The 288,358-nt window shown below is 41.6% G+C and overlaps 11 protein-coding genes and 2 long non-coding RNA genes across 36 annotated transcripts in view; 5 read left to right on the top strand and 8 right to left on the bottom strand.

Moving 5' to 3' along the window:
* LOC147150541 (lactase-like protein) overlaps positions 1-14,361 on the bottom strand; it is a 23,527-nt gene extending 9,166 nt beyond the window's left edge. For 2 of the 3 annotated variants that reach the window (XM_086025607.1, XM_086025609.1), the window contains exons 1-7: positions 13,908-14,201; positions 13,665-13,827; positions 11,981-12,141; positions 751-838; positions 339-448; positions 114-242; positions 1-36 (exon numbers count right to left, since the gene is read on the bottom strand). The exon at positions 1-36 is cut by the window's left edge and continues 60 nt beyond it. In XM_086025607.1, coding sequence (XP_085881733.1) covers positions 1-36; positions 114-242; positions 339-448; positions 751-838; positions 11,981-12,141; positions 13,665-13,788 — 648 coding nt within the window. In that variant the 5' untranslated portion in view covers positions 13,789-13,827; positions 13,908-14,201. The other variant, XM_086025608.1, reaches the window with a different exon arrangement.
* Positions 14,362-28,292: 13,931 nt separating this feature from the next.
* Positions 28,293-32,549, top strand: crybgx (crystallin beta gamma X). Its single transcript, XM_086026604.1, has 6 exons — positions 28,293-28,528; positions 28,840-28,888; positions 29,154-29,275; positions 30,733-30,868; positions 31,024-31,163; positions 32,334-32,549. The coding sequence occupies exons 1-6, from the start codon at positions 28,485-28,487 to the stop codon at positions 32,464-32,466; spliced, it is 624 nt and encodes a 207-aa protein (XP_085882730.1). The 5' UTR covers positions 28,293-28,484; the 3' UTR covers positions 32,467-32,549.
* Positions 32,550-33,112: 563 nt separating this feature from the next.
* On the bottom strand, positions 33,113-34,152 carry LOC147150543 (G2/mitotic-specific cyclin-B2-like). The gene is given in 6 exon segments (XM_086025589.1): positions 33,113-33,179; positions 33,181-33,227; positions 33,296-33,406; positions 33,479-33,619; positions 33,703-33,939; positions 34,021-34,152. Coding segments are annotated over 6 exon segments (720 nt in total). The 3' UTR covers positions 33,113-33,127.
* A 5,402-nt stretch (positions 34,153-39,554) lies between these two features.
* Positions 39,555-62,990, bottom strand: cars1 (cysteinyl-tRNA synthetase 1). Of its 3 annotated transcripts, XM_086024737.1 has the most exons (23): positions 62,834-62,964; positions 60,478-60,705; positions 56,601-56,692; positions 55,926-56,014; positions 55,733-55,829; positions 54,331-54,429; positions 54,032-54,181; positions 53,632-53,772; positions 53,246-53,334; positions 53,034-53,155; positions 52,666-52,778; positions 52,455-52,583; positions 52,186-52,315; positions 49,726-49,829; positions 49,499-49,596; positions 47,862-48,051; positions 47,236-47,304; positions 46,245-46,326; positions 46,030-46,110; positions 44,269-44,336; positions 41,950-42,009; positions 41,782-41,865; positions 39,555-40,824 (listed from the first exon to the last, which is right to left on the bottom strand). In XM_086024737.1, exons 1-23 carry the CDS (start codon positions 62,853-62,855, stop codon positions 40,681-40,683), a joined length of 2,481 nt encoding a protein of 826 aa, XP_085880863.1. In that variant the 5' UTR covers positions 62,856-62,964; the 3' UTR covers positions 39,555-40,680. The 3 variants fall into 3 exon arrangements, with proteins under 3 accessions (XP_085880863.1, XP_085880864.1, XP_085880865.1); XM_086024738.1 differs by lacking the exon at positions 60,478-60,705 and having other exon boundaries at positions 62,834-62,990; XM_086024739.1 differs by lacking the exons at positions 60,478-60,705; positions 62,834-62,964 and adding an exon at positions 57,742-57,861.
* On the top strand, positions 62,902-78,279 carry pex16 (peroxisomal biogenesis factor 16). The gene is made up of 11 exons (XM_086024741.1): positions 62,902-63,257; positions 63,362-63,397; positions 67,967-68,043; positions 68,352-68,485; positions 69,172-69,272; positions 71,014-71,094; positions 73,621-73,773; positions 74,259-74,331; positions 75,178-75,297; positions 76,268-76,332; positions 78,106-78,279. The coding sequence occupies exons 1-11, from the start codon at positions 63,125-63,127 to the stop codon at positions 78,162-78,164; spliced, it is 1,032 nt and encodes a 343-aa protein (XP_085880867.1). The 5' UTR covers positions 62,902-63,124; the 3' UTR covers positions 78,165-78,279.
* Positions 78,280-78,963: 684 nt separating this feature from the next.
* Positions 78,964-99,352, bottom strand: arfgap2 (ADP-ribosylation factor GTPase activating protein 2). Its single transcript, XM_086024740.1, has 16 exons — positions 99,236-99,352; positions 98,224-98,342; positions 96,699-96,771; positions 96,277-96,408; positions 94,533-94,613; positions 91,512-91,617; positions 90,869-90,925; positions 89,742-89,794; positions 89,454-89,590; positions 89,231-89,362; positions 82,309-82,437; positions 82,057-82,209; positions 81,852-81,978; positions 80,916-81,003; positions 80,691-80,815; positions 78,964-80,599 (listed from the first exon to the last, which is right to left on the bottom strand). Exons 1-16 carry the CDS (start codon positions 99,305-99,307, stop codon positions 80,579-80,581), a joined length of 1,605 nt encoding a protein of 534 aa, XP_085880866.1. The 5' UTR covers positions 99,308-99,352; the 3' UTR covers positions 78,964-80,578.
* Positions 99,353-109,586: 10,234 nt separating this feature from the next.
* On the top strand, positions 109,587-123,469 carry LOC147150547 (uncharacterized). Its single transcript, XM_086026095.1, has 13 exons — positions 109,587-109,711; positions 110,357-110,494; positions 110,728-110,845; positions 111,759-111,945; positions 114,833-114,974; positions 115,095-115,250; positions 115,352-115,407; positions 118,787-118,855; positions 119,787-119,962; positions 120,106-120,506; positions 122,051-122,147; positions 122,804-123,104; positions 123,193-123,469. Exons 2-13 carry the CDS (start codon positions 110,391-110,393, stop codon positions 123,372-123,374), a joined length of 1,989 nt encoding a protein of 662 aa, XP_085882221.1. The 5' UTR covers positions 109,587-109,711; positions 110,357-110,390; the 3' UTR covers positions 123,375-123,469.
* A 1,865-nt stretch (positions 123,470-125,334) lies between these two features.
* Positions 125,335-180,226, bottom strand: ppfia1 (PTPRF interacting protein alpha 1). 14 transcript variants are annotated; one of them, XM_086025055.1, is made up of 32 exons: positions 179,050-180,226; positions 176,992-177,261; positions 162,135-162,236; positions 158,924-159,088; positions 158,736-158,810; positions 154,994-155,095; positions 153,443-153,676; positions 152,227-152,373; positions 151,572-151,706; positions 150,636-150,674; positions 149,387-149,470; positions 149,160-149,291; positions 146,747-146,809; positions 146,592-146,671; positions 146,315-146,465; positions 143,545-143,768; positions 143,220-143,451; positions 139,770-139,799; positions 137,926-138,050; positions 137,635-137,804; positions 136,099-136,192; positions 134,657-134,738; positions 134,364-134,564; positions 134,101-134,163; positions 133,673-133,699; positions 128,335-128,510; positions 128,142-128,239; positions 127,869-128,044; positions 127,430-127,498; positions 127,187-127,355; positions 126,933-127,006; positions 125,335-126,743 (listed from the first exon to the last, which is right to left on the bottom strand). In XM_086025055.1, the coding sequence occupies exons 2-31, from the start codon at positions 177,259-177,261 to the stop codon at positions 126,951-126,953; spliced, it is 3,771 nt and encodes a 1,256-aa protein (XP_085881181.1). In that variant the 5' UTR covers positions 179,050-180,226; the 3' UTR covers positions 125,335-126,743; positions 126,933-126,950. The 14 variants fall into 14 exon arrangements, with proteins under 14 accessions (XP_085881181.1, XP_085881173.1, XP_085881172.1 ...); XM_086025047.1 differs by having other exon boundaries at positions 126,933-127,072; XM_086025046.1 differs by having other exon boundaries at positions 125,335-126,765; positions 126,933-127,072.
* A 4,100-nt stretch (positions 180,227-184,326) lies between these two features.
* LOC147150549 (ZP domain-containing protein-like) lies at positions 184,327-196,285 on the bottom strand. Of its 3 annotated transcripts, none has more exons than XM_086026206.1 (14): positions 196,138-196,285; positions 195,371-195,576; positions 195,082-195,219; positions 190,779-190,920; positions 189,646-190,702; positions 189,258-189,399; positions 187,976-188,122; positions 187,832-187,900; positions 186,863-186,927; positions 186,545-186,735; positions 186,053-186,453; positions 185,750-185,849; positions 185,297-185,495; positions 184,327-185,206 (listed from the first exon to the last, which is right to left on the bottom strand). In XM_086026206.1, exons 1-14 carry the CDS (start codon positions 196,255-196,257, stop codon positions 185,061-185,063), a joined length of 3,123 nt encoding a protein of 1,040 aa, XP_085882332.1. In that variant the 5' UTR covers positions 196,258-196,285; the 3' UTR covers positions 184,327-185,060. The 3 variants fall into 3 exon arrangements, with proteins under 3 accessions (XP_085882332.1, XP_085882331.1, XP_085882333.1); XM_086026205.1 differs by having other exon boundaries at positions 187,832-187,903; XM_086026207.1 differs by lacking the exons at positions 189,258-189,399; positions 189,646-190,702; positions 190,779-190,920; ... (1 more) ...; positions 195,371-195,576; positions 196,138-196,285 and adding an exon at positions 188,221-189,236 and having other exon boundaries at positions 187,832-187,903.
* A 1,334-nt stretch (positions 196,286-197,619) lies between these two features.
* On the top strand, positions 197,620-219,271 carry LOC147150550 (uncharacterized). The gene is made up of 3 exons (XR_015086254.1): positions 197,620-197,712; positions 216,125-216,172; positions 218,671-219,271. It is a non-coding gene; the product is annotated as an uncharacterized LOC147150550 (long non-coding RNA).
* Positions 219,272-240,073: 20,802 nt separating this feature from the next.
* Positions 240,074-258,629, top strand: cttn (cortactin). Of its 4 annotated transcripts, XM_086025152.1 has the most exons (16): positions 242,550-242,714; positions 243,861-243,969; positions 244,077-244,150; positions 244,222-244,351; positions 245,616-245,726; positions 246,130-246,184; positions 246,698-246,808; positions 247,383-247,493; positions 248,882-248,992; positions 250,980-251,090; positions 254,213-254,268; positions 254,348-254,417; positions 255,281-255,540; positions 256,191-256,305; positions 256,939-257,007; positions 257,270-258,629. In XM_086025152.1, the coding sequence occupies exons 2-16, from the start codon at positions 243,886-243,888 to the stop codon at positions 257,404-257,406; spliced, it is 1,605 nt and encodes a 534-aa protein (XP_085881278.1). In that variant the 5' UTR covers positions 242,550-242,714; positions 243,861-243,885; the 3' UTR covers positions 257,407-258,629. The 4 variants fall into 4 exon arrangements, with proteins under 4 accessions (XP_085881277.1, XP_085881276.1, XP_085881278.1 ...); XM_086025151.1 differs by lacking the exons at positions 242,550-242,714; positions 250,980-251,090 and adding an exon at positions 240,074-240,107; XM_086025150.1 differs by lacking the exon at positions 250,980-251,090 and having other exon boundaries at positions 242,519-242,633.
* LOC147150552 (uncharacterized) lies at positions 254,733-261,083 on the bottom strand. Its single transcript, XR_015086076.1, has 4 exons — positions 260,819-261,083; positions 260,674-260,750; positions 260,077-260,140; positions 254,733-255,586 (listed from the first exon to the last, which is right to left on the bottom strand). It is a non-coding gene; the product is annotated as an uncharacterized LOC147150552 (long non-coding RNA).
* A 2,009-nt stretch (positions 261,084-263,092) lies between these two features.
* Positions 263,093-288,358, bottom strand: part of LOC147150553 (SH3 and multiple ankyrin repeat domains protein 2-like) — a 239,698-nt gene continuing 214,432 nt past the window's right edge. For both annotated transcript variants that reach the window (XM_086024819.1, XM_086024821.1), the window contains 2 exons: positions 287,610-288,358; positions 263,093-270,327 (listed from right to left, as the gene is read on the bottom strand). The exon at positions 287,610-288,358 is cut by the window's right edge and continues 1,736 nt beyond it. In XM_086024819.1, the coding sequence (XP_085880945.1) occupies positions 269,796-270,327; positions 287,610-288,358 (1,281 nt within the window). In that variant the 3' untranslated portion in view covers positions 263,093-269,795. The remainder of the gene's footprint in view (positions 270,328-287,609) is intronic.

Here is a 288,358-nt window from a genome sequence, read left to right on the forward strand (position 1 = left end):
ATGTTCGCCCGTTTCATATCCTTCCACAGCAATTGACTGGAAACACAAGCCCTTCTACAACAATTCCATTTTCAGGACAGTGAAGGCAGCCTGTCATCTTTGGCCTCACATACCCAGGGATTGTTGAATGTGATCCAATACTTCACTCGGTTGCCGAACCTTTCAAAGCATAAATTGGCAAAGTCGTTGAAGTAGTTGACCATGCTGACGTTCTGCCAGCCACCATATTTCTCCTGTAACACCTGGGAGGTCGGACAATAAAAGAACATCAGATTATTATTATTTTTTAATCAGTTTTTCCAAAATTGAAAAATAAACTTAATTAATTTGTTGTTAACCTGTGGTAAATCCCAGTGATACAAAGTAACAATGGGAGTGATCTTATTTTCCAGCAACGTGTTGATCAGGTCATTGTAATATTTAATTCCTTTTTCATTGATGTATTCACCTGAAACAGATTCATAGACTGACATTATTGGTAATTAAAGTTTGTTCATTAGATATATTCTGCACTTTAAAAAAACATGTTTTGCAATACAATTACATTCTATGAGGCTTTTGTTCAACACAAAATTTAAGTTGATCCACCTATAACTAAAATCTTTTGGGTTAAACAAACTACCAAAATACAACTTTGCGGAACATTTTAACTTACTGGTTAGTCACTTTTTGTGCAGGATTTGAAGAATTGCCTCAACACTTTTATGAGTTATTTGCAAATCCTCCCAGCCAAATTAATGTGTGCATTACCTTTGAGTCCGCTTGGTAAAATTCTTGGCCAGGAGATGGAGAAACGATAATGATCCAGCTTCATCTCTTTCATTAGCTTAATGTCATCCTTAAAAACAAACAGCACACAATATTAAGATGTCATATTGTTGCCTTGTTCCATCCCCTTCAGAAAAAGCAATACATTTAGGAGGAAGTCAACCCAAACACATTTTATATTGAATATGTTCCATTCAAGCCCACTAGTTCAAAAAAGGTATTCCGATTAATATTGCCTTTGTGGAATATAAATTAAGCAACAAAATGCACTAGCCTTTAGCCATCACCGGGGGCGGCCATTTTGTCACATCTGTCGAGTGAAAATGACATCACAGTTGCTCAGGGGTAGAGAGGTAATGACCAATCACAGCTCACCTGTTTTCTGAAGCTGAGCCATGATTGGTCATTATCTGAGCCCTGAGCAACTGTGATGTTATTATCGGTAGATAGAAGTGACAAAATGGCCGCCTCCTGAGATTTCTCATATTCCACAAACGCAATATTAATCAGAATACCTTGTTTCAACCAGTGGGCCTGCATAGAATATGTCGTCGCTGTCCTGTGAAAAACACTTTCAGGCCCAAGGGCCATTTGCAGCCCGCATATATTTCTTTACTGGCCGCAACATATACTACAAATAATTTTTGACATTGCCCACAATGCCATGTCATGTCATGTCATCTTCCAAACCGCTTATCCTATATAGGGTCGCGGTGAGTTGCTGGAGCCTATCCCAGCCGTCAATGGGCGAAGGCAGACTACACCCCGAACTGGTCGCCAGCCAGTCGCAGGGCACATGCCCACAATGCTATGTTTAAAAAAGGGGGATTAAGTGGACGGCGTTAGAAGTGGAGCTGTCAAAAAAAAGTGGGGGGACGTGACTAATGGGACTACCACAACAACTAATAATACATTTTTGTAGATATGCAAAGACATACATTTACAGCCAAAATAGTAAATAGTAGAATCTCTCTTCAATAAGATAATTCAGTTTCAGAAAGAAAAATATTTTCCTCCACTTTCTGCTAAGAAAAAAATCTTCAGCTATTTGCCTCATCACCTTTAACAAACAGCTAATTGATTATGTAATTCATGATGCATTGATTTTGTCAATTACAATAAGTTAAGGTGAAAATAAATTGAAAGTGGGGGGGATTTGAAATTAGCCGGGATTTGAAATTAGCCGGTATGACAGCTAGATATAGTCAAGTGATTATTGTATTGCAGATGGACAATCATGGTTCCATGTGAATTAGTATATTAGTGATACATGGATCGGTTATTGTGTTATACATTTTTGGTAATGGTAGTGCACATTCATGGTCATCATACACAATCAGCTAAATATCTTTACACATAAGCAGTCATAAGACAGTGTCTTGAGTAAGCTCACAGACACACGCACACCCACGCTCGCACACACCACCAAGCATTCATTGTTAATGCACACTTTTATCTGTACACGCAAAAACATACAAGCTTGTGGAGGGGAATGTGGCCTCGAGTGTTTCACAGGGCTGAGTCCTTGGGACTCTGGAGCCGCCAGCCAAAGACAGGACTCGAGGCGCCAACATGACCGAAGACTTGGAGTGACACGCCACGGAGGGAGAAGATTTGAGTCTACCGACATTTCTGATTAGATTCCTCTGTTAGGGCAGTATGATATATATGTGAGGGCTGCATTTTAGATAGCGCTCTTTTCTGACTGTGCCCGTCACGGGTACGAGTCCCTCGCGAGGTTAAGAAAAGCAGCCCAGCTTGACTTTTGTCAGATTCCTGAACTTCAGAGACTGAAAGAAACAGATGGAAAATTCAATCAACTTGTGTGAGTCTTTATTATTATTTTTATATTTGAATGCCTTCTTGAAAGATAAAACGAACAGTGAGTTGTTTTAGTGAATTGATAATTCCCTGGTGACCCAAACCTAACAACTCCAACAAATTGGTGAGCCAGACGTGATCATCCAAGGAGGGAGTCCATTGGAGATCCCGTGGCTTGCGCTCAACTCTACAATATTCTTTAGACCGGCGCCGGCAAAAAACAAAAGGTAAGGGAGTGCCTGTTGACAAGAAAGCTCCAAATGCTGATTCTATTATATTTTAGAGTTGAAGAGCGCTGCCGAAAAATAGCGATAAATACTCTGAAATTTAGGAATTCTTTGCTGATTGATTTTTTGTTGCTTGTGTGTTGATATTGCCGTTATTTGCTTAAGCAGCGTTGTATGAAGTGCTTGAGGTGTTTCAGGATTCATTGCTGTATATTGATTGTTTTTTTGTTGTTGTTGTTTGCGTCTTGTTATTGGTGTTATTTGCTTAAGCAGTGTTTAATTTGTTTAATTTTTCTATTAGCGCTTGTTGGTGCGATTGCTGTACAGTATGTTTAACGTAGTTTCGAGAAGACGAGGGTGTGACTGTCTGGCCAACGGTAGCCACCAGAAAGGCCTGGGATCCTTGTGCCAAGAGGGCACCCGAGTGCTGCTGGGTCTCGGAGGAACGCACAGCTGATTAGCAGTGGGTTGCGGGAGCGACTCCGATAACTACGGCTTGTGACGTATATACAGAGTTCACGAAATAGGGCAATCGGGGATTTTCCGAGTCGCCAGTTATAATCAACATTTAAGTGTTTGAAGATTGTCTGCTTTTGTCAATAATTGTGATCTTGCATGTAAAATTGTCTATTTGGAGTTGCCTTTTGTGTGCGGATTGCGCATGCATATGGAGTGTCATTTGATGGTGTTTTATTTGATACTGGACTTGCTGTTTGGCGATGTGTAATTGTTTCGCATGAGTTTGATTTTTGGTAACTTGTCTGTGAACCGTGGGATTTCGATTATTGTTTCCACTGAGCGGTCGGGTGAAAAGGTTTCCCGCATAGTGTAAGAACAGCGGAGGCTCAGGGTCGACGTATGGTCGCCTGGTTAATTTAGTTGTGTACATAACTTTTATTCCTGTAACTGTGGAACGTTTAATATACAGTTGGTGCCTTATACCTGGCTGCTTGACGAAGCTTGGACAGATCTCATATTTAGTACAATTTTCAGCGCATGCCGAAAACATGAGTCAGGCAGTTGTGGGAAGCGAGCGCAGGGAGTTCTCTTGGAGAGGAGAGACGATAGTCATTCAAGATATGAACTATGCTTTGAGTGAAATGTCTGTGGGAGAACAACTCGAGCTCTCATGGCCATACTTGAGGGAGTTAGTTAGAGGAAGGACATTCAGACCAAAAATTAAAAGCGGTAAAAAATGCGCAGATCCTTGTGAAAGACGGCTTGTGGCTTTTTCCCTCAAGATGAAAAGGGTTCATCTGTCAAGGCGTTGTTAAAGATTTTGGCTGCATTTCATGAATTAGCAGAGGTTGCAGATTACGAGCAAAAGGCAAATAAGAATGTGTTCAAAAACCATGTACTAGAAAAACGAAGCCGTGACGTGGCTAACTGCATTACCGCTTATTATCGGCTGAGAGCAGCAATTAAAGTTCAGCGCAGCTGTCAAGGAGGAAAGAATAACAACCAAATCCAAACTGAGGAGCGCGGGCCAGTTGTGGCCCCCACTGCGGAGGTGGACCAGTAGGGCCCACGGCCCCCATGATTGAAATTGACCAACAAGCGGGCATTCAGGCCCCCATGGCTGAGATAATAAGCGGCACAGTAAGGTATCAAGTCCAAGGCGAGCCACCGAGAGGTCGTTCAGGCCGTGTCCAGGGCCAGTTAAAGGCCGTGATAATTCACTGGTCGGCCGTGGGAATCTCACGGCAAATGACAAGGCGATGATGTCTCATTGGCAGGAGAGATAGGCCAGAGAAATACCTCGCTCTCACCTTCCTTCGGGGTACATTCATCCACATTGTTGTGGACGAATGGAGAACATTAAGCAGGACCTCGTAAGGGCTGAAGTCCACACGCAAATTAGGGACCGCGTAGGTGTGACGTTAGATGATTGCGGTACAGACTTTGCTAGTAATGAGCAGCGCATAGAATCTCAGAGTGCAGCGACCGTGGGCCGGACAACACACACAAAAAGATCTGCCCCGCTCAGGGAGGAATGGGAGACAGAAGACGAGTCTGAGGAAGATGTGATCACAGGGCGGGTGGCACACTCACACACACTGCCATAGCAGCCCCCACCTTTGGAGAAGGAGACAGCTAGGGAACCTTATCAAACCAGACAAACAAAACATGCTGCTCTTGCCCCCTCACAAACACATTCATCCATTCAAGCACCACTACTACCACCCACTAATGATCCCAATATTTGTGTTTATACACCTTTCAGTATAACAGATCGTGTTTGCTTGGTGGAGAAACTCCTGCCCCCATCTAGTGGCGGCTCTGTGTTCATGAAAAAATTTACAGAAGCTACTCAAGGCATGAGTTTGGCGTTGGGGGACATACGTGCCATTTTTGGAACCAAGCTCTCCTTCCAAGATCTGAGGAGCCTAGAGCCCATGTCTGACACCATGGATTTGGCCGACAGCCGGCCCGTGACGGCGGACCTTTTGGCACGTGCTGTGCGTGAAATGTACCCAGCGCCCCTGGGGCCGCTGTCTGTGTTTTCCAGATAGGGGAGGGGGAGACTGGCTTGGCTTATTTATCTCGTGCCAGGAGTGAGTGGACTGAAGCGTCTGGGGGTGACCCATCCGTTAGCCTCATTATGACTCAACTGTTCCGAGCGGCCGGGCTAAAAGGAGTTCCTCGGCCGGTGGCAGATGCATGAGAGAGTACCCATCAATGTCAACTGCAAATCCAGCCAAGTGGCGCACACACTTTTTGCACCATTATGCCAGATATTTAGAAAGAGAAAAAGTTAAACAAGATAAAGACGAAATGTTAAAAAAAGAATTGTTGCATTTACAGATCCAGGAGACGAAACGTGCAACTGCAAACATCAAGAAGGAAAAACAAATGGTGCAACAGGAGGCCCAGACTGCATCCGTGCCCTCTGCTTCTCCTGCTCTGCCTGTGGTCACTCCGGAGATATAAAGGTAGGGGGTGGGGTCAGACCAGGGGGACAAGGTGGGTGCTTCCACGCTTGTGGTGGTTGGGGGCACTGGGCGAGGGACTGTCCCAACCAAGTGGCAACGTGGCAGGCCCAACCACAGCCAGGCACCATGCCTGTCTACATCCAAGCTCAACCTGTGCCACAGATAACGATGCCACCTCAGCAGCAGCCATCTTTGCCTCAGCTGCCTGCACCACCAGTTTGCTTGGCACTGCCGGCGCCCGTGCACACGCCTCCTAAAGCTGATCTGCTGCCGCAATATTCGGGCCATTTCCCTGCCCGCCAATAGGGGTGCCCAGGGAGCCTCAATGCGCAGGGTCTGGCGGACCCCTGCGTTCTGGTGATGGTGGATGGACAACAACTAACCATGATGATCAATATGGGGCATGATACTCAAGCCTGCGTGAACTGCCTCCGCATGTCCCAGTCAGTGACTGCTCTGTCACCCTTGTGGGCTTTTCGGGACTGCCTGAATCTCTGCCATTGACAGACCCGGCTGCTGTGAAAGTGGGGGAACAAACATTGACTCATGCATTCATCTACTCACCCAAATGTCCAGTGAATCTTTTTGGACGGGACATGATCATTAAGTGTGGAGCAAGCATCTTTTGTGGGCCAAGGGGGCTCCAAATGGCTTTTCCGGATGGGACTGAAATGGACTGTGTGCAGCCACTGGGAAAGGCATATGTCATGCTCTCTACTGCTCCTGTGGCCGAACATGATGAATACGCTGACATCTATTGGGCGGCCCTGAGTCCCCTTCCACAGGCGGCGTGTGTGCCCTCTTCCAATTCTGGTCTGCATGGCTTCCCAGCCTGCACCTCTTTAATCCACCCTTTGACCCACTTCATTGCACACTATACTATGATCCCACACGCGATTTGGTCTATCAAGATGCTTTTTCTACAAAAATTGAGGGTCATCAGTGGAATTTGCAATCTGACTTCTTGTTCGTGACACCTACAGGCATCGCCTCGCATGTGTGCCTTGCGCCGGAGCAAAGCGAGTGGTATGAGATGACCACCACGGCTGAACCACACATCACAATGGCCATCGGGGCTCACCATCAGGCCAAGGACTTGGGACCCATGGTGAAGCAGTGCGTTGAAGCTGTCGATTAAGTCCCAACTGCTATCCCTGATCTTGAGTATTCCGCCTCATTGTCAGCATATCGCATTTCGGCGTGTGTACACAATTCACCTGTTTTGGAACACCACCAAATTTCACGCGATCACGGTGGAGAAAAGATGGATCACCCCGGGGCGGAAGCCATGTTTGCACTCTTGCCGGAGGGGTTGTGGACCCGGGGCCCGACGGATATTGGGTTCTGCTCCACAGTCACCTTGTTTTTGCTGTCTCTTCACTCCTCCCAATCTGGCAGAACCAGTACCGATGCCATCCGGAGGGTGGGGAGGGCATTCGGGGGACGATCGCGGGCTTGAAAGCTGCGGTGTCTTGGAGCCGTCGTCGTCCTCCTGTAACACTCCTGTCCTACCCGTGGAAAAAGTGATGGGGGAGGATCGCATGGCACATGATCTCAGGCGCATAAATGCTATAGTCACCACACCTACTATTCCCGTGCCAAACCCATTCACAGCACTCAGTCTTCTCTACCACATGCACACATTTTTTACCGTCATTGATTTGGCAAATGCCTTTGTTCTGCCTGCCGCTGGCTGAAGAAGTGCGAAACATCTTCTCATTCACATATGACGGCGAACAGCTTCGTCATACACGGCTGCCCCAAGGCTTTTAGTTGTCACCGGGAACCTTTAATCATGAACTAAAAAACCTGCTCTATCCTCTTGCCCTCCCAGACGGCGCGCTTCTCATCCAATATGTGGACGATTTGTTGTTAGCCTCGCCCAATGACACGGTTTGCCTGGAAGCCACCGACTTGCTTTTGCACCCCATGTACCATTGCGGCTTCAAGGTCTCCAGGGCGAAAGTGCAATGTTGTCGCCCCACGGTCACATTTCTGTGCCGTGTGGTGTCACGGACTGGAACTGCTATTTCACCAGCTCACTGTGAGTCCATTCTGTCACATCCAAAACCGTGCACAGTCAAAGAAATGCTGTTGTTTTTGGAACTCACGGGTTATAGTCGAAATTACATCGCCAACTATGGGGAATTGACAACTCCCCTACGCGCCCTGGTTGCGGTTCCTGGAATGCGCAACCGGACGGCCGTTTTGAATTGGAACACGGAAGCAAAGAGCGCTTTTATTTCGCTCAAGCGAGCCCTCGCCTCTGCTGCAGAGTTGTACCGTCCAAATTACACCAAAACCTTTTACCTCGAGGTTTCTGAAAAGATCACCATCATGTGTGGTGTTCTTTTCCAGAAAGGGGGGGGGGAGAGACACGTGTTAATGTACATAAGTGTACAACTGGATCAAACTGAAAAGCGACACCCACCATGTACTCGTTACGTGGCGGGCTTGGCAAAAATACTGCAAAAAACAGCGCACATCGTGATGTCACACCCGTTGATTGTTCTCACAACACACATGGCATTCATCACTTTGACCGCATTTACTTTGTCTTCTCTGAGACAAAGTCGCTTGGAGAAAATTTTCATACACATCACATACACACATGAAGGAATCAACATGGCAGATACTATCCAGGAGGGAGAGCCACATGAGTGCGCAGCAAGAACAGTAGAGCAGACCAGGATCAGGCCAGATTTGCAAGGTATCCCATACCCGGACGCTGAGATCACATTGTACACAGACGGTTGTTGTTTCAGGGATCCCGACACTGGCTGTTTACGGGGGCCCTACGCAGTGGTGAGCCAGGACGCTCAGGGACGCATGAAAGTGGTGGAGGCAGAAAAGATGGAAGGGAAGCACTCAGCACAGTTGGCAGATTCGAAGGCAGTGGTAAGGGAGCTAGAGCTAGCCAAAGGAAAAATTGTCAACATTTTTACAGATTCAGCATAAGTTTGCAGCGCACTGCATGTTGAATTAATAACTCAGTGGCTGAGGGTAGGCTTCCTGACAGCAACAGGGACTCCAACAAAACATCAAGAAGGGATGATGCGTCTTCGGGAAGCGTTGATGAAGCCACTTAAAGTGGCCGTGATAAAATGCAAGGGAAATAGCAAAGGTGAAGGCCGGGTGGAAAAAGGAAATGAAGCAGCAGATTTGGCAGCTAAACAAACCGCTGGGTATCATCTCGCGTGTCAAATGGTGAGTGCGGAAATAGAACCTATCGCATTATTTCCAAAAATCACGCTACAAACATTATTGGATGATCAAAAGTGCGCGTCACCTGAAGAGAAAAAAATCTGGGAGGCTAGCAAAGCCTACCAAGCACACATCACACGCTCACTCGCACACTGGTGGCATCCACACACGCATGACACCATTGAGAGTATTGTCAACAATTGTGCAGTGTGTCAATTGTACAGTATTCAAACCACCTGAAGGTGACATTTCCTTTGCCTCAACATCCTGGAGAAGAAATTCAAATTGATTTCACTGACATGATTGACCGAGTTTGTGGCCAGCGTCACTTATTGGTAATTGTCGATGCGTTCACGCGCTGGCCTGAGGCATATCCCTGCAAAAGGGAGGATGCAGCCTCTGTCATCAAGGCACTAGTCAATCAGTACATTCCGACTCATGGCTTTCCCAGGCGCATCCGCTCTGATAACGGCCGGCACTTCAAAAATGAACACCTTCAAAAAGTTGAGACAGTGCTCGGCCTGAAACACACCTTTGGCTCCGTTTACCACCCCCAGTCACAAGGGAAGATGGAACGGATGAATCAAAATTTGCAGTCTAAAATTGCCAAAATCATGGTCGGAAACAAATTAACCTGGGTGGAGGCGCTACCGCTCGCATTAATGTCCATTCGCAGCTCAGTGAACTCACAGACGCAGTTCACTCCATTCGAGTTGCTGAGGGGACACCAGTTCCGAGGCCCGGCAGCCGTGAACGGCACGGAAGAAGAAATGGAGCTACTCAGGTATAAGCCGTACTTTGAGTCGCTCAATCACCTTGTCCAATTGTTCTCCATGCAGGTAGCAGACAAGGAGAAAGGAGGTGACCAATCTGACAACAACATCTTCACAGTACCATGGGTGTACTTGAAAGCCTTGAAAAGGAAGTGGACGTAGCCTCGGTGGACTAGGCCTTTCAAGGTTGTCGAGAGGACATCACACGCCCTCCGCCTGAAGGGGAAAGGAGCAACCTGGTTCCATGTGGGACAGTGCGCCCCAGCACATCAGGAGGAACCAGAGGGAGAGTAATCCGTTGGGAAATAACATCCTGTGTCGCGGCTGCGATAACAGTGGTGACTGTTTTCCCACTTTTGTTTTGCCTTGATCACCACCCTGAGTCTGAGAATGCATCGAAACATGCTGGAGAAGACAGTCGCTAATTGTTCAGGGGTCGACTTGGGGCCCCATTGCGCGCGGTACAGACACTTGTATGGCAACTTATTCTCGAGGGTTGACTTTGAATTACACCATCGGCATTACACGCACTTATCAATTTGATGTTTGTAGCGCTTTGCGTTGTGATACTCAATCAATTAAGTCCCCTCTTGAAGTTGGCTGTAACCACTCCCACAGCGACGCAGCCCACACTCTCTGGTATACACCAGCCTGCACTCATCTGAGAATAGCACCAACATTCGATCTAACCCGCTGCAAGCAAAGTTACACTACGTGCCGCAAAGGATTTATATCATTCACGAAAATAGAGCTCTATGTATTGTCTTATCTTCCTAAAGATTCAGATCAGAGCAACTTCTACTATGGCAAACAAGGTACAGTATAGATAAGCTTGGAAAAGTCAAGTGACCTATACATACACACACCCGCACACGCACACACACACACACACACACACACACATAATATATATACACAGAGCTGGGCAGTCCGTCCCTGGGCCGGACCGGTCGGACCCTCCGGATGCCCATTTTTGGGGCGCGGGGGTGGGCGGCTGACAAATTTTTAAAAAATGGCTGGACTAAGCATGGCCGGAAGTCGATTTTAGTCCGGCCCACTAATCGGCCCTCATGCGTGTGACGTGCTCGCTTGCCGGCAAAATTTCATCTCAGCCTACTCTGTGAAAGGCTTCTTTTTAGGCTTTTTTCTACTCCCGCGTCGGCGCAAGCGAAAACTGATGTTATAGGGATTGTGGTATTGCCCCCCAGCACCCCCCGCCCCCTCTTGTAATGGTATGCCCCAGTTGCAGGTGGGAGGCGCGGGTTACGTGATGTGAAAATAAGGAAATACAAACACGCTTGAACACACGTTGCTGTCTCACGTCTCTTCTTATACAAACAACTGTCACATTGATTCACATGACTGACGCATTGTGCTGTTGGTGACAGGTCTGCAACACATGCCACGCACACATAAGGATTTGTTGCTGCTCTGGTCGGTCCATTATGTTGCGATGACACATGATACAGTTTCCCACACGGAGAGGATGCCCCACGCAGCTCGTTGCTCCTGCAAAGCAACTAGTTTAGCAGCGTTGTGTGTGGAAAGAATTTACTCACCCACGTTCCCCCTTAGCCGCCACCTTCCAGATCGTTTTCGCAATAAAATTAAATGCATCGTCTAGTCATCTCGGTCCCTTTATGGTTGTAGCATGCACAATATCCATTGTGGTCGCTGTCTTTTTGAAGCAACGCCCCCCCGACTTGTTTCAACTTGTGTCCACGAGTATATATATTATTATTATTATTATTTTTTTTTTTTTTTTTTGAGTACATTCAAGCTGCGCGCAGCACTGACTCAAGGATGACGCAGCCACATCAACGTGGAGTTCATGCACTTCTCTGGCATCTTCCCTATTTATGGAAATACGCCATAGCAAACCAGCTGTGTATAGTGGTTTGCTGGTATTCTTTTATTTTGAAGGCCGGGAAGGAGGGGAAGTGTGGAAAATAAATAAGTAACTTGAGTACGACTTTTGGCTGGCCGTTGGACCCAAATAACTGGAAGGGTAACGGCCTTTGTGAGTGTGGATGTTTGTTTGTCTCTGTGTGCCCTGCGATTGGCTGGCAACCGATTCAGGGTGTCCCGAGACTGCTGGGATAGGCTCCAGCGGTATAGATAATGATATATCAAAAGTGAGGGAATAAAATACCACTATAATCAACCATAAACATGGTTTGTTCAAAGCAGACTGAACAGTCTGGTTATTTGTAGTCCTTCAAGAGTCTCGATATCACTCTTTAGGTTTGCTCACCTTAAACTTGTAGAACCCATCACATGAGGAATCTCCAGTTACATTTTGGAATATTTTTCCCTTTTTATGTGAAAATGCATCCCAGATGCTCATTCCTTTGCCATCGACATTCCAAGCTCCCTCTGTCTGATAAGCAGAACTGCCAGCACCCCAGGTGAAACCTGCAGAGAAAATCAGTGTCACTAGTGCTACTCTTTTGCGTCATTTTTCATCAAATGCAAAATATTGTTAATGTTTTGTTTTTTTAATTGTCATTGTAGCTTGCAGTTGTGCTTCTAATACTTTGTTTGCGATATTTAGGTACTCAATTAATACCTACTACCTACAGTGTTACATTTGTGAAGGTAGAAATTTTGATACAACTCTTGTATTGCAATTTATTATATAAGATTGAGTAAAGCCTGAGAGTATATATATGGTTCAGATTTAATGGAAACCATGAATTATTTCATAGTCATTCCATTCAACTCAGTTGAAGATGATAGTATTCTAGATATCTCTTGCAGTGTGTAGTTGCATGACAGATTTCAAAAACTGCTTCAACAAATGACTTGGGCATTTAGGGACTTTTATTTACTTCCACACAGAAAGACTGAATAATAATGACTTAGTATATTGTTAAATTCCGAGCTGGGCATCGCCTAACCACCACCGCGTTCCGTCCTGCATATTTAATCGACCACGTGGTCCCGGTCCATCCCTCGTCAGCGACAGCCAATTGGCGTCGAGAACGTAATTCTCAAGTCACAAGCAGGCGCCACACGAGCAGACATGCCGCCAAAGAAAAAATATCAAACAAAAACAACAGACACACGCACAGCGGGTTAATCGGTGAAATAAAAAGAATATGGAGCTCATCTCATTGCAAGGTACACAACCCTGTTTTATTTTGTATTTTATTTTCCTTACTTGGCCAAGTGTCAGGAATGCGGCACCTGCATGTGACGTGGTACAGGTTAAGTCTGTTGTCGACGTTGTTTGGCTGACTCGACCGACTGGGACCGCGTGGCTCGATTAAATATACAGACAGGAAATCGGCGATGCCCAACTCTGGTCAAATTATTGTTGCACTTGAATGGTACTGCAATACTGGCGTTAAACCAACTCAAAATGTCCACTTGTGAATTTAGTTGATCTAAACTCAAACCAATCTCATGGTTGGAATTCAAAGGGGGTGAAAATGTAAAGTGACAGTTTTGTAGTGGTTTGTGATTACCACAATACAATAGAGTACAGTCGAGTTGACCTGCACATATTCACAGTTTGTGGCACACACGGATTCGCATATTCGCAATGTTTTTTTCCAATTTTTTATTTTTACTTTTTCATAATCATAAATATTTTTTGTTGAGTTGTTTTGCCCCATCCCCCTGTGTTTCATCAAAAATGTATATTGAATGTTTATCCGTGTTTTTTGAAGACTTGTTTAACATATTTAAGAATGGTAAACACATTTTCACAGAGATGCATAAAATGTTTTAGTTTGCTGAACCTTTTAAGTCCCTTGTTATAGACAGAAATAGCATTTTGCAAGTGTCGAGTTTAACTTCCATGGAAGGTTTTGAAAATGCCCCGAACAACTATGGTAATGTCATTATATCAAATATTGATTATACGAAAGACACCCCCCCCCCCTTGACTTTTAGGATTTTTGGTCAATGGAGGTCCTTTTTTGGACACTTACCTGTTGGGAAGGTTCCGTAATAGAAAGATGTTCTCTCAGTCTTCGTCCAGTCAAAGTCCTCGCTGGCTGACGTACACAGCACCAGTGCAAACACATGATACAACCTCAGGAGGCACCACCGCATTGTGACGGTTGGTTCGGAGCCTTCTGTCTTCGATCACACCTAGAGTAGAGAACAACCACATTAAACAACTGCACTTCACCCTAAAAAGGCTCAAATGAGGACAGAAGAGTTTAACTCACAAGTGTCAGATGTCCAGGTGTTGAACAAAAAGCATTTTACTTAAACCCTAAACCTCAGGAATCATAATTTTGAAAATATTCCTGGCTTTGACTCTAGATTTATTTGCGCCAGCTGTAAGACACATTGACACAAAACCCTATGAAAGACAAAAAATATGCCAGCTTGTCCAGCACTGCCAGGAAAGGGACATATTTTGTGGCTGCAGCTTGAAAATGCCAAAATACAGTAACAAATGAAAAGTAGGTAAAGTTCCCTGTGAGTCGGGCTGGTCCGCCTACATTCACATTTCACAACCACATATACGTGTCTGACCTGCTGCTTGTCCTGCATTGGACACTTGCAGGAAGGCGCTCCAAAGCAATGGAAACGTCTCCGATCTTCTGGGCTGGTTGAATGGTCACCACTGAGCAGTGACAAAACACTGTGAAGCATCCAGGACATTTACTGCTTTCATCAGCTCACATACAGCAAGTCCACACACACGTGCGCACACACGCACGCCTCTATTTAAAATCAATGAAGTGTGAAAATCTGCTGCGGCCAACAAATCTTTTGGAGCAAGTAGATTTTGCCACTGCAAGCAAAGTTAATGCAAGTCTTGATTCTTAATTTAACTGCAAAAACAAGTCGGGTCTCATCGTCTCTTAAAAGTTCAGTGTTGAATAAAAAAAAAAAAAAGTAGAACTCAACAGAATGCCTCTGCTTGGTGAAAGTCACTTTTATTCTATAAAAATGCCTGCTAGGGTTCTTTCTTTGCCCCCCGACAAATTCCAACAGTCTTGTGACATAATATGGAGACCGTGTGAAACGGCTACAGTATGCCACTATTTAAAATGCTTAAAACTAAATACACCTTCAGCATTTATTTTATGTGTCTGCTTGAACCTTGCCCCGAGTATGTAAGGAGTCTTTTGAATAGCTATTCAATAAAATAGCTAACTCATTGCAACATTACATCTACACCTGCAATACCTAAATTAAAACGAGTTATGTACACTATTTATCAATATAAACACATCAATGCCCATTTTAAATTTACATTTACATATTTTTTTTCCTATGGTTAACTATGCCTCATGTTCAATTTATTTATGTATTATTATACAGAAGTAATGAGACGCTGCACGCGGGCCTTGAGATGTGAGTTCAATTGTTTCGTTACCATGCTCGTAACACAAAGCACTCAAATAATCTTTCCCCATTAAAATGAATGGAAACATCACCATTAATCCATTCTCAAGAAACACCCAAAACATTTAAACATGCAGTGCCCAGCATAAATGATAGGGGTGTAACGGTACACATGGGTGTATTAATACGTTTCAGTATGGCATGTTCGGTTCGGTCCACTTATTAGCGCGAGCTTACGCACGGGCGCTACTGACATTTGCAAGCGGGAGAGGAGGGTAGCGGCACAAAAGAGAGAGCCAGAAAAGAGCCAGAGCTCAAAGGTCCCCCCGTACACTGCGGTCCCCTGTTTGGGAACATTCTGGCTTTCCTGTTAAAATTAATTTGTTCATTTGTTCAATTGACATTTTAAAATGCATTTTACACCTATTATAAGTTGAGCCCAGTCATTGGTCTCTTTAATGTTGATTTTGCTGTCCAACCTGATCAATTCAGCAGGACCCACAAACCTCTATCGGCATCATATTCAGCAACAATTCCATTGCACCTGTAGGTGTGCGCAGGTACAGTTTCTCATACCGCCAATCGAGCATACACACGCACACATCAAGATAGGACGCACCACGGTCGTGTATATCCATTTCATCATTTGCGGTTTTATTACCCACATTTTAGCAACAATTTGACTGCATTGCATTAGTGCCGCAGTCGTCTTGGAGGAAATCCGTGTGACTTTTCCACGTCAACGCGCTGTCAAGTGTAACCCCGAGAAGTTTTGCATCAGTGAAAAGTTCAAGTTGTTGTCCATTCATCCACACGTAGCCCAAAATGGGCTTCCGCTTGTTAGTGAACAGGACGTATTTAGTCTTACTGCTGCTGAACTGTAGCTCCTTTTCCCATTCAACAGCAATGTTTATTGCCATTTGTGCCCTGTGTCTTACCAAGTTTGCACCTGCTACTAGCACCACCAGGTCGTCGGCATAGGCTAGTGCATGTATGTAATCTTTCTGGAGTTTCAGAAGGAAGGACAGAATTCCCCCTTTGGACACCCTTTACCAATTTTCCTGATCATAGTTTTTTCTGATACCTCACTAAGAACTCAGTCCAACGGACCAGTACTGGAGGCACCTGTAGTTCTCGTAGAGATGTAATAAGTAGTGTTGTTCCGATACCACTTTTTGGGCCCGATACCGATTCCTCTACCTGGCTGTGCAGTATTGGCCGATGCCGATACTGGCCGATGCCGATACTGCACCGATGCATTGCCATTTGAAAAATCAAAATATAAGCACTATTTTTCTTGTAATTCTAAAGAATTGCATACTCACTTGAATGTAAAATTATTCATATTTAAATCATCAATTGTGAAGTATCTGTTGTAATAAGGCTGCTCGATTATTTTGGTAATAATTGAAATCACGATTATTCAAACGAGTATTTTTTGCTATAAAACAAGAACAGGTTTAAACATGTAAAAAATATTAAGACAAAATTCTTTGAAACACTATAATAATTTAAGTTCGTTTTGGACCTAACAATATTTATTAAATTATTTTTAAAAATTTTAAAAGTGCAAATTTATTAATTAAAGTATGGTTTCATTGGAGTTAACTTGCTATGCACTTATAAATTGTCAAAGTAGTGAACTGCTTGGAGTAAAATGCCAATTTTGACAGAATAACAGATATACTATTCATCCATACATTTAGACCTTTGTCTGGAGCCTTTTTTGTTTTGTTTTTAAAGTAATATTTAAGTAATTTGCTTCTGATAAATTGTAAATTGAATATGCTGATTGGGTCAAACTAATTTAAATGTTGACTATTACATGCTAGTAATCTATACAATGCGTCTAAGTTACAGTAGGCCATATATAAACTGTATTACAATATAAATATACAATATACCAATAATATGTTTGCAAATTGCATTCGAAGCTATTTGAAAATAAAACAAACAAAAATTTTGACTTCATATTATAGACTACATAAGAAGTGTAACTTAAGTCACAATAATAATGTTTAGCATGGTTTCTATTTTTGTGCTAGTAAAAGTAGTGTATATTTGCATAAGATATGTTATTTAAAATAAATCCCTCGTGCCGATTGCAAAGTGGAGTCTGTGCCCTAAACATTTGTAAGGCTTGTCCGGGCAATAGATTCTGTTATCTTTTTGTGTCTCTCTGATGTTGGTGGGTGGGGGTGCTGCGTACAGTGTTTCAACGTTGCGCACGACGCCAAATCTGACTCGGTGTTTTCTTGCTTTGGTGTATCATAACATCATCGTAAACCAAACGATGGTTGATTAGATTTGTCGCGTTGCCGGTGGGTGCAGAGACTTTATACGTATTTGCTCACCGCCTTCCACGGCGAACCCAAAATGTAAACAAATAAGCAATTTCGACTTGCCTTGCTTGTTTACAAGTCGTTCCTGTGGCGTTCGTGTGTCATTTTTAGGTCTGTTACTCTGTTAGAACGTTGAGTAGGAGCGTGTGCAGTGTGACTTGCCGGGTGCGGGGGTATGGGGTACGGAATAGATGGCTGGCTAGCTCGCTAGCTAGCTAGCTTGGAGAGGGCGGCACAGCGGAGTAACTCGTGAGCGCATGCATCAAAACAACTCAAAATTAGTATCAATAATCGTTTTTTTTATGATTATGCTAATTTTGTAATCTTGGAGTGTAATAATCGAAAATGTCATTGAATTTCGATTAATTGCACAGCCCTAAACATAGTGTAATATCTGTTCCTTGTTTTGTGCAGGTGGTGGGGCTCGACGGCGAGCGCCTGGTGGCCGGGCCTGCACCCATGGGGCCCGGCCGGGCTCAGCCCGAAAAGGATACGTGGGTCCCCCTTCCCATGGGCTCACCACTGGTGGGAGGGGCCAAAGGGGTCGGGTGCCGTGTGAGCTGGGCGGCGGCGGAAGACGGGGACCTTGGCGGTCCGATCCCCAGCAGCAAAAACTAGCTCTTGGGACATGGAATGTCACCTCTCTGGCAGGGAAGGAGCCTGAGCTGGTGTGTGAGGCTGAGAGGTTCCGATTAGATATAGTCGGGCTCACCTCCACGCACAGCTTGGGTTCTGGTCCCAGTTCTCTCGAGAGGGGTTGGACACTCTTCCACTCTGGAGTTGCCCAGGGTGAGAGGCGCCGAGCAGGTGTGGGCATACTTATTGCCCCCGGCTTGGCGCCTGTACATTGGGGTTTACCCCGGTGGACGAGAGGGTAGCCTCCCTCCGCCTGAGGGTGGGGGGACGGGTCCTGACTGTTGTTTGTGCTTATGCACCAAACGGCAGCGCAGAGTACCCACCCTTTTTGGAGTCCTTGGAGGGTGTGCTGGAGGGCGCTCCACCTGGGGACTCCATCGTTCTGCTGGGGGACTTCAATGCTCACGTGGGCAATGACAGTGAGACCTGGAGAGGTGTGATTGGGAGGAACGGCCCCCCCGATCTGAACCCGAGCGGTGTTCGGTTACTGGACTTCTGTGCTCATCACGGATTGTCCATAACGAACACCATGTTCAAGCATAAGGGTGTCCATATGTGCACTTGGCACCAGGATACCCTAGGCCGCAGTTCGATGATCGACTTTGTAGTCGTATCATCGGACTTGCGGCCGCATGTTTTGGACACTCGGGTGAAGAGAGGGGCGGAGCTGTCAACTGATCACCATCTGGTGGTGAGTTGGCTCCGATGGTGGGGGAAGATGCCGGTCCGACCTGGCAGACCCAAACGTATTGTGAGGGTTTGCTGGGAACGTCTGGCAGAATCCCCTGTCAGAAGGAGTTTCAACTCCCACCTCCGGCAGAACTTTTCCCACGTCCCGGGGGAGGCGGGGGACATCGAGTCCGAGTGGACCATGTTTCGTGCCTCCATTGTTGAGGCGGCCGATCGGAGCTGCGGCCGCAAGGTGGTCGGTGCCTGTCGCGGCGGCAATCCCCGAACCCGCTGGTGGACACCAGCGGTAAGGGATGCTGTCCAGCTGAAGAAGGAGTCCTATCGGGCCTTTTTGGCCTGCGGGACCCCGGAGGCAGCTGACGGGTACCGGCAGGCCAAGCGGAATGCGGCTCTGGCGGTTGCTGAGGCAAAAACCCGGGTGTGGGAGGAGTTCGGGGAGGCCATGGAAAATGACTTCCGGACGGCTTCGAGGAAATTCTGGTCCACCATCCGGCGTCTCAGGAGGGGGAAGCAGTGCACCATTAACACTGTTTATAGTGGAGATGGGGTGCTGCTGACCTCAACTCGGGACGTTGTGGGTCGGTGGGGAGAGTACTTCGAAGACCTCCTCAATTCCACCGACACGCCTTCCACTGAGGAAGCAGAGCCTGGAGACTCTGAGGTGGGCTCTCCTATCTCTGGGGTTGAAGTCACCGAGGTAGTCAAAAAGCTCCTCGGTGGCAAAGCCCCGGGGGTGGATGAGATCCGCCCGGAGTTCATAAAGGCTCTGGATGTTGAGGGGCTGTCATGGTTGACACGTCTCTTCAACATCGCGTGGACATCGGGGACAGTGCCTCTGGATTGGCAGACCGGGGTGGTGGTCCCCCTTTTTAAGAAGGGGGACCGGAGGGTGTGCTCCAATTACAGAGGGATCACACTCCTCAGCCTCCCCGGCAAGGTCTATTCAGGGGTGCTGGAGAGGAGGGTCCGTCGGAAGGTCGAATCCCGGATTCAGGAGGAGCAGTGTGGTTTTCGTCCTGGCCGTGGAACAGTGGACCAGCTCTACACCCTCAGCAGGGTCCTCGAGGGTGCATGGGAGTTTGCCCAACCGGTCTACATGTGTTTTGTGGACTTGGAGAAGGCGTTCGACCGTGTCCCTCGGGGAGTTCTGTGGGGGGTGCTTCGGGAGTACGGGGTACCGAGCCCCCTGATAAGGGCTGTCCGGTCCCTGTACCACCGATGCCAGAGTTTGGTCCGAATTGCCGGCAGTAAGTCGGATTCGTTTCCTGTGGGGGTTGGACTCCGCCAAGGCTGCCCTTTGTCACCGATTCTGTTCATAACCTTTATGGACAGAATTTCTAGGCGCAGCCGAGGTGTCGAGGGGGTCCGGTTTGGTGGCCTCAGTATTGCATCTCTGCTTTTTGCAGATGATGTAGTACTGTTGGCTTCTTCAAGCCGCGATCTCCAACTCTCGCTGGGGCGGTTCGCAGCCGAGTGTGAAACGGTCGGAATGAAGATCAGCACCTCCAAATCTGAGACCATGGTCCTCAGTCGGAAAAGGGTGGCGTGCCCTCTCCGGGTCGGGGATGAGATTCTGCCCCAAGTGGAGGAGTTCAAGTATCTTGGGGTCTTGTTCACGCGTGAGGGTAAGATGGAACGGGAGATCGACAGGCGGATCGGTGCAGCGTCTGCTGTGATGCGGACCCTGTATCGGTCTGTCGTGGTGAAGAAGGAGCTTAGCCGAAAGGCGAAGCTCTCAATTTACCGGTCGATCTACGTTCCTACTCTCACCTATGGTCATGAGCTGTGGGTCATGACCGAAAGAACAAGATCTCGGATACAAGCGGCCGAAATGGGTTTCCTTCGCAGGGTGTCCGGGCTCTCCCTTAGAGATAGGGTGAGAAGTTCGGCCATCCGGGAGGGACTCAGAGTCGAGCCGCTGCTCCTCCGCGTCGAGAGGAGCCAGTTGAGGTGGCTCGGGCATCTGATTAGGATGCCTCCTGGACGCCTCCCTGGTGAGGTGTTCCGGGCATGTCCCACCGGCAGGAGACCCCGAGGACGACCCAGAACACGCTGGAGAGACTATGTCTCCCGGCTTGCCTGGGAACGCCTTGGGATCCTTCCGGAAGAGCTGGAGGATGTTGCTGGGGAGAGGGAAGTCTGGGCTTCCCTGCTGAAGCTGCTGCCTCCGCGACCCGACTTCGGATAAGCGGGAGATAATGGATGGATGGATGTTTTGTGCATGTGCTGGCTGGGCCTATGGGTAGTGAGTGACGTCATAGCGAGGGGACAAGGAGTTGAGGAGGAAAGTTGGAAGGGAGAGCGGGAGGTATGATTGAGCGCATGGGCGTGAGTTGTGGCCACCAGCAGCTCTTGTGTGAATGTGTTCTTTTTTCCGTGACGATCTGTTATTAAAAATGACGATCAGACTACATCAGCGACTGTGTGCATCTTTGACCACTTCGAGGGGCATTACAATATACACTATGAATAAACAGCCTATTTCCATAGCTCTTAGCGCTGGTGAGGGGGTCCAGACCTAAGACAGCGTTCTGCACCCCCCGAGGACACTGGCAGTTTAAAGTAATGAGTTTTGGACTCTGCAATGCACCAGGAACGTTCGAGCGCTTGATGGACACAGTACTCTCGAACATTCCGCGACAAGAGTGCTTGGTGTATTTGGACGATGTCCTCGTCCACGGTGAGTCCTTCCAGACTGCGTTGGAGTCTCTAAGGCTGGTGCTGGGTAGAATTGCTGCAGCTGGGCTGAAACTGCACCCAGAAAAGTGCCACTTTATGCGGCGAGAGGTGGAGTTCCTGGGTCACCGAGTGAATGGAGACGGCATCAGCACACTGGAGGAGAAGGTTAGCGCCATCAAAGACTGGCCAGCCCCAAAAGATCAGAAGCAGCTTAAGAGTTTTTTGGGGCTTTCCTCATATTACAGACGGTTTGTGAGAGGATTTTCTTGCATCGGGGCGCCCTTGTTCCGGCTTCTTCAGGACAACCAACCCTTTTTGTGGACGCCGGACTGTGAGGAGGCATTTTCCAGCCTGAAAAATGCCCTCAACAATGCTCCTGTTCTCACTCCACCTGATCCAGCCTTGTCTTTTGTGCTGGATACGGACGCTAGCAATGTCGGCATGGGGGCGGTGTTGTCACAGGTGGGGCCGGAAGGTGAACGAGTGGTGGCCTACTTAAGCCGCATTTTCAATAAGAGTGAACGACGATACTGTGTCACCAGACGTGAACTGCTGGCAGTTGTTTTGGCTGCGCGTCATTTCAAGTACTACCTATGTGGCGTTCCGTTCACCATCAGGACGGATCATGCTGCGCTGCAATGGTTGATGTCGTTCAGGGAACCAGAAGGCCAAGTGGCACGGTGGCTGGAGGAGCTGCAGGCGTTCCACTTTACTGTGGTACATCGGGCTGGAGCTCAGCACGTCAATGCTGATGCCCTTTCCCGGCGTCCATGTGCTGTTGGTGGCTGCGGCTACTGCGACCGGCGGGATGCCAGGGAGTTGGAGCTGTGTGGGGAGGCGACTGCCGCTGGACCATCGTGCTGCATCCTGGAGGCTGTGGACATTGCAGAGTGGGCTGTCAAGCAGGAAGAGGATCGTGATCTCAACCCTGTGCGACAGTGGGTCCAGAGTGGCAGGAGGCCACCCTGGGAAGGAGTGATGGGACTCTCTGTTGGCGCCAAGGGCCTTTGGAGCAAGTTTGCTGTCTTCCGCATGAAGGATGGCGTGCTGCAGCGTGCGTGGCAGGTGGTGGTGCCCCGAGCTCTTAGAGAGTCGGTACTGAGAGCATGCCACGGGGGCACGGGTACCGGACACTTTGGCAGCACACAGACACTCAGACGGCTTCGCCAAGGGTTTTACTGGGGCCAGCATCGACGGGACGTGGAGGACTTTTGCCGGCGGTGTGATGAGTGTGCGGCCTACAAGGGCCCTCAAGACCAATCGCATGCACCGCTTCAGCAACAGAGAGTTGGGGCGCCCATGGAGTGGGTTGCTGTGGACATTATGGGTCCTTTTCCCGTGACGGGCAGAGGGAACCGTTACGTGCTGTGTGCGATGGACTATTTCACAAAGTGGCCCGAGGCATACGCACTGCCAGATCAGGAGGTGGAGACGGTGGCGGATGCACTGTTGGAGGGCATGTTCTGCCGGTTTGGGACTGCAGATATACTCCACAGTGATCAAGGCAGAAATTTTGAGTCCAAGGTTTTTGCTGCCCTTTGTGAACGCTTCAACATGCAGAAGACGCGAACCACCCCTTTGCATCCGCAGAGTGATGGTTTAGTTGAACGTTTTAACCGCACCATGCAGCAGCAGCTTGCAACATGATTGGGACCAGCATATTCCAATGGTGTTGATGGCGTATCGTTCGGCTGTCCAAAGTTCCACAAGCTGTACTCCTGCTCTGCTGATGCTTGGCCGGGAGATCTGGACACCGGCGGAGATGGCGTTTGGCAGACCACCAGGCAGCCCCGAGGATCGGAATATGCCGGTTGGAATATGCCCGGAGACTGCAGGATCGTTTGGAGGCAGCGCATGTCTTCGCCCGGGACCAGTTAGAGAAGGCTGGTGCACGTCAGAAGCGGAACTACGACGTACGCAGCAAGGGGCGGAACTTCCAGGTCGACGAGCTGGTTTGGGTGTATACACCAAAAAGAAAGAAGGGACGCTGCCCTAAGTTAGACAGTCATTGGGACGGGCCGTGTAGGGTCCTTGAGCGGGTGGGGGAGGTAGTGTATCGGGTGGCAGTTCCCCCCAGGGGCCGGAGGGTTGCCCTACATCGGGACAGGTTGGCTCCGTACCGGGGCAGTGGTGTTCCGATATTTGAGGCCGGGTCTGTTTCACCTGCCATTTCAGGACGAGTGGTGGATTCAGGTTCCCCAGATCTCACTCATGTTGTCCCTGTTCCTCCGGTTGGAGACAGAAATGGCACGGGCCCAGGCCGACCCAAGAGACAGAGGCGTAGGCCGCAGCGTCTGGAGGATTTTTTTTGTTGACCCCCTCGGGGGCGAGGGTTTCATAAAGGGGAGGGCAGTGTAATATCTGTTCCTTGTTTTGTGCATGTGCTGGCTGGGCCTATGGGTAGTGAGTGATGTCATAGCGAGGGGACAAGGAGTTGAGGAGGAAAGTTGGAAGGGAGAGAGGGAGGTATGATTGAGCGCATGGGCGTGAGTTGTGGCCACCAGCAGCTCTTGTGTGAATGTGTTCTTTTTTCCGTGACGATCTGTTATTAAAAACGACGCTCAGACTGCATCAGCAACTGTGTGCATCTTTGACCACTTCGAGGGGCATTACAATATACACTATGAATAAACAGCCTATTTCCATAGCTCTTCACGCTGGTGAGATTGCGACATGGGCTAGATATTAACATGCATGTGCATTTGGATAAGGCTCTTCGGTTTCACTCAGGTGTGCGGCTCTCAAATATGCGCGCTGCATTCAAAGAATGATACCAGTATCAATAACCAGCATCTTCACTTCACTTGTTCGTACTCGCCGAATGCATGTCATTACCATTACATAAAACTATTTTGACTGTTGTTGACAATCTTTTGCTCTGCTTTGCCTTGCCCCTTTAGTTTTCATATTTATCACTAAAAAAAGTATTTTAAAGTGGAAGTCAACCCAAACATATTTTTCCAGAATGTGTTCTATGTAGGCCCAGTGGTCTAAACACGGCATTCTGATGAATATTGTCTTTGTGGAATATGAGCAGGGGTGCACATAACTGGTATGGCTCAGCTTCAAAAACCAGGTGAGCCGTGATCTGTCGTTATCTGAGCCCTGAGCAACTTCAATGTCATCTTCAGTCGACAGAAGTGACAAAATGGCCACCACCTGAGATGGCTAAAAGTGGGTGTATTTTGCTGCTAAACCTATATTCCAGAAACGCAATATTAAAGTCACACTTGATTGGGCTGAGCATCAACACTTACATAATAGGTCTGTATGAAAAAATTATGTCAGCACTAAAATTCACCCCCCTAATAGAATCTGTTGTGATTTATGGGCTTTTTAGTGATGACTAAAGCCACAAATTGGCCCGCCAACTTATGGGCCGTGTTTTTTTGTTTTTTTGTTCTCCATCTCAGGCTGTCAGCGTCATCGCAGGGAGGCTTGATCCGTGTTGTTCCTTGTTTTGGTTTGTCACGTTCTGTTCTCACCTAGTGTCTGAAAGGCCGGCCCATTTCAAACTGTGAAAATATAAAAGCGGGCGGCACAATATTTAGTTTTTATTAAAGAGACACTTGGATGAGCTTAACATTGGCACTTATATAATATCTATGCATGTAAAAATGACATCAGTACTAAAATGCCCCCCTCAAAAGACTCTTTAGTGATTGAAGGACTTTTTTTGTGATTATATTTACAAGAAATTGCCCCTCCTCTTTTTGAGGCTGGGCTTGATATTTTTTCGGTCTCAGCGGTCTACCTCACAGGAGGATGCCAAGCGTGGTAATATTGCTCGCTTTGTCAGTTCTGTTGTCTAAAACGTTGACCGATCGCCACCAAAATGCAAATTCACATTACTACTCTTGTCCACTTCAACCTGTGAAAGTATTTTAGTGTTCTGCACAATAATTTGGATATATTGACATAAAACGTGATCTCATCATGATCACCTCCACAAAATCAAAAATACCGTGGCGATTGCTCCTCCACGTTCACAAGCTGAAGCAGACAAGAGTATGAATGCGCACACGAACCCCGGTTATATTTCGGACATTTAGCGACGGCAAACTCGTGTCCTTTCTTGGGAGGCAGACGGCGACTGGCAGTGGATAAGCAATCAGGCAAACATAGGATCTTTATCCCCCCCTCTTCCCTCCCCTCCCCAGCTAACAGTAGGATAACAGTACAGCTACTAGGAACAACTAGCTTCAGGCCTTAAAACAAAAGGCGTTAGCACAACAACATTAGCTCCTTACTGTCCGCTAACCGTATGTGGAGGTGATCATGAGCCTGCGTCTTCATGTCGCGGGGTTGCCTCCCAAGCAGTCGCGTGTGTTGTCCGACACCGCTTGCAGCCGCAAGAGTGGAGCGGCGTCAGAGTGAGGTAAGACCTCATCGAACACCGGTGGTGTCTTGAGCGTGCGAATCCGACTCCACAGCGGAGTGTGGCCACATTGAAACGCACCATTTCGGCTGTTACGTTCCATTGGACGGCGTGTTGTCGGTCGGGAAACTGTGGCCATTCCTCATCCAAATAACTCCCACTTCAGTTTCTGTAAATATCCTGACTGGTGTTAAATGCCTCGCCCGTTCTAACTGTGATCAGTAAAGAACCAGTGTGCGCTCGTCCCATCATAAATCCATGTAGCTCTGCTCACTTGCACATTTCCTCATTCTCATATAAATCAGCCATGGAGAGGTTAATCCTTTTGATATGTTGAAGTGGTCATTAGTAGGTATGTCCACTTAAATTTTGGTGCCAATTGATCATCGTTTTTGGACGTTATAAGCATTGAAAGTACAATGATTTCCAATGGAGGGTTTGTAATCGGTTCCTCCAGTGACTCCGACCGAACAAGGATAGAACGGTAGGGGGCGCGGCCATTCTCCTCATTAACAAGAGGCGTTATTCATGGAGTCACTTATTTCCTAATTTCTCCCAAATTTATTGATAAAATGGAACATGACAACTCTTTTCATTTTCCTGATCAAAAAATATGTAAAATGAACTTGTTTGTAGAAAACACAACCCAACCATCCCTTTAACATCAAATGTGAGCTCCTATGAGGAAAAAACACTATTACCTTCACAAAGTCAAACATATTGTGCTGATTGTCTTTTTTTTTTTTTTTAATTACCGGTTAGAGTGGACAATACCAGTAATGTGCATATGAATTTTAGAGACAATTGATCGTAGTTTTTGGACATTTAGCAATACAAACACTTTGTTATTTTCCCATCGCAGCCAAGCTGCCATGGCTGTTGGCTCCCACTAGCTCCTGCGGCTAGTCGAGGCAGGATTAGCTCTCGATTGCTAACAGTCAAAGTTAGCAGAAGGAGATTAACTACTTACCGCTCATACATGTGGGTTCGTGTACGCTCATGTACTCGAGTAGGTGTTAGCTCCACGTCACCACCAGCAGCAAGTAGCCGCTCGGCATCACCGGTGCAGTGTGTGATCGCTAATAAGTGGCCAATTCGAGAAAATGGATGGATGTATAAACTTTGAAAGGACACGGGGCTCCGTGTTCACCTTCAGCGGTGTTTGCCACAACTGGTCAGCGAGCGAGGAGCACTGTGTTTACTACAGAGGAGGTCTCGTTGCGGTGAACTCTTTAATTCTGTCCAGCCAGAGATACAGCGGTGTCACCGTGCGAGTGGGCTGGCCCGTGTGCGTCAATTTCGGATAAATACAAGGCCCGGAGGTCAGCTTGTCGAAATGTCAAAGTTGGACTTGGAAAGCGAGGCCGTCCCTTCAGCCGAGTACGGCCATTTAACGCACCTCATTTACAGGGTTGGACCTCGGAGAAAAGGTAAGTCAAGCTAACACTTAAAAACTAACACTAAATGTAATCTATAGAAAGCCATGAGCAATTCAGCTAACGAAAAAGCTTCTCGGAACGCGATGTGTTTGAGTATCTTGATGACTTATGACATGAAACGGCATATGTGACAAGTGCACCTCAGCTGCATGTAGGCTGCTCATTTCTTGCTCTTTTTGGTCACACATGGAACAGTTAATCGTTTTGTGATGTTTTCTGAGGTTGAAGTGGGCCTAAGTAGAGGTGTCCACATGTATTGGGGCCGATTGATCCCCGTTATTTTGACAAGCAATATTAGCGACGTTATTTACAATGATTGAATGACAAAATGTAATCGGTCCCTATCGTGACGTCACACAAGGCATGGAGGGAGGAGAGGGGGTGTGGTCAAATTGCTCATTAATTGTAGGCGTTCCTGAACACGTTAGTTTTGTACTGATTTCTCCAAAACAAATTGATAAAAGTTAAAATGCAAACTAATATCATTTACCTGATAAAAAAAATACATAAGAGTTTGTTATTGAAAAATAGACCGTGTCGGCTCTCTGATCCCTTTAATCAGAATGCCAACTAGTGGGCCTGCATAGAACACATTCTGGAAAAAATACGTTTGGGTTGACTTCCCCTTCAAGAAAGAATTGATGTTAGTCCATTTATAAACTCTCATCCAGAGGCTGTATTGTTACGTTCAAAACACGTGTGCTAACCTGTGACAGAATCTTTCAAAGCATTTGTTGTATGTCCTAGTCTTCTCCCCCAACAGTGTGTTTCAACGTGTTGTAGTTAGAGCTGTATGAGTCTGTCGGTTGAAGGTTTCATCAGTGTGTCGCTATGCAACAAAGGCAATAATGCGGTATGTTTCTATAGCTGGTACCCTCGACAGTGAGCAACCTCTGAGGGTTGTGACCTTTTCAGTGAACACAGCTGCCTGGAACTCAGGCTACACACAAAGCATGAATACAGTCATTATCATGAGGCGCATTGTTTACAGGCTCTTCTACAAAATGCTGAATTGTTCAAAGCTCAATCAGCTAGCATGGCACTTTTCTGTGCACACATGTACATGTCAGAATGTCAGATGCTTCTCTCACCTTGTTGCATTTGCAATTCTATTACCTAATGTGTTCATTTTGACAGAGAAGAAGACCATTGGGCTTGTGTGTTTAGCATATCTATAGTCCTGACAACTGTTAAAAGAACCACCGTGAGCTTTCTAGCAGCTATCAGCTCAACCTAACGTGCTCTATTTAAGGGGATTTCTTGTGGCCTCGCCGAGCTGACATGAACATCTTTACTAAGGTCCCAGGATTAGTTCAAGCAACCAGGTATGTTGACAGCCATGTGCAGCACAGGCAGGCCCTCTGTTTAGGTCAGTAGAAGTGAGTGGACCCTTGGAGCCACTGTTCAACACTGCTGTGTTGTCAGTGACAACACGAGGTTTCCCAAATCATCTAAAATGACTGAGGAGACGTGCAAAATTGTGGCTCAAATTTGATGGCTTGAAATGTTTTTTCTTATTTAACTTACAGTATCATGATTTATGCTAATAGGATTGATGATATTTTTGGAATAGACAATTACAGGCGATTGTCATTACTGGATATATTATGTGATCAAAAAATGTCTTTATCTACAGCAAGCTGGGGTCTGTGCTCCAACGTGCTTTCTATGGGTCCAGTGGGAGGGTAAGTCACTGTAGTGTAGTTAAAAATGCAGTAATGCGGTTTGGTGTGGATGCGTTGTTGTTGTTGTTTTTTAACAAGGCAGTGCTGATGGAAAGGTATTTTTTCTACACGGAGCGTTGGAAATATTACGTTTTCAAAAAGCCTGCTCTCTATCTGTTACTAAATTGCTCTTGACCAAATTTAGAGAAATGTGCTGTTTAATGCTGTTCCTGATCAAGTCATGACATGACAGCCAGCTCAAATGTCTTCTTTATTTTCTCCTTAGGTGACCCTTTATGAGCAGCGTAACTTTGCAGGCAGACATCTGGATCTGACTTCCGACTGTGCGAGGCTCAGTGACAAGAATTTCCCAGAGAGATGCAACTCTGTGCAGGTGGAGAGTGGAGCGTAAGTGCACACTGCAATCTACAGGTGAAATGAGGACACTGCGACACTCCAATCAATGCATGGCTGCCCCAGTCAATGGAAATCGGCGCTAGCTTTGCTTCCTCCTCTAAGTAATCAAAATTAAAATCTGTAAAAACAAATACAATATGAAAAAAAAAATAAAACAACAGTTCTCTGCCACCATAATTTTACCATAATCATACGGCACATTTCAGTTAGTACGTAATGAATGTAATACAAAGTCATGAAAAAACTATCGGGTATGAAAGCAGAACATATTTTTTCAATGAACATAAATGCACTTAGCTGCATGCAAAAAAGAATGGAACCTTTTCATCGATCTAGACATCACACATAACATACATTTAATTATAGTTCAGTACACCTAATTTGTCCCGTTTGTCTATTCTCCATCCATCCATCCATTATCTATGCCGCTTCTCCTCACAAGGGTCGCGGGGCGTGTTGGAGCCGATCCCAGCTGTCTTCGGGCAGTAGGCGGGGGACACCCTGAATTGGTTGCCAGCCAATCGCAGGGCACACAAAGACAAACATCCGCACTCACAATCACACCTAGGGGCAATTTAGACAGTCCAATCAACTTACCATGCATGTTTTTGGAATGTGGGAGGAAACTGGAGTACCCGGAGAAAACCCACGCAGGCACGGGGAGAACATGCAAACTCCACACAGGAAGGCCGGGGCCTGAACCCACGACCTCTGAACTGTGAGGCGGACGTGCTAACCAGTCGACCAGCGTTTGTCTACTGTATTTTGTAAAAAATAATTCATAATGCACAATCACAGATATTATTACTGCATACAAACCTGATTTAGGCTAGGCACTTTTGACCCCTAAACAGGGGCGGAGCCACGGGTGGGCCTGGGTGTGCACAGGATTGACAGACTGCCCACCCAGTGGGATTCATGAACAAAGTATATACTTTTAAATTGTTAGTAAATTGATTATTGAATTATTTTTGAAGTAGTGTTTCGTTGTGTTTTTTATTTTATTGAATATCAAAAATGGCATAATTGTGGTTGTCTAAGGAATATCCGAACTTCATATTATTCAGTTTGTCGTTTTATTTGAATGTGCGATGTGTCGAGACAGGAGGATTGTGCTCAGTGAGAGAAATTTTCAGGCCCACCCTAATTTTTCCAGGCCCACCCATTAGCCACGTTCTGTCTCCGCCCCTGCCCCTAAGAAAGGGCCTTTATAGCACTGAAAAGATATTGGGGGTAAATTATACCTGTTTTTTCAACTTCTTACATCGCTTGTGAATGCTATAATTTGTCCAAAAATAATAACCATTACTATACAACTACAATGACAATGGATAACTTGATGGTCTAATGATTTTAACTTTCACTATGTTACCAAAACGAGATCAGCTTTGAGGGTTGGTATAATTTTTAAAAAAATGCAGCTCACCGTCTCTCTCCACCCATTCCAGATGGATCGGTTACGAACATGACAACTTCCGAGGTCGCCAGTACCTGTGGGACATGTCTGACCGTGGCGAGTACAACTGCTATGACAAGTGGTGTGCACAGGCCGATCACATCTCCTCTGTCAGAGCTATCAAGCAGGTGAAAGAGCACACATAGCCGACCGCACTGTGGCAGGTGCAGACGAAACACATCACGCTGCAGGTTTCAGGAAGAGGATGTTCTTGTTCTTGTTATATCTAATGGAAAAATCAGTACGCTAAAATAGCATGCATTTGGATAATGTTGCTTTGCAGGACAACAACCCTGCAAAAGCTCAGCTGTTTGAGCGAGCCAGCTTCTCCGGTAAGAAGATGGAGATCCAGGATGACATTCCGAACCTGATGACCCGCTATAGCCTCAACAGAGTAGCCTCCATTCGTGTTCTGGGGGGAGCGTAAGTAGAGCAATTTTTCATCAGTGCTACTGAGGGGTCACATGAGACTGCTTCTTCCGAACCAGATGCATGAAAAAAAATGTTATTTTAAATAAGGACAAAAGATGTACATGTCTTTTTTTTGTTGTTGATCGAACCAACGTAAAGAACACTATCTTAGTGTATGTGAATGCTCAAATGCATGTATAAAAGATCGCTTCAAAATCTCCAAATTAATAGGCCGACTCACTCACCTGGACGGTATAACAGTGCAGTAGCGCTGCACTCTGTGTTTTAGGAGCCCCCGCAAAGCCAGTGCCGCCCCATTGCATCATGGGGGATGCCATCTATACAGCCGCTTCCTCAAGCCACCATAAACATTTGTAACACTATGAAGCCTCCATATTTTCGGAGGACACAAATTTAGAAACTCTTCAACTTCAAACCAACTGTCAATGGTTCTTGGGAATGTGTGTGTGTGCCTACTTTTAAAGGAATGCTTCATTAATTTGGCATGTTTGTGAATTTCGTAGACACGCTATGCCTCACTGGGCGTTTCTGCCCCCCAGCACATCTGCAAATTTGGTTAGAAAAAGTTGACTACATTTTAGACGCGCAAAAAGCAGGTCTAATTCGAAACGCAGGCGGTCGGATGTCCAGAGTTTTAGCTACTAGACATACTAGACATCCCAAGAACAGCGCTGAGCTGAAGGTTTTGTCAAGAGGATGGTCCCAAATTCCTCCTTACCTTCATCTGGTTTGATCTGCAGATACAGGGCACTTTTGGTAAAAGTTCATGCTGCCAAAGGAGGCTCGACCAGTTTCAAATACTGTACAAAGGTTCACATACTTTTGCCAGCCAGAACTGTGACGTTTATACTGTATGTGTTCAGTAATAACATGGAATATTTTTTTTAATTTAGGAAAATTGTGTACTGTTGTGACTTATCAGGATTAGATCTCATTTTATGACAGGTTTGTGAAACTCAGGCAATTGCAAAAGGTTCACATAAGTTCTCCTGGAACAGTAATTCATCAGTATAAACGATTGCATGCCTTTTCACAGTACAATACTGTATGACCACACGTTACAAAACGTCACAAATTTGTAATCAAGGGGTTGTTTTGTCACAGCAAGAGATTTTAATTAGCAAGTTTACTTCGTGCTTAACCTGTGTGTCTGTACTTTAGGTGGGTTGTGTATCAGGAGCCAAACTACAGAGGGCCTCATTACATCCTGGAGAAACGAGACTTCAACAACTTCTCCGATTGGGGCAGCCAGAGCAACACTGTGGGCTCTATGAGAAAAGTCCGCTTCAATTAACTCAGCTCATCTACAGACTGTCCGACTCAATTTTAGAAAACTATGTTTACTGTACTCACTTTAATAAAAATATTACAATTTTCCCCCAAATCACTTTATTCAAAGAACTGCGGAAAACATGCAGAAACATCAGCTGCAAGCAACATGCAGTGAATACAAACACTCAATCTGCCAGACATTACCTTAAGAATGCACAAGTCATTTAAAACCTGACAAGTTGAACATCAAACTTAAACTAGCTATATTTTTTTAAGACCTCCAGAAAATAATATACATTTAGTTTGTCACAATGTGGACAAACAAGGAACCTATAACAAAATGTTTTTGGATAAAATCAAAAAAGTCACTACTTGGCTAAGTTTTGTTGTGGGACATTCCCCCCCCCAAAATATATATATTATATGTAGTAAAAATATATTTACTTGACATTCTGAAAATAATAATCCTAAAGAAGTTTTTCAAGCAAGCTCCCATAAGCATACCAGGACAGATTAGTGATGTGCCACAACTGGGAAAAGGAGTAACACATCCATAACTTTTTAAGCCAAAAAGTTGCTACATTTCAATAACCATCTTTGGAATAAAATACGCATGCGTCAGCCTGGTGACAGTGATCTCAAATAAAGTGCAACAGTGGCGGCAATGAAGAAATGCACAAAGTTCAAGGAGCAGTGAGAGCAGCTGCCATGTTGCTGATGAGCGGCGACTTGAGCCAAGCTGATCTTCATCAACCTGCTGCTTGAGTACTTGTTCCAGACAGCCTGCGAAGAGACGAACACTTTTCACGCTGCGCTTCTCGCTAACTTCGTTGTGCTCACCAGCCACTCACCTGGAACTTGGTTTTCCCGCCATTTACCCGCACAACATTTTTGGCCATGTGCTGCATGATGGGCTTCAGGTGGGCCTCAGTGTACGTCGAGTAGTGTTCCTGTGTGGCTGACTGACAGGAAGACAAACAAATACTTCAGAAAAATGATTCCATCACATCAAGTTAGCCTGTACACAGACTCACCCAAGGAAGTCCGTTCAGCAACAGCTGAGAAAGGCACAGAGCCGCAGCGGCAATCTCAGAAGGCCGATAATGCACCATTTCATAGTCAGTGAGAGTCAACTCCATCAGATACTTGGCCAGCGTGTGCCTTTCCATGTCCGACTGCGAGGAAACAAGCGGCCAAGTGAGACATTTATCATAATGCGGTCAGTCCATCTTAAGGAACAAGTCACTACAAATCTCACGTTAGCCACTTTTGAAGCTCTCCTGAGGAAGTGCAGCGGAAGAGGACGTCCGAGCTGAAAGTTGAGGCTCTTTAGAATCAGCTGCTCCATCTCCAAAATCTGAACCTTGGTGAAAGCTTTGTCCGTGACGTAGGCAAAGTCTCCCACCATCGGAGGATACGTCTCCTCATACTTTGAGGCAACCAGCATCGCAGTCACACCGACGACTTGCAGCTTTCTACGGGAAACTGGTTGGATCTGAGGGGATAGCAGGGTGGTCCGTCTGGTTTTTGCGGAAGAAAAGTCCATAAAACCAATCAAAAGTGAGACAGCTCCTACCTGGAGAAACCGGTCGAGGACTGCAACAGAGAGATACAAGGTCTCCTGCAGCAGCTGGAACCTGGAATGAACCTGGACCATCCAGTCGATGAGAAGCGCTCGCATGCGGTCAGTGATTTCATCGCCCTGCATGTAGTTAGCACGTACAGGCTGCTTTACTTCTGCTTGAACCTGAACTGACCCCACCGCTTTAACTTTCTGAGCTCCACGTGCCTTGTTCCCACCTCGGCAGGCAACATTTCTTTAGTTGGTTGCAGAACATTTAGAGATTTGTTATTTGACGGAACATTTCTTCATTCCTTCTTTGAATTGTGTGACATCAGTCAGCAGTGTTGCGTAGCAGCCCACGTGCTGCATTTTGAACACCAGCTTCCAACAAGTACCATCACCACTGACGACCGTAGGTGTGCCGAAGCATGAAAACCACATGTGTTTTGCTAGACGGAATGGCCATGCCTATAACCTTGTTAAAAAGTTGTATATACTGTACGCAGCAGCTCTTTTTCAATACACGAGACAGAAGCTGAATGGGCCTTCTGCACGCAACTGCAGCCGATTTTTGTTCAGCGGCATGTGAACTCCCGATCAGAAGTGCCTGCTGGGATCACTGCAAAATTACCATGAATGATGTACAAAGACTTTCCTGGCACTGCAGCGCAATGCCACAGTGAAAGCTTGAAAAGGGTTGTGTGAAAAGTTTTATGTCTCATTATTTATTTAGTAAAAATATAACTTTGTTAATCTATGTTGTTGAAATCAAAAGTTTGAAAAATCATCATTTGCTTTATTACCTAGCTGTTTTTCTTCCAGCTATGGTATATGGTGTATATAAAAATATTATAGCTACATATACCTTTACCTGCACTGATGAATTGGTTGAGTATTAAATGTAAGATGTTAAAGCAGCCCTTACTTCCTTTGATTATTCCTTTTGTGGCCCTGCAAAGTTTGAACACCCCTGGTTTAAATGGACATGCTAACCAGTTATTTTTGGATGAACTCATTTGACTTGTCAACAAATTCATTTTTAATTTAACTTTTCACTTTTTATTGACTTTACTATCAAATTTGGCCACCTCGTGACCACGTCACACACATGAGGGACGATTTTACGAATTCACCTTGCTTAGTCCGCCCTTTTTTTTTTTTCAAACGTGTCACCCCTTGTCCTCCGCCCCAAAAATGGGCATCCGTCCGGGACTATATTAGCCTATGTTAGACAGACTCGCGGTGGTCGGCACGAGCTACAAAGTAAGTCAAAATTTGTGACCACAGTACAACCCGGTGTAATGAGGAGAGGGTAAAACTGTGTCAAAATTTGAATACAGCACCGCCCGACCAGAGTGTGAGCCACTAAAAATGATTTAGTCATTTGGACACCACTGATGTAGGCCATCACTGCATGTTAACGAAGGAGGTATAAATGTTACAAAACAGCATGTACTGTACTGTACTAGCTCAAAAGGGTGGTTCTACTCAATAAAATGCATCGGGGTCTGAATACTTATGACCATGTGATATTTCAGTTTTTTTTCATAAATTTGCAAAAATGTCTACATTTCTGTTTTTTTCTGTCAGGATGGGGTGTCGAGTGTACATTAGTGAGAAATAAAATGAACTTTTTCGATTTTGGCAAAGTGACTATCTCTGCAGTGACAGAGAAAGTGGAAAAAATTCAAGGGGTCTTGAATACTTTCCGTACCCACTGCATATGCGTTCAGTCCATGCGGATTGAAGCTGGGTGATAAAATCACTACGTATCATTTATGACTAGGGCTGCAGCTATCGAATATTTTGGTATTTGGATATACTGAAAATTCTTTGGAATAACATGGTATTTGGATGAAAAAATACAAATAAAATCTTGGTTATAAGTACTGAAGACAAAAAAAACCCAACACATTTCCACTTTATAGTGAACATCCAACTGGCTTTCATTTCTACATATTCAACATTTTATACTTAAATTTAGCTGGAATTGGGAGCCAATTAATCTCGAAGCCAGTTGAACCATAACATGGCAGCCTCTACATCAGGCTAAAATAAGAACTTCACGGCCAACCTACTGCAATCACAGTAAAATAGCAGATTCAATGCAGGCCAAGAATTCTTCACTCCGTTGATTGGTCATGAAGAGCAAAATGGAAGAACACCCTGATTTCTGACGTTCAACAGTGTACGGCAAGATATCCTGGTGTCAAAATTTGAATACCGCCCAACTAGAGGTTGACATTTTTACGGCCTTTTTCGCATGGGTCCCGGCAATTCCGTAGGATTCCCGCGGGCTCGGAGTCAACTTTACCTTTAATCACAGGACTGGAATGGTACAGGATAAAAAGTTCACGGGAGCAGATGGGAGCGTGATTATCCTGTAACCTCGGAAAGTCCATGAGGAGGAGGGGCAACACACTGTTTGTCTTTTTTTATTTTTTGTTCTAATGTAACTGACCTCCAAAATGGAAGCGGTACGGGAGTGGAACCATTTCTGAACGGGAGCAGGATGGGATTGGAGTCGTTTACACCGGGACAGAACAGGACAGCTTTTTTTTTTACGGGATGGTACAGGATTTTTTTCTGTGTGAGTGGGAGTGAAAATGTACACTAACAACTGCTATACTAACAAAGTATTCAAGTTGCATTACTTCATTATTATGGTACTTGGATTACATTGCTAACTAGTAACTACCTTTTTTAACAGATAACTAATAATTCGTATCCACTGACCCGTCATGAGTTAGAAATCTAACATAGGAATGTTTTTCCAAGAGGATATCTGAATACTGTGTGATGCCTATGTCCTTGTGGGTCCACTCCATCACGAAGCCTCATGATACAAAGTTCGCCACTTTAATACCCTTCTTGTCATTTTTACCTAAAATGCTCGCGTGACTAATCCGTTCAAGCTAACTCAATCAGCAATCAAAAATATGTCAAAAACTGATGCATCTGATGGAAATTTGTAACGTTTGCAGCAGCATATAACATGCCTATGTGGATGTAAGGCTTGGTGTGGACAAACTATTTTACTGGAATATTTTTACTGGACCGGTATCGATTTAATTTAATAGGACCATTATTGATGGATTGACATTGTCTTGGAATTTTTTTTGGAGGCTGAAATAATGAGTTCCATATTTTTTATGTGTTTGCGAGTGTCTGACTTAAATAGATCAGAAGCAACGAAGTACAAAATACTTTGTTACTGTACTTGAGTAGTTTTCTCCAGTACTTTTTAATTCACAGAGTATTTATTTTTTAGAATACTTTTTGCTTTTATCCGTTTTATCACCAGTGTCTGTACTTTTTACTTGATACATTTTAAAAGCGGTGTCTTTACTTTTGTTTGACATGATGATGAAAATAAATTAGACCAATGTTCGAGGCTATTCATGCTCGGAGCTGGGAAGTCTCAAGCTCTGACATCGCCCAAGAAGACGCGACGCTACCCGCTACAGAAGATAATTTAATTGGAAGGTGAGAAAAAGTAAAATGATCGATGACGTGGAGTGTGGCGACGTTGAAACTGTCAACAATATGGGCTCGACTCAGAACGAGTCACCAGCTGGCTGATGCTCAAGCCTTATCTGAGAAAACATATCGGGGTAAAGCTAAATGATACGCTTTCATTACCTTGGCCATGGTTAATGACGTTAGCTTTATACTGTTTGAATCACACAGCTGTTCATTAATAAAAACTTGATTTCAAGAGGCGTGTCTACCTGCATGGTGTGTTAAGTGACAAACTTTCAAATGTAATAACCTTCAAATCATATGACGTGAGGAGGAAACATCCGGTAAAATTACTTTTTACTTTTACTCACTTTTTACTTTTACTCACAAAGTACATGTTTGTACATGTATTTTTTTTTTTTACTTTTACTTGAGTATTTGAATGAGTACTTTTACTTTTACCAAAGTCATTTTTATACAAGTAATTGTACTTTTACTCAAGTACAGAATGTCAGTATTTTTCCTACCTCTGCTGACTAAGTGCTTGCTGAGCCTGCAGATATGATTGTATCTTAAAATGTTGGGCATGATTCAAATCTCCAGGAACTCAGATTTTAAACGGTGTATCACATGCCCGGGTAAATTTCCAGGTAGTGACGTAAATCCAACGGCAAACAAATGTCGTTAACGCGTTTGTAACGATTCGCTTGGAAAAAAGAGTGGGGGCGAGTTCTTAAACCTCTGGACTACGTGACCGCACTACTTACAACACACGTTTTGACGCAAAGGAACAGTTTTAATGTCAACTCACCAAAGCAGGAGCAGGCACCGATGATCATTTCATACGCTTTCGGGTGTTGATTTCAAAATGTATTTATTTTTGTATTCACTGCTTGGCTAACAGAAAGAAGGTCAAACAGCCAATTTCGGAATTATTACACAATTACGTTGTAACCTTTTTTTTTTTTGTCAAATCTTGCATTCCACATACATCATTTGTATAAAAACAAGCTAATAACAAACTAAACCAACAAATTAAGCAAAAACTGATAAAAACTAACAAACTACACTAAAAAACAATTAAAACAAACTATTTTTTAAAAAACGGAAGTCAAAACAAAATAAAACTATGATGAAAAATCCCCAAATATTATAACCCTGTATGCAAACACAGCTGAAGAAATCGGTTTAAATCAAACAAATTAAGCAATCGACAGTTTTCTACGCATTTTAATGTGTGAATGAAGGAAGAGAGGGACAAATGAGAGTTTCTCCGTGTCTCTGCACAACTGCTCAGTCCCGCGATCAAACAAACGAGACACTCCTTTTGTGCACGAGTGAAAATAAAAGTTAAAAAAAAAGTCATTCAGAATGAGGGAATTATTGATCCCTATAGTCCCATCTAGGTAAAGATTTGGGCATCGGAACGGTCCGTCCCTCTGTCCCAGACTCAGGTGGGATAGGGTTGTTCCATTCAAACAGTTTTCCTATTGTGTCATTGAAATTTACGCAGCGACAACGTCCTCCCACGCCATCTCCTTTAAAAGCTGCAGCGGTGTTGGATTTATAATCCTCAAAATGTGTTCAAACTTACCTTATGAACGTTTTAGTATTTCAAGTTCTAGTGGGGTGAAAACACCGCCCTCTTTCATAGTTTTGGTGCACACGCTTAACTCCAGGTGAAGAAACTCAAGAGTCGAGTAAATGGATTGAAACCAGCTGTTCTGGAACCGGAAACTAAGAGTTTCCTATCTCAGAGTAGATCAACTCAGACTTCAGGATTTGACTTAGTTTGTTGAACCTGCTTTATGAAACTGACCCCAGGACAAGCTTTTCGAGGACATTTGACTTTTTTCTCTTTTCCATGACTGGAAAACTGGTCAATCGTTTTCCAGGACGGGTGGGAACCCTGGTATATAACCCACGTACATATACACACACGTGTGCACACAAAATCTGACGAGGTGGCGAGCCATTATGACAATACAGACGTGTGACGTTTCTTCTGAGTTAGAAACCCTAATTTTTAGCAGACAACACAAGCTTCCTAAAATATTTTTTCAAAAAGCACACACACACACACACAATATTGCAGTTTTTATTTGAAGACATTTCCAAGAGAAGAGAACATTGGTATTTGTTGACAGCCGATAAGAGTCTTCCTCAATGAATCCTGTATGAAGTAATGAGCCTGACAAGACTAACAAGAAAACATTATAAGGTTGTCACATACAGTCAATATCAATATACAGTATCAAGAGTACTGTGTCCAAAACATGTTAAGTAATTTATACTTTGAGTAATCAAATCATTTTGTGACCCTATGTACTGTGGGCACCATATTGTCTTTGCATATTAAAAAGTCTCCATATTGCCATTCCATAGTTTGCAAGACTTTTACAAGTATCCTAGGTTTGCCTTTACATAGAATTCTGATAATAAAATTCTGGTAAAGCTTTTGAATTCTTTCAATGCCCATATGATTTTTGTAACTGATTCTTCAATTGGGAGTCAAATCACATAGCTACACACTCAATTTTGAGTGATTTGCAAGGCTACACTGTATAAATATGACAGACTGTTAGCTTCTTCTTTGGGGCTTGGACTTCTGAATCTGAATAGATTTGAAAATAAAATTAGAAAAGCTGTGGCTAAGTGGCTAATAACTAACTATAGCATGTGATTGATGTAATTAGTTGGGTATTGGACACAAATGCTTGCAACGCTGTTTTGCATCTGAGGCACCTTTGAGCAAAAAGCACCCTCACTCTTCACTGTGATGGCTTGAAAGCACAGTTGATTTTTTTTCCCCACACCATATTTGTCAAAAAGGATTAATTTAGACGACCCAATCATCTCAGGTCTTTACCCAGTTGCTAGTAAGCAGTCTCGTGAGCTGTGGCTTTTAAGCAGTGATGTGCGGTGAGGTTAATGGTGAGGCATTGGCAGAGTCAAAGTTACACACACATTTATGAGCCAAATAGTATGGCGTATTTGCCATCATTTTAGCAGACTGACATTAAAAACTCTAATCTCATATTTTTTTACTTGATGTTTAATGGAAATCTTTCAAATGGTAGACCAACTTAGAGATTTTTTTTAAAGGATGGATGTGAAATAAAAAAAAAAAACAGAGCAGTTTTGACCATGAAACAATATACATTCTTGAAAAAACAGACCATTGAACTGAACTTTTCAAGAATGATTTAGTTATTTTTTTGCCTCCCCTGCCTGCACGTCCTTGCTCAAAAGATACTCTTTGTGCAGCTTCTCTTGGTTTTCAAAAAGCTTGCGCAGTTTCTTTTCTTGTCCTTTGCTGAGCTCCTTCCCTTCAGCATCATGAGTGGGGAAACCCTGTGGACAGATGAAGAAATGACATGGCAAGACCTGTACACGTCCAAAACTATTGGTTCATATATACAGTATGGGGCACATTTTAACAAGGTCAGTGATATGCAGATGTGATGGTTAACCAGCCTCACACAAAGTATTACTAAAACGAGCCAGAAACTGCTCGCTTTCAATCCAGAGTTCCCAGTTATATAGAATTGTAGAAAAAAAAAAAAAAGGGTTCGTGGGTTCGAATCCGGCCCCCGCCTTCCTGTGTGGAGTTTGCATGTTCTGCCCGTGCCTGCGTGGCTTTTTCTCCGGGTACTCCGGTTTCCTCCCACATTCCAAAAACATGCCCGGTAGGTTGATTGGACTCTAAATTGCCCCTAGGTGTGATTGTGAGTGTGACTGTTTGTTTGTCTCTCTGTGTGCCCTGTGATTGGCTGGCAAGCAATTCAGGGTGTCCCCTGCCTACTGCCTGGAGACAGCTGGGATAGGCTCCAGCACGCCCACGACCCTTGTGAGGATAAAGCGGTATAGATAATGGATGGATGGATGTTCTATGCAGGCCCACTAGTTGAAACAAGTTTTTTGCAATCTCTGGGGGTGGCCATTTCATCACTTCTTTCGACTGAAAATGACATCACAGTTGCTCAGGGCTCAGGTAACGACCAATCACAGCTCACCTGTTTTCTGAAGCTGAGCCATGATTGGTTGTTATCTGAGCCCTGAGCAACTTCAATGTCATCTTCAGTCGACAGAAGTGGCAAAATGGCCGCCCCTGAGATGGCTAAAAGATTTTGCTGCTTAACTCATGTTCCACAAACGCAATATTAATCAGAATGCCGTGTTTCAACGAGTGGGCCTGCAGGGAACATATTCTTGAAAAAAAATGTTTGGGTTGACTTCTCTTGAAATTTTGCTAGTAATATTTTTTTCCCATGTGACAGATGTAGTTACAAAACCTGGACAATGTGTTACCATTTTATCAAATTTGGAATATTTGTCTGTGTCTGCACGGAACATCTCAAACGGGGGGATCTTCATTTTAGCAAGCTTAGCCATCTGAAACACAAAAGCCAAACCAACAAATCAGCAAACATTACAGTTTGAGGAACTGTAAATTATATTTTGTCAAAAGAAACTAACCTCCAGGTCTTCTTTATTCCTGGCAGCCTCTTCTTTCTTCCTCTGCTTCGATTCATCCAGCTGCAAACACAATCGTTCACACTTGACACCTTCAGTCTTGTATTCAAATACTGTACATCAGTTCCCCATGGCGCCGCAGGAATAACGTAGAATCATTCGGGAGGCAAACGCAGAAGTGTTCTCCGATGGCATCACTCTTGGGAAATCTGGCCATGAGTAGAGAGGCGAGCAGTGTGCTCGGCGAGTATGCGAACCTCACTCCCGCGATATACACCCCGATGCCTCAAGTAAAGCCTGGTTCACACGGCCCGATTTTAGCCCCGAATCTCCCCTCCCGACAATCGTAGGTCGGGGTCGACTCTCGGAAAATAATCTTATCAGATAATCCTGCCGTGTGTGGTGTGCTCAGCATGATCTCGGTCGCTCGGAAGGACGGCCGACCTCAACTCGGGGATATTCGACATGTTGGATTTTTCTGGCCCCGACTCTGCACCGTGTGTGCTGTGCCCTGAGGACAAACCAGCACGCAGCCGGTTGACAGTGACATACAGCCAATCAGAAAGCAGGTGACCGGGCGGCGAAGGAGCGCGGTGGGAATCCAAAATGAAAACAGCCATTGGGCAACAGAGCCCAACGTCTTTTAATTTTGTGTCACTTTTTTCCACGAAAATAATTTGCAAACTAGCGCCACCGTCGAGACACGACCTGAGGCCTCTGCTGCCCATGTTTGTTCACTCCGAAGTCTCGTTTAATCTCGAGGGGTTTTGCAAGATTTTCTGTTTGACGTGAGAATATCTGTGAATGAATGTGGTTCGTGTTGATCTTGCCGTGTGGCTGCACCCACACAAGGTACCTTCAAAAGTATGCGCGAGCAAGAAAGCAAGAAAATACACTTTTCTCGCTGTAGTATGCATGATTTTTTCACGTGTGGGGTCTCTCAGAGTTGGAAGCCGGCCGACAATTTTTAAATCCTGCCGTGTGAACCAGGCTTTGGTAGCATCGAGCTTGCCTCAACCTCCGACTACTCGTGCGTAGGAGACGGTTCAGTTCACCACCTTGCGCCATATTAATGTGTGTGCGTCCAGCCCAGCCAAGCTTTTTGGCTGTGGTTCAATTATGGGAAAAACTTACACATCAATGATTCTGTTTTGCTATTCAATGCGTTTTGACGTGGTGCCAAATGCAAATTTTGACTCACAAAATGCAATGCGAAATTGCGCATTTCGAGCTTTGGAATCAATGTAGGAATATACAATCACCCATCAGCTACGGTTTTACTCTTTTTCTTCAATTGACATTTTTAAAAAAAGGTTTCTTCCAGTCCAGGTTTTTCCAGTTCAGCGATAATCACTTGCTTTCTTCTACCCGGAAGTAATCGAGCACTTACTGTTTACAGACATTTTGAAATGGCCTGTAAGAAGAGATGGGAGCACATCACAAGTAAGTCTCAAGTAGCAACTTTCAAGTCTCAAGCAAGTCTGAAGTCATCCAGAAAAAAAATATCAAGAAAGTCAAGTCCTTACTTGCTTCATTCAAGCAAGTCGCAAGTCAAGTCATAAAATCTGTTCAGTCACAACTTATGTTGGAGTGCTAAACATTTTTTTTCACTGATCATGCAATAAAAAGTATATATAAAAATTAAATGGGTGGCGTGGCGTGACTATGTGAATGGAAAGGCCACAGTCAAAATGAATAGTTAGGACAAGTTTTCAAATATTTCCACCCCTAGTTACTTTAGGTATCGCTAGCTAAACTGTTACGAATGAGGTCAGATGTTGTCGTTGTTGTGTCTTCATTCCGTAGGGGGCAAAACAAGCATTTTGCCACCCTGTTTTTGCCAACATCAAGGTCAAAACAATCCTTTAATTCAAGTTAATGATCTGCAGAGGTTCTCCCACATAAGTCGCCACTTTACAACAACTAGTGATGCTGACTGGGATGCCAGGTTTGCGTGACTGAAACTTTCTTTCCTGTGGCCAACTGTGTTAAATTAAAATGCAGGTTTCAAACTATAAACAAGATGTCTTGTCAAGTCATGTAGTTGAAGTCTAAGTCAAGTCGAGGCACTTAAATACCAAGTCCCAAATCCAGTCAAGTCATTCCCAAGTCCTAAAAATTGCTACTCGAGTCAGATTTGAGTCAAGTCATATGACTAGGCTGCGGAACGCCCGCGACTCTCATGGGGATAAGCGGTTCAGATAATGGATGGATGGATACTATGAAGCCACGCATACAGGTTCCCCGTATATCGAATTTGAGTCAACTCCCACTTTGTTCTCGCTCACACATCGCAACTAAAATGTTACCGCCTCTCCTTACCTTGATCTTCTCATCTCTTTCCTTCAATAAAATCTCCTTGTCCACCAGTTTCAGCACAGTTGGCAGTCCTGCAACAAAGTCACATTGCATAACTACATGATAAACAACGCTCATTAGCTCTTTAATAATACTAAATTTGGCCTGTCGTATTTGCAAAAAGAACGTCTTTTGTGGGCAAGGGTAAATTATTTGTCAAGAACTAATATTGTACGGGGGTCGGTGGACGACTGGTTAGCACGTCCGCCTCACAGTTCAGAGGTCGTGGGTTCGATCCCATCTCCGGCCTCCCTGTGTGGAGTTTGCATGTTCTCCCCGTGCCTGCGTGGGTTTTCTCCGGGTACTCCGGTTTCCTCCCACATTCCAAAAACATGCCTGGTAAGTTGATTGGACTCTCTAAATTGCCCCTAGGTGCGATTGTGAGTGCGGATGTTTGTCTTTGTGTGCCCTGCGATTGGCTGGCAACCGATTCAGGGTGTCCTGCGCCTACTGCCCGAAGACAGCTGGGATAGGCTTCAGCACGCCCCGCGACCCTTGTGAGGAGAAGCGGTATTGATAATGGATGGATGGATAATATTGTACGTAGTATACAGTGCATATCAGAGCAAATGAGAATCACGAGGTTAAAGAAACTGCCCAAGGAGATCAGAGACAGAATTGTGGCAAGGCACAGATCTGGCCAAGGTCACAAAAGAATTTATGCAGCACTCAAGGTTCCAAAGAGCACCGTGGCCTCCATAATACTCAAATGGAAGAAGTTTGGGACGAACACAACTCTTCCTAGACCTGGCCGTCAGCCAAACTGAGCAATCGTGGGAGAAGGGCCTTGGTGAGAGAGGTAAAGAAGAACCCAAAGATGACTGTGGCTGAGCTCCAGAGATGCAGTAGGAAGATGGGAGAAAGTTCCACAAAGTCAACTATCACTGCAGTCCTCCACCAGTCAGGGCTTTATGGCAGAGTGGCCCGACGGAATTCTCTCCTCAGTGCAAGACACATGAAAGCCTGTATAGTTTGCCCAAAAATACATGAAGAACTCCCAGACTATGAGAAATAAGATCCTCTGGTCTGGTGAGACCAAGATTGAACTTGTTGGTGATAATTCTAAGCGGTATGTGTGGAGAAAACCAAGCTCTGTTCTTCACCTGCCCTATACAATCCCTACAGTGAAACATGGTTGTGAGAGCATCATGTTGTGGGGGTGTTTTTTTAGCTGCAGGGACAGGATGACTGGTTGCAATTGAAGGAAAGATGAATGTGGTCAAGTACAGAGATATCCTGGAGGAAAACCTCAGTGCTCAGGACCTCGGACTGGGCCGAAGGTTCACCTTTCAACAGGACAATGACCCCAAGCACATGGCTTCAGAACAACTCTGTGAGCATTCTTGACTGGCCCAGCCAGAGCTCTGACCTAAATCCAATTGAGCATCTCTGGAGAGACCTGAGAATGGCTGTCCACCACTGTTCACCATCCAACCTGACAGAACTGGACAGGATCTGCAAGGGAGAATGGCAGAGGATCCCCAAAGCCACGTGTGAAACATTTGTTTCTACATTTCAGTTTTTTTTCTGTCAAGATGGGGTGCTGAGTGTACATAATGTGAAAGAAAATTTTTGATTTTGGGAAATGGCTGCAATGACACAAAGTGAAAAATGTCAAGGGGTCTGAATACTTTCCGTACCTACTGTATATAAACTGTGTTCTACCATATAGTACTGTCAACCCACGCAGCAGTTGACTGCTCAGTGCACAAATCGCGATGTTACCTTCATGATCTTCAAGTCGGACACCCAACTCCGGTAATGTAACATCACGGACATCATCACAAAGTCGCAGCAGCTCCATGACTGGCAGACAAAGTTAAAAACAAATATTTACACTTCTAGTGAAATAAACAAGAACACTTTTAAAAAAATTTTTTAAGTCCCACTTTAAATGTTACAATGCAAATCAATGCAGAGCAGAATTCTATGGGTCTTACTCTTCTGCTGTCTGGCAATTGTTCGCACTTCCTCTCGGAAATTAGAGAGGACCGAGAGGTAAGGCATCACAGTGCTCTCCAGCTAGAAAAGACAACAGAAATGAATCTCGGAATCTCTTCAGTAGTTGCCATCATATCAAAACATCACCAGAAACAACTGTATCTTGTATCGTGTCTTAATTATACTTGCATACAGTAATTTATTTTGACAAAACATTAAATTGTTGTGAGAGTGATGAAAAGAGATTTGATTCTTAACACAGTAGCGGACTTCAATGATTACGTGTACGTGAATGACAAATGTTCAAGTTTAATTGGTGAAGGACGTTTTATTTCTCCAGGTCCTTCCCACCCAGCTGTTGCAGCTGTTATGAATAAAGTACTTTACTTTGAAACCACTATGGGATCATTTCAGATTGATAGCGGCAAACATGTTAAACAAAAACATGGTAGGAAGCTTAAGAAGCCAACTCAACCAAGTCAGTAAACAAATACTGTAGTAATGTTCGTTCCCACGCTAGGTGCAACAACAAACGTTGTGTCCAGGCTTACCCACAAAAATTACAAATGACTTAAGTAGGTAATGTTTGGTCACCATCACAATGATATTAGGGAAAATATTTGGTGGTCTCAAAACTGTTTCACATACAAGACGTTGTATCAAGAGGATCTACGTAACTCCTCATGGCAGTGGCAAGTGGTGAAGTTCATGGCAGGTGAGGCACACAGTCAGATTTACACATTCATGAGGCAAACAGAGTTTGCCATTAAATTAGCAGCCTGAAATTTAAAAAAAAAATGGTAATGTGGTATTGTCTGACCTGACATTTGAAGTAGATTTAAAAGGGGAAACTGAGTGAGCAACCCAGCAATTATGGGTGCATATTGTCATGATTTAATCTCTGTTTTTTCATGTTCTTGAATGCCAACAAATAGATCCTGACCCTGCCAAAAAACAAACAAACAAAAAAAAAAAGGTGCCATATCTTACTTCAACGCTCTGTCCTTGTCCTCCAACTGAGAAACCAATGGGGTCTGATCCTTCAATTGCACCAAATATCTAGAAGGCATCAACAACGTTTTATGAGAGGTTCTGACAAACACAACACATACCAAACAACACATTCACAAAATCATAATTTGAGTAGTAAAACAGGAGGTGACAATGCGGAGTGACCAATGCGAGTTATAAAAGTGAAATGGGCTTAATAATATTGAATCACCCTGAAAAACTGAATTTGCAGTCAGTTTAAAACAAGCATCAGACGAATTTTGCCATAGAAGCCTGCTCCTGACTGCCCACCCAGTGAGAGTCATGAAAAAAAATATATACATTAAAATTTTTAGTACCGGTAAATTATTATTAAATTATTTTGGAATTTGTGTTTCGCTGTTTTTTATTTTATTGAGTATTAAGAATGGCATAGTTGTGGCTATATAAGAAAGATCTGAACTTCATATTATTCACTAAGTCATTCTATTTGAAAATGCGATGAGCCTGGATAGGAGGATTGTGCTCAGTGAGAGAAATATTCAAGCCCACCCTGATTTTTCCAGGCCCACCCATTAGCCATGTTCTGGCTCCGCCCTTGCATAGGAGAGTACAAATCTGCTCACCTTGAGCATTTTGGTGAGATACATGGCGATTGTTTCCATTAGCATGCGGTTGGGTCTCAGCTTGGCACTTTTCTTGCTGGCGATGTAGCTGTTGCTCTGACTAACCAACTGCCTCATCTCCTCCATGACGGTGCGGGTATCAATGTTGTCACACAGAGCTTTGTGGATGGCTGACTTCCTATCAAAAAAACTAGAGAACACAGACCATGCAAAAAGACTTTATAGTTATTAATTATCATTATTAATGTTATTATTATTTATTAAATACTTAATATTGGCTTTCTTGTTTAGCAGTTTTATGCTGTCCTTGAATGGTTGCCCATTGCACTGGAAAAACAATTACAGTCGATGGTTATTTCGTTGTTTGCCTTGAAAAAAGTATGAGCAATAATAAATATCAAGAGCACATATTTTATATGTATGCATGCATTTTGTCCGTATCGCTGATGTCTGGCCAAAACCTTCTACCTCCAAAACAGTCACTTTTTAGGAGACCCCAAAAATGTTTGTTCAACCATTAGCATTGCATTGTGAAAGAGAGCAAGCCATTTTCAATACTTTAGATTGGTCCATAATGTTTAAACATAAAACGCACGTATTTGGGGAAAAACTATGAAATTCGCCAAAATGTGACTTATGAGGTTTTGGCCTGGCGGTAGTGATATTTAAAATAGCAATTTTGTCATACATGTAGTTTGGAAGTGTGTAGTCCCATTCGGCAAAAATTGTGGCCCCCTCCGCCATTTAAACTGCCCATCCTTGGCTTATAGTCCAGCGCGGCCTATATACGTACAAATCTTTTCTTTTTCTAATTTAGTGGAAGAGCCTTATATCAGGTGGGCTCAGTACACCAGAAATCAGAGTTGTCGACTTCAAGCTTTAAATGAGGAGAAGTTGACTTGTCGCTTAAATCCAAAGTTTTGCATTTGACCATGTACAGTATAAAGCATAGTGAAATTTTGGAAGCAATCTGACAAAAACTCTTGGACAAATATGCTTTTCAAGGGGTCAAACCAAACTGGTGGTCACTTCACACCAAAATGGCACATTTCCTTTGTCTTTTTGGGCAAGGGTTGAGACTTTTTGTGTATTACCAATACAGCTAGACATGCCTACCACATTTCATATTATGTTATACCGGTTTTGGACGCTGAATTACTTTGTATAAATAAATAAAAAAATAAACAGGATGAACACGCAACAAAATATGAGATCTGGACTAAGGGAAAGCCCAAAATAATGAAAATGACTTTGACCTAAGAGTAATAATGACAAAGAAAGTATGCTGAAATACCTGGAGAAAACCAAACCGAGATTTGAATCATGGTCCTCATAGCTCTGATGTGCTAACCACTCGGACACTGCGCTGCCTACATGCAGTTTTATACACATACCGGTAAATACCTGTACATAGCAAAAAAATCGAAAAAAAAAATACTACAACAAGAATGTTGTACTTTTCATTGAAATTAATTTGAGAGCATATCACTTCATGACCTCCTAAATTTGCAGAGGGGTGGAGCAGAGAGAGAGAACCACATTTTGGCCAGTTTATTACTAAACTATATTTCTTATGACGACTGACTAAAGAGGATATCAGCAATCTGACATATGACACCGCCTTTCTAATCTCCTACCTTTTGTTAAGTGCCACCTCTGCTACATCCCACTTTTCAAACTGCCCGGTGATGTCTTTAGGTGCACGCATAATGTCCTTCACATTTAAGAAGAACTCCTGTTGCACAAAGGGACGAAAACAACTCATTAAAAAACATCGTTTGTTATATAATTTAGGATAAACATTGATATTTTTTGGGGGGGGGGGGGGGGGGGGTGATAGATTCATTTGGCTTATATCACATACATTCAGGAACTTCTCGTACTGGACAACTAACTCCATGGTGTTGGGGGAGTAATCCAAGGTATCTTTCCACGAGTGCATCAAGAAAGCGAGACGGAGCTCGAGGGCTGCAATAACAATCAGGAAGAGTAATTCATTAGACTGTTTCCAAATCAGTCTAAAATGTTCTTTTTCTTAAGTGCTCTCAACATGCCACAATAATGTGAAATGTCTAATAAAAGAAGCAAAATTGCTTAAATAGGTCTGACAAAGCGTGAGAATAAATGATACATTGAGATATGATGACGATGATAAAATCAAACATTTCGTAACAGTTCAAATTTCAAAGTAGGATGGTTGTGAATGGATGTCACAAAAGCTAATAATGAACTTGCATATCGGTTTATACTCAATCAATGTTTGTATGCGCAAATTAAATTAGGTTACTGTCCAGGAAATTATTTTAAGTTTATACGTCAATCACATATTTAGGACATCAAAATTATTGTCCGAGCATTCTTACTAAATTACATTTGATAGCGGTTTGGATATTGGATGGATGGATAAACAGATACACTAACATAGTTCTTGGGGATGATCTTGCACTCACTTTTTAGATTTCCGACTTTTGGGGAAACTATAATTAGGGGTCCCGCGACCCTCGTGAGGAGAAGCGGTTCGCATGATGGATAATTGGTGATAATGAGAAACACTGTTGAAGACATTTTTTGTCATAAATGTAACGGACGAACAAACTACAGCTGTATTATTTAAAGTCTACTTTAATTCAAATGTGAATAGAAAAATGCAAATTTCTTGTTCAATAGGTTTTACTCGATCACAAGTTTTGGGGGTCGGTCAGTGAGTTTGAAAGAAAAACAAAACGAAACTCTCACAGACTCGATCAGAAGATGGAGCAATATAGCTATTTAAATAACTTATAAATTTATTCTATAGTCGACCCCTGCAAAAGCGAAAATGCATTAGTAAAAATAATTTAAACCCAAAAAATTCTTCAAAAAATTGCTGCTAAACATTAAATATAACATGTAATATTTACATCTTCTCCTCTGACATTAATGAAAAACAAATGGCCGGGGGTTTTGCTAAAACTATTGCTATCTTGGCTCAACGGCTGTCAAGTCCATACACTTAGTTAGCAGCTAAGCCAAGTAGCCTACGCCTGCTCCTTTTTGGTTCGTATTGGATGGTGGCTGTGTTGTACAAGTCCGGCCGGTGCCCACAGACAGCAATGATTATTTTGTGCTACATTGTTTGTCCACTTTTTACCTGGTGTGGATGTGACATAGTAAGCACATTCTCAAAACAGTTTCGCTCTAGTGTAGCTGTCCGGATTTGGCCCCATCTACACAAACTGGATTGACTTTATGTGATCGCATTGCCAGAATAGCTCAACTCATGTTCCGCATTACCGCAGTGAATCTTGTATCCTCATTTAGAACACACCTGTCTGATATGTAGATTTGCAAAGTCAACACACTTTAAAAGGATTCTTTGCTGATGTTTTCCTATCAATATACTTTTAAATATTGTCTTCTTTAAGATGATGTAGCACAAATGTATTTCCTTGTCGGTCTAAAAATGCCCCCATTGGGCATCATCTTCTTCTCTTGGGAGTTAAAAGCGGAAATCAACCCGAACATATTTTTTTCAGGAATATGTTTCCAACAGGCCCACTAGTTGAAACACGGCATTCTGATTAATATTGCATTTGTAAAATATGAGTTAAGCAGTAAAATCCACCCCCTTTCAGGCGGATGGCTAAAAACGGGTGGAAATTCCACAAACGCAATATTTATCAGAATGCCTTGTTTCGTTCAACTACTGGGCTTGCATAGTACATATTCTTGAAAAAATATGTTTGGGTTCACTTGTATTGACAATCTTTCTGCCGTAAACTGGACATAGATGAGACTGGAATTTCAATTTCAACTGAATAGGCTTGGTGAGTTAATGCAACTTCTAAATAATTCTAACAGGGTCAGATGAAGGTCTTTTAAAATATTGTTTCAATTCATATAATGTAACATTTTATATATATAAAATAAATGTAACGAATGTCAGAAAAGGCCAATAAAAAGTCAAAGTGGTTCATAAACAAAACAACAACAACAAAAATAGTTGCTCCAAAAAAACCCCAAAAAATAACGTACAGTACAGCTTGGCTTTAAGAGTGTCAAATATCCTCTCAAATTGTGCTTGCCTGCCTCAAACAAAAGCCAAGTTATAAGAGTTTTATTTTGCATGACGTTGGTTTTTATGTTTAAAACAGTAAAACAAAGCTTCTGGTCCAGAAATACAAATCGATCATTTCCGTTGATCATAACCAGTGACAAATCAAGTAGGACTGGTGTCAACACCTTTCACTCAAATTAGTTCGTCAGAAAAATGACACTTAGTAACAGAAATTGTCATTTTTGATTTGAAAAAAAAAAAAAAAAAAAGGAGAACTAAAAGATGTACCTGTATTTTTTGCCAAAGCCTCCTTAATGGTAATGAAATTCTTCAGAGATTTCGACATCTTGCACCCTGCAATTGTCAGGTGACCAGTGTGCAAGAAATAACGGACCCAGTGATCATTCTCAAAGTAAGCCTAGGAAGAACAAAACCACAAATGAGATGTCTTTGATTATTAGCAGCTTGCCTGGAGATGTTTCAAAACATTTAATACTAATGTTAAAAAAAGATTTAAAGAAAAGAATACAAAAAAAAAAAAAAAAACACTTTCGTACCTCAGACTGAGCCAGCTCGTTGTCATGATGTGGGAATCTGAGATCAAACCCACCACCATGAATGTCCATAGACTCCCCCAAGATGGAGCCAGCCATGGCCGAGCATTCAATATGCCAGCCAGGCCTTCCCTATTAAAACATTCAAAAGACCAAAGTTTTAATAGTTTCCAAACTTCTTTCAATTAGAAAGCAGAAAGGAAACACTTGTCACCTTTCCCCAAGGAGAGTCCCACGAAGGCTCTCCTGGCTTGGATGCTTTCCATAAGGCAAAATCATTGGGTGATTTTTTCTCACTTAATTGGTCAGCAGATATGCTCAGGTCACCTACAAGACAGAAAAAAAAACCTAAATAAATGATACAGCTCAAAATGATACTGTACCTTTATAGGTGGTGCTTTTGAGAACAGGCAGTTTAGGATTGACCAAATAAACGTGAGACGGTTGGCCCCAGGGCCCACCCAATTCATGCAGATATCTTATTAGATATCCTATCCAACCCAAAAATATATAAACAAGCTGCCTTATAGCAAGTCTTGTAAAATTCAGCATTGTAATAATTGCAAACATGCTATCATGTACCTTCTCCCTCTTGTAAAGCCTTCTGATCTCCAACTGCCTCCGGCACAAGTTTGGCATAAGAGTGCTGTGGACTGGCATCAAACTTTGCAGTGTTGAAGTAAACAGAGCTATTCGATACATACCTGAAAACAACATTTGACCTATTACCATTTATACTGAAATGATAAAGGATGTGTGTTATGAGCCATAACCATTGGCACACTCTGTTTTACCCATAGCCATTTGAGACAATCTTCTTCACAAACTCCACAATTTCTGGCACATATTCACTGACACGAGTCAGGACATCGGGAGGAAGAATCTGGAGAACAGAAAGATCATTTTAGCACAGTAGAGTCAAGCCCCGTAAACTCTGTTTGGCACCGGCCGATTCGCATATTCTATTTCTATTTTTTTTAATATATTTAATATTTTCGCCCTTTTTTCTGGGATTTATAATAGATGTTGCCAATTTTTCTTTTTCCAATATGTATTTTATATTGAGTACAGACTGATTCAATATCATCCATACATTTTTCTTTGGTAGACTACAGGATAGACACTGAGTGGTTTGTAATCCAACGTTAGGTTTCTTATAAAACCGCACCCTGCTACCTACGTTCAAGGCGTTCATGTCTTTATGGTACTCTCCTTCCCAAAATGTAGGCAGAATTGCAAAGATTGAGTTGTCCGTGACTTCATTTCCAAACTGACTGTCCAGCCAGTCCGACAGCATGTCCTTGGAATTTTCCAGTAGTGCCTAGAGGATACAGACACTTTATTAGTGAATTTTCATGTTAAACATCATCCCAGCTCCGGCCTCCCTGTGTGGAGTTTGCATGTTCTCCCCGTGCCTGCGTGGGTTTTCTCCGGGTACTCCGGTTTCCTCCCACATTACAAAAATATGCATGGCAGGTTAATTGATCACTCTAAATTGCCCCTAGGTGTGATTGTGAGATAATGGATGGATGGATGACAGTAAGTAAAGGAAGTTTGCGACAATTCAGGTAAAGTCGTACCTGGGCCAGAGGTTGCACCACTTCATCTGCAGCTTTACTCTCCAACGCTGCCTGCAGAGGCTGCAGAGCGCCAGTGATGGCGGCATCAAGCCTTTCGAGCATCTGTTTCTTATCTGCGTCAGTAGTTGAGGCCAAACGGGCCTGAAAGGGCTGAGGATAACAAGTAAGCATTTTCAATTCCAACTGCCGCTGCCAACCCATTGTACAACATCCATAGTTTTTGAAGAACCTTCACTTGTTTGCAACACACAAATTTAGGGCTGATAATGACACCAAAGTTTATTTGTGTAACTTCTCACCACTCGGGCAGTCAGCACATCCCGCAGTATTTGAGCTGCTTGTGGTTGCTTCTCCTTGTACTGGTCCATTAGGTAGTTATGACGTGCCCTTTTAATTATCTGACAGAGAGAAAAAGGTACAAATCAATTTCTTGGACGGACTGCTTGAAACGAGCGTTATAATTAGGGAAATTAAAGTGGAGTGAAGTGAAGTGGAAAAATCAAATATCTTCAAATGGTACTAAACATGGCATTAATCGGGGCTCTGTTGTCATGTTTCTAGTGAGCGTCTGCCCACCAAAGTGTTAGATAATATTCTTCTATTGTAACATAACAGACTTGATGCCATATGTAACAATACAATGGCAGCAAAAAATGAGACCATCTGACTGGAAAGTTCTCTTTTATTTTTAAACCAGGGGCTATTACTAATGTCAGTAAATCTCTGTATGAGATGCCCCTTTGGCCACACTCGTGCATGCACGCTTATATTTTCTTCACAATCCCCAACTGTGTGGCTGCTGCTTATGATTCTGAGGCCAGACATTCGTGGGACATGGGTGACCTCAAGTAGGTTTTTGTTAACTTACATGTCCTCTGCTTCAGCGACAGTTACAGGAAGCATTAGAAGGCAATACCAGTCTAGAGGGTGATTTCTCAAGAGGGCGCAAATTCCTCATACTCATGACAATGACTGACATTGTAGTGGATTAAGGATTTTCCTTTTGTTCTGCAGCTGCTTCCAAGAATGTCCCTCCTTATTTGCCACACTGTAAGTGTCCAGCCCGGAGAGTGGCATAATATATAACACTACCGCAGAATATTTGTTCGACTCCAGTTATTCCCATTCACAAATACTTATTCCACAGACGTATCATGCCGTTAAACAATGGATAAACTATTTCACACATTTTTGTTTTTAAATTTTGGGGCGCCTTGCCGCTCCCCCAGTCATGCCCTCCTGTGCAGCTGCTAGAGGCTGACATCTTTTCAGGATTTCTGTGGGATCCACGGGACTACAATGGGAGTGAATTTCACTATTAATCACGGGATTGGGCAGGAAGAAAATCAATAGGAGTGAATGGAAGTGGGAACTACAACAATAAAGTCATTGAGAGTGGTAACCACAATGCGGTTATACTCTACAGTTTGGTTGAACTCAAATCACATCGATATTTGAACATTTCTCCTCAGCGTCGAGTTTAACAATCCGTAGATACAGTTTGGGTCACATCGTAGTTGGGGGAGGGGCATTCCACGGAAACCAATCCTTTCCCCCTCACCCGCAGGATTGTAATCTTGCAGACTTTAAAATCAGATATTAATAATAAGTGATATTCAAAAAATAATCATTACTTCTTTAAGTCAAATATTCTAAAGGATAACCACAATGGGGAAGTTATACTTTGTAGCTTGTACTTACTTTGTCATCAATGTCTGTGATGTTCATGCAGTAATAAACATCATACTTGAAGTAATCCATCAGTACTCTTCGCAGAATATCAAAAGAGATGTATGATCTGGAAAGACACCAGGAGTCAGAAATGATCGGTATGAAGGAAGGTGCTTTTTTGTGGTCTCGACAGCAGGAACGCTTTTCACCGTGTCCTGCTTACCTGGCATGTCCCATGTGGGAGGCGTCATACACAGTCGGCCCACAGCTGTACCATGTGACCTTGTTTCCATTCTGAGGAACAAATGGCTCCTAAAATTTTTCACAGAAAGGAAGATAATAGTAGATGATTACCGGTAAGTGTTCTTTTCAACACAATGTAGACTTATCTGGACCCTTAGTTTTAGTTCAGTTTCTTAATGACATTTTCACAACAAGCCATTTATGATTAAGTGGAGAGTGACATGAGTGACGTTTTCATCACAATATGTGAATATAAAAGTGGTTGAAAAGGTCAACTATAATACATGTTGAGTGAAGTTATTACTCGTTACAGTAAAAGTGTTGAGATATTTCACTTGCTATGTAATAATCCTTCCTCAAGAAGGATTTTAGGGACTTTGCCCAGACCATGAAAAAGGAGAATGTTCTCAAATTCACACTTTTTAGATGATGCTAAACATAATTTCTCAAAATCTTTAGTGGCATAGGCTAATTAAGATGTCATCTCATTGCAACAGATTTAAAAAGCACATTTTAAGAAATGCAGTATGATTAGCCTGTCTTAATATTTGAATTTAATTAAAGAAAATTTAACTGAGGTTTATAATGCTTCAATTTTGGGAAGTCTTTAACACTAGCAGAATGACTTCTTTTTTTGAATGAATATCTTCCACACCTTTGCTCTGGTGAGACTATTATAGAGTCGAAGTTGGGGAACATCTGTTCCAGATGGTGGTAACCAATGAGGCTGTACTCTCTTTCCTTTCCCTGAAATCAGATTGTCAAAATTATTAAACATGGGCAAACATGCACTTAATTTGGCGACTGACAATACATTCCATGCAAACACTGCTGTTGAGCGATGTCATTCCTCGGTCCACCTTATACAAACAAGGATTCTAAATTAATTGGGTCCTTGTTTGGATAGAAGACCATGAAAGCACAAGTCCCATCACTTTATTGGACCACAATAACCACACATATTACAGAGTAAGAAAGATGCACTTTTGCTGGTCTCTGATTTCATTCCACTTATGTCAGGGGTATCAAAGTCAAATGGACGGAGGGCCAAATACAACATTTTGCGACAAGCCGAGGGCCGGACTGATAAAATGTTCATTGAAATGTTTTTAAATGTCCAGATTGGATCGGGTCCTTCGCACCTGCTGATGATGTCACGCTTTATATATATCTGTAATATATTTCTTTGCGTCTATGTTTGTCAACCCCCTGGCTGTTGTGTTTTTATCTTCAGAGTTACTAAATAAAAAATAAAAAAAAGTTTAAAAAAAATAAAAAAGTAAAGTTTACTGCTACTTTTGCGAGGCAGCTCATGCGTCACTTCCGTTTCTCCTGCCAAACTGGAAACAATTTTCTGGTTGACTCGGGCTGCAAGATTGTATGAAGTGTACATAATGTCAAGTAAACGGTGACTGACAAGTGACTGGTATGATGTCTCCAGCTGACCCTATTTTAGAGTGGCAAGGTATGGATGTGGTGCTCCTGTCAGAGAACACAGGCCCGTGCTCCACTTGACACGTCTATTTATTGTGGTCTGCAACAACACAGACAAAGAATAACCTAGCAACATCATCCAATGCATATCCATTTGTTAACAATATGCCTAAACATTAGGATTCACTGTATTAAGAAATTAATCAGCCAAACAATACACATTCACAGGTTTCATCACTAGAATAGTTAGCAGGAGTCAAAATAACTAACTAGTGTTCATCAACGTGACATCACTCACGCGAACATATCTAGGCTATCATGTACAGCAGTTACCTGACACGAACTTAAATGATTAAACTCACCTTTTGACATTTACCCACAACAACAAACGTGGTGAAACACGGGCAATCTGCAACTACTGAGTTTGCAGGCACGAACAAACTACGAGCTATGTCGAAGGAGGAAAGAGAAAAAAAAAGTCACGCACTATCAACACTTAGCGCTCGAATAGCGTTCAATGCCTGCTCACAGTGTGGGACATCTCAGCACTACGTCGAAACTCAATGAATTTATCAAATGCCAACAATTACTAATAATAAAACAACGTGAGATTTCTAGTGACGTGAAGTCTTCAGTCAGCATGTAGAACAGCCATGGGTTGGCAAACATTGATGCAAAGAAATATATTACAGAAATAGTGTAACGAATTGGGTAATCTGTGTTGTGGTCGAATTTGTGTCTTGCCAAGTTTTCACATTTGTTACTGTCCGCGACAACGGGCGGGAAATTTCGTCGGACATATGCGGAAGTGACTTCACCAATGGGCAATAATGTACTTTTAGTTATTTATATTTATTTGTTTATTTTTAGTAACTCAGAACATACCAAAACAAGAACCATGGCTTGAAAAACATAACAGAAAATAAATAAATTACAGAAATATACGATTACAGCGTGACATCATCAGCAGGCGCTGCCACGCAACCAATGGGCGGCGAGAGTAGCAGATTTAAAACTTGACGCCAAAGCTTACTTGAATCAAAAGAAAAAAAACGGTCTAGGTTCAAACGGATACTTTGCTTCATGTCGTCTCGGTTTTTTTTTTTTTTTATAAGCATTAAAATAAGACCATGGCTTTTGCCATTTATTACCGGTATTTTAAAGATAGAGCTGTGGAGGTTGGCAAGATTTCTTGTATGACTTCGGAGGATCAACAAAATTACCCAAAACAAATTAAGGAGTGCCCTTTGGACAACAAAGTTGGATGGATTCAAAACTTGATGCTATACTTGGTGAGTGCATTGTATGAGAGTTGTAAACGACCCACAATGACTTCTGATAGTATGTAGTGTAAACTACCTCTCAAAGTGGCTCATTTTATCCAGTTCCCCTGTAGCATGTATTGCTTATTGCTCTAAAGTTAAAATCAGAACGGTATAGACAACCCTTTATGTCTTGTTAATTGTGAGTGGTTTACCGAAAAATAAAATTTGAATAATGTTTTAGTTCACATGTGTTTTCTCACCCACAGCACATACTCATGTGAAGTTCCCTGATCCACAATCCCAGATGTGAGGAAGATAATTAGAGAAAAAATGTAATATTAGTTATGTGAAACAAATAAATGGGGAAAATGGAAACAATTGAAATCCTGAACTACCTTTCTCAATAAAGAAATATTTGATATTGTGACTTTTTCTTTTCATTTTACTTTTATTATATTTTTGGAAATCTTAAAATGTGCTGTACAAGTATAATGGTGCATCAATGAGTGTTAACTAGAAGTATACAATTTGTATACAAGTAGTATATAAATGAGAGCACTTGCAATACACTTCCAAGTATAAACCTGTAGACTAAACTGTGGACTAGAAGTACATGACATGTATACTAGTACTATATAAATGAGTGTACTTGTAGTACATTTCATGAGTATACTTATAGTATACTTTTATAAACTTAATTTGTTCCAAATTAGTATCAATAAGTATTAAATTATTATACTTTTCACTACAAGTACATAGTTCAGAGTACACTTATATACTTATACTCAAGTATACGTTGTAAAGTATACTTCTTGTATACTACTTTTTTGTAAGGGTGACTTATGTGACTTGATTGTACATATTGACCACTCATGTGTATGCATATTTGTAACATCATTCATAACACTCATGACTGCCCATAACCTCTCCTGTTGATGACGGTGACCACTTAAGCAGTCTGTCCTGCCATCACGCTGGACTCTGTCAGGACTTGAATCAGACTTTGCAAGTAGGCCAATTAGGCATCGAGACGCTGTTGACTGTTTTGAATTCTTTTGTGACAGCTGACTGAACCGGAACACCTTTTTAGATGTGCCTTGGGTGTGTCTTTCCAGGCAACAGTTCGGGACTTAAAATTATGACTATCAAAAGGATGTTTACTTGGTTCAGAGTCAATGCTATAGTAAAACTTGCATCATATCAAAACTTGAAAATGATGACCACATTATCATCAGTTAGTTTTGAAGGGTGCATGCAAGCACTGGCCCACTCACGGTTGGAAGAGGTGGAAAAATTACATGGCATCTACACTGAATCATTAAGAACCTAAACAGATTTTGAATGACAGTGAATAGAAAAAAAAAACCCAGCAACTGTTGCTGAGGCAAAATGTGAAACTATTAATGGCGTAGCTCTCATTTACTGCCCATTTCATTGTGCATTTATCTGTCAAAGACAAAATCCTTTTGGGGTGCACGTTAGAAAGTCTACATCTACAGTAGTTAAAATTATTCAACCATAATTTCAAATTGTATGCGCAGGCTGCAAACATACAGTAGTATGCAACAAACCAACAAAACTATTCAAATATCGCAACACAACTAATATTAAAAGCTTTTTTTTTTTTTAAACATTTGAATGTTTGTACATTTTGCAAATAAATGTAACGAAGCGTATGCAAGCATGTGTATGACGAAAGGCAAAAGCGAAAGTGTATTGCTAGCGTTTGTAGTGGAGATGACCAAAGCCACTTTGCCTGCTTTGAGGACCTCAACATCCTAGCTGGTTCCACAGATAGGTCTAGCCTGCTCAGGTCTTCAACTGTCTACTCACTGCTGCTGTCTGGGCTCAGGTCCTGCTGCAGGGATTTTATGTGTCTGTACCAACGCAGAGCGTGGACATGTTGTGGGTCTGGGGGCCTGTGGAGAAGCTTAAATGCTTTGCGGTCAGCTTGTGAAGGGCTGAAACCAGCCAGGTAGCTGCGAGTAGCTAGGTAGTCATTCAGTGCCACTGCCAGTGCAGCATCCTCTTTTATTTGGAGCAAGAAGCCACACTCAAAGGCTGCAAAATAGAAACAAAGCAAATAGTACCAGATAAGACGAGGCTGCGCCAGCCTGAAACAAACAGCAGCACCCCTACAGGTCTCCCCTGGGCAGCTACGATTGGATTAGGTTGACCAGTGAAGGAAAAATTAAGGATAGCGCAAATGAAGAAAATGAGCAGAAACCTCAAGCAAGTTATGCAGCAACTGGCACTCCAGTTTGTCTTCTCCTCTATTTTGATTTCATCTTTGTTAGGATGGCATGCATTACTGTTGCAAGTGTAATTTTCTCTTCACCCTAGTGACTACTAGATGTACAAATGACAGAATGTACCACAGAATGTAATGCACCTTCATGGCTCAGAAATGAAAAGCTTTACTCCTTATTAAAACAAAATAAAATAAAACAAAACAAAACCAGATGCTTTCTTAGTCTGTAATACAGTATGAGCAATCACAATATTCCTATATAATTATATGTTGATGCAAGGTTTCATATTTTAAATGTCATCATTATTGTACAGTTGATATAAAAATTACAAACCCCAGTTCAAATGCCAGGTTTATAAGATGTAAAACAAAATGAGACCAAGATCTTGGTCATGCATCACCACACAAATTGAGGGCATAATATGGTAATGATTAATATGATGAAGCATAAACCATGAGTGTAATAAACCATTAATTGAAATCAACAAACACAAACAAACGAAAGAAAGCTGAGCAATTATTTGGATCCTTGAAAAATATCCAATGGTAAATGTCTGCTCTATCTTGCACACTAAAAGTGAAAGTGAAATTGTGGGCATCCACCAATTGCTAAGAATGAAAATGAAACCAAGTCAGAATGAAACCGAAACAACTAAACTGAACGGTTTCCTGTGGGCATCCACCAGTGACTAAGAATGAAAATGAAACCAAGTCGGCGGCACGGTGGTCGACTGGTTAGCACGTCCGCCTCACAGTTCAGTGGTCGTGGGTTCGATCCCGGCCTCCCTGTGTGGAGTTTGCATGTTCTCCCGTGCGTGGGTTTTCTCCGGGTACTCCGGTTTCCTCCCACATTCCAAAAACATGCATGGTAAGTTGATTGGACTCTCTAAATTGTCCCTAGGTGTGATTGTGAGTGCGGATGTTTGTCTTTGTGTGCCCTGCAATTGGCTGGCAACCAATTCAGGGTGTCCCCCGCCTACTGCCCAAAGACAGCTGGGATAGGCTCCAGCACGCCTCGCGACCTTTGTGAGGATAAGCGGTATAGATAATGGATGGATGGATGAAACCAAGTCAGAATGAAACTGAAATAACTAAGAAGTGATGGGAGCAGACAAAAAACAAAAAATACTTCTTCCCACTCGTCATAAAGAAAAATTTTATTTTAATTTTAGTCATTTTAGTCCATTTGTGCTCAAACACACGAGCAACTGGGACCTTAATCATAAATCATTTTCATTTCGATTTGAATGTTTAAATCGAGCATGGAACATTGCTGTGCTTACCGAAAATTCAATTTATTGACTTTGAGTATAGTAGATAAAACATGTCTAGGGGAAAAAGCTGATATAAAATCTAAAATACCGATTGTTTTGACATTTTCATAGGTAGGAATAGGTTGAGATGTGCAAGTGAATTTTGGTGGCTGGTCGTATACGTATAATATTAAACTACGCCGAGTGTTTTTACATGCACATTAAGCGTTTTAGACTGTCCCTATATTATCACAATTGCACAATTATTGGAAAAGCTCTGATTAATTCCTTTCGTGTTGCATTGTTTAATAATCTAACTGGTTAGTTACCAGCAAATAATCATCACTTCAAAAGTTTATTGATCGTCAAAAAAATTATACTATTACATAAATAAATAACCGCTTCGGGGCGAAATGTCTATTTCTTCACATAAAACGGGACTACTTAAAAATAATCATAATAAAAAGTTTAAAAAAAAACAAAAAAACACTACAAATTATTTCAAACATCAGGTACCAAGTGGTCAGGTTTTGCCAGTGGCTTTAGCGTGTTACGACTGTCAAGCAGTCTTGGCATGTCCACATTTTACAGTCAGAAAGCTAAGCTACGTACTATTACATGAAAGGCTGAGACAAAACGATATTTTAGAACTACGCTACAATGGAGATCGAGTAGAAAAATGTACCTTGCTCTCCCGTGGTCGACATTGCTGAGCTGCTGGATGCTGATGCAACAATAACGTGTCAGGAAGCAGAAACCGGGCATTAAATAGTCATGGTCGGAACTAATGTCCTAGATTCGAAGCATTTGAGGGGTGGGAATAAAATAGAGGTTGGACCATTCTTCGGAAGTTTGTCCTGCAGGCGGAAGTGCGTTATGTTTACTTGTGGATCAGTAACTGCAATTTGTGTTTTATTAAATAACGGTGTTTAGAGCAACCTGTAAATGTGGAGTGTTGATCAGAGCTAGTGCTAAAATGTCTCGCTTCAAAGAGCACATTGATAAAGTGACTCGTCTTTATGAGCGTTATATAGAGTATGTAAGAAAGAACCCAACTGCCACGGCCCAGGTGGAGAGCACAGTTCGGACCATCTCTTACCTAATCGCAGGTGAGTGACTTTCCCGAATATTAACAGTGCTGAACACAAAAAAAATGCAGTTCACCCGAAGAAACCGTTATTAAACGCTGATTTTCTTTTTTCCCTTTGGGCAGGAAGATTTGCAGATTCCCATGAACTATCTGAACTTGGTAAGAAAAAATTAAGCCAGTAGCCTGCAATATTAAACGGAAAGATAAAACTGTAAGATCAAGTGTAACAGTATTAAGTGCCTCCCAACCACCCTCTTTTGCTGAGTGTATACCTTTTAAAATATTGACATTTCACAGTCTATGGTAATATCCAATAAAATGATTAATGATAAAGATACTAGTTAACTATTTTAACCCATTAAGGTCTAAAGCGCCTGGCTCAGCATCTCCCCAAAACCTAAGGGCGATTTTAGAATCACCCTCTAAAACCTGAACCTGGAAATTCAACACCTACAAAATAATTGATATCTCAGCCCTTGGAGCAGATAGAAATATAATTCCAAAAGAATTTGAAAGCTTAGACGTGAAGTTTATTACATGGAGTTTATTATTATTTACTGTTTTAATCAAAGATGTAAAAATAAAGTGTCAGTACAAGAGAAGTAATTTGGAAAAAAATCGAGTTGTAATTAACATCCTTTATTCAGTTACAAAGCCATCGATACCGTCATTTCTACAAAAGTATGTGTAAACCATATTTCACGAGTGATTGGTTCCACTGGTTCAAAGTCCACAAGCACGTCTATGTCAGTGTTTTTCGAACACTGTGCCGCAGCACACCGTGGGAAATTATCAAATTTGTGTGCCTTTGCAGTCTAGCGCCTGGCAGCGTAATCATGTCTTTACTACATTGTTGTACTCTTCCATACCAGCAGGTAGCAGCAGGTAGCTAATTGTCTTTGTTTAGAGAGAAGGGAATTAGTGACGCGTGTTTATCCAAACAGGCCCATGTTTCACACTGAGTAAGTATCAATATGAAACATTATAAAACACGTTTTTCTTTGTGTTTATTTAATTCCTATTCAAGACGTAATATAACATCATTCTTCAATGATAAAATATGCTTATATAAACAATATAACACTTATATTGTTAAAGTAAGCTTTTTTTTTTTTTACAATTTCAGCTGCTAGTGTGCCGCGGGATTTTTTCAATGAGATAAATGTGCCTTGACTCAAAAAAGTTTGAAGAACACTGGTCTGTCAGTAAAGTCACTTATTTCTTAGCTCCTGCGATCGTCTGCATCCGCCATTACTGCTTGAAAATATTCCGGGACATCCTACGAGGGCTCACGACACCGTCACGTTTATATTCTGATGCATTTCATTGGCTAAGACATTAAGAGTTGGTTAAAAAAAAAAGAAAAGGATGTACAGTATCTGCTTTCCCGGCTGTAAAGGTAGAAAGACGCAACAGCGCTCCCGGCTCTAGTGGTAGAAAGGCGATAATGCGCTCCCGGTTTAAATGGGTTAATTAAGGGGATTATGGGAACTAGAGGGAGAATCCAATTTACTTAATTACACATGCCAACAACAAATCTCAAAAGTACTAAACATTTGGTACAACTTCTAACAAATATTTGTTCTTGTTTTTAAACGCTTAAGTCACTGATGCACTTCTGTGCAGTCATAAAGAGTGTTCCCACTCAGCAATGGTGTGACTGTGAGTGTGAAAGGTTGTCTGTCTTTTCATTATGTACCCTGTGGTTGACTGCCAATGAGTCCATCGTGTACGCTGCCTTTTGCCCAAAGTCAGCTGGGATAGACTCCAGCTTTCAGTGTACGAAATGGATGGATGGATGAATATGCTTCCACTACTCATAAATGCCCTTCGCATGTACCGTATTGGCCCGAATATAAGACGGCCCTGATTATAAGACGACCCCCTCTTTTTCAAGACTCAAGTTTGAAAAAAGTTTTTTTGAACACCAAATTAATTTTTATACAGAAAATAATGACAGTACAGCTGAAACAAATGATTATAACAATATATTTGAGAGAAAAGGCATGTTATTTTGCCTCATTCAAATCTTAATAGCTCAACATTTAAATATGTAAACTAAAGTGCAATCACATTTGTAAATGAATGGCTTCTGGTTTTTGAAATGTAAATAAACCAATCTATGATGATCAAACAACAAAATTGCAATAACTGCATTAACCATCAAAGTGAAGTCTAACTGTAACTGTAGTCTTGAAACGATTGCAACTGGACTGTTCTGATTGTCTTGGAAGACGTTTTGCCCCTCATGCTCACCAATCACGGCTCAGCTTCAGAAAAAACGGTGAGCTGTGATTGGTCGCTACTTGAGCCCTGAGCATTTGTGATGTCATTTTCAGTCGATAGGAGTGACAAAATGGCCGCCCCGAGAGATGGCTAAAACGGGTGGATTAACTCTTATTCCACAAACGCAGTATTTATCAGAATGCCCGGTTTCAATTAGCGGGCTTGCATAGAACATATTCTTGTAAAAAAATATGTTTGGGTTGACTTCCACTTTAAGGCAAATGAACACTTTGACATTACACAAAATCTTTTCAATCCACTATGGGGGAAAAAGGGAATGAACTGAATCATTCTTTTATATTTTTTAATCTCAGTTAGAATGTTCTGAACTCTTGTTTCCCCTTTCCAGTGTTGTATTGAACTGATAACTGCCCTTTGTGTTTGTAGCTCATCTTTTCATAACTGACATCATGTTGTTCTTTCGAAGGCAAACTACTTTAGACTGACTCAACAGAGCCTCTGCTGCTTATAGTCAAGTAGAGCAATCCATTTTGCCTCAATTGCTTCAAGACAACATTACAAGAGTCAGTCAGTTGTACATAATCAATATAATTCTTAATGGTCAATCAAGTCATGATTTTCCTGTCCAACAATATGCTAATAAAAGCATATATAGTACATGCCTGGGCAGTTCAGTAGCCGCATGAAACAAAAAAAAGATAAAATAGGTTCGGTATAATAATAGATATTATTTCTCTGTTGTAGTGTGAAAGTACTTGTCCATTTGAATACCAGTAACTCATTAAGTTATTAAATGAAGAGTTACTGAAACACGCCTTCACCACTGAACTTAAATAGAATTACCATCCTGAATGAGAAAGAATGAAAGTGAAAGCATGTGAAAAAGGAAACAGAAAGAAAGGAGAATGATGCAATGTATGGAAAGGGTATTACAAAAGATTTTTTTTAATCAACTTTAGGCAGTGAATCTTGAAAATGATAGTTGTTCCAAAAATATATATACTGTGTATACACACGCACACATGCGTACTACAGCAAGCTGGAGTGCAAATCAAACACAGCACATGCATGGTAGCACTACGTCAAAGATATATTATTCGCATATATTTTTCAAACCCAATTGTCACCAGGTCAAAAGAGAACACAACCATGCAATGTTGCATGAGGAAAAGAAAAGGACGACTACGTTTATGCAATTACATCCATCCAATCTCATTGTCGCTCATCTTCATTCGGGTCCCAGGTGTGCTGGACTCTATCCCAGCTAACTTCGGCTGAGAGACGGGGCTCACTGGACTGGTCGCCAATCAGCAAGTCGCAGGGCACACGCTATAGACAAACGGACAAACAACCATTAACACTCACATTCACACCTAAGGGCAATTTAGAGTCTTCAGTTAACTCAACATGCATGTTTTTGGAATGTGGGAGGAAACCGGAATGCCTTGAGATAAGAATTTAATTTGTTCAGTGTTGTAATCTCAAATCATCATTGAAATGAATGGAGATTGCGATGGTACAAGAAGCATGAAAAAGCATCAAAGCAACAGTTATTTTATTGCCTCTTTTTAAGTTGAATAGTGGCCTTTGCACAAACACAATTCATGAATAAATATAATAAATCTAAAGGTGCTGTACAAAATTGTCCATCCTCTTTTATACCAGAAATGTTGGCACAGGAGCTCTATACAAACTGTTGCAGATAAGCTACTGTATTGTTCACAGTCCATAAACGCTTTATCACACATTCCCATATTGCAAGCGCAACCTGTTAGCTAATGCTCATAGAATTTCGTTACATGTATTAATAATTAGAGATCTTGCTTGTAACCCCTTGTAGGTTTATGCATGTACAGCCACGTAAAATACAAGTTTTATATTGTGTAAATGAAATTCTGTTCTGCATGTGTACAGAAATAGCAAAATGGGCCTTCATGTAACTGTTCAGTAGTGATACTATAAAAGAGGTATAAGTTGACAGGAAGGAAACCCAACGGCTTTCCTGTTTTCAACCAGTATGACTATATAATATGACCGATAAACCTAAAAATGAAACCTAGTCAGAAGGAAACAGAAAGCAGTGGGTAAGATGATGCAATGGATGGTAATGTCTGAATTACTTTTTTTTACATTACTGTATGTGAAGCACATTTTCATTCAGTTGAGACTGTAACGAGTCACCTTCAATTAGTAAATTGAAATATATATATATTTTTTAAATGGACTGTGTTGTCATAGCTTCATGGCAAAGTAGGTACAGTATTTGAACCAAGTGCAGAAAAGTAAAGTCAGAGCATACACAGAATAGAATTCAAATTTCATTCAGTCATTTAAATTGCACTATGTATTTGAACAGAAATGCGAAATGGGGTCCTTCCTTTGTTGAAAATATCTTAATTTCCCCCAAAGAACAATTTGTTGCACATTTAGGTTAGGACTGGCATGTGTTCATGTGTATGGCTTTCTGTGTGTGTTTTTCAGTCTACTCTGCTTCCAATCTGCTGGTGCTGTTCAATGACAGCATTCTGCGCAAAGGGCTGAAGTCTGCCCTGACTGTGGTGAGCACTACTAAAAGATGGTGGCTGTTGCATTGTCGGAGCGCCACAGATGATGGATTTTGTTTGAACAAACTGTCTTTACATCCAAAAACTTCTGCAAAGAGCTTGAACAAGAGTGTCTTGTTGCAGAAAGGCAGGATTATCGTAATCATTGGACTCTTTGTTATCCTTGCACAAGTCAAGTGGCAGCAGCCTGGATATGTGCGGTCGGAGGGGGCGGGTGGGGGTCGGGGGAGAATTTGTTGGGGCAGGGGGGAATTCTGTTTGTCTTGTTGCCATAATGTTCAAAATGGTTTTCTGTTGTCCAGTCTATCTCACAGCAGAGAATTCTCACCTGGCTCTCTGTGTTGGAGTATGTTGAGGTGTTCCTGGAGATGGGCACCCAAAAGGTGTGCGGGGAAGTTGGCTGCTGGCTGGTCATTGCACTCATTCAAATTTTGAAGTAAGTGACTTTTAGTAGCATTTGAATGTTGAGGTGTGTCAACAGTGACTTACTGTGGACCCAGAAGTACATTATTTGGACAATGACAATGACTTTTTGTAGTTTTACCGCACCTCCACATTAAATATGAAATAAGGCAATGAGGATATGATTCAAGTGTTGACTTTCATTTTTTTTTTTTTTAATCCATTTCAGTTTTTCCATTTACACTTGCAACCTTATAACATTAACGAGTCACATAACAACTGGAGAAAATTGGCTAATTTGAATATTTCTTACATTAGAGTGTACTCACTTTTGTTTCCGGCAGTTGTCGGGTTACATTTTAAGCAAATTCTCATTTCTTCAGTGCTGTCGCTCGAAAAGATATAGTAAGCTACAAAAATGTGAAGGGTGTGCTCACTTTTGTATGACACTGCATGTGCCTTCCAATTGACTGTCAACCGGTCCAGGATGTAACCCGCCTTTTGCCCATGTCAGCTGGATAGGCGGAGTGACCATAATGAGCAGAAGCGGTATAGAAAATTTCTGGATGCCTGTTCCAACTATGGTATTGTGTTTAAGTGTACCATTTTATATGTGTATTATTGAACATGCTGTACTTGCCACGCAGTGCAGCGGAATCACAGGTTCACCATCTGTTCCTCCTCATCTGACTTAATTTCTCTCTCCCATTAATCCCAAAGGGCAATTTTTCGCCTTGTGCTTCTTTTGTGGTACAAATCGGGCATCCAGACTTCACCGCCCATCATCCCCCTTGACAGAGGTTCAGAGATAGTTGGCAAAGGTCAGTGATGTAAACTCTGGTGGCTCTCTTTTGCACTTGACATTTTGATCATGTCTATATAAACCCCCAAAATATTCTAACACACATTTGTGACAAACAAAACATTTGCACATACAGTGGGTACAGAAAGTATTCAGAGTCAGACCTCTTGAAATTTTTCACTTTGTCATTGCAGCCATTTTTTCCAAAATAAAAAAAAAAAGTTCATTTTATTTGTCATTAATGTATACTCAGCACCCCATATTGACAGAAAAAAAACTGAAATCATAAGTATTCAGGCCCTTTGGAAAAAAACCTTCATATTTAACTCACATGCTGGCCATTTCTTGTAATCCTCCTTGAGATGGTTCTGATCCTTTATTGTAGTCCAGCTGTGTTTAATTAAACGGATTGGACTTGATTAGGAAAGGCACACACCTGTCTACATAAGACCTTACAGTTTACAGTGCATGTCAGAGCAAATGAGAATCACGAGGTTAAAGGAACTGCCCAAGGAGATCAGAGACAGAACTGTGGCAAGGCACAGATCTGGCCAAGATTACAAAAGAATTTCTGCAACACTCAAGGTTCCAAAGAGCACCGTGGCCTCCATAATCCTCAACTGGAAGAAGTTTGGGACGACCACAACTCTTCCTAGACCTGGCCGTCCAGCCAAACTGAGCAATCGTGGGAAAAGAGAGGTAAAGGAGAACCCAAAGATGACTGTGGCTGAGCTCCAGAGATGCAATAGGGAGATGGGAGAAAGTTCCACAGTCAACTATCACTGCAGTCCTCCACCCGTCGGGGCTTCATCGCGGAGTGGCCCGACAGAAGCCTCTCCTCAGTGCAAGACACATGAAAACCTGCATAGTTTCCCCAAAAATACATGAAGGACTCCCAGACTATGAGAAATAAGATTCTCTGGTCTGATGAGACCAAGATTTAACTTGTTTGTGATAATTCTAACCGGTATGTGTGGAGTAACCCAGGCACTGCTCATCACCTGCCCAATATAATCCCTGCAGTGAAACGTGGTGGTGGGGTGGGGGTGGGGTTCAAGGACAGGATGGTTGCAATTGAAGGAAAGATGAATGTGGCCAAGTACAGATATATCGTGGAGGAAAACCTCTTCCAGAGGGCTCAGGACAAGGTTCACCTTTCAACAGGACAATGACCCGAAGCACACGGCTAAAATAACAAAGGAGTGGCTTCGGAACTACTCTGTGACCGTTCTTGACTGGCCCAGCCGGAGCCCTGACCTAAACCCGATTGAGCATCTCTGGAGGGACCTGAAAATGGCTGTCCACCACCGTTCAACTTGACAGAACTGGAGAAGATCTGTAAGGAGGAAAGGCAGGGTATCTCCAAAGCCACGTGTGAAAAGGTTGTTGCATCATTCACAAGACTCATGGCTGTACTAGCGCAAAAGGGGGCTACTACCAATAAAATGCATCAGGGTCCGAATACTTAGGACCTTATGATATTTCAGTTTTTCTTTTTTCATAGATATGCAAACACTTCTACATTTCAATTTTTTTCTGTCAAGTTGGGATGCTGAGTGTACATAATGGGAAATAAAATGAACTTTTTTTGATTTTGGCAAATGGCTGCAATAACACAGAAAGTGAAAGATTTCAAGTGATCTGAAAACTTTCAGTACCCAATGTATTGCAACCTAAAAGGAGCTGACTCAACAAATATAGTCCTGCACAAACAGAGATGTCAAAGGCAGTTCCTTGTGTTCATTTCTTGTTGTGCACAGATGGTGGCAGTGTGGAGCTGCAAGAGGACGCCTGCTTTGTGGGCCAGAGGTCAGGTCGCGTCATCAGATCACTGGGCAGCGGTGAGCATTGTTGAAACTTCAAAGGCACGTTGGATAACAATTGTGTTATATACTGAAATTTGAAGTTTGCGATAAGAAGTCTTTGCCAAACAATTGTATAATTTTGTTGACCAAGAAGTAGGACCCTCTTGATATCTGGCTAAAGAGTACTGGCACTTTTTGTAAGTGTAATAATTCTTAGAGACAGGAGTGCACATATCAGTTTTAGTGTGGCTCTCAAATGAGGGCCATATAACAATTTTTGTACAGGGAAAAAAAAATTAAAAACTCATTTTTTGTTAGACCGATTTCATCTTGCCCATTTCGGCTCTAATCCGGAGCGTCCGTTAGCAATTCCGATTGCAAATCGGCCGATTTTCACGAGCAAAGTCACCCCCTACTTTTGTAAGATTCAGCACAGCCTGGGGTTGACAGGTCTGCCTATTGGATGGTTGCATCTGATTGGTCAAAGTTAGAATAAAGCATACAATCCCATCTGAATGTATTACATAGGGATGGGAATTTCGACTCATTTGCCCGCCGACTAGTCTAAAATTTTATTTGCGACTGGTCAACTAGTCTATAAGCAAGAAAACTTGAAGTTTAATACATATTGGATTCAAAGTTTAAAATGCAAATGTTTTGTGTATTTACAGTAGGGGCTATTTTAGCCCAAACATTCAGGACAGTTTGTTCATTTAAATTCTATTGATGTAACAACAACTGACTGAATAAAGGTGAACAATTGAAAGAGAAATACATTTCTGATACATTTTCCAATGCAATGCATGGCATTTATTATGAATAATGTAATGAGTAATGGTACCGACTCCCAGTCCAGCAGGGTCTCATTCGCCAGCACCATGTTTGCGGCATTATCATGCACAAAGGCGACTGCTTTATTTTCTACTGCCCACGTAGCCATCACACTCCAGCAGCCAAGTTTTCAGCTGTGTGTCTTTCCTCCAAGGCGCTGTCCGATGTCTGAAGAACACAGCTGCGGGGATGTCCTTCGTCCACACACGTCATACATGTTATAGTCATGTAAGATTCGGTTGCTATGGACGTCCATCCGTCTGTAGTTAAGGCATTGGCCACATAGCTGACCCGCTCAAATGCTCGTAGTATCTCCTCTTTCATCTGGTTATGGCTACTTTCGAGTTGGGGCGTTATTGTTTTGCGACTAGGCACCACGTACTCAGACTCGTTATACAGCATTAATTTTTCGAACCGTCTGCCCTCAACAAAAGAAAGCGGCAGCATATCGCACCATTTTACAAATTAGTTGTGTAATCTTTGCTGTGCGGTGAGCATCGCAGCGCCTGGCTGGAACAAACGCTCTCATGCTCGTCTGCCTGGTCCCGCCGCCATCGACCTGCAGATTCACATCGAGATTTACTTTGGATGTGGTTTCTCATCGCTCCGGGAGAGTGGTCTTAAGCGAGTTTATGCTTACAAAGCCGACAGACGACCTTGAGGCTTACTGCTGTGTTGCACTCTAAAAACAGTTGGGTTAAAAATGACACAAAATGCACCGATCCGTCAGTCAAAATGACCCAACTTTCTGGGTTGTGTTTTGTAGTAAGCAAACCCAAAAATGGGTAGTTTTGTACAAAGCAACGCAAGAAGGTGGGTCAAAGTCACCCGATTAGTGGATTGGTTCACTTTTGACTCCAAATTGTGTTATTTTTAACCAAACTGTTTTAGGATGTGTGATCTTTCACACAATATTGAAATAAATATCACACTGTGACATCAACACTGTGATAAAACCAATCCATGAGCTTTTGGTATTGTTACAGCAGGTTTGTCTGATGAAAATGTATTTTTTTTTCAACCCGCGGTAGGATTTTGAGGAAAAATGTCAGTTTTATACAAAGTCAGCAATACGGCGGCGTGTTTGGAGGGCTCGTTTGAACGTGGTGATGGAATGAATTACATTATTTTTAGTATATTTTTCCAGTATGTGGTAATTGATAAATTGGTAAATAAATGTGTTTCGATTTATGTCCTTCACTGAAAATGAGCCAAAGCCAGTGAATTTCAGAAAAATAATGAATTCTTTCATTTTTCTTTTGATAAAAACTGAAAACGGGTCCTACAGACCCGAACACCATATAAGTGGACATGCCCGGGGCAAAAGAGGACATTTGGTCACCCTTCGATAGGTACCATTACTGTGAAGTGATTTGAAGCCGGTTCGTTTCTGGCAAAAGGATGTAAAACAATTTACGTACAATCTTAGATGCATGTACAGTGAACATGTAAATGAGTGTAAAAGTTACATGAGCTGTATTAAATATTCTAGCTTTAGAGAAGTAATAATACTTAGTTTTTACACAATCCAATTTCGCATTTTGTACCTTTTATAAGACGGTATTGTGGTTTGGAGTGGTACGGAACTGTACTGTATCATACAAGCTTCGTCAAACATTTTGGTGAAGTACGTAGTTGGATGCGAGTCTGTATTAGGACCGCCTTTAGCCAGTTCAAATTTGTCTGAGCCAGGCCAATTTCCCACATTGCCACTTCCCTGTGATGCGGCAGCTCCCTCCGCGCAGCCGCAGCAGTGGGGAGCAGCCAGTGAGAAGAAGAGGAGTCGAAACCTGAGGGAAGAGAAGCTCCACAGCAAACCGACACCTTTGAGGCTCCGAGAGACCATCGCTGAAACTGTGTACATCGGTCGACCTCTTGTGCATTGTATCCTTCCTTATTGTTCCACCTCTCTGAAAAATGTATTTACAAAGTAAATTGTCGTAAGTTGCGAACGTGAGTCTGAATGGCTGTGTACGGTCTCCAGCTATATTTGCCCTGCAATTTGCTGGCAACTAGTCCAGGGTGTACCCCGCCGCTCGCCAAAAGTCAGTGAAGGTATGCTTTAGCTCACCCATGCCCTAAATGAGGAGAAGAACGACAGAAAACGCATGGCCGGGATTTCCTACCCAATCCTAGAGAGGTTTCCTGCGTTATTTATGTTGACCACTAAGTGGCAACAAACTGCAACCTGCAGGTGCTGTAGTTGACAACATTGATGATGCACTCAACTCTTACGAACAATATGAACTAGGCATTGTCAGATACATTTGAAAAAATACAATTTAAAAGTTATCATTTCTAAAACATTTGATTGTTCTGCTGAAGCTCTAATTAGGCACTCGTCCTTAACGTGTCCTTTTTGACTGCAGTACTCAGCCTTGGGCTGTGCGGGAAACAGACCTGGAAGCCGTGGCTTGTCTCTGCAGGTCTGGAGCTTTCCAGGTTTGTACTATGCTCTTCACATATTTGGACAAGATACATTTACAGCGCGTGAGTGTGCGCGCGGGGGTATGGAAAGTTTGAAGCCACAGAAAAAGGGGATAAGGGATTTTTGATCATTTATTCTTCAACATAGACCCCCCCCCGATCGCTGAACGCTTGCTCCGACAGCGCTGACGCGCTTTTATCCCGGTATAGAAGAACTCTTTTGTTTGGGACTCAAGAAACCTCTCACTGCAGCGATGACATAATGACAAAATGGCGACCAGCCAAGACTTTTTTTTTCCATTTGGTGGAAAAGATGGAAGTCAGAGGGGGGGCCGGGCCTGGAGGAATAAAGTGGATCGAATTTGCACCAAATTTCAGTTTTTCTGCATTTTACACAAATTTCAGTTTTCTCCGTTTTTCAAAAATCTAAGAAGCATGTTAGAATCTTAAAATTTGGCATGACAAATTGACAAAAGGGTGAACTTTCAAAAAATCATTGTAATCATTGGTTTGACCCTGCATCAACGCTTCATATATATATATATGTATATGTGTATATATATACATATATCTATAAATTATGTGTATATATATATATATATGTGTGTGTGTGTGTGTATAAATGTGTGTGTGTGTATATATATATATATATATATATATATATATGTATAAGTATGTGTGTATATATGTATACTGTATGTATGTGTGTGGTTTTTTGTATTTATATATGTGTGTGTGTCCGTGCATAGATATATAGTGTTCAAAGTGTCATGTCGGGATCTTACCGTTTTTCTCCTTTGACATCTCAAGAACAGTACACTGAAATTGCATTGCCTTTTTTTGGTCCGTTTTCCCATCTAGCTTTGCTGTGCTCCATGAGAGAATATTTGATAACAGATGGGAAAGGGAAGAGATGAGGAGAAGAACCTTTCTTTTACTCTACTACCTTGTCCGTTCCCCATTCTATGACAGATACTCAGAGTGAGTATGTTTGAAATCCACCGAGTACACATTGAATAAATGGGAGTGCGCGGGTTTTCTGTGTTGCAGACATTTAACTATGTGCACTCTTAAGATGAAATCACAAAAAGTTGCAGATAAGTACCTAGCGGTATATGCATCAGAAATATGAGACAAAAGTCCCCAAAGTGGCAACAAGTAATTACAATAAAGGAAAGTATGTTTTATTTATTCATTTTTCCAGAAAAAGTTGTAATCTTACTTAATGCTTTTGTCATTTAAATTGCCACACAAAGGTTAAATGTAACAGTCTGACACCTGATCTACTGTGTAATGTCATGAAATATTTGCTTAAAACATTGTTTTCCTTTTTGGTTTGTATGTCACTCAGCAAAAGAGGTGATTTCAGTTTGTGTCGTTTTTTTACAGGAACAGATAAAATCACAGTGTTCATTGAGATGATGTTACTGCGGAAAAACATTGATTAATTTGTATTTCATTACTTGTGAACCTTGCACTAGTTTTAAATGAAACTTCAGCAAATCCATACCTGTGTACATTTGAACTCGTTTGTACTGAAGTGGTTAGGTGCTCGTAAAAGTGCATTTGGTCCCTTAATATCGCCATTATCGCTTTGCAACTATTAGAAACCATCACCACTATACAAATATGGAATATAACAGCTCTTAAATGTATTCTTGTGTGCAGATTGTTTCAGTCATCTTGTGCTAGTCCAACTTGTTTTGCTGTGGAACACCAATCAGGGAACGGAAAGATTCTGAATTTATTGAGTCGAATTTCTAATTTGGACTGAAACAGTCTCGTTCGTGCTAATATGTGCGGCATTGGCGTCTGTCCAGTTTTCAGCTACTGAATTTGGACTTCTGTCACTCACATTCCACTGTCTTCCACAACTGTCCTCAATGATAGCCAAATCACAGTTGCTTACCATCAAATCAATTGGAGTAAAATTGTTTTCCTTTGTTTGCAGGGAAAAGATTCTCTTCCTGCTGCAACTTCTGGCCAAGCATGTCCCTGGAATAGGCCTCATAGCACGTAAGTACTCCTGACTCTGATGTTCACCTTTTTAAAACCATGATAAAATGGCCATTTCCTGTTTTGCTTGAACAGTCGTTATTTGAGAAATTCATTAAATAGATTAGAAACTTGCAAACACTCACATAAATTGTGCCAATATTTTAGGGGCCAGCTGTTCAAAGGTAATCTGAGTGGATATTAGTTATCGGATTGGACCAAATCTTGAAAATGGGTTGTTCAAAAGGGAAAGAAGGATTCTGAAATCGGATTACATCATGTTATCCAATCCTAGTTTTAATCTTGATCAAACCTTGAGTTTGTTTTGTTCAAAACATTTCAGTAGGATCTGGATAACTTTGAACAAAAAACAAGATTATCCTCTGATCCTAACAGGGGATAGGATGAATGGTGAATGGTAAGGTGAATTTCAGGAAGAAAATGTTGCAGAACTTAGAAAACTTCAAATAATCGAATTGTATCATTTTGTGTGTATAGGTTTATTTATATTTGGTACTTGATTTGTTCAATTGTCACGAGAGAGGGACACTTTTGCCGGTCCGTCCTCTGTCTGCCACCTGGGTACCCTTCCGTCCTCGTCCCTCCACCCTTATTCCAAAAAATAATTGTCCTCTGACCCCGTCCGTCCTTGTCCTTTTAAAGCGCTTCCGTCCTTATTCCGTCTGTTATTTTGCAGTAAAATAATTATTGCAAAATAACACAATGTTCTTTTAGGAGGAGAATGAAAGACTTCCACTTCCGGCTTGTAGCATTAAATGTACTTCGGCGCATGAATGACTGTTGGGAGGGATTTTTATGCATTAGCGATGTCCCAGACAAGGACATACTTTGCATGCAAAGGGATAAGCTATGTACCAAATGTACATAGTTAATTAACAAAACAAAATTGCTATCCACCTTTTTCCTCGATCGTCAGTGAAATGGCCGTCCTGCGACGTAATCCATGGTATTACATGTGAAGAACCACTAGAGGGTAGACTATGCCTGTGAGTACAATGTTACTGCAGGTAACACACATGAAAAAAAAAAGGGCTCTACAGTGTTGTGCAGGCAGTTAGCTCATTCATTGCCAGACATTTTCAGACCCTCTTTCACCTTTACGTTTGAACAAATTTGAAAAAAATATAAATGCCTGGGATTGAATGGCTGGACTGTGAAAAGACAAATAAATACATCAATGGCAGTGAATGAGTTAAATGCGACTCTGTGGTATCGCAGAAGAGAACAGTGGTCTTTCTTTTTAAAAGAACCCAACACAACATGTCAGTCGGTACGATTACAGGGACGGACGAAAGTCCACTTCCGTCCTTGCTTATTAGTTAGTCCTTTTTTTTTTAATTCTCATCTTGCGTCCCTGGGACGGAATGCCTATCTCTGGTATACATACATATATGTATATAAAACATTATCTTCCCCAGATTACATACTCTTGAGGCTGTGAGCAGTCTAGAAATTACATCAGACACACGACAAAGTACTGATAGTGCTTGAGAGCAAATACCTGCTGGTGCTTCATACTCTTACATCGCAATAAAATGTTTTGCCTGGAATTACTTTTGAGTTATGATTTCAGGGGTGATGTATTACAAAGTCAGATGCAGTAGTTAGGATAACAATTACTATCAGCATCAAAAAGTATTTCTCAGGTTGAATGGTTACCAGGTCTAGTAACTCAGTTTCCATAGTAATTGATTAATAGTAAAAAGATTGGTTTGTTGCAGTTGTTTTAATTTTATTGTCCCGCTGCCTAACAAATTGCTTGTTTTTTTTCAGGGCCTCTCATGGATTACCTGCCCACCTGGCAGAAGATCTACTTCTACAACTGGGGATGAAGCAGAAAACCAGACAGTAGTTGGAAGGAGCCATCAATCCCATCGGGACAGAAGACATGTTGCCACAACACCGCATGGAGAACTCCATCTGAAATAAATATTTTGTAACACTTTCTGCACCTTGTCTTTCCCCTCTCACTTCCCTGCAGTTCGTAGCATTTGCAGCATAACAGAAGCTGCTTTACCGACAGGTGCCGACTGTGAACAAGTCAGATGACTTGTTTGACAGCCTTTTGTGACATTTCTACCAAAGCAGAGAATGTGTCCACGGGAAGAACCATGATTGAGAAATACTTGAAAGACTGAAAGAAATCTCAACAATTCCTTTGTTAAAAGCTGACATTCCCAAACTGATTTGATGCTGGGAGACAAGTTTGGCATGGAGGCAGTTGACGGTAACCAGAAGTTGCACATCAGTTGTAAAAGACTGCAAAAGCACTTTTCGAGCTGGCGTACTATTAGGAACTGCTATGTACTATTTTTTAATTCCTTTTTAAGAAAACTAATAACCCCATTGTACGCAGTCTGTTTACTGACTCTGAAAGTACTCATTTGAAACATACATTGTGAGTGCTTTGAGTGTCCACAAAAGTGCCATATAATGATGCATGTATTATTTCCGCAGATCAGTTACTAAGAAATAACTAACAAAAGAATACCGCATCACATGAGACATCTTAAGGAGCATCATCACTGAGGCAAAAATGTTTAATTTTTAACTTAAGTTCTGGCTTGAGACATACTGGCACAATTTTGTGTGCTTGAAAACATGTTGAAATTAAAAACAAAAACAAAAGACGAGGATATCAGACTTTTAATGATCAGACCGAAATGTACAAGTCCAAGCTCACAGCTTCTGGAGATCGTCGGCATTCAGTGCTTTGTGCAAAATGACAAACATTTGGCCTGAACACTGGATGTACATTGAACATTGTCGAGTTCAAAGTGACGCTAAAAATATACCGCTGCACCTTTTATTTAGTATCACAATGACAAAACATGGAAGTATTTGATAACATTAATCAGAGACCAAATAAAATATAGAATTAACTCTTGACAAAGTTTTGAAAATCTAAGACCAAAAAAATGTTCAACTGTAGATAGATACAACTCTTGCTTCAGATAGACTACAACCACACGTGGTTTGCTTTATGAAAATAAAAACTCAAATGTTGAGAGAGCAAAATACTGACTCACTCCAGCAACAGTCTCTAAAAAGGTGGGGAGTGAGAAGGAAGATTTTCTTTCTTCATGCAAAGCCTTCAGCTTCCCTTCTCTCGTTTCATATAGGGATGGGTACCGTAGACTGTACGGTACTTTTTTTTTTTTTTATTTGGGTATGGGCCGGTTTGGGTCAGTACAACCGAGCACCGATTCAAACGAAATCAAAACGGTACCATTTTTCGGTTCTGAAGCGTGTCTTAAGTTTTGAATGTGGGGGAGCACGAGGGTTGATGATTTTCCATGGCGCACTTGAACTTGTACTTCTCTGTGCTGGCGCCGGCCGGTGGTTGCCGATGTCCCTGCAATCGGTGCAGGGAGGGAGGCGCCAGTGGCATCCTCGCTTTCGTCCATGGGGAGAGCCCAGCCGCGGCGCCAGCACCGAGAGGTCCGTCTTCACCCACTAAATGGAATCATGCTGGGGGGTGCGCGACTTTACCATCGTTGCAATATATACACGCACAATGTGCTTTAGAACAATAGATCATTAATTATAAAAACGCTTATTTCTAATTTCATATGGGTGAAATAGTGAAAGCTTGTGGCCAAAATGTAGTGCAAATTAAGTACTGCTCCGGGTACATTCAATGGATGAATTTGATCCCAGTTATTCTCTGTTCTCGTTGATGTCCTCCTCTGTCATTTTTTCGCTATATTTCAGTCTAAGCTGGGTTCCAACTCATCATGGGGCAGGCCTTGCATTCTTGAAGAACAACAGCACAAGGAACAAAGATAACACTTAACACAATGATTTCACTTCGTTCCTTGTGTTGTTCATTGCAAAGGACTTTGATTTGCACTGTTATTTTGTAATAATTTCTTGTTATTTATACTTTAGTAATTGTAAAATGATATACCTTTATTTGTACTCCATCCCCTTTGGCTCATTGGTTTTAAATTCATGATTTGTTATTTGTCAAATTGTAGATATTCGAAAATAGTTCAATTGAAAGGTTTAGATATTATTGTTGAATAAATTGACACATTTTACCACAAACAACAGAACAAAAGTACCGAAAATTGGTACAGTTGAGTACTGTGACTACTGGTATCGATTAAACCTGAACCAAACTTGTTCAAATATGAAAGGTACCCATCCCTAGTTTCATCCTTGGCCAAATGCATCTGTCAAACGGGGCCGGTCGTCTCGCTTGTAGTTCTTCCTGCCACAGGTGCCAGTCTCTCCAGGCTGCTCAGTAGGAGCCGTAGCGATCCTGAGCACGCACAAAAATTGCACGGACATGAGTGAACATTCATCCAAGTGGACATTTCCTCAATTACTGCTCCACACCGATCAAGACTCACCTGGATGGTATTCATGACCCCGTTGGCAAGGACGGCCATCTTGCCCGCTACAGTCTTCACTCCTTGCTTGAACTGGGTGATGTCTGGACCAGTGGGAAGGACGCTGTCAAAGCCCGGGGAGCGCCCTGAGGCCAGGATTGCGAGGAGCGAAACAGAAACAGAATGCCCATCTGTGCCTTGAGTGACAAGCAACAACAGAATGTGGCAAGAGGCGACGAACGATACCTTTATGGTCACTGCCGTCTCCAAACAGGTCAGCCGAACTGATGGCCGTGCTTCCAGACATGCCTTCCAGTCGGCTCTTTGCTTCATACTGACATGAAGGAACCAAGATCAACACCTCACTTCTGCACGTCCCATCCATAAAAACATTCTGTCTTTCCTTTATTTCACAACATTTCTTTTCCACCACATATCCTGTTCAAGGTTACGGTAGGTCATTGGCTCAGTTGTGCACGTTTCTGCAGAGACGTGCAAAATGTGATGGGAACACCAGACACTTACTGGCTGTTTCACTCATACATCGATGTCATGTACAGTCTCAAGATGTGATGGCATGATTTTAACACACAGTGGAAAATCCACAGTGGTGGAAATGGGTCGAATTTGAAAATCTTTGTAGCACCGTCTGTGTATTTGGGTCAATTTAGGAAAGACGGTCAAATTTCCGAGCAGTTTGTAAAGAGGAAATCAATTCAAACATATTTTTTTCATGATATTCTATGGAAGCCCACTAGTTAAAACAAGGCATTCTGATTAATATATTGTTTGTGGAATATGAGTTACGCAACCTTTTTAGCCATCTCAGTCACTTGTGTCGACTGAAAATTACAATTACAATTAAAACTGCTCGGGGTTCAGGTAACGACCAATCACGACTCAGCTTCAGAAAACAGGTCAGCCGTGATTGGTGGTTACCTGAGCCCTGAGCAGTTGTGATGTCATATTCAGTCGACAGAAGTGACAAAATGGCCACCCCCACAGATGACTAAAAACGGGTAGATTAACTCTTATTCCACAAATGCAATAGTTATTATCAGAATGCCTTGTTTCAACTAGTGGGCGCTTCCGTAGAATATATTCTTGAAATAAATATTTGGGTTGACTTCCCTCTTTAAGCAAAGGTGATGTTTTGGACCGAACGCAATCTGAAGGGCTCACCTCAGCACTGCTTTCACGGCCAAAGAACATGTCTGAAGAGATGGCCTTTGCATTCGCAAACTTCTGCCTGGCCTCACTCGACTCCGACACTGGGGCAGACACCTCAGCTTTTCTTCTACTGGGAAGTCTTGAATGGATATGATAACAATTCACTTTTTTTACGCTAGGATGAGATGAGCAATACACAACTAAAGATGTTACATACCTCTCTCCTATTGGCTGAATACTGGAGATGGTAACTTCCTCTTTGGGTTCTTCTTTCTCCAGGGCCCAGGAGGTGCTAAAGGAGGCGGTCCCGCCGTCTGTATCCCAGCGGGATCCAAAACTGTCACCCACCAAGAACGGGTTATCCTTATATCTGGACAGTTGAACAAAACAGAGACCCTCATTTAACGTTTACCGTCCAAATCGAATCAAACAAGAGGTGCAAACTACAAAGTGAAGGTGTCACATGTACTTAGGGGGTCCGGAGGTGAAACCGGGCTCATCAAACATATCCAGTTTGGAACGAGTGGAGGTCTTGGCTCCCACTGGGGTTTCCTGCTCAATCACCTGCATCTCAGACATCACTGAATGTGACACGGCACTAAAACAAACAAACAAACAAAACATGTTTCAAAACGCTGATCCCAGCAGTGTATACACACCCACACACACACACACACATACTTAGTCTGTGTTTTTCACTATCAGGTATCAGACAACTTGGAGAACCTATTTGACAATACTAGGGATGCTCCGACCGATCGTGCACCGATAATGATCGGCCGATTTTCGTGAAAAATGACGTGATCGGCATATTCGATCAAAGCCTTTTATTGCCGATCAAAGAATCCGATCACCCGCAGCTCCTGCGGTGTGCTGTGTGTAGTTTGCGTCTTGTAAGATATGCCATGAAAAGATACCTCGCGGGGGGGGGGGGGGGGGGGGGGGGCATGGCCACAAGTTTCAACATAAAACCAACTTAATCCGACATTTGAAGAACAAGCAATTGGAAGACTATGGTGAGTTTACGAGGCTAAAGTAAAGTCAAGGCAGACACAGCAGCAACAATGACGGCAGCTAACGCAGCCCCTGCTGACCAACTCAACCCCATATCAGCGCGACAGGCAAAAGGCAACGCAAATAACCAGGAAAATTATTAAATGTATCGGACTTGACCAACCATTCTCGGTGGTGGAAGATTCCGCCGTCTGCTCGCCTACTTCGAGCCTCGCTAGCTACGTGCTACCGGGACGCAAATACTTCACAGACGTAGCTCCACCAGAGAGTGTATTGTCGCATCGAAAGTTTCCTAAAAGAAGGCCTATTATCCTGTTTAAGTTTTACAAGTGTTAGATGGAGCTCGGATGTCAGCCCTGTGACGATTTGGAGTCTAACAAGGAAGTTTTTCCGCTCGCGTACTGCTTTTAACTATTAGTTAAAATGTGTTATACCTAGGGTGACCATATGTCCCGATTTGCACGGGACTGTCCCGCAATTTAATGATTTTCGATGCGACCCGCAAATTGACTCGCTGTCCCGCATGTATGATCGGCAGGCACCAATTTTCAAACGTGCGTCTAAAATGTTGTTTTTTTTTAATCAAACGCCTGTGTGAGGACTCAGAGCAGACAACACACAGGAGGCTATTATGGGGGCAGGTCTCGGGCTGTGTGTATGTGTTTAATGGTGTTCAGGCGGGTGTGACTGTCTGCGTGCGAGACTGTGAGAGGCAGGGGTATGCTGTCAATCACAACAATTGCCTGCACATGCAGGCAATTGTTGTTTTTAAAGATACACCTACCAAAAACAAGCATTTTAGCGACACGTTTCAGTAATTTGTGATGAATTAATGAAGGACTCTAAGGAAAGTAAGAAGACTGCAAAGAAAATGAAATGCAGTTACAACAAGGTCTGGGAACTCATTGCCCGTGAGTGAAGCCAGTGAAAGACGAGTCAGATAAAGCTTTCTGTGAACTTTGTGGCTGCTGTTGCTGTTATGTAGAAAACGGAAAGAATTGAGTTGTGATGGACATAACCTAAAGTATTTCAGCAGTGCTTTCCTTGCTTCTGGAAGTGCATAGTGCTGCTATGGTGGACACGTTTGTTTACAACTGAATTTATTGTAGTTACAGTATTGTTATCTCATGACTAGTTTTGATATATGTCTTGTTTTATTTTCGTTTTATGCTGTGGCTGTTTTATTTGAAAATAATTTGAGTTGCAGTAGTTGTAGTAGCCTGTCTTTGTTTGGATTGTCTTTGTTACTGTAGTAAATTGTTACTGCACTTCATGCTCTACATGTTGATTTGAGATTTGACAAGGTTCTATTGTGTGAGTGTGACTATTGTTAAAGTGCATCTACCTCAAGATATGATGAGACTGCCTAATTTCAGCCTTTATTCCGAGCTCCTATTGCAAGGGCGGAGCCATGGGTGGGCCTGAGTGTGCACAGGCCCACCCATAGCTCCGCTTTGATTGACAGATTGCCCACCCAGTGAGATTCATGAAAAAATATATACTTTTAAATTTTTTTGTACATTATTATTCAATTATTTTTGAATTTGTGTTCCGTTGTGTTTTTTTTATTGTATATAATATTAAGAATGGCATAATTGTGATTGTTTAAGAAGGATCTGAACTTCATATTATTCAGTTTGTCATTTTATTTGAGTATACGATGTGTCGGGATAGGAGAATTGTGCGAAGTGAGAGAAATATTTAGGCCCACCCATTAGCCACGTTCTGGCTCCGCCCCTGTTCTATTGATATTAATGTCTCAGAGATTTACCTTTATACTTTGTGTTGTAAGTTTGTAACTGCAATTCTGTGTTCTGTGTTTTTATTTGTAGATCTATAATTGTTATTTTGTTAGAGTTTATTATATTATATGTTACTGAACAGTTGACAAGCTGTGTCATATGCATTTTTGGTGTCCGTCGCGAGCGTCAGCTGCGTCCCACGTTGTCCCCCAAAAGCATACTCCCTGTCCCACATCTGCTGAGTTTGGCTCTGTTATGCATAATACGATACTTTTTTTCTCGTTGACAAATGCACAAGATAGTTTGTCTATGACAAAGTTCCTGAGTCGTTTCAATTTAGGAACTCATTGAATAGTTTATTCGAGTGAAGCCTGCATGTGACTATTTTTTCTACTTTGATTATATTCTGAACCACGCAATGTTTAGGTGGCATGTTATTTATTTGACCTTCTGCATAATTAAGTATTTTGAGACTGCTGATTCTTTAGATCTGTTAAAAACTGTGTTACTAAAAGCTGTTTTTTCAATTATCTTGACGTGACTAATTGTTGTATTGTGCCAGCAACGGTTTTGTATTTCTTAATGCTCTTGAAAATATATATAGATTTTTGTCAAAATTACGGCAATAATATGGCTGTTTTTTTCAGATAATATTGCATAATAGCAGTCACCATAAATAAATGGAAAAAAATACAGGTATTTCCTGTGATCAGATTCTGTATCGGCCGATCTCACTCATGCATGATCGGTATCAGTATCGGTGTCATAAAACCTGATCGGAACATCCCTAGACAATACATGTTTAATTTGACAGCCAACCTCCTGCGATCTACCATTTTTCTGTCGATGGAGGTGGAGAGTGGGGATGGCGCGGATATGCATTCATTCACTTGCAGAATCAATTTGGGGATCGAACTCGCGGCGTCAACACATCTCTGGTTTGGGAGTGCAAAGCGCTGACTAGTGAGCTAAAATTCTGGGCCACCGGCTCATCTCGGTACCATTTTTGAAGGGTCAGGTTGTAAGGTTTTACATGCAAAGTTGATTTACATAAAAGAAAAAGTTGTGGCCGTGAGACTGATAGGGTAAGCAGTAGGGGTGGACGATTAATCCAAATCTAAATCAAGATTTTCATTTTTGCTTCTCTCGGGTTAAAAGTACGGAGCCCTTAAGGTGACATGGAAGTAACAAAAAAAAACTTTGCGTTCCCTCGCAAAAATTGTGAGATAACGCAAAGTTTTTTGCTAGGGAACGCATTTTTGTAAATTAGCTTGTAATACAAAGACCTAAAATCAGTTTTTGATATTAAGCACGGTTTCTCCGTCTCTGACGTACTGTCGTCTCTCAAACAGCCGCGCATTAGAGGCTGGGCTAGGCTAGCTGCTAAAGTGACCCGGAAGTACATAAACGTGCATTTTTTAAAAAATGCGTTCTTTTGCGAGGGAATGCAAATCTTTGCGAGGGAATGCAAAGTTTTTGCGAGGGAACGCAAAGTTGTTGTTTTTTTCACATCCATGTAGGGGCTCCGTATAAAAGGCTATTGGCTAAAAGGCTACATTATTGATGTGCAGATTGGCATGGTGTGTTTCCAAGTTCTCGACGTTATGAAAGTACCCTGAATGCACCAAGTTGCTTGCGTCAGTGTGTAATCCATTCATGCATGGCACCACACTGCCCCTAAGAGGCCAAAACACACAGGAACAGCCAATACAGTATTCGTTTTTTCTTCTATTATTGTAGTATGTTCCATTTTACCTTATTATGACTTGAAAGAACAATGAGAAAATAAATTCGGATTTCAAGTAGAGTTTTCAAGGATCAAGGGATTTTTCTTTCCTCTAAATTCAAGGATAAAAAGATCTAAGGGCTTTTTTTGTTGTACCAACAATTTCCACATGACATGGCATGATACCAGGTTAGCGCAGTAAGTTCCAAGACTTGTGATAATAACATAAAATATATGCTAAAGACATAAAGGTAAATGCTCAGTGAAGGCATCGATATCACAAGGCAAGGCATCAAAGGTGTGGATGTAGCAGAATGAAAACGCAAAAGGCTTGAATTTCACATGATATTTACAAGGTCATTTTATATTTGGCAGAAAGAATAGCGTGTTCAAGAATAAAGTGTTCAGATTGAAGGGATAAATGGACGGGTTAAATTTTAGTAGTTGAATAAATAGAAAGTTTTGAAATCAATGAATAGTCATTTTTATAATCGTGGTTTCAATCTCAATCAAAATAATCGTAATTATCATTCATTTTTCCATAATTGTCCAGCCCGCCCTAGTGCGCAGGCTGCAGCGTACACAAACACATACTATACAATAATATGCACGCACACACACCAAAAAATGTTTTTTCTTTCCCCTACATGCGTCACGGTTAATTTGGGAGCAGTCCGCAACCCAACCAGTTGACCGCGATCGACTGGTTGGGCCCTCCTGGCGTACACTGACGACAGGCAGTGACCTGAGAGGAGCTACTTTTCTAAAGAGGACCCATTTCGTCACTCACTTGGAATTTGTGCAGTTGTGCAGCGTCAAACAATGAGCAACATTCAGCTAAACTATGTTTACAAAGTTCTGAAACCAAAGCAAGTACGACAACTGAATTATAGTTTTATAATTTTATAATTAAAAAAAAAAATGTATATAAGCAAAATTCTTGATAAATGCAAATTTCAATAATTTAATCCTGAAATTCGGGTCTCCAGATTGCCCCGAAAATATGACAGTGCAAGTACATTTTTCATCCACTAAGTATGAAACCTACAGATTTAATTTTGTTTTAATTAAACCGTTTTTGTTGCTGACACACTTCCAATCCACACTTCGCAGCAAAAGAGTTATCACTGGAACAACGCTAGCAGAAACCGGATGTTGTGATGATGCGAAAAGAAAACAGGACCTGCGTGCGCTGGGGACGAAACACAGAGCGGCATGAATCGCAGTTGGCCTGATTTCACTAGCTTCGGCTAGTCCGATCGCCGCAAGCTTAAAATTTGTTTCACACCAGCGGCAGCGGGACCATGAAAGGCAGAGATGAAAATTGATGCTTCGTCACCAGATTATTATGTCCAATAATACCCGGACAACAACTGAGTGCTCAGGATTACTTTCTTCGTCATAGATGTTTTTGGAGAACTGTCGTAACACTTCACTCGAAATACGGCACACAACCAGTTACGTTGAGGTGTCGCCAATAGTGAGCGATATTTTCCTTCTGTTTCTTTACTGGTCCTTTAAACTATGTCTTCGCCACGGTCAATGGAACTAAAAATGTTGGGGAACGCTGCCTTTAAGTAAAAATATATATATGTAAATGAATATTGAAATACTTTTGTAATTGCTGTATTGTTTGAAGCAATATTAATGCGCGCAATGCCTTGATTTTAGGGAGGTTAGTACACAGTCATAAGCCATAAATGCAATCATACAGGAAAAGGTGCGAAATGTGAAATAATCACTAAAACCTAAGGCATTATATCATGAATATATGGGGGCAGTAGCGCTTCTGACAGGGTCACCACCCAAAAAGGCTTAAATGTTGGACCCTGCATAACTAACAACAAACAATAGCCAAGAGGATGATCAGTGCCTACTTGAGGTGCAACGGATCACATAAGGAAAGACGCTCCACATGCAGCGTTCTTGACATGTCTGTCTAAATGATGGTGTCGGGACAAGAGGCAGAAAAAAATCCTGTATTATTCATTTGAGGACTCGTTTCACCACAAGTTGCCAAAATGCTGTCATACATGTTAATTACTGATCCATGAGGGTTTTCAACTTCCTCTGTTGCTATTGCAGTGAATGCGGACTTATCATGTTGCCGTTGTGAACGCGCACAGTTTTGTTTTTTGGTTTTTTTTTCCCACCAACTATTCCGCGGATCATGCCCGGCCGGCCCCAACTGTGATGCTCGATCCGTACGAATCATGGATCTAAGATGATCCGTTGCACCACTAGTGCCTACTTTCACGCCAATAAACCTCGCCTGCTAGGTGGGACAAATCTTGGACTGCTCACCAGTCAGTTGCAGAGCACATATAGACAGACAAACGTTGACTCTCAAATTTAAACTGTCTAGGGAACCGAACCAACGATGCCTTCACTGAAGCCTGGGGCACAAATTCAATTCTACTGCAAACTCAAGAGTGCAAAATTTGCTGAGAATACTTGCATCCGCGCATCTAAACATGAACTTGACATTTTTCTTATTTAAACTGTATAATTTCAACTTACGGTTTATGTTGTGTCGGAACTTAAGCAATAAAATGTGAATGGAAAACATTGTCGTTTCTGGAAGTATTTATCAGTAATGGAGGGAAATTTACAAGTCAATGTATCATGTGCGCTCCTACATTTACTTTTTTAAGATAGGATACTGTGCTCCTAGTTAAAAAAAAAACAAAAAAAAACACACCCACACAGAAAAAAAACATTAGACTGGAGCCGTCAAACAGCATAGCTCGGCTGCTCCATCTGTCTGTTGTGGAAGAGTGACGAGTCATCCCCTCCATGTTATCATTGGCTAAAAATAGTATGTCAAACGTGACCCCACCCCGCAAGCTCTGCAAGTCACAAAGGCCAGTATGAAACAAGACATGACAACGCTTCTGTCGTTACGTCACCTCCTGTTCCCGAAGCCCATGCCCAGTCTCTCGGCCTGCTCCCTCTTCTTGCCCTCCAAGTTCTTCAGCTTCTTTTCCTCGAGCTTTCTGTCGATCTCCAGCTCTTTGTAGGCCAAACGCATTGAAGCCACACTGCAAAAACCAACATGAGCGTCAGACGGAAAGTGTACTTTCCAAATGTTTGACTTTCTCTTCAAGGAAAGAGCTTCACGGGGACACGCACATGGACTCCTCTGCTTGTTTTTTGACCTCGGCTGCCTGCTCCTCTCGTATCTTCTCGGCCACTTGGGCTTGTTTCTCCATCTCCGAGAAACTCTTGCTGCTCACCTTCTGGGCGCCGAGGCCCTTCTTTGCCCCCAGCTGCATCAGGACAAGGCAGTAAACACCGTTGGCATCTTATTTAAGTGCATCATTATGATCATCCAAATGACTGAATGATTTAACAGAAATGATGACGATGCTCATACTACTGAATGTGTTAGGGATTGGTGAAATTGAAATATTTGCTCACCCCTTTTTTGGCAGCCATTGGCTTCTTCTTCCCAATAATGGTTGGCTTAACCTCTGTAAAATTAAGTGCAACCTGTTAACTAAGTCAAGCATATTATCTCAAGCATGAAAGAATCGGTGTTAGGAACTTGCAACACTAGACCGCAAACCGCCATCCCCAAATGAGTCACTGGCTGTGACGTTCCGGCATGACGGAAAAGACGAGCAAGTTTCAGCTCACAAACTACAAACAGCCATGCTTGACCTCTGAAGAACATGTGTCATGAGAAAAAGAGTCAATTAAGGGAAGTGACAATCTTTTCATCCCTCGCATGCCAAGCTGTCAGCTCCGAGCATTGACGTTCGTCTGCGGTTCCCATTTGTCTAGGTGCTGTGGCGTATTCAACGCCAGCAGCAAAATAGTGGTCATACCAAGAAGTGAGCACGTTGAAATGACTGACACGGTCCCACAACTTTCTCTCCTCATGGCTGCCAATGCTGACGTAGAAAGCAGATGATGCGCTTTTGGTGAGCTTTTGCTGAATGTTCAATAAGCAGCAACGTGAGATTAGGATCGTGTAACTAAGCTGTGAGACGACAGGCAAAGCGCCCAAGCTTCTATGGCAGAGAGACGTTGCGCCGACGAAAACAAGAGCCACGATAATCACCTGCGGATTTCCATTGCTCTTGTGACGACAATAGCATGGAATCTAGTGAATGGGATAGGACAAACCCACAATCAGCTTGCAAAATGCCCCAATAGGAAGCTATTACAAAGAGCTGGAGGCTTTTTTTCACGCGAGGAAAATATTCGTTGACGCTGCTCATAATAAGCACTATAACATGACACCTCCTTTTAAAGGCTTTAGTTGTATACGTGACAAGTTCTTTAGTGACCTGGGTGGGTTATTACATGGACTAACTGGGTACTAAATTGAAGTTGTTTCCGTAGCTTTACAAGGTCGGAAAAAGGGGTGTGTGCATGGCTGTGTCTGAACAGAGAATTAAAACATACGTCACAGGTACGGGATCTGAGAGATGACAAGAGTTGGAGGTTTAATCTCGTATATGTGACGCGGCGTTTGGTTGCTGTGGCAAATGGCTCATATGAATGATGTGCTTGAGCAAGATCAGAGTGAAGGGGCTCACCAATAGTCACTTTGGGTGATGTGCTCAGACCATCGATGCTCGGTCCTTCCTCTGGCTCTGGATAAAGCAAAACAAACAGCCATCGGATCATTTCAAGCTGCACATCTACACTATATTAATGACTTGCTGCAGATTATTGAAACCAGGAGTTATTTGAACTATTAATTTTGTATAGAATCAATTCATTCACTATTATTTATATGTGTATGTACTATTAATATAAATAAATGCCTGGGAATGTCTGGACTGTGAAAAGACAAATAAGTATGTGCTTTGCAGTGGATGGAAAAGAGGACACGGGATACAAATGCGTCATCTTAAAAACAATTGTTTGACACCATGACTTTCCAATGTTGGTCCTTTTCTGAGACAATCAATTTGGTGGTTTTCCTTTTCTGTAGGCAACAATCCTCAACTTGCAAGAAATACTGGGTTACAATACTTCACTCTCTGTGTAATCAATCGATGCAACGTTGGTTTCACTTTTTCAAATGAGTGATAAAAAGCGTTCAACTTGTTCTTGAATCTTGATAACTTTTTTGGTTTTGTTTGAGTGCTGTGCTGAGTGTTAAGTAGACCACATAACAGCTCCGTTATGCATAAAAGTGGGTGTAATGATTCTGGCAGTGCGAGTTCTACTCACGGCTTTCATCTTGGCATTTGGCCATGGTGTCCCTCAGCTGCACAGCGACAGTGGCTCCATTCTGCTCCAGCTCTGTGGCTGTCGTCATGCTCCAGTCATTACAAGACTGAAAACATTGAAACGGTAGAAAAAAAAAAAAGAGAAAAAACATTTTAAATGTGAATTGAATACATCTGAATTTGCCATCAGAAAATGGTATGTCAAACCATTCATAATTGAGAGTGAAGATATTCATTCATCATGGGGAGTCGAAATTCATCAGATGAAATTGTAAATTTTGGTGCGACATATGATCATATCCAGAGCTGGGCACTTGACCATTTTTTGCCGGTCCGGGTCGCGACCCTCCACCCTTGACTTGGGTACCCTTCCGGCCGCGACCCTTCGGCCATATTCATAAACATTGTCGGCCCCCGCCCCATTCCGCACCCAGACCCCAAAAAAAAAGCGGCCGTGATTGACGTCGCTGCGGGAGAGACTTTTTAAGGATCAATAGCTGGCTAATTAACTATTCGAACCCGCTGTGGACACGCTTCAAATGCGCCAGTAGTACTTACCCAACTGCGTGTGGTTACTTGCATTGCGAGCCCCGGGGTTGGATTTGTCGTATTGTATAATTATTTGGGTCCAATAATTATAGAGAAGAGTCATAGAAGAAGAAGTCGCAGAAATCGTTGTCAAGTTATTTATTTTGCACACTTCCCCTCCCTATAACAGCAGTTGTCGCTCACGTCTTTTAAAGTGAAACCATTTTTATCTTTTGCACAGTTCAACAAGCACTTTCATGCTTACAGTTAGCCCAGAACTCACAACCTGCACAACTTTTAACTAGAGCCCAAAGATTTGATCATATCTCACCAATTCTTGCTTCTTTGCATTGGCTGCCGGTTACTTTTAAAATGATTAACATTTTATCCTATTATAGGATTTTGAGCTTTTTAAACACTGCTATTATTTTAAACACAACTGTACATATATACATAGTAATAATAATCAGAGCTGGCCATTGCGCCTATGTGATGGACCGGTCTACCTAGCCGCCTATAACGGAGGCCCATTTTGTAGGCGATAAACAATAGATGGGAAACTAAAAAAAAAAGTCATCCCCCCCAAACGTTGGTTTGGTCAAAGTTGGTAGTGAGAAATGCTAACGGAAGCCTGTTTAAAATGATAGTCGGACCGGCTTATAGGCGATTACTATTTGGTCTGGCCGGACAAAATAGCAGAAAGACGGACGGCGGAAGGGTAGCCCAGCTGTAAACGGAAGGTGATTAACGGACCGTAATCATCAATCGTAAAATCGCCACTGCTGGTGAGGTAGGTGGGTCACCAGGGTCAGGGAAAAAAATAGCACAAATCAACGAGCGCTGGTGCTCCTTTGACAACCAGGCCCAAATTGCACCATCGTTGCTGTCCTGTGAAAGACACTTATGTCCATTTTTTCCAATTTTCGGATTTTTACATGAATGGTGTTTCCACGTTACAGACATCGCATTAACGTGAAAATGAAAAGTTTCCAAAATTGGACATAAGCGTTTTTCAACGACAGTGACGATATATATATACTGTATTGTATAGTCATGTAAACAATAACAACTGTAAATGACATGTATGCCATGTCACAAAGCTTTTAAATTACATATACTCTTACAAGGTGATGCGACAGCAAGTTCTAGGGAGAACCTACTTCTCTTTGAGACTTTGGAAAGAAGGACACAAAGAGAGCAAGCATATAAGAGCTGAATATCAAGACAATATCCAGGACACTGGCTTGCTTTCAGACAGAATGGATTAGTTCCCTTGCCAAATAGACAAGGTCCGTTTCTTCAGCAGCTCATTCTGACACTGATGAACAACCCCGGTGGTCAGTATCATGTCAGCGGGGCAGCCAAACCAGAAACCTTCAGGTAGAAAGATTACCAATTGATCCCCTGAGCTAAGTCACTCAAAGGGTACTAGCTCTTGTAGCTCTTTGATCTTGGGAGGTAAAATACCTGTTGAGCTTTGAGAGAGGTCCCTGTGATAAGTGCTCAAGGGATCCTGCACTTTTTTTTCATGGTGATTTTTTTTCTTCTCTAAACAACAGCGAAAAGTTAAACCTTTTTCTTGGAATGAATTTCAAACCATGGTGAATTTCCATGCATATTTAATAACTTAAAAAAATGTAATGTGCACTGCCATATCTAATCGAACGTGACCGAATAACCTAGATGGAGACGTCACGTGTGTGACATGCACAATTAGTATTTATAATGCCTTCTAGCGCTGATCCTGAAAGTATTAAGCCACATTGTTTGAAACCAACACGATCACGTCTACAGAGATGCACTCCTTCACATGAGGAAGACGCAGGGCCGCATGGCGTGTTTTTAGGCACAAAATAAGTTCAAACTCAAGCCAGCCGCCACACCGGCTGTTCACAACACGCACCACAGCAAAATGCCCACGAGCCAAGGATCAATTTTAAACGAAAAGGCCAACCGATAATGACACGGTTGTCTATGCTTTGTTCAGCTTTTATTTTGAAGATGGCCCCACAGTGTGCGGGAAGCGCGCCACAGCAATGCACAGGATGAACAATCACCGTGGTGGCTGGCTTGACCTGTGTATAAGTTAAAAAAAAAATCAAAAAGTATAGCGGATGCAGTGTAATTGCAGTTTAAAAATTATTAACGGACCAACAAGTTGACACACTCCTAACGTCACTTCCATGATTAGTGGCCAATATAGATGCTCCCATTCAATGTAAATGTTGAGTGTAATAAACCAAGATGGGGAAGTATTTTTCAGCTTTTTCCTATCTAAACTACTGAATGTTAATTTGTTACATGTTAATTTGTCCAGTGTCTAGGATGTGTGGCAGCTATAATATGAAAACTGCATGAATCCAGATTTCTAATGACTCATTTCTAATGACAATTCATTTGAGTGTGAAAAGTGAATGGTATTCACCAATATTCTCTGAGCAGCTCTACTAAACGTGGTGTCCGAATTTATGAGACTTCAATCTTCCTAACCTACCTGTGTGTGTTCTGCAAAGAAGTCTTGTTCTTTTTTCTCAGGAGCTGCTGCGGGGGTTCCCCCAGAAGATTCAATCCACAGCTGCAATTGAAAAAGCAAGTATGGGCACAAACACATTTATTAAGGCCACTTTGTTAGAATTTTAACGTTTACATTGATAGCATATTGGCAGCTGTGCGTTATTGGATAGTATCGTTAGTGTAACTGACTGATGTACAGTAATTCGTCGTTTATCGCAGTTAATGTGGACCAGAACCACCCGCGACAGTTGAAAAACCACCAAGTAGAGGTTGACTTATTATTATTATTTTATATTTATTCTAAAGTTTTATTTTGGGGGGATTTACGACACTGTTAGGTCATCGTGAACCCCCCGACATGGTTCCCACCCTTCTAAATACTTGTTACACAACAAAATGTAACTAAAAGTGCAAAAATGAAGAACAAATACCAAGCTGCAGGCTGTGAGAGGAACGTGAGCTTCAACCGCGGCAGCGGACGATCACTTACGGAACGTGAGCTGATAACTATGTTAAAGTTTTAATTTCTATCATAAAATGGACTTACTTTAACTGGAATGCAGTGGTGCATTTTATCCAAAGGTACAATCGCGATGTAATGCACTTTTACACACTTGTCATTGTTGTGTAAAGTTATAGCGTCACTACTTCTGCTGCTGTTGTTGCCGCCGTTTCTTCTTCGTTGCCTCCTCCTTCTTTTAAAATGAAGAAGTACGGTCGCCAGTATCAAGCATGGCTTAACTTTCTCTTCACACAATAACATCAACAAGGTCCTTTGGATAAAATGCAATGCGGGATTCTAGTTGTGGTAGCTGTTTAAGACAAAACTAACAAACAACATTTTATTTGCCATTGTTTCGTCGTCCGTTTCGCGCTGAGCACCTTGCGGGTGGCTGAGCACGCTCCGCTCACAACTTTTGAACACAGCTGTTTACTATCTGCTTACTATCGGCTTGACTCTGACTAACCGAACGGCATATTTGAATAACGCTACGAGTTTCCGAACAGAACGTTGTTCAAAAGTGTTGTTCGTTTGTTAGCATGGACGAGACTACTGAGAGGCTGTGATGATGCGCAGCCAATCAGCTCACGGGATAAATCCTCTTGTGCTCTCATTGGTCGATTTTGCGCCGGGAACCAATCGCGCCTTTTATGAGTGCCTCCGGATATATACAAAGCCTCCAAGTCAACTCATCTCTTTGAAACAATGCGTCTTTCTGCAATATGGCTGTACTTTTCATTGTTATTTTTGGATGAATACCTTTTGAAAACGTGCGAGATACACTGAGGCCGCGAAATTCGAACCGCGGAGTGGCGAGGGATTACTGTACTCTAGGGCTGCTCGATTATGAAAAAATATTAATCACGATTATTTTGGTAATAATTGAAATCACGATTATTCAAACGATTATTTTTTGCTACAAAACAAGAACAGGTTTAAACATGTAAAAAAAATATCAAGACAAAATTCTTTGAAAGGCTGTAATAATTTAAATTTGTTTGGACCCAACAACATTTATTAAAATGCCAATTTTGTAAACCTGGAGTGTAATAATCGAAACCGTAATTGAATTCCGATTAATTGCACAGCCCTACTGTACTCTAGTCATATTCGGAATGATGCCTGTCAGCATACAAACTAGAACAAACCATATACTATACAGTGGCAACTTCCAAAAAATCTACAGCACATCCTACCAACTGGTTCCACTAGACATACTCACATCGGTTCCATACTTGGACAGTTCAGCGTTTGCTTGCTGTCGAATTTTCTCCCTGTACATTTGCGCTGCACGGCTGTTATACTTGGCATTGGTGTCATTTGTGGAGCAGCCATGCTGGCGGAAAAATGCAGTCTTCAAACGGCAAATGGAAAGAGAAATTTAGTCGTCTCAAGCATACCAGTCAATTGGACTCCATGATTGAAAACTGACAAGTGTTCATTTTTGAACTCATTCACTGACAGACATTTTCAGACCCTCTTTTACCTAACGTTTGAAAAAAATGTGAAAACAATATAAATAAGTTCCTGGGACTAATGGCTTGGACTGTGAAAAGACAAGTAAATTCGTCAATGGCAGTGAATGAGTTGAATACTACTTCAGGGCAAACTTGTGTCGTACTTGTCAGGCCAGTGTCAACTTACTGCATTGGCATTGCCTCCAACCTGCATACATCGAAGCTGGAACCAGTTCCAGTTGGAATCTAACTCTGTTGATCTGACAAGAAAAAGAAAAAGTATCCTCAACGAGGGACAAATACAAATTATTTACAGTTGTAACAGACAGTGATACTGGATATAAAAGAAATTATAGCAACAGGATTCCTACACATTTGAGATTTCAAAATTCCATACATTTTCCTGACTTCTTTGGAAAAAAAAAATCCTAATAATTAGTGACATTTGCTTTTGCGAAGTCCATTAACTCCTGATAATTGTACACCCCGAAGGGCATCATCCCACTTATCATGGTTGCCATTATTATTACATTCATGTTACATTATGTAGTGAAAATGTTTTACTAAAACAATTTATTTTCCCTAGCAATGCCTGAGAGCCATCCCATAACTTTCTAAAAGAGTGTAACCTCTATTCAGTACACAATTTGACAATGTTAAATAACCACAAGTATGACAAATGAAATGTTATTATACATATATTTGGTGTATTTATATGCGACAGTTGATGCAAGCATTCAATCTAATAGCTAAAGGGTGCTGCTGCGCATTAATCTGGAACAGTGTAATGATTTTTTGACAGGAACTACTTGAGACATGTGAAAAGTGTGCATCAGAGGTGCCTAGCCTTTATTGACCCAAGATCTACTTTTCAAGCAGCCAAGTTCCCACAATCGACCATTTTTCTGTCAATGAGGGCTGGGGAGGTATGACACGGATGCGCATTCATCCACTATAGGTCACTCGCACACATCTCAGAGCAAGGCATTGCTTGTTTACTTTCAAACTTAGTTTGTAGCAGACGTGAGTGACGTCATGCATGCTGTTATCATGATCTCTGATCAACTGGTGAAAGGAGACTATGAATCGCTCCTCTTTCATCTATAACTGCGACAAACAAAAAATTGTATGAAGGAAGGGAGAAAAAGATTTTGCTGTGTATTTTACTTATTTTTTCTTGTGTTCTGTACATGTAGTGCTTTGTTACAGGTGCAACTGTTGTGAAAGCACTCCATGAATAGGGAGGAGTTGAATTATCAGCTGATGATGTACACTAGGGGTGTGCTTCTCTCCAATAAAAGATGATTCGATACAGATCTCAATACATGTTGGCAGCTGTGATACGATTAAGGGACAGCTCAATTTCAAAGTGGAATAATTCAAGTCAGTTTGATTCGATGCACTCACATCTTTTAAATCAAAAGATTTACATGGTTCAAAATTATTTTACAGCCGTAATATTCACATTTTATTCTTTTAGGAAATGAAAACTGTTGTAACAGTCTTGGACACTTAATATTTTATAGTATTTATGTTTTACTATACAATAGTCTTCATTTTCCAAACTTTTACAGCCCTGGAATTGTATTAAATCAAATTATTTACTTTTCCATACAAGTAGGCACTCTGCAGTAAGACAAACTGCATTTGTAAATTTTTCATTCTCTTTCTGAGACAAAAAACAAAAAATACAACAACACCCCATAGCCCACCTGATGAAGCTGAGATGCACTCCAAGGGAACGGTGGATTCCAGAGCAGTCAATGCACAAGAAGACGCCATATGGAATGCTCGCCCAACTAGGGTTTTTTGCAGAACAGTCAAAACACACCTGTAGAGGACCAGTGCATACACTGCAATTTAAACATCTGCAGCGCTCAAGTACAAATGCATCTTAAATTTTTCTCCACGTCTTACATTGACTTGTGGGTTAAAGTAATAAACAATAGCATTTTAAAAAAGTTAAGAGTAAAAATAGAAAAGGAAAACAAGTTTTTTTGTTGGTTTTATTGCAATAGGGAGTGGAAAATGCTGTACATCGAGAGTCCATATATGAGCTGTAATCACATGTTTTGGCTTTAGCATTGAATCACACGGTCAAAATGGTATACACGTGTAAATATTGGTTTTATCAATATGGTCTGAAGTGGTGCACGAGTGTATTGTTAATGACCATAACTTGTACAGTCGTTTTTAAATCATGTTTCTAAATACAAAGGTATGGAGGCAAGCGCGAGACGACAGTACAGCGCGATCTTTAATCGGAAAACTGTGAAAATCTAATTTACACTTAAGAGCGAAGAGTACAGTACGTGGGAACATTCCAAGTCATGGAAAAGCAAAACTACTGCAGTGGGACGTGATATGAAGCCGACCACACTATGAAATACACCTGTCTAATGACTTTCGAACTCCACCAGTCCACTTTCAAAACGTGACGTGACTGTGATCACTGTAAAGATGGATCGGTTTACTCATATTTGGGCCCCCTTTTCGGATGTTGCATGCGTGCCATATGTGATGAGGTTCCAACGGCCAACAAAAATCGTATACGTGGCCTTCATGTTTGCTGCTTCACCGGCATGCTAGCAGCTGTTAGCCACAGCTAGCTTCGATCGAGGAGCTGGGCCTCTCTTCAGAAGACACGAGGGTAGCCAACCACTATCAAACACACACACATCGACCGGATGGTACACGTACAATAAATGTGTCGTACTGCATTACCTTGTTGGTAGGAATGGATCTCAGTCGTTTGAAAATAGTAAGGATTTCAGTCTTGTTTGGTTCGGCAGCCATCTTGCCACTCCGACAGTTTCCATACGATGACGCAACTACGGGAAGTCATGTGCCCCAAACTGGACGAAAAGATACTTTATACACATGAAAACCTGTCCTAGCCGAATATAAGGAAAGTGTGGTGCTCAGAAGCTAACATAAGATCGTTTTAGGGTGGCCAATTTAACAATGTGGCCCACAAAAGTCAAGTACTAAAAGGGCTTTAGGGCATCATTAAACACTTTGGACATGGGCAAACATTGGATCAGTGATCGACCGTCAAATCGACTGTCAAATCATTGTATGGTTTACAATTAGATGACCTTGTCTGTTACACAATTACCATAGAGCCCTTAATAAGATTTCATACCAGGAGTAAGATTAGCTAAATCTGTGAGTAATTAAGGCTGTTAAAACAAGACCAACAACAAAGTTAAGTTACATATTCAAATGACTTATGGCTCATTCAAATCAAATTCAGCAGGAATCCTACTTGACTTTTTGATGGAGTATTTAAAGATGTTTTCATATAATCACAGATTACTTAGGTTTTTGTACAATTGTGGATAGCCATCATCACCTCCCACCATCTCAGTAGGCTACTGGAGGCATACTACAAAACACTTTTCATTCTTTATACATTTCTCATCTTTTAAAAAATGTAATAAAAAATTCACCTTCAACTAAAATAAGTCTTTCACAGTATACTGCTGAAAGAGGTTCATCTTCCATCCTTCATTTTTTCTAGAGAATGAAAATATAAACTCTTAGTCAAATCACATACTTGTTTTCTTTTTGTTTTTTTTGCTGTCAGGTCAATATATGGAACTATGACTTTGTTTGCACCTGAACTGAACTTCAGTTTAGAATAATAAAAAATGAGATTAAGAAATTGATTTTTGGGGTGAGAAAAGAAAGAACATTTCAATTGGTATCAGGTTCGACCAGTTGGGTGGACTCCAAAGGAAACGCCTTTTAGAGCTCTGAAACTAACTAAGCAAGCTTTGAACAGATTCTTGAAGACATCATGGCCGCAGGTGTCCTACTCCTGATGCTATCGCCAGTACTGGGTTTAACTTCATCTGAAATTTTTCATGGAGATAGCTTTAGTTTTATAAAGCCACACAAGGACCCTGATGGAAATATTAAGGTATTGTGCTCCACTCTATGCTATTGTTATGGTTCATGTTGTTTTCTGACTTCAGGCTTTGTGTGACACGCACTAATTAACTCATTCTATGCCAATGACATGTTTTTGTCATTTCACAGAGGGTCTGAAAAAGTCTGGTACTGAATGAATTAATAGCAGGTTCTTTCGATGGTAAATCAGGATTTAAGTGATATGGGTAAGATAAACCAAACTTTAAGGCAACAATGCCTATGCAAGATGGCTAATTGGGCTGGGGTTTGGGTTGAACTATGGTTCTGGTCTGAGTCCTTTATCCCAGTGTTTGTATGGGTTATCTTTGAGTATTCCTGCTTCCCTCCCACAGTTCAACAATGCTTCCATACAGTGGATATACTGTATGTAAAAAGTCAACACACGCCTGTTCAAATGACAGGTGTTTGTGGTGTAACAATTGAGACCTGGATCAGTCATTTCAAAACTTTTTTCACCATGTAATTGAACTATATAACCTGTTCAACTCACCTGAACGAAACAAAATAACCGCCTGACGTGGTTGCACATGTGTGCACATGCTTTTATAACTGGCAATGTGTCTGTGTTCAGAATTAAACAATCACATTCAAATTTTTGTTAAATGGGAGTCTCCACATATCGGCCACCATTTTAAGTGTCTTGTATTAAGCCAAATAAAGTTCAGATGTTCTGGTAGGCTTATCCTGACATTTTTGTAGTCACATCTTATAATACAAGCCATGGTCTGCAGAGATCTTACTTTGTACTAAGCATCAGAAGATGCCATTCGTCAAAAGTATTGGTCAGGAGAACAAAAAAAAATCAAGAGGCATTGAATATACAGTGGGTACAGAAAGTATTCAGACCTCTTGAATTTTTTCACTTTCTGTGTCATTGCAGCCATTTGCATAAAATCCATCCATCCATCCATTATCTATACCGCTTATCCTCACAAGGGTGGAGCCTATCCCAATTGTCTTCGGGCAGTAGGCGAGGGACACCCTGAATTGGTTCGCAGGGCACACAAAGACAAACAAACATCCACACTCACAATCACACCTAGGGTCAATTTAGAGTGTCCAATCAACCTACTAAGCATGTTTTTGGAATATGGGAGGAAACCAGAGTACCCGGAGAAAACCCACGCAGGCACGGGGAGAACATGCAAACTGCACACAGGGAGGCCGGAGCCGGGATCGAGCCCACGACCTCTGAACTGTGAGGTGGACGTGTTAACCAGTCGCCCCTTGCATAAAATCAAAAAAGTTTATTTCATTTCTCATGAATGTCCACTCAGCACCCCATCTTGACAGAATAAAATCAGAAATGTAGACATTTTTGCATATTTATGAAAAAAGAAAAACTGAAATATCATATGATCATAAGTATTCAGACCCTGACGCATTTTATTGAGTAGAAGCACCCTTTTGAGATTGTGCAGCCATGAGTCATTTTAGGAATGATGCAACAAGTTTTTCACACCTGGATTGGGGGATCCCCTGCCATTCTTCCTTGCTGATCCTCTCCAATTCTGTCAGGTTGCATTGGCAACATTGGTGGATAGCCATTTTCAGGTCTCTCCAGAGATGCTCAATCGGGTTTAGGTCAGGTCTCTGGCTGGGGCAGTCACAAACGGTCACAGACATGTTCTGAAGCCACTCCTTTGTTTATTTTAGCTGTGTGCTTTAGGTCATTGTCCTGTTGAACGGTGAACCTTCGGCCCAGTCTGAGGTCCTGAGCACTCTGGAAGAGGTTTTCATCCAGGATATCTCTGTACTTGGCCGCATTCATTTTTCCTTCAATTGCAACCAGTCATCCTGTCCCTGCAGCTGAAAAACACCAACCACAGCATGATGCTCCCACCATCATGTTTCACTGTAGGGATTGTATTGGGCAGGTTATGGGCATTGCCTGGGTTTCTCCACACATACTGCTTATAATTAACACCAAAAAGTTAAATCTTGGTCTTATCAGACCAGAGAATGTCATTTCTCCAGGTCTGGGAGTCCTTCATGTATTTTTTGGCAAACTATACAGGCTTTCATGTGTCTTGCACTGAGGAGAGGCTTCCGTTGGGCCACTCTGCCATAAAGCCCCGACTGGTGGAGGGCTGCAGTTATAGTGACTTTGTAGAACTTTCTCCCATCTCCCTAGTACATCTCTGGAGCTCAGCCACAGTGATCTTTGGCTTCTCCTTTACCTCTCTCACCAAGACTCTTTTCCCTCGATTGCTCAGTTTGGCTGGACGGCCAGGTCTACGAAGAGTTGTGGTCGTCCCAAACTTCTTCCATTTGGGATCTTAGGAACCCTGAGTGCTGCAGAAATTCTTTAGTAACCTTGTCCAGATCTGTGCCTTGCCACAATTCTGTCTCTGATCACCTTGGACAGTTCCTTGGACCACATTCTCATTTTCTCTGATATGCACTGTGAGTTGAAGGTTTTACATAGACCTTTCCTAATCAAGTCCAATCATTTTAATTAAACACAGCTGGACTCCAATAAAGGAGCAGAAGAAATGGACAGCATGTTAGTTAAATATGAAGGTCGCCGCAAAGGGTCTGATTACTTATGACCAGGGATTGGCAACCCGCAGCTCCAGCTCCGCATGCGGCTCTTGCATCCTTATTTTGCAGCTCTGCGTGGCTCGGGAAAATATATTCGAAGTGTCCAATTGAAGTGTATTTTAACGTCTTCCGAAGACACGACGTCAGACGAAGCTTAGTTATCTCCCTTTTTATTATTCCAACTACAGTACAACAACAGTTCTGTCGTAAGTACACACAGATCTCTTCATCCTCGCCATCCACTCCCAGGGTTTTCTTTTCCATGCAAACCGGGTCGGAATGGCTCTTTGAGTTTGAAAGGTTGCCGACCCCTGCTTATGACCATATGATCCATCCATCCATCCATACCGCTTCTCCTCACAAGGGTCGCGGGGCGTGCTGGAGCCTATCCCAGCAGTCTTCGGGCAGTAGGCGGGGGACACCCTGAATTGGTTGCCAGCCAATCGCAGGGCACACAAAGACAAACATCCATACTCACAATCACACCTAGGGGCAATTTAGAGTGTCCAATCAACTTATCATACATGTTTTTGGAATGTGGGAGGCAACTGGAGTACCCGGAGGAAACCCACGCAGGCACGGGGAGAACATGCAAACTCCACACGGGGAGGCCGGGCCGGGATCGAACCCACGGCCTCTGAACTGTGAGGCGAACGTGCTAACCAGTCGACCACCGTGCCGCCCTGACCATATGATATTTCAGTTTTTCTTTTTTCATAAATTTGCAAAAATTTCTACATTTCTGTTTTTTTTTCTGTCAAGATGGGGTGGAGTGTACATTCATGAGAAATAAAATTAATTTTTTTGATTTTGGCAAATGGCTGCAATGACACAGATGTGCACAAAATCTTCAGGTTTATGCTATGAAGAAAAAAGTCAGGAAAAGCTCAAGAGAACATCAGATCTTATTCAGTCGTTTTGATACATGTACACAGCCGTGTAAAACAGTTCTTTTCTCAAAAATATTCGTACAGTTGGCAAAATGTCATGGTTTCCCTGCAAAAGCAATTTCCTGTCTCAAAATCCTTAGCGCATCGCTCAAAAGTAAATATTTGTGTCACTGAACATGTCCATGCCATCAGAACGACAAGTCTTTGTAACTTTGTGTATGGGTAGAACACAGTCAGGTTGCTTAGTCATGTTGTGTAGTGTACTCTGAAGGGGTGTTCTGATGTCAATTGCTGCTAAAGTTTTGATGAAAAATTCAGTATTCTAAATGGAAAGTTACACCTTTGTGTATGTGGAAGATTGATTGGAAGAGACTGGGCAAGAGTCACATTTCCCTTTTATTCTTTGCACTGTAACTTTTGACAAACGATCTCATTGTGGTACAGAAAAGAAAAGACATCACTGCAAAGAACAAAGACAAATTCTTCTTCTTAAAAAGTAGAAATGCAAACATGGGATAATCGTAGGGAATATTGTCCATGCAACACTGTATGAATTATAGTGCAGTCTTCCTACTTCCTTTGGGCCACAAATTCTCATTCACATCACAATTATATACACTTGCGATATGCTTTTTCATAAAACTGCTTGATCATTGGTTGATGTAAGCTTAACATATTTTTCCTTCAAGACTTCAAACCTTCAAAAGACCCCTTATGATGAAAAAATGTATGGACTCCAGTTTCCCTTGCTCGGACGTGGGTCACCGGTGACCCCCTCTGGAGCCAGGCCTGGAGATGGGGCTCGACAGCGAGCGCCTGGTGGCCGGGCCTGCCCCCTTGGGGCAAAAGGCAACGTGGGTCCCCGTTCCCATGGGCTCATCACCGGTGGGAGGGGCCAAAGGGGTCGGGTGCTGTGCGAGCTGGGTGGCGGTTATAGGCAGGGACCTTGGCGGTCCGATCCCAGGCAACAGAAATTAGCTTTTGGGACATGGAATGTCACCTCTCTGGCAGGGAAGGAGCCCGAGCTGGTGTGAGGCTGAGAAGTTCCAACTAGATATAGTCACCTCCACACAAAGCTTGGGCTCTGGTACCAGTCCTCTCGAGAGGGGTTGGACACTCTTCCACTCTGGAGTTGCCCAAGGTGAGAGGCGGCGTGCAGGTGTGGCCATACTTATTGCCCCCCGGCTCGACGCCTGTACATTGGGGTTCACCCCGATGGACGAGAGGGTAGCCTGCCTCCTTCTTAGGGTGGGGGGACGGGTCCTGACTGTTGTTTGCGCTTATGCACCAAACAGCAGTGCAGAGTACCCACCTTTTTTGGAGTCCTTGGAGGGTGTGCTGGAGAGCGCTCCACCTGGGACTCCATTATTCTGCTGGGGGACTTCAATGCTCACGTGAGCAATGACAGTGAGACCTGGAAGGGCGTGATTGGCAGGAACTGCCCCCCAGATCTGAACCCGAGCGGTGTTCGGTTACTGGACTTCTGTGCTCGTCACGGATTGTCCATAACGAACACCATGTTCAAACATAAGGATGCCATATGTACAGTTAGCACCAGGAGACCCTTAGGCCGCAGTTCGAAGATCAACTTTGTCGTCGTATCATCGGATTTGCGGCCGCATGTTATGGACACTCGGGTGAAGAGAAGGGCGGAGCTGTCAACTGATCAACATCTGGTGGTGAGTTGGCTCCGATGGTGGGGGAAGATGCCGGTCCGACCTGGCAGACCCAAACGTATTGTGAGGGTTTGCTGGGAATGTCTGGCAGAATTCCCTGTCAGAAGGAGTTTAAACTCCCACCTCCAGCAGAACTTTGCCCACATCCCGGGGGAGGCGGGGGACATCGAGTCCGAGTGGACCATGCTCCGTGCCTCCATTGTTGAGACGGCTGATCGGAGCTGTGGCCGCAAGGTGGTCGGTGCCTGTCGTGGTGGCAATCCCCGAACCCGCTGGTGGACACCAGCGGTAAGGGATGCTGTCCAGCTGAAGAAGGAATCCTGCAGGACTCCGGAGGCAGCTGACAGGTACCGGCTGGCCAAGCGGAATACAGCTCTGGCGGTTGGTGAGGCAAAAACTCGGGTGTCGGAGGAGTTCGGGGAGGACATGGAAAATGACTTCCGGATGGCTTAGAGGAAATTCTGATCCACCATCCGACATCTCAGGAGAGGAAAGCAGTGCACCATTAACACTGTTTATAGTGGAGATGGGGTGCTGCTGACCTCAACTCGGGACGTTGTGGGTCGGTGGGGAGAATACTTCGAAGACCACCTCAATTCCACCGACACGTCTTCCACTGAGGAAGCAGAGCCTGGAGACTCCGAGGTGAGCTTGCCTATCTCTGAGGTTGAAGTAACCGAGGTAGTCAAAAAGCTCCTCGGTGGCAAAGCCCCGGGGGTGAATGAGATCCGCCCGGAGTTCATAAAGGCTCTGGATGTTGCAATGTGGTTTTCGTCCCGGGCGTGGAACAGTGGACCAGCTCTACACCCTCAACAGGGTCCTCGAGGGTGCATGGGAGTTCGCCCAACCAGTCTACATGTGTTTTGTGGACCTGGAGAAGGCGTTCAGATCGTGTCCCTCGGGGAGTTCTGTGGGGGGTGCTTCGGGAGTATGGGGTACTGAGCCCCCTGATAAGGGCTGTTCGGTCCCTGTACCACCGATGTCAGAGTTTGGTCCGCATTACCGACAGTAAGTCTGATTCGTTTCCAGGGAGGGATGGACTCCGCCAAGGCTGCCCTTTGTCACCGATTCTGTTCATAACTTTTATGGACAGAATTTCTAGGTGCAGCGGTTTGGGGCCCCCAGTATTGTATCTCTGCTTTTTGCAGGTTCGCAGGCGAGTGTGAAGCGGTCGGAATGAAAATCAGCACCTCCAAATCTGAGACCGTGGTCCTCAGTCGGAAAAGGGTGGCGTGCGCTCTCCAGGTCAGGGATGGGATTCTGCCCCAAGTGGAGGAGTTCAAGTATCTTGGGGTCTTGTTCGTGAGGGAGTGTAGGATGGAACGGGAAATCGACAGGCGGATCGGTCTGTCGAGGAGAAGAAGGAGCTCAGCCGAAAGACGAAGCTCTCAATTTACCGGTCGATCTATGTTCCTGCCCTCACCTATGGTCATGAGCTGTGGGTCATGACCAAAAGAACAAGACCTCGGATACAAGCGGCCGAAATGGGTTTCCTTCGCAGGTTGTCCGGACTCTCCCTTAGAGATAGGGTGAGAAGTTTGGCCATCCGGGAAGGACTCAGAGTTGAGCCGCTGCTCCTCCGTGTTGAGAGGAGCCAGTTGAGGTGGCTCGGGCATCTGATTAGAATGCCTCCTGGACGCCTCCCTGGTGAGGTGTTCCGGGCATGTCCCACCGGCAGGAGACCCCGAGGACGACCCAGAACACACATATGTATATATGTGAATATGTATGTAATGATGAAAACCCTAAATTCGCTACGTTCGTAAATATACACTGCTCATGAGATAGCATCTTAAAAGAGATCAATTTAAAACAGGGTTAACTACAGGGAACTTTTTAACATTTTCACTTAACCTTCGAAGATATGCTGCTGACACTGGAAACTCTTTGCACTTTTTGTTTTTGTTAGAAATTAAAACAAAAGTAAATGAAGGTTGAACATTTCAGTTGTATTGGCATTTTGAAAACCTTTTGTTACTGTAGAAAACTTTTGGGAGCTATTTACCTGTTCAGTTTTTCATTTAGCCAATGACCCTTGAAGCTCCCTACACATTTTGTTAGCATTTTACAACAAAGCTGTCTATTCTCTCTATGTTTAAAATGAAAAGAAAAGCCTTTACCATGTTGAAAATTTGAACAAAAAAAGTAAAGTTTTTTTAAATTATCATTATTTTGACTTTTTATTATTTTTTTTATTTTCTCTTTTGCAGCAAATTAATCTCAGCTCCAACTGTCGGCTATCAGCCCCCTTGATTACTAATCGGTATTGGTCCTGAGAAAGACATATCGGTCTATCACTATATAACATATGTAATTATACAGTACATTTCACAGTTTTTCTCCATTAGTTTGGCTCATTTCTTGAAACAGAAATGACATTCTTAAAAATTATATAATAATTTGGCCGAACAGTCTCATTAGCAAAAACACATATCCCTCCCAAAACTGTTCACACATGCTTCATAACTAGATCCCTTTCCCATATAATGAGTCAGTACCAGCAAAATTGCAAAGATTTTTCTCAATTGCTTTGGCTCATGATTGGCTGGCAACCAATTCAGGGTGTCCCCCGCCTACTGCCCAAAGACAGCTGGGATAGGCTCCAGCACGCCCCGCGACCCTTGTGAGGATAAGCGGTATGGATAATGAATGAATGAATGAATGAATGCTTTGGCTCATTTGCATTGACTTAGTGCTTTTGCCAAAAATAACCTGGATGGTTCCCAACAGAACACCATGGACAACCTGTAAAAGCTCATCTTTCTCTCAAGGCAAGGCAGTTTTATTTATGACATCAGTACTAAAGTACTTTTGTCTTCGGGCAGTAGGCGGGGGACACCCTGAATTGTTTGCCAGCCAATCGCAGGGCACACAGAGACAAACATCCGCACTCACAATCACACCTAGGGGCAATTTAGAGAGTCCAATCAACTTACCATGCATGTTTTTGGAATGTGGGAGGAAACCGGAGTACCCGGAGAAAACCCACGCAGGCACGGGGAGAACATGCAAACTCCACACAGGGAGGCCGGAGACGGGATCGAACCCACGACCTCTGAACTGTGAGGCGGACGTGCTAACCAGTCAACCACCTTGTCTGGTGGTGCCGCCCGAACAGAATACAATGATGTATAATGATGTACAATGATGTATAATAAAGCTGAGGATGGAAAAAACTTCCTGAATTCCTTGCATTTCCCTGCTGAAAAAAAACTTTGGAGGCTGATCTGAGAACCCTGCTAAAAAAAGACAAAAATAACATCATAGACCAGCATGGTTTTATTGTGTTTATGTGCTAGTCTCGTGCAGTCATCATGCATCATGAGGGTGGGGTGGGACATAGTCATCTTATGACGAGTTCATCAAAAAGAATAAATCAAAAGAGTTGAGTTTGTAACGCATTTCCATCGGCCTCGCTGCTGCTGATTCCTATTTAACATGACTTTGAATGTGATTGGTTATTTCTCAACACAACCGTATTCCCACTTATAAAAGGATCTGCATGCTTATGCAACCAAATGATCTCAGTTAATTATTTTAACTTGCCCTCTCTAAAAAATACGTACAGGCTATTGGTTACATTGCTGGTAAAAATGTTTGAAAAGATTTATAGGTCTCTTTTTTTTTTTTGCATGTGAGAGAATGGTTGTCGATCTCCATGTGTTAGTCCTGTGACTAAGAGATGATGGATCAAGTTTGTACTGTACTTGTCTTACCTCAAGTCAGATGGGATAGTCGACAGCTTTCCTGTTACCCAGAACAGGATAAGCGCTATAGAAAAGGATGTATGCGAGGAATTGAACAGTTTACCATTACCAAGTATTATTACCTGTAGTCCATAAATTCCAGTTCAAGCTCAACAAGCAAAACACTCCCCCCTAGAACATTGTGCACAAATAGCAACAGGCTTGAGTTTTAACATTCCTCTGCTTTATTCTCCACAACTTGTCTCTGTAGGTGGCCTTCCATCACAGACAGAATGGCAGGAATAACTGTGTTCATCCATCAACTTTTACATGTGAGGAGTGTACAAGCTTCGTCAACAGTATTGCCATACAAACAGACCGGGACAACACAGGCCAGGGCAGGTGGTGTCAATCTGACAGACTTACATTGGCAAACGTCTTATTGAATGCTTCACATATTTCTCTGAGGTACATGAACAAAGCCTTTCAGATTCATGATCATTTTTAATGGCCTTATTTTTTAAATTTTTTTAATTAACATAAATTACATGGAATCCGTGAAATGAAAATGTATTAGATGGTGACATTTTCCTACTGTGTATGTGCCGTATGTATTTGTATTGGAAGTTACCAAGTTTATATGCATCTTATATAAGATCATAATGCTATAATAGCTTTGTAACAGATCATCACACAAGAATAAAGAAAAGGGTTTATTTAACGTAAAGAATATAAATATAATAGCCTGTCCGATTATTGACAGAAAAAGCAATTGTTATAGTATTTATGTCAACATACCACTTGACAAAAATGAAACCGTAACTTTACCTATTTGAATGTCAACCTGCTGTACTTAATTTTGGACCAACTCAATATTTTTTCATGCTGAAGAGGTTTACAGTTTTAAGTCAAGGCAATTTTTAATTTGATAATTGGGTATTATTCAACTCATATCTGGACATTTGGGTTTGTCAGTCTCTTTCATTCCAGTCACTGTCATTTGCATCACAATAGAATAGCACCATACTAGTGGTATGTTGAAAATATGCTGTTTTGAGGGGTATTTATGATGAACACCAATGAGAGATTAACAATAAATATACTTCTTTTCAGTAACACAGGTTGCTGCTGGGCAACTAACAACGACATGAAAACTAATTGGACAGCCTATGCACATATGGACCTCAGAATACGATCTGACACTTACACCCTTAACAACTGTCCCGTAACTACTACAGTGTCCTCCCTAAGGTAAATGACTGTTTCCTAAGACTCAATATGCAAGAAAACACATAACCACATCTAACACGGCAAGAGATTAAGAAGTTCATTTTGAATTCACTATATGATTGAAGTACAGTTGTTGTCAGCAATTGGATGGATGGGTTAAATGTGGGCCTTGCAATTACTGTCCTTCAATGAGCGCCCTATCAAGGACAGATGTTTTTCTGTTCACTATGAATCATGTGTCTGTTTTCATGCAGGGTGCCCCAGAATTGTTTTTCAAAAATTCATCTTTTAGCGCATGATCCAGATGGAGATCATGTGAAGTGTCACTTGTCTGCAGATGCCGCTGTTCATAACAACATTACTCTAAATGAGGTAACTCCGCAATACTGTACCGTGTTGTTAAAGGGGAAGTCAGCCCAAACATTTTTTTCAAGAATATATTCTATGCAAGCCCACTACTATAAACAAGGCATTCTGATAAATATTGCGTTTGTGGAATAAGAGTTAATCCACCCGTTTTTAGCCATCTCTGGGGGCGGCCATTTTGTGACTTCTGCCAACTGAAAATTACATCACAACTTCTCAGGGCTAAGGGAACGACCAATCACGGCTGACCATTTTTCTGAAGCTGAGCCGTGATTGGTTGTTACCTGAGTCCTGAACAGTTGTGATGTCATTTTCAGTCGACAGAAGTGACAAAATGGTCACCCCCCCGAGATGGCTAAAAAGGGTTGGATTTTGCTGCTTAAATCATATTCCACAAGCGCAATATTAATCAGAATGCCATGTTTCAACGAGTGGGTCTGCTGCGAACATATTCTTGAAAAATTATGTTTGGGTTGATTTCCCCTTTAAAAGGGCAACATAGTTTGTTGGTTTCACAACATTGAAAAATATGTAGCCATTTGACCCCTTCTATTCACAAGGGATAGAGACTGGGTCGCCTTGTGAATTATGAAAATCTGCGTGTAATTGTCTGCCAGCCATTGAAATGCATTGTGGGGGAAAAAAAAGTTTCATACAAAATCAAAATATTCTTCAAAAAACACTGATAATCATTTAATATATGTTTTACATGACAAATAGGGGAAATGAGGAGAAAATTCTGGAAAAAAAACAGAACACAATTTGAAAAAAAAATCCACAAATTTGCAACTCTGCGGGTGCAGAATAGGAAGTATGCAGGGGTCGACTGTGCCTCTCTACGTTCAGAATAGAAAGTTGTCAAAGAATAATATTACTCGAATGGTAATGTCCTCCACTGTTTGACCCTTTGTTTTCCTAGAATACTTGCACACTAGACAAGACAGGGCATGTCAGTGATGGTGTCTACGTATTTGAAATAATACTTCAGGATTTTCCCACAAAAAGAATCCATTTATCCTATGCAAATGGAACATCGGTACACTGGGAGAACTCCGAAGAAAACACATCACCTCTTTGCAAGCTGAAACTACAGTTCTTGCTAGAAAGTAAGTGATTCTGTATATTCTATAATTGTGATGCACGTGATGCACAGCTGACACAGGTGGACGAATCATCAAAACTAAATATTTAACCACAATAAATAGGTAATTTTTGTCATGTCATTTATTTTGTCCTTTAGTGTAAAAATATCTTCTGACTTGAAATTAAAGTGAAAGTCAACCCAAACATTTTTTTTCAGGAATATGTTCTATGCAGGCCCATCCATCCATCCGTTATCCAATCCGCTTGTCCTCACAAGGGTCACGGGCATGCTTGAGCCTATCCCAGCTGTCAACGGGCAGTAGGCGGGGTACGCCCTGAACTGGTTGCCAGCCAATCGCAGGGCACACAGAGACAAACAAACATTCACACTCACAATCACATCTAGGGGCGATTTAGAGTGTCCAATTAACGTACCATGCATGTTTTTGGAATGTGGGAGGAAACCGGAGTACCCGGAGAAAACCCACGCAGGCACAGAGAGAACATGCAAACTCCACACAAGAAGGCCGGGGCCGGATTCGAACCCACGACCTCCTGCAATGTGAGGCGGACGTGCTAACAAGTCGTCCACCGTGCCACCCTATGTTAGTACTATTGATTATTATTTAAAATGTCAACCTGAAATAAAAATGCAGTACAGTGAAGTCCAAACCAATAGTTCTCAACTGTGGTCCACCCTGGAAACCAAATTGCTCCATTACTGCCAGGTCGCAACCCACTTTTATACTGTAAAAAGTATAGGAACAAGAAAGAACAAATATTGTTTAAAAATAGGCCCGGGAAAACATTTTAAAATGCCATTTCAAATTAGTTTGATGTATAGCTAAAAACATATTACAAGCCATGACATCAGGAGAGGCACTGTATTGTTTACTAATGACTGCACCCCGTTGTGTTCGCAAGTAATTAAGTTGTGACATTTGATTCACTCTGATTGGCTGTTAGCTAGCGAATCAGCGCACGGGGCAAGAACAGGAAGTGACAAATGCGGATAAACAGTGAGCACGCCTTTGCTGCCTTAATCTTCTCAGAAGTACAAGAGTGACCCACGCAGGCACGGGGTGAAAATGCAAACTCCACACAGGAAGGCCGGGGCCGGATTTGAACCCACAACCTCCGAACTGTGAGGTGGACGTGCTAACCAGTTGACCAGCATGCTGCCTCTATGCAGGCCCACTAGTTGAAATAAAACATGAGGATTAATATTGCATTTGTGGAATATGAGTTAAGCAGCAAGATCCATGTTTTTAGCCATCTCAGGGGGTGGCCATTTTGTCACTTCTGTCAAATGAAAATCACAGAGCCCTGAGCAACTGTGATGTCGTTTTTCAGTCAACAGAAGAGACAAAATGGCCGCACCCTGAGATGGCTAAAAAGGGGTGCATTCTGCTTTACTCATATTCCACAATCGCACTATTAATCAGAATCAGAATTTGTTTCAACTAGTGGTATAGAATATATTCTTGGAAAAAAATATTTGTGTTGATTTCCTCTTTAAGATGACAGTATGAGGAAGCTGGCAGGAATGAAATATGTGGTCCACATTATACAATTTCAAATATCAATAAATTAATGTGGACTGACTTGGAAGAAATTTTCTGTGACCAACTCAGGCAGAATGTTCTTTATGGTACTTATGCATCTGGTAAATAATAGATATGTACACTGTGTTCCAATTTATTATGCAGATAGGATTTAAATTGAGGGCGGCACGGTGGACGACTGGTTAGCACGTCCCCCTCACAGTTCAGAGGTCGTGGGTTCGATCCCGGCTCCGGCCTCCCTGTGTGCCGTTTGCATGTTCTCCCCGTGCCTACGTGGGTTTTCTCCGGGTACTCCGGTTTCCTCCCACATTCCAAAAACATGCATGGTAGGTTAAATGGACTCTCTAAATTGCCCCTAGGTGTGATTGTGAGTGCGGATGTTTGTCTCTGTGTGCCCTGCGATTGGCTGGCAATCAATTCAGGTTGTCCCCCGCATACTGCCCGAAGACAGCTGGGATAGGCTCCAGCACGCCCCGCGACCCTTGTGACCCAGGTTAGGTGCTGGAGCCTATCCCAGCTGCCAATGGGCGAAAGGCAGACTAGACCCCGAACTGGTCGCCAGCCAGTTGCCCTACGCTGCCCGCACACAACTCAGGCGTGTGTACCACTACACCATCGGTGACCCTTGGTGTAGTGTTTCAAGTCCTAAGAAACTCTCAATGCAGCAATCACTCAAAGGCTTGCAATCATGCGTAAAGCTATATTTCAGCAAGCGCTAACCAAGCTCACCTGGGCAAAAGTTGGCAGTGAGTTTGGAAATATTGGAAGATTAAAATTCAAAGAGTTGATTCGCCAATAAATGCAGCTCTACTTTGGACGGTCCATCCAGGTGGAGTTTGTGATGGTTGCTGAATGGCTGGCATGTACCAACAAGGCTGCAACTATTTACCAGATGTTTGGGGCTGGAATAATGGAGAGTGAGACGGTAGGGCCCTCTTGGGTCTGTGCTGTGAGGCAGATGTGTTAACAAGTCGTCCGCTAGCGGTGACGTCTATGTCATTTCAATGCACTGCAGCAATTCATGCCAAGATTGAAATGTCACGTTATGCACTCATCAAACAAAACATGGATTTGATGTGGTTGCTGGCTGCCCCAGAAAGAGTGATACGGTACATTTCGTTTTGGTAACTCAGTAAGATGTTTGTTTGCTTCTTTGACGAGCACTTCCAATTCCATCACTTTTAACTTCATAGTGCACTTGAGGGGACATTTTTGGAAAGTGTCAGGCGTCAACTACACCCATGGCTCAAGTGTTGTATTGGTTTCCCTTTCAAGATGTACAAATAAAGTAACAGCCAGCAATTTGTTGTTTTTCTGTGTCTCAGCAATTCTGTCTTTGTTTCAGTCCTCCCTTCACTGCCAAACTGTGAGCTTGGTCATGTGCAACCCAAGTTCTTGGACCCAACACCCAAACATGGTTATGTGCTTCATGCCACAGTTGGTGACAAATTGAGTATTCACGCCAAAGCACAGGCTCATCGTGCTACGTAGGTCTTCCTTCTATTCATCACTTATCTGTATAAGATTTCTTACTGAGATACAAGCTACCGATACATTCAGAGATAACGACTATCGATTTTTTTCTTCCTGTCTTTGTTTTCGTGAAGCATTAATGGCTTTCAGGTCAGTGGCCCCCATAACATGAAAAAAGAGTTCCGTGATGGTGAACATGGAGAAGCTGAACTCACCTTAACTTGGACACCACAACATAGTGATGTGTACAGAGTTGCACCGGTCTGCTTCACTGCAGAAACGAATGAATCGTGAGCGTTCAATGATATTGACAATGTTGGATTCATTTCTGCTCTTCATTATAAAAACAACAAAACCAGTAAAAAGTATTGGTATCTGCTTTGTATTTCAGCCAGTCAGAGATGAGGTGTGTTGTTGTCATGGTGAGCAAACCAACGTCCTTTCATGGTTTGTTAATCAAAATTATTTTCTTTATATATATATATATATATATATATATATATATATATATATATATATATATATATATATATATATATATATATATATATATATATATATATATAATATATATATATATATTTCTTATATTACATCATTTTATTATTTATTATATTATTTATTATACTTGACAAAAACTAAGGAAATAAATATAACTAAGATTGAAAAAACATTTTCATTAATGGAATGAATTGAAAACAAGACTGCGTTTAAAAAACTAAAACTGACAAACAACATTTCACATCCATAAAACTAACTAAAAGTAATTATTATTATTATAGCTAAAGTATCCTATCAGTTTTTATTTTAAATGTATTTACTTTGGTATTACTGTTTGGCTAAACAAACGGAGGAATGTCGAACAGTATAATTGGTCTGTATGTAAAAATTATGTCAGCACTAAAATTCACCCCTGTAAAATAAGCTGTAGTGATTTAAAGCAGAAGTCAACCCAAACATTTGCAGACAATTACACGCGGATTTTCACTTTTTCTGATAAGTCGCAATTCTATCCGCCGTGAATAGAAGGGGTCAACTGGCTACATATTTTTCAATATTGTGAAACCAACAAACTATGTTGCCCTTTTAAAGGGGGAATCGACCCAAACATATTTTTTCAAGAATATGTTCCCAGCAGGCCCACTAGTTGAAACACGGCATTCTGATTCATTTTGCGTGTGTGGAATATAAATTAAGCAGCAAAATGCACTCGTTTTTAGCCATCTCTGGGGGTGGCCATTTTGTCTGCTGTTGATTGAAAATGACATCACAACTACTCACAACCACCAATCACGGCTGACCTGTTTTCTGAATCTGAGCCGGGATTGGTCATTGTGAGCAGTTGTGATGTCATTTTCAGTCAACAGAAGACAAAATGGCCACCCGAGATGGCTAAAAATGAGTGCATTTTGCTGCTTTATTTATATTCCACACACGCAAAATTAATCAGAATGCCGTGTTTCAACTAGTGGGCCTACTGGGAACATATTCTTGAAAAAAATATGTTTGGGTTGACTTCCACTTAAAGGGATTTCTTTGGTGACTAAAGCCGCAGATTGGCACAACCCCCTTTGGTGCCTGTTTTTTTTTTTCCATCTCAGGCTTCCTACGTCATAGCGAGGAGGCAAGCATTGCTAATGTGTTTTTTTCCCAGCTTAGTTTGTCACGTTCTGTTGTCACCTAGTGTCTGAAACAGTGATTTGCCACCAAAATTCATATGCACTCTCCATTTCAACCCGTGAAAATATCAATGCAAGCTGCACAATATTTTGGATTTATTGAGCCGCAGTGGGGCAAACACTATTTATGCCTAGCCAGCGATTCAGCTCGGCGCGGTGTGGTGTGTGCTCGTTAATAAGTGGCCGCTTCAAGGAGATGGATGGATAGACTTTGAAAAGACATGGGGCTGCGTGTCGCGTAGATCTGCTGTCCAGGCACTCAAGAAGCTCCATGTCTGCCTTGGTCAGACAGCCAGAGCAGCGTGTTTGCTGGTGCTCTTGAGGAGGTTGCGTCATGGTAACGCTCTCCCGACCTTCCTCGTCGCGGTCACACAAATCCATGCAGCCGTAGCAGGGCAAACGCTTTAATTCTGTCCAGTCAGAGAGACGGCAATGTGATTGGGCCGGCCCGTATGCATACATTTCAAATAATATATGCGAGTTGGACTTGGAAAGATTTGGACCACCGGACTTCCATTGAGGCCGGTCCTTCAGTTGAGTATGGGCGTTTAAAGCACCCAATTTTCAGCGAGGCGGTGAAGGGAGTACCCCATAGGCATACTTCGGGGAAAAAGTAATGCTACGTTCACACCAATCGCGGAGGACTGTTCTGCTTTGCTTTATTTGCTGGCATTTGACCGCGGGAAATTTGAAACTTGAATGACGCAGCTGCTCATTGGCGCACAGCGGAGAGGGGAGAGGCTTCGCTTGGTAGTAGACGACGACAGCATTTTTCGACATCGTAATCAAGTGGCCGAGCTCAAGCTGTGCTCAAGCAAATGCGTCTTGGTAAAATTCAACAGCTGTAAAAAACAAAAGAAAGAAAGTAAAAAGATACCAGCTATACCAAGTTCTTTGTTCACGGTTCTCCAAGCCTGGTCTCTTTTTTTCCTTGTAGTGGTAGCTGGCCATATCACATAGCTCGGGATGTCCACAAACGGCAACAATAATCTTTTCCTCTATTTTATCAATACAAAACCTGCCGTGTGTACAGGACACTGTGTGCTACGTAGTATGCCCCGATGCTGATTGGCTGCCGCGAGGCGAAGAGGGAAAAAGGTTCATTTGTTTTTGCCGGGCCGAATGGACGAATGGGCGGATTTTCGCATTCGCGCCCGCACGTGCGGAACTACATTGACTTCAATTGAATCGCTCCGCCAGAAACGCCCCCAACGGATTTGGTGGAATGCAGGATAAGTCAAGCTAACACTTCACAGAATTAAATGTTATATACAACGATCTATGAGCAATTCAGTTTACGAAGAGGCTCTTGGAAGGCATTGTATTAGAGTATCTTGGGTGACTTATGAAAGAAAACAGACAGATGGGACAGAAACTGCACCCAAGCTGCACGTAGACTGCTCATTTCTTGCTCTTTTAAGGTAACCATGGAATGGCTAATCGTTTTGTGAGTTTTTCAGGGGTTAAATTGGGCCTTGTCCACGTACAATTTGGGGCTGATTGTTCCCCCTTATTTTGACAACATTAGCAACATATTTACACTACGTTGGATATGGATACATTGTGATCGGTCCCTTGCGTGGCTCCCACCAAGACATACGGGGAGGGGAGGGGGGCGTGACCATATTCCTTATTAAAAATGGGCATTATTCAAGACGTTAGATTTGTATTGACTTCTTCAAAACAAATTGATATAACTGAAAATGCAGGCTTATATAATTTTCCTGATAAAAAATACATAAATTGAGCTTGCTCTTGAAAAATGGATGGATGATCCTTTTAATTTCACACACATTCATTAATATCAAAAGAAAAAAACGAACTAAAAACGAACAAACTAAAAGCTAACTGAATTTAAAAACGAGTCAAACATTCAAACAACTATGATATCCCTGATCACAGCTGACTTTGGATGAGAGATGGAATACACCTAGCATTGATTACCATTCATTCAATTGCGGGGCGTATTTGTCACTACTGTGCACACGCATATTCCCATGTATGAGCAATTTAGAGCATCGCGTAGGAATGCTGAGAAGAAAGAGAGCCGTAACATAATGCACTTATTAGCATATTTAAATTTGTACATTCTGTCTGTCACATTTTTTCGCACTTTGGATTTGTTGATAATACTCTATATTTTTCAGACTTTTCTCACAAGAAGAATGTGGGAATGGTAGAGGCATCTGAAGTCACATCATCATTCACGCTCACGGGTACAGTATTCATTTAACCTAACATGTTTGTTTTTTGAAATGTGCTAGGAAGCCGAAGTGCCCAGAGAAAACCGATGCAAACATGGGGACGATATGCAAACTCCACACAGGAGGCAGATTGTGAGGCAAATGTGCCATTCGCTACTCTAATGTGTTGCATCACAATTTTAACACCAAAATTAAAATTTTAGAATCATTGACACTAGCACACTAGTTCACTCACTAGTCGTTTGGGTGCAGACAGCATGGCTTTAAGTCCCACACACTGCTCTTTGCCTGTCCATGCGACTCTGAACAAGACAAGTGCTAACTTAGGCAGATTTAAAGTTTTAAAATGGTGAAGATGATAGAATGTTTGATTTCCTAATGATCATGATTCTGAGCTCATCTTACATAGCCTGTCTTTTTTTTTTTTTTTTCTTGAAGTAAAGTAAAAATTAAACTAGAAAACTAGCTGCCCAAAATTCATTCCACTGGGAATCATTTGAAGAATCCTGTGGCCATAGTGAACTAACCACGTGAGGAGTACTGGTTTGGAAATGGAAATGATCCATGACGCATTTCTTTTATGTTGTAGCATCAATGTTACCCCCCATTAGATGTACCAAAATGAATGGCAATGAGAGGAAAAATAATGAAATGTAATTCATATAATCACTGACGAAAGCACGGAACCCTCCCATTTCCAAAACTCACCAATCAGGAAACCCCAAAAACGGCGACGTTTGTTGAGCAATTATCCTCGCATATGAAAGAGAGTACGCCATTTTTAACACTTTAGTCCAGCGGTGCCCAAGTCCAAGTCTTGAGATCCCCTAGGCAATTTATTATCGTTTTTTGTTGATTATTTATACAACTGTTTTGTTCTGGATTTTTGGTGTTGTTTGTTTTATATTTACTGATAGCCTCGCTTCATGAAATGTGATAACAGGTAAAACAGTTGTGACCTGCACAGCCAACCAGATGATGGTTGCCATTGAGAGATCGGCTTTGCCTGACGTGGATGTCAACTATCTCTCATTGAATGACCCATCATGCTTGGTCACTCACAACGCCACTCACATCATTGGCTCAATGTTATTCAGCAACTGTGGCACCACAATTGAGGTTACTGACTTTTTTTTCTACATATTTTCCAAATGATCACAATTATTCAGCAACTATGGGGGGTGTTCTAAAGCACATATGAAATGTTGCCTGTTTCTTCTCATCTGTCAATTTCACATCACTTCCTTTTCTCTTTAAACCAGGATGAAGAAAAGTATATTTTTTTCAAGAATCAGATCCAAACCTTACGTGATCCATCGAAAATTGTATTCAGAAGAAAGACAGTGAAGATTGGGTTCTCTTGCCAGTTCCCCAAAACAGCCTGCATCTCCTCAAATTATAATGTTGAGAAATCGGATTACATTTTCAGTGACTCCAGATTCGCCAGTTTTAGCTATTCGTTTGACGTTTATACAGACGGCAACTTTACAAGGAAGGTGCAGCCCAGTGCTTATCCAGTGCAGGTCGAGTTTCTTCAAAACATTTATTTAGGCCTTAAGGCAGAATCAGAACTCACAAACGTAAGCTTGTTCCTGGACTCATGTAAAGCCACCCCTGATGACAACCCTTACAATGATGACTTCTACGACCTTGTCAAGGAGGGGTGAGTACAGACACAAAACTACTATTGCAAAAAAAAAAAAGAAGTGATCATGCATTTTAACTATTGAAATTGCCCCCGCAAAACCTTGTTCTACCACACCTGCTATCATGTGCCTTACGCTTTGCTTTTTTATCTTCGTGTGTTTTCAATTTTTATTTATTTATTTTTATTCCCTATTCAACCAAATGACGATCCACTTGACATTTTTTTTTTTCATTTCAGTTTTTTTCAAACCAAAACCAGTTTCTTTAACCTTCAGGGATATATGGGGTGAAAAGGGGCTGGATTTAGACTGTTGTGGCTGTCAAAAAAATGAATGGGACCATAATTTAAGCACCTTTATGGGCTATCACAGTAAATACAATACAATACAATACATCCACTCATCCTCACAAAGGTCGCGGGTGTGCTGGAGCCTATCCCAGCTGTCTTCAGGCAGTAGGTGGGGTACACCCTGAACTGGTTGCCAGCCAATTGCAGGGCACACAGAGACAAACAAACATACACACTCACAATCACACTTACAAGCAATTTAGAGTGTCCAATTAACCTACCAAGCATGTTTTTGGAATGTGGGAGGAAACCCACACAGGCACGGGGTGAACACGCAAACTCCACTCAGGAAGGCCGGGGCCGGGATCGAACCCACGACCTCTGCACTGTGAGGCAAACGTGCTAACCAGTCGATCACCGTGCCGCATACCGAAACAATACAGTACATCTTTATTTATGGGGGGAAAAGATAGGAGAAATAAGGAGTAAATCAGAGTGTCACCTATTTTTTATATATACTGTAATATCGTCGGCCTCTTAAAATAAACGCATTTTAATAGCATTTATTTTTTTGCCTTAAACACCTCAGGGTGCTGGCCACCTCGGCCGTATCCTTAGTGAAACAGATAATTCAATTCTACATCTTAAATGAAATTATTAATGCACATAAGACAATCAGAATGTGGTTCAGTTTTTCGTGTTTTCTGAAAAAAAAATGAAAAAAATGACTTTCGCCATGTTGGAGATGTTGGTTGCTATAGGGTCACCAGAGTGCAAGCCCAATTATCTATTCACAAAAACAACTCACTGCATGTTTGTTTTATCTTTCAAGAAGACATGTAAATAATAATTATAATAAAGACTCACACAAATCGATTGAATTTTCTCGTCAGTTTTCTTTACCATCTCTGAAGTTCAGGAATCATACAATAAGCAGATCTGGGCAGCTTTTCCATCCTCGCGAATGCTCTCACCCGAGACGGGCGAGAAAAAGGGGCGCGGTCTAACATGCAGCCCTCACATTTATACCGTCTTCAAAATCTAAACATAATGTGGGTTGGTCTCCTCCCTGGCTGATCATATGGAGCTGATCTTCACAGCAGGTCCCGTGCTCAGATCAGGGCACGCTGACTCTGAGACTTTGAACTGATTATGTGATGTGTAATTCCCAATTTGGTTTTTGGTTAACCTGTTGGCTAATATAAAGCCATTCTTATATATTCAGATCCTTCAGCCATTATTTTAAGAGGGTGACAATGTTTTTCTCACAGGTGTGTCAAGGATCAGTCTCTAAGAGTCAAAAAGGTTGATGAATTGTCATACCAATTGGAGTTACAAGCTTTCAGATTTGATGGAGACAATGATCAGGTGAGTGAACAACATAATTTGATCTATCTCTCATGTAACTATCTTTCCAACTGCGCATACAATAAAATCACTCCAGAAGGAAGGTCAGCAAATAAACCATTAGCATTTTCATTTGTCACGACCATGCCGGCTCAGTATAAGTCCCATTAACTGTTAGTCGGACTCATCTTTAATTGAGATTCAGACATAGAATGTCTGTTTTACTATGGCAACAAGTTCCTATTTTATGTGGGTCCCATTGTATGCTAAAATACTACAGTATATTCTGTAAATGATGATCGCCTTATGAGAAGATTTATTTATAAGATTTATTTATTGTGATCATCAGCAAGACCCGCACTTTTTGAGTTAAGCGCACCAACTTGTAAAAAATAAATAAATTAAACTTGCTAAACTGTGGGAATAAACAGCTTGAAGCCTATTTTTTTCAGAATGTTTGGTAATCTGTCAAACTGCTGCTTATTGTGTACTTTGCCGAAGCAAAAAAATGGCTAATCGACGTATCTTCCAAAAGTCATAAATGGTTGTCCGCAACCCACCAAAAATGGGTCCCCATCCCCCTTCAAATCCCAACCCACCAGTTGAGAGCTGTCTATTATAAAATGGTTTAACTGAATGTTTGCTCATTGAATAATACGTGACGTGGCATCTTACAGGTTTACATCACATGCACGGTGCTCATGTGCGACGTGAACGATCTCCTCTCCAGATGTGCCATGGGCTGTGTGAACGAGCAATTCCGCAGGCGCAGACGAGCAGTGGGCATCCAGACCTCGACCCAATCCCTCACTCAAGGTCCTTTTCAGTTTGTCAGTGTGGTTGTTCCTAGTGGAGCTGTATACCACAATGATGATGAGATGAAGCTGAAGGATGCTGAGATGATTCAAGGTGACGTGAGGAAGAATGCCGACATGGGCTATGTTGATGTGATGAAAAAGAGTCACGCTCCTAAGCCAGGTGCATACATATACTGTCCAACCCACACACAGTATGATCCCACCTGCTTACTGTATCATTTAAAATCTGCATTCATGTCTTTTGTCAGTTTCTGGAGAAAAGAACTTGAGCGGAGTACGAATGGAAATCAAGGAGATGCTCAGCAGCAACATCAGCACTATGGTATTTGGTAGTGCGTGTTCGTTGTCTGTGGTAGTGTCGGCTGTGGTTGTCGCCTGCTACACACGAAAGAGCAAAGGAGAAGACCACAAGCCTCTTCTGGTTTCATAATGTGACTAAATATTACAAAATAATTGGGAAGTACTGCCTTAAAGCGGAAGTCAAGGCATTCTGACAAATATTCAGTTTGTGGCATAAGAGTTAATCCACCCGTTTTTAGCTATTGCCGGGGGCGGCCATTTTGTCACTTGTGTCGACTGAATATGACATCACAACTGCTCAGGGCTCAAGTAACGACCAATCACGGCTGACCTGTTTTCTGAAGCTGAGCCGTGATTACTCGTTAACTGAGCAGTCGTGATGTCATTTTCTGTCGACAGAAGTGACAAAATGGCCACCCCCGGGATGGCTGAAAATGGGTGGATTAACTGTCATTCCTGAAAGCAAGTTATGACAATTCACATCATAAACACATCATAAAACACAAGTGCTGAAGAACCTACAAAACAAATTTGTTCCACCTGTGGCATGAGCAAATTGGACTTTGAGATACTTGACTATCTTGATGCATCCGAAAATAATTATACCTGGAATAATTTACATATCTATACAAAAACAACCAATAAAGCATTTTTTCAAATGAATGTTAGATGGCTAATAGTATTTGATGATTTTACCCTTACATTTTGATGCATCAGGCATAATCCCACCTGAGGGGACGTTTTGTGCTACAACTCAAATCATACAGTATGTCTCTTATTTGATCCATCTGTCCATTATTTCAAGCCGGTAAAAATAATTTGTAGAGTGCTTGATTCTATGCCCGCTTTGTATAAAAACATTGGAATTGATGAAAATGTAGATGTAGAGCAAAGTGTGAAAGTGGTTCACTTACTTCCTTTAATGCGGAAAAGAAAAATATTGTGACAAACGTCAGTAAGTCAGCAACAACATCATTTGAAGCCCCTGCTTTCTTTGCTGTCAAATAGATGCAGAAAGTCAATAAAAATGTGTTGTTAGATTTTTTTTTGTAATTGAAGATTTGTACTGTCGACACATTGTGGATGAATTGTGGATACCAAAAAGAGGACTTAGTGCAGTACTTCAAGGATAGGAATTATAAATGTGTTTTTTGAATGCACTGAATTTTTGGATGAATGGCAAAGGTCCAATTAAAGCTGTATGTGAACATAAACCAATACAGCTTGTGCATAAAGATTGAAACTGTCAATCATACACACTAGGGTAAAAAACTTTCATTCAGTCTGGTTTTTCCAGTTTTTGATAACACTGTCCACGTCGTCATTGTGAGAAGTTCTCAGTAGTCACCTTCAGGTGTTTGCTTTGTTTGTGAGCCAAGCTTGGTTTGTGTGTTCATCTGTATTGTTCAACTCATTCGAAGCTGCACAATTTAACACCTTTGTAATCACCATTCGCTGCCTTCCGAATAGGCCACAATCGTGTCACTTGCCAGAGTCATGCTAGCATGCCAATAGCTGTCAGCCTGTCACGAACACCGACATTTTTCCTATACGAAAACGAACAAGTTGTATAGTTTGAAGTTGGAATGGGAAAAATGAAGGGAGTACTTTTTGCTGAATATCTCATTCATTTAAACATTGAACAAATGTGGAATTGTGAGTTATTTGGAAGATGCACCTGTGATTGACTGGCATACCCCATTTCTTACCCAAAGTCAGCTTCAGCTCATCTGCGACTATAATGAGAACAAGCACTATGGAAAATGCCATGGATGCAGGCTTTTATATAGGCGACAGGTACATGGCATCGAAATGCAGAAATGTGTTTATTTTTCAATTAATATTGCGTTTGTGGAATAATGGCTCAGCTTAGGTGTTAAGTGTTTTTCACAGGACAGCGACGATATGCACGCCAAAAAAGTGGGCCGAATGGTAATAAAAAAAATCTGAACAACATGGAATCACTTTTTTTTTTTTTTTTTTGCAATTGCGTGTTTCAGCGCCTACAGATAAACCCTTATTGTCCATGTGGAAGGTTGTAATACAAGTTTTGAATAAACAAAGTTTTGGTCTTTATCTGAAAAGGGAAATCTGTTTCAGTATTTTATTGAAAGTAAGCAATAAATAATACTGTGATAAAAATAGTTTATAAGTACTCAGACTGTACATTGTTACATGAACAGACAATACAAAAGGGAAGAGCAGGACTAACAATAGCAACATGATTTCCACAGGGCATGATGAGAGAAATTACAAAAATAAAAACAGAATTTGTAGTTTGGACTATACTAAGTGTTAAAGAAAGCTGTTTTCTTCCAATTTGCTTAACGTGACACCAATGTGAGAGCAGACAAGACCTATGGGGGTAAAAAACAACTACAGTATATAGCTGAAGCTATGATTGTGAAGACAAAACATAAATGAGTAATAATAAATAAAAACACAGAAGAAGACAGAGTCTAGTTAATAAACAATAAGGCTTAATATAGTCTTTGTAAATTGTTTTAAAAAAATGTTTGAGCCTTTCTACTTGCAGCGGGGATTAGCAGAGGCTTCAGTGAAATTGGTCCACCCAAGCAAATAGTCTTTGAGTTCTTCTGTATGTTAAACGTCTTCACGTGCAGATAGGTCTCTCCAAAGAGGTGGGCTTTTTTTTATGGTTGAAGGTGTCCCTTCAACTCAAAGCTGGCAGGGACGGAAAGGGAGAAAGGGAAAAGAGTTCTTGCATGCAAGGTGAACGAGAGACAACCCGGAATTTCACTTTCACTCGCATTTAAAGTGGCCCTAGCTTTATTTTCCTGCTACTGATATATGGCTTTAGTTTCTTGAAATTCAAAACTCTCCATTTGGTGTGCGATACTGTGTTTCACGTGATATGTGTTGTCAACATCACCTGGCTTGCCAGCAGTTATTTTAAAGGTGATGGTCACAGTGTTGAGCAGTTTGCAAAATGGTCTCCAGCAGTTTTTGATATTCACACACTCATTGACCTACATAACAGCTGCATTTACACAAAAAAAAAACACAAGCAATAAGCAACAAAAAGTTGAACAGTTAAAAAAGGGGTAACTATATAGAATTAAATTATACCACAAGTCACTTAACCATTGATTATATTTCAAATCAACAAGGAAAAAACATACATCTGGTCAAATACAGATTATAAAAAAAGATTAGATAAAATGTCTGTTGGTAGAAATATACAAACTCCAGACAGTTGAATCATTCAGTTACATACATTTGAGAGCTGATGAGCACAGTGAGGAAATGTAAAAAGTTGAAAGAGATTACATTATATTCTAAAATCATATAAATGTCCCATTGCTTTACATAAATAAGAAACGCGGATACATCTGCACAGTTTCCTCTCAAGACTGAGATTGGTGAGCGAGCTCTTTCTCTGTGTATCATATTTTTAGTGTCCTTAAAAAAATCGGTTAGTTCATCATCCTGGTCTTGAAAGCAGGGAATTCCCCTTCGTCTTCTGACCAGCGGTTACCTATAGAAATAATGAGGATAAACTGAGATGGGAAAAGAGGGAGAAGAAGAGACACACGAGGGGAAAAAAAAGAGGACAGAGAAAAGGCGTGAAACGTGCGTCACTGCCGCTGAAAAGGTCAACAAAGCTTTGCTGCGCTTGTGGAGAGGCAAGCGACATCAACTGTGTGCCCGCGTGACATGATCTTACCGTTGTGTGAGGTTTATGTTAACAAGAGTAGGTCCTGACAGTAGCAGTGTCCAGCCTCTGTATAGACTGGCTTCCTGTGTGTGCATGTTGGCCAAAATCCCATGCAAAGAAAGACATGCCGTTAGTCACAGCATCACATACTGCACAGCAGACAGGCCAGTCAAGAAGAATGAAAAGGAAGACATGACAGGATCGCATCATAATATCAAGGCTTCTTTAAGCACCAAAAACATGCAGTGGCAACTTGGACTTACCGTCCATCGGGCTCCTCTTTGGCTGTGTGGAGGCAGATGGTGCGTTGCTGCTGGTCACCCTGAAATTGGCAGGCAGCGTGTCCGACACGCCCAAAGACATCCCCCTCATGTCTTTGGGCCTGAACTTCTTTCTCCATGACGGGGCTCGACGGAAGTTCTTGTCGTCGTCCTGGAACAAAGACCAAATAAAGTTGGCTTCCTCCGTCGTGTCTTGCGTCACTTCGGGTCGGTTCTGACCATCACCTCGTCCAACCTCCTGTCGGTACCGATGGCCAGCAAACTGTTGTACTCCCGCTCCAGAGTTGCTCTGGCCTACAAGAGAGGGAGAAGGGCATTAGGAGAGGAGAACACAAATTACTGGCTGCATCTTTTCTTTTTTTTTTTTTTTTAAGATCATCACCATATTGCACAGATCAACCGAGAATATCAACTCAAATGGTCAGTCAGCACATTTTTAATAGCCTGACAGCAATTACACTAAAAAAAAACATTACAATCCTCAACAGATCATTTGAATCAAAGATGGCTTCATGTAACTTGGCTTCATGAACGTCCAGATTAATCACTCCGGGCCTAGTCAGATACTAATGTGTAGTTATGACTTTTTGTAATTTTTGTTGTTCAGTTTGTTTTGTTGATGTATCCTTCTGTTGTTGGTTTCAAGGCCTGAGTGCGACTATACCTGTGTGTTCTGTGTGGGAATCTGCAGCAGTAGTGCCAGGGAGTTGTGATCAAAGGTTTCATCCAGCGAGAGCAATGCACCATGAACACCACTCTCATAGAGGTTGGCACTGTACTCTTTTAGCCCAATAGCCTGAACCCAATTTATCAAACGCTCATTACTCCACACCAGCACATCTGAAAACAGACACGCAGAACTTGCTATATATTTTCTTTTTGCTGTCACACACAGGTCAATATCAAATGCCTTCATGTTCATTATTGCGTTTGTTACCATTAAACTCCAGCTGAGACTCCTCCCTTCTCCTCTCCAGCTCTTTCCGGTCATAGTTGAGCCTCCTTAAACACATTACTCCGCACTGAAAACTGTTCCTATTGACCAGAAATTGACCAATGTCGATCAGTTATTTGCAGCCATTCGCTGTACCGAAGAGGAAAGCATGCTGGATGCTCCGTGTGTGTATTACCTGTGGAAGCTGTCAACCATTTTCAGCTGTCCGCGGAGGTCTTTCTTGGTAAGGTGATCAAGCATGCGGGCGTCCACCAGGGACTCCATGAAATATGAGCGGTACTGTGGTAGACCCAAGCTGGGTAGCCATTCATTACCAATCCATTCATGATTCATGTCTCCATAGGCCAATGTCTGGAATGAAATGAAAAAAAAATAAATAAATAAATAAATTACATTTCATGTATCTATGTTTTATATATCTATCTATATCTACAGCTATATATACTATTTGTTGACAATCATGAGGAAACATGCGCAGTTAAGAAAAACTACGAACACACACAACTATTAAAGGAAAATGGTCCCTTTACATGATATGGTGGCCTCACTAACTTATTAAAATACAAAATAGAGAAAATATATCATACACAAAGAGAAAATAGATGTGAAATCTCCAGTGAAATATTGAAGAAGTTGCTTTTTCATTAGCACCTATGGGTCTGCACAAAGATTGATGCATTAATAGATTGATGCTTTTTCCCCACAGAGCCCCGACTTTGTAAATAGAATACCGGTAGTTTGGGGCTGGTCAGTCACACTGAGTGGCTGGTATGGGAGGAGGAAATTATCATTTGCCCAAACACCTGTCAGCCTCGATGAGCCTCGATGACGTGACGTGGAGCGCGCAAAATAGAATGGACAAAAAAATCAGCAAGATGAGGCTAACGCCAAAATGATTAAGATGGACTCGATTTTGAAAACAAAGGCAGGCAAAAGCTAGCATCCCGCCGGGGTCGAGCGGTAGCCTGCCAGCTAGCTCCATCGCTGAAGCGGCTTTGACAACACCGCCACGCCTCACTTTTCCAGACGGTCAAAAGGAGACTTCCACGCCACCGCACACTCAGTGGTTGAATTCGGCACATTCAGTTGTGCCCACCTGCACACCTGTTGCAGACACTATACTGTCTAGACATCAAGGTCTCTACAATTTTACTCATTCTGCTGATGCCAATGCAAAAAGCTATATAAAAACAACTTGCTCGTCTACTGTAGGCCTAGCAGACCTTTCCCCGGAGACAAAACCAAGGAAAAAGACTCGTAAATGACTTTGTTGAGCACAAAGCACACACAATGAGCTTCTAATGGGAGTACAGCTTCTTTTTTGTTACAAAGTGGAATTAGTGGGATTTAAATCTATAGCAAAATACTTACAACCTTTTTTTTGTGTGTGCCACACAGCCTTTTGCATATTAAAATAGACTGGTTGAAAAACAGAATATAATTTATTGGGAGTATTTTTTGGTGATATTATTAATGGTCAATATACTAATCACTGGGGGCATAACGATACACGTGTGTGTATTAATATGTTTCGGTATGGCATGTTCGGTTCGGTCCACCTTACGTACCGTTTCTGATCAGTTTTTATTATAAGCGCGAGCTTACGCACGGGCGCCATTGACGGTTGCTCGCGGGAGAGGAGGGTGGCGGCACAAAAGAGACAGTACGCCAGAAGCCGTGATAAATCATATATGCATGGATAAATGGCATTATAATGGCATACGCAAACAAGCCAGAGCTCGAAGCTCCCCCGTACACTGCGGTCTCCTGTTTGGGAACATTCTGGCTTTCCTGTTAAAATTGCCGATGTGGAAAGGTACGTGGATAAGTCCCAAAATTGGGAGATCGGTGGCTATGTTGCAGGTAGCACGTCTAACATGCACGGCATCATCCGACTGTAAATGTTTCTTAGACGAGGAAGCAAGCACGTTCTCCGCTGCTCCCCTTGCTTGCTGTATGATGCATTCATGAACCTCGGAAACATCACAACTCAGCAACATACAAATCCGATCACAACACAGATAACCCAATTCTGTGTTACAATATGCTGTTGAACATTCAAAGATTTCAATGCCTAAAAAGTGTATACAATTTCATAAAGTGTATTTACTAATGACAACTTGTCTTTAACTTGAATACTTAGATGTGTCATAGGCTGTTGCCGCTGAGTGTTTAAAGATTTCAGTGTCTTAATAATTTACAAAATTAAGAGATCTTTATTGTTAGTGTATTTTTTATTCTGGTGTAATTTCTTAGAATATCACCCGAATGGTTCGGTTTTATTTATTTTTTTCTAAAAAATGTACCGTTTACTTGTCATCTTTTCAAAATAAAATATTTTTATCCAAAAATAAAATCAGTTTTTTGTACCAAAAATATACCGAACCGAAGTTTCCAAAAAAACGAACCGAAATGTGATTTAACGTACCGTTACACCCCTACTAATCACAATATTAAAATTGAAAAAAACTACCAAAATACAATGTGACAATAGCAATTCTCTTGAGTGGCTGAGCGTGTGTGTGTCCAAGCGCGCGCGCGTGCATATGTGTGCATTCACTTGTGTTTAGGGCAGGGTCTGGGCACGAAAACGTTTTTGCACCAGTGCCTATCACCATGATGTTACACACCTGTGGGCCTGACCAATGGGGATTTTTTTGAGGCCGATGCAGATTATTGTTTTAAAAAAATAATAATAATAAATTCAGATTACAGATTAATCTGAAAACATTGGAAAGCATCAAATACAATTTTTTTTCACCCCCATTGCATTTCAACAGGCATCGGTTATACACAGATTTTTGCTATTCATGGGACGGCCTGGTCCCTATTTCCCGCAAATAGTGGGGGTCAACTGTAGATATCAGAGCTGGACGTTCCGTCTATCCGATGCACCGGTCCATTTATCCATCATTGATGGACGCCAGTTTTGCTGACGGTTGACGAACGATGGGAAAACATTTAAAATAGATGGCTTAAGCATAGACGGAAACCCCTTTGTATAGTTCTCCATCCGTTTGCAGTCCGTCATTAGTTTACGTTTTGCGGCGAGGCTTTGATGGCCGCGGCGAGCCAGGGAAGAAAATAGTGAGTTGTTGCTTGGGGGACAGATTTGAGTGAGGGACCAGGCTGTGAAGAGGCTTCCAAAGCGCAGTGAGTCACTATTTCTCGTCAAACATCGTCCAGCGGGGGGAGGGGTGCTAGTGAAAGTTTAGTCCAACTCGCCGACGTACGGCCGTTTAGAATTAGAGCCAAACTGGCCTATAGACAGCTACTATTATTTCCCCCTGGGAAAAAAAGGCAAATGACGAACGACGGAAGGGTACTACCCACGCTGCAGGCGGATGACGGATATCGGATGCTCAATTTTTACAGTACCGGTAAGTAAAATGCCTGGCTCTGGTAGATATATGGTTTAAAAAAAAAACTTTCCTTTTTGGTCCCCAAAATGTATTGTGTAGCTCACTGCATTTAATTAATGAAATTATTAGGACATTAATCCTTGTCATACGTGTGTTTGTGTTATCAGTAGTTTATGTGCGTCATATTTAACTAAATGTTTTCTTAATGTTGCACTTTGTTTTTACTTTATGATTTTTTTAAACAAACTGACTTTAGGTTGTGTACAAAATAGTGACATCCAGGTTAATTCCTTGCACAACTTGCATTGCTAATTTAAAGCTCTTAAGTTAAAAGAAAAAAAAAAATAAAAAAAAAAGCTTTGTTTTGAATGACAGGTCCATAGAGTGACCTGCAAGCTATCGAATATTTTGGTATTTGGATACCCTACTGAAAATTCTCTTGAATAATCCGGCAAAAAAACCCGAACATTTTAGCTCTGTTATGAATACAGAAGACAAAAAGAAAACATTTCCACTTAGTAATGATTGACCGACTGGTTTTCATTTTTAGATATTATAATATATTTCAATTTCAACTGTGCATATCAGCACACTAGTTTCCTCTCTTAAACATTAAGTTAGATTTTAGACAAATCTCTCTCTATATATGGTATAACTCCAACTAATGTGTCATTAACGGGGTACTCGCCCTCAAATCAACTTTGTTTTTTTTGCTGATTAACTGTACAAACAAGTGTTTTCATGTCCTGGTCATTTTATTTTAGTGCATGTTTGTTGAAATCTTGAATTTGGGGGAAAAACCGTCTGCGTGGAGCCATCTTCAGGTTCAACACTGCACTGCATGTGAATTTTTGCTGATTAACTGTACAAACGGGTGTCTATTATTTCTGTCTTCATTTCCAGGTCATTAATTTTGACATTTTAGTGCATATTTGTTGAAATCTTGGGGGAAAAAAAACGTGTGTATGGAGCCATCTTCAAATTAAACACTGCACTGCATGTGAATTTGGCTTTCTGTCCTCTGACTGGACCAGCAGAGAACTTGACATAGTCACTCTGCCACCATGGGGCATATTAGCGACTCGGTCTCGTACTCGCCGTCTGTCTTACAACTGTCTGTCGCGATTTGGAATAGTAGCGTTTACGAACATCATTGTATCGATTTTTAGGTTTGTGATTTACTAGCATAGAATTTGGTTGCCTTATTTAGCATAGCCAGTCGTAATATAAATTATTCAGGTCATAGTTGACACTGCTGCTACCAATTACAGCCAGACCACGCTCAACCCTCTAGTCCCTCCCAAGCCCAATGGTCCTCCAGGCAATGACCCGTTTGAGCGTCGTTTTCAAATATTAGTGAGGGGAGCTAGAGTCTGGTAGGGGGGGTGAGTTACCCTTCAAAAAGTTTAAAGCACGCTCAGAATCACATTGCGCTACATGCTTGCTACGCAAGCAACATGGTGCATTCAAGGTACTTTCACAACGCCGGGAAATTGTAAACACACAGCGACGTTTTGCACATTAATTGTTTTTCCTCGATTATAACGTTTTAAAGATCGAGAGAAGCCAAAATCTAAATCACGACTCAAGACTGTTTTTTGTTAAAAAGTGATCAGTAGGTAAGGCAAAAGTGCCTTGAAAAGGAATCAGATGGCTCTCGCCAGCCTATTTGGGGCACTTGAGTGCTGCTAGTCGCTAGCGCCGCCGATAAACGCCGTACAATACAATGTCATCTTAATTCAATTTTTAGTGCCCCTTAATTAAAGATTGAATGTTATTTCAGCATTAGAGGTAGCCACAGCTTTGCTCACTTCAGTCAATGACTGTCACAGGAAAAGGTAGTCCCGTGCACATAGTTGGAGCAACCTAGCTGAAGATATGTATCCTCCTCCTAGGCTAACATTGTATGTATAGCTGATATCTGGATTGGAGACACAAACACTGAGCTTTGGAAGTTCTGCCATTTTAAAGGAGACACCGTTTAGTGCAGGGCTCACCAACCTTTTTGAAACTGAGAGCTACTTTTTGGTTAAAGTTTATAACCATGGTTTAGTGTCTTGAGTATCGCAATTTTGGTTTTGACACTGTATTGTTACAGGCTTAGTTGTTGAGCAGAAGAGAATTGAAAGCGTGATATGCATATGTTCAAACCTGGGCCCAGCTACTTTCGTCGTCCTCCTGGTGTTAGCATGGTTAGTGAGCATGGTGACGAGAAAAGAAAGGCTGGGTTAGTGAGACTGCAGTGCTGGGTTAGAAGAGCTGGAAGTCAAATTTTCATGTAAAAACCAAAGTCAAGGAAAATGACAAAAACTCATTCTGAGCAGGGACACACATTACACCATAGTCCTAAATCCGCCCACATGGAAAACTTAGATGCCTGGATAAGACATTGTTCCAAGTGGCGCACAATGTTTCGTTTTTTGTTTAGTTTTTTGCCCGTTTGGTGTAGCTAATCACAATGAAGCCAGAACGTTATCATCAATTTGCAGATATTGATATCTGGCCAACTTGGAACAGGCCCAATAGTCAGCAAAACTGTGAGAAACAAACCAGTGTTCAGCCAATCTGGAAAGACTAACCGTGGGAGGCGTAGCTGCCAAACTTTCCATTTCTTCATGTGTGACCCAAACGTTTCCTGTGGTCTGATCATTTGACACCCCCAATCACAAGTGAGTGAAGTGTGCAGAGAAGGGACAGTGGTGGAGGACAGAAGAGAAAAGATCAGCAAGCAATGGTGGTTATGACAAAAAGTCAATGCTTAAAATGTTAATCCGTGAGAGTACCATGCTCAGTGGGATTAAGAAACGTTAGCCAGTGTGTTACTTATATATGAGACATATACCGTTCTGGAGGTGGGAGGGGCAGAAGGACTGGTGAGAGACATAATTTCCTGGATGGCAAGACGAAGTTTCAGGCGATGTAACGGGTTGCTGATGCCAATCTCCCGCTGGATTTCAGTGTCGGAAAGTGCTGACATAATGGCTCCGCTCTTCACGTTTGCGCGACAGGCGGCTACATACCAAGCAGGCATGCCCACCCACAGCTGGCCAAAGGACGAGAGAAAGGAAACAGACTCATCACATAAAAAACAATACAGTTTAACTGTTGTAATCATTTTTCAGATCAATGCTGTACCTCCAGCCAAACGACAACAGTTGGTCCATCCCATTGGGCAAAAGGCAGGCCCTGCCTGCGCGCCTCATCTAATAGTTCGTGCCTGACACAGAAAATGTTATTTAGAACAATATGGAATTTGAGCTAAATTGAGCCAAACCCAATTGAAGCACACAAGCCCATCCCATCCAAACACATTCAGTATTATAGCAGCCAAAAATAAAGAGACAAGCAGTGCAAGTAAACAAGACATTCGTATTTGGAAAAACATGAAAAAACACCAATGTCTTTGAAGACCAGAAGTGTGTCAAAACCTCCTAAACCCTTTCAAAGCCTTGACTATGCAGGTTCAAACAGATGGGTCTTTAGTTAAGCATCTGAAAGCTAAATGGTAGTCAGCCTACCTTTGAGTATTTTCTCTCAGTACCAGTACAGTACTATGATTACTAGAATAACTAAAATAAATAATAATAATAATAATAATTAATACTAATAAAATAATTCTAAGAAACCATAGAAAAGTAGGACAGTGTGCATTAAGAGAAGTATTAAGGACAGGAATACCTTTACAATCAGTATAAAAATATTTTACATTCAACTCATACACAGCCTTGGTTCATTATTAGGAGCAAGGTCATTCAAGGAGAATCCTTGCCAAGTTTTGGGAACACCGGAAGGCATTTGTCAGGGCTCTGAGAGGGAACTCACTCAACTGGTGTGGAAACACCTTATAACCAATGCTCAATGTGCAAATGGACACCAGATGGCGCAGTTCATAATTAAACATGCACATGAAAGGTCAACAAAACGAGCAAAAAGATTGTTCTAATAATGGTTTTCCACAAAGGATATTTTCAGCAATTGACTGATTACGCAGTCTGCTGCATGTTTAGAAAGAAACGTGTTTAGTAACCATTTCCCTTTGCGCAGATGCTCATGCTTTTGGAGCAAAACACTGTATCCAAAATCAGCATACACATTCACGTTAGGTAAAGAGCAGTATAGAAAAGTGATCAGACATTCGGAAGAACAGCAGCAATGAGGACCCAAGTGTGGGAAGAAAAAGAAAAGCAATAATGAATCAACTTACCCTGTCTTTGGACTACACAGAGAATGAGAAGAAGAGGATAAAAAAGGGGGATTTGCAAAACAAAAAAAATAAAAACATGAATTGATACTTATAAAAGTACCTCCATAACTGTTTCGAGTTGAAGAAAAAAAATGAAACGACAACATGGGCGTGGGAGGTGATTGCAATGGAAAAGCTTATGTGGAATGGAAAGAATATAATAATAATAATAATAATAATAAACTGATGGTGGGAGTGAGCAGGCGTCAGGTGGGCAGGTAGCGTGTGCGTATATGAATGTAGCATGAGTGCAAGTCCAAAGCTTTTACAATCAACACTATCATATGTGGGTAATGAGTGTAATACAGTCCATCGACAATCGGATGACACCTACTTCTTCTGCAGTTTTCTGTTCTTTTCAGCAGGGCCTCCCAGGGTGCCCATTCCCAAGCCATCCTTAGGTGAGCTCTCTGCTTCAGGAGTACCAGCTAAGAACAAAAACACAATGTTCAATGCTGCTAAGAGACTTTAAACATTGCTTAATTCTATCCTCGAGTGTGGTTTGTTTAATTTAAGAATAAAATATTGATAAACTCTGCCATCGACTGGTGACCAGTCAAGGATGTACCGAGCCTTTTGCCAAAAGTCATCTGGACGCTCTAGTTCACCTGTGACCCGATGGCAAATGAATGCATGTATAGTGGATTAAAATAGCCTACACACCCCAGTTCAAAAGCAAGGTTTTTGTGATATACCAAAAGAACTGCATGTTTAAAAATATGATATATCCACTCCAATCCTGTGTTGTCACCATGGAGTTAAAGGTGGTCGTGCACATCTCCAGTCACTACTAGAAGGGTAATAAACCCAGCACTCCTAACGCATTTACTGCCAGACATTTTCAGACCCTGTTCTACACTAACATTTGAAAAAAAAAATAGTTCCTGGGATTGAATGGCTGGACTGAGAAAAGTCAAATTTGTCCTTTGCAATGAATAATGAGGATAGATACAAGGCCTTGAAGGAATGCATGCTTAGTAAACCTAATTGGGACGATTTTCGGCATGTACATACTGCATATGATGGCCCTGTTACCTGCATGAAACACCCAAAAATGCTGTGCCTGTCAGTAACAGCTCAGAGTTTGCAAGGTGAATGTCAGTATTCATTTTTGTGCTCTCAACTCAACTTTCTTTATATAGTGCTTTCACAACAGTCACAGATGTACCAAACTGCTGTACACCAAACACAACATAACAGTAATATAATCATAAATAACCAAACAAAATATTCTTATCCTGCAGCATGTGTTGTGCCATGTTTTAATTGAATTTTTCTTCCATCTGACCTTTTTTCCTTCAAGAATGTTGAATAGCTTCAAGGATCATTCTCAAGATATCCCACATTTGCGACCCAATTGGGGCATGGTATAGGGTGAAAGTTAGTCCAGAGGATTCTAGACTTGAACACAAAACTTAAAATGGCAGTAGCTCATCTGTAGGGACTTGGGCTTTGGAACTGGAAGGTCAAGCAACTATAAAATAAAATAAAACACGTTGTTGGAGAGATGCTAATCTGCTTCATGACTACTGTTGAGGTGCCCTTGATTAGCAAACTGACCTCTTCCCTCACCCCCAAGACGGGAAGCGTTCACTCAGACATCACTCCTTGCATACCCTGCAAGTCTGCTATGGTTTTTTTTGTGTAGTGTAACACAAATATAAAGCAGTGTGCAGCTAAATTTCTCTCTGAGAGATTATACTGAGTGATTGAGAGACACTACCAAATGCCCTGCACATCATGCACTGTCCAGATCAAGCATACTTCATGTTTGGTTTGTACATAACAAAATCTATATTACGGCCATTATTTTCCGGGGGGAAAAAACAATTGCTGCTGTAAAACCAAGGCAGGAATTTTAACACCTCACCTTGACTGGGAGAGTCCTTTCCAGGAATGCTAGGACGGCCCTTCTCCTTCTTCCCAAAGAGGCGTCCAATGGAAGACTTAATGCTCTTCTTCTTGGCTGCCTTGTTGAGAGAGTCCTGGCTGCTGTTACTGCTGCTGGGGTTGCTACCCTGCCCATCTTGTATGCCAAGACTGTCAATAAAATTAAAAAAAAAAAAAAAAGCATTAAGGGACGAATGCCACATGAGTTCCTCATTTCATGTCAAACTGTAGGTGTAAACTATGGGTGTAAAGTGACAAACAGAAGGCTGACCCTCGAATGTCTCTTATGTCCTCGTGGCTGGCAGCATGACCTGCTTCCCTGTTGAGGCGCATAGAGCGTGGAGTGGTGGGGGGTGAGGTCTCACAGTGGATAGTGGTTTTGTCATCCTGAGCAGACTGTACACAGCAGAAGAAATGAAGGAGATCCAGCGCTCATTTTTTACACTTAAGGCCGCAAGTGAAATTGGAGTATTTACATCAAGGCTGTTAAATGGAATATGATAAAAATAACACAAATTATCCCAACACTTAAAAGTTGAATACAAATATGACTACATTGCATTTTCCTGAAATGTACTGTATACTACTGGAGAAAGAAACCTTGTAGATCAAGTCATTCATACATATGCTTACAGTACAGGAAGTCCTCGAGGTACAATGACACGGCCTATGACGTTTCGACTTTACAATGCCTCTTCCGCCATTTTGTGCCCAGCACCATTGTGTTTCTGCTTAACTAGTGCATAGTGCTTGTCTCTGTTTGTGCGCCGGGAGTATCTTCGCCTTTTCCGCCCTCCCCTCCTTATCCATCCACCGCTCAGCAGCAATAAATACTAAGTACATCATCTTATTTTTATTTGATTTTAATGTGTTGGAACGTCTTCCAAAGACAATGTCAGATGTTAGTTTAGTTATCTCCTTTTTATTATTGCAAAAAAGCAACTGTGGGCTGTGGTCGACGCCAACTACGGAGCAACAAGTGTTCCATCATGAGCACACACGGATTTTCCCTCTTCTTGCCATTCGCTCTCTAGTCTCACTCGCACAGCGCTTCCCAGCCAGCGAGTCGCGTGATGCATTCAGAAAACTCGGAAACAACACAACTCAGCAAAACACAAATGTCACCATGACAACACAGATAACCCAATTCGTTACAGTATTTTAGTTTTTTATACTACGGTAATTATTTTGACGTAAATTTCAAATTTAGCGGTGAATAACCATCGCCAGCGTAGGAACGGAACCCCCTCGTAAATCGAGGACTTCCTGTATTTACGTTAAGGTGATATTTGCTGATATTTGATGAGCAAAAGACTCATGGTAGACAAACAAATACACGATTGAATGACCTTAATTAGACAAAGAAAATCTTGATGACAGTTGGGTTTGGACAACATATTAGATGACAAATGTGTACAGTGGACCTCCACTATTTGCAGGGAATAGGGACTGAGTCCAATCACAAATGGATGTGAAGAACAGACGCTCCCCTAAAAGTGATTGCATAGACTATTTGAATCAAAGACAAAAGAAACTGGGATCCCAGAAGCTTTTGATAGACATACACATCAACAATTTTGACGATGATGAAGTATTACTGTAGCAGCGCAGTCTGTTGTTAAACAACATTTGACTGCAAAGGAGAGCACAGGAGTTAGTCGTTAGTCGATGATGCAGAAGCTCCTGGGATGGCCTGGTGGCAAACACCAATGCTTCGTATGCTGAGATTGCATAGAATGGCGAAACCGCTGGATCCACATGGTGACAACACAAACTGGCTGTTGTTGAATTCCTCATTTCATGTCAAACTGCAGGTCTCTTCTTTGGTTTACAGCCAACATTAACCATTTGTTGTCTCAATGCCAAGTGACAAAATCGTGAGTAGGCGAGTTATTTTCCGCACATAAAGGAAGATGAACGATAAAATAAAGGCTCAGGGGACAAAAATGCCGAAACAAAAATATGTGGGGGTCCACTGTACATTACTGCAGAAGAATGGGAGAAACTAAGGTTAAACACGGTTGGGATAAATTGTGAGTGAGTGAGTGAGTGAGTGAGTGAGTGAGTGAGTGCACTGAAAGTAGACACACTCAGTGAAGCAGGCCTCTAGTTTACCTTCCTGCGATGCTTGCGCAGGTCACTAGGCTGAAGCATGGTCAAAAAAGAAAAGAAAAGACAGAAGAAAGGCAGTTAGTGAGAAGCAAAACTGAACACCGGTGGTATCAAGCCATGCGCAAACACGCCAAGAGCAACACATGGGTAGTTACTGTTTTTGTTGAATAACCAAACGCACGCAAAGTGGACAGTCAATGACTGATATCATGAAGAGTAAAGTCACACACAACACAAGTGAGAAAAGAACAGTAACAACAACAAAAACAAGCAGTAAGTTGGAGAAAGTCAGACCAACTGGGTAGGTGCAGCCAAGCTCAAAAAAGCCTCTGAGCAGGCAAGTTTTTTTTGCCTCAAAACTGAGACTAACTTAAAACAAAAACAAAACGCAGTTGGCTAGCTGGCCGCGATAGGTGACATTAGACATAGTGAAAGTCTTATTGCAGATGTACAGAGCAGTTTGTCTTTTTTCCATTGTCTGCCTTGAAAGTAGGCAGCACCCCCTCCTCCTTCTGCATTCCACAGAGGCCTGGCATTAGCAGAGCAAATAAACCATCAGCCTGCCATTTCTATGGAAGTTTGTTCTGCCCCAAGAGCAAAATACCGAATCATTCATTTCCTTTTCGCTACGGACATTGTGAGGTCAGTTCATGGAAGAGATTAGTAAACGTATAAATGGGAAACATGAAGCGGAAATTGAGGGGTAGCAGAAAAGCAAATCGTATCAGCCAAATTGTTGCTTTCTATGATAAAAGTTATTCTAAACAGCTTCAGTGGTGAATTAACGGGACAGAAATGACAAGCACTCAGTATGCTGCAGTGCTGGCGATTATACCTTAGATATTTCAAAAGCCACTGAAGTACAAACACAAAACCCAGAGTCTTTTTTTCTCAATATATGATTTTCTTCACTATTAGTAAAGGACTGAAACAGCAATGGTTAAAAAAGGGGAACTCCAAAACTGACTAAGGCTAAGTAGAGTGACTTTTTTTTTTTTTTTTTTTTTGAGACCGGTGTAATCTTAAAATTTTTGTGTGGATTAAATGTTGCCATCATCTTTGACACTGCCTGTAAATGCTAGCATTTTTCATGCCTTTTTGCCTGATCGCTTTTCGTTCTCAATAGCACTGGCAACATGGTGGGGATGAAATCGAGCTGGCAATTTTTCGCTTTGGGACGAAATATCAAAGACGCTACAATGCCTGTAATGAGAGCAAATGGATGTTCACTTCACACCCAAAACTAACTTCTCCTGCACTGTTGTGCTGAAAGCAATTGTTGCTGTCCCAACAGTGTCCTTTGTGTCTGAACGAGAATGCTCTCCTGAATGTATAAAGCAAAAGAAGATAATTGTTATGACTCTTATTCATCAATTTTCAGGTAGTTTGTGACTGTAAAGTAAGCAATTATGCAAATGATGCACATAAAAAAATTATAAATAAAATGTTAAAAAATTCACCCTACCACACTGGAAAAAATATGGCAGGCCCCCCAAAAAATGTTGTAGACTATAGCCAGACTGCACCCGTCAGAATGGAAGTAGGGAAATGTAAAGAGATGTACAAGTACCTGAAAATATGGTACATAGCTACAGACTTGAGGATGTGGAATAAAGCCAGTTGCTCCAAAAGGTAGGTAAGTTACTGTCTGCTGGGAGAGGGAGCTCTGGATGACGTACGGATCAATGCAATAATGCTATAGTTTGGGGGGGTAGTCACATGTAGACATGGTTATACGCTTGCATACACACACCATGTTAGTGTACTCATTGGAGTAATGAAGGAACACCTTGCATAAGTACAACAAAAAAGGCTGACAATATTAAACACATAGATGGAAATCTAAAAGGATGAACAGTATGATGAATTAGGCTATGCACACACACACGCACGCACACACACACACACACACACACACACGCATACATACAAGCACGCAACGCAGTCATACGTTTACATAATTTGGCATCATTTCTAAGACGTGTATCAGTCTGTAAACAAACCATGAGTGATCTGGCAAAACTTAATTTGTTAATTGGATTCAAATTAAACTTCGGATATGCCATTTCACAATAGCACAATTTTCAAACAAAAAAGCAATAATGAAAACTAATGTGATGGTCCCTGTTCAGTCGTCAATCATATGTTCCAAAAAATTGCCGATAATTCACAAATTCTGCCAGTATACTGTATAAAGATACGAGGACCACAAGTTGCATATACACACACATAACGTAGGAGTAGTAGGGACTTGTTTAGTCAACTTTACAACTCAACCATGACGGTGACAGTGGATGTCGACTCGTTGCTAATCATGTTTTTGGTTTAAGGAGGAAGCAGAACTGCTTGCAGCAAACAGCTGCGTGTGCTGAATGAAACAAGCCTGTCACCTTAATTGAGTTCAATTGTTTTCTATTTCTGAATGCGCAGCTTTGGTACGTGAGGACGAGCCAGTGAAATGTGGGGGGGGGGGGGGGGGAAGCAAGGCTCCAGCAAGATTCCTAACAATTTTTCACCCATTACTGTGGTTCAATTGTGTCATTATACTACTGTGTTTGTTTTGAAGGCCTGGCTATACTGATTACAGGGTGCTTATGCTTATGCCCATGATGAAAGTGTTGTGAGGGAGGGCCAATGTTGCTGCAGATGTGTCGTTGTCTCACTGTGTAAAATAGATATACAGTGCCATGCATGTGTCCTTGAATTATACACTTGCTATCATTTGATGTAACACTAACCGAGGCAGATTCTTTTTTATGTTGTCATACGGTTTGCACATGAATTTTCGATGCTGTCCCATCGTGTGTGTCCCATGTGTGAAGCACAATGAGTTGCCTTGTGTATGAAATGTGCTATATAAATAAAACTTTTCTTTCCTTGCCATTGACCAGTTTGGAATAGTAAATGGGTTCACAATTACGGTACCGTATTTTACTCGAGTAATCAATGAAATAATCAATTCTAAAAAGATTTGTTTGTGACAGCCTTAAAAGACATGCATGCACAGAGTCTACGCAAGGTCACCATTTTAGGAAATACTAGTGAAGCGGCAAATTCCTAATCAACTGAAAAAGTCTGTTGGTTCAGCACACCATCTCTCATCCCAAGTCAGTCAACCATTTCCATGTTCTTTAACTTCGTCTTTGATACAAAAAACTAATTTTATAACAATTTCAGGGGATCAAGTGGCCATGAAGGAAACAGTGCAGCTCTGTTTATTACCTGATAAAACATTCTAAGAAATATGGTGTGAATAAGGATGTGCCAGATGCCCTCCATCGAGTAAAGCAAAGTGTGCTGACAATATTTAATTGTCTGAATTGATCAATTTGATAAGTAATGGAGGGCTAAAAATGGATTATAATTAGTGTAATTATGACTGATTGAATCACACAGCCATTAAATCATTATAGAGTTGCATGTTAAAAGACCAAATCTCAGGACCAGTCTTACCAGGGTCATGACACCCATCCGGTCTAATTCTCTGTGGGGGCTGTGAGGAATACGTCTTGGTGTGGAGTGGCCAGAGCCTGGAGGAGAGCTGCCAATAGGAGAGCCTGCACACAGTGAAGGCGGTAAGGAGCTCATTGAGCGGAAACGTCCTCCAAGGCTATCGCCACTGCCGACCCTGCACTCAATTTCCTCAGCTCGGATGGCTGTGTTTTCCTTCTCTTCTTGAATTATTCTAAAGGAATAAAGAACACAAAATACTGGTGAATTGCATTGCAAAAAAAAAAAAAAAAAATTGGGGTGGCAGTTTCTGCCTTGGCTGTAGTACCTAATTTCATTGTTGATAGCATCGAGCTGCTCCTGCAGCATTAAGGCCAGAGTCTGTGCATCTGCCTGACCACCTGGGGACAGAAGGTCAACAGAGCTGAAGATAGTCTCTCGATCCTCCTCCAGGTCTGATGCGTCCATATCACTCTCAAAAGCCTGGGCCACATTCGCAAGCACATTGGCCTGTTGGACACGCTCCCACTCCTGCTCATTGAGAGTCTGCACCTGAATTGAATAAGCACAAATATTGTTAAAAAAAATGACAGGGGAGATTCAGAAGTCACCTGGATATTTCATTGGTCATTAATAAATAACAGACATGTGGACGTTTATTTTGCGCCTTAATGGTGACTTACATGACGCTGATATCCAAAGGTGCAAGCAAACAGAAAGACAAAGCAGATTTTTAAAACCAACTTCAACAATTGATTGAACCACTGATAGGAGGGACAAAAAACAGAGAAGTAGGATATAACCAAAACGAATTGCGAAAAAAACTACCATCAGTCCACGCCAATATTCCAGATTTTTTTTAAAGACCCTGTTAAGTAATTTTTGTGATTAGTTTGCAAATATATTAAATATGGTTGAAGGTAAGTGGGGAAAACATGTATCCTGGCAAGAGCCAGATTGATACGTGAATCACTCACAGTATTATCCACAGTATCAATCTAGGACTGCTCCAATGTGATCTGCTCGGGGAAGGTGGGACGTTCAGTATAATACTTTGTGCTGATTGGGCGATGCGGTAATTTGTGCACACCTACCAAACTTTTGTTTTGACCAATCACGGCAAGGGATGAAAATGTCGTCACCGACATGCGCCTTGTTTTGACCAGCTGAGTCCTGTTCGATGACTCGATGACTGGCATAGATGGCATCGTGGCATTGAGTGACAGTTGTCGTTTTTGCAATCAAATCAAGCAGACTGTGAACTGAGAATTTTTTTAATTTTTTGGCACAGCCGCATATCCTACCCCCAAACAGACTGTTGCTTTATGATTGGTTCGCACCACCGGTGGTGCCGCTCGGAGGAAATCAGCGGGCTCGGGACAAGATGGATTCTCTGGGTTTTGTGAACTCACAAATACAGCGAAAATTCAGCTTGGAAGCAAGGTTAGAAAACATGTGTGAAGACAGAGACACATAATTTGGTAGATAGATGGATAGATGGACACATACAGTGGGTACGGAAAGTATTCTGACCCCTTGAAATTTTTTCACTTTTTGTGTCATTGCAGCCATTTGCCAAAATCAAAAAAGTTTATTTTATTTCTCATTAATGTACACCCAGGACCCAATTTTGACAGAAAAAACAGAAATGTGGACATTTATGCAAATTTATGAAAAAAGAAAAACTGAAATATCATATGGTCATAAGTATTCAGACCCTGACGCAGCGACCTTCATATTTAACACTTTAATGTCAGATACAAGATCCGAAATTTGGCTTGCATTAAAACAGCAAGTACCGTCATACACAAGCAATTCATTGGAGATCACAAACAAAACACGCAAACATGAACATTTAACAAAGATCGCCTACTTTTATTAAGGCCTCATTGATTTTGTGATTTTTAGAAAAACCCTCGTTTAGTTTTACGATTGACTGATGCACAAGGGACAGTTGAGCCTGACCCTGTAAGGCACACAGTACGGACGCCCGGATGGTAATGGCACATATTTATTGTTTAAAGCATGGCTGGTGTCTGAGATGATATTCTTAGCCAATCCCATGGTGTTGTTATGATGGGAGGCTTCAAACAGTTCATCCAGAGGTTGGCCTACAATCTTGGAACAGATTTTAACCAGGTGTCTCAGTCCAGACTTTGCAGTGACTGTGAGGCAACTGAACCTTACAGCACCGCAGCATACTGAGGATGATGGAGGTGAAAAACAGAAGGAGCACCTGCTGTCTTGCTGGCAACCAGTTCGGGGTGTACCCCTCCTACTGCCTGAAGACAGCTGGGATAGGCTCCAGCACCCCTGTGACCCTTGTGAGGATAAGCGGTTTGGATAATGGATGGAAAAGAAAAAAAGCATCTGTCCTGAAGTATCGTGTTTTGTGTTATTTGGGCTGCAGTGTCTTTGTTATGTGGACCCGCACGAGGCTCACGGAGCGAGGCGGAGGTGAATTGGCCAGCCCCGCCACCAGTCCGCTCGTGGGAGCTAGTGGCCTGCTGGTAGGGCTGTCCAATTCGTCACTGCCTTGCGTTGGCCAACATAACAGAAACACTTCAGGGAAAGTTAACCGTTAATTGCACTCGCTTGTGGCTAGCTTGTAGGCCAACAGGCTTCCAGATGCCGCCACGACCCCACTGCCTTTCTTGGTGTTATTTCAGTGTGTGGATCCACATAACCAAGGCACTTGAGGAAAAGCTAACCGTTTATGAAATACACTGGCACACTTTATTTAGATTGTGGCTCACACTTCAGACATACCTATATATGAGACCACAGACCTTTGAGTACATACTGTGAGATGCGTATGAGTGACAGGTAAGAGTCGAGCGCGGCACGTTTCCAGTCAATTCAGCAGATAGCTGTCAGAAGGTCTCATTTGTTCACCAGTTTGAAGCCCAAGCGTATATATATACTTGGCAATTTAGCTGGCTTGTTAACACATTCTTCTCTTTGGTGTGTCACTTTGCATCCAATTTAACAAGGGGTGAGTGTAACATTCACCAAGTGATCCATTACATATCCAAAAATTCAATATCATGTTCTGTGTATGCATTTCTACACTAAAGCAATCGAATAAGACAGCTCACCTTTGATGGTTCATCTCTAAGTGCTGCTACTCTTCCTTTTTGGGGCCGCCTCAATACAAGAGCGCTGCCATAGTGGTCTGAGTTACTATCCATCATTGAGGAAGCAGACACTGGATACCTGAAGTCTGGGGTACTTCCCAGCTGTGATCGACTAGCAAAACCCATCCAAACAAAACAACCAGTAAGAATATGGTATTATTGTGTTTATGGACATTTAATGTTTACTTTTACGACACAGATCATAGAGATGACAGAGGTTAAACACAAACCCACTTACCCATGTAATAACGAGTTGCTCCTGCTCCTACCCTGCTCATTCTCAGCCCTCAAAGTTTCAATCTGAATCAAGAGCTGCTCCTATAGGACAGGCGACATTTATGACATTTTTAAGAGATAGAAACCTTTTACCTTTAAAGGCGCCCTATTTCTCACCTTTTCATGGTGAGACTCCTCAATCAGTTTCTTGGTGTGCTCCAGTTCCCTTATGAGAGCATTCTGAAGAGACAGAAACAAAAAGACACAGAGTGACTGATGTGCACCATGACTTGTGCCACTACCAAAAAGTAATACAGCCTGCGCAACTGAGGGACAGAAGCGATAGGAAGAGCAGTTATTTTAACTGTAGTGAATGTCTAGAATCCATTCATGAAAATGATTCATTCAAAAGGTCCATTCACTGAATCTCTCAGTGCTTCATCATTCAGTTGCAGTGAACGAATCACGAGTTACAATCATTCGGGCGTCAACAGTCCTTCCCCTGCCTGCCTGTGTCACTTGCCCAAGATTGTGGAATGAGTCACACAACACTGTAGTTCCACTCCTGGCCAGCATGCTTGCGGATGAGCTCAAATAAACTGACATTCAGTATGTTCATTCAAAAGACTTGCTCATTTAATTGAATCATTCTCAAAGGGCAACATGCTTGAGGCGTCTGCGAGGTTGGCATGGCTCCACGCGGCCAAATTACGTCATTTTCAGGAACTACGCCCATCCACGCAGCGACACATTGCCCACATTTTTTGCACCGCGAACCTAAAACTTGTTAGTTACACGTATGGTCCGGGCAGAAAAACATGGAAGATGGGAAAAAGCTTTAATCAACAACAGTGTTTTCTACTTCCAAATTCTTTGTTTTCATTTAGTTTGTAAAATGTATGAAGAGTGTTCACCCCAAACTGTTGTTAACAAACTTCTTCAGTTGGCCGTAGTGCACAGGATTTGGTGGCTCCCTTTTTTAGGGGAGGTACAGCATGACCATAATTGCTGATGTAAGTATTGACAGTGACTCAAAGTATATTTGTAAAATATTTTGCTGCAACAACAACTTTGTTTAGCAACAAATTTGTTTGCAAAAAGCAGCGGCTAATAAAACATGTGAAATACTTTATATAACTTTAAAAGAAGACAAAAAAAAGTCAACAATACCACGGCAAAAATTTTAAACAGTAAAAAGCAGTGAAATAATAGCGGACAGCTAAACAACTTCAAATTCATTTTACTTGTATTAGTTCAACAAAGTACTAAAAGGATACTAATTTGATTGCTTTTGCTAACATAAAAAATACATTTGAAAATTTAACACTTTAGAATTCAAACACGAAAAACTAACAATTTTTACACACTGCTAATATTTTTAATTCTATCCAGGGCTTCACAAAAGTCTGATGGCACCAAAAGATTTGTTCTTTATTATTTAAGCCGTCGGGGAGTAAAAATTATCATTGAATACGGATATTTAAAGCGGAAGCCAACCCAAACATATTTTTTTCAAGAATATGTTCCCAGCAGGCCCACTAGTTGAAACACGGCATTCTGATTAATTTTGTGTTTGTGGAATATAAGTTTAGCAGAAAAATGCGCTCGTTTTTAGCCATCTCTGGGGGCGGCCATTTTGTTTTCTGTCGACTGAAAATGACATCACAACTGCTCACAACGACCAATCACGGCTCACCTGTTTTCTGAATCTGAGATAGATTGCTTGAGGGACTTTTCTGTTAATGTTATGTTCCCGGTATGACCCTATCTGTTTGAACCACAAAGGTTGAGTGTATTATAAAATGTAATACAAATATTAAATTATATATATGATAGCCTCTGCCCGTTACAAGGCACGAGTGATCAAAGAGTGATCAGCCTGCTTTTGCTTCACACACACAAATTATTGTAGCGATCGCTTGATAGTTTGGGACCCAACTGGCCATACGTATACATATTGTGTTTTGCAACAGTATTTATAATCCTAGGTGTAACACTGGATGACAAGCATGCAGTCTCCGTTGCCAAAATGCGGGTCGTGCGCGCCTCAGTGAGCCGTCCTTTATAAAGCATATAATGCTAGTTAAGTTAGATATCTGTTAACGTGGAAAAGTAAACACTCAAAACGTTTTTTTTTTTATACAGGAAGGGTTTAACCTGATGCAAGTCACAGATGGGCTTCAACTTGTGTGCACAGTCTGACAGAGTCAAGTCAAGTAAAGTCAAATTTATTTATATAGCCCTTAATCACAGGAAAGTCTCAAAGGGCTTCACATATGCAGCAGATCTTATACACGACATCGCCTGATCTTAACCCCCAGGACGGCAAGGAAAAACTCAAAAAACCCATCTGGAGAAAGGTGAGAAACCTTGAGAAGGGACCACAGATGGGCGAATACCCCTTCCAGGATGAGAGAGAGACACAAAGGCGCTCCAAGCGCCTCTTTGCTCTATAATTTTGTGTATTGAGTGTGTAGATATAAGAACTAAAGAAGATGATGATGATTCATCTTCTTCAGTGTAGCAACTGCTGCACTGGTGTGAGGATATGACTAAATTAGTCTTCACAACACAAATGGACGACAACTACCTTGTCCTCCAGAGCAGACATCCTCTCTTTAAGGTGAAGTTGGAGTCTCTCGTTGGACTCAGACAGGAGCTTGTCCACTGTTTCAGAGAGACGCTTGTTGTGCTCCTCATTCATCTTCTCTCTTTGCCTTGCCTGACAGAGAAATAAAAATTGCAAGTGTTGATTAATTCAACTGGAGATTGTTACAGTTGAATAACTTTGGACTTCCCAGTTTGCCCCTTTCTTACCCTGAGCAGTTCCTGGTTCTTCTCCTCCAACTGGGCCTCCAGCTGCTTCAAACTCTCTTCCACGTTACCATGGCGCTCCTCTGCCTGAGTAAGACATAGAAGGAAAATGCGTTAATTATTCTTAGTACTTTGCTTGTCCAGTGGCTTTCCATAAGTAATGTCTCTACAGCTCGGCTTTGGTTTCTCTTGCAATGGCCAGTCATCTTTGAGAAGGTTGACGGACAAAGCTGAAGTCCTTCAAAAGGATGAAGACATCTAATTCAAAAGACAAACATGTAGCATGGGGTACTTTTCTACATAAACAACAACTACCAGCAGTGACTACGCACAAGTTCAGAACAAGGCAAAGCTAACTAAAACACCAAAAGCAGATCTATCATTTATTTCATCATGTATTAAGACGACAGACATCTATTTGTATATAAATAATATGTTTTGGCGCTATCAAAGCCTCTTGGAGTGACACATTGAAATTGTTTTTGAATATTGCTTTATGTGACAGGTTCTTACAGTTTCTTTGGGGGGGGCATGTCAGTGGGAAGGGTCTTCCCGGGGCTATAAGCAAACCAACTGGCACTTCCTGTTTGTGTTAGCAGGGTTGTGTGTTTGAGGGTAAGAGTGGCGATACCAGCCACTGAGCACTCAAGCACATAAAACAGAGCACTACAGACAAGGGTAAATTGGGGCTAGTACTTCGGCTAAATAACACTTTTAAATCTAATCTGATACCTCACCTAACCAAGCACTTTGCAACAGAAAACAATTACTTTTGGGTATTGTTTCAAATTTTGTGATATACAGTAGTACTCTTAGGCAGTGCCATGAAAAAGTATTTGCCCCTTCTCAAATTAAATATTTTGTTTTGCACAGTTTAGCCATTTTAATGTTTAAAATAGCCGATTACATAGACGGGGAAAAAATGGGCTTCCGACTATGCTTAGTCGGACTATTTTTTTTAAGTTTCGAGTCAATCGTTTATCCCCTACAAAATGGGCATCCATCATAGGCGGACCGGTCCGTCACATAGGCGGGCGGTATTGCCCAGCTCTGAAAACAAAACTGCATAAAAGAAAGAATTTGATAAAGGCAAATACGTTTTCACAGCACTGTATTCCTACGGATTAGTTAGGTATTACTATATAGCTATTTGTATACATTGGCCTGGTTAAATTCAGTAACAGAACAACATTTAGTTGAGTGGATCCAAGCAGAGTTGAAAGATTTTGCCCTTCTGAAAAAGTTGGTCTACCTTTTGAGTCTTAGAGCCTTTAAAGCCGCACGGAACACACTACAGATATAAGAATGAAGTGATGAAGGGAAAGGCATTAAAACCACACAAGTTGTAAATGTTACAGCAAGAGTAAAATGCATGTGCACTTTTAAGCTTCAGCACAACCCGATAATTCAACATTTTTGGTCATTACTTTTAACACCGAAACAGCCCAGGCAGAGCACTGAGTTTAAAAAAAAAAAAAAAACACTCTAAATTAGGGATACCTACATGGAAGACATACATATATATATATATATATATATATATATATATATATATATATATATAGAGAGAGAGAGAGAGAGAGAGATATATATAGAGATATATATATAGAGATATATATATAGAGATATATATATAGATAAATAATATAATTATAAAATAATGTGACACTATGGGGAAAAAAAAAGCAGACCAAACTAACACTACCTTTTTGCTGGATCCCCTCTGGGTATACGGTAAACTATGCGACTCCAGCAATGGTGATTCAGTACATTACAGAGATACAGCATTGTATGACATAAATCACAAGACAGAAAAGATTACCTTAAAAATCAGAGTACTTAGTTGGACAAGAATAACATTGCACCACAGGGAAACATTACGAGCCAAAACTAATGCTTTAACGATACAAGCTGCGTGTTTAGTTAAGCAAATAATGTCCGGTACACAAGTTGTAACTATAAATGGACATAAACACGCCAACTATCTTCAAACAAGTCTCCAATATTTAGACAGAGAAAACAATGGTTGCCCCTTCACATTCCAGACAGTTCCTACCTTAACTCATATTTGTGTGTGCCAAAAATGACATAGAGAGCCTTTGAACGTTCAACAGTAGAACTGCACAGCAAACATTTAAGTAATTGTGTAAATGCAGTAAATAAAAAGAGAAATTCGCAGTGCCAATACCTTTGTGAGGGCTGCTACCCTTTGTGCTAGCTCAGCCTCCACCTCTGGCAGAGTCTCTGCTTTGCGGATAGTCTGCTGCAGCTTCTGCTCAGCTAGTTCCAGTTTCTCTTGGAGCAGCCGGTTTCTGTCCTCAGTCTGTGTAAGAAGGAAATAAAGAAAATTTAAAAAAAGAAAAGAAAAAAAGACCCTTCAATTGAAAATCCAGGCCGGTAGCTTTATATTCTAACCATCAAGCAAAAACAAATAACACGTTTATGTGTACATTGTAATGTAATGTGCAAAGTTGCTCCTCCACCAGTGCATTGTAAAATGCTTATTATCTCGTCACATCTGACCAATGAAATTGCCGAACATGTCACAGTGGACCAATTAAACTGTCCGAGTCCACCCTCATACTGAATATTCATCAGCCATTTGGGGTTAGAGTGTACACGCGTGAGGGAGAGAGAAATGCGGATGCTGTGTAGGATTGAATGTAGAGAGTATATAGCATAAAGCAGAGTGAAAATAATCATCTTGAGTTGAGTTTAATGAGCATAGGGAACGAGTTCTATGAATACAGCCATTTCTGCAGTGCGCCCCCAATCTCTTTGCTGTTTGTTTGGCGACCGACTCCCATCACAGCTGGCAACAGATGACGAGACAGCTAACTTACTTGTCTAAAGAGGGACTCCTTGTTAGCTACTTCATTTTCCAGCTTGTCATTCAGGTCGTGGACGGACGTAGCCTCCCGCTGAGCAGCCAGGTAGCGCTTCTCCAGGGTGGTGATCCTCTCTTCCATATCCTCCTTCTGAGCCATAGACTATACAAGCACAAACGCATGCATTATTGCCAGCATTTTTAATCATAAAACCCAATTATGAGTCTGACAGTGTCATATTCAGTTGACTTGTAATGACAAAGCTATGAAAAGATTCTTTGAACTTCTAACACAGAAAAAAGTGCACAAGAAAAACACTTGAATTTAAGAAAAGTACTGATATTAATTCAATGTTTACCAACTATATATAGTATATGCTCTACCTGGGAAAACGCACTATTCAAATATATCCACCTGAATACGTATTTCGCTAAACTCCGTCGGAAAAAGTTAGGTCTCCAACGTATGGAAATCGAGGATGGTGTCCCTAAGCAAGGCACCGAGCTTCTCTAAGTGTCAGGTGCATGTTACCATTGCAAATCTCTTCTTTTGACCAAAAGTTGGAAATTAACCCAAACATATTTTTTTTCAAGAATATGTTCCCAGCAGGCCCACTAGTTGAAACACGGCATGCTTTGTATTTAAAAACACAATGTGTGTAAGTCTTTTTGTTGTGTGTTTGGTTTTTCTAAATAAATAATAATGCGTCAGATTTAAAGATCGCTTTTCTGGACACTCAAAGATGCTTCACAATGGAGACATTATTCATGCGCTCACACATTCACACTCTGGTGGTGGTAAACTACATAAGTAGTCAACAGATGCCATGGGGCAGGCTGACGTTTGCCAGTGCACGCCGATGGCCTCTCCGACCACCACCAAAAATTCGTACCCAGCCATACACCAGTGTGAGTGGCACTGGAGGCAAAGTGGGTGAAGTGTCTTGCCCAAGGACACAAGGACACCTGACTCAGAGTGGGATTCGAACAGCCGACTCTCCATTACTGAACCACTTGCTCTACCCTACTGAGCCACGGAGCTACGAAACACGCATGTTACGCATGGTGCATTCTGGGTACTTTCACAACGTTGGGAACTTGTAAACGTACCATGCCATTCTGCACATGGATCGTTTTTCTTCTATTATAATGTTCTAAAGATCGAGAAAAGCCAAAATCGAATTCAAAGTTAAATTTTGATTAATCGTCCAGCCCTACAACATTGCGCTTACTTCTCTGAGGTCTCTCTGTAATCGTGTATTCATGTCTTCGGACTTGATGAGGTCTTTTCTCGCTGTGTCCAGATCTTCCTCCAGCTCACTGATTCGGGATGCCATTGCGGCCATGCGCTCCTTCATTTGGCCAAGATCAGCAGTCTGACGGTCAACCACCTCCTGGAGTTCTCCAACCTTGCCGAAACCAAGACCCGACTCATCCTCCTGACTGAGTGATCCATCTGATGACCGCTGTGGATGAATAAATAATACAATATTACAAGTCTATTTTAAAAGGAGGGATGCAACTTTGGACAAATATCAAACACACTGGTAAAAACAGATTCCAATAGAATTTGAGAGTTCAGACGTGGCTTTCACACAGGCCTGAGTTTATTATTATTTACTGTTTCAATCAAAGATGTAAAAATAAAGTGTCAATGCAAGAGAAGCACTATTTTTATTTAAAAAAAATTAAAAAAGAGTGGTAATTACTATCCACTATTCTGTTAGAAAGACGTCTATATCGTCATTGTCTACAAACATCTTAACCATATATCACGTTTGACTGGTTCCACTGGTTCAACTGCTGTTACTTATTTCAGAGCTCCCGCGTCCGCCAATTCGGCTCGAAAAAATTCCGGGACACCGTCACATGTATATTCTGATGCATTAAATTGGCTAAGAGACCAAGAATTGAATTTAAAAAACAAAAAGACGTATGCACTCTCCTGGCTTTAAAGGTAGAAAGACGCAACGGCGCTCCCGGCTCTATTGGTAGAAACGCAGTTATGCGCTCCCGGCCTTATAGAGGGAAATCAACCCAAAAATATGTTTCCAGCAGGCACACTAGTTGAAACATGGTATTTTGATTAATATTGCGTTTGTGGAATATGAATTAAGCAGCAAAATCCACCCCTTTTTAGCCATCTCACGGGGGCGGCCATTTTGTCACTTCTGTCAACCGAAAATGACCCAGAGATGGCTAAAAACGGGTAAACGCAATATTTATCAGAATTCCTTGTTTCAACCAGTGGGCATGCATAGAACATATTCTTGAAAAAAATATGTTTGGGTTGACTTCCCCTTCAACGGGTTAACTGAATACACTAGAAAGACAAAATATTTAATGTTCAAATTGATAAACTTTGTTTTTAGCAAATAAACATTAACTTAGAATTTTATGGCTGTAACACGGTCCTTAAAGCTGGGACAGGTGGAAAAAAGCATTCTCATCATAAACCTGTTTGGAACATCTCCCCCCAAAAATCTGAATTGTACTGTTCAACATCGCACGAAAAAAAAAAAAAATAATAATAATAATAATTCTGAATTGAGTTGCAGTGCGAACACAGCCTTAGTTTTTCCAATCAGTGTTGTGAATGTGTAAATCTGTGCATACTCAATTATTACAGAACATGAGAAAAATATTTTACACAATACAGGTTACGTAAAATAATTGATTGATTAATGACTGAATTAAATTAACCAAACAGATGGCTGACACTTGTCACACACTGGCTTCCTCACACGCTTGTCTTTCAACCATATGCTAATAAGTAACCTCACCTTGCCATTCGTGCTTGGTGTATTTTCAGAGTTGTGGTTGACCTCACTGGTTCCATCTGCCAATCCCCTCTTCTGGCAGCTCTGCTCCCTGAGGTAAGCCAACTACAAAGATAGAATTGTTAACACAGAGTTAAGTCATTGATTATCAGCAATTAACATGGAGACGAGGCCTGCACGATGTGTCTTTTGAACATCGCGATTGTGATGCCCGCATGCGCGATAGTCACATCGTAGGACGTGGGATGTTTTCACTTTTTTTTTTTTCCTTAGAACACGCAAACTTTTGTTTTGCTTCAAAAAGACAGCAAGCTACTCCGTGCTACACAGCCTGTCTCGCTCACCCCTCCTTCCTGCCAATCAGTCACCGGCCCCTCCCCCTCCACTCTCACAGCGACTTGCTGTCTGTCGTGAAAACACTTATGGAGGAGACGACAGCGGCAAAAGCGGCAGTAGATTTAGTCCCCAAAAGAAAGTCAACATCCAAAATATGAAAGTATTTTTTTTTTAATTGAATATTTTTTTAAATGACTCAGATGACTCTAGTGCACCTGCTCTTTTCATTTTTTTGTTTAAAATATGTTATAATATGTCATATTTTGCTGCTGTTTACATTGAAGTGTGAAATACAATGTTAAATAATCTATCATGTTACAGAGACATGACCTCTGTGATCCCTTTTATATACAGCAATCATCATTCACAGATGAACCCCGTTATTAAACGATATTATATGAATATAATGATGTCACAGTGAGTTAACAAAATGATTCCCAAACAAATCTATTCAAGTCATCTGGTGAAAATTCTATTTTTAACATCGCAATATATATTGCAATATATCGCAACCCCCCCCAAAAATCGCAATGTCATTTTTTTCCAACATCGTGTAGCCCTAATGGAGACCTTATTTCTATCATCATACTTAAATATATATACATATATATAAATATATACATATACATACATACATATATATACATATACATACATACATACATACATATATATACATACATACATACATACATACATACATATATATATATAAGTTTTGTAAAAATCGGATAGTACAGTACAACAGCTGTGTTTATAGTCGTGGCTGTATACTGTATAAGTATACTGATTGTAGACATATATACATACATATATATGTGTGTGTGTGTATATATATATATATATATATATATATATATATATATATATATATATATATATATATATATATATATATATATATATATATATATATATATATGTGTGTGTGTGTGTGTGTATATATATATATATGTATATATATATGTGTGTGTGTATATATATATATATATATATATATATATATATATATATATATATATGTGTGTGTGTGTGTGTGTGTGTGTGTGTGTGGCGGTGTGTGTGGGGGTGTGCGTGCGTGTGCGTGTATGCATGCCAAAGTCTTTGAGGGCATGTGTTGGGGGGGTTCATGTCTCAGGAACAAAAGATGACTGGAGCATTAAGTGCTTTATCATGAAGCGTAGAAAAAAAATCTAGGACAGTTCAACGCGCTCTAGGGCTTTTGTCAATCTTAATCCCATTCAACAGGGAGAATTCAAGACTTGCCTGTCCTTTAAAATGATGTGCACATATTGAGGAGTGGCATCAGTCCCTATTTTTCAGATTCAGAATGATTAAACAATAAATTGTATGGAATCAAAAGAGAAAAGTCTCTGAGCAGTTGACATAAAATAATATTAAGCACAATACAATCAATGTTTTAAAATGAATTGATTAATCGACAACGAATCGATTATCAAATTAATTAATGAAAATTTATTAATATTTTAATAATCAAGTCATACATTTATTGCCATTGTTCAATTTAGAAATGTCCAAATCCTCTCCTTTCAGCCTTTAAACAGTAATGGGGAATATGGTTTTGTAATACACTTTAATGCTAAATAAAATTATACGATTATTCAGTTAATCCACTAATACACTTTAATGTTAAATAAAATTTTTCGATTATTCAATTAATCGATAGAATAATCAATAGAATAATTGATTCTAAAAATGTTCAATAGTAACAGCCCTAGTATCAACTGATGTCTGCATATTGGGGGTTTTATGCATCCAAGAAGGGTCTGACATTAAGCCTTTGTGACAGGGCCACCATAAGCCAAGTTGTGGTGGCCCTGTCAGAACCAGTGCTGGAGCCGTATACTCAAAATTATTATTCAATAAATATGATATTGTATCAATGATCATTTCATATTTAGCATCTTTAATACAGTACAACTGCATTCATGGCTATGACTGTACTAACCTCACTACTCACTAAAATCAAAGCATTTCCAATTGCATAATATGCACACAGACATAACTATTGGTAACCATCTCTTAATGAAAGAAAACTACAAAATAAAATAAGAAAAATAATAGTAATAATTAGGGGTATAACGTTTTTTTGTATTCATCCCGTACCGTCTTGGTACGGGCTTCACGGTTCGGTGCGCGCAGTCATACGACGAGTACATGTGACGGGAGGAAAAAAAAAAGTCAACGCCTGAGACCAAGCGACCGCCACATTTGTTGTTCAACTGTGTGTCGCCGTTGTTTGACCTCCGTGCGTTATGTTGCAGGTAACACTTCAAACATGCTGTAACGAATTGGGTTATCTATGTTGTGGTCGAATTTGTGTTTTGCCGAGTTGTATTGCTCCCCGAGGCTCATGAATGCATCGCGTGGCTCGCTAGATGGGAGGGGGTGCGGGCGAGAGAGGAGGAGCGGAGGAATGAGCGGGAGAGAAATATCTTTGGCAAACAGAGCCAAAGATATTAGTAATTACTGAAGTCGGCATATACATAGCAACATCTATGCTCCCATATGCTTTAGTCTAGGAGCCGGACTTCAAATGTTTATTAAACATGCTGGAACCCCGTTACAATGTTCCATCTCGGGCGCATATTAGCAAGACCGTGGTCCCCGTCATATACAATCACACAAGAGCCGTGGTGGAGCATGAGCTGTCCTCTGCTGCTCTTATAATGAAGTTAAAGTTACTAGTTGGCAAGCGCTACCTGATTTTATCTGCTACCTCATTCTATCCATACAAGAAAGGGTGTTTTCCTGTGTTCAATCTTTTTTATCATCATTATTATTATTTATGAACAATCCTAATGCGCAAGTTTTGATTCTATTTTGTGCTTTTATAACAGGGAATGTTTTTTTTTTTGCTTTTTAGCTATTTGAATTGTAGCTTGCTCTCTGTTAAAATTCAATTAAAAAAACAACCTACTCGTATGCATTTGAGACTTATTGCTGTACCGAACCCGTACCGAGCAGTGACCCCCATACCGAGGTGCGTACCGAACCATGACTTTTGTGAACCGTTACACCGCTAGTAATAATCAATACAAATTATGAAAATTAACCACGGTTCAGTAAAGTTAGTGTTAGGGTTAAAGTGGACATGTATGGTGATAGAAGTAATCCCCCCGACCCCCTCAATGCCCAGCTCTGCCCATTTGTGCATAGCATTCACAAGCATTTGCTGCTCAGTGATGCTCAGTCATATTAAGCACTAACAGCCTGAAAAACATCCAGATTGATGACAAGGATTTCTGTTACTCTCTGTCTCCCTGTTTTTGTGTGTGTGTGTGTGTGTGCGCGCGTCTGGACTGAGAGAATCAAGTAGGAAACAAGTTTAGAAGAACAGCAGTTCATCAACAAAGGAGTATTGACAAGACAACAGAAATGATCGCACCTCTTTGTGTGACATGGTGAGCTGTTCTTCCAAAGCACTGCATCTTTCCAATGCGACTCGCAGTCTCTCCCTTACCTAGAAAGCGTGAAACAAATTCAGACACAATAATACACATTTTAACAGTCATAAAGATGCATGCACATACTGGTCATTCACAGTAAGCTCTGCATAATAGATCCAAGTCCTACCTTCTCGTCAAGGGCTTTATGGTGTTCAAAAAGTGACTTAAGGGCTTTGAGGACTTCCACTTCACTTGAGACTCCAGCAGGAGACTGAGCTTGTCGTTTCACTACGGTCATCCTCAGACTACGTTCATGACGAGAAACCAGGCACTCCAAATGCTCCAAGAGGAGCTGCACAAACCACCAAAAATGTGAGAAAATGATAGCTATTGCATTGCATTACAGGCAAACACTAAATTAATAATTGCCACCAAAATGATTGCAAGTATAATTCACATGCACAATTCTTTCCATTGTTTAAAGATTTAAAGAAACATAACATTCAAAACATTAAATGTTATAATTCAAGGCTCGAATTTTTATTTACTTTTAATTTTTTGCGGAGCAGTTTTTCAAATCACTGATTTCATTTCAGGAGCAACTTTCTAATTTTGTCGAACAATTTATCAGTTAATCCAAGTTGCCCGAAGCATGCGTTTTATTAATCAATAAAAAATAGGATAATATTACAAATGAACAAATGGTTTTCTTTTTTATACAATGAACTGTTATTATTAATTAAATTCACATTGCGTATAGCAGCAAAGTATATTTTCTTGTCAAGAAACATTTTCAGTGGGGAAATTTCAAACAAAAATACATTTGTTTTAAGTGTATGGGACAGATAAGCGGTGTAGATAATGGATGGATGGATGGATGGGACACGAAAAATAAGTTACCCTAAAAACGTTTTTAAGAAGGAGTGCAATTTATACAAGTACAAATAAAAAGATTCCAATCATTACTTTGGTAAAAACTAAATGAAAAGGCCTAAAAAAAAGATGCAGAAAACTCTATATTTTTGTGAGTTGGGTCCACCCACTGGCCATTTGACCCAGTGCGTGTGTGACGTCACTGGCCCAGGCGCGTCGCGTCGTCTTCAGACTCTGATAATGGCGATGACAAGTTGTTGGTAAGTATAGGTCGCTCTGTTGTTATTGTTCAATTAAAGGAGAAACTAAATAAATCAGAAGAAAAACCTCGACGAGCACTTTTCACAGGCCGCAACTCAGAGACGTGGCTCGATGACATCATATCCGACTTCTTCACGATTTCACTGTCTCGCAGGGAGATTTTCAAAGCGTAATGCTAAATCCATGACAATGTGTATCAATTTGAGAAACAGTTCATTGCCACATGGATATTTTACTGTTTAATACAACACTGAAATTTGTAAAAAACGTGTCCCATGTCAAGTTTAACCCATTAAGGCCTAAAGCGCCTGGCTCAACAGCGCCCTAAAACTTAAGGTCATCTTTGGAATTACCGTCGAAAACCTGTTTTCCCAGAAATTCAACACCTACAAAATAATTAATATCTCAGCCCCTGTAGCAGATAGAAACATCATTCCAAAAGAATGAGATCTTAGATGTGGCTTTCACACAGGCCCGAGTTTATTATTCTTTATTGTTTCAACTGAAAATGTAAAAATAAAGTGTCAGTGCAAGAAGCACTATTTTTAATTTTAAAAAAAATTGAGTGGTAATTACCATCCATCTATTCTGTTACAAAGCCGTCGATATTGTCATTGTCTACAAACATATCTTAACCATATATCACGTTTGACTGGTTCTACTGGTTCAAAGTCCACAAGCGAGTTGTCTGTCTCACTGCCACTACTCATTTCAGAGCTTCTGCAATCGACTGCGTCCGCCATTATGACTCGAAAGAATTCCGGAACATCCTCCACGGGCTCACGACAGCGTCATGTGTATATTCTAATGCATTTCATTGGTTAAGAGACTGAGAATTGGATAAAAAAAAAAAAAAAAGAAAATTACATATACTGTACGCTCTCCCGGCTTTAAGGGTTGAAAGACGCAGCAGCACTAGTCTAGTAGTAGTCTAGTATCCCGGCTCTAGTCGTAGAAATGCGGTTATGCGCTCCCGGCATTAATGGGTTAAATTAAGTACTGTATTTCTAAATGGGTTGTATGGTCTTAAAGCTAAATTGATTTAAAAAAAAAAAAAAAAAAAGTCTACTGTAATGCAATTTTGAGAGCATTTATTGTGCAGACTGCTAAAGTCAAAATAAAAACTCAGGACTCTTATCAAACAAACCACATTACTGATATAAATATTTTATATGACAATATACTGCTAAAGGTGAAGTCAACCAGCCCAAAAAATCTTTACAATACTATGTTCTATACGCCTTCACTAGTCTAAACACAGCATTCTGATTAATATTCGCGTTTGTGGAATAAGACTTAATCCACCCGTTTTTAGCCATCTCAGTGGGCGGCCATTTTGTCACTTCTGTTGACTGAAAATGACATCACCGACAACTGCTCAGGGCTCAGGTAAAGACCAATCAAAGCCCTCCTGTTTTCTGAAGCTGAGCCATGATTGGTCATTATCTGAGCCCTGAGCAATTGTGACAGTGGCAAAATGGCTGCCCGCCTTAGATGGACAAAAACGGGGTCTTTTGCTGCTTCACTCATATTCTAGAGATGCAATATTCATCAGAATGCTGTGTTTCGACTAGTGGAGCTGCATAGAACATATTTTTGTGAAGAAAATTTTGGAGTTGACTTTCCCCCCTTTAATCTTATAGGCCACTTCTCCTGGATAAAGTACACCAAGACGGACGGAACTTAATTCATATCCAGTTTCTGGTTCTGCTTGATGAGTCTGGTTTTCTCTCCAGAATTCAGACAGTTGTCCTGCTATTTTGCTGTTCAAATTTGGATACTCTCAACTTTAACACCTTCGTGAGAACGATACACTTTTGCAAGTATTTTATTCGTTGCCATGGAGGCAATGATTCCCGACTTAACAGCGACTCCACGAATGTGTTTAGCCGCGCTAGCTAGCCAGCAAGCTCCCTGTTATCTAGGTGATGCGACATAAATAGCACCAAGCTTGCCTTGACCTCCGACTACTCAAGGGTCGGTGACGTGAGCCCAGCGCAGCTTTTTGGGACCGTCTCATCTGAAAAACTTAAATCTGTAATTTTCAGTGTTTCTATTCAATGTGTTCTGATAGCGCAGAGGGCAAATTTTGACTCTCAACCTGTGATGCAAAACCACTTATTTCGAGCCTTGTCATTTGTTAGTTCAACGACAATCAGGCATATTAAAGAATTACACAAGTAGATAGGACAGTGAAGACCATCTCCCGTTTCTGAGGAGTTCACAACCACCACATTCTGAAGCATGACAACATTTCAACTAACCCGTGTGTTGTTTCTCTCAGCCTTCAGTTCTGCAATCTCTTCCTCCTTTTCCAGAAGTTGTTCCCGGCACATGTTCACCTCTTTTGTTAGTGCTGCAAACTCCTAAAATAAAACAAATGCAATCCTGTTCTTTATACCAAACTCAGTTCAGTCTATTACATTACAGGCCAATGTGTTCCCATTTCCTTCACTTACACACAAGCAAAATCCGTTGTTTTGTACAATCCCAAATCACCAACTGTAACTTAGTGTTGTGCAAATGCAACTGTTAGTTTTGTTGTTTGTGCAATGCTTATAAGGATAAAATATGACCGCAATGCCAATAAGTAGAGTGCATATATTAACCAAGGCTGAATTGTTGTTTAAGTGAATATAATTCATAAACGCCCTGGTACACCAAAAAGACGCAGGCCAACAGTGACAGACGCTTATCCCCTGTGGCGTCCGGCCGGCTGTCGGCACGTCACACTGGAGGAATACACCGCAACGACAAACAGCGAAGCTGACCATTAAAGTACCTTCTGCGCATGCATAAGATGTAATACCCTTCCATACCATCAGCGGCGGTAGTCGCCATTTCTCATGGTTAGAAAACTCCGACCGGAAAGCTGTTGGCCGGGAGCGGCTTATAAAAATGTAAACAATGCATTCGGCTCTATTCTTCGCTTACGTTGAACTCCCACGTGAAGTAAACCATCACGTTCTTGACACGGTGTTGTGAAATACTTACATTGTCAACCCTCGCTCTTGTACTTGTAAGAAGATTAAGGCAGTGGAGGCGTGCTCACTGTTTTTCCGCCTTTGTCACTTCACGTCACCAATCAGTGACTAAATGTCACGACTGGCGACGCCGATTCAACATACGTAAACGCCCCCCAGACGCTTAGAGATGGGTTACGACACTGCGACGGTGGTCACTACAGCAATCAGATGGCGCTTAAAGACGCCACGGCGCTTCACAACCTCCGACATCGGTTTGGTGTATCAGGGCCTTAACTCGTAATACGGTATTTGTGCTGGTTTGTCCATCTGTTTGTCCTTTAGCAGGCTAAAGGATGAGGATGACCAACAGACTGGAGGTACCGTTATGATTCTTGGATGGTTCCAACTTCTTTTTTTTCCAACGTTGTATTCATTAAACTTTTCCACAAAAATTTAAAATTACAAAAACAAAACAGTTCTCATGACAAAGAAATGTCCAAAGTATTCAGTTTATTGACCGGCATATTTCACTTGATTCTGATTTGGGTAAATCTGACATAACATACACACAAGAGTTCAGCAAATGACAAATACCACCTGAGCACAATAGTGCATGAAAACAAAACAATCAAACAAAATATTAAAATAATAATAAAACAAAATACAACAGGTCTCTAACCTAGCAAGATCCAGCCTAAATTATGTCAACATTGTGTTAGAAAATACACATATGCTAATGAAATATAAGCAGAAAGAAAATTAGTTTATCCAACTGCAGAGGACCACTGGCATCTATGCCTCATCTATCTCACTGACTTTGCTTAGATCCACACTTTCCAAATAACTTATAAATGGACCCCAAATACTTTGAACTAATGAGAGTTTCCCTTTTATCATAAAAGCTATCTTCTCCATAAGTAGAGTTGTGGACAGTTCCTTAATCCAATTGATGAGTTTAGGTTTACTAGTCCCCCTCCATGAAAATGCTATGACCCTTTTTGCAAGCAAAAAACATAAATCCAGAGCAGTTATTATACTTGCAGACATATGATGACCATCAGGATACAGCCCTAAAATAAATATCTGAGGTTCAAGAGCCAACTTTGCACCCAATATGGTTTCTAAGGTTTGTTTGACCTCTCGCCAAAATTGTTGAACTTTATTACATTCCCACACACAGTGGAAGAAGGTCCCCTTTTCCTCTCCACATCTGAAACATCAGTCAGGAATGGCACTATTATACTTATATTATACATGCCTTTTCCCAATCCTCAGAGGAAAAATCCTCCCTTAGGTTTTCCCTCCAGGCATTTAGTTTCTGAGCAGAAGACTCGGAAGACCCTGCTTCTAACATATTATATTATAAAATCTGGAGACAATTCCCTTTCCATAGCAATCCTTTTTCATTTCAATTTCCAGTGTGGACAATATGGGAATTGAAATACATTGATTTTGATGTGATCTAATAAAGTTTCTCACCTGAAGATATTTTAAAAAGTGTTTGCGTGGAATATCATACTTTACAACCAGCTCATCAAATGACATCAATGATCCACCTGCCGATCCCATGAGATCCCCTATTGTCTTCAAGCCTTTTTCAGCCCAAATCTGAGCGAAATAATAATTACCCCATATTGGGCTAAAGTGAGATAATGAGGACAGTTCACCCATATGTTTTTTGACCTGATACCAATTTGTAATCATATGTCTAACTATAGGATTCTTTGTCTTATTTTTTAGCGTTCTAACATTTGCTGAGTGTAAGTACTAAGGGAGAGGGAGGGGAACAGAGCGGCTTTCAATATCCATCCAAAGTGGAAGGCGTTTATCTGTAAAATAATACAACATGGTCCGTAATTGTGGTGCCCAGTAGTACCATAAAGGATTGGGGCATTTGAGGCCCCCTCTATAAAACAGTAAGTACAAAAGTGATAGACGTAGCCGTGACCTTCGATTATTCCACAAAAAACGAAGACGTTTCAAATTTTTTGTATATTTCCAAAGGGGTTCCGTCTGGGCCTGGGGTCGTGCCCACTTTCATATGATCCATTGCTTCAGATATTTCCTCCCTTGGCATAGGAGCACCCAAATCTGATCTCAGCATTCCTGAAATATTGGGTATGAGAAGGGTATCCAGGAAGTCAGATTGCTCTCGTGCCCTATGTGTTGTATCTGAGCTGTATAATTAAAAAAAATAAACGTTTCATTGATCCCTAAAGGGTCAACTATAATCTGTCCATCACTGTTTTTAACTGAAACAATCGTTTTCTCATTCTGTAATTGTCGAAGACGCCAGGCCAATGTTTTCCCAGACTTTTCCCCTTGGTCATAAAATGTCTGTTTAAGATGTAGAAGACGTGATGCTGCCCTAGAGGCGTAAAGTTCGTTATAATGTGTTCTTAGCAACATAGGTTTTCGATGGACCTGTGGTCAAAATGTTTGGTAATATTCCCCCTCAAGCATCCCAATCTCCGCTTCCAACGTTTTTGTTTCACGCCATGTTTGTTTTGCCTTGTGGCTTGTAAAGTTCATTATTTGACCCCTTATGTAAGCTTTAAAAGCTTCCCATCTCACAGAGGGTGACGTTTCATCCGTATTGGTTTCCAAAAATATATCAATTTGAGTATCTATAATGATACAAAGTCTGAACCCAGGAGCCACTTTTGTTTAAATCGCCACCTAGGGGGATCTCGCCATAAACCTAAGTCTTCGTATATTAATGAGTTTAGTGCATGGTCGGATATTAAAATACTTTCATATTGAGAATCCTTTATTTTATGTCTCAGATCCTCAGAAACTAGAAAATAGTCAATACGTGAATATGATTTGTACGTGCTTGAGTAAAAAGAGTATTTCAATCTCTTGGGGTTCATATCCTTCCAAACATCCCTCAAATGAAGTTCCTTCATAAAGTTAATTACAGCTTGTCTACTTTTAGAATGAGTGTTATCAATACCGAAGCTTTTATCCAATTCTATATAATGTGCAATTAAAGTCCCCTGCTATAATATGACTACCAGGCAGAGCCGAAATTGTGAGGAATAGATTTTGGAAGAATGTTGGGTCATCAACATTTGGTGCCTAAATATTTATAAGATTTATTTTGTCTCTAATAAGTGTACCCTGTAGAATAATAAAACATCCACCCCTATCCTTAATAGTCCTAGTCACATGAAAGGGTATACATTTATGAATCAAAACCATAACCCCTCTTGCCTGTGATGTAAAGGGTGCTGAGTATACATTACCCCGCCACCTCCTCCTTGCCTCTTGACTTGATAATAGATGTGTTTCTTGAAGCAGTACAATATCAGAGTGTAAAGATTTCACTCTCGTCATCACTTGCTTCACCTTTTAAAATTTTTTTTAGTCCTCTGCAGTTCCAAGACAAAATTTTAATTGTTAATCCACCAGTCATAATGTGCAACAATAGGTGGGCTTGCTTGAACAATCAAATTATTTGCAGACCTGAAAACAAAAACTATCTGGACATTAAAACCAGAGCCCATAACAATAAACAATCAAACCCCTTTTAACTTCAAACTTGTTACCCACTTCCCTCCCCTGATATATGCTACTACCTATCTAATGGCTGTAGGCTGTTCCACACAAAGTGAGGACCAACCGGCAATACCTAAACACTTTCCCTCTTAATTCACTCCGCTACTGTATATCAAAAAAGAAAAAATATATATATATATCGCTTCTTGGGTATCTTGAATAAGAGGGGGGATACATTTAAATTAATTGAGTTAACAAAACATGCCATAAGACTCTAAATCGGACACTGTCCAATATAGCCAGGAAAGGAAACATTTTTCTTTTCTTCCCCCCCTCACTTGCGCTTTTTTTTTTTTTTTCCTCTTTCTTCACACATTTGAGATTTTATAATCAACCAATATTACAACAGGGTAATACTAGTGATTACTCATTCTCATTCCGGTCCACCTCTTGCCCTCAAGGTCTTTACAAAGTTCTCTGCTTCAGCTGGCTGGGTAAAGATGCGAGATTGTCCGTCTTGTGTCACGAGCAGTCGCGCAATAGGAATCATGCCATACCTAATCCCCATGGCTCGTAGTTGTCGTCTCACGCCTTCGAACTCCTTCTGTTCTTTGAGCACGCCTGCTGCGAGGTTATCATAGAATCTCACTGGGTAGTTCTTAAAGAGAATTTGTCCCTTCGCCCTGGCAGCTCTCATCACAGTCATTTTGTCCTTGTAATTTGAAAACTTCATGACGAGAGTCCTTGGCGTAGCAGCGTTTGAGGTTTTCTTCTGGCCGATCCGGTGCGCCCTCTCCAGCGTCAAAGCGGTGCGTAGCTGTGCCAAGTTCAGAGCTTCAGGTAAAAAATCCTCCAGGAAGGCGCCGATGCCAATACTGTACAGCCAGGTAGCGGAATCGGCATCGAGGGCAAAAAGTGGAATCGACACTAATTCTTTCCACGCAGTCCCTTATGCACTTCTTCACAGTCTCAATAGCAGCCAAAATGCCATCCAGTTTGGAGGAGAAATCAGACTTCAAATTCGCAATTGCAGCCAGAATTGCGTCTGCGCCTCCCGCCGTATTTCCAATTTCGGGCTGCTCGATGTTCACCTCCTCCATTAGTTCGTGCGTACCCGTATTAGCTTCGCGGCTAACCACGGGGTTAACTTTTGAAGTGAAATCTGACAACTTTGACGGCTTACTGGAGGTTTTACTGAGTTTCCTTTGTGAAAGAGGCATCACAGCTGATACAGACACGTCGTTCAGAGTCTCATTCAGAGTATTTTATCAGGAGTCTGTAGAAAGGTAGCGGAGCAAAAGCGAGCGCGTCTTCTCAGCCAGCCGCCATTATCGGAAGTCCAATGATAACATCTCGACTCAAATGGACGAAAATACATTCCTGTATCTGCACCTTTCTCCAGATCCACACAAACATTTAACTGGTTCTACCTTGTCCAAAGCTTTTCACACTGTTTGGAGGAAATTGGTTTAGTATGTTTGTGTAATACTGCAAACTGTATGTGTCCTATTATTTTAGTTTAAAAGGTCAGGATGACTACTGTAGCGAAAACAAAAAATGAAAAACACTGTCACGACCACTGTTAGGACAGGCCGAAGATCATAAATTACTATGTTTCAAGTTTTTGGTTTCATGTTTATAAGAGGAACGAGAGGCACAGTCCTTTCTGAGAAATACAGCATACAGTAAACAAACAGGGGCAGGGGGCGGGGGGTAGTGTACACAAGCGCTGACGGAACCGCCTTTTCATTTATCCCTCCAAAATATTCTTATTTTGCCTTCAGCCAACTCACTGAGCTTCTGCAGGGTCTGGCCCAGATTCGGTCTATTGGCTATCACGGTCTGCCCTCTGCCAGCCAATGATACACCACAGGAGGCAGGCCTTTGAGTAATTACAGAGTAGCTTACTTCCTACATTCCAGAGCAGAAGCAAAGGTTGTGTAGTACAGTGCACTTTAAGAGTCTCAATTCACTCCCGTGTTCAGCCTTCAACCCAGCTTTTCTTAACTGATTTTATACCTCTTTTGCCCTGACAAAACAAAAATAATCCCTTAAAGTTAGGCAAAGTGTATAAATTTGCAGTAAAGTGACAAGGGAAATACTGCATTTTGTAAAGTTTTAACTGACAAGGCAAGAGTCGAAGACCAGCTGAGTCAACAGTTTATTCTCCACAAAAATAACAATGGCTCGGAACCGGAAGTCATGCAATGGCCCTCAGGGCAAAGCTTCTTGGTGAATGTCTCTGAACTATTGTGGTTCACCACAGTATAAGGCTATTTGTGATTCTCTTTGAAATTACAATGTATTGTTGTTGTTGTTATTTCAAATCGTCTTCCAAATGTTTTTGATTGGGGAAGATCAGAGTGTAGTACTGCTGTCCTTCATGTTTTAGATGTGTCCCTCCTACAACACACCTGATTCAAAAGATCAGAATTATTTTCAAGATTCTTCACAGCCTGTTGATGAGCTCATCATTTGAACAAGGTGTGTTGCAGGATTGACACACCTAAAACAGGCAGGACAGTGGCCCTTGAGGACCGGAGCTGGACATGCTTGGAGTAGATTAAGAAACCAAGCTTCACTTATTAACATTAACAAAGCTAACTATCGAAACATATACTGTACTACAAGTGCTGCTAATAATAATAATAGCAATAATAATAACGGATTTTTGTGTGGTTGGTATCGGCTTCCATGTCTTATTCAGTCTGGCCGCATGTAATTTGGTGTCAGTATTTGTAAATGAGGGGCATGCTGATTTGAACTTAACTGAGCTGCCCTGTAAGCCTTTGAACAGAAGAACGGATTAATGGGGAGTACATGAATGTGTGCCAACCTATTAAAGCCACAGTGTTCCAAAACACAACATAAAAAGCTTTTCAGGTATAAGTGCACTACACATGGCACGGACCCCTCAGAGAAGCGCGATCAAACGGCACAAATAAACTAAACAGGGCGAGAGTTTGAAGCACAAAATATGGAGGCAGAAAACAGTGTTATTGGAGGCATTAATGTAAATAGTCAGAGTCAATAATAAAGTGTTCTGCGGAGATTTTTTTTAAGTCAAATTTTGTGAATTCTGACGAATTTTAATGAGCACAAGGACCTCTATAACGGAAAAGTAAGGATACTACAATCTGCATGTGTTGGTATAAAGCATTTAAACAAATTTTGATGAGGGCATTTAGAATGCGGCCCACATGTTGCCTCAATGCCACAGATTTTATTTTGCTGAAATATAAAATGCATTATAAATAAAATTCATCATCATCCTTATCATTGTCATTTTTATTATGTTTACGGAGAAATGTACACCCTGCAGTTTTGAGGCAAGTTCAGCTTTGTAGCTTGCAGATATGCCATGGATCCATATGACACGTGTTTTGGATATTGATAGTCTTGACAGTGCATTTTCATCACTTGCGCATGCATGGAATAGCTCCGCTAATGTTTGTGATATGGCTCAGGAAAGGTCGTGCTCGGCTATGAAAACATACACTCGCACGGTGCCTTGATGCCGGTGTGTTTGTTTTTGTCGCTGGGGCCCTGGGTAGGCAAGAGGTGAACAAACTCCATCCAGCTTCCTACCTCTCCAATCCGATACCAATAAAACATTTTTCTTTAAAGTGTATACTACATATATATATGTTGTTGCAGCTTAGAAGAAAAAAAAAACTTCCTACTAATGTAGCGGTCGGAGGAAGATATAAAAAAAAGAGGTCAGCGACATACATTCATGTTTTGCTACTTTCTGAATTCGTCACGTCAGACGGTGAGGCGATGGGCAATCTCAAAAGCTCTGATGCGTATCAGTACCCTATTAATAAAGTTGGTTGCGTTTTGTGATCACCCTCAACTAGTGTTATATAGGATTGTCAAAGTTAAAGCATTAATTATGGAGATTAATTAAAATTTTATAACGCATTAAAAAAGATTAACTCAGTTAACTGAGTTTTATTTACTTCCTGCGGCAGCTGACCCCTGTTCACTTTGCAACCAAACTTATAGGAGAGTCACTGTCGCAAAGACGGACTTTTATGTAGTTTTCACACATTCTCACACACACTGAGAAAGTATTCAGACCCCTTGAAATGTTTCACTTCCTGTGTCATTGCAGCTATTTGCCAAAATCAAAAAAGTTCAGGGATTTTATTGGGCAGGTGATGAGCAGTGCCTGGTTTTCTCATTTGGCAATTTTGAAAATTTGAACTTGAGGCTGCATCGCGTCGCAAACAGCTAATCGGCATCGAATCACAATTAGTTTATTTTCTAAAATCTCTCAGCCCTATCAGTGAGTCTAATTATCATCAGTGCTAACTGACAACTGATCTATCTATGGAATGGCTGTGGTGGCTCTAAACACGACTCATTAATGCAGCAACGAGATGGTCAATGCATTGGTCTCTGTATTGAGTGTCACGCCTGATAAGATCATGTACGCAGGCTTGTAACACTACTCCAATAAAAGGCACCTGATACTACTACATGGTACCATCAAGGCATCGAACATCCATCGTTATATTACAGAGATAAAGCCCATAGTCACTGACATTCAATTTTTGTAGTGCGAGTTTGTTTTTTCAACTGAACGATATTATACATGGGAAGTTATTTCGCAACTTTCACAGAAGACAATTATAGCATGCTCAGTTAACAATGACGGTGTTATTCCAAAATTTACTTGATACAGGACAACACTAAAATCACATAGATTACCAGAAGCGGGCATTTTACTCAATTTTGCTGGTCTGTCATTTGCCATCTGTCAGCGGCCTGGTACCTGGTACCATTATTCGTCAGTCTGTAATCGTGAATTGTAATCGTGAGTTGGTCAGTCCGTCAGTCAGTCCATCAGTTAAGTTTGTCAGTTTGTCCATTGGTCTGTCAGTCTGTCACCCAACGCCACTCAACTCCCAGCAAAACGGGCATGCCGTTAGTGACAGACTGACGGAACGTATACCCACTTCTGAATATTACATAATTCTTTAGCTATCTTGATTAACAGCTTCACATCTCATTCTTTATCCTTAGCCAAAATTACTGATGCAACCTGTATTTTTTAAATATTGTCAAATATCAGCATAAAAGGCACTAGGGAAGGAATGTCATACTAATCGAGGGATCAATTAATTGATGCTGAAGAATTATTTTGCTTGTTTGGAAATGGACTCTGCGATTGGCCAGTGACCACTGCATGGTGTACCCTGTCTCTCACCTAACGCCTGCTGTGATAGGTTCGAGATAACCCGTGATCCAAACGAGGATAAGAGCAAAAGTTAATGGATGGATGGATGCTTGAAATGTATTCATCTAGAAGCACTTGCAAAATATGCACTACGTGGCTGCAACCAACATCCCAAGTGTTGATTCAGTTTGAACTAGCCCAAAGAAAAACATGACATCTATTCTAGTGGGCGATATGGGCAAAAAAACATCTCGATATTTTTTCCAAAAACTCGATAATGATAATTTGACGATATTCTACAAAAAAGATTTTAAATCTGCACTTGCTTCACAGATCAATTGTGGATAGACAGCATTTGTGAACATCTCTTTTAAATTGCTAAATACAGCTTCTGCAAAACATAATGATATTCTACGACAATATTTAACAATAAAGAAAAAAAATGATGTATAGACTTACATTGATTTTGGGGAATATTTATGTAATTGAACTGTCTCTGCTGTTTTTCCATAATGTTGTGACATTTTGAGCTGCAGTAAGTACTGGTGTACCACTGCAAACTACTACAGCAGTCAGAAGGAGAAAAGGGTGTTAACTACAGCAATCAGAATGGGAAATAAATGTATTTGATATGTGACGTTTGACGAAGTGTCACCCAGCGAGATAAAAAAAGACGTCGTCATGACAACACCAGTTCTTATATATTGGCCACCGTATTCGGAATAAAGTTGAATAACAAAACTGCAATTTATCGAAAAGTGCATTTTCCCACTCATTCATCGCTGTGATATGCAGACTTGTGACTTTATTCATGTTTGGCTGTATTCTGGCGTCACACTAATAAGCGGTCGTAGTTTGTGCAACAACATGCCTCAGGAATACAGGCTAGTTATGAATGATGCGGACCACAAGCGAGTTAACTGAATGTTAACCGATCATCCAGGATGTCACGTTTGACTTGCTCGCTAAAGTACTGAGTGTGTGTGTGTGCGTTTATATTTGTTGGTTCAACACAGCGACTGTTTTCTAAGTGTGTGTGTGTTCAAGCTTTTGTTTAGCGTGCTTGCGCGGTCGCCACGTTTTCCTCATAATCCATATGGCTCGTGTTGCAACAGAATTGCTCTTCGATGTGACCGTTTTGGAACATCTAACGATGTTATTCCCACCGACGTCAGTCTTGTCAACCTTGCTATTCTTCCCCGCTGGACACTCCTCCATACTTGAAATATAGCTCGGCCGCAGTGTGGACAGAGTCACGTGACCGGGTCCTGCCCGCTAATTCCGCGAAGGATTATCACTTCCTCCTCCTCTTCGAAGTCCCTCTGATGAACAACAAAGTTCAATGGTTCCCAGTTACGGCACAAACGATTAGTCGGCCTGATGATTTAACTCATTTGACGCCAAAGCGTATAAATACGTCTGCAGAAGCGTTGTTCGTGGACGCCGTAACGTATGAATACACTTTGAAGTTGTTGTTTTTTTTCCCAGCAAGGATCAAGGCTTTGGGAATGCTTTCAGTATAAAAAATCCCCACTAGGCAGGAGTGGCCAGATTTTCTCAATGGCCAGGTCCACCCATGGGACAGCCCACTTCCTTATGCGTTTGAGTGTGTGTGTGTGTGTGTATGCTCTACGGCGCCACCACGTGAAGAGGTGGCATGCGGAAGGACTCTCACTCTACAACAGAGCTTTTTCAATCAAAGGTGACAGTCCCATCGTCATCCTTGTTTGAAAGGAGAAGGATGATGTAACGTGCACGCGATTGTGGTGACCGCCATACGTGTGAAAAATTGTAGAATTCCCTAGAAACATGATCAAGTGTCCATGTACAGTCAGACAGGAGAGAAGTGACCACCCCTTTGAGAGGCGTCAACGTAAACACGCACAGTGCAGTGTTTATCTTACAATAAACTGTTATTTTGCGATCAAAGCGCCATTTTTTTGTGTTCTTGATGATGTAATAAAGCCTTGTTTCGATATTTGAGGCATCACAAATGCAAAAAAAAAAAAACAGCATCAAAGTAAAGGCTTTGCTTGAAATGCGTCCTTTCACAAAGAGCTCTTTTTCTCAGAATCTTTCTTGGAAACGAGTATTTTCAAGAAACTTACCAATGTTCAAGTGCTGTTTACTAAGGAATGGTAAAGGGTGGACACATACTTTTTTTCTGATGAAAGAAGAGGTCAAAGCTTTCTTTTGGTATGTTCCATTTATATAGATACAGAACGAACATTTATGTAGACTTTCACAAATTTGTCAAAATGGTCAAAAATGGCTGGCACCGGCGCTTCCCATTTGAGAATATCGTCTGGCACTGAATCAGTTAATCAGCTGATTATAGCCCTTCTAACTTCGTCAAAAACCATCGCCAAAATGTCAGATTGTTTATTCCTTTATGTTCCCTAAAAATTTACAATGATGTACACTAGGGGTGTAACGGTACGCTAAATCACATTTCGGTTCGGTTCGGTTTTTTTGGAAACTTCGGTTCAGTATATTTTCGGTACAAAAAAACAGGAATCATATTTGCATTGTCCAATTTTTCCTTATAACGGAATATCCTTATGTGGGAAACGACTACGGTACATGTCCTGTATAAATGTGCAAGTATGTTAACAAAATACATGTGTAACAAGTTAACAACACAAGCATTATAATAATAATAATACAAATTTTATCAAACAAAAACGGCACTATAAAGTACAGGTATATGAACAAAATACAGTACAGTATAACAAAAATGGTACAAATACTGTTGAAAAAAATACTGTTAACACCAATGCAGTACAATACTGTACTTAACTAGAGTAAACTGTACTGTAATTTAATGTTGACTTTTCTCAGACTTGGGAAAAAATCAGTCTATTTTGAGTTGTTGTGTTGGCGTCAGTCTTTGCTGTATGAAAATGTTTTTCTGCGTATCATACAGTTTTGTTACTAATTGCAAATAACTGTCCCGTTGATCATCACTGATGTCTGGTCATGCTTGTGCATACAAAAGGACACGTGCATTTCACTGTCTCTTCCACAGTCATTACCGTTCTTATTCGTTCGGACGCCATGAACTACAGACGAAAATGTAAATGAATAAATTTTAAATCTTTTGCAATGAATCTTTTGCAAGGAAGTAACTTACATGTCGCTGTTTTGGATCTGATGATTGCGGAGCGGTTAAAGTTTTTCCATCGTATCGAGTGGGAACTGCTTGAGTTTGCGCTACTGCGGGCTTCGCTATGGTTTCTGGGTTCCAGATAAAATACCGGAACTTTGTTGTAAGGAATCGATCATTAATGTAATATAGTAGTAGAAAATTTAATGCATACGTTTCCCCCCCCCCGTGCGTTTGGAAATTCACTGATGCCCTGACATCAATCTAGAATGTGTGTGTCTGTGCATGCGTGCGTGTGGGTTCGGAGAGGCATTGGGTGCTTCCCTCCAATTAATTTCCGAATGCAGCCTATGTTATAAACCAATCAGCAGCTCATCCTTGAGCTGTTTCCATCTGCTCTGCCTGACACACAGGTCTCTGGCATTCTATTTTAGGGGCACTCTGAATTAGGGCTGGGTTTAAAAAAAAAGATTCATTGAATCGAATCGATTTTCCTTTTCATAGCACGATATCAATTCTTAAAAACATAATTCGATCCTTTTAATACATCTTTTTCACATAAGTTCATGTGGCTTCTCGCATCACACGAGATCTCATCACTATGCAAGAGTAGCATACCATAAGTTTGAAGGCAGATGTCTGGAAGTTTCAGGGTTTTGAAAAACACAAAGAAGCAATGAACCGAGTCTTTGTGAGACAGTCACAGGAATGTGAATGTCATGAATTTACAAAGAGTTTTTGCTTCTTTATTTGCACAACTTTATTTTCAACCCTGCGGTTGGATTGGATTATTGTTTTGATCAGGCTGTTCAATAGAACACGCATGATTAATTTCCATTTGTAAATATTGATATTTTTACTAATGCACCAAGTTAAAGCAAGAAGTTTGTACTATTTGCAGCATTGCTTCCTCTGAGAATATCTTCCATATGAAAGTAAATTTGGTACTGCGTGAAATCCTTAACTAAATCGAAAAGCAAACAAAGTGAATCGTAAACCCAATCGGGCCCTTGTGAATCGAATCAAATGGATTTGGAAATCTGAATCGATACCCAGCCCTAGGTGGAAATGCTAACCAAAGGTTTTTAAAGACTAGGTTCACACCACAGGCAAATGCGACCCAGATCTGATTTTTTTGCCAATATGCGACTTGTACCTGATTTTTTTATGACAGTCTGAACGGTTCAATTCAGATTTTTTTCAAATCCGACCTGGGTCGCTCTCATATGTGGTCCTAAATCCGATATGTATCCGATTTTTTGCAATGCGACTGCGGTCTGAACGGCCAGGTCGCATATATCATTGACGTCATCTGGAGCCCAAAATGCGCTCTGCGCAGGCGGAGGGAAAGCGCTGGCAGCAGGGGGATCGAATCAGCAAAGTTGTTTTGAGTGGATTTATATTGGCTTTATATTTGACTTTAATTTAATCCCACTTGAAACATGAAGCATAAAGTGGACATTTATGGTGATAGTCGTAATTCAGCCACGATTCAGATTGGTTCATTTTTCTCACACGGTTATGACGTGACGTCATAGTCATCATTAGTGATTTCTCCATGAAATTTGATCATTTAATGTAATTTAATTTAATTTCCCCTAAATACTGTATTTCTACCTCCTACCGAATCGCTTCAGTGTAGAAATGCCCCGACACGCTGGACCACATTTATTTCCGTAAACAATACATCATGAGTGACGTAGTCTCTTCTGCGCATGCAGGTCACTTTGGCGACGCATGTGTTCATACAGCAGACAAGACCAAGGTCGCATTTATAATGTATTATGAATGCTTACACACACACACAAAAAAAAGATTTTTTCAAAAAATCCTAATTGAGCACTACAACCTGCGGTGTGAACCTAGCCTAAGACACTTTCTGTCACGGCGCAAAAACACAGCCCAGGAAGGCAGGCAGCCATTTGGGAACAGGACTTACGGTATTTGTACAAGTGCCACACCTGACAAATGTTTTCAACATGGTGTATATCCCACTAGAAACACTGCTTTTGGTCAAAAGAAACGAATTTGGTGAAAGATAAGTCTACACCTATGCCTGTATTTAGAGATGCATGGTTTTCTAACTGGCTTGAGATTGTTTGCATCATTGATGCATCATTTTTTTTTCTTCAAAATTGCGTCCTTTTTAACGGTCGGACAAAATGTAAGATGATCTTTGCATCTGGTTAAACTCAAACTCTTTTCGGAACTGGACTTCTTTGGGATGCCAACAGTTACAATTCTGGAGCTGGGCAAAGTAAATATCTAGAGATATAGTTACAGAACAGAGTGCTTGGCAACACATCATCAACAAGAAAATGAAGACAGGATGAACTATATACTGTGTCCTTGTGCTCTCTTACCTGCGGTAAAGCAGTGTTGAGTTGTCTCTGGAGAGAGTCCCTTTCATGGCCGACCTCATGCAGTTTACCCTGAGCCAAGCTCAGATTTTCTTGAGTCTCTCTCAGAGTCTCAAGAAGACGATCCCTCTCCTCTAACATGGACACCATCAGCGACTCAAAATGACCTTCTGAGTCCGACTGTAACGGGGAGCCGGACCCTCGACGGCCTGCACCACCTCCTCCATTCGGTCCTTCGGTCTCACTGATGGTGGGCATCACTTCACACATCATCTACAATCATGGATTGAAAAAGACATTAGGAGATTGGATGAAAAAGAATCAGAACAATATGAAAGAGCGATAATAAAAGAATAATCCTGTCAAGTTATTTGACAACATTATAATTGGAGATGTTAATTTAATATTACGTATATCCATTTCTTGTTTTTTTTAAGGTTACAATTGCATTTACCGGTACTGACATAGCCAACACAGTCACCAGAATGTAACTATTGCAACAGCCTATTTATCAAACAAATCAGCTGAAACTGCTTACTGTTGCAGCAACACACTTGCTCAGCAAAAACAGTGTTATTTGATTCTTCTCAGAAAACAACACTAGTCCCATTTTTGGAAGCTTATGTGGAAAGGATACCATGAGAACGGCGTAAGGAAGTTGTACAGAATTACAACCAGTCTCTACAACCTGGAGGTTTACGTCGTTCAGACAGCCTGGAATCATGTGAATTGGATTTTGCATTCCAACAAGGGAACAATTTGAACCAGGAATAAGTTAGTGGATGCTGGGAAAACACCAGTTATAAGGCCACACATGCCAACAGCAATTACCTTTCATGAACTACCGGTACTTGTTGAACTGCATCTTCTGAGAAGTGTGGTTAAGATTAGTAAACCTAACAAAATGCCTTCACCTCTGCCTATCCTTCAACTAAACTAAAAACAAAACAAAAATCACATGTAGTCAGGTAATGTCAACCTAAGTGACTCCAAGCCATATATAGCCAAATAGTCCAGGACAGTCAAACTTGCCATTCCGTGTCATATACGGTTGTTAAAAAAACCCGGCTACATGTAGCAAGTCACTTCTCTTCTCCACTTCGCCTCCAGTGCCACTCACACTGATGTATAGCTGGGTATGAATGTTTGCTGGTGGTCGGAGGGGCCGTAGGCGCACACGGGCAGCCACGCATCCGTCAGCCTGCCCCAGGGCAGCTGTGGCTATGTACACAAGTTTACCACCGCCAGAGTGTGAATGTGTGAGTGCATGAATAATGTATAATTTAAAGGGTCTTTGAGTGTCCAGAGAAGTGCTATATAAATCTGATGTATTATTATTAAGTCAGAAGTTTGACTGAAACTCAGTTCTCTCAACCTGTAGTGCTCAAAGAATTTTTTTTTTAAAATGTCACAAAGAAGCTGTTTGCGGGATGCCGTCTTGCTGTGAGAAAACAAACATTCAGCTACGCTGGGTTCAGTCTAAAAGGCAAATAAATGCCAGACCAATGCTTATAACAATTTTTGCAGGGTATCTGTGTCCAGCAGGTTATGAGTCTGTGAGACAGTGGTGGTGGTGGTGGTGGTTGAGATAAGCATCTGTGTTGTGACAGATGGTGGGTGCAAATGCATCATGGATAGCCCATACACCAAAAGACAAAAGTTGAAATAAATGGAACATTTATTCTTGGTCAACATCATCTCTCTGTACAAGACCTTGCTTTGGGAATTGCCTTTATATTCAGTGGGCTTTAAATTGGTTCATTTGAAAAACAATCACTTTTTCCTATAACTTAGTAACAGATTTGTATATGTTGCTAATTAATCCATCCACTCAGATAATGGCATGATTTTTCCTGGTAAAATATCCCCAAAGTTCTACTCTACAATACAGGTATATTAGAGAAGTTGGACATCTGCTCATGTAACATAAACCACTTGTCACGCGCGCGCGCGCACACACACACACGCACACACACACATTGTTAATGAATACTTGTGATGGAGCCCTACTACGTCTTGTTAGTAGTTGTTTTTGCACTTAGATAATGAAGTTCCAAATACCTTGACAGTCAACAGTATTTCCCACTGGCAGGTAAACGAGGTCCAGGTACTCCTATCAGGTCGTGAGGAGGATTACCAAATGTCCAGACATTAAAATATGAACTCCTCTCAGAAGCTGGGATAGTAAGTATTAAGGCTTTGGATATGTTTCCACTGTAGACAAGGCCTCAAAGCAAACCCATTGAGCAGGGGGCAGGATTCCAACTTCGGCCGGCTAACTCAGTCAGAGCTAGCTAGCATTAGGAAAGTAAACTGGCGATTGATTCAGTGATTGCATATCTACAAGTGTTTTCCTTGCGTTTGAAACGAACAACGACTTTAAAAAGTAAAGCTCTTCCGGGTGGATGTATCGCTTTCAAGCAAGTAGACAGCAAACGATTCAGCAAGTAGGGTGACGTGGAAACAGCTGTGCACTTACTAGCCTTGGCTTAATTTAAAGCTAAATTCTTTGGCTTTAAAATCAGCTTGTAGTCAACAGTTAGCCAACGTTAGCTACTAGCCAGCTAGGTGGCTAACGCTCGCTAGTTTGAAAGACTAACTTCGCCAAGATAACGACGCCGAGTTACTTAAAAGTTGATCAAATACCAACATCTCACGGGGTTATGTTCCCGACATCGTCTAAAGCGTCAATACGGCTTTGTAATATTGAAGTAAGACGTTAAACTAGACAAAAAACGATTAATCGCTCAAGTAACGTTAGCGCGTCGGCTAACATTAGCTTCCCGTCGACGCCGAGCTGTAGCGTCACCACATCGGGATCAACTCTCAAACTTCCAAAAATCGTTGAACGTTAGTTTTCGTCGAGCTGGCAAATCCACAAGTTGCATAAAAATCCCATTGTTGTAGTTCCAAATGTTATGTCCTTTCTTTTAGGGTATTTATTTCCACGTTAGCGTCAGTCCGTCCAGTCCTTCCCTGACGCCAGTGCCTGCCAGCTTGGGCAGTCCGGACAGCCAATGGTGGGCTTTGGGTCGCGAGCTCTTTCGTGAGCCTGCTCGTCCACGGCAGGGGAGCCCTTCTCGGCTTGGCAACAGAAGGGGAGGGGAAAAACTGCCACGCTCGGCTTCAGGACAGCAACCCACTAGATTAAAAACAAAACAAAAGGTGACACGGGTATTTAAAATATTTACACGGTGTCTAGCGGTACGAGACTACGAGCAACCCACACCTTCAGTTTATTGGAGAATTAGCAAACTTGGTCAGCTGACAGCTTGGTCAGTCATCATAATTATTTGTGCAATGTTACCGGCAATGTAAGGCTAATGTAAAACATATTAATGGAATGTAACCATATATGTATACATACAAATAACATACAAATTCCTTAAAGTATAACATTGTTATTCCACTGTTCTTTTATTTCGATTTTTAAAAAATCTGCAGTAAATGTAATCAAAATACATCTATTCCAAACAATGGATTCAATTTCAACGACACAAAAATGTAAGGGATTATTACCGTTACAAATACTGTACTGTCCAGTGTCGTACTGTATTAAAAAAAAGCATTTGTATGCGTGACCTACATTCTCGGTTTAATAACCAATAAATCAGTTGCGCCATCTTGTGGCAAAACAAGGAAGCATAATTTGAAAAGGTTTTTATCCTTTGTTGAGCACGTACGGAGAACTCCACTTTACGTCCAAAATGCCATTCCATTTCCCAAGTTATTTATTTTATGATAGATGAGGTTTGTGTTTTATCAGTTTCAAATCTATTTATATGATTAATTTTAAAATACTAATGTACTAAAAATAAATGTACTTTAAATATCGTTGTTTTTATTTTTCATGGATAAAATTCCATTTCTTTTATCACTTTATCGGGAATTATTATTTCATTTTTACATCAAGTTAACACACATCCATCCATAGTGCGAGTGTGATTTGTTAGAAGTCATTAGTGAAGCAGTGAGTGAATGGGCAAACATGTTTGTATTTGTCATTTCGCATATAGCATGGATGTTGAACTAAAGTTTATCTGTAGTGTAACTATTGTGTACTGTACTGGTAAATGTGAGCAAACAAAATAAAATACAACTGAACTGAGGTCTGTGGCACGGTGTCGACTGGTTAGCACGTCCGTCTCACATGCAGTTCAGAGGTCGTGGGTTCGATCCCGGCTCCGGCCTCCCTGTGTGGAGTTTGCATGTTCTCCCCGTGCCTGTGTGGGTTTTCTCCGGGTACTCCGGTTTCCACTCACATTCCAAAAACATGCATGGTAAGTTGATTGGACTCTAAATTGCCCCTAGGTGTGATTGTGAGTGCGGATGTTTGTCTTTGTGTGCCCTGCGATTGGCTGGCAACCAATTCAGGGTGTCCTCCGCTTACTGCCCAAAGACAGCTGGGATAGGCTCCAGCACGCCCCGCGACCCTTGTGAGGATAAACGGTATAGATAATGGATGGATGGGTGGATGGATGAACTGAGGTCAGGGGTTGGAAATTGAATACGGGCTCTGACTCTAGCCTTCCCGTGGTCCGTCTATCCGCCTATGAAGGACGCCCATTTTGTAGGCGATAAACGATAGACAATACAACTTTATTTATACAGCGCGTTTCACAACAGCTACAATGCACTTTACATACAAGAAAAAATAGCAATAATATAACAAGTGAAAGTAATAAATTAACACAAAATACTATATACAATAGACACCGGAAAACAGCAGAAAAGTGTCAGTCTCACTTTGAATCAAAAGCCAAAGTATAGAAATGTGTCTTCAAACGGGTTTTAAAAATGGACAGAGAGGGTGCTTGCCTAACATTTAATGGAAGGTCATTCCAATGGGAAGGACTGGCAACAGAAAAAGCCTAATCCCCTCTGAGGCACCGCTTAGTCCTCGGCACCTCGAGCAGCGCCTGGTCCGGAGACCTGAGGCTCCGGGAAGGTTCTTAGGAGTGGAGGAGCTCGAAGAGGTACCGCCGCCATTTTAAGACTTATAAACAAATAGAAGCATCTTAAAATGAACCCTACAATGCACTGGGAGTGAATGAGGCCAGAATTGATGTTATGTGCCCCATCTTCCGAGCTCCAGTTAGGCGAGCAGCAGCATTTTGGACCAACTGGAGACGCTTGAGGATTGGCCGACTCCAAAATGAACTGCATTACAGTAATCTAGCAGAGATGTAATAAAGGCATGTATGACTGTTTCTAAGTGCTGATGAGAAAGGAGGGGCTTTACCTTAGCCAGCCGTCTTAAGATGAAAGAAGCTGGACCTTACAACAGTGCTTATTTGCTGGTCCAATTTAAAATCAGTAGTCCAATTTAAAACCCAACTTTCAGACTGTTGGCTTTAGATATGAAGCCAGGGGGCCCAGGTCAACAAGGTGGAATGTAGAAGAGCCACTGGGACTGAACACCATAACTTCTGTTTTCTTTTTGTTGAAATTTAAGAAATTTAGTGACGTCCAAGCTTTGATGTCCTCTATACAGGACAAAAGGTGTCCTTAGGCGAAAGTGCCCTTTTTTGCTCAGCAGGACATAGATTTGACAGTCATCCGCATAGCAGTGGGAGGATACACAGTGTATTCAAAGGATGGAACCCAGGGGCAGCAAATACAACGAGAACAGCAAGGGATCCAAAATAGAACCCTGTGGAACACCATACAGTACGATAGAGGGGCAGAGCAGGACTCAGAAGAACCTATGCTTACACAAAAAGTACTGCCAGCCAAATAGGATCTAAACCACTCTAGAGCGCTTCCACTAATGCCCACTTGGTGCTGCAAACGAGCCAAAAGAATACCGTGGTCCATCATATGAAATGCTGCAGTCATATCCAACAAAACAAGTCATACATGGTTTCCGGTGTCATTTGCCAGGAGGATATCTAAAACACGTAACAGGGCTGGCTGGCTCTGTGCTATGCATCATCTTGAGGCCTGTCTGGAAAACCTCCATGACGCTGTGTTCATCCAAGAAAGATTTTAACTGAGTGCACCACTTTTTCCCGAATTTTAGAAATAAAAGGCAGCCTGGAAATGGGTCTAAAATTTGACAGCACACCTTGATCAAGGCCAGGTTCCTTAATAAAGCAGGGGTTGCACTATAGCATGTTTAAAATGTTGGGGGACTACACCAGAAGACAGGCTGCCATTGATAATGGCCAATACTGATTCACCAATACTTGGGAGAACCTCCTTAAAGTGGAAATTAACCCAAACATATTTTTTTCAAGAATATGTTCCCAGCAGGCCCACTAGTTGATAGACGGCATTCTGATTAATATTGCGTTTGTGGAATAAAAGTTAATCCACTTGTTTTTAGCCATCTCTGGGGGCGGCCATTTTGTCACTTCTGTCGAGTGAAAAAAACATCCCAACTACTCAGGGCTCAGGTAACGACCAATCACGGCTGACCCTGCAGTTTGAGACACTTAATTGGGCCCTTCCCCAACTTGACCAGGAATTTCAAATTGATTTTTTGCTAGTCCAGTTGCATGAGAAGCACAGTCAGTCTAGCAAAGTGTGGTAGCAATGTGCTACACAAAAGCCTGAAAAAGAAGCAGTGAAATAAGTGAACAAAGTTATACAGTAGCAGAATAATGACAAGATGTTGTGCAACACTAACATAACCAGTTAGCCATTGAAGTCATGAGTGTGGCTGTTACGGTCTTGTTCCTTTATGGTCACATCTCATACATACAGTATGTGAGCAAAAATGAACATACTGGATGCTGTTTGACAGTGTTTTTATTGATTATCAAGCAGGGCCATCACTTAACTTTGATCAAATACAGAATGTTTTTATAGATGGTCATTCTTGTGTATAATACACTTTTCCCCTTGAATCATCCTCCCTTCATGGTAGGATAATACCACAGATTTTATGCCCTCATTTTTGATATCACAAACCAAAACATCAGCAGTGCTTGCTGATTGTCTTTTCTGTGTTGATTGATTAAACAAAAGAACACAAGTTACCCTGAATATTTTAAGCAAGCACAATGATGAATTAATATCCATGCAATTATGGTTGTTGTGGCACTTACACTGAATTACATTCTTCGCTGTCATCATGATTGTAAACAACTAGGGGTGTTCCGATCGAGTTTTTATGCGGTGGATTCCGATGCGATTATCCATGAGTAAGATTGGTAGATACCGATTAAAATACCAATCACTTGGATTAGCTGCATGTTCTTCAATTTTAGAGATGCTAACAATTATTTTAATAATCAATTAATCTGTCAGTTATTTGGTCACTCGATGAATCAGATTAGAAAAATACATTCTACCCAAATTTCCATATATATATATATATATATATATATATATATATATATATATATATATATATATATATATATATATATATATATATATATATACTGTATATAAAATAACAACCAATAGCTATAAAATGGCAACCCATGGTTAAATTTGTATTATGGAAGCTTTTATGGATCAAATTTAAAAACCATAAATGAAAATATCTCAAAAACCTGATGTGCTAGAAAAAGTAAATACATTTTTTTACATCAGCTCCAAAAATACATCAAGGGATATATAAAGCCGTCCCTAATTCAGTTACTGGCTTGATCTGTAACATGTCATAAAATATGGGAACTGATCATTGTTGTCCCAAGTAAAAGCAGATGTTTGCAAATGACTTATTTGGATCAAATACAAAGATAATCAATATGCTTCATTGAGAACGACAGAGGGATGAGAATTTACTGTTGAGAGGTGTTTAGATTTTTTGTAAAAAGAAGAACATTTACAGAGGATGGGACACCTTTAAGGAGACTTGGATGTGAGTGTTTTTTTTGTGATCAGCAATGAAAGGCATTGATTGACAAATGCGATCACACAATACGATCGCAACACCACTATAAACTACAGTATCTTATTTTCTTAACAATAACAAATATGTCCATTTCAATCTTGACATGCTTCCCCAACCATTATTTTTCGCATATCCGAATATATGAGATTTCAAACAAGTTCAAAATAAAATTTTGTATGTGAATATTTTAGAAAGAAAATCTGCATATGCTACCTGCAAGTCTTTAGCTTTCAATTGTTGGCAAATGTTCATATTGAACATATTTAACCCTTGACATTTTGGCTCTGTACATGACAACAGCGCTGATCATGCCAACAACTGCTAGAAGACATCCAGCGATGAATATGAGGTTCAGATTCAAAATCATCACTACAGAGAAAAAGAGACACCATTTTTAAACTGAGAAACAAAGTCAGGTGTGCTGTTGGGAAAATAAAGTCATACTTCATATCATCCTACCTGGGCGTCCATCACTCTCTGCTGATCTCGTAAGGCGCAGTGGTCCTTGAGAAACAAAATGGTTGGCACTCTGGATGCCAGCCTCTCTCTTTACATGATGGTGTTTATCATCTGTCCAGATGCTCTTGTTGCAACCACGTGAGCACCTGGTGTTGGGGTTCCCTGCCTCACACATCAAGACTGAACAGCTGATGTACACCTGAATAAATGAACAAAGCAGTACTTGTGGCTTAACCATTGAAGTAGTTATAGAGCCCTCACTTAGCTAGCGAACGAACAAGATAGATAGATAGATAGATAGATAGATAGATAGATAGATAGATAGATAGATAGATAGATAGATAGATAGATAGATAGATAGATAGATAGATAGATAGATAGATAGATAGATAGATAGATAGATAGATAGATAGATAGATAGATAGATAGATAGATAGATAGATAGATACTTACACGTTCATGCAATCCAATGAACTGGAAGACCTCCATGCTGAACCTGAATTCATGTCCATGAGCAGGGGTGTAGATCTGAACCGTTGGATCCACTGCGCATCTAATCAGAGCACATAAAAGGATGATGCAATGTCTAGGAACCCGCATGCATTCCACTGGACAGTATATCACAAATTTGATATTTTATTTCTACTTGGCACTGTATATAATTTAGTTGAGTAATGTTCAAGCACCATTGTCAATGCCAGAAGTAAAGCCTGACTTGCACTGGCAACCCGGACTACCAAAGAGTTGTAAACTTACCCATTTTCAATGATAGAGTAGGTTGGCCTAAAGTTGGGGTTGTCATATGGAGCAGCTCTGCATGATTCCACAAAAAGTTCAGTGTTGTTGGTCAAAGAGGAGGCCTCAATCTTCATGTAAACCCTGCTTCCTAGTTTATAGTCCAGAGGGTATGAGGTTGGACTAATCATGATTTGGAATTGGTCATTTGGGTAGAACTCAAACTGGTAGGTGAACATGCCGAAGCCCTTTTCCCAAATTACGATATTCTCTCTGTGTGCAATGAAACTCTGGGTAACATTTCCTCGTTTGGGGTACTGGCAGTGGAAGCCTACTTCCAGCCTGTGTGTCCTGGTGATGATGTGTTGAGGGTTGTCCACTGTAATTATTTCATTCTTGAAAATGAGATTTTCATCATCCTCCTGCAGAGCAAAATGTTACTGGTTCAGTTCTTAAATCATAGCCAAGGTTCACCAGAGCAACATAGGATGAAATTAAATACAGTAACAGTACCTCCAGCTGAGTGCCACAAGAGTGAAGGGGGATGACAGCAACTACATGTGTGCTGTTGGAGTGTCTTTTGAGACTGCATTCAATGTTGCAGGAATCAATGAGACGTAGGTGATCCAAATGGACCCATTGGAGTGACGCTTTCTCAACTACCACCGTCATACTGGACTCATCGCAGGTCACCTTAGCGTGAACTGAAAAGGACAGATATGCTTTTAACCACTTTTTTCATACACTTTGAGCTGAAAATTGCAGGCATGTTTTTTGTTCCTTCAATAAATTACTTTCAAAACTAACTGCCGGAACTAATTCCTGACTCACCATTCTCCTTCTGAACGTCAAGCAGAACACACCTCATTTCAGATTGATAGACTAATCGATTGGACCTGCACAGAATTGGTGGACCCATTATTATGATGAATAAAGAAAAATGTCCAGAAAGAGTCATTTACTTTTAATGCATCGATAGAACTTTGCTAAACAGTATTGCTATTGAAAAGATGGTTCTTACGTTTACTGGTGGAACTGGGGGGGGGGGGGGGGCAGAGGGGCACTGCCCAGAAATATGCTTGGACCCCCCATGCCCCAGACCAGATAATTGACTTTTAGTTATTTTCCAAATTTTCCTCGTAGGGAACATAATGATTTTTTATCATCATTTTCAAAAGAATTTTTGGTGTTTGTAAAAAGATATCCTTGCCTCCCCATGGCCCCCCCAAGGAAAAAAAATCCTAGCTCCGCCAGTGCTTACATTTGGCCAAATAAGGCACGTAAATGTCTACTTAAAGCGGAAGTCAACCCAAACATATATTTTTTCAAGAATATGTTCCCAGCAGGCCCACTAGTTGAATTCTGCATTCTGATTACTTTTGCATTTGTGAAATATAAATTAAGCATCAAAATGCACTCGTTTTTAGACATCTCTGGGGGCGGTGATTTTGTCTTCTGTTGACTGAAAATGACATCACAACCGCTCACAACGACCAATCACGGCTGACCTGTTTTCTGAATCTGAGCCGTGATTGGTCGTTATGAGCAGTTGCGATGTCATTTTCGGTCAACAGAAGACAAAATCACCGCCCCCGGAGATGGCTAAAAACGAGTGCATTAACACTTATTCCACAAATGCAATATTTATCAGAATGCCCTGTTTCCACTATAGTGGGCTTGAATAGAGCATATTCTTGAAAAAAAATGTTTGCGTTGACTTCCTCCTAACACCACAATATTCAAGTGGTGATGATAAAATGACCATTTCACTCTACCTTCTTAGTGTGCGCGGTTACTTACCCAGGAAAACTGGTTGAGTAAACGTGATGATATATGTCATATGAAGGTTTGGTTGTGGTTGTAGCAGACCTGCTGAATATATAAAGCGCTTAAGAATTGCTTTTCCTTTTTCTTGCTAATTTAAAAGAAGTTTCAAAGACTGACCTTGATGTGACTGATTCAACAGCGAAGCAGAGTGGAAAATGTCTACCATCATCGCCAGGTCTGGGCATCCACCTTATGACGAACTCATCATGTGTTGTTCTGTGCTTATTCATATTCTTTGGCCCACTCATAATGATGTCATGTAACCTGGATCATTCAAAAAAAGAAAACAAAACGATGTTTTCATCGGTAACTATGCTCAATACAGCGGCACGGTGGTCGACTGGTTAGCACGTCCGCCTCACAGTTCAGAGGTCGTGGGTTCGATCCCGGCTCCGGCCTCCCTGTGTGGAGTTTGCATGTTCTCCCCGTGCCTGCGTGGGTTTTCTCCGGGCACTCCGGTTTCCTCCCACATTCCAAAAACATGCATGGTAAGTTGATTGGATACTCTAAATTGCCCCTAGGTGTGATTGTGAGTGCGGATGTTTGTCTCTGTGTGCCCTGCGATTGGCTGGCAACCAGTTCAGGGTGTCCCCCGCCTACTGCCCAAAGACAGCTGGGATAGGCTCCAGCACGCCCCGCGACCCTTGTGAGGAGAAGCGGTACAGATAATGGATGGAACTATGCTCAATACAGAAATATATGTATCTATTGCAGTTCAATTGGTATGTGCTTATGAATACAATAATGCAACTACAGTATACTATAAAGTATTCACAGATCTCGCTTGAATACATAAATGCACATCTTTAAATAACTGTGATTTGTTGCAGCACATTTAGCATGGAGTATGTACCATGGAGTATCTCTTGACTGCATGCTATTGGCCTGCTGGTGTGGCTCATGTAGTGTCCCTATGTCAACATCTGGCAGCATCTGTATCTGCTTGAACAATAACACTATGACACTGTCACGATCTGCGTTGTTGTTGTTGTTGACCTTTTGTATTCTGTTTGTGTCTGATCAGATTAGTTTTGTTTCATGTAATCTGGAGTTTGATGTATTCCTGTTCCCCTTTTACTTCCCAGTTTTTGTGCACTCTTTCTCAGGTCGTTTTCTAATGTCACGTATCATGTTGCCCGTTGTCTCTGCCGGTGAATCTATCTGATGCATTATTATCATTATCATTATTGTTCCTTGCATTTCTTTGTTCACTTTCTGTCGCAATTTTTGAACTTTGTCAATACTTATTCTTTCTTTATTCAGCATCATTAGTTTTATTTTCCTTTTTTGTAAATGCCATTTGTGAGAGTACTCTACATTCCTGTTTTGCCTCACCTCCTTCCCTGCGCTTATGTCCACCGCGACATAACCCCAACCGATACAGTTGATTTTCACTTACTCTGCATACACGGCTTTTGCTTTGACTCTGATCTCCACTTCTTTATTGACCTCTGCATAAATTCGTTGTCCATTCTGGGGTGTTGGATATAAGAGCCTCGGTATGTAATGTCCCTCTTGACAGGAAGGAACAGGAGGGTCCACTGAAAGCCAGGAAGAAATTGATTTCATGTTGATGATGATGTTGTAAGGCTAAGTATCTGATATTCTGGTCAATGTGCTGTGGTATAGTACAGCATATTGCATATTCCCTATAGAGTAGGCCTGTTACATTGTTCATTGCCAGAGCTAAAATATAATCAAATGATCAAAAACATGTATCTCTATGTAGTCAAGTGATTCATTTACCATGGTCATATATTTTCATAGTACAATAAGACCATGCTTACCCAGTAATGAGAATTGCAAAGGTAGTTTGCTGAGAGATGGACTTGGGGTATATGGGTGGATTGCAATGGGGCTAAAATGCTGTGTGCTATGATGCCGCCGCCACAGGGTTGTTGTTGGTCGAGTGGTTGCAGTTTTCTTTTGCCTTGTAACGGGAGATGGTGTTGTTGCACGTCCTGTAGTCTCCTGATTCCACCACCACCAGGTGGACGGTACTGTTGTAGTTCTCCACCATGCCCATGGGGGTGGCGCTGATGTAGTCGGAGAGTCCGTCGGAGGCCAAAGTCGACTAGTTGTCGTTTGTTGTCGCCACCCCGGGTGTCCTGTTGTAGATTTCCCCCATGACCAGGTAGGAGGTGCGCCAGTCGTAGTCGTAGTTTGACTTTGCCACCATGGGTCTGGAGTTGTTGTGGGCCATCGTGACCATGGGTGTGCTGTTGAAGGTGTCCACCACCACCAGGTGGACGGTACTGTTGTAGTTCTCCACCATGCCCATGGGGGTGGCGCTGATGTAGTCGGAGAGTCCGTAGGAGGCCAAAGTCGACTAGTTGTCGTTTGATGTCGCCACCACGGGTGTCCTGTTGTAGATTTCCACCACGACCAGGTAGGAGGTGCGCCCGTCGTAGGTGTAGTTTGACTTTGCCACCATGGGTCTGGAGTTGTTGTGGGCCATCGTGACCATGGGTGCGCTGTTGTAGGTGTCCACCACCACCAGGTGGACGGTGCTGTTGTAGTTGTCGAGCCTGTAGGAGGTGCTCTTTTATTCGTTGCAGTTTGACTTTGCCACCATGGGTCTGGGGTTGTTGTGGGCCATTGTGACCAATGGTGTGTTGTTGTAGGTTTCCACTGCCACTTGGTGGGTGGAGAAGTGGACCAGTACCAGGAATATGGGTTGACTGCTTGCCTCTTTCTCCTGGCTATCAGTGGAGACTTGAAGGAATGGGAGCCATCGCTGTAGGATAGTGTGATGGGCTGTTGTGGAAAGTCCTCCACCACCAACTCAAATCCATAAACTCTGGGATCATTTAAGGCGTAGTTGTAGTGCAAAGTGCAAGAGTCCTGGCATATTTTGAAAACAATTGATCAATTAAAGTTAAAAAAGGACATTTTTATTCCATGCTGTAATCAGACAAACCTGATCCAGAAAAAAGCCTACAGGCTTACTGCACCAGCCGCATTCTGTATTCAATTTTTTTCCATATCTGCATCGCACTTGGTCACCAGCATCAGCATCAAAGGCCATTACCTTGTATGCTCGTGGGCAGTTTTGAGGAACTCTTAAGAAAAGAATAATTTGAGTTTTTCCTTTCATGCCTTATCATTTTTTCACATTGAAAATTATTGCAGCATGGATTACTTTCATTTCATAAGGGTACGATGGCCGACAGAGGCAAACGCGCTGCAAATGGCCAAACGCCGCAAACAAAGGAATGCTGAGGGGGAAAAAAAAGAAAAAGACAAACACACATGCAAATTAAAAAACACAGAAATGTAAAACACACTAACTGAAAAACAACAGCAAGAAAAAATATGATGCAAGTTCACGCCACTAAATGCAAGTTTGCCAGGCCACAATAGGCACAATATGGTCCAGCTGCAGCCACAAATGGGCGTTCCCGATTTTGACGGAAACGCCCCGTTCTGAGAACGGGAACGCCCCCTCACTTCAAGGCCGACGTCACTCTGGCAGGAAAACGCCTGTTCTCCAGTATTAAGTTTTCAAAACGCCTGCGTTTTTTAGATACAGTTCACGTGTTGAGAGTTAGTGAACTTCTATAGCGTTTTAGCTTCACCATATGATGCCCAAAGCGTTTCAGAAAAGCAACTTTAAAAAACGTTTAATGTGTATGCATAGAGGAGGCATGTTGTCATCTGGACCCTGGCTTAATAATGCACACGCATGTCCTTCATGTTATGTTTTTAATAAAACATAGAAAATATTCGTGTGTTGCTGCAGCTTTTATTGAAGATGGCCGCAACATTCGTCTTGGTTCCATACACTGCCGCTGCTTCTACTACAGATAGTAGGTTACTTTAGCATAGACAGCCCCCTGGTGGAATAGCTGTACTCACTAAATAATTTCTAATCAGCACACTCCAAACATTTAATTTGGAACGTGGTTTACAGTCAACTACGTGTGAATTGGATAACATTGCATTCCTAAGAAAGACAATGTCTTTTTTTTTTTTAATGTTTGATTTAAAAATGATGAATGGGACGTTGTGAAGTCGCGAGGACCCACTGCGCGTCCCTCACCCTGTGTCTTGTCTGGAACACTCCGCTGTAACTGGATCCTTCTCATTGGTCAACAAAACGCGTACAGGAACGCCCAGTGAGCATTCTTGTATCCTTACAGGAACGCCCCGGCCGAAGCCGGACCCTTCTCACTATAGGAGGCACCGCAGGACTAGTCCTGAGAGACCAGATTCTCTGGAAAGACCTGGGCGGGATTGCTTGTTTAGTAGCTCCTGTAATTAACCATATTTTGGAGAACATAAAAGATACGTTTTACTTCATGTCTTTTTAACACATGGATGTTATATTTTACAATTTTATAATGGAGCAGCATAGTTACGTGGCTTGAACCGTGCTTGTTTAGAAAAGATTGTACGATATCTAATTAACACAAGACATACAGTAAGTAAAATTACACGATAGTCAAAGGCTGGTGGTGGTGAATACAGGGTGGCCCCCGAAAAAAACGGGCCCTGAAAGAAGATCTGGATTTGGAAATTTGATCTATATTTTTTAAGAAGAAAAGGCCAATGAGTATAAAGTTTTAATGTGATGTTCTAAACACAATAAACTAGATATACTTCAAGTTGTATTTGATTCCATGATTGAAAAAAAGAAATAAAGAATAAATCATGATACTCTTGAAAGTTGGGACACTTTTTTTGGGGTCACCATGTAGAACACAGGTGTCAAACTCAAGGGCCCAGGGCCAGATTCGGCCGGTTTAGTGGCGTGTAGTTGCATCATTATTTTCTTGCCGTCATTTTTTAGTTAGTGTGTTGGATTTCCACAGGGTATCTCTCTCTCTCTCTCTCTCTCTCTCTCTCTCTCTCTCTCTCTCTCTCTCTCTCTCTCTCTCTCTCTCTCTCTCTCTCTCTCTCTCTCTATATATATATATATATATATATATATATATATATATATATTAGGGCTGTCAAAATTAAAGCATTAACTATGGAGATTAATTAAAATTTCATAACGCACTAAAAAAAATTAACTCAGTTAACTCTGCTGACCCAGCTGTCTTTGGGCAGTAGGCGGGGACACCCTGAATTGGTTGCCAGCCAATCGCAGGGCACACAAAGACAAACATCCGCACTCACAATCACACCTAGGGGCAATTTTAGAGAGTCCAATCAACTTACCATGCATGTTTTTGGACCGGAGTACCCGGAGAAAACCCACGCAGGCACGGGGAGAACATGCAAACTCCACACAGGGAGGCCGGAGCCGAACCCACGACCTCTGAACTGTGAGGAGGACGTGCTAACCAGTCGACCACCGTGCCGCCATATTTATATATATATATATATATATATATATATATATATATATATATATATATATATATATATATATATATATATATATATATATATATATATATATATATATATATATATATATATATATATATATATATATATATATATATATATATATATATATATATATATATATATATATATATATATATATATATATATAGGGGTTGCAGCATTCCTGTGTGCAGCGTTCGGCCGTTTGCAACGCATTTGCCCACGTCAGCCAGCATACAGACACATAAGCAAATCATATTCTTTGTAACAAATAGTAGAATATATGTCTTTTTTTTAAATGTAAGGTTAAAATAAATATTTCACCATATTACATTTCATTGAAATTGTATTAGTGTAGCTTTTCACAGAAAATCAAGAACAGTTATGTGGCTCTCACAATCATGGTATTTATTTTGCACCCTACGGTAGGGCTGTGCAATTAATCGAAATTCAATTACGATTTCGATTATTACAATCCACGATTACAAAATAGGCATAATTCTAAAAAAAATTATTACTAATACTAATTTGGAGTTCTTTTGAGGCATGCGCACATGAGTTACTCCGTTGCGCCGCCCTCTGCAAGCTAGCTAGCTAGCCAGCCAGCCAGCCCGCACCCCGCAAGTCACACTGCACACGCTCCCGCTCAGCGTTTTAATAGAGTAACAGATCTAAAAATGTCACAAGACCCGCCACAGGAACGACTTGTAAACAAGCAAGGCAAGGCAAATCGCTTATTTGGTTTACATTTTGGATTTGCCGTGGAAGACGGCGAGCAAAGACGTATAAAATGAAAGTTGTCTCTGCATCCACCGGCAACACAACGAATCTATTCAACCATCGTTTGGTTTACGATGAGGTTATGATACAGCAAAGCAAGAAAACACAGAGTTAGATTTGGCGTCATTTATAACGCAAATCTCAGTCGTAGAAACACTGTAACCCCCACCCATCAACATCGGAGAGACAAAAAGATAACGGAATCCAATGCCCGGACAAGGCTTCCAATTGTTTAGGGCACAGACTCCACTTCGCAATCGGCACGAGGGATTTATTTTAAATAACATATCTTATGCAAATATACACTACTTTTACTAGTACAAAAATAGCAACCATGCTAAACATTATTAACTGTGATTTAAGTTAAATTTCTTGTGTAGTCTATAATATGAAGTCACATATTTTTGTTCATTTTTGTTTCAAATTGCTTCAAATGCAATTTGCAAACATATTATTGGTCATTATATTGTAATACAGTTTATATATGGCCTACTGTCATCTAGAAGTATTGTATAGATTACGTACTAGTATGTAACAGTCAACATTTAAATTAGTTTGACCCAATCAGCATATTAAATTTATAATTTATCAGAAGCAAATTACTTTAACTTTGTTTACTATGTGTAAATATCACTTTAAATACGAAACAAAAAAGGCTCCAGACAAAGGTCTAAATGTATAGATGAATAGCATGTCTGTTATTCTGCCAAAATTGGCATTTTATTCCAAGCAGTTTGCTACTTTGGCAATTTATAAGTGCATAGCAAGTTAACTCGTTTGTTTATACAAGGAAACCATACTTTAATTTATACATTTGCACTTTAATTTTTTTTTTTTTAAGAATTACTTTAATAAATGTTGTTGGGTCTAAAATGAACTTAAATTATTATAGCGTTTCAAAGAATTTTGTCTTGATATTTTTTACATGTTTAAACCTGTTCTTGTTTTGTAGCAAAAAAATAAATAATCGTTTGAATAATCGTGATTTCAATTATTACCAAAATAATCGTGATTAATATTTTTTTTCATAATCGAGCAGCCCTACCCTATGGGCAGTTCCTTCCTTAAACAGTAATTAGAGTGTTTGTTTCTCTGGTTTTTACCGAACAAAAGGTAGCATGCCAGTAGCTGGTGATTTGTTTGGCTCTCTTGTGTCAGATCTTGTACCCAAATCCACAGTGGTCAGTGTTCTCCGAAATTTGACGCGGTTCCTTATTGGAGTCCAGCAACAGCTAAATTCCCTGGAAGATATGGAAACAGAAGTCTTGAATTATTGATACAGTACTCTACTTAATTTGCAGGGAATAACACAGTATGAGCGAGTACTGAAAATGTTTTTATGAGAGACAAAGGTTGCAGATTTTAAATGGCCACAATAAAGAAAAATCTTACCGGATAGAGAAAGGTTTGTTGGATGGGACACGTCTTGTGATCACTGTTTCTGCTTCACACCATTGGCTGGTATATTTCGGTGAATTGGTGCTGTTGTCAAGTACAACTCTGTGCCTATTGACTTCATATCCGCAGTTACCTTGGTAACAATGCATGTTTACAGATTGGTGACACCCATCGAAGGTTGCCTTGGTGCTAATGTTGACCTGTGAAAAATGATTAAAATTGTTTGACACAATTTGTTTTATGACAGAGTTTAAGAAAATGAGTCGACCCCCGCATACATGTGGTTTAGCACCTGGGGTTTTGAATTATTGCCATATTTTCCCCCATTTTTTATTTCACAACATTTGAAAATATTTTAAAATATTTTTTTAATATATGTATTTATCTATATTCTTTTTTTGGTCCACCGGGTTGTTTTCCCTATTTTTTTCCAATGCATTTCAATGGACGTCAATTTTACGCGGATTTTGCTATTCACTGGCAGACCCATGCAGTCCCGATTTTGACTGGAGTGTTTTGTTGAATCTTTCCATTAAGTGTTTGTCACTGTTGTTTACAGGTGATACATAATGTATAAGGTGATGTGACAACATTCACCAATAAGTACAGTATAGAGGATATGTCTGTGGGATAAATGAAATGCAATCACTAAAAAACACACACAATACAACAATGATGAATGTGTATGACAAATATTTGTCTCATACCATGGGGAAATGCCATAATCCTTGATGATCAAATAATTACATTCAACCACTCACTGTAAATGTTCCATCAGAGTTTTTTCCACCGATGAAGGTGCTGCGTCCTCCAAAATATTGTGATGCAGACACCAATGAGATCAGGAGAAGCTGCAACAGGAGCACTGATGTGGAAACCATGATGCCCCAAACTCAAGCTGGCTCTGAACTACCTCCTATTTATACACGCAACTTCAGACCTCCCAGAGAAAGAACATGGTACAAGAAATTCACAGGTATGTCCAGTATGCTTGATAACAATGGGCTAAAACTGGTTTCAGTGAGCAAGCAAACAGGGTTTGTTCAATCCTTTGCGGACTATATTGCAATTACAACTAAATGCGCAGTTAAAAAAAAAATATGTAGAGATGCATATCAGCGAAACTGTAATTAATTTGCGAAGCACATGTTATGGACCTCGATATGGAACATGTCTTGAAATTACGTATGTTTTGCAATATAAAATGTAATTGGATTTCGCCTGTAATCAGTCATTATTCCACCGTATTGAGTGACAATGAGTCATCTACGTTGAGGTCCTAAGCTTTTTGTTTGTGATTATCTCGAAGCAGATCTCGATTTGTCGCATTGAAATTCCATTAAATGTGTACCTTTACATTTTGCTTCAGTATTTTTGTTGTACAGATGTTTAAAGCAAACCAAATAGTAGCTCATTATCAGGGTGTTGTACAGTGTAGCCTAGTATTAAAACTACCTATCCATTATTAATAAATGTAATTGCAAAGTAAAGGCCAATGTTTGTGACGTATTCATAAAGCCGCGGATATTAAGACTACACTTAAATGCATTGCGTTCTTGAGAGTTATTTAAGTTCTCTTTCAATCCATACTGTACAAACAAATAAAGAGCCTGGTTTACTTTGTTTTGATAGAATAAGCATCAACTATGCGAAGTTTGTAATGGAAACAAAGCGGAGAAGAAAAGACGAGTTACTACGCATCTGGCTAAAATGACAATGAATAGGGCAGGGCCTGTGAGAAATATACTGCCGGTAAAACAAAAATATTTGAAAATTGTTTCAATTGTATTGAATTCTATTCAATATATCTTGAAGGAAATTATACGCATCAAATTAAGATAATGATTTTTATTTTGCACATTAAATATTGGTAATGTTTAGGTCATTTATTTTATTAACTTTGTACAACTTTATTGTATTAAAAAAGTTTATTGCTCTACTTCCCTTGTCCAAAACTACATGAGTGACATATTTGTAAATGGTAAATTCCATTTCTAGTTTTGAGTATATTAGTTAAGACATGTAGTCTACTAATGTGACCATTAACTCAGCACTCTAAAAAGTAAATCAGAGGATCTCTTAACACCACTTGATTTAATACTGTCATTATCTGTTCTTCTTGTATCATGATTTGTTGTTGTAGTTTCCGGTTGCTCCAGTAGGGGCAGTAGGTAGTTCCTCTGCAGCGCACCTGTTTGCAATCCTAATCAGTGGACTATTTAACGACTGCCTAGCAGACAACTCACTGGCGGATTATTCGCTTTGCTCATGTGATTGGCTCCATGTTCACGAATTTTTCTAAACTTGTACTGTTTTGCTCCGTAGATCTTGCCCATGTAAGTAGTTTGATGTATTAAAGCTTTGCTCGGTTAATATCATACGCGTTTTGGGTTTATGTTCTTCAGTAACAAACTATTTCGGTTCTCATTTTTCTTGCCTTGTGCAAGCACTTTTTGTTTCCTGTGTTTTTCCTGGTTTTGTACCAGCGTCCTATGTTGTACTTTGTTGGTCAGGCGATTATCCTTTGTTAAAAAATTGTTGTTTTTTGTTCAAATTCTTTTTGGTGTTGGCGTTTATAGAATCCACCTCATTCCGGTGTACACCGGATTATTACAAATACTTAAAGATGAAATCAACACAAACATATTTTTTTAAGAATATGTTCCCAGCAGGCCCACTAGTTGAAACGGGGCACTCTTATTAATATTGCGTTTGTGGATTATGAGTTAATCCACCCCATTTCAGCCATCTCACGGGGTGGCCATTTTGTCATTTCTGTCGACTGAAAATGACATCACAACTACCCAGGGCTCAGGTAATGACCAATCACAGCTCGCCTGTTTTCTAAAGCTGAGCTGTGATTGGTCGTTACCTGGGCAGTTGTGATGTCATTTTCAGTTGACAGAAGTGACAAAATGGCCGCCCCCAGAGATGGCTAAAAACGGGTGGATTAACTCATATTCCACAAACGCAATATTAAGAATGCCCTGTTTCAACTAGTGGGCCTGCACGGAACATATTCTTAAATAGGTTTGGGTTGACTTCCTCTTTAAATGCAAGTTTGAAATATGAAATTAATTGATTTAGATACTTTTTAAGATGCTAACTCTATTTTATGATTTGGGCTCAAATCATGAAATTGGTAATTACATCAATTTAGCATATCATGTATACTCAAATGTCACTGTTGGTAGGCTTAAAACAAACTTCAAGTTGGTGTACCTTAATAAACTTAGCTTGATAACTTAATTTCTCTCAACATTGAGTTTTCCATTTTAAATTCCCTCTCCTACCCAAACAACTGAGCAAGAGTGCATTAGGCTGAAATCAACATTCCATGGTGAGTAAATTGTATTTCTAATTGGTCAACTAAGTAATGGGTTAAATGTGTTTCAAGTTACTTTCATTTAGAGAATACTTAAAGTGCAAGTCAACCCAAATATGTTTTTCAAGAATATGTTCTATGCAGTCCCACTCGTTGAAACAAGGCATTCGGATAAATATTGTGTTTGTGGAATAGGAGATGAGCAGCAAAATGCACCCCTTTTAAACCATCTCGGGGGCGGCCATTTTGTCAATTCTGTCGACTGAAAATGTCATCACAGTTGCTCAGGTAACTACCAATCATGGTTCAGCTTCAGAAAACGGGTGAGCTGTATTGCTCGGACTTTCGACTTTCCATGAACACACCACTACTCAGGAGCAGTTGCAGGATGTGCTGTACAGTCAAACTGAGGGTCAATTGTAAACCACGAAAGACAATAATTCCCTTTTCTTTTCCTGTTAAAAAGACAATGAAGAATTCAAGACCAGCAGATGTAGTAGGCCTTGCATGACGTGGGCATTTGGAGACCGCTTTGCATCTGCGGTCATACGTCCGTGTGTGAACCCTTCATAACCCATCCTCCCACCCATAATTGTGCTATAAAGTTAGGAGGTGCTATTAAATATTTTAAAGATAATTGCTTCAATGACTTGATTTCCACATTGATTGAGGGATTGCCCCACACCGTTATAGTCATGAATGAAATACGATGACATACACCACACGCATCCGTGGAGCGCCATATTTGTCTACCTGCACCTGGATCAAATCCACCAAAATGCAAATGTTAAACCACCTGCACCACCACTTACACCTGTTTTTTGCAAGTCTAAAGTTGAGTCTACTTGTCACCAAAGTGCCATATGTGCTGGGGGTACGGCAGCTCTCTCTGCCAAAATGCCCAGTGAGGTATAGCGCGGTCTTGCTAAAAATTCTAAATTCGCAAACACTCTGAGCTGGACTTGCCCACCACTAAACTAGACTTGCCTGGCACGAAAATGAAGAGCCGGACATTTTTAGACAAATTACCCATTTGGGACAAAGTTCAAATATTTTTAGCCAAGCACAGTCTACTTTCTTTTACCAAATTCTCAGGTGGGCCAGGGGCATGTCATCTCCATCTGCCGGAAGGTCCAGCAACACGGTCCCAATCAGGGACAACTAGACTTGTTCCGGATGGAAATTAAGATGCATCTGTTTTTACGCTGAGCGTATGGATGCCTGCCTACGAAAATAGGGCCCAGATGGACTAAAAAATAAACAAGGAAGTAAAAAGATTCAGTATGCAAAAATTTAATCACTAGGCAAACAAAACAAAAACGTTGATAGATAATAAATTGGCATATACTCTAAAAACGGGAAAAACGAATCCAATAACAGGTGCAACTTGCGAGGTGTCACAGGTTAATGTAATGAATTGGAGAAAATGAAATGAAATGAGATACACCCTGTAAGTTGTCCATAGGTGCAAATATGAGTATGACTGGTTGTTTGTATCTGTATATGTGCCCTGAGTTTGGTTGTCTACCATTCCTCTCGTCAAAGGTCAGCTGTGATAAAGATACTATGATAAGGACAAACAGTATAGAAACTGGATGGACTGATTAATATTTAAAGCCTGTTTCTAAAATGAAAATGTTTCATTTGCTCCAGAATCAAGTGGCAGTACAGTATTATGCTTTACAGAGAGGAGATGGCTTCCATAGATGCATGTACACTAGCACAATTTTGAGGGGTTGAAATTAAATCCAGACAAACTTTGGCCTACAATTTCCAAACCACAAAGGTTGTTTGACATTGAAGCCATCCAAAACCAAAAAAGCTACACAAAAACTTGGGAGGTCAGAGTGTGAATGTGTAAGACATCAGCAAATCTCACGGGACTTCAGCACCTCAAGCTGCATTCCTGCATGAACATTTAGCAAATTATTGTACAGGAAACTCAAATTTCAGTTCAACAGACTTGTCAGTGGGCATTCCATTGCTCCATATTTGTTTGTCTCATGCAGGTTTTAGTCTTCAAATTGATTTACTACTACCACTCTTAGTTTTGCCATTTCCTTGAATCGAAAGTAATAGTTGTATTGAGTGGAGATTTACCACAAGGAAGTAAATGCTCTCTTAAAAAAATAATAGGCTTCTCCAAAACAGCATTAAAGTATTTGACATGCTTTTGTTGATGACGCCGCAAAGGCTTATCTGGATTCAATAGGGCGAGGCTGTTTTTATGGTCTGAGGCATTTTGAATGTCTACTTTCATTTTTTTGTCTCAAAAGTAGTACAATATAACATTATAAATATACATACCCCTTATTATTAAGGGTCTAACAAAAAACGGTTTGAACTGGTTTTCATTTAAAAAGTGAGAATGCATCGAATCGAACCGAATCAAATCAAACCTTTTGTCAAACAGCCGGGCGCACATGCAGGGAAGTCAATGTTTTTTAAAGATACGTCCACCAAAAGCAAACAGCGAACCACATGACGATAGCAAGCATTTTAGCGACGTGTTACAGAAATTTGTGATGAAATAATGAAAATGGAGGACTCTAAGGAAAGTAAGAAAGCTGCAAAGAAAAGGAAATAAAGTTACAACAAGGTCTGGGAACTCATTGTCCGTGGGTGAAGCCAGTGAAAGATGAGTCAGATCAAGTTTTCTGTGAACTTTGACAGTGTCTTCCCTGTTAAAAGCGGAGGTGAATACGATGTCAAACGCCACAATGTGAGGCCCACAAAAAACGTACAACTCAAAAGGAGGCGTCATGTTCTATGGATCCATTCCTACTAATACTGTCATGTGTAGTACTGAGAGTCTCCAATAGGAGCGCTGTAATGTGCTATCACTGTTTAAGAACCAGCAATGTACGTTAGAGTAAATACACACGTAAAAGATATTAAGCTGCCAACCTGTCTGTGTCCGTTGTTATTAACCAGAGCTGGGCACTTAACCCTTTTTTGCCGGTCCGGCTGCGACCCTCCACCCTTGACCTGGATACCCTTCCGGCCGCGATCCCCCGCCCTTTTTATTCATAAAAATTATCCCCCCTGCCCCGTTCCGCCCCCCCCCCCCCCCAAAAAAAAAGTGTCCTTGATTGACGCCACTGCGGGAGAGATGCTAATGGCAGAGGCTTTTTAAGGATCATTAGCTGGCTAATTTACTATTCGAACCTGCTGTGGACACGCTTCAAAATGCGCCACTTGTACTTTACTACTCACCCAACTACGTGTGCTTACTTCCATTGCGAGCCCCGGGGTTGGTTTTGTTGTATTGTACAATTATTTGGGTCCAACAGACGGCCAGAAGTCGCATTGAACAAGTTACTTATTTATTTTCCACACTTCCCTTCGTTCACGGTAGGGCTGCTCGATTAAGCGATTTTGAACCGAAACCAAATTTTCTGGATAAAACGATGTTAAAAACGTTCAAGTCGGCACGTTCGATTTTTTTAATTTTTGGTGTATCTAAGCCACCGTACTTTCCTCTGCATTTCCGCTTCCTCCCACAAGCGCGCATACCGGAAAAATTAAAACACCATCCATGGCTACCGGCGATTCTGCTATTTGCTCAGGCAAGTGAAAGTTTAGTTAATAAATCGGGCAAAAATAGATCTGTAGTGTAGTGTGTGCCCCGCATGTACAATACAACCCGCGAGCAAGTAACTCAATGACTGAAAGGCGTCCCTTGTTTTCTCCTCTACAACAGACATTGCAGTGCATTGTATTATTGAGTGACTAATCATTGATTTATGTTTAAGTAAGACCAGGGAGAAAGGTGAAAGGCTAGTCACGAACTGGTTGGCAAAGGGACTTGCTGACAGACTGTTTGGTTTACAGAATTGACTGTCTACCTTCTCTCATGTTGATGATGGTATATGCACTTTCTTCTTTCATTATTGGTTTAATTAAGAATAGATCTGAAATCTATTATATAAGTAAAATGCTGTTAATGCCAATGGATTGTTCTGTGTGTATTAAGTTAAATTGACCGGCATTTTGAGTTCAAAGAAAGAAAAATTAAGTTTAAATAAAAGACGAAAAAAAATACGACATTTTTCATAAATTTTTTATTTTATAAAGAAATCGTAATCGTAAAATCGGGTTTGAGAGAAAATAATCTGTATTTTCTTGTTAGGCAAAATCGAACAGCCCTAGTTCACAGCCTTCAAAATAAAAGCATGCCAGCAAACCACTATACACAGCAGGTTTGCTACGGTGTATTTCCGGAAATAGGAAAGACACCAAAAGAAGTGCATGAACTCCACCTTAATGTGGCAGTGTCATACTTGAGTGCTGCGCTCAGCTTAATATACTCCCGGACACAAGTTGTGTTGGAACAGTTACGTTCCAAGTCGGAGGGGCGTCGCTTCAAAATGACAGCGACAACAATAAAGGGACCGAGATGACTACGATGCATTTAATTTTATCGCCAAACTAGTTTGCTTTGCAGCAGGAACGAGCTGCGTGCTGCATCCTCTCTCTCCTCTCTGTGTGGGAAACTGTATGTCATCACAACATGTGACATAATGGACCGATCAGAGCAGCAACAATTCCTGATGGGTGCGTGGCATGTGTTGCAGACCTGTCGCCAACAGCACAATGCGTCAGTCACGTGAATCAATGCAGCAGTTGTTGTAGAAAGAGCCTAAAAAGGAAGCCTTTCACCGAGTAGGCTGAGATGAAATTTGGCCGCCTCGAGACCACGTCAAACGCATGAGGGCCGATTAGTGGGCCGGACTAAAATCCTCTTCCGGCCATGCTTAGTCCAGCCATTTTTTAAAATTTGTTAGCACCCACCTCCCACCCCAAAGATGGGCATCCGGCCAGGCCGGAGGGTCCGGCCCAGGGATGGACTGCCCAGCTCTGTTATTAACAATCGATCTTTTAGTAAAAGCATCTTATATTACAAAAAACACAACAAGATTCCAACACAGACAAGGTAACAGCTGCTGAAGTAACTACTGTAGTCTTTACCACACTGTTGAACACTCCCAGTCGTACAGGTCAGAGGATTGTGGTAATATAATAAGCGCTCATCAGTTATGTTTCCAGGCTCGAGTGATATTGCAAAGCAAATGGCATGCGGTCATACAAAATCTACATCCATAGTTACTTATGTTCTTGCACCTGCTAGTGTGGAGAGTTGTTTGAGGGATCTTAAAAACGCCAGTGGTTCAACTCCCAAGTGAGCAAAAATTTGCTGCTATTCTTGTGTTTCACTCACTGTCAGGTGCTTTCTGTGGTGCTGAACGAATGTGCATGGCTGGGGTGGGCCAGGGCTGCTGTTGCTGTTATGGAGAAAACTGAAAGATTTGAGTTGTGATGGACATAACCTAAAGTGTTTCAGCAGTGCTTCTGGAGGTGCATCATGCTGCTATGGTGGACACGTTTGTTTACAACTGAATTGGTTGTACTTATTGTTATCTCCTGACTAGTTTAGATTTATACTTATTGTTTTATTTTTGTTTTATGCTTTGGATGTCTAATTTGATTTGAAAATAAATTGAATTGCAGTATAGTTGTACTAGCCCGGCTTTGTTAGAACGATTTATATTGTCTTTTTTACTGCACGTTATGCTCTACATGTTGATTTGAGATTTGACAAGGTTCTATTTTGTGAGTATGACTATTGTTAAAGTTCATATACCTCAAGATATGATGAGACTGACTAATTACAGCCTTTATTGTGAGCTCCTATTGGTAATTAATGTCTCAGAGATTGACCTCTTTTATAGCAGTTTGTGTTGTATTTTTGTAAATGCAGATCATTTCAACTGCAATTCTGTGTTCTGTGTTTTTATTTGTAGATCTATAGTTGCTATTTTGTTACAGTTTATTATATTATATGTTACTGAACAGTTGGCAAGCTGCACCATATGCATTTTTGGTGTCTGCCACGAGCGTCATTTGCGTCCCACATTGTCCCTCACAAGCATACTCCCTGTCCCACATCTGCTGAGTTTGGATCTGGTCACTCTACATCTGTGAGGTGGAATGGATTATCTGGCAAAGGACAAGTGCTCACTGTTAGAAAGCCCACGTTGTTTTTACTGCTAGTAATTGTTGTCATTTGATTAGTTTATTGAGTTTCCACACAGTAATGAGATGACCTACGCTGTGAGTGGTCATTGAACGCTCCTCAAGCGCTAAGTATCGATAGCGAGTGACGTTGTTGTTTTTCTTTCCACCTTCGACAGAGCTAGTAGTTTGTTCGTGCCTTCTAGACTCCTTATTTGCCGATTGCCAGTGTTTCACCTCGTTTTTATTGTGTGTAAATGTTAGAAGACCGCAATAAATAGACGTGAAGTGGAATACGGGCCTGTGTGTTCTATAAGCACCACATCCATACCTTGCCACTCTAAACTTTGAGTCAGCTGGAGACATAGACCTCATATAATCCTCTCCGTTTTACTCACTATCACAATTTTGGACTGTTTGTGAACAATATTTGAGCGAGATGGTGACATTGTGTATGTGGAAAACGTTTTAAACCTTTGAGTTCATCTCATAAAAAATGGGAGCAAAAAAGTGATGCGTTTATATTTTTGTTGAGTGTATAAAAATATTCATATTCATACTAGGAGCATGATGTATTGTCAGATGTTTGTGACTGAACACTGCTGTTGAATGTTCTAGGCTGGAACCAATGTACAGCAGCATCTTGATGACAGAAGCAGACAGCCTTACTTTCTTGCTCAGGGAGCCGCACAAAGCAGCATTCACACTTTTTTCATTGTGATTGACAAACATGAACTTCATTGTCAAGCAACAGGTTCAGCGGCGCCCATCGATGAACTCTTTCAGGCCCATCATGTATTTGGTCCTTCATACAGGCTAACTTTTTCACTTTTCTGCAAACAACCATTTACCCCATTGACACTGGAGAAACAAATTCAACTCCTTCAGTTGTGGGCAAGAATGGTGCGTGAGATCACACAATGAAGTGTTTTCTTTGCAAAAGTGACCTAGCAGCATTAACATTTTCATGCATAGGAAGTAAGTCACCAAGGCAAAGCAAGATTTTGTTGTCTTTCAGGTTGACATCTTGCATTATCATCCCGTTGAGTGAATGACATGCCTGTCTTTGTTGTACCATATTGTTTTCTTTGGAATTTTAGTCCAGGCATGTATTGGCTACCGGTAGTTATTTTACACACAAAACGCAGAAAGTGCTGATAATCTAACAATGTATGTTTGTAATATTTATCCATATACAGTAGGTTGGATCACAGCAATTCATTATGCTGCATTATTTTTTTTTCATCGCTTTATTTCGAACATATGACAAAATAATAAATAAAATGAAAAAAAAAGTGTCAATTAAAGTGCATAAATGCAGACATTACATGTTCGAAAAGGAGTACGAAGAAATATATGTATACTTTTAATATAATTGCAGAGGCAGGGATGTTTCTTGCATGTTGCTATGGATAAGAAGTCTCTGCGTGTGTGTGTGTGCGTGTGTGTGGGGGCGGATCTAAGTGTGTGGCAGTGTGTCACTGGGGTGGAGTGATTGCCCAATTAATACCACCTGTGTCTACCTGGAAATGTTTGTTTTGTTTGGTAAAGGGAGAGTAGGCAGGGTGCAGATATTTCTGTTGACCGCTAGTTTTTACCATCCTTTTGTCCAACACTGCAACTTTGTTTTGGCTCTTTGTACAGTTGGAAGTATAATTTAGTGAAGAGTCGAATAAACACTAACAAACTGCAGTAATGTAATGGCTTCAGGCTTCAATCTTGGACACAGTGTGTCAGACAGAGCCATGCTTTTTCCATCTCTGTGACTAATATAGTTTTTGATAGTCACCCAACAATAATAAGAATAATAACTATTTAGGGGTAATGACAATTTTCTGAAAATGTAAATGTATTAAATATTTTTACAAATTTCATTGCTAATTTTGATACTGAATTGAGCAGAGTTAACTCTGAAATTTGACACTGGCCATAGAGTAATTAAAAAAAAGTAATCAGTCCAATGTACCATTACATTTGGTACAAACACACAACCTTACCCTATGTTACAGTCATTGTAATGCCTTTCTCAACTTGCTTTTTAAGTATGATGAACGCGACATGGAGTCCATCAGCCAGACATCTGTAGGAATCAATTGTGTTGTGACACTCACCTCAACCCATCCAGAGTTGGAAGGGAAAGTGGTGATGTACAAGTTGGCCAGCCTGCATTTGGCATTTTGCCTTGCTTTTATGCCCTTCACTTCTGCTGTGTCCGAATGAGCACACCATTCCCTATTAAGCGCACTATTATGGGGTTACGCATTTTGTAGGGGTGTCCGAATTTCCAGGGAAGATAAATGTAGGGCACTCATAATTACCCACAATGCACTTGGAAAAGCAGTGAGCATGAGACCAATATCAACGTGATACAGGTAATTATACACCACAGTAATAATTGTACTTCATTGAAAATATGTATAACAAAATAACAGGGAAGCAACTTGACATGGTTGCACTGTCAATCTTACTGTGAATTCACTTTTCATTTTTCAATATATGGAAATATGGAAATGTAATAAAGTTCAACAATTTTGGCAAGAGGTCAAACAAGCCTTAGAAACCATATTGGGTGCAAAGTTGGCTCTTGAACCCCAGATATTTATTTTAGGACTGTATCCTGATGGTCATCATATGTCTGCAAGTATAATAACTGCTCTGGATTTATGTTTTTTGCTTGCAAAAAGGGTCATAGCACTTTCATGGAGGGGGACTAGTAAACCTAAACTCATCAATTGGATTTAGGAACTGTCCACAACTCTACCTATGGAGAAGGTAACTTTTATGATAAAAGGGAAACTGTCATTATTTGAAAGTATTTGGGGTCCATTTACAAGTTATTTGGAAAGTGTGGATCTGAGCATAGTCAGTGCGATAGATGAGGCATAGATGCCAGTGGTCCTCTGCAGTTGGATAAATTAATTTTCTTTCTGTTTATATTTCATTAGCATATGTGTATTTTTTAACACAATGTTGACATCATTTAGGCTGGATGTTGCTAGGTTAGAGACCTGTTGTATTTTGTTTTATTAGTATTTTAATATTTTGTTTGATTGTTTTGTTTTCATGTACTATTGTGCTCAGGTGGTATTTGTCATTTGCTGAACTCTTGTGTGTATGTTATGTCAGATTTACCCAAATCAGAATCAAGTGAAATATGCCGGTCAATAAACTGAACACTTTGGACATTTCTTTGTCATGAGAACTGTTTTGTTTTTGTAAGTTTAAATTTTTGTGGAAAACTTTAACAAATACAATGTTGAAAAAAAAAAAGAAGTTGGAACCATCCAAGAATCATAACAGTACCTCCAGTCTGTTGGTCATCCTCATCCTTTAGCCTGCTAAAGGACAAACAGATGGACAAACCAGCACAAATACAGTATTACATGTTAAGGCCCTGATACACCAAACCGATGTCGGAGGTCGTGAAGCGTCGTGGTGTCTTTAAGCGCCGTCTGATTGGTGTAGTGACCACCGTCCCAGTGTCATAGCCCGTCTCTAAGCATCTGGGGGGCGTTTACGTATGTTGAATCTGCGTCGCCAGCCGTGACATTTAGTCACTCTGATTGGCTGTTAGCTAGCAAATCAGCGCGCGGAGCACCAACGTGAAGTGACAAAGGCGGAAAAACAGTGAGCACACCTCCGCTGCCTTATTAAACTTACAAGTACAAGAGCGAGGGTTGACAATGTAAGTATTTCACAATACCGTGTCAAGAACGTGATGGTTTACTTCGCGTGGGAGTTCATCGTGAGCAAAGAATAGAGCCGAATGCATTGTTTACGTTGTTATAATCAGCCCCCGGCCAACATCTTTCCGGTTGGAGTTTTCTAACCATGAGAAATGGTGACTACCGCCGCCGTTGGTATGAAGGGTATTACATCTTATGCATGTGCAGAAGGTACTTTAATGGTCAGCGTCGCTGTCTGTCGTTGCGGTGTGATTTGCCAGCGTGACGTGGCGACAGCCGGCCGGACGCCACAAGGGGTAAGCGTCTGTCACTGTTGGTGAAGTTCGTTTTGGTGTATCAGGGCCTCAACACCTTTCTTTACCCTTTGTGGTACAGGCCATCGGGTCACGGAGGGATGAAAAGGTGCTTCCTTTCAAATTTAGGAAAGGGCAGTGTACATTCAATTCAAATCAAATCAAATTTTATTTATATAGCACTTTTCACATAAAAATGCAACGGTTACACCCGGAGATTTACATAGTCACCGTGCGACAACAACTTGCGCGACTTGTGTTTTCATGCGAGTCAACATGGATTCCCGCAGCGCTGCGTTGGTTATAGCCATTCTCGATGTGCTTTTTGCTTACTGTTAGAAAGCCCACGTTGTTTTTACTACTACCAATTGTTGCCATTTGATTAGTTCATTGATTTTCCACACAGTGCTGAGATGTCCCACACTGTGAGCGGTCATCGAACGGCCCTCAAGTGCTAAGTATCAATAGCGAGGGACATTGTTGGGGTTAAGGTCCACTGATAGTGTAGTGGTACACACGCCTGAGTTGTGTGCCGTACACTATGGCCATGTAGGCTCTGCAAGACAAGTATGGCCAACCCCGTCAGCTTGTCCAAAGTGAACTAGGTGCCATTCTGAATGCTCCAGCCTTTAAGTTCGGAGACTCCGAGGCCTTTGACACCTTTGCCTTGTCTATACAATCACTGGTAGGCATGCTTAGGACTTTGGAGGGTCAGAACGGCTACAAATTAAGATGTGTATCCAACGTCGATCGACTGCTCAGTAAGATGCCACCAAGTTATCATGATGGGTTTGTTGAACACTGCCTGACCCAAGGGATTCTTCGCACAGGCACTGACCAACCCTATACATTATCTGATCTGAGTTCCTGGCTGCAGATGAAATCTCAAGCAAAGCATATAGCAGGCAGAGCTGCTTCCCTCTATACACATGAAGCTTCTAAACCAACAAAAAATGAACAACGTTCATCCAATAAACCAAAGGGGAGAACAACCACATTCTTCGTCGCTACCAGTAACGACCAAGACCCCAAAGGGCGGTCTACCCACCAGAAGTCCACATCTAAATCTAAACCATACTGTCCTCACTGTGACAATACAGAGCATTTTCTGAATAATTGCACAGACTTCAAGAAGTTGAATGCAGACCAGATTGTTGGATGGTTGACAGAAGGACAGCGGTGCTGGAAGTGTGGACGCCGCCACAAACCGGAAGCTTGCACCCTCAATACTTGCAAAGAGCAACATTTGACAGTACTACATGATGCAGTCCAGCAAATCCAGAAGCGTGTGCTTATGGTGACTGCTCCAACAACAAAGGTGTACTTAGATCGACCCAACCGATCCCCAAAGGTAATGTTGAAAGTTGTGAAAGTCTTACTACATAATAGAGACAGAGTACTAGAGACTTACGCAGTGCTGGATGATGGATCAGAGCAAAGTATCATCTTGCCGAAAGCTGTGAAATTTCTGAATCTCACCTCAAAGCCTGAGACACTCACCCTCAGAACAGTTCATCAAAGAGTGGTGCAGCTACATGGTGCTTCCGTTGCTTTCCAGGTATCCTCCCTCTCCAAACCCGAGGAGAAATACCACACACGCATTTACTTCTGAGAATCTTGCTCTCTCTGAATATTCTTATAGAGTGATGACACTCCAAAGGCGATTCAAACACCTCCGCAACCTATCATTGTCTCCTATCGACCACGCTCAACCTCTGTTGCTTATCGGGTCCAACATGCCACACCTCTTGGCACCCATAGAGCCAGTGTGTTCAGGTCCAGTTGGAGGACCCATCGCAGTCCACACCAAATTTGGCTGGTCACTTCAAGGTCCCACCATTACTGATGAAGTATTCACCTCCGAGCAACAGTGCCTGTTCACAGCAATGGCCACACCGTCATGTGAGCTCGTTGAGCGCCTTTGGCAGATTGATGTGCTACCTTATTCAAATAAGAAGATAACCCGATCGAAGCAAGATCAGCAAAACTTAGACCTTCTCGAAACCTGCATAATCAGGGTCCCTGTAGACGGGATAGAGAGATATGCAACACCACTGCTTCGCCGTGCCAACTCTCCTACATTTTATGCTCCCATTAAGGCAGTGTTACCAAACCTCCGTAGCACCAAGAGGAGACTTAATCAGGACCTGCATCGTGCTCAGGTATACTGCCAGGAGATCCAAAAGTTTGAATCGATGGGCCTCATGGCAGTGATTTCACCCGAGGTAGCTAAATCAACCCCAGAATCCTGGTTTATACCGCACCACATGGTGCAGCACAACAACAAGGACAGAATTGTCTTCAACTGTTCTTTCCAGTATGAAGGGAAGTCCCTGAATGACCACCTTCTCCCTGGACCTGCTCTAGGTCCATCGCTACTCGGAGTCCTTATCCGGTTCAGGCAGTATCCAGTAGCAGTGAGCGGTGACATCAAAGGTATGTTCCACCAAACCCGTCTTTTGCCGCATGACAAGTCAATTCTGTGTTTCATCTGGAGAGATATGAAGAGGACTGAGCAACCGAAAATCTATGAATGGCAAGTTCTACCATTTGGCATTAGATTTCCCATCTACGCCCTGCAGCGACATGTCCAAGACACAAGCAAATCCAACAGTAATCTTGTTGATTGTGTCGAGCAATCATTTTATGTGGACAACTGTTTCAGCAGCACCCGTTCAAAGGAGGAAGCAAAGACCCTTGTCAATGATTTGCGCCAACTTCTTCACAGTGGTGGTTTCGAGATACGTCAGTGGGCGAGCAACGTTCCGGCAGTCATTGAACATCTTCCACTCGAAGTCAGATCTGAGAACAGTGAGCTCTGGTTGTCCCAATGTTGCGTGGACCTTCAAGAACCAACTCTTGGATTACGTTGGGATTGCCTCTGTGACACCCTGAAGTACAAACACAGACCTGTAGAGCGATCTGAACCAACATTGAGGAAGGTCTACAAGGTACTGGCCTGTCAATATGTCCCGCTAGGCTTCATTTTACCGTTCACCACAAGAGCCAAGGTTCTCGTACAGGATCTATGGAAGGAGCAATTAAGATGGGATGACCCGATCCAGCCACAGAGTCTAAGGGACAGATGGATCACTTGGGAGCAAGAGATTCCTGACCTCATTCAAATGGAAATCCCCAGATGTTATGCACCACCATCAGCTGACCTACCTACATCAAGTAGAGATCTTCACGTCTTTTGTGCGTCCGAAAGAGCATATGGGTCTGTTGCTTACTTACGGACAGAAGATGCACAAAGGCAAGTCCACGTTTGTTTTGTCTTGGCGAGATCCCACGTGGCTCCAAAGAAGCAAATATCCATGCCACGACTAGAACTGAGTGCTGCCCTCACTGGCGCTCAGCTAGCTGATGTCCTCCAAACTGAACTCACCTTACCCATCAGGAATGTCATACTCTGGTCAGACGCTACTACAGTTCTCCACTGGATCAAATCAGAATCTTGTCACTATAAGGTTTTCGTTGGCACTCGTGTGGCCGAAATCCAGAACCTTACTGACATGAGCAACTGGAGATATGTGGATAGTGCAAACAACCCAGCTGATGACATCACACGGGGCAAGACTTTGAAGGAGCTGTCCCGACCACACCGTTGGCACCATGTCCCTGATTTCCTCCGCCATTGTGAGGACCACTGGCCGATCAGCTCAACTGTCGGCCCAAATCCACAGGATAGTGAGTTGAAGAAATCTTCATTCTGCGGCCATGTGACCGTCAACTCCAATCCTCAACTCCCTGATGTCAACATGTTCTCTACATGGAAGGACCTGCTGAAGGCAACAGCGACATCCCTACATGGGGCGGCTGATCCAAATTCTCGCTTGCCCAATGATGTGTCTAATTACATCCAAGCTGAGAATCTCCTTTTAAAGCAGGCCCAGTCTGAAACATTCCCAGAAGAAGTCAAGGCACTTATTTCTGAGCGACCATTACCAACCAGCAGTCATTTGAATTCCCTATCTCCTGAGTATGATAAAGGAACGGGACTTCTTAGAGTTGGAGGAAGGTTGCGAAGAGCCGAGCAACTAGAATCCAATACCATCCATCCAATTGTGATGGACCCAAAACATCCACTTACCAAGCTCATCATCCAGGATTTTGATGAGACACTTCTTCATCCAGGACCCGAAAGAGTGTTGGCTGAACTGCGTTGTCGTTTTTGGATTCTGCGCGGGAGGGAAGCCATCAAGAGACATCAGAGCCAATGCATGCAGTGCCAAGCATGGCATGGCGACCCTTCTATCCTCAAAATGGCTGATTTGCCAAAGGCTCATTTGCGCTTGTGTAAACCCTCCTTTTTCTCGACTGGCGTTGATTGTTTTGGCCCATATACTGTAAAAATTAGACGTTGGACAGAGAAGCGTTGGGGCATAGTCTTCAAGTGCATGACGACCCCTTGTGTGCATTTAGACCTCTTAGAGAGACTTGACACTGATGCCTTCCTGATGTCTTTGTGACGTTTCATTGCCAGAAGAGTAAAACCCTTTGAGATCTTGTCCGACAATGGGACACATTTTGTCGGTGGAGTCCGAGAGCTGCGTGAGGCCTTCGAGGCCATGGCTCCCCTTTTGAAGGAACAGTTGGCAAAACAACAGATCGAGTTCTGTTTCAATCCCCTGAGTGCTCCTCACTTCGGTGCCGTATGCGAAAGAGAAGTGAGGTCAGTGAAAAATGCTCTTAAAGTTGTTCTTAAGGAACAGACTGTGCCTGAATCTGTGCTCCGGACAGTCCTTGTGGAAGTGGAAGGCATCCTGAATGCTAAACCCCTCGGTTACGTGTCATGTGACATAGTGGATCCAGATCCCATCACGCCTAGCATTCTGCTAACGGGACGCTACGATGCATCACTCCCTCAAGCTGTTTATGACTCCAGTAACACCCTTGGGAATCGCAGATGGCGACACAGTCAAGTTCTCATCGACCACTTCTGGTCCAGTTTCATCGGCTACTACGTGCCCAGCTTACAGGAAAGAAAGAAGTGGCAGAAAGACGGGAAACATCTCACACCGAATCAAGTGGTGCTCATTGTTGATCCACAGCTTCCACAAGTTTTATGGACAGTTGGTACAGTGACAACTGCTCACCCCGGAGCAGATGGGCGCATCCGGACTGCTGCCGTTAAGGTTAAGGATCGGACTTACATTCGACCCGTAGCTCGCTTGGTCAAGCTCCCCAAGCTCGAGGATGACATCAAAGGTTCTCCCACTTGAGTGGTCTTTCTACCTTGGATTCGACTGTCCATGCAGACAGTCGGGGGCGGCTGTGTTAGAAAGCCCACGTTGTTTTTACTACTGATAATTGTTGCCATTTGATTAGTTCATTGAGTTTCCACACAGTACTGAGATGTCCCACACTGTGAGTGAACGCCCCTCACGCGCTAAGTATCGATAGCGAGTGATGTTGTTGTTTTTCTTTCCACCTTTGGCAGAGCTAGTAGTTTGTTCGTGCCCTCTAGACTCCTTATTTGCCGATTACCAGTGTTTCACCTCGTTTTTATCGGTCGGATATCGATCAGATTTTTTGCAATGACCGCAGTCTGAACCGCGCCATGTCGCATATCGCTCTGATATTGACGGCTTCCTGAGCCCAAAATGCGCTCCGCGTGGGCCGAGAGCCTAAAGTGCTTGCAGCCGGGGAGATCGACTCATCAGAGTTGTTTTGAGTAACAGTATTGTTTTTATATTTGACTTAAATTGAATCCCACTTCAACACTTGAAACATGAAGCATAAAGTGGACATTTATGGTGATAGTAGTAATTCAGCCACGGTTATGACGCGACTTCATCTTTACTGACGTCTCCATAAAACGAGATCAAAAAGCCTCACCTAATAATTTCCCCCAAATACTACTGTATTTCTATGGGGTTCCATTTGTGCCAAAAATATGTTATGTGTCATGAAACGTGTCTATGTTATATGTTACGTGTCGATGTATGTGTCTATGTAGACGTCTATGATACGTGTCTGTTTGTGTCGATGATAAGTGTTTGTTAGACGTCCATGTTAAGTGTTTGTTAGACGCCCATGTTTAATGTTTGTTAGACGCCCATGTTTAATGTTTGTTAGACGCCCATGTTAAATGTTTGTTAGACGCCCATGTTAAATGTTTGTTAGACGTCCATGTTAATTGTTTGTTAGACGTCCATGTTAATTGTTTGTTAGATGTCCATGTTAAGTGTTTGTTAAACGTCCATGTTAATTTTTTTGTTAGACGTCCATGTTAAGTGTTTGTTAAACATCCATGTTAAATGTTTGTTAGACATCCATGATGTGTCTATGTAATGTGTCGATGATAAGTGTGTTAGACATAATTTTTTTTTATTTCACGGTAGACAGCGCAATCTGTCTGCACCCTGACAGGAACAGACACATCATGGATTTCTAACAAACACTTAACATGGACGTCTAACAAACATTAAAAATGGACGTCTAACAAACACTTAACAAGGACGTCCAACAAACACTTATCATCGACACAAACATAGACACGTATCATAGACGTCTACATAGACACATACATTGACACATAACATATAACATAGACACGTTTCATGACACATAACATATTTTTGGCACAAATGGAACCCCATACATTTCTACCTCTTACCGAATCGCTTCACTGTAGAAATGCTCCGACACGCGGCATCACATCTACTTCCGCAAACACAACGTCGTGATTGAGTCGTCTCTTCTTTGGTAATTCACTTTCGGGACGCACACACACCAAAGAGACCGACGTCGCATTTATAAATTATTGTAATATGAATGCTTTCACAAAAAAAAAGATGATCTATTTATTTATTCATTTATTTATTAAGACTGTATTTTACAGTCCTGCGTAAAGATGAAAATGACTTCCGAGCCCTGATTTGCCGACGCTGCATGTGCGCAAAGGTTCAGGAGCAGAAGTCCCATTAACCAGGTCAAATAAATATTCAGGCAGTTATTTTGCAAGTATTTATTTTCATCGTTCAGTGAAATAGTGCTATTTTTTTCATTGTAGTCTTAAATTCAGGTCAAGTCTACACGCTCCAAAAGCCAGAATGACGGCTCACGACATTTTTAGATGGATATTTTAAGTTCAGCTTTTTAATTAATTTGAAAGAGACATTCAACTACGATTTTTTTTCTGAGTTCAAAATGCATTCACTTAATATATATATATATATATATATATATATATATATATATATATATATATATATATATATATATATATATATCTTCATTTCAGATGTCAAAAAGTGTCTTTCAGTGTCTTCTTTTCCGTGTAAATCGGGTCGATATGGCTCGATATAGCTGAGTGTTAAAAAAGTTACCAACCCCTGTTTTAAATGGACAAGTTATTTAGAATGCCTGACTGCCAGAGTGGCTATAATACTAATTCTTGTGTCTATGTTTCGGTGACCAACAGATAATGGATGGAAATGGCTATGGAGATCCTAACTGTCCAAGGAGACATGTATGTACATTTGTATCTGTAATTGTTTGTTAGAATTAATAATTAATTACGTTTTTACATAATTGTAGAGCAAAACAATAAACCAAGGTTTTCATGTGCTGTTATGGGATATGATTTAATACAGTGGTGCTCATTATGAGGATAGCAACTGACTCGAGTGCAGATCCAATTGTCATATTTAACTACAATGTGGCCTGTGACAAAAATGAGTTTTACACCCCTGGTTTAAGGGGAGTATATAACTTAAATACTCAAGGACAACAATGAAAAGCTTGTATATATCTGTAAGTGGAGTTTTTTTTCAAGAATGTTTTTTTTTCAAGAATGTTCTATGTTGTCTATGTAATGTAATGTACTATGCAGGCCCACCAGTTGAAAGAGGGCATTCTGATTAATATTGCGTTTTTGGAATACTGTGTAGCAAAATCTCCCAATTTTTAGCCATCTTAGCGGGTGGCCAATTTGTCACTTCTGACGATTGGAGAAAAAAAAAAATCACATTTGCTCAGGGCTGAGGTAACGATCAATCACAACTCTTTTCTGATGCTGAGCCATGATTGGGCGTCAGCAGAGTCCTGAGCAACCCTGATGTCATTTTCAGTTGACAGAAGTGACAAAATGGCCGCCCCGTGAGATGGCTAGATTTTGCTGACTTCGCTGACTCATATTCCACAAACGCACAAATTAATCAGAATGACTTGCTTCAACTACAGAGCCTGCATAGAACATATCCTTTAAAAAAATTTGTTGGGTTGACTTCCACTTTAAACTACAACAATGTACAAACATGCATCACTTCATAAAGAAATATAATATAACCATTTTTGCAGGTACAGTACAGGGAAGAGGAAAGACTTGACAATGAGTTGTACAAATATTGCTTATATTATGATGACTATAATAATAATAATAATAATTCTTATTATTATCATTATTATTATAACAGTTCTTTACGTTATGCAAGATAATAATAATAATCATCATCATCATCATCATCAGTGTGTTGTTGTTATGTACAACCCCATTGTATAAATCATTGTATTTTACTGTGTAGTGTGTAGTCATTTTTTTCAACAATAATTACTATAATAACCATACTGCAGTCACAATCAATACTATACAAGACAGCCTAGTAGTGTGCTATGTTTAACAACATAATTATAAATATGATTAGTGGATATGGAGTTGTACTGCCTGAAATCACTACATTGTATATGTTTTATGGTATGTTGCAGCAACAGTATAGAAATAGGATAAAGAACTTTTGATTATTAATGTGGATTGGAGAATTAAGGGGTAGGAATGGAAAAGTGTCTAGCGGGTAAAATGGTTCGACCGCTGTCTTTACTTCCTTTTTGTTGCTTTTTTGCCAAGTTTGGTCTGTATTTTTATGTGATTTGCATTTTTCCCTTATTTACAAGCATACTTTTGTCTTTTTTTTATAGGTATATTTCATACAATGTATGTTTGAAAAAATAATTAAAAAAAAAAAAGAAAGAGGAGGCTACTGGTAATCTCAAACTGTCCGTAATAGTAATAGCATGTGTGATTAAGAGAGGAAGAAATTCAGTTCAGTCATGTTTTGTTGCAGGAAAGCTCACTTGTAGCCTTTAGCATAAAATGAACTCACCAAGCCTGCTCTGCATACTCAATAGAAGAGTGTCTGTTAAAGAGGAAATAGTGTGAGTTTGGTGAAAGTCATGAAAAACTTGACAGCTAAATACTACAAACACTGCTGTGAGCTTTCTGATCCTCTGATCTGAAATATCACAATGCTAAATTTTATTTAACTTTGTTTTATATGCTTTGTAAGCATATTACAAGAGTTGATGCTGAGCTTGTCAACTCCATCTAAATTATTTAGTCTGAAACTATAACGAAGATAAGTCATTTCAGTTAGTATTTAAATGTTACTTTATTTACTGCAAAGACATTTCAGGTAGTTATTTAAGTTTTTATTCGAACTTTATAAGAGATACTTCTGATTCTAGAAACGCCATACAATTCTGGAAATTTTTATTTTTCGTTAGGTTAACAAACGTGTTAGGCATTTGAACAAAGTTATTTTGTTTTTATTATTCAGCATTTTCCCACCAATTATTGTCTGAATTCTTTCAGTTATGCAAGATACACCAACATGTATTATATAGATTTATTTTTAAAATTCTCAATATATTTATGAATAACACGTAAACATTAGTTTTGCAAGTTTAAAGTGGGCGGTAGACATTGGTTATTTCAAAAGTATCCTGCATGCTGAAAAAGTGTGAGCAATCCAAGTTTAATACAATATATGCCAATATAACTTTATTTTCAAATACTGTAAAATGACAAAAACTTGCATACTAAAAATAATTAATTTTGTGCAATTATTCATTTCAGGAAACCGTTACTTCATCCAATGACCACCTGTATGCACTGCATTTAGTTTTCTGTTTCATTTTGTGCTTGCATAATCTCATTCTAATCTTGGTTTTCTTTTTTTTTTTTTTTTTTAGGAATCACAATGGATGAATTTATTTGAAAACACTGATTCCAAGGCAGGCGTGATGGAAATTGATGACCTTGTTTTTAACATACACAAAAAGATTGCAAATGGATGCAATGCTGCTGAGATTTTCCCAGGACTCTTCCGCAGTAAAACGAGTTGCCAGACACGTTTCCGAAAGAGAACTGGAAATGGCTTATTCCCTGTGTTCAGGAAATCTACAAGCAGAACATCTTCTAAAACCCATTGCTGTATTTGAAGACACGTACTTTGCTTATTTTGTCTCCCCTCTCTGCGAATATAACCTGATGGAGCTGATTGAAAACAAAGGTTTTCCTGGAAGACAAAGCCTGTCTGATCATCGAAGACTGGATATTTGCCAGGATCTACTGCTAGGGCTTCAGGAACTCCATTCAATTGGAATTTTGCATAGAGACCTGAAACCTGAAAACATAATTTTCGATTCATAAATTTAAACAATGATATGTTTTTTGTATGATTTTGTGTGTGTGTGTAGGATATTAATTGATCATTAAAGGGATTTTTGTATAATGTATTATATATGTAATATTTTGTATTTGTGGATAGTTGCAGATATCAACAATAAACTGTACATCGCAGACTTTGGAACAAGCAGGAAACTGGATCTTTTCCCAAATGGCCGGATCATTTTCTTGGTCCAGTTATGATGATGTCGGAGGTGTACAATGCACATATAAGAAGCAATCAGACATCCAAGTACGTTGTTTCCTAAAAATGCCAATCAGGTACCTATTGCCCTTTGTATCGTTAATTAAAGGGACGGTTGGGACGGGATGGAAGTTCATTTTATATATTTTTTGATCAGGAAAATGAAAAGAGTTGCATTTTCCATTTTATCCATTCATTTTGGAGAAATTAGGAAATAAGTGACTCCATGAATGACGCCGCTTGTTAATGAGGAAAATGGCCCCCTACCATTCTATCCTTGTTCGGCCGGAGTTACGTGAGGAACCGATTCCAAACTCTCCATTGGAAATCATTGTACTTTCATTGCTTATAACGTCCAATTGGCACCAGAATTTATGTGGTCATCCCTACGAATGCCCACTTCAACATATCAAAAGGATTAACCTCTCAGTGGCTGATTTATATGAGAATGAGGAAATGTGGAAGTCAGCAGAGCTACATAGATTTAGGCTGGGACCAGCGCACACTGCTTCTTTGCTTAAAAAAAAAACACTGCTTCTTTGCTGATCACGGTTAGGACAGCATTAAACACCAGTCAGGATATTTACAGAGACTGAAGTGAGAATGAGTAGACGTGCACATTTATTTGGATGAGGAATGGCCCCAGTTTTTCGACCACACGCCGTTCAATTTGGAACTGTTGGAATGTTTTGTGGGTCCATAAGCCCAATTAGCAATTTACAAAACAACTACTTACTCAATGCGTGTTCGTTTTATCTTTCAAGAAGGTATCCAATATAAATAAAGACTCTCACAAATCGGTTGAATTTTCTCAGCAGTTTTCTTTACCATCTCTGAAGTTCAGGAATCATACAATGATCAGATCTGGGCAGCTTTTCCATCCTCGCGGATGCTCTCACCCGAGATGGGCGAGGGCAGAAAAGGGGCGTGGTCTAACATGCAGCCCTCACATTTATACTCTTCAAAATCTAAACATAATGTGGGTTGGTCTCCTCCCTGGCTGGCCCTGCCTATGGGGCTGATCTTCACCAGCTGGTCCCATGCTCAGATCAGGGCACGCTGACTCTGAGTCTGTGAACTGATTATGCTATGTGTAATTCCCAATTTGTTTTTTGGTTAACCTGTTGGCTAATATAAAGCCATTCATATAGATTCAGATTCTTCATAACGTAACAGCCGAAATGGCACGTTGCAATGTGGCCACACTCGGCTGTGCAGTCAGCCTCGCTGGAACTTTTTGTTCGCTGAACATTGCCACTTGTTCGATGAGGTCTTACCTCACTCTGACTCGGACACCGCGCGCGACTGCTTGCGAGGCAACCCCGCAACATTAAGATGCAGGCTCATGTTCACCTCCGCACGCTAGGCGGACAGTAAGGAGCTAATGTTGTTGTGCTAATCCCTTTTGTTTTAACGGCCTGAAGCTAGTGTTGCTATTAGCCGTCCCATTATGCCACCTTTAGCTGGGGAGGGAAGGAGGTGGGGGTGGGGATATAAAAATCCATCTGCCTGCCCTGCTGCTCGCTGCAAGCCGCCGTCTCCCTCCTGGGAGTTGACACGAGTTTAGCGTTGCTAAATGTCCGGAATATAACGAGTCGGGATGCGTGTGCGCATTCATGCTCTTGTCCGCTTCAGCTTGTGAAAGTGGAGGAGCAATCGCCACGGTATTTTTGAATTTGTGGAGGTGATCATAATGAGATCACGTTTTATGTCAATAAATCCAAACTATTGTGCAGAACACTTTTATACTTTCACAGGTTGAAGTGGACAAGAGTAGTAATGCGCATTTGCATTTTGGTGGCGATCGGTCACCGTTTTAGACAACAGAACTGACAAAGCGAGCAATATTACCACGCCTGGCTCCCTCCCGTGACGTAGACAGCTGAGGCCGAAAACATAACATAAGCCACGCCCCAAAGATTTGTCGTAAATCTAATCACAAAAAAATACCTTCAATCACGACAGTCTTTTGGGGGGGTGGGGGTACTTTAGTACGGATGTCATTTTTACATGCATAGCTATTATATAAGTGCCAATGTTAAGCTCACCCAAGTGTCCCTTTAATACTATAAGGCTTCAGGCTTGACGCTAAATGTTAATAAATGCCAACTCTTACATGTTAAATAATGTATTGAACCCAGTAAGTGGTACCCAGAGCTGGGCAGTCCGCCCTGGGCCGGACCAGTCGGACCCTCCGGCCCGGCCGGATGCCCATTTTTGGGGCGGGGGTGGGGGCTGACAAATTTTAAAAAAATGTCTGGACTAAGCATGGCCGGAAGTGGATTTTAGTCCGGTCCACTAATCGGGCCTCCTGCGTTTGACATGGTCGCGAGGCGGCCAAATTTAATCTCAGCCTACTCAGTGAAAGGCTTCTTTTTAGGCTTCTTTCTACTTGGCGCTAGCGACAACTGCCGCATTGATTCACGTGACCGATGCATTATGCTGTTGGCGACAGGTCTGCAACACATGCCACGCACCCATCAGGAATTGTTGCTGCTCTGATCGGTCCATTATGTCACATGTTGCGATGACATACAGTTTCCCACACAGAGAGGAGAGAGAGGATGCAGCTCGTTGCTGCAGCAAAGCAAACTAGTTTGGCAATCAAATTAAATGCATAGTCTAGTTATCTCAGTCCCTTTATGGTTTTAGCAGGCACGATATCCATTGCTGTCGCTGTCTTTTTGAAGATAAGAATAAGATAAGATAAGAATGCCTTTATTGATCCCACAGTGGGGAAATTTTCATTGTTACAGCAGCAAAGATATAGGTCACACAGGGACGGCGGCATAATGTGGCCATTAATGTATAACATTGACGGCAAACATTTAGGATCAAACCTATGTAAATATACGCAGTAACATGTGTATATACACATGTATATACACACCAACCTACATCTACATAAAAAGTATGAGGAACACTCATTTCGGCCTGTATATAGTACAGAGGAAAAAATACTCTAAGTAAGTGACAGTGCTGCAGTGCTGTAGTGAAATGTAAGGGACAGCATTGGATAAAAATAAAACTAGACTAACAGTAGTGGGGAATGTTGAGTATTGCACGGTATTACAGTAGTGGGGAATATTGGGTATTGCACGATATGAGCTCAGGTGCAGGACTGCACAATTGCACTAATGTCCGCCAGTTTGTAGAGACTACACAATGTTCTTGTTAAAGAGTCTGACAGCAGCAGGCAAGAAGGAACGGCGGAATCTCTCCTTTGCACAGCGAGGGTGTAACAGTCTGTCACTGAAGGTGCTGTGGAGTGCTGTTAGGGTGCCCTGGAGGGGGTGGTCCGGGTTGTCCAGCATTGATGACAGCTTGGCCAACATCCTCCTGTCCCCCACCGAGTCCACAGAGTCCAGGGAGCAGCCCAGGACAGAGCCGGCCCTCCTGACCAGTTTGTCCAGCCGCTTCTTGTCCCGGGCCGAGACGCCGCCTGCCCAGGTGACCACTCCCTGGAAGATGACCGATGCAACCACCGAGTCATAAAGGTTCCTGAGGAGTGTCCCCTGAACCCCAAAAGACCTCAGTCTCCTGAGTAGGAAGAGTCTGCTCTGACTCTTCCTATAGAGGGCGTCTGTGTTGTCTCACCAGTCCAGTTTATTGTTCAGATGAACACCCAGGTACAGGACTCTCTCAACATCTGTTCCCCGGATATTCACTGGTGCAGGTGAAGAGTGCTGGCGCCTACCGAAATCCACCACCATTTCTTTGGATTTCCCCGCATTGATCAGGAGGCGGTTCTGCTGGCACCAGTCCACAAAACCCTGAGTAAGTTCTCTGTACTCCCGATCATCTCCGCCTGTGATGAGGCCGACAATCGCAGAGTCGTCAGAGAACTTCTGCAGGTGACAGGTAGGGGTGTTGTAGTTGAAGTCCGAGGTGTAGAGGGTGAACAGGAAGGGAGCCAAGACAGTTCCCTGTGGGGCCCCCGTGCTACAGAGGAGCACGTCAGACACACAGTCCTGTGTCCTCACATACTGTGGCCGGTTTGTGAGGTAGTCCTGGATCCATGTGGTGAGGTGGTGGGCCACCCCCGCCCGCTCCAGCTTGTCTCCCAGTAGGGTGGGCTGGATGGTGTTGAAAGCACTGGAGAAATCAAAGAACATGATCCTCACAGTGCTCCCCGCCTTCTCCAGGTGGGAGAGTGAAGTGTGGAGGAGGTAGATGATGGCATCATCCACACTGATGCCAGGCTGATATGCGAACTGGAGTGGGTCCATTGAGGAGCTCACCAGGGGGCGCAGGTGGACAAGGACCAGTCTCTCCAGGGTCTTCATCAGGTGAGACGTCAGCGCCACTGGTCTGAAGCTGTTGAGCTCGTTCGGGTGGGGGGTCTTTGGCACTGGGACCAGGCAGGATGTTTTCCATAGCTGGGGGACCCTGCCCAGCTTCAGGCTCAGGTTGAACATGTGCTGGACAATTCCACACAGCTGGTCTGCGCAGGATTTGAGGAGCTGGGGGTTGATGCCATCTGGACCCGCTGCCTTCCTCGCCTTCATCTTCTTCAGCTGGTTCCTCACCTGAGATGTTATGAAGGCCAAGGCTGGGCAGGAGGGAGTGGTGGCAATCTGGTGTAGCTGGGAGCTGGAGACTGTGGAGAAAAGGGGGGAGGGGGTGACACGCCCAGCAGGAGGAGTAGGTGTAGGCTGCAGCAGGAGAGACTGAGTGGAGGCAGGCATCTGATCGAACCTATTGAAAAAGAGATTCAGCTCATTTGCCCACTGCAGGTCCCCCCCCCCCCAGTTCGGGTCTTGGGTTGTCCGTGGCCTGAGATGGTCTTCAGGCCCCTCCAGACTCCCCTGGCGTTATTCTGCAGCAGCTGCTCCTCCATCCTCTTCCTGTAGGACCTTTTCCCCTCTCTGATCCTCCTCCTCAGCTGGCGCTGCACAGCCCTCCGCTCCTCTATGTTGCCTGACGCAAAAGCCCTCCTCTTCTCCTTCAGGAGAGCTTTTATGTCTGGTGTGATCCAGGGTTTGTTGTTGGAGAAACACCTTACTGTCCTGGTGGGTATGGTGTTCTCCATGCAGAAATTTATATAGTCTGTAACAGTGTCCGTTAGACTACTAATGTCTTCCCCGTGAGCATCGCTGAATACTTCCCACACAGTTGTGCTGAAGCAGTCCTTTAAGGCCTCCTCGGCCTCTCCAGACCATCTCTGAACCGTGCGGGTCACAGCTGGCTGCCTGCGGACCAGAGGTTTGTACACAGACTGGAGAGCCACCAGGTTGTGATCAGCTTTGGCCAGCGGGGGGAGGGGCAGTGATGTGTATGCCTCCTTGGTGTTGGCATTGAAAAGGTCCAGTGTTTTATTGTCTCTGGTGTGGCAGGTGACATACTGTGTGAATGAAGGCAGAGAGGAGGAAGGGGAGGCATGATTGGAAAGTCACCAGAGATGAGTTCCAGCTGATTCCGGCTGTAAACAATGGGGGCTCGGCTCCGAGCCAAGTCGCCGGACACAATCGCGCAAAAGATAGCCATCAGCAGCAGCAAGAATACCGCAGTTTGGGTGTCCATTGCTACGCAAGTTACGACTATCAACTATATGAAAAAGGTATGAGGTAGAGTAATATTAAAGAATAAAAACACACGAAAAGGCTCACCGATGAGCCGGAGCTACTGTAGCGGGCTGCCACTCGCGCGGTGCCGGAAACGGAAATAATTTGAAGCGACGCCCCCTGACTTGGAACTCAACTGTTTCAAAACAACTTGTGTCCGGGAGTATATTAAGCTGTGCGCAGCACTCAAGTATGACACTGCCACATCAAGGTGGAGTTCATGCACTTCTTCTGGCGTCTTTCCTACTTCCGGAAATACGCCGTAGCAAACCTGCTGTGTGGTTTGCTGGTAAGCTTTTATTTTCAAGGCCGTGAACGAAGTGTGGAAAATAAATAAGTACCGTGTTGAATGCGACTTCTGGCCAGCTGTTGGACCCAAATAATTATACAATACTACAAAATCAACCCCGGTACTCGCAATGGAAGTAAGCACACGTAGTTGGGTAAGTAGTAAAGTACTAGTGGCGCATTTTGAAGCATGTCCACAGCGGGTTTGATTAGTAAATTAGCCAGATAATGATTCTTAAAAAGCCTCTGCCGTTAGCATCTCTCCCGCGGTGGCGTCAATCACAGACACTTTTTTAGGGGCGGAAGGGGGGGTCGGACGGCGGAACGGGGCGGGGGCTGACAATGTTTAGGAATAAGCGCGGGGGGTCGCGGCCGAAAGGGTACACAGGTCAAGGCTGGAGGGTCGCGGCCGGACAGGCAAAAAAGGGTCAAGTGTACAGCTCTGGTGGTACCTCTACTTATGAAATTAATTGGTTCTAGAAGAAATTTCTTAAGTAGAAAATTTTGTAAGTAGAGACGGGTTTTCCATGTAAATGCCCTCATCCATTCCAAGTCCCCCAATATTCAGACATAAATGTTTTATAAAGCATAAAAATGCATCAAAAGATGTAACAAATACATGTTACAATTAGATTATTGCACAATAAAGGAGAGTTGTGCATAATGTAAAAAACAAAGAATATAGAGTGAAGAATAAAAATGATGGTCATTTACCGCTATCGCTTTTTGCCCTCTTTGGTTCATGTTCTCTCTCAGAAGTGATTTTTGCCTGGCGTTTTGTAAAGAACTTATTTAATAACGTGGCGACTGTCAATACATTATGGTCATATTCTTTGGCGAGATCAACCAAACGTATCCCTTTTTTATACTTTTCTAGTATCTCTTGCTTTGTTTGTAAGGACAAAAAAAACGATTTTCTCCTTTTTTCTTTTCCTCGTTTCTAATTCACGTAAAACTATAGGAACACCTCATGGGCCGAGGGGTGAATGACAAGGACTCTGCATCTATCTATCGACCTACCTTTCTATCTACACACAGAGACATATGGAAGAGGTCCCTCTTAGCCAATGGGACGCCAGTAAGATGCTAGGTAATAGCCAATGGCAGAGCAGCTATGCGTATATTGCGTTCAGGAAACTGGAGATGCGATTAGCAGCCCATACTGCGAGCAGCATCCCATACTTTTATCTTTCGTATCCTTAAATTTCTTTCGTAACAAGAGGCAATATTTTCCTGTTGAGGCGTTTCGTAACTTGAAAATTTCGTATAAAGAGACGTTCGTAAGTAGAGGTACCACTGTATTTGTAATATTAAGAACAGAAGCATCTTATTCCTTGTCATTTGTAATATTAATATTACAATATTAATTTAATATTGCGTTTGTGGAATAAGAGTTAATCCACCCGTTTTTAGCCATCTCTGGGGGCATCCATTTTGTCACTTCTGTCGACTGAAAATGACTGCTCAGGGCTCAGGTAACGACCAATCACGGCTGACCTGTTTTCTGAAGCTGAGTCCCCTCTGATGGATGAATAGGGGTGGATTTTACTGCTTAACTCATATTCCACAAATGCAATATTAACCAGAACGCCGTATTTCATGGACCTGCTGGGAACATATTCTTGAAAAAAAAAAAGGGTTTGGATTGATTTCTTCTTTGAAGCAACACTATGCAGGTTACAGTTTTTGTTGATTATGGCGGCGTCATATGGACAAGAGCGGTAGTGTTTTGCTCAGTCAACTACATTTCCCATGAGCGCCAGCGCCACCAGCGCATTGCATAGTGTCATGAAATGCTGAGCTCTCGCTCGCCTGCAGTTGGACTGAATTGCATTTCTGTTTCCAGTGGCTGTGTCAAGGATGAATGTCAATGGTGTGAATCTAATTGTGTCTCAACAATATAACAATGTTAAAAATGAAACATTTAACTTTGGTTTTGTCCCGTTTTCTGGGGGGAAACATTGCAGTATCGCAGATCTTTCCACAGTAGTTTCCTATATATTTTACTGTTTTACTAAGGTGACATGGAAGTAAAAAAAACAACTTTGCGTTCCCTCGCAAAGATTTTTTTTATGTACTTCCGGGTCATTTTCTGGGTAAACAAAAACAACAAAGGGAGCATTTTCAGCCGTGGGCGAGTTTAAATCGAATTGCTTTGAAATTCGCTTGAAATACAAAGACATAAAATCAGTTTTTGATATTATGCACGGTTTCCAAATAAGCGAAAGACATCTGAAGCGAGTGCTAAACAATAGAGGACATCTCTTGACCGCAAGGAGCGTTCCAAGTCCTCCTCCATTATTCTTGCCGGCCGTCTCCGATGTACTGTCGTCTCTCAAACAGTCGCGCATTAGAGGCTAGGCTAGGCTAGGACGCACATAACCACGCATTTGAAACAAAATGCGTTCCCTCGCAAAAAACTTTGCGTTATCTTGCAATTTTTGCGAGGGAACGCAAATCTTTGTGAGGGAATGTTTTGGGGTTTTTTTGTTTTTTTTCCTTCCATGTCACTTTAGGGGCTCCGTAATTTGCAGTTTGCAGTCATCACATAGTTTTCTCTTTTTACAGTACTCCTGGGTTTGTTGAGTGACTGGTGGTGTCAGTGTGGAATAGCGACTATCAAGCTGATGGCTATTTATTGCTAGCATGCAAATTTCAGATAACAAACATTAGCATTAGCATTTTGATTTGTGCACGGAAAGCTACTTACTAGTCCAGCAGGAACAGAGCCAATGCAGCGTCGGTCCCCCCTCCTAGTCTATGTTTTGGATGTTTTTATTGCACAGCAGTTTGAGTTGCATTTTCATGTATGAAAAGTGCTATATAAATAAAATGTGATTGATTGATTGATTGATAAATTGGACTGGCAAATCAGCGCTGTTGTAAGGCCTTTTTCTGAGCCTTTTCTGTTGCTGGTCCTTCCCATTGGAATGACCTTCCATTAAATGTTAGGCAAGTCCCCTCTCTGTCCATTTTTAAACCCGTTTGAAGACACATTTCTATTCTTTGGCTTTTGATCCGACCTGAGACTGACACATTTTCGGCTGTTTTCCTGTGTCTATTGTATATATATAGTGTACTGTGTTAATTTATTGATTTCACTTGTTGTATTATGGCTATTTTGTTGTTGTATGTAAAGTGCTTTGTTACAGCTGTAGCTGTTGTGAAATGCACTATATGAATAAAATTGTATTGTATTGTATACAACTACTTCCATCAAACATTATAAATTCAAATTACTATAAAAAAAATCTTAAAAGCAGTTTTATGACATTTTCATGAAGTATTTTTTGTAGCTTTTCTTTCTTTTTTAAACATTGAGCATTTATTCAATACCCTTGTAGTCAGTATACTTTCAGTGGGGTGGCAAGGCCGACACAAGACCTCTGTGAGGGGTGGCCGTGCATTCAGCCGTCATTGTATGTCATACCATCCACAGGCAGGGTTTCTAAAATAAAATTCCCACATATCCCGAACAATGCCCATCACACCCATAATCAAGCAGGAACAAATCTAAGTAAAAATCAACATTTTGTTGAGCTTAATTTACGAGATAATACAATTTTCTTTGTAGTGTCTTTGCTTTGTTTACTATCTCATAGTGTACTTTAGTCTCATCCGCTGATTTACCAGCTAACAACAGCCAATCGGAGTGATCAGACTGTAGATGCCATTTTGCATAATGCAATCAATGGCTTATTCATGCCAATCATATCTAAAAAGTACAATGACTAATTCTAAATGTTTCTTTTTTTTACTTACAGTAGGCTTGTTCTTGCTTGTATTATGAGTGTGTGTGTGTGCAAGATTGCTATGAGAGGGTGAGACGAAAGTAGATTTTCACTCATGTCCCATTCCACTCTTGCAGGTAAAATCCCATTCCGTCCAGTCCCGGACCATAGTAAATAAACAAATAAATGAATAAATAAATCCTGTCACGTCCTGTCCTGTTGAAAACAATTCTCACAAATAGGGTTTTTTTCATACTGGATAATTCCACTACGGTTTGCTCCTGTGAACTTTTTATCCTATACCGTCCCGATCCTGAGATTAAAGGTAAAGTTGACTTCGATCTGAGAGATTCCTACGACCTGCAGGATTCCCCCAAAAATGTCACCCCCTAATTGGTATATGTGTGCATTTTATTTCATGAAACCATGACTGTGGATGGTATGATAAACAATTACTTCTTGGCCATGTTGTTCGCAAGTATGTTGTGAAGGTACTCGTTTTCATTTATGTTAACTGTCCAAACTGAATGTTGAAACTAATTATTTGATCATTTAGATAAATTGCACTTTGTAATGATGGTTAGAGGAAACCCCAAGCATCAATACTTTCGGTCAACTGTGCCGGCATATGTACTGACACTTCACTTGGAATCATTTACTAAATGGCGCCATCAAGAGGTCAATAAAATGTACAACAATCTAGCTTCCACCTACAGAACAAGTGATAGGGCCACAGTGACACACAGAAATAGGAATGTACTTTTGTTACTTAGTAGTAGTGCTTGGAATTGAATAAAAACAATTCAACCCCCAATCTTTTTAATTGGTTTTTATTTAAAAAAAAAAAAGTAGTTTCTCTAAAGAGCCAGGACTAAGGCGGTTCTGCTTTTTTGTGAGGATTTCTCCTGCTTTTGAAAAGATCCTCTCACAAGGCGCAGATGAAGCTTGAGTGGAAACCACCAACGTAAATAAATTAGGGAAATAATTTCTTTGCTTTCTCCAGTACTGCAGTGGGTCCTCCTGTCTGTCTAGGCTAGGGGGATTTTTACTTTGCTGACCGGATCGATCCAGACAATGCCACAGTTTGCTTCCTGAGGGAGAAAAACAGTGTAAGTCACTATATAAACATACAAAGATGGTCACATCCCATATACATTACCTTGTGTTTGTGACTGTGATTTAGATGGCTGAGTAGAGTTTGAGGCTGAAATTGAGCCTGAGACTGAAGTTGAGGCTGAAGCACATTCAGGGGTCAGGTGTCTTTCTGACTAAGCAGCTTTGTGTGCACTGAAGAAACCTAATTTCTTACATTTTGGATCCAGAACAGTGCTGAGAGATAAAATACTCTGTGATTGCAAAGTGAAAAGTTTTTCTTTTAGCTGTATTTTTAGACACCCTATTAATGCCATGGCCTCTAGAGTGCCCACATTTGCTTCCTCTTCCTCCAGAGCATGGCCAACACCGGGAGGACTTTCGACCCAGGAACATGCCTTTCCTCTGACAACTAAATTGTTGCTTGATTGAATGGTGCCAGAACCTTTAAAGAATGTGAAATTATGTTGAGATGCTGGGAAGAAAGATGTGCAATGTCCGTATTTGTCGGGTTTCGTAAAACCCGGAAATGGAGTGAATCCCAAAAACGCAGACAAGCGAGAAGATTTGAACAATATTTACTTACAAATGCAAAAACAATTTACTACCATAAAAAGTACAAAATAAAGCGCAGGCGGATTGCCTGGAAAGAACACGGGAAAACCAAAAATGCTTGCAAAAGGCAAGGAGAACAACAAACGCAAAATCACTTGCCACAGAGGGATCAGGGAAAAGCAAATAGAAATAAACCAAACTCCGAACAAGATAACAAAACACAAATACCAAAATACTCGGGGCAATAACACGCGATCAAAACTACAAGATAACAAGGCAGATTGGAAAAACAGACACAAGGTTCGATTGTACGCAAGCAAGGTGAATACTCTCACACCAAGCCCTCGACGCCGCAGTCCTTTTAAAGCTCCTGTTTGCAAATGCCGCACAGGTGCGGCGCCGAAGGACACGCCCCCACAGTTAATCAGCTGAAATACAGAGCAGATGACACCAACACAGAACAGACCATGACAGTACTCCCCACTCAATGGTCGCCCCCTGACGGACCACCCGGTTTAGCAGGCCAACGGGCGTGGAAATCGCGGATGAGAAACGGGTCGAGGATCCAGGAGCGGGGAACCCATTGACGCTCCTCAGGACCATAGCCCTCCCAGTCGACCAAGTACTGGAAGCCCCGACCCCTGCGACGAGAGTCCAAAATTTCCCGAACCGTGAACACCGGATCACCGGCAACTAACCTCGGGGGCGGCGGTGGGGCAGCTGGGGGCACCAAGGGACAGGAACTCGTAGGCTTGATCAGAGAGACATGAAACACAGGATGAATCTTCATAGTAGGGGGCAGGCGCAGCCTCACGGACACCGGATTCACCACCGCTTCCACTTCAAACGGGCCGCTGGGCTCGTCGCAGATGGAGCTGGATAGACGGGATGTCAATCTGGCCTTCCTGCGAGGGAAACAGGGGTGTCTGCACTGACTGGTACCCATAGGCGGACATGAAGGGTGAAGGAAGACACAAGGGTGTTATGGGCATACTCCACCCATGGCAGGTGGACGGCCCAAGACGCAGGTGGATGCCGGCACACGCAACGGAGAGCTGTTTCCAGGTCTTGGTTTAACCTCTCATCTTGGCCATTGGATTGGCGATGGTACCCAGACGACAGGCTCGCACTGGCCCCAAACCTCCGGCAAAATATTTTCCAAACTTGAGACACGAACTGGGGGCCTCTGTCGGAGACCAAATCCTTGGGGATTCCGTGTAGTCGAAAAACATGTTTGACCATCAGTTGTGCCGTTTCCGATGGAAGCTTAGTCAAAGCCACAAAGTGCGCCATCTTGGAGAACCTGTCGACCACGGTAAGTATGACTGTCTTCCCTCTCGATGGTAGAAGACTGGTGACAAAGTCCAAAGCCACGTGCGACCAAGGACGGGCTGCGATCGGCAATAGCTGCAGCAGGTCCGCCGGAGGTTGGTGAGAAGACTGGGATGGGTTAGCACGGGAGGATTGGTAAATAAAGCCTTCAGATTAGCAAACGCAGCCTCGGCTTTGTCTGACTATTTAAAGGGTGTCTTAGTGGACGTACGTTGAGTCAAAGGGGCCACTCTTTGACTATAATTTCTAATGAACCTTCAATAAAAATGAGCAAAGCCCAAAAGTCTTTGTAATTGTTTCCGAGAAGTGGGCTATGGCCAATCTAACACTTCTTGCGTCTTGGATGGGTCTGCCTTAAAATGCCCCTTCTCCACTATGAACCCCAAGAATTGAACGGATTCGGCATGGAATTCACACTTTTCAGCCTTCACATATAATCTATTCTCCAGCGGCCGCTGGAAAACCACACGTACATGTTTGAGATGTTCTTTCAAATTTCGGGAAAAAAAAAATCGGAATATCATCAAGATACACAAAACAGCACACATTGAGCAAATCCCTAAGGACATCATTAATGAAGCATTGGAATACCGCTGGGGCGTTGGTGAGTCCAAAGGGCATGACTAAGTTTTCAAAATGCCCCAACGGTGTTTTAAAGGCAGTTTTCCATTCATCCCCCTCGCGTATTCTCACCAAGTGATAGGTGCTTCGCAAGTTGAGTTTTGTGAAAACCGTTGCCGATTGTAGAGGGGCAAATGCAGAGTCCAAAAGAGGAAGTGGGTATTTGTTCTTTACTGTGATCTCATTTAATCCTCGATAATTGATACAAGGTCGTAAGGTCTTGTCAATTAAGGAACACCCCGCCCCTACCGGGGAAGTAGATGGACGAACCAACCCGGACTCTAAGGAATTTGAAATGTATTCGCATAATGCTTCTTGTTCCGGTTGTGATACTTGGTACAGCCGAGAGCTGGGAAGAGGAGCATTAGGGATCAAGTCAATAGCACAATCATACGGTCGGTGCGGAGGCAAGGATTGAGCACGATCCTTACTAAAAACTTTACTTAAATCCTTATATTCCTTGGGAACTTGGTCTAGATTCATGATTTCAGTCGGTTGTGGTTCTGACTGAACTCGCCCCCCTGTCGCAGACTGCAAACAGTGGCCATGACAAAATATGTTCCAATTGTCAATGGATATTGTTCCAGTCAATATCTGGGTTATGCGTTTTAAGACAGGACAATCCTAACACTACCGGGGCCGCCTTAGACGGCATGATAAGGAAACGTCGATGTTCCACATGCTTACCGGACAATCTCAACGTTAACGGACCCGTAACTTGTTTTACCTCAGCCAGGAGGCGCCCATCGAGGTCTAGAACCCGTCTTGCCACATCAAGTGTCTCTACAGGACATCCTAAAGCGTCCACCACGCACGGGTCCGCAAAACAATCATCTGCAACAGAGTCAGTAAGCGCGGTGCTTCTCAGTTCCTTCCCATAACCCAACACCTCCCCCGCCACCTCGAGTCTGTTCAAACTCCGCGGGGTGATGTGTCTTACTGGAGACCATTTGAGTTGACTTGTACTCACATTGTCCGATGTGGTCACCGTCTGCGGGTGTGGTGTCTGACGTACAACTCCCCAGCAGGGTCGTAGCCCGTGACGGGCGGTTGGGTCTGGATGGGCAGGCTGCCACTCGATGTCCTTGAAGACCACAGTCGAGACATGCTCCCGACTGGAATCGCCGGCGCCTCTCCTCGGAGTGTAGACGTCCTCCACCAAGCTGCATGGGTTCCTCAATCTCGGTTGCTCAACCCAGGGGTGGCTGGTGGTCTTGTCTGGTTGGCACCGGAGCGTGATGGGTCGACTGCACCTGGCTGGTCCGGCCGGTCCACGTTGTTGGCCGGTAGTGCTCCAGCTGGCGTTCTCATCGACGTGCCCTCATGCGATTATCCAGCCGGATAGTCAAAGCGATGAGGTCCTCCAAGCTAGTGGTCTCATCGTGGGCCGCTAGTTCATCCTTTATGGCTGCGTTCAGTCCACGACGGAATATACCGCGTAACGCGCAGTCATCATAGCCGCTCTCGGCTGCCAAAATGCGAAACATTATTGAATAATCAGCCACTGACTGGCCTCCATGTGTAAAGTCCAATAATTGTCCCCCTGCTTCCCTACCGCGGACCGCATGGTGAAAAACTTGGCGGAATTCCGCAATGAATTGAGCATACGTTGACGCAGCTTTGGTCTAGCATCGCTTACTGCCATCGCCCAGGCGGCAGCTCGGCCAGTCAAGAGACTCATAACGAATGCTACCTTGGAACTGTCAGGACCAAAAACGGTGGGTTGCTGGTTGAAAATCAAGGAAAATTGATGAATTAATTGACCGAAGCTACCTGGTTCACCCCCGTAGCGTGACGGGAGCGGAAGGTTGGGTTCACGGTTGGCGGTTGGAGCCGGGTGCCCGCTTTCCGCTGTGGTCCGCGGTGGCCCTGGCTGTGCTGCCCGAGAGGCTAGCTGCTCCATCCAAGCCCCCATGTCCGACAATTGTTGCATCAACATGGATACCGCACCGCAGAGTTCCGTCAGGGACGACTCCTGTTGTCCCACTAGTCTTCCTTGGCTGGCCAGAGCTTTCATAATTTTCTCGCCGTCTGCCGTCGCCGTTTCGTAAAACCAGGAAATGGGAGTGGATCCCACAAACGCAGACAAGCAAGAAGATTTGAACAATATTTATTTACAAATGCAAAACAATTTACTACCGTAAAAAGTACAAAATAAAGCACAGGCGTATTGCCTGGAAAGAACACGGGAAAAGCAAAAATGCTTGCAAAAAGGCAAGGGGAACAACAAATGCAAAATCACCTGCCACAGAGGGATCAGGGAAAATCCAAATAGAAATAAACCAAACTCCGAACGAGATAACAAAACACAAATGCCAAAACTCTCAGGGCAAAAACACGCGATCAAAAGATAACTAGGCAGATTGGAAAAACAGACACAAGGTTCGATGGTATGCAAGCAAGGTGAATACGCTCACACCAAGCCCCTCTTCTTCTTCTAATGTTTTTTTGGGGCGGTTGGCAAGGAATTTACAAGTGCATTACCGCCACCTACTGGTAAGAAGTGTGAACCAGGCAAGCCCCTAAACTAATACCCCAGGAGAGTGAAAATATTAATACATACCTAACCAATAACAATAACATCAACAGTAAATAAAATAACAACCAACAAACCTAACAATCCCAATTACATTTTCTCAAATTCTACTAACCAATCCTGTAGCCTTTAAATAACCATATAGAAGCTGGCAACCTTCCCTATTATTCAGCATTTTAACCAAATCCAGTTTCAGTTTCCTATTTTCCAATACACTGATCAAATGTCTTCTTCCCTCGTTGTAGTTTGCACAGTGCAAAATGACATGTTCTACAGTCTTTTCCTTTCCACATTGACAGTTCCCTGACTCCTGCTTCCCTATTTTGAAAAGTGAACTATTCAAACCTGTATGCCCAAATCTAATCCTAATACAGTTACCATCTCCCCTGTAAAAACTGAAACCTCACCGCTAATCCTTTTACCCAATTCTATTCGAAATTCCGGTATACACACCGCCACTCCTACTTTATTTTAATGTCCTTAGAAGCATCAGTATATATTTTTATATAATTAGCATAACTGGATATATAATTATCTATTCTACCTGCATCACAATACTCCTCGCCATTTTCCACTCTCCTATTTGATAAAGTTAAGTCCACTCCTAGCTCAGGAAGTATCCATGGTGGAATCACTGAATGTGGAAATGCCGGACTAATAACACATCGCTATAAGCCTATATCCTTAGCTTCTTGGTTCGCAATCCACCAGAAGCAACTCAATGTCTTCTTTTCTTTTTCCCAACAAGGTTCCAACACCTTTTTAACGGGGTGATCCTGGGATCGTCCCTTAACCGAGTGACAATAGTTCCCTACGAATTTCCAATGGCATACACCCCAATTCCACTTCTAGTGCTGCTTTGGAAGTTGTTGGAAATGCACCCGTACAGATCAATGCCTGGTTTTGGACTACGTCTAACTTCTTTAAAACTGTTCTAGCCGCCGACCTATACATTATGCAGCCATAATCTATAGTAGACCGAATTATTCCACAATATACACGCCTTAATGCCTCTCTATCTGCCCCCCAATCTCTTACATTATTAACCTTTTTATATTTATCAATCACCTCCTGGACATGTATAGCCCATGTTAATTTTTCATCAAACAATAACCCTAAATTATTCATGCATTTTAATAGCTTTAAGGATGTATCTTATGTTTCATTATGTGGGTTACAATAACATGTGAAATGATATAGAAGTAATTGTCATGGCTTGTTAGTGCTGACTTGTATTTATGATGTTTTGCCTCCCTCTGCAGGCGCCCTTGAGCACTTTAGCACTAAAGCGCCTGCAGAGGGAGGCAAAACATCATAAATACAAGTCAGCACTAACAAGCCATGACAGTAATATGTTAATAATTTCACATATAAATCGCTCCGGAGTATAAGTCAAACGGCCAAACTATGGAAAAAAAACTGTTTTATAGACTTATAGTCCGGAAAATACGGTATATTATTTTACTCTATAATTTCCCCATATAATTTCAGTCATACTCCAAGGTCTCTTTTCTGTGTAAAACATACTGTTTTTGTTTTCCCCACAGAGAATTTAAAACAACATTGGTATGACCATTCTTCCACTCCCTTAATAGATTCTTGCAATTTTCTAACTACAAACGCCAAATTTTTTCCTCTTCTCCAAATCGCCCCATCGTCTGCAAACAGCGACACTCCTATCTCCCTCTCCAATCCCCAAAACACATCATTTATCATTATCGAAAATAGAGGACTAATGATACTACCCTGAGGAGTTCCATTATCAATACCACATACACTTGAGTATTTCTCTCCAACTCACTTGATACTCACTTAGATAACCGTTCTTTTCACAAAAGTACATTAGCCTATCATTTATCATCCTTTCCATAACTTTGCACAAAGTAGATGTTAAAGCTATTGGCCTATAATTCCCTGGTTTCGTCGGATCCTTCCCAGGTTTCCTGATAGGAATTATCACTGCCTCTTTCCACCTCTCCGGCAGGTGTCCCTACATCCACACTCTATTATAAAAATTGACCAAAATATAATTGGACACATCACTTAACCGCTTTATCTTCTGATAACAAATTTTATCCTTACCTGGCACAGTCACTTTGACTTTTGACAATGCCCTACTCAGCTCCGCTGTTGTGAAAGGCGTATTAAAAAGGTCATTAGGCTCTTCCTCTTCCAGCAGAAACTCTTTATATTTCGTTCTCGTTGCCTCCCTTCCTTTTTTTCCTTCCTCACTAATATTATTGTAACCATGAACTTCAACAAAATGTTCCACAAACATCTCCGCGTTTTCATCATCTCTTATCTTTTCTATTTCTCCATCCTCTAGAACCGGATAACCATAACTTCTCTTTTCACCATTCATTCGTCTTATCACCGTCCACATTTTATCCACAGTAGTTTCCCTTCCCACTGAGTTGCAAAAAGATTTCAATACTGCCCCTTAGCTTCCCTTACCGTTCTTCTCACCACTGCTTGTCTATGTTTATACTCCAACAAGTTTTGTAAACTATGATTCCTCTTCAATTCTCTAAAAGCTTTATTCCTAAACTTGATCACACTCTTGCAGTCCTTTGTCCATCAAGGAACTATCTTAGTCCTTCGTCCACTTCCCGACTTCCGGAAAGACACCCTCGCCGCTTTGAGAATGCTCCGACACACCCCATGACTCACACTCTCAACATCGTCAGTCATATTGATCTTCAGCAAAGCATTCTCATACCTATCTCGGTATTTCTCCCAATCCGCACTATTAAACCTCCACTTATCAATTCCATTCTCACTTTTGTCCCACGAACACTTCAACACATACCGGAAAGTGGTCACTGCCTATCGTAGTTCTGGTCAGTACGTCCCAGTCACACAAACCAGCCAAAATATCCGAAACCATTGTGACATCAATTGCCGACACCGACCCGGTCCTCACATTTATCCTCGTCCCTCTCCCATCATTCATACTACCAAGTTTTTCATGTCCAATATCTCTTCCACTACAACCCCATTATCATCATTAAAACTGTCCCACAAAGTACTGTGTACATTAAAATCACCACACCAAACCAATTTACCTTTCATACACGTGATCGTTTCCCCCAAAAAATGAACTGTAAGCTTTTTACACGGATTATAATAATTCATTATTGTAATACCAACTTCTTTTGTCAACACCTCAATAACTATATATTCCAACTCTATCCCTTTCCCCAAGATCCTATATTGCACCCCGTGTTTCACAAATGTTGCACATCCACCTCCTCTTCCCCCCTCTCTATCCCTCCTAACACTTTTATATCCATACAACACATAATCTAAAGTAGGTTTAAGACAATTTTCTTGTACGCAGATAACATCAGGTGCCCTTGCTAGTCCATTAATGAATCCTTTAAACTCCTGTCCATTTGAAATCAGACTTTTTGCATTCCGTTGTATTATTACCACGGCGACTATGTCCCTTGCCCTGAAACTCATGTCCTTTTATCTACTAACTTTTCTGTTAACAATACGTTATGCACTTTCTCATAATTTGGTTTTGCCGTTCGCTCTGCCCGAGTTAACCACTCACCATCCTCACTCTGTGCTTTATTGTGGACCCTCTTCGTCGCTTCAGCATAACTAATATTACTGACCACTTTAACACGACAGATTTCCACCGCCTTTTTTCTTTACACGCTGCAGCCACATGACCATAGCGTTGACACCTAAAGCACCTGAGAGGCGGCTGAACATAAGGTCTTACCGGAAAACTCATAAACCCTATCCGTATTTCCTCAGGTAACGCCTCCCCCTGAAAAACCAACAAAACTGACAAACTGTCGCACCGCTCACCATTTACTGTTCTCATCAACCTCTTTGCGTCCCTCACCTCTATTCCACTTATACTTTACTTTATTTTCCCCAAGTCCTCCTTCACCGGAATCCCTGTAATAACACCTCGTATCTCCCCTCGCTCCCTCAATACCTTCCTTTCGCTTATTGTCTTCTTCCCAATATTCACCAAGTTCAGCACTTTGTTTTTCTGCACCTCATCTTTAAAACTTATCAACAAACTACCATCGTTCAGTACCTTCGCCTTTTCCACTTCTCCTACTTTCCTTTGTATTTCCTTACTCAACACCACTGTGCTAAAACTAATATCCTCCTCTTCCTTCCTAAACTTAAGCATTACCTTAACTTGCTCCTTACCCATCTTCATTCTCACCACTTCCCTATCCTCATCCGAACTATTCCCTTCCAGGCTTCTTTTCACCTTCTGACCACCTCTATTCCCCTCGTCCCTATTCTGTACCCGTCCATACGCTCTCCTTCCACTACCCAACACCCCTTTATCAAATTCCATACCATCCTCATCCTCATCTACTCCCCCCAGCATCCTGGTTCAGTCACAAACCAGTTTATGCCTTCACGCCCAACAAACTTCTCAATGACTGTTAAATAACCGAACAGCTTGAATGACAGCTCCCTTCGTCGCCTGCCACTTCCCACAACAAACCCTCGACGCCGCAGTCCTTTTAAAGCTCCTGATTGCAAATGCCGCACAGGTGCGGCGCCGAAGGACACGCCCGCACAGTTAATCAGCTGAAACACAGAGAAGATGACAGCAACACAGAACAGACCATGACAGTATTCAACCCAGCCAAAGCTGCCCCGACCGATTCCCTTTCTTGGAAAAGTCTCTCGAGCATGTTAAATGTGCTATGCCAACGTGTCTCCACCTCCTCGACCAGTTTGAGAACAGGCCGACCCATTTGAAGTTGAACCTGTGATAGTCTCTCCTACAAGTACAGCAAGTTATTCTTATTTACCATACATAAACACAGTATTTTTCAAACTGTGTGCCGCAAGATATTGTCAGGTGTGTCGTGGGAAATTATCTAATTTGTGCGGTCTAGCGCCTGGCAGCATAATCATGACTTTACTACATTGTAGTACCCTTCCATATCAGCAAGTAGCAGCAGCAGCAGCAGGTATCTCATTGTCTTTGATTAGAGACAAGAGAAATAGTGACGCATGTTTATCCAAACAGGCCCAGGTTTCACACTGAGTAAGTATCAATATGAAACATTATAAAATACGTTTTTCTTTGTGTTTAATTCCTATTCAAGACGTTATAATATAATGTAATTAATTATTTTTTTTAATTGTTTAAAAATTCTTATATAAACAATATAACACTTATATTGTTCAAATAAGCTTTTTTTGTTTTACAATTTCAGCTAGTGGTGTGCCGCAGGATTTTTTTTCAATGAAATAAATGTGCCTTGACTAAAAAAATTTTGAAAAACACTGCATAAACACACGTGTGTAAGAGAGACAAATATGGAAAAAAAACATTTTACCTTTGCAGTTGTGCTCCTCTTGACATCCAACGATGTTCCCTGTTGCTTTTGTCCCTTATTTTTGATTTATTCTGATATATTTCTGACTATGACATTCAATGAATGTGCCACACAGATGACATGGCAAACTTCCATTTTCTTTGCACATGAAGCCATGTTGGGAGCTCCATCTGTGATTAAGCAGGTAACCTTGTTACTGATACCCCACTGGGCAACTGGAGTTCTTTTTTAACCCTGGCCGAATTGAAAGTTTGTTAATGTGAACATTGCATAAAAATCACAGTTATTAAAATAAAAATGCAAAAAATTTAAATTAAGTTAAAATTAGTGTTGCTAGCCAGCCATCCATCCTGTACCCCGTACTCCCGCACCCGGCAAGTCACACTGCACACGCTCCTACTCAACGTTCTAACAGAGTAACAGACCTAAAAATGGCACACGAACCGCCACAGGAACGACTTGTAAACAAGCAAGGCAAGTCGAAATCGCTTATTTGCTTACATTTTGGGTTCACCGTGGAAGACGGTGAGCAAAGACGTATAAAGTCTCTGCACCCACCGGCAACGCGACGAATCTATTCAACCATCGTTTGGTTTACGATGATCTTATGATACACCAAAGCAAGAAAACATCGAGTCAGATTTGGCGTCGTGCGCAACGTTGAAACACTGTACGCAGCAACCATAGAAACCATGCTAAACATTATTATTGTGACTTAAGTTACATTTCTTGTGTAGTCTATAATATGAAGTCAACATTTTTGTGTTTATTTTTGTTTCAAATTGCTTCAAATGCAATTTGCATTGCAAATTCGCATTATTGATCATTCTATTGTAATACAGTTTATATATGGCCTACTGTAACTTAGAAGTATTGTATAGATTACTAGTATGTAACCGTCAACATTTAAATTAGTTTGACCCAATCAGCATATTAAATGTATAATTTATCAGAAGCAAATTACTTAAATATTACTTTAAAAACAAAACAAAAAAGGCTCCAGACAAAGGTTTAAATGTAGGGATGAATAGCACATCTGTTATTCTGTCAAAATTGGCATTTTACTCCAAGCAGTTCATTACTTTGGCAATTTATAAGTGCAAACCAAGTTAACTCCAATGCTCTGTTTGTTTATACAAAGAAACCATACTTTAATTTATAAATTTGCTCTTTTTAAATGTTTTAAAATAATTTAATAAATATTGTTAGGTCCAAAACGAACTTAAATTATTATAGTGTTTCAAAGAATTTTGTCCTAATATTTTTTTTTACATGTTTAAACCTGTTCTTTTTTTGTAGCAAAAATAATCGTTTGAATAATCGTGATTTCAATTATTACCAAAATAGTCGTGATTAATATTTTTTCATAATCGAGCAGCCCTAGTACAACAGATACTTCACAAGTGATGATATAAATATAAATATGAATAATTTTACATTCAAGTGAGTATGCAATTCTTTAGAATTACAAGAAAAATAGTGCGTATATTTTGATTTTTCAAATGGCAATGCATCGGTGCAGTATGCAAAAAGTGGTATCTGAACAGCACTAATTAAAATGTTCTATATGGGTATGGTAGAGTATCAAGTAACTCCGCAGCTGCATCATGCAGGTCCATGCACAGTACTAGTACGCTCTCTGTCCTCACTGTCACTAGTAAGACAATCCAGGATACTAGTAGAACAACTGTCTCACCATTAAAGTTTTATCCACGACTATTGTCCCCCACTGTGCATACTATTTCTCCACTACGTTGGAATAACAGCAGAAGTGTGAGCATTAGGTCTTAGTTTAAAGTCCATCCATGTACTCGTATACTCTTTGTCCACTGAGGTAAAACAATCACGCGACAAGTACAATGACTGGGCTGACAGTCCATCCGTCACAAATATAGTGAATACTAGTTAGGGAAACACTTCTAAGCCACGAAAGAGCTAAAGGAACAACATCATGACTGCGGTAAAGTTGTTGAGTTTTCTTTCAATCCGCGTACGGACGTGCCATATAATACAATTTTTAAATTCGTTTTATTAAGTTTTGAAATGGATGGATGGATAAATGAAACATAAGTTTGTGTTTATGTAAAATCGACCTATGGCGGCCGACAAATCAAAGGCGCTACGTCAAAGGTCACCACGCCCATTCGTGACGACACCACGTCTGACAACGGGATACAGGGAGAACAGGAAGATCCCAACAGCGTTGAGCGTTCTTCTCCATCTCGATCAGGGTGAGGAGAACACACTCACGTTATATTCACCCTAAGGTCTGACTGACTGGATTCTGGACGCAGCTCCAACTGTCGTGGACGGTGAGCGTGCAGATATTAATTCCATTTGAAAATGTCTTGGCCTCTCCGAGTTTGCGCCGACTCCGTAACCGCAGTTGGCATGTTAGCATAAGCAGCTAGCTCCGTGGAAAACTGGAACAGGAAATGCCGCAGACAGACGCACACAATTCCGCAATTCAAGCACACGAAATCAAATGACATTGCACCGCTGCTGGCAACTCGAGTGCGTGTCAACATGTGTCGACATAACTCACAAAATCAAGGTGTTCACCTTTTCCCACTGTTTTCTGGCTGACGGCACGCCAAATTTGAACGTCATTGGTCAAATGGCAAAACACGTTATATTTGTATAGTTGTTTCAGTTTCAAACAAATGTTTTGTCATTCGTGCTAGGGTTTACCTGGCTGACATTACAAACTGCACGGTCGGCCACCTAACTGGAGTCATCAACTGCGGACAAAATAAGGATTCTTTTGGGGACTAACACCCGATTCTAACGTCTTCCCTCTCTAGGTCACACTTTATTAACCTTTCGTAAGTCACGCTTAATTGTTGCACTGCGGGCATAGTCAAGGAAATGACAGTTTTTCAGGGTTTGTGAGCGATTCGCAGGAGGGTGTGGTTGTGTTGTAGGAGATAGGCATGTCATATGGGTAACAGGCACGCACACAGGATTGCTTCCTGGTCTGTGCGAGCTCCTCTCCTCGAGCTTGTGTGTGACTACACTTTTTGGGGGGATGGGGATCCAGGAAATTTCCACTTTTGGACGCTTTCCTTATTTTTCCTTGTAAAGCACGGATCTTAGAAATAAAAGAAAAATAGCAAAAGCAAGATGTGGCAATCGAAATGAGCATCGCTTGGCCTTGCAGTGTTGTTGAACACCACTAGTGAAGTTCTACAACACTGTAAATTCATTCCAATCGTAAATATAGTTTTGAACACCTATGAGAAAGTGCCAAAACCTAACATTATCTTTTGGCATTTAAAGATTTGATCTCCTTTTTGTGTCAAGGTATCAACTTTCAATGGGATTCCAATAACGCAGTATATGGAGCTAAATTGATTTATGTGATAATATGAAATCATTCGAATTAAATTTAACAGGGTTAATATCTGCTCTCTCTTTTTGCATAATTGAATCCATTGATTGCATTTTTGTACTTCAAGTGTGTTTGACAAGGCCTCGCTAAAGATGTGGAAGGCAGCAGCAGGACAGTCAGTTAAGGTGACACTAGGTGATGGAGCTGACGACTGGGAGACTGACCCCGACTTTGAGGTAGCATTCCACACACACCATCTTCAGCCATGTCTGGTTTCATGCTGACTCATTGTCCTAGTCAGCGTTTTGCTGTGTTGATAGTCTGTTTCCCCCTTAATTTCCAGAATGATGTATCCGAGAAGGAGCAGCGCTGGGGTGCCAAGACAGTGGCTGGTTCGGGACATCAGGAGCACATAAAGTGAGAATTCCTTGTCTGTTTACGGGACCAACCACAAATATGCCGATTAATTATTTGTCTCATTGGAATAGTATCCACCAGCTGCGTGAAACCGTGTCAACAGAGCATACAAGCTTGAAACAGCAGGAGATGGATAACATGCCCAAGGCCTCGCATGGATATGGAGGAAAATTTGGGGTGCAGCAGGACCGCATGGACAAGGTGCAGGAAAACAAAATCTGCCTTTGTTTTTATTAAAGCGGAAGTCAACCCAAACATATTTTTTTCAAGAATATGTTCCCAGCAGGCCCACTAGTTGAAACACGGCATTCTGATTCATTTTGCGTTTGTGGAATATGAGTTAAGCAGCAAAATACACTCGTTTTTAGCCTTCTCTGGGTGTGGCCATTTTGTCTTCTGTCGACTGAAAATGACATCACGACTGCTCACAGCGACCAATCACGGCTGACCTGTTTTCTGAGTCTGAGCCGTGATTGGAGCCGAGTGGATTAACACTTATTCGACAAATGCAATATTTATCAGAATGCCCTGTATCAACTAGTGGGCTTCCGTCGAATATATTCTTGAAAAAAAAAATGTTTGCGTAGACTTCCACTCTAAGGCTGCAACTAACGATGATTTTTATAATCAATCAATCTGTCGATTAATTGGACAAAAAACATGGTTTATCTTCCATCCCTTTTGTTCAAAGAACAGGACATTATTTCAAATTGACAGTGCAGAAAATGCACAAACAAATTAATCATGAATCAGTTCCTGGTTGGATCTGTAACATATCAAAAAATTTGCAAAAATGTTGATCAGTCTTTTCCAAAGTAAAAGCAAAATGTTTGATTTTGACTCAACACAAAGGTAATCAGTCTGCTTTCATGGATGACTACAAATTGTATGTTTCCTGTCGAGAAGCTGGAATTCCGAGGATTTGGACAAATTAAAAAATAAATTAAAAACGTATCCAAACGATTAATCGATGATCAGAAACAATGATTGTATTAGTTGTCGATTAATCGTTGCTCCTTTAGCATTTATTGACTCGTTTGAAGTACCCCCAATCTGAAATCCAGCTCTGGCAGTGGCCGGTTACAGTTATGTTTTCTTGCTTCTCAGATGTACTACACATGACTTAAATTTCATTGGCAACGCATCGATAACTCAGTTGTATTGTTTTACACATCTAATCTCCCTTGACGAGCAACTCTGCTATGTCCATTCAGTCTTTCCTCTTTGGTCTGTCTGTGCAGCCGCTGCAGCATGAATTTGATGAGTGAGCGGTGCTTCATTGTGTGCGTGCGTGATTCTGTGATGAGTCAGATGTGAGCCCGCTAACTACGTTTACAGTGATATTGCTCATTTTTAGTCTTCCTCTGCTCTCTTTTATCAACTGCAAACAATAGAATGCCTTCTGATGGATTACTCCCGTCTTTCTGTGCCCTGACAATATCATCGTGCTCTTTGTTTTGAACAGTCTGCCGTGGGACACGAATACCAGAGCACGTTATCCAAGCACTGCTCCCAGACCGATAACTCGAAGGGCTTCGGAGGGAAGTATGGTGTTCAATCTGACCGCGTAGACCAGGTATTTCCTGTTTCTGACCACAAATTGAGAATTTGTGAAGTCAAACTTGCTGAATTTGAGTAGAAGTAGTAGAAGTGTAGTTGTTTGCGTCACTTTTCACTTGCTATCGAATAGCTGTTCTTCAGATATTTAAATCTTCGACATCGCTCACACATCATCAAAACATCGCACCGCTGGACCGCCATGCCCTTTTATTTTCCATCGACACATGAGTCACACCGACTTTGCCCCTCCCTCTCTGACAGTAGACAGTAGTCTATTGGATGTCTCTTTTACAGAGAACTGTGAGGCAGGACAAAGGTGCAATAGAACTAGGTTGAAGGGCTTACAATATTGCTACATGTGTCATCGTTATTTGCATTTTGTTGCCCTAATTTGTCGAAATATTGTCTTCCTTTTCTAGTCTGCGGTTGGCTTTGAGTATGCTGGGAAAACAGAGAAACACGCCTCGCAGAAAGGTGATGTTGCAACTCGGTGACTGAGCTTGAACCCCAGATCAGTTTGAAATTTGATGTGTTATCCGGGGCCTGTCTCATTTGCCTCCTTAACTCTTCCTGCGCCCATCCTCGGTATTTACACTGGATGAGACCGTGTCAATTGTGCGAACTGCACCAGCGGCCTACGGCAGGTTACTCACCATTGCCAGGAAGTTTCTACCGGGGATAGACCAATTATCGGCCGGGCCGATTTATCAATGCTGAGATTCGGCGTTTTGATGAATATCGGAATCTGCCTCTTTTTCAAAATCTGATGGCCGATAATAAATCAATTTAAAACTGCGTTGCAATCAAAACAAAAATGTGTGAAAGTTGAACATGTCTGTCATTTTGAAATTTTGGAGGACTTCATTTACTGGAGAAAACCATATGGAGGAGCTATTGTTTGTTTGTATTTAATTTTTGAACTGTGACCACCGCTGCTGTTGTGCCTCAACCTGACCACTAACCGTCTCCGTTTTGCTTGCTGTGTAGACTATAACACCGGCTTTGGAGGGAAGTACGGTGTGCAGGCAGATCGGGTTGACCGCAGCGCGGTGGGCTTTGATTACCAAGGCAAAACGGAGAAACATGAGTCCCAGAAAGGTTTGTTGTCATGTCACGTCTTCAATTCAAACATGAACACAACGAAGGCCCTTCCTAATAAAGTGACCATCAGAGGGAAATTTCTTTCTCAATGTGAAAAGGACAATTCCAATTTTTTTCTCTTTTCGTATATGGATACAAATCTGATATGTGTCCAACGTGACTGCATTTTAGTTTGATTATATGTTAGCTGAGTGTCTGTTCTATTTGGGGCGGTATTTGATACCAAATGATTTAATTACACCGGCTCATGGTTATTACGCCTGACCAACCACCTACTGGTGTGAAGTAGTCGATTGTATTGACTTGACCGATTTAGTCGCCTTGTTTAACTTAGCATTGTCCAATCCCTCGGAATTTCAACCTCTCAACAGTAAATATTCTGAGATTAATGTCGACACATGGTCACGTTATATCACAACTACTATTTTGGCCGAATGTTTTTGATGACAAATCAGAAAATCCACTTTGGGCACTTTTCGGCCGCAAATGTTCGGTGCATGATTGTTAATCAGGCCTGTTTCTTTTTCTCTTTCCTCTTCCTGCCGCGCCATTTGCTGTGGCCTTTGGGCAGATTATACCAAGGGTTTTGGCGGCAAGTTTGGTGTGGAGACCGACAAAGTGGACAAGAGCGCCGTGGGCTTTGAGTACCAGGGCAAAACCGAGAGGCACGAGTCTCAGAAAGGTTGGTAACATCGCATAGATATTAACGAGCTGATATTTGACACAAGCTAACTTGAAATGGTCTGCATGCTAAAATGCAGAACGGCTTAGTATCCATTCTGCTTTTTGAGCCAGTGGCATACATATTTATCTGTCGGATGTCTAATGGAGCCATAGATTGATTTGAATTTAGAATGTGCTCAGCATTAAGAATACACACTATTTTTCTCAGTTAGCACAAGAACAATTTTCAGAATTTGGATGATGATTGGACACACACTTGTGATAGAGGTCTAGAAAATGTGAAATCCCCCAAATTCCGAGACTTTTATTGCCATTTACGAATTTTTGCAACACGAATGGTGAAAAATGACATTTTTCTGTGTGCGCATCATCAAGTCTCATTTCCAGTCCGTGGCCCACATTTGTGGCAATATTTGGCAGGGTAGGGTACAGCATTGCTTGAGTCTCAAAGGTAACGCACAGTTTTCTAACATATCAATTGGCCTTCTACTCATTTTTGTGGATTACTGTAACATAACGCAGGAAAACATGATTGACTCGACTCTTCAGCCTTAATTTAATTTTCTAATCTGATTTCTCATCTCTCTTCCCAGTTTTGTCCAACTGTGCTATAAATGCCGTTGCTCAAGTGTTGTTTTGTGTGGCCGGAAGCTCCAAATGAGACACATTGTGGTCCGTCCACACTTGCCTGCACTCGAAAGATCAACTTTCCTGTAGCTGCTTGTCTGACATGACAATGTTTTGACATATTTGTGCAACTAGCTGTTGGAGTGAGGCTAGCTTGCATCCTGACTACTTTTGAACCACAGCAACACTCGAACTGCGCAATCTGCTCCCATTGGTTGTTTTTGACAAAAACTGTGTAAAGTCAATTCCTTCTTGAGTGATTAAAGTTAGTACCCGAAATAGTAGGGATGTAACGATTCACTCAAGCCCCAATTCGGTTTTCGATTCCTTTTTTTTCTAAATCGCTACCACGCTTGACTCTGTGCCGTCCACAAATGCAATACGCAATGATGTTTGGCGCAGAATTTGATCTACACATTCAAAATGTTATATCCGGAATGGAAAAAAAATTCAAAATTAGGGGGAACATATTTTAACACTCTAAATGAGTATATTCTAATGACCTAGATATGTTATGTCTTTTGTTAGGCGTTGCTGTATAAGGCTTGTGAGTGCCGAGATGTCCGAGTTCATAAACCTAACACTCGGTGCGTCTTGACTCGAATCAATTATTTGATTATTCGATTCATCGATTATTGAGTTTATTTTTTATTTTCATCCATGCACATTTTAAGCAGTTTAAATCGCTTTTCAATTAATGGTTATATCCCTATTGAATAGAATTTTGCGGCAACAATTCTTTGTGTCATGTGTCTACAGACTATGTCAAAGGTTTTGGAGGCAAATTTGGTGTGCAGACAGACCGCCAGGATAAATCTGCTCTGGGGTGGGACCACCAGGAGAAACTACAGCTCCATGAGTCCCAAAAAGGTACCGTCTTTGTCTGGTTAAGACATACAAGGGTTTCAAAGTCGATGGCCGCCCATAAATGATGACGTTTCAGGTTCTGCGGTTAAAGCACACTAATCTGTACCGGGGCGGTTTAGATGGATAAACCTAATGGAATAAAAAAGATTCCCTTCAGGTGATTGTCAAGAAACCACAAATACAGAAATCGGAAGAAGAATATAGCCCACACTTTTCACAGATGTGCAAATGTTGTGTTTTGTTGGGAACCAGTCTCATTTCACCAAGTGAAACTGGTAACTCCAAAACATCGTCTTCTGAAGGTGAATTTTGGCAAGATTCCCAAATATTTTAATTTTAATAACAGCGATCAATTGTTGGCTTGCATAATGTTGTACTGAATTTACATCCAGCACTGGTCGAGTAGCATGAAACCTGTTTGTTTTCTCTCTGGAATAATTTTTCCTCACCAAACCTCACGTGCTTCAAGCTTGACAATTTGCCTGATTCACCATCGTTTTAATCCGTTATAGGTTGATTAAGAAAAAACAGAATACAATGTCCAAGTTGTCCTCTGCTGGCTTTGAAATGTCTTCCTCTTTTTCCGACGGGGCTTCTCTTTCATGTTTGATGTATCGTATTTCAAAGGACGATTACTTCCTCAATATGTGAGTCAACCCAAAAGAGGAACAAAGGAAGTAAAACCTTGGCTAAAATGTAGCATTCAATGACCGGCATTTATTGAAGAGATACTCTCGCTCAAAGCAGCTTTGAACAAATTCATCGCCGACGTATCGTTGTAGCTTTGAAAACGCTCAAGCTAGGGTGACCATATTTTGATTTCAAAAAAAGAGGACACTCGGCCCGCGGGGCCTTGAGATACTCAAAGATGCCATACATGATAACGCCAATGTAATGTATTTAAAGTAGGGCTGGACTATATTTGAAAAACATATTGCATATTGCAATATCAAGATTCTTGCGGCATCTAACATGTACCTAAATGACATATTTATTATCTAATGAAAAAAAAATTTTTTTTAATGAAAGAAAAATACATTTTTTTCATGTGGGAAAATAGAAACATATTCTTCTCTAATTAAGTTCTAAGTTGTAATACTGTTCTCCTATTGGATGGTTGCATCTGATTGGTCAAACTTCGATGAATGCATAGAATTCCATATGAATTTCTTGCATTCTGCACTATATGTGCCTTGATCACAATGACACTATTTTTTTCAAACCAAAATTTGTGCAGCCCTAATTTAAATGACGCCCCGCCCCCTCTGTATGGGTAGGGAAAAAAAATTGTATCTCTCTTTTGAAGTCTTACTTAAATATAGAAATGTAGAAAACCCAGCTTTAACAAAATGTTTCTTACCACATTTTCAATGTATGAATGTAAATCATAAACCACTAGTCTCACACAAGTATATTATTTTAGCAAAGAAAAAAAAAGGCACTTCAGTCTTTAGTTTCCTTCCTCCTAATTTTTTCTTGTTTTCTTGTCCATCCTATGTTCCGGGGTCAACAATTAAGGAACTCGGTCAACTTTGCACGTGATCTCTCTCTCTCTCTCTCTCCTACAGCTTTGTTGTGTTTTTATGTGTCCACATATAAGCTTTGTGATCTCCGTTTTTTATGTGTGCACTCCGACCGGCACCTTTTATTCGACATTGAAACATGGACGTGCGAGCTTTGCGCACCGTTACAGCTGCAAACTGTTTTCTGTGGCAGTCAAACGTGTAACAGAGTGCACAAAGAACCGACAGGCGGACAGGGTGTAAAAATGTGGACATGTCCTGGCAAAAGAGGACATTTGGTCACCCTACTAAAGGGGCCCGTGTGTCTGGAGTGGAGTCAGAAAGAAATGTTGAAAATCATGAAGCACTGTCAGCGCAAGTGTTTGAATCCCTCCGGTGTGTGTGTGTGTGTGTGTGTGTGTCAGCCCTCGCCTGTCCACGTTTGTATTGTATTGTATCGTATGGTCTTTGTGTGTGTTATGTTGCAGACTATAAGCGTGGCTTTGGAGGTCAGTATGGGGTAGAGGCGGAGAGGCAGGACCAGAGTGCCCTGGGCTATGAGTACAAGGAGAACCTGGCCAAGCATGGCTCACAGAAAGGCACAAATCTTTTGCTCCTCTTAGAAGTCCCCCCCCCCCCCACCTGCTACTTGCCTTGCCTTGCCTTGACAAAATACAGACGAACATTGGCTTCTTCATAGCTATTGATTTGATTCTTATTATACATACATACATTTTTTTTTTTTTTTTTTTGCAGTTGTTGGTCCCCCCTCCTTTTCAGTAATTGGCCATGACCTACTTTGCTGAAATACTGGCTTCCTCTTTCACTTAACACCAGGGATAGACCGATTATTGCCCGGGGCCGATTATTGGCCTTTTCTAAAAATCTGTTGGCCGATAATAACTCCATTTCAAACTGTGTTGAAATCAAAACAAAGATAGGTGAAATTGTCACTTTACTGTCATTTTGAAATTTAGGAGGACTTTATTTAATGTGGAGAACTTTACTTTTTCAAGTTTTCATTTGACTTTTTGCTGACGACCCTGGGTGCTCCCAGAACTTTTTTGTTTGGATTTTACACCAAAAGATGTATATTGTCAAAAAGTTCTTGTTATAATAACATACTTGTCAACCCCGGGCAGTGCTGAATCTTACAAAAATTGTAATTTGCCCGTACATTTCTGTAATCTTACACAGATTACAGATTAATTTTACACAGTATTTATCGCCCAGTGGGAGAGGTGGCGGAAACGAAACGGATATTTCTATATACAATCTTACACAGTGTTTATCGCTCAACGGGGGGGGGCTATGCTCGTGAAAGGCGGCCGTAGTTTGCAGTCGGAATTGCTAACGGACGCTCCGGATTAGAGCCGAAATGGGCAAGACGAGATCGGTCTAACAAAAAACGAGTTTTAAATTTTTTTTTCCCCGTACAAAAATTGTTATACGGCGTACACAATTTGAAATGATCAAAAAACATGTCAAATACGGGGAAAACGTACAAATTGACAGGTACGTAATTAAAAAAAAAAAAAAAAATCTGAAAAATTCCTCGACTCTTTATAATTGGTATCGGCCCTGAAAAAACCCATATCGGTCTATCTTAACCCCCACCATCCTTGGGGTGCACTGCGCCCTCTATACACTTTGCAACGTGTTTTTTTTTTTTTTTTTTTTTAGTTTCTAGTGCTGAAAATTCTCCATCGCCCTCCAATGTCAGTTCGACTGAGGCCAGGATGTTGTAAAGGACATTATTGTTTATAGTAAAGGAGAAGAAAAGGTGAAATTATCTGATCTTGTACGTGTCCCCACTAGTCATAATCCAGAATTGGGATTAATATTTCATTTCTGGGATAAGAATTAAGAAGATGAATCCATCCACTTGCACCCCTTTCAGAGGTCGCTCATTTTACCGCCTTCTGCTGTCTAAATGGAATATGAAACTGCTCATGTGTTTGCGTCGTCAACGTCGTCACCGCTCACCTGTTTTCAGGGTTTGCTTGTCATGTTGCCAGTGCGAGCCCCAGGGCACTTTTGACAGTCTGACAGTCGACAGCAGAGGGCGGTATCGGGCCAAAGTGGAGGCCCCTCTCGGGTGTTTGGAAGAATGAATGCTTTCATCTCCTAATTCTTGTTCCATATTCATCAGAATACAGCGTTTAGACTAGTGGGGGCACAACATATTATTGCAAGGGACAGTTTTGCCTTGATCTCCGCTGTCACAATAATAATAGGATGTTTCAAAGTTGCTCAATGTAAAAAAATAAATAAAAAAATGGTGGGCAGCAAATGTGTAAATTAACCCAAGCCTATTGTTAATGCACATATTTTTATATTATTCATCCGATTCCAGTTCCGCCCTCTGAGAGTTGCAGAATTCTCCAGGGAAGTGCTCGTTTTCCAAAACGATTGTGTGGCAGGTTGATCTCTCCCACTTTATGACTGCTGCTGTGATGGCATGCAGTAGGGCTGACCAATTTTGAAAAATAATGTCATTGCAATTTTTTTCTTCAATCTTACAATAACCATTTCATATGTGATTGTTTTTCTCAAGATGTCTTTTTTTTTTTTTTAAACAAACACAACCAATAAATGAATCTCTGTTACGATCAACCTTATCAAACATTATGCGTAAATGTTTTGGTCTTAGGTTAGGCTTACTCTCAAATAACGGCAAATGAACCGCAATACCCGTACGTGTATATACTTTTATATACCGGTACATAAAAGAGAGCCTACTGACCAGCTGCATCAAATAATGTTTTCCCCAAAATTGCCGCCTTTGAGATTTGGAAAATTGTATTCTACTAAATTACCATGTCGATTTGATTTCGATTAATCGTTCAGCTCCAATATGCAGTCTCAAAAGACGCAGCACACAAGATGGCTACGCTATATTCCATAATGACCAAAGACCCATTCAAATCATGTCGTTTATTTCTTTTTGTAGTGGGGCAGCCTGGCAATAGATTGTAGGCGGTTCGCATTTCTGCCGCACGCTCCCGTCACACATCTTCCAATCTCCGTTGGAACATTGTTGTGTGGAGTTTTCTCCGGGTACTTGGACTTTTTTTCCCCCCCAAAGGATCATTTGAAGACTCAAAAATGCATGTTGATGTAAATGTGAGTGTTTATTTTTTTTGGGTGCCCTGCACTTGACTGGCGAGCAGTCCGAGGTTTGCTCTGCCTCTCGCCCCAAGTCAGCTGATCAAGCTTATTGCGCCTCCATGATCTGCGATGATGCTTTATTTCTTTTGTTTTTTCTTCCTTTGGGCCAATGCGTTTTGTTGCATGTGGATGCCTTCCAACGAGACCAAGCAGAGACGCGGCTGATCCTCAGTTTGCAGCAAACGGCAAATGGCTGCTTGACTTAGCTTTTAAGATTGTCCTTGTGCATTTTTCTGTTCCTCCCCGATCCAGGTGTGCATGAATCCATCGTCCGATTCTTTTGAGTCCTGCGGTTTTACTTTTGTGTGAACTCAATCAACCGCAGTCTGCTTCATCCGAACTCTTGCGGGGTCTCACACAAAGACTTTTTTAGGTATCGCTAATGCATTCGAAGATAGTCAATGGGGAAATGAAATATCAAATGTACAGATGAGGATGAGCTGTGGAGAAAAGGGATTTGCAAACCAAGTTTGGATAGTGACTGCGGTTGAAATTTACTGGCATCAAGTCATATAGACCCTCCGATTTATTCGTTGTTCTCCTCCCCTAGATTACTCCAAAGGGTTTGGAGGGAAATTTGGTGTCCAGAATGACAGGATGGATAAGGTACATCGTACGCTCGCATCCCTGTGTCTATGTCCATGTCGATTACCGTTCCACGTCTTTCTTTGGCTGTGCTCGGCAGAGTGCGGGCACATTTGAGGATGTTGAGAAGCCCAAATCATCTTACCAGAAAACGCGACCCGTGGAGGCCGGTAAGTATTGACTGGCGTCTGTCTGTTGTTTGTGGCAACCTCGGACTCGACAAGCTGAGGAGATGACACGGCTCGGAAGGAATGCGTTGGACTAGTCACAGTAATAAGCAAAAATGGAGGATTTTTCCCTACCTTCACTTGTTTTTTTGTTTTTTTTTCAACGGCAGCTTGAAAACAGACAACCGCTGAGGAAACTCAATGAAAAACTGGACATAGGGCTGCTCGATTATGGGGGAAAAAAAAATATGAATCGTGATTATTTTGAATATAATTGAAATGACGATTATTCAAAGGATCATTTATTTTTGGGTACAAACAAGAAAATGTTTCAATGTACAAATAAATGCAAGTATGTTCCTTTTGGAACAAACAAAATTAATAGAAAAGGGTCATAAATAAATATAAAATTAAAAACGGTGCATGTACAAATTCAAGTATGATTTCCTTGTGTAGACAAACATAAGGCAGTGGATAAAAATGAATATTAATAATCATTTTTTTAGGATTATGCCAATTTTTTAATTATGGAGTGCAATCATTGTAATTCAATTAATTTTCCAGCTCTAACTGGAGGAGTTTTAATGAACTCATTAAAACTTATTCACCGCAGAGGATATTGATATTGGTCAAGTGGAATCCAGCTGTTTGCTGCCATCCGAGTATGTCTATGTCTATTGGTTGACTAAAGTAGTGCATTCACCATTTTCCCTCAGTTTCTTCAAAGGGGCCATTAATCAACAGAACATTTGATGCAATAGGCATCAAATGTCATCCCTGGTTGTGGAATTAGAAACGTCGAGTCAAATGGGTGCTTTCAAAAAGTCATCCCCAATCTTATTTCTCGACTTCTTCCTTTCATCAAGCTGGCAGCAGCACAGGGAGTATTAAGGCCCAGTTTGAGAATATTGCCAGGCAGAAGGAGGAAGAGGACAGGAAGAGAGCCGAAGACGAGCGAGCCCGTCGGCAGGCCAAGGAGAAACAGGAGCAAGAGGAGGCGCGGCGCAGAATGGAAGAGCGGGCCCGAGCTCCCTCCCCGCTGCCCGTCGCCGAAAGCCCCAGTCCCACTCCCAGCCCGACTCCGCCTGTCCAGCCTCTCCAGCCTGCCTTTTCGTCAACATACCAGGTGGGCTTCCGGACAGAAAGACCGCTTTCAGTCTTTTGAAACAGCACTGCAATGATACAACACAGTGCAGTAGCTTGACTCAAAACAGCAAAAGAAACAGGAATAGCTTTGACTTGGCGCTCACTTTTTTCCTCATCCCTGTTGTTGCACTTTTGGCTGTATTGACAATTAATTGACCGATAATATGTAAGTAACAATGCCCCCCCCCTCAAAAAAAATCCATCAATTGTTGCCTAATTTCTCTCTGATGTCACGAAAGAAATACAAAGAAATAAGTGTTGTGCAACCGTTAAATGTCCTTCCATTAATTCATATCTTGATTGTTGTAAGCCACATATCGGAATAGGCCTAAAAAAATGCCCATCGGTTGGAGACAGAGTAGCAAAAAGTGGCTTACCAGCAGCAAGCAATGCAAACACACAAAAAATGTATCTCACATACTACCATAACATAGTCAAGTCAGTTTTATTCATAGAATGTCAATTGACAACAGGAATTATCTGAAGGCACTTTTGCAAATTGAGTTACATGATGTCAAAGAACGTATCGCTTGCTTTTTGTGTCATTTTTAATCTGCAAAATTAATCACAAGTAAATCCAAGCGTGCACTTTCCAGGCACATCCTGAACAGATTGTATTATCATCATTAGAATGCAGACGATTTCACCGGCGACGCTGCTGATGAGAATGGAGAGCAGGTGTATGAACCAGAACCACAGGGTCACTACGAACAGCCGGAGTCGCTTTACCAGACCCCTGCTGAGGGTAAGCTTCTTTATAGAATGCATTCATTCGATATATGATAAGATAAGAAGATAAGATGTGTGCATTATGAGGGCTTCTGGTGCTCAAGTAGCCCAACCCTGAGCCACCTGACCAGGTGTCACTGACCTGGTCCTTGCAGGCCTAACATGATCAGTGTCTTCACGTAGATGAACATCGGTCTTTATTATATGTTCTATGCAAGCCCATTAGTTGAAACGGGGCATTCTGATAAATACTGCGTTTGTGGAATAAGTGTTGATCCGCTCATTTTTAGCCATCTCTGGGGGCGGCCATTTTGTCTTCTGTCGACTGAAAATGACATCACGGCTGACCTGTTTTCTAAATCAGTGCCGTGATTGGTCGTTGTGAGCAGTTGTGATGTCATTTTCAGTCGACAGAAGACAAAATGGCCGCCCCCAGAGGTGGCTAAAACGAGTGCATTTTGCTGCTTAACTTATATTCCACAAACGCAAAATTATACAGAATGCAGTGTTTCAACTAGTGGGCCTGCTGGGAACATATTCTTGAAAAAAATATATTTGAGTTGACTTCCGCTTTAAAGGTGGTAGTCCCTTGCGTTTATTATCAATAGCGCTTGGTTGGTGAGCTTAATGAACGGCCGTTCTATTGCAGAGGAGCGGCAGTACGACATGGTCGAGGACGCCGGGGTGACCGCGGTCGCCCTGTACGACTACCAAGCAGGTGAGCTGACCGAAAAGGCCAAATGTTGGTGCTGGAATACAAATGCAGATTGGATGCAATTAGTCTTTCATGTCAGTGGCATGTTTTAGCCAAGAATGATTCATTTGTTGCATTGATCACGTGAACTTTAGTCGACGTTAAGAGTTTTGTCTTGGAGCAATGCTAGAATGTTGGATTGAATGACTTGGTTTTTACTTTTACATCGCAGCTTCAGTTGATTGGTGTCTACTTTCATGACCAATTAGAGCAATTTCCGTTTCAGCTGGGGAAGACGAGATCTCCTTTGACCCCGATGACATCATCACCAACATTGAGATGATCGACGAAGGCTGGTGGCGTGGCGTTTGCAGAGGGGCTTATGGTCTTTTCCCCGCCAATTACGTTGAAGTGCGGCAATGATGTCACACCGCCAAAAAAGGAGAGGCTGTCAACTTCTCTCCTTCTCATGCTTTGGTCTCTTTTCTCTCCTTTCATTTTGGAGTGCTCCAACACTGTGCAAGGCGTCTTCTGTCTTCTAAATCAGCATTCTTTTGCGCCTTTTGCCGTCACGCCTCAAGCGTTTGCTTTTCATTCTTTTCTTTTCTTTTTTTTTACATTGACGCGATTCCTTTGAGTGAAGTACATTCTTACCTTCAAGTGACTCAACACCGGGAGAACATGAAAGTAAAAAAAACTAGGCCTAAAAAGTTCAAGCATTGATCTCAAACGAAAAAAACCAACCTGATGCATTTTCCACATATTTTCTATCGAGATCAAAAGGTATTGTCCCTATTAAGCTTACTTTACCAAAGAACAGCGTGTTCACAAAAATGTTTCAAATGAGCATGAGGTAAATATTTAAGGTGGTTACTGCATAGGGCATACGGCCCCACCAGTAGCCCCACCAGGGACCAAAACATGATGATGATAATAATGTCTTTCCTTGGGCTACCTTTCCTTGCTTGCTGTGTTCCCTTCATTGCCCCCATTTTGGATATCGCATAAAAACCTTCAGCTTTGTTTGGAAGTGAATGCAGTATGCAAATCAGCTTTAGTCCACCATCGTCGGACACAGTTGCGCCAAGTTGTTGGTTTTTGAGCTGTTCACAGATTGTGAAGGGGTCAGCAACGGAAAAGTACACTTGGGCAAATCGCAAACTTAACACTACGCTACGGCTCACGGTTGGTTCTTGTTGATGGCGTGAATCATGCACACAGATCACGAGTTATGAGGCTTTGAAAGATGGTCAGTAGGTCTAAAAACATTTTATTCCATAGCTGTTTTTTTTTTTTGCTTCTTTGGATACGCCTAGTGTATGTGTTCAAATTCTTGCGTCTTGTCTGTCTTGGCGTGGTTGTGGCACTGTTCAGGAGAATCAGTATCATTCATCCCTTATGGTGATTCAACATGTCCACCTCAGTCAGGCCCCTTTAGAGGGAAAAAAAAACGCCTGCAGTGGAGGTATTATATCAAATTGTTGTTGGAATGTTCTACATCAAGCACTACATATTTCTATCAGGCTGCTGGTTGGTTGTGCAGCGTAAGTGCGTGTGTGCGCGCGTGCTCGTTGGTGAGCACGCGCGATTTCATTCTTTTCCATCTTTTGGGGTTTTATAATAATAAAGTGACCTTTTCAAATGATTATTTTTTTCTGTACGTCTGTCTGCTTGACTCACATAAACCCCCCGCCCCCCAATAAATATCTGAATTTGTACAGTGGCATATATGTTATTATTACTTTGTTTACAGAGTGGGACTATTTCAAGATTGCCGAAGAAACATTTTGACCCTCAGGAGTATTTGGAAGTATTAATTAGTTTCCCAATGCAGCGACTTTGATAGGAAAGCTACATTGCACAAGTAAGGGCAGCAGTTGACGCCTGAATGGTTTATTTCGAGAGCTGGAGAAATGCTGTCCTTTATTGGAATTGCGGTGAAAGCTCCTGTCTATTTGCGTTGCCAAGAAGTCCCGAGGCTCGCCCTCTCATTGGCCAAGTTGATGAGCTTGTGCAGGTCCGCATTAAAAGTCTTTATCAAACTCATCCAGGGTATTGATTTTGGATTTCTTCTATTGTGGCATTGAAATTGCAACATTCACAGAATGCATTTTTTTAAAGATGCTGCTGTGCTTCATGGAAATCAAATCAGATCAATATTTAAGACTACTTGAGAATCCCTGTTTGAATCCGTTTAACTGACTCTGTTAATATTTTTGCATATTGCCCAACTCATTGCAGTGGTTCTCAAGTGGAGCAAATTAACTTGTTTGATGTCAGTATCAAGCAAATTACAAGCACATATTAAGAGTGACTAAAAGAATCAGTATCGGATATGAAAAAGTGGTATCGATCGAGCCATCCTATCAAGGATCGTGTGTAAATTAGAATATCATAGAAAAGTTAGTTCAATTCAAAATGTGAACCTCATATAGATTCCTGAAACAGGAATATACTTTGCCAACATAATCAGTTCCTACCTAATTTCTATATTAACTCATTCAATCCCAAAGACATTGTTTGTGTCTTTTCACAGTCCAGCCATTCAATCCCAGGAGTTTATTTATATATTTTTTTCAAGCATTAGGCTAAAACAGGCTCTGAAAATATCTGGTACTGATTGAGTTAAGAGGCATTTTGAATGTTTCAGTAATACTCGCAATTGTTGCGCTGGCAAATTCTAGGCTTAAGTTTGTTGCAAGCTATGTACAGGCCTAATTAATATGATCAACTAAATCATGAACTATTTTACCAATATGTTGCAGGTTATTCAGGGAACTCAGTTCTTTTAAAGCCGAAGTCGACCCAAACATATTTTTTTCAAGAATATGCCCACTAGTTGAAACACGGCATTCTGATTAATTTTGCGTTTGTGGAATATAAATTAAACAGCAAAATCCACTCGTTTTTAGCAATCTCTGGGGCGGCCATTTTGTCACTTCTGTTGACTGAAAATGACATCACAACTGCTCAGGTAACAACCAATTACAGCTCAGCTTCAGAAAACAGGTCAGCAATGAAATGAAATATAAGGACAATGTAATGAGGATGTGATGCTTAGAATAAAGTCCACAAGTCAGTCCATTTTCTTACCTGGCTCTTCCTGTTCTTGCACCATCATCCCCTCTCCCTTTTCTTTATCCCTCTCTCTTTCAAACTAACAACATACAAACACATACACATACAAACATCTTTCAGTCATTAAAAATATTAATTCAGTCATCTAAATAAGTACTAAATACTAATAATAATAATCTACCTCTGTGTTATCAAACACAAGCTGTTTTATTACTAAGAAGATACAAATTCAGTATCATAAAAATTAGTATCAATTCATAATTTTTTTTAATAGTAAATGGTTTATAGATAATCCATCAAAATGTGCTGATAATGTGGTCAACTGATGAGGAGAAAATACATCAGCATACACCTTAAATTTTATTCTGGATGAGATGTTTTTAACTTCAGCCGCTGTAACGAGCGGACACGACACGACGGCTGGATGCTCGGAACTGAACTGTTTATTCTGCTGTTCCCTCCTAAACATACCGGACATAGATTAACATGTCACAGTGACATCTAGTGGCCTGGAATGCTACCTTTGGTCATCTATTAGGGCATAGTGCCACCCAGTGGCCTGCATATCATTACAGCCACTGTTCATATTTTGCTTCACCATGAGTGTGTTACCTGTGTTCTCCGGGGCTCCTCCAGGTTCCCTCTCCTCCCTTTCTACCCCTCTCTCTCCTGGAGCTGACAACCATATACTGTACAAATAAATTAGGAAGACGTTTTGTGTATTTCTTTATAATTACTGTGGGTAATAGACTCTCACCTGAACACGATGCTTTTTTACAGAAAAAAAATGCGAATGTCCATGCAGGAGCTGGGAGGATGACCACACACATAGCTTACACACACGCAACAATTAAGCTAGGCTGATCATTGTTGCATTCGATTCAATGCAGCTAAAATGAGGACTAATCCCTGTTGATGATAACAAAGTCATGGTATTGGGAGGTAAAATAGTTGTTCAACATACCACTGTATCACATACTCTCACCGTAATATACCGGAGCCTCCACAGACTCCGCCGCTATTCCGCAAGTGACGAGCCGAGAGAAAGAGGAGCGGGGAGGGGGGCGAGAGCGGTGCTGGATCAAATGGACCGAACCATTTCGAGGCAGGGTGGTATTTCCGTTGCTGCGTTGTTCACATTTTTGTTTTGATTTATTATTATTTATTTTTTTTATCCAGCGTTTTCCATCATATTTAAGCATATCCTGTCCTTTGATAAGGAAAAGAGAATTTTAAAAATGCTATAATTTTTGGGGGTGCTTGGGTTGAATTTGGGGTGCTTGAGCACCCCCAAAAACGGGCTGGTTATGCCCATGCGTTGGACATCTAAATTGAAGATTGATACTTTTCCTTTTATTTCTGCTGAGGCACCGGCTGAACAAGGCGGCCTGTTCGAAGCTATACAGGACGGAAAGTATTCAGACCCCTTGATATTTTTCACTTTTTGTGTCAATGCAGCCATTTGCCCGAATCCAAAAAGTTCATTTTATTTCTCATTAAAGAACACTCAGCACCCCATCTTGACAGACAAAAATAGAAATGGAGACATTTTGAAAAATGTATGAAAAAAGAAAAATGAAAAATCATATGGTCATAAGCATTCAGGCCCTTTGGCAAAAAATCTTAATATTTAACTCACATGCTAGCGATTTCTTCTGATCCTCCTTGGGAGGGTTCTGCCTCTTTATTGGAGTCCAGCTGTGTTTAATTTAACGGATTGGACTTGAATAGGAAAGGTCTAAGACCTTACAGCTCACAGTGCATGTCAGAGCAAATGAGAATCATGAGGTTAAAGAAACTGCACAAGGAGATCAGAGAAAGCATTGTGGCAAGGCACAAATATGGACAAGATCACAAAATAATTTCTGCAGCATTCAAGGTTCCGAAGAGCACAGTGGCCTCCACAATCCTCAAATGGAAGAAGTTTAGGATGACCACAACTCTTCCTAGACCTGGCCGTCCAGCCAAACTGAGCAATCGTGGGAAAAGAGAGGTAAAGGAGAAACCAAAGATGACTGTGGCTGAGCGCCAGAGATGCAATAGGGAGATGGGAGAAAGTTCCACAAAGTCAACTATCACTTGCAGGCCTCCACCGGTCGGGGCTTTATGGCAGAGTGGCCCAACAGAATCCTGGCCCGCATAGAATTTGCCCCAAAACACATGGAGGACTCCCTGACTATGAGAAATAAGATTCTCTGGTCTGATGAGACCAAGATTGAACTTTTTGGTGTTAATTCTAAGCGGTATGTGTGGAGAAAACCAGGCACTGCTCATCAGCTGCCCAATATAATCCCTACAATGAAACATGGTGATGGGAGCATGTTGTGGGGAGCTTTTCAGCTGCAGGGACAGGACGAGTTGCAAATGAAGGAAGGATGAATGCGGCCAAGTATAGAGATATCCTGGGGGAAAACCTCTTCCAGAGTGCTCAGGACCTCAGACTGGGTCGACGGTTCTACTCAATAAAATTCATCGGGGGTCTGAATACTTATGAGCCTATGATATTTCAGTTATTCTTTTTTCATAAATTTGAAAAAATGTCTACATTTCAGTTTTCTTTTTCTATCAAGATGCGGTCCTGAGTGTATATTAATGAGAAATAAAATGAACTTTTTGGATTTTGGCAAATGGCTGCAATGACACAGAAAGTGAAAAATGTCAAGGGGTCGGAATACTTTCCGTACCCACTGTAATCTCAACATTACATCATTGTTTCATTACCACAGTAACTGTTGGATGCAGGTGTCCAGCTCATCTCTTACAGGACTTCCCTAACTACAATAGAATACTCTCACAATGTACTCTAGAAACTTGTCGAAGGTCTTCCTAAGAAAGATGAAGCTTTTCAAGGTGCAAAAATGAGACAACCTTCGTATTCCATGTTCACTTTGTGTAGGCGCAACGATCAGGTCCACGTTGTATATTTGATGTCACCTCATTTATCTCGATCTGTTGTGTCCCCAGCGTGCCGGGCGGGCCACAGTGACATCACATGCCCACACAAACAAGTAAGCAGTGAGAGGACAACAACTCTAGTGCAATGTTATATTTATTTCTTACAGTGACTTTTGGTTGCCATACAAGAATTCTTGAGGATTTGAGGGGGCGGGAGGGAATGAAGAGTGCACTTACAGGAAAATTCTCTCTATTCATTTCAGTAATTAGTTGATTCTATGGTGATTTTGAAGCACAAAATTACAGCAACATAGAAAAAACATAAACACAAGTCTTTTTCACAAATTACTGAAAACAGCTTAGTCTATATCAAGACTTAAACAAAGAATAAAATCTAATAATGAAGGCAAAATATGTTAAGAAAAAGACAGAAAGGGTTAGCCAAATGTTGAACAATGAGAATAGTGGGAGCAGCGTTCAAAGGGGGCAGTGGAAGTGGTGGTGTTTGTCCTAAACATAGCTGGTGACACTCTTAAAAGATTCTTACTACATCTACTCGGCTCTACATTTTCACACAGAACACTGTTTAGTGACCTGTTGACCAACAACAGCCACAACTATCGTTTTTTTTGTGTTTTTTTTTGTTTTGGGTGCACTTATGTACGTGTACATTGTCGTTTGAGTATCCCACTAAGGTGGCCAAGCAGACATATTAAAAATGTACAGATTGATATCTTTTTTTCCAAATACACAAGTTGCACTCTCTTGAGTCAGGGATTTTTCTTAAATGACAGATAGGCAAGTGGCGGTCAGAAGATACCTGGTTTTTGTGGTCACTTGATTGGCCAACATATCTGAAATCTACCACATTAGTAGACTGCATATCTAGGCAACAGCTCATTGAAATACAGACAAGTAAGCATAATGTGATATGTCACTTTAAAATGGGAAAATAAAACACAACAAAGGAGATTCATTCAGAATAAATATTGCTTCTTACAAAACTCAGAAGTCTAATGATAATATCTACGGTTGTATCTATTTAATATTTCTGTATTTGGCAAATCCACACACCAGTGCCGAACATATTTTTCAAGATAATCTCTATAAAATGTCATAGAACTCTATACAAATGTTTAAAAATACTGTGCTTTTCGGCCCCTGCTGACACGTCACTGTTTGTTTGAAAATAAGTTATAGCAGCGTTGTCCCGTGCCAGCCTCTCGGCCGCTAATGTTCACAGAACACAGAGCGTTTGTCGCTTTCATCCAACTCCTCCTCCGAGGCCATCGCAGCTCAGCGTGATCAAAAACAATCTTGAAAACTACCGTAGATCTCTTTGCCAGCTTCTCCGAAAGAACTGGCTTCGTAGCGAACGGAACTAAAGGGACCCGGGACCTTATTTAAGGCATCCTCACTGGGACGATGGGGCGCTGCTTTGGCCGTCAGGTCAGAAGGGAACCTTCCTAAGATTGTTTCAGCTCGAGGCCTTTTCATATTTCTATACATGCACTCAATTAGACGCTTACTCCTGTTAAAACACTCTTATGTACATTTCAACCCTGTATTGGACTTGTACATGGCAGTCAGTAACCATGGCAGTTCCATCATAACAAAAAGCGATCCACTTACAATACTTTATATCCTTTTGTTTAATCCAAGCGGATGAAAACAACTGTGTCAACTGTTTTCTTGCAGTGGTCGGTGGGCAGATAAGCGAGTGTATGTAATGTATGTGCGTGTTATAACACTCTTTCGGCATAAAACCCTGAAGCAGACAAGGGATACTTTGTGACAGTCAACCACTCCAGGCAAGTCTCAAGCTATGAGCCAGCCTCAGAGAGGAATATTTATACTGTTTATCTCTCAAGACAAACCTCTACTAAGTGTGTGCATCTTACTATTTTGCTTTTTGGCTCCACGCCATTGAAAAATATCTTATTGCAGCATCATTTACAGTGGATATTAAGGTCAGTCATCTTGAGACGTTTCTATTTCTACTACCATCTTGATTCCTCAAAATGAAGATGTCGTTTAGTCTAAATAGAGCTTTTGTATAAATATGAAAAAACATTTTGAGTTACAAAGTTATATTGGTTTCGTATATGTCATTAGTTGAAATGAAAAAGATGATTAAAGGAAGATTCAATCCTGGATTCAGATGAATAAAATACTCTTCTAATTGACAGTTCTGCAATCATGAAATTACACAATTGTAGTTTTCAAGGAAAAGACGGGTAACACAGGGCTGCTTTTACTCTGTGTATAATCAAATCATAATTAAATATATATTTTATGATGTTTCCACCTCTTTAAAAATCCTGAGCCAGACTGGCTTTTGGCTCTTCCTGGCCTTTTTTATGTGCGTAAAAAAGGACTCACCACCTGGCTCAATATGACAAAATGTCTACAAAAAGTAATCCACCAGAGCTGGGCATTTTACTAAAAAATGAGAAATTCGTCATTCGCCTATTTTTCCGGGGTATTCTGATTAGAAAGGATCCAAATGACCAATCGGAATGAAAATGCCGAATCCAAATGGATATTCCATTCGGATTCACAGAATTGTATTCCTTTCAGTTCAACCGCAACAGCCACGGTGCGTCCGGTAGCGCATGCTCTGTTGACGTAAAAATGACGTGACGTCGTTGTATGCGCACTTTAAAATGGCAGCGATTTACGAGCTTGTCTGCGACGAGAGAACTTGTCTCAAAGTACTGCTAACTTGTTTTTTTCAAGATGCTTCTTTAATAAAGGTGTTAAAACAATCGCGAATAATTTGCTAAATAGCTGAATGAACTCCATCTTGATAAATCACGTGATGTTTACATCGATCTCTGCATGTCACACGGCTGTAACACGGCTGATCAGATTAACAGGGTGGGGCAAGTAAACGGCCGATCGGAATAGATCATGTCACATGTAAACGGGTGGCTAGAGGTCTCCATTCGGAATGATTTCAATCCGAATGACAAAAAAGTAGTTAAGTTAGTGTGTGGACAGGGCTTGTGAAGGAGGAGCTGCAGCAGTTTTCTATCCCTTGATCACTGTTGACGGTCACGGTCTGCTCTGGTCGACTAGCACATCAATCTAATAAAGTGAGTCCGCTACCAACTCTTCAGCCTCTGTCCTCCTCACGGTGTGTTTTACTGCTTCTACTCGCTAGCAATCTGGCTGTGCCTTTACTGCTTGAATAGCTATGGTTGTATTGCTCACTTGTGAGAGTTTGGCACAAGTCTATGATCACACACGTTCAAAAATAAAATAATTACCACGGTACCTTTCATCAGGAAGTGCTTGAGCAGAAGTGGTGCGATATCACGTGAAAACTGTGTCCATTGTGTTTGAAAAAGGTTAACTATTAAATGTATAGCTATAGTGCCATTGTAATAAATGCTACACAACTCTTTAACAGTTAGGTCCAGAAGTATTTGGTCAATGATAAACTTTAGTTTTGCCTTTATACACACAACCACCATGGATTTGTCTAAAAGTAAGTGTAACGAGACATGACACTTCCAGTGCATCTAACATTTGTTATTCCCATTTACAATTGATAATCACAAATCAAAATGTAAAAGTGATTATTCGGTTATTTCTTCAAAATAATGTAAAAAAAAAATCATAATTTTTGATATTTCAATTTTGGGCTCTGATCAAAACTACAAAATGGAGACTGTAATTTTAATTGTTTGGGTTTACAAGGAGCATTATCACAGCTAGGTTAGCTTGTTAGCCACCACAATCAGTCCGGACCACGACTACCATCCATCAAATGGTTGATGCATCATCAGCCAGATCAAAAGTGATACTGTATATTCCAGTATTTGAAACTTTATTCTTTTTAGCTTTATACATTATGTCTGACGCAGAAGATATGTTTAGCTGCAGTGAATCAGAACCAGTCATGTCATCTTCCAAACCGCTTATCCTATACAGGGTCGCGGGGAGGTGCTGGAGCCTATCCCAGCAGTCAACAGGCGAAGGCAGACTACACCCCGAACTGGTCGCCAGCAAGTTGCAGGGCACACACAGACACCGTCACTGAGCGGGAATCGATCCCACGCTGCCCGCACACAACTCAGGCGTGTGTACCACTACACTATCAGTGACCCGTTCTGGGGCCGTACGTCCTGACCAGATTTGCGAAGGCTCATCACCAAACTCACAAACTCGACCAAACAAATGTTGAAATAAAACTACATTTATGTCCCATTTTACCATTTCATATTTTGATGTGATTCTAAAATTCAAAGATGTAAAGACAGGCATTTAATCATTTTTGTGTATGACCCAAAAACAGCCAGTTTGGATAGGCTCCCGCTCACCCATAATCCAAAAGACGACAAACGGTATAGAACATGAATGGATGGATATGTAATAGTGTATAGCACTATAGCTCAGTAAGCTATTTGTACTGTTAACATTATAACAGTACATGCCAGTGCCAGGAAACAAACTATTATCAGGCTTAATGCCTGATGTGGTATCCTTGGGTCATGTGCTGTTCATTCCCGTCTCCATTTTTTCCTTTCTCATCATTGTGACACCCTGTAAAACCCGATGAGTTTGTTCAACTGAAATGGTTTGAGGAAACCGACTGCAATGATTCATTTAAGTTAATTACAGTAACTTTAGCAACGTGATTATTAAAGAAAATTTGATTTGACTACAAATAACTCAGATATTTATTGTTTTACAAGTAATTTTAATTGTACTTAATATATATTACTTCAAATTAATATGAATGAAATCGGAAATGGGCTTTCACTTGTATATCACTATTGTACACCTTAAAAAAAACACGTGTATTTTTTGGGGCCTAAAACAGCTATTGACGAGGGAAAGTGATTCAGTTTGACAGGTTTAAGCTACATTATGTCAACATTTCTTTTTCTTAAGATGTGCTGTTAGGTTTAGTTGACCGTGGTTTTGTGTGGCTAACAAATCTGATGCCATGAGTGACAGATAAATCAAATCTGTTGGTCCAATGCATGAATGCTAGTAGTGTCTTGCACTAAGCGTGTTCTAATTCATTGTGATCAGACGATTTTTTGTGGAACATGTGCTCTTTTGATCGTTATCGGCGATCACCCTCATGGATAATCGGTATCGGAAGTGGCAGCATAAAACCCTGATCGAAGCACCCCGACCTTGCCCCATATTTAAATCAACTGTGCTTAAGATGAGGGCATCTCCTTATTGAGAATGTGTATTTTTGACTCTGTTCTGAATACTGTTTTTCACCACAGAACGTATTCTGCCACCATGCACTTGAGTTGTCCTCCCTGATTTTATTAAAACTGCTGATTGGGCTTCCAATCACTTTTTTGTAGATGTGTGTTGTTTTTTGGACTCTTCCTTGCATTTTGATCTCTTTGGATATCAAGTCAATAGCTCCAAATACCAAATGGATACCAAAGAGGCCTACAAACTTTTATCGGCTTCATTTTTCTTGAAGTAACAACGGAATGCAACACACCTAAAAATAACAATAATAATGATTACCTTGTGAATCCAAAGACTTTTGACTCCCTGAAACTGAATGTGCTATCCCAAAAATGACCAAAATGGTAACTGGTAAATATGAAAGTCTACACTTCAACAACATCTTGATTGTTTCATTGTGAATCAAATGTGTGATTGCAAAGTCATTGCAAAACTCTTTTTCTACTAAAATACTTCTGGACCTACACAAATTTGAACTGTAATAAATCGTTTCCCCCAAAGTTGCTTTCCATTTTACTTCCTCTTTAATTAAATGCATCTCCTCTAGCCTTCAGCTAATCAGTCAAACTGTTCCTTGAAAGATGTCTATTGAACTCAACTTTGAGTGGTGGAGGTCAACACTGCAGGGATTCACAGTGCTGCTCAGTGGAAGGAATTAGTGTAGGAAACAGGGAATGTCCTTAATATGTATCAACCACAACCACACACACCAAGAGAGGACAAGGTGCCCTTTTGTCATCGGTCGTCAAGCTGACGTGACTTCACCCAGGTGAAGTCACGTCCAAAACGATAAGCATTCTAGAAGCGCTGAATGTCATCACTAATGGTGTTGGCCTTTGGCGACGCCGAGGCTGGCTTGGCGCCACCATTGCAGGAGCCAAGGCTCCGACGACCACCTCGATCCACACTCTACTCTCACGGGAGAAGGCGACTGCTGTGACAGCGTGTGTATATCCATGCTTCATGTGTGCATGTCTATGAAGACAATGTCTTCCTATTCATGGAATTGTGCGCACTAAGTGTGTGCTTCTTGTGGTCACCAGATATGAAATTCAAACGTGAGCTAATTGTTCTGGTTTGGACAAAAACAGCTGAAAACCAAAAAGTGTTTCTCTACAACCTTAGATGCACTCAGAAATATAACTCCGGTAGGACTCTAGTGAAGAAATATTCTCATGTTATTCTCTAGCAAAGATAGAAAAGGATCAAAAAGAAGAAAGAAAAAAACAAAAAAAAGACCAGCTCAGCTGGTTTTCATGTCGCCACACGTGGGGCGCATGGAAAAGGTCCGGAGTATTCCAAAGCTGCAGTCGGATGAGCGCAGGTGTTTGCGTGAAATAAACGACTTCCACATTGTTCCAGAGAGCGTCGCTCATCCTGGCCTCTCTCTCGCTCCCCTTGATGTCACCCAGCACCTTCCTCTCTTCCCCGCGTCCCGATTGGGAGGCTGACTTGCACTGGGGTGCTCAGGTGAGGTCGAGAGAGGACAAAAAAAAAAAGGCAAGAGGCAGCATCGACTCGGACAAAAGCTTCCGTGACTGGAGTGTACGTCCTGTGAAGACATTGGTCAAAGTGGAGCCGCCGCCTGGCGTCTCCGCTGTCCTCTGGGCTTATCTGTCCTGCAGCAGCTTGAGAGCCCTCTCGATGTTCATGCGGTGGCCCACCCTGGTGACGCCCAAGTCGATCAGGTCCTCTTTTTGCAAGGAGGGCAGGTGGGCGCCCTCGATTTCATTATCCAGGAAGGCGTCTCTGTGCTCTCCCAGGTGGAGGCTCTCCAGCCAGTCGGCCACGTCGTACTTGCTCCACAGCTCCACGGGCTTGGAGGCGAAGGGCTTGCCAGACGCCGCCACCGCCTGCATGAGAGTCAGCGGCGAGGGCGAACGCGAGCTCCCGCTCCCGCCGCACGACGAGCTCAGACTGTACGCTCCGCCGCTGCCCATGGGCGGGGTGGGCAGGCCGAAGACATCCGTGAGGGTGGGTGACACCGAGGGCGGGAGCGAAGAGCAGGGGGTGAGGGAGGAGGCGGAGTCCGGAGGGCTGCAGGGGTGTGTCTGAGACGGGAGGCTGCTCGGAGGCGTGGAGGCGAGGGCGGCGGCGGCAGCAGCAGCGTTGTTCCGCATTCCTGAGTCGTCTGGCGGGGGCCTGCGGGAGCAGAGAGGAGGTGACAGGCTACCATAGGGCTCATGAGATTGACTAAATTCATATTATTTGCACCCCAAATGTCGCTATGATCGCAGAGCAACCACACTTTGCACTCAATCAATTCATCTCTGAACTGTACAGCAGTTTGTGCCATTGAAACTGCTCTCCTGTGTGAGTTTGATCTTTTCCAACAGCAGAGTACAAACCGATACAGATGTGCAAAGTTTGTTAGTCCACTCCATTCACAATCTATAAAAAAATATATGAATGCTTATTACATTTTCAACAGTGAACCTATATCTATATTTGAAAGGATACATTCCACCCGAAAGAAAATATGGAAGAAAACAGAAACCGATGAAAACATGTAACTAAAACAATTTATTCTGAATAATGCTATACAGGCTGCTTTTGTTGACGTACGATCAAATACAGTTTATGATACACCGAGACGATAGGAGGATGAGGATCATCAACACATTTATTCAATGTAATGCTACAAAAGTAGCAGTAGATGGCAGTGTACACACATTCTTTGTTGGCTGAAACAGTTAAGGACAGGACAGCAATTGCAAGGAGGTCAAGCCTTGTTACTGGCTTACACCTGATGATTTTGTCATCGCAAGATGATAATGCATATTCATTTAACAATGTTTATCACTGCCAATGTAGTAACTGACTGATAGTGTCGTACAGAGCTGGGCGTTCTGTCTATGTGAAGGACCGATCTGTCTATCCGTCTCTGACGGACGCCCGTTTTGCTGACGCTTGACGAATGACGGGTAAAATTTTAGATCTTCCTTAGACCAGTGTTTTTCAAACCTTTTGGAGTTAAGGCACATTTATTTCTTTGAAAAAATCCCGCGGCACACCACCAGCTGAAATTGTGACAAAAAAAGAAGCTTATTTTAACAATATAAGTGTTATATTGTTTATATAAGCATTGTTAACATTGAAGAATGATGTTATATTATAACGTCTTGAATAGGAATTAAATAAACACAAAGAAAAACGTGTTTTATAATGTTTCATATTGATATTCAGTGTGAAACATGGGCCTGTTTGGATAAACATGCGTCACTAATCCACTTGTCTCTAAACAAAGACAATTAGCTACCTGCTGCTGCTGCCACCTGCTGGCATGGAAGAGTACTACAATGTAGTAAAGTGTGCCGCGGCACAGCACAGAGTTTGAAAAACACTGCCTTAGACAACTACAATTATGCCATTCTTAATATTCAATAAAATAAAATAAAAAAACCAACGAAACACTAATTCAAAAATAATTTCATAATTTACTAAAAAAATTTAAGTATATATATTTTTCATGAATCTCACTGGGTGGGCCTGGGTGGGCACAGGCCATATAGTCCATATAGTCCACCCTGCTATAGACGGGGAATTTTTTTTTCTCTGAAAACTCAGTCTGCTAACCCTTTTCCGTTTCAAGAAGGGAGGTAACTCAAACCGGAGAAAGAGGGGTAACTGTAGCCGGTTTCAGAAAGACATAACTTAAGCTCTCGGTCAGTTACCGCAGTAACAGACTCTCTGAAAGTAACCTGGTCAGGACCAGGTTCATCTCAATGATCCTCGAGTTCTGTCTCCGCCCTCTTTCAGAGCCACACACTCCATTTCATTTCTTCATTCAGTCCGTTCGCAGGTGAGTTTTGCTGTAAGTTCTGTCAGTATATGAGAAGTCCATTTGGCACAGTATCGAGAAAACGTTTCCATTGAACTTACTCAATTTTATTTTGTCAAGTGGTTGCACGAAACATCTGGTTTAAGATTTTTAAAGAAGACTATATGTCTACTAAATAAATGTATCTGGATCCAAATGATTTTATTTTGTGCAACCACTTGACAAAATAAAATTGAGTAAATTCAACACCCCAATTTTTCTGTGTAAGTGTAGACAAACGTGACATGTCCTTATGTTAATGATCCCGTACATGGATGAAGGTGCAGCATTACTACGCAGAGAATTAAATAGTCATTGGGAGATCAGACCACGCAGTGACGTTTCAGCATTTTAAGAAAATTATCTTTTTGAGCGGTACCGTTTTACGTGACAGTCCATCATCTACATACACTGAAATAAGTTTCTGTTGAATTTACTCAATTATATATTCCTTCAACGGAATTGCACGAGATAATCATCTGAATCCAGATACATTGTTTTAAGGAGACTATACATCTACTTCAAAAATGTATCTGGCTCCAGATGATTTTATTTTATGCAACCACCTGACGAAATATAATTGAGTAAATTCAACCATCATTTTTTTCAGTTTAACACCATGAGATTATGCCGAGGTCTCTTTGAACAACGTTTTTGTATTTCATCAGCTGTTAAGTGTGTCTTTTCATAGTTGTGGTGCACGCGCTTAACTCCAGGTGAAGGTACTCCGACTAATTTAAATCAGCTGTTCTGGAACCGGAAACTCAGAGTTTCCTATCTCAGAGTAGATCAATTCAAACTTCAGGATTAGACTCAGAGTTTGATGAATCAACTTTGTGAAACTGACCCCAGGTGTGGGGGTCCCATGACCCACTCACTGATAGATTTCTTCAATGTAACTTAGTAAAACTGTATGTTTGTTTGTCTTCCACTAACTACTTCCAATTTCATCACTTCAATTCAATTTCGCTACCTAAAGCACAAACCCCTCTTTAAATATGGAGGTTTGCACAACAGCGAATGGGCGGATTTCCGGTGCTTCGCTCCGCGTCCCACCGCTCCAAACGCATCATTCGCGCCGCGCCCGCCCGCGCGAACTACATTCACTCCAATTCAAACTCTAAATTCAAATTCCAGAAACGCTCCCAACGCAGTTGGTGTGAACGTAGCATGAACGTAGCAATACAGTTGTGAGAACGGATGATGGGCTGGCGATCTACCCACAATGCCTTTGCGATCGACCAGTCGATCGCGATCGACGTAATGGGCACCCCTGGGTTAGAATGAGTGAACATGAAATTTAGTGCCCGCTATTTTAGATCTTAGTAAATTAGCCCTAAGTGTGCTATTAATGTCTGACTTTGGTGGGAGAGAAACACTGAGGGCATAAAAGGGGCCAAATCTGACCCTCACACAGTCAAAATGACTTTTTTTTCCTATTGTTCCCAGAAGCTTGCTACATCTACCCTAGATATAGCGTTTCTCTGCTTGGATCATATGGAACAGCCTGAGGGGAAGTGAAGGGGGCTAAGAGGGTCATTCTGCCAAAATGGAACTGGGCCATTTGAGGTGCATGGCCACTTATACGGGATTAAGTTGGGCGCTTTTCAATACCAGCTTCTCCACAGGAAATCATGTAGGATGGATGAAATGGTGACAGAGGACATTAGAGACCACATTAAATGTGTGATCAACTTCATGTATGAACACACACGCACGCGCACACACACACGCATGAGATAGGAGGCACAGAAGAACATGATGCATTAATGAACTGACAAGTCACTGCCATCTGTCTGCCTTCTGCTCTGTAGGAACCCATAACGTAACAACAGACCGTAACGTAATAATGACCCATAATGTCATAAATGTGCCCGTTTATTAATGTAATATGCCTGTAATGTAATAACTGAACAATAACATAATAAGAGTCCCAAACCTATAACGCAATAATTTATGGCCAATAACGTAAAAACGTCTTCGATTATTGGCTGATTATTACGTGTTAGGCATACTAAACAAACAAACAAACAAACAAAAAAATCTTTGCAAATGCAATAACCGCACCCATAATGTAATAATATACCAATATCCCTATTTAAGTTTTTATTTGTTCATATAACTATGAAAATGCATGCCCTCCCAGACTCTGTCGCTATTTGTATTATTTGCTTGTTTAACTTAATGGTTATAAATACTATGTCCATCACTATGTCCATCTCTTCAGTTCCTTACACCATTTAAGTTCCAACACTTGTGATTTACAAACAGACAATTACTTATATATATTATGTAAACCACTATGATAACGATACCACTTTGAGGATGGCATACCTGTAATCTAAAATTAAATGAGCAAACACTATCCATGAAAATGTCAACTTCATTCAATGTTTGTATCAATTGTTTAGGGCGGTGGTGGAGGGTGGAATGAAAGCAATCAGTCCTCATTTTAAAGATTTTGAAATGTCGATTTCTGCTTTTCTTCATTTGTACCTTTTTCAGACCATTAACTGTAAAATAGAATGTGTAACATGAGCAACATTCATTCATTCATTCATTATCCATACCGCTTATCCTCACAAGGGTCGCGGGGCGTGCTGGAGCCTATCCCAGCTGTCTTCGGGCAGTAGGCAGGGGACACCCTGAATTGGTTGCCAGCCAATCGCAGGGCACACAGAGACAAACATCCGCACTCACAATCACACCTAGGGGAAATTTAGAGTGTCCAATCAACTTACCATGCATGTTTTTGGAATGTGGGAGGAAACCGGAGTACCCGGAGGAAACCCACGCAGGCACGGGGAGAACATGCAAACTCCACACAGGGAGGCCGGAGCCGGGATCGAACCCACAACCTCTGAACTGTGAGGCGGACTAGCTAACCAGTCGACCACCGTGCCGCCACATGAGCAACAATATAACTTAAAATAACTGCAGAATTCTCATGGGCTCGCCACCCGTGGCAGGGGCCAAAAGAGTCGGGTGCCGTCCAATTTGGAACGTAACAGCCGAAATGGTGAACTTTTTGTTCTCTGAACTTTGACGCTTGTTCGATGAGGTCTAAAGATCCATGCTTGCCTGATTGCTTGCCCACTGCCAGTCGCCGTCTGCCTCCCGAGAGTTGACACAGGTTTAGCGTCGCTAAATATATATATAAATATAACCAGTCGGGGTTCGTGTGCGCGTTCATGCTCTTGTCCGCTTGAGCTTGTGAAAGTGGAGGAGCAATCGCCACGGTATTTTTGATTTTGTGGAGGTGATCATGATGAGATCACGTTTTAAGTCAATAAATGCAAATTATTGTGCAGAGCACTTTTATACTTTCACAGGTTGAAGTGGACAAGAGTAGTAATGTGCATTTGCATTTTGGTGGCGATCGGTTGCCGTTTTAGACAACAGAACTGACAAAGCGAGCAATATTACCGCGCTTGCCTCCCTCCTGTGACGTAGACCGCTGAGACCGAAAAAATAACAAGCCGAGCTCCAAAAGGGGACGGACCAATTTGTCGTAAATCTAATCACAAAAAAAGCCCTTAAATCACTACAGTCTTTTGTTGGGGGCATTTTAGTACTGATGTCATTTTTACATGCAAACTTATTATATAAGTGCCAATGTTAAGCTCATCTAAGTGTACTGAACCAACTCGAATCATTCCATTTTTAAATGTCCAATCCTGGAATCATATCGCACCCCATACATCGAGACATTGAGACAAATTGTCTTTTATTGCAGGGATGCACACCCCTGACATGAGCATCACAAATGCTACAAATACACTTCTAGACTTTGATAAATCTCTTTGATTTACAGTACTGAATTAAATCCTATTATAAAATTATTTATATATAATAAAAAACCCTCTCAAACTGATCCGTACAATATTGAATCGAATTGCAATCCCACTGAATCAAATTGTTCTACTTGAAAATGTATTGAATCGTATTGCGTGCCATTTATTGATTGGTTTATTTTATATAAGATATGTTCAAAAAATCATCTTATTTTTGGAGAGATGCACAGCTCTAATCGCTATACAGCCAAAATATACTAATAAATTAGCCCATATCGCTCAAAATACCCTCTGGTTACCATTAATTTATCATCCACCACAGCTAATATGGTACACTATTATGCTATCTTTAGCACCCAATTGTGCAGCTCATCAATATCCTAACATGAGTGTAAAACAAAGATACAACTATCTAACTTGGTATTAGCATAATCATCAGCATTATGATAAGAACAAATTTACTTTTCATGAATAGAAAAATGCAGAGATGACCATTCCGTCAAGGATGGACACCCATTTTGGAGATTTTTTTTTTTTTTTTTTTTTTAAAGGATGGACGGACTGAGAAAGGACGGAAGTGGGTTTTCGTCCGTCCCTGTAATCGTCCCTAGCCAGGTCAAGTACCGACTGATGTGTTGTGTTGGGTTCTTTTAAAAAGAAAGACCACTGTTCTCTTCTGCGATACCATGGAGCCACCATTACTACAGCCTGCACAACACTGGAGAGTGCTCTTTTTCATGTGCGTTCCCTGCCGGTAACATTATACTCACAAGCATAGTTTCCCCTCTAGTGGATGCCCGTTTCACTGATGATGAAAAAGGTGGATTACAATTTTGTTTTGTTAACTAACTATTAATATTTAGTGCATACCTTATCACTTTGCATGTGAAGTATCTCCTTGTCTGGGACATCTCTAGAGCATAAAAATCTCTCCAAGCCGTCATTCATGCTCATGAAAGCAGCGTAGTACACTTAAAGCGGAAGTCAACCCAAACATATTTTTTTCACGAATATGTTCCCAGCAGGCCCACTAGTTGAAACAAGGCATTCTGATTAATTTTTAGTTTGTGGAATATAAATTAAGCAGCAAAATGCACTCGTTTTTAGCCATCTCTGGGGGCGGCCATTTTGTCTTCTGTGGACTGAAAATGACATCACAACTGCTCACAATGACCAATCACGGCTCAGATTCAGAAAACAGGTCAGCCGTGATTGGATATTCTTGAAAAATATATTAACATTAACGGCAAACATTCAGGATCAAATATACGCGATGTAAATATACGCAGTAACATGTGTATATACACATGTATATACACACCAACATACATAAAAAGTATGAGGAACACTAATTTTAGCCTGTACATAGTACAGAGGAAAAATACTCCAAGTAAGTGACAGTGCTGCAGTGCTGTAGTGAAATGTAAGGAACAGCATTGGATAAAAATAAAACTCCGGTATTACAGTAGTGGGGAATGTTGGGTATTGCACGGTATTACAGTAGTGGGGAATGTTGGGTATTGCACGATATAAGCTTTAACTTTAAAGTTACTGTATTTCATTATAAAAACTGTTTTAATTCAGTTAGCAATAATTATAACTGTTATTGTATGTATTTTTTTTTATCACAAAAAGTGTATACATGTACTGTAATGACAACGTGATTTTAACTTGAATACTTAGGTGTGTCATAGGCTTTTGCTGCTGAGTGTTTAAAGATTTCAGTGTCTTAATAATTTACTAAATTAAGAGATCTTTGTTGGTGTATTTTTTATTCTGGTGTAATTTCTTAGAATGCCACCCAAATGGTTCGCTTTTATTTTTTTCCCCCCAAAAAAATGTACCATTTACTTGTCATCTCTTCAAAATAAACATATTTTTTTAAAAAATCTTTTTTTTTGTACCGAAAATATACCGAAAAGAAGTTTCCAAGAAACTGAACCAAATCGAAAAGTGATTTAGCGTACCTTTACACCCCTAATAGACATACATAGTCTCCAGTGTCATTTGCCAGGAGGATATCGTTCAAAACACGTAACAGGGCTGACTCTGTGCTATGCATCATCTTGAAACCTGACTGGAAAACCTCCATGACATTATGTTCATCCAAGAAAGATTTTAACTTTGAACCACTTTTTCCAAAATTTTAGAAATAAAAGGCAGCTTGGAACTACACCAGAAGACAGGCCAAAACTGATTCACCAATACTCAGAAGAACCTCCTTAAAGAAGTGAGAACGAACGGAGTCATAAGGGCAACCAGATGGCTTATTATGGCAAACCACATCCTTCAAAAATGCCAAGGAAACCGCCTCAAAGGAATCGAACACTGCGGAACAAGGAACTTGGACAGAGGGGTCAAATGTGTCGTTCGAAACGAGAGCCCTAGCTGTAGCAACCTGTTCAATGAAAAACTGCAAGAACCTATCGCACATTTCAGGGGACGAGTCCGTGCAAATTGGCTACTGGGGGTTAAGTGCAGAATCAATTGTTTTAAATAGAGCACGTGGATCATGGCGATTTGCCTGAATGAGACGTGACACGTGGTCTTTCTTGGACTCCTTCACCTTTCTCTGGTAACGACGCCAGCAGTTCTTTAGTATTTGATAAGAGACCTGCAGCCTGTCTCCTTTCCACCTGCGTTCAGCTCTGCGGCATCCTGTTTAGCTGCACGAGTACTCTCATTAAACCATGGCTCCAGTCTAACTTTTGGCCGCATATTTTTAAATGGTGCCCCACAGAGTTCAATATAAAACAACAAGATGAGTGTAACCAAGTGCTCTGTGTTTGAAGAAGGAATACAAAGCTGATCAAAGCCATCACAGAACCGACTAGCAGTGATGGGGTTAAAAACCCGGCACCTGCGCTCGCTAGCAGTAGCTCTGACAGCACTGGAAAACATTACATCAAAGAGCACAGTCATATGATCAGAAAGCACATTGTCCAACACTTTCAGATTTGTGACTGATAGACCAAAAGCAGGACAAGATCATCGAAAGTGTGTCCTTGTTTGTGAGTGGGGCCAGACACGCACTGCACTAAATTAAGAGTCAATGGGTCTTAAGAAGTCCTTTGCCAATGTTTTTTCAGGACAGCACACATATTAAAATTGCCCATAAGCAGGATGTGATCATATATCAGCATGATTTCGGCAAGAAGATTCGAAAAGTCATTCAGAAACTCCTTGTTGTATTTGGGAGGACGGTAAATTACAGCGCAGAGCACAGTGACGGCACTGGCAACTTCAAAGAGAGTGCCCTCAAAGCTGGTGAATGATGTGGCGAATATACACTGTTTACATTTAAATTTGTTTTTAAAAATAGTCGCCGTTCCTCCACCACAACCTGAAGTTCTCGGAGCGTCCAAGTAAGAACATGCAGGCGGTAATAGTTAAAGCATCGCACTGCACTCACCGGCGCCAGTCCAAGTCTACGTCAGGCAGAGGAAATCCAAGTCATTGGAAAGAAACAGCTCCCTCAGAATAAACGTTTGGGTGTTCAACAAAGCTATCCTTGTGGGAGTAGCAGGCTCACGTAGCTCCTCTGATTGGCGAGACCTGGGAAGTTCCTTGAGAAACTGACAATCCACGCGACGTCTGAGGACGCGCTAATGACAGCACAGCCAAAGGTCCTCGTACAGCCGACGATCGGTAGCAAGGAGGAGTCAATGGGGCCTCGAATGCGCCATAACGGAGCAGGGGACGAAGCGTGTTTTGGCTCCCTTTTCAGCTTCGCTAGCTGGCCACTGCGTTTGCCGCGGCACCGCTTCCACCATGATGGGAGCGCGGGGACATGCAAAAGGTCCGCCACGATGGCGTCTTCTCCCAACCATGCTCAAATGCACCCGAACCTCCAACACTGCATCGTAAGTCCAACAAAGATTGGCGATCATACACCAGAAGAGAGTCGATGAATCAAGCACCAATCACCAAAAACAGAAAAAAAAAAGCCGAAATATCAAGATGGTCGCCGACCATACCGGCGGGGCACTGTATGCCATCTTGGCAAAAATATATATATAAAATAAAATAAAAATTCAAGCAAGTCAAGTCATTACAAGTCATCAAGTCATTGGTTCAAGCAAATCATAAGTCATAAAATCTTGCCCAGTCACAGCACGCTGGAGTGATAATACATTTTTTTTCACTGATCATACTACAAAAAGTACATTATCTCTAAAAATTACATGAACATTTACATCTCTAAAAATGAATTGAAAAACAACTTAACTTATAAAATGAATGTCTACACTTAAATTATTTACAGGAATGTATGTCATTTTTCATACTAACATTTATATGAGTGGCATACTGTTAATGTGGTGATAAATACTGAAATATGCTGAATGTAGGAGTAAACATGCCAAAGATTTAAAAGCTACATATGTTGATTCTGGTGCCAGTCTGTTACCTCTCTCTAATTAGTGGGTGTAAAAGATAAATGAAAGGCATTCACTTTTTGGAAGTTGACGTGACGAGTTAAACTGTTGAGCTAACCTAGCTAGCTTAGGTTCACAGCACTATCTTAGATGTGTCAGACAGATGAAAGGAAACTGGAGATGTCGCTCTCATGTTTGAGTCACAAATCTTGCATGTTGCAATTGTCTTTTTCCCGATTTCATCAAAGCGATCATTCTTGAATCTAAAATCGTTCCTATTGAATCCTCTATTCAATAAGGAGGTGACTCAATTATTACTCAACTCCAAGACACTCTTGATAACGCCAAATAATGAACAATGACCTTCCCCGAGTGGATACCATTATTTTGCAAATGACAAACTAGCGATGTATTCCGTGCGACATTTTGTTCATAGCAGTGTATCCCAACCTTTATTTAGCCAACATTAGAAAAAATCATACCACAAAACAAAAATGTCAGAAAATGTGGATGCACAGGTTAATGCCATCCAATCCACCAGAGCGTTTATTCATTATTTTTGTTGCCTGTTTCGGTTTATCTGGCATAGATAAATGAACAAAGATACATTTGCAGTAAATAGAGAACGTCTAATTCAGACCAATTAAGTCAACTTGGATATTGTCCTGAAGCAAAAATGTTGTGATGCAAAACATTGAAACTTTTTCACTTAAAGCGGAAGTCAACCCAAACATATTTTTTTCAAGAATATGTTCCCAGCAGGCCCACTAGTTGAAATACGGCATTCTGATTAATTTTGCATTTGTGCATTATAAGTTAAGGTCCGCTGATAGTGTAGTGGTACACACGCCCGAGTTGTGTGCGGGCAGCGTGGGATCGATTCCCGCTCAGTGACAGTGTCTATGTGTGCCCTGCGACTGGCTGGCGACCAGTCCGGGGTGTAGTCTGCCTTCGCCCGTTGACGGCTGGGATAGGCTCCAGCAACTCCCCGCGACCCTGTATAGGATAAGCGGTTTGGAAAATGACATGACATTATAAGTTAATCAACAAAATGCACTCGTTTTTAGCCATCTCTGGGGACGGCCATTTTGTCTTCTGTCGACTGAAAATGACATCACAACTGCTCACAACCACCAATCACGGCTCAGATTCAGAAAAAAGGTCAGCCGTGATTGGTGTCTTTAAGGGTGTCTCCACTTTTGTTGCCAGCGGTTTGGACATTAATGGCTGTGTGTTGATATATTTTGAGGGGGCAGTACATTTATACGAGCTGTACATTGACTGCTTTACATTGTAACATGCAAAATGTCATTTGTTCAGTGTTGTCCTCTGATGAGATAAAATGATAACAATATTTACAAAACTGTGAAGGTGTACTCACTTTTGTGAGAAACTGTCAGTCGGAAAAAAAACTATCACTACACCACAAGCTAAAGCAGGATGTGTCATGTGTCATCTTCCTCACCGCTTATCCTGTAAAGGGTCGCGGGGAGGTGCTGGAGCCTATCCCAGCTAACTATAGGCGAAAGGCAGACTACACCCTGAACTGGTCGCCAGCCAGTCAGGGCACACACAGTCATTGAGCGGGAACCGATCCCACGCTGCCCGCACACAACTCAGGCGTGTGTGTACCACTACAATATCAGCGACTTGCTAACGCAGAAATTAAGTCATATTTACAATAAATATTTGTATGAAAATGAAAGAATAACTGTAGGCACAGCAGTAACTGAGTAGATGGAGTCCTGTCCTGGCCTTGACTGATGCAAAGCTATATTGATGTGGTGGGAGACCTCACTTGTACCACGCCTACACTTCTTACGACTCCTTGCTTCTTTCCAGCACACTCCGCTTCACACATAAAGGGTCACACTCATTGGTGAACATGCACATGCTGCATTTATTAATAGAAGTCAGAGCTCTCTCTCCCTCTCTCACGCACACACATGCGCTCACACACTCGGCTGTGCTCGGTTACATAATGGTGGTCTACTAAAGCAGCATGGCACGTGAGCTGAATAAAATTATGTTGAACTCTGCTGTGGGTTAGGCTTGCCATCCTCCTGCTCACGCACGCACGCACGCATGCACTCACTAACACGTGCAAATGTGCCTCCAACTCAGGCTGACATCACTGCAGGCCTCAAGGCTGCTCTCATCAGCTGGTTGCTTGGCAACCGTTTCGTCCACAGGCACAACCAACGCACATTTAGTCTGCGGGGCTAAGAGACAGGGATAAAAAAAGATAGAGCGAGAAAAAAAAATCCCTATCAGCATCCGAAGGGATGGAAAAAGGGATGTTACCACTCCTACCGAGGTTCATTCCAGTACAGTGACGAAGAAGAATGAGAGCAGGAGATTGTGCACAATAGCAAGTGAGCCGAAGATGAAGCGAGTCAGAGTAAAATAAAGAGCGCGAGAGGCCGGCCATGTGTGAATCTAGGCCATCTTCTGTTTGTATGTTGCCATCTGTTCGACAGCCATGAAGGCAGGTCTACCTATACCCTCTGTAGAACATTTAACATGAGGCCACTGTCACCATCTGATGCTCGCTAACCGCAGACATTCTTACCATCTTTTCTCACTAAACTGCCTTGCGACCCTCTCCACATGCTATAGCTCATTTACCGCCCCCCCCCCCCCCCAATCCTCAGAGTCCGGAGGCTGATAATTGGAGACCCCAGTGGTGTAAATCAAGAGGTTTTAAACACTGAAATAACCACATCATTATTTCAGAGCAACAAACGAAAACAACAGATAACAAGCAATCGGTGGACTCTGCCAGGATATTCAACACTGCTTGAGGGTTCACAACTGAACATGACCTGTTCATCAGAGCAGCCTAACAGCGACTTTATTGAATTAATTACATCAGACAATATACCCTCAAACTACACTCACATAAAATGACACCCATTGTGCAATATTTTGACTGTGCAATGAGAGACCTGTAATGCTTTGGATATGCCACAGCCGGTGGTTAGGGGGTTAGGGTTGGGTTGGGGTTACCGTTAGACAGTTGGGGCAACTTCAACGGGTTGTGACTTTAAGGGAAGTCAACCAAACACATTTTTTTTTTCAAGAATACATTATGTTCTATGCAGGCCCACTAGTTGAAACAAGGTACTCTGATTAATATTGTGTTTGTGGAATATGAGCTAAGCAGCAAAATCCACCCCTTTATAGCCATCTCAGGGTGCGGCCATTTTATCACTTCTGACGACTGAAAATGACATTACAGTTGCTCATGGCATGACCAATCATGGCTCAGCTTCAGAAAACAGGAGAGCTGTGATTGGTCATTACCTGAGCCCTCAGCAGTTGTGATGTCATTTTCAGTCGACAGAACTGACAAAATGGCCGCCCCCTGAGATGGCTAAAAACGGGTGGATTTTCCTGCTTAACCTATATGCACATACTCAATAATAATCAGAATTCCACCTTTCAACTAGTGGGCCTGTATAGAACATATTCTTAAAAACTATATGTTTGGGTTGACTCCCACTTTAAGTGGACGAGCATCTTAATTGCTGGTATTGAGACAGAGTCCTGTCTCTGGATGAAACAGGACTGCCGACTAAAACCATCTGATATCAAAGGCTTTGGCTCCATTTAAGTAGTCGTTAGTCACCCACCGATAACCCTCAGTTTAGACAAGAATTGCATGCAAACGGCCGGTATACTTTGAGAACCAAATCATATTGAATCCACTGACCAATGACGAACATATAATGAACATAACACGAACATAAACGAACGATAACATAAATGAACGACAAACCATAAATCAATGTGTTCACCAACCAGCACCACAAGATGAAAGCTGTCATAACTATTGTAGTAGAAACACTGATATCAAAGTCATGAAAAAAAACAAAACACTCCTATGCATTATTCATGATTCATTCTTTTACAACACACTCATCTTAATGGAGAGTGGCAATAAAGGAACAGACCGGTCAAAATTCATTTTCCAGCATTCGATTAGTCAGTGTGTAAAAGGAATAAAAGTGCTCAAATCAATGGCATCTGAAGTGCTGAAAAAAGGTTTATGGCGAAATCAAAACAATGACATAGCCTTTACGCAGCCATATTGGACATTTTGGACCGCTTCATAGCGTCACGCCTGCTGTACACTGACTGTTCATTTCGGACTTGGTTACTGTTCTTTTGAATCTATTGTGTTTTCGTCAAGTATTCCCATCATTTAGATATCACTCCTACTATGTCGGATAATCATGTGGGAAGGTTCCCTGTGTATATTTGCTTCATAGAGTGGCAACATTCCGTCACTTATGGAACAAAAATCGCGAACGATTGGCACCAAAATGTATGTGGACACGTATAAAAATATGATAATCCTAGTCTGAAAATAGAACCAAACTCGCCATTTTTTGGAAGATAGTCACATCGTAAGCGTTAATATGCATATGTATATTAACGAGGCAATGCTTCAGACGTGACTAGCATCCAAAATATTGTGAGTTACGTTCTAATGTTTTCAGAGAATGATTATCACATGCCTACACTTGCGCACATACATTTTGGTGATAATTGGTTATGTCGTAGATTTATGATAGAAGTCATATTGGAGGCTCGCAGGCTGACTGCATTGTCATCCAAAATGTCCAATATGGCTGCATACAGGTTATGTCATTGTTTTGATACTTAATCGTCTTAAACCTTTTTCAGGGAATCGGGTGCCAAATATATATTTGTACTTTTATTCTTTATACACACTGACTAATCAAATACCCGAAAATGAATTTTGATTGGCCTGTTCCTTTCAAAGTGTTAACTGCCACATCTGATATCGGCAATTCAGCATGCAGCATTTTTTTACACCCTTGCATGAATCATAATGCATTAATATATTTAAAGGTCTATTCAGATCACCCTCTTAAAAAGGAAGTGTATGGTAAAAATATATTATATATTCGTTTTCATGAGAGATAATGATCCAAAAAGTTAAGTCCAATACATTTTAAGAGGTGACAAGGAGAGCCAATCTCAGGGGACTGCTTGTAAACCCACTGACTGGAGTTTGGTATGTTGATTTGTTTTTAATTCACACATTGGTTCAGTATCAGGTGCAACTTGGGGTTCACTACTTAATTACAGGACAGTTTCACAGAACTAAAGGGGAGCCTAACAGTCGATCAGTCATCTGAATGCCAGACGATTATGCCAAGGTTCGTCACCTCATAATGCTTTATTTCCGTGGTCACCTCTGACGACTTAATCTCTTCCAGGAGTTACCTCCAACTACCCATGTGAATGCTCTGTTGCTCAGCTTTCCTCAATCTTTTGGTCCCAACTGAATCGTTATTGTCGGGTGTGTGATGATGAAGATTTGAGAAACTGCTGACCTGCTTTACACCATCATCTTTATTGTAAAGATTTAATATCACAATAATGTTTGTTTTCAAATTGTATTTCTTATTACATTATCAAACACAGGTAGCGGAAGTGAACAGAACTCCAGGAAGAGACAAAAGGAAAGTCATCTGACGACACTGGGAAAGGGGCTACTGTATTGTATTATCAACGGTTTAATTTCAAATAAATCAGAATATTCGCAAGCACTAAACAGAAATGAAAAATTCAAGAAACACTGCGGGTTATAGAAGAAACTTCAAACATGCTCTTTTGGTCTTTGATATATTTGTAGCTTTCAAACTTCCTAAAACCTTTGCAGTCTACCAAATCTTTTCTTGACTATGGCTGGGTACCATATGGCCATATCAAATGGTTACATGCTAAAAATCATGTGCCATGCCTGTGATGAAAATGAATACACAAGTGGAGATCTTAGTATGGCATGACAACAGCCGATGGACCCTACCTGTGAGGGTGGACTGGGGGAACATGAAGAAAGAAGAGATGAAGGAACTACGGGAGGCTGGAGAAAATGGAGATGAGCTGAAAATGAAATGAGCACAAAGTGTAAGGTCAACAGACCAAGCACCGATGATGGAAATGAGGATAACATGATAGCATGTGGCATGAAGCGTGAATGGAGTGATGCAAGGGAGGACTTGAGCAGCTGCTGGGCATCTAACTGTAATCAAGAAAAATAGATGCAACCATTTTGATCTAACTCTGTTTATTGGAACAGAAAAAAGAAGTGCCCAAAGCAATCAACCCTTTTCCCGCTGCTTTCTACACCTTTCTGATGAGCGATGGACTGTCCATGCAAAATGAATGCCACCATTGAATTATTTATTCTGCTTTTTATTTCCCCCCGCATTCTGAGATGTGAGGTTAAAAAAACATGAGCTGATGTAGTTCAGGTACTGTTTCCACAAAACCATTGTGCCACATCTTTGAGTTTTATAAACGGGATTCTGACTGACTGTGTCTCTCCTAAAATATGATGAGAATAGCATCAAGTAACATGTCATTTCTGCACATGTCATTCACACATTAAAAAAAGGGGGAAATTGAGCTTTGGCCAAAAGTCAGACAAGCCAAATGAAATAATCAGACAAAAACTTCAAAGAAACCCTCTTAACTCTAGAAAAACAAAAATGAAATCCCTTTTTGAAAATAAAGCCTCCCAGCTCTCACCGAGCACTGTGAAGGATTCCCCTAAAATCTTTGACAGCATGCATTACTGCTTTCACAAACATTTGACAACCGCTGGTAATTTATTTGAATCTCTCAAGCTGACAACGGACATTCCTCCCACAGCCTGGTCTGACGACAACCTTTCATTAAATCAGATTTTTAATTTCTATCATTTTAACATTTCAGAGGTACACAAAGCCCTAACCACCAGATATTTATTCAATACCTGCAGGTCCTGATAAATTGGACTACTTTGAATCTGGCAGCAAATCTCATTGCTCCACTTCTGGCATACATTTTTATTTTCTCCGTGATTACTAACGATATTCACCAGGTGTGGAAATTTGCCTTTGCTGTTATTACCGAAGTAACACCCAAAGAAATTCTAACAGAGTAAAGCATACAATTATATAATAGCAAAGTGTGGTGCGGTCGGTGCAATTCTGAAATAAAAATGAATAAAATATTGTAGAACTGCATTTACTAATACATCAACTCAACTCAACTCAACTCAACAAGAGTATCTTTGCAGCTGCGGTTGTTTTCAGCATGTATTCTTCATAACCAACGGGTCACAAGCCCAACACTACCTGGAAGACGTCAATCTAAGACTGCTAACACAAACAAATGATAGGTGGTAGTGTCTCTTCTAGCACTGGCAAATAATTTTGTCAGATGTTCTCAGCAATGATCGCTTAAGTAGCTAAGCCTCAACCCCATTACTTTAAAATATTTATGAGATATGTATAACAATATTGGCGCAAAACCTGCCTTAACAAAGTGAAGTAAATGAGAAATACGGTATGTTTAGCGAGCAATTCCACAGCAGTTTAAAAGAGAGAAAATAAGTGAGTCATTATGTACCTTGTTCCAAAGGCCCCTTGGTTCCCTGTAGGGGAGTCGAGGCTTTCTCCTGACTTGGGTGGTCTATCGCGATTCATGTGTTGCAGAATGGAGCTCAACTCTGTGATAACCGTGTTCTTGGTGTCAGGTGTAGATGGAGGGCTATGAAGCTCAGGAGGTTGATCACCCCACAGCTTTGATGTCCTTTGAGTGGGCGTCCTAGGAGGTTCCGAGGATGAAGTATGAGCAGGAGGACCCTGATAAGATTCCGGTGGTTCTTCAATTAGGGCATCGTGGTAAAGTGAGGTTCTGTTGATGACTGATTTTCCTTTGGGTTTGGGTGGTACAGGGGGTCTATCCACCAGGAAGGAATGCCCATCTGCGGTTGCATAAAGGCTCTCCAGAGTGGTGTCACAGAAGCCTCCCTCTGACGAAAGGGTGGAGATGCTTGACACGGTGCTGGTGGTCTCCATGTGCTGAGGATCCCCACTGCTGCGGCTGTCTACCTCTTCAATACCAGAGTCACCGATCCCTGACTCTGGGTCTGGCGGCGGAGGAGGATATGTTGAGGCAAAACTGTTTGGCACCCGTTTGTGTTGGTCACTGACAAGTGGAGGGGCATGGACATTGTATGGGGGTAGCAGAGGCCCCCCATTCCTTCTCTGTTGCTGAAGCATCTGTGCAATGGCACTCGCCTGGTCATCGGGGATGTCAATGCTGTTTGCAAATTCCAGGGGAGGTGGGAGTGGCTCTGTGAAGTCAAAATCCTC

This window comes from Filicampus tigris, chromosome 3, assembly GCF_054856515.1.
Source record: "Filicampus tigris isolate MCC_2025a chromosome 3, RoL_Ftig_1.0, whole genome shotgun sequence".
NCBI classification, from domain to species: domain Eukaryota; kingdom Metazoa; phylum Chordata; class Actinopteri; order Syngnathiformes; family Syngnathidae; genus Filicampus; species Filicampus tigris.

Bases quoted from the DNA above. Each gene is read 5' to 3' on its own strand.
- ppfia1 (XM_086025047.1), bottom strand. From the start codon at position 177,261: ATGATGTGTGAAGTGATGCCCACCATCAGTGAGACCGAAGGACCGAAT. The intron at 162,237-176,991 runs GTAAGAGAGCAC...GTTTTATTTTAG, and splicing joins TCAACACTGCTTTACCGCAG to GAGTTTGCAGCACTAACAAA. The intron at 139,800-143,219 runs GTAAGACTGGTC...ACCATGCTTCAG, and splicing joins GGATGGGTGTCATGACCCTG to CCTAGTGACCTGCGCAAGCA.
- crybgx (XM_086026604.1), top strand. From the start codon at position 28,485: ATGAACATCTTTACTAAGGTCCCAGGATTAGTTCAAGCAACCAG. The intron at 28,529-28,839 runs GTATGTTGACAG...CTTTATCTACAG, and splicing joins GGATTAGTTCAAGCAACCAG to CAAGCTGGGGTCTGTGCTCC. The intron at 30,869-31,023 runs GTGAAAGAGCAC...GTTGCTTTGCAG, and splicing joins CTGTCAGAGCTATCAAGCAG to GACAACAACCCTGCAAAAGC.
- arfgap2 (XM_086024740.1), bottom strand. From the start codon at position 99,307: ATGGCTGCCGAACCAAACAAGACTGAAATCCTTACTATTTTCAAACGA. The intron at 94,614-96,276 runs GTGAGTATGTCT...TTTCAATTGCAG, and splicing joins TGTCCAAGTATGGAACCGAT to CTGTGGATTGAATCTTCTGG. The intron at 82,438-89,230 runs GTGACGTAACGA...TGTTTGTTTTAG, and splicing joins ATGGGCTTCGGGAACAGGAG to TGCCGTGTCACATTCAGTGA.
- cars1 (XM_086024737.1), bottom strand. From the start codon at position 62,855: ATGTCGACCACGGGAGAGCAAG. The intron at 54,182-54,330 runs GTGAGAAGTTAC...TGTTATCCTCAG, and splicing joins ATGTGCTGACTGCCCGAGTG to CCCTTTCAGGCCCGTTTGGC. The intron at 52,584-52,665 runs GTGACAAGTGTT...ATGTTTTAATAG, and splicing joins GGGACTCTCCTTGGGGAAAG to GGAAGGCCTGGCTGGCATAT.
- LOC147150549 (XM_086026205.1), bottom strand. From the start codon at position 196,257: ATGGTTTCCACATCAGTGCTCCTGTTGCAGCTTCTCCTGATCTCATTG. The intron at 195,577-196,137 runs GTGAGTGGTTGA...CATTTTTCACAG, and splicing joins ACTCTGATGGAACATTTACA to GTCAACATTAGCACCAAGGC. The intron at 189,400-189,645 runs GTAAGCATGGTC...CCTGGCTTTCAG, and splicing joins TTTGCAATTCTCATTACTGG to TGGACCCTCCTGTTCCTTCC.
- cttn (XM_086025152.1), top strand. From the start codon at position 243,886: ATGTGGAAGGCAGCAGCAGGACAGTCAGTTAAGGTGACACTAGGTGAT. The intron at 246,809-247,382 runs GTTTGTTGTCAT...GCCTTTGGGCAG, and splicing joins GAAACATGAGTCCCAGAAAG to ATTATACCAAGGGTTTTGGC. The intron at 254,418-255,280 runs GTAAGTATTGAC...CCTTTCATCAAG, and splicing joins AACGCGACCCGTGGAGGCCG to CTGGCAGCAGCACAGGGAGT.
- pex16 (XM_086024741.1), top strand. From the start codon at position 63,125: ATGTCTCGCTTCAAAGAGCACATTGATAAAGTGACTCGTCTTTATGAG. The intron at 63,398-67,966 runs GTAAGAAAAAAT...TGTGTTTTTCAG, and splicing joins CCATGAACTATCTGAACTTG to TCTACTCTGCTTCCAATCTG. The intron at 69,273-71,013 runs GTCAGTGATGTA...TGTTGTGCACAG, and splicing joins TTCAGAGATAGTTGGCAAAG to ATGGTGGCAGTGTGGAGCTG.
- LOC147150547 (XM_086026095.1), top strand. From the start codon at position 110,391: ATGAAAACTAATTGGACAGCCTATGCACATATGGACCTCAGAATACGA. The intron at 120,507-122,050 runs GTGAGTACAGAC...TTTTTCTCACAG, and splicing joins TACGACCTTGTCAAGGAGGG to GTGTGTCAAGGATCAGTCTC. The intron at 123,105-123,192 runs GTGCATACATAT...GTCTTTTGTCAG, and splicing joins GAGTCACGCTCCTAAGCCAG to TTTCTGGAGAAAAGAACTTG.